Genomic DNA, 251,548 nt, shown 5'->3' with positions numbered 1-251,548 from the left:
AGTGGAACTGCCTAAAGAGAGTGGAGTTTAGACTGATGAGTGATAAGACCACCATTTGAAGTAATATTGTAACACAATGATTTATAAAAACAATTTTCAACAAGAGGACCAAAAGTCACAACAAGTGAAGCCACTTGTTCCTTAGCCCAATTGGTAATCATCTTTTTTTATTGTTTCTCTAAAAGTAATCACGTTAACAGAATACTCTACAATTTATTAACAAAAACAATACCCCTTCGGCCACTGGAAGAGACAGTGACTGACTCATTCAAGTGAATTGCATGATTTTATTCAGTTTATCTGTTTAGAGTGTTTTCAGAACATTTTGGTTTATTTTGTCACAATCGCTTTGGTAAAGTTGTATCTTTGAACTTGTAGTCTCTGTTAAAAATGGCATGCCCCAGTATTGTCCTTTCCCCAAATCGGCACATAGAGCACTGAAATTGTCCTTTTTAATGCATTAGTGATTTTCGCTAATTTATTTCAAGATTGTGCTTTAAATTCACTTTTGATTTAATCTTTTTTTAAATTTCCAAAGGGCAGGGGAACCTCATATCAAAACCTTACTATGAGGATGGTTCCCTTGCTGAAAATCAGATCGGGAATTACATCTGACTTTAAGCAGTGCCTAGTTGAGGATGTGGGTGGAGCTAATAGAGTAAATGGGTGGAGCCAGGGGAGGAAGTGGGTGGAGCCAGAGAAAAGTAGGTTTGGTCTCCAACAAACATTTGAGCACCTGCACTTTATATTTTACTAATTAAGCACTGTGTTGCAGTCATGGTAAGGGACATCAACTGGAGTTAGGAGTCGTAGCTTCTGGCGACACATTTTAAGTCCTGATATAGGAAATGGGAAACCAGACTTAGTGCCTGGGTTATGGCTGGTATGACGCAAGATGAGCTAATCAGCTACAGTTGGTTGTAGGAGTGTGAGTAAAAATCACTGTATAAGGTGAATGTATAATATATGAGTACAATTGTGTAACAATAAATTATCCATTGTCACTTGTCTGTGTGGCAAGTCCTATGACTCAGACAATAAAGCAATCCCATTCAGGAGTTTGTGTTGGTGCAATTTACCTAGTGCCCATGCCCCCGTGACAGACTTGTGTTAACGGACATACAGTAACCCAAAGCAGAGCACATCGAGTAACGTGATGCACGGCCCGAGTGCGGTTGTACGAACTAGGGAAAGTTCCAAACTTTACATTGATTGCAAAGAACAACTACCTTTTTAGTTACCATGTTGTAGAGATTATAGCACCAGTGGATGGTCCAAAACTCAGATACCAAACACAGATATCTAAAAGAAGAGTACAAGAAGGGTTCAGAAACCCCCATGAGGTAACTAGGGGAAAGTAAATACTAATCACCAAAAGGCTGCACTTACCCCTGACAGCGAGTACGCTGCACGTGCCATTCCGCGGTTCCTTGGTGACCTGGAGGTGGTGTCCTGACCCGGTGTAGCCTCTAAATAGGCAAGATAGAGTGAACTAGACTGTCAACTTGACGAAAGACATACATAGATGCCGGACGAGTATCTAAATGTGAAACTGTGGGTCCCACGAAAACGAGGAACAAAATCCAAGTTACAGTAATTCGAAAAAATATAATTCTCAAGTTTAAGAGAACTCGATTGAAAAACTGCTTGAAATATTGTGTCACTGAAAATAACTATCTTTATTATGTATTTATGTGTTGAGTAACACATTTTCAGACACAACAGCACCAGGAAGAGGAAGAAGCAGGGAGTGGGAGGACTGGGTAGGGTGGGGACAATGGCACACATGCACAATTAAGTACAGCACACATATATACAAACAATGACCAAAATGAAACACACAAACAAGGAGCACAAGTCACACAACCCGCCAACATCACACCACTGAATGAGCATAGAAGTGAAAACCACACTGCCTGAAAGGGAGACGGGTGTACAAAAACTCACATGAAGGGACATCTCACGCATAATGCAGCACACACACACATACGAAGCTGAGTACGTCAACATTCCACACAATGTTGTCCAAGCACAAACATTCGAACAATCAAACACAGGACACAAATGCACTCGCCTGTGGCAGATAAGCATCCAAAATCGTCAGTACAAAAGAGGCACATGAGAACGCATAGGTACTAACCCACAGTCCGGATGAAGTAGCAATTCACGTATGGCAGGCAGCCAGAGAGTGCGTGACATACACATTGGCATACAAATCAAGACACAACACGTTTGGAGACAAGTGAAAAAGTGGAAACTTTATTAAAAAAGTGTGTGTCAGTGCGGCCAAGAGTACTGCCACGATATGCAGACAAATGCAGCTGCATGCCTGAATAAGGAACGTAGGAAAATGTCAATGTTCACCCCGGGGTTGTCCATCACAACACACATCAATGTCAAGCAGCGATGGTTGTCCGTGCCTCGGACATAATTCGACACCTATGCAGTCATGTCCACTGTTGTTTTGGGACATGTGAGCAGATGTACAACGTGCAATGATGCGGTGGGACACGTGCAATGTGGCACATCGAGTTGTGGTTGCAGGTACCTTGTCACTCGTCCATGAACGCGAGTGCAGCCAGTACATGCAGCAGACATGCAAGGTATAGGTGCACATGAATGGAGTTGACTATGTGTTCAGGATGCCATGCCATTGTGTCAGTGGCTCTGCTTGTAGCTGCACCAGCTTTCCCCGTGCCAGTGTTGTGGATGAAATGGCTCAGCTTGGTGCAACGAGCCAGGTATTCGTACAATGGGTGCAGGGCAGGGGTGTTGTGGGAGTACGTGTGAAGGCCATTTCACACACGCTAACTACGACAAAGGATTTTTGAGTGTGGGATGTGTACTCGTTGTTCTCAAATTGTGCAGTGCGTAGTGTGGGGGTCGGAGACAAATATTATAATATCTGTCAGGGGGCTGGCCACTTGCAAGTTCCTTCTCGGAGTAGCAAATGTGCTAGCGCAAGATAGCTCAGACAAAGAAATTTTGATCCCTAAAGTAACTTCCCCAGCTGCATTCATACAGGATGTGTACAAAGGCCGGTCGTGGGTGTTGTGGAATCTCTGCGACCCTGGTCATCATGGATGAGATGCCTAGCACGTGGCACATGGTTCACTGTGTGTTACGTTGACAAACAGCTGCTCCTCCCTCTCATGAGCCCCCACACTTTTGTACAGTGCGCTGTTGTATCCCGTTCACTCGTTCGGCACACCATTGTAATGCCTATTCGTGCATGTCTTGCGGCATTCCAACTACACCATGACAGTGCTGTTTGGAGGTGGTGCATGCCACTTTACAACATCGGCTGCTGTGGCCCTTGTGGCAGGCCACACCAGAACACAGAGACACACTTATCGCACTTCCTGCACACGGGCATGTCCGAGACACCCAGTTCCCCTTGGCTCTTGGCTGTGTTCTCTTTCATGCTACAGGTAGTCGTCCTTCTTAGCACCAGCAGAAATCAGGTGTAAAATCTGTGGTGCTAACGTGGCTTATCGCTGGAATTTTTTTCCCATTGCAGTTGTTGTGAAAGTTGTGATGTGATTTTTTCGTGTGCAGAAAAATAAACGAACTGGGCAGTGTATCCCATCAAGATCCAGCACCTGACACACTATTCCCAATCAATATAAATACAATGAGATTTCTTCATTGATTTTGTGTGTACACTGTAAGTGCACCCACTACCACAGTGCAATTCAATACAGGATTTTAGTATTTAGAATAAATCGCAAAGGTGCACCTTGTGGCTTTTTGCACAGGAACGGCTACTTTGCCTTTCATTATCAGCACTTTAATGCAAATAAAGTTGAGATAAATCTAACACACTATTCAGAAGTTGGTGCAAACTCCAGCCATCACCAGTATTCCCATGATAACTGCCCCAAAATGTAACACCATGGTGACCACCACCAAACACCAGTAATAAGAACAAGAAAGAATCACACAGCAGTTAAGAAAACAACCAAAAACGTTATTATTTTTTTTCAAACTTAATTTTTTTATAAACATATGTATATATATATAAACGATAAACTAATCAACAAAATGTAACAAAAATAATACAAAACAACTAGGCGGAACACTTCTGTGGGGACCATGGATGTCCACGACAGAGCCTGGAAAATAAAGCACAAAATAGGAACTTGTGTAAAGCGCATATCAAAGGAGTGAGACACAGAGAAACAGAGAAGGAAAAAATGCCAGAGAGAAAAAGAGAGGGAAGGAAAGAAAGGGAGTGTGAAAGGGAGAAGGAAGAGAGAGATAGAAGGAAAGGAATGAAGAGAGTGAGAGAGAGAGTGAAGAGAGGGAAGTGAGAGAGAGAGAAGAGAGAGAGAGAGAGAGAGAGAGAGAGAGAGAGAGAGAGAGAGAGAGAGAGAGACTGCTGTCCCTGCGCATCCATGAGCAAATAATTACCTGGTGTCACCAGAGTGTACAGCATTGGGCACTCCACGTGCCCGTCAAAACTTCGCGGATCCCAGAGATGTTGCTGAGTCCCGAGTCATGAATGGCGGAGACCACATCAGCTTCTCCGCATATCTCACGGATGTCGCTGAGTCATCTGTGGGTGGTGGTGCATGGCCGTTCTTAGTTGGTGGAGCAATTTGTCTGGTTAATTCCGATAACGAACGAGACTCCTCCATGCTAACTAGTTACGCGACCCCCAGCGGTCGGCGTCCAACTTCTTAGAGGGACAAGTGGCGTTCAGCCACACGAGATCGAGCAATAACAGGTCTGTGATGCCCTTAGATGTCCGGGGCTGCACGGGCGCTACACTGAACGGATCAGCGTGTGTCTACCCTTCGCCAACAGGTGCGGGTAACCCGCTGAACCCCGTTCGTGATAGGGATTGGGGATTGCAATTATTTCCCATGAACAAGGAATTCCCAGTAAGTGCGGGTCATAAGCTTGCGTTGATTAGGTCCCTGCCCTTTGTACACACCGCCCATCGCTACTACCGATTGGATGGTTTAGTGAGGTCCTCGGATTGGTCCCGTCGGGGTCGGCAACGGCACTGGCGCAGCGCCGAGAAAAAAAAAAGTCACGCGGACGGGCCACAGCTGTCCCTCTGTGAGCCTGGGTGTGAACTGTTCATAACTCACACTACTTAAGTATTGAAAAATAATTTTGTGATTCAGTCCATCAGCTGGCATCTGTCCGAGGCAATTTTGAAAACATATTGGAGTTCTTTCTATCAGAGATACCCCTGAATCTTAGTCATGTATAGAATTACATATAAAAAAGTATTTAAAGAAAACAACAACAAATAAAACTAAAGGGAGTCTGGTGCTGTGGTCGCTGCCACGAAGTTGGGGTCACTGCCATTCTGGACACAGTTACACATGTGGGATTGGCTTGTGTTAAATAGGGTTAGTGGCACCAGAAGCATTGAGACTGTATGAGCCTGCGATGGTGCTTGGTGCGGACGGGTCGCACTAGGAGCAAAGTGTCTTGCCTAATGGACTGTGTCATGCGTAATCACGACTCTATCTGAATTTTGAGGCCTGCTGACCGTAGTGTAGGCCAGAGGTAGTGGTGAGGAAGGGCCCATAGCCATGTGCATAAGTTGGTGGCCCCACCGGCCTGCGTAGTGCAGGTTCAGTAGCACCACGTGTCGCCGCCCTTCCATATGCAAATACCCCTCACCACTGATCGAAGGGAGTCTGGTGCTCAGGTCGCTGTCATGAAGTTCGGGTCACTGTCATTCAGGACACAGTTACACCTGTGGGATCGGCTTGTGTTAAATAGGGTTAGTGGCACCAGAAGCATTGAGACTGTATGAGCCTGTGATGGTGCTTGGTGTGGACAGCCTCACTGGGAGCAATGTGTATTGCCTACTGGACTGCGTCATGTGGAATCATGACTCTATCTGAATTGAGAGGCCTGCTGACCATAGTGTAGGACAGAGGTAGCGGTGAGAAAGGGCCCACATCCACGTGCATATGTTGGTGGCACCACCGACCTACATAGTGCAGGTTCAGTGGCACCACGTGTCGCCGACCTTCCATATGCAAATACCCCTCACTGATCGAAGGAAAGCTGGTGCTGTGGTTGCTGTCACGAAGTTCGGGTCACTGTCTTTCATGACTCAGGACACAGTTACACATGTGGGATCGGCTTGTGTTAAAGAGGGTTAGTGGGACTACGTGTCGCCGGCCTTGCATATGGAAATATGCCTCACTGATTGAAGGGAGTCTGGTGCTGTGGTCACTGCCACAGACTTGGGGTGACAGCTTTTCAGGACTCAGGACAAAGTTATACATGCGGGATCGGCTTGTGTTAAAGAGGGTTAGTGGGACTTCCTGGTCGCCGATCTTGCATATGGAAATATGTCTCACTGATCGAAGGGAGTCTGGAGCTGTGGTCGCTGCTACGGAGTTGGGGTGACTGCAACTCAGGACTCAGGACATAGTTACACATGTGGGATCGGCTTGTATTGAACAAGGATAGTTGGCACCACCTGTCCAAAATACAAATTGCGAGCTCTGCGGCCCGCAGTGTAGACTGCTAATGAGTGTTCGTTTGCACTTGAAAATTAATTTGGTGATTGTACTAAAGCTATAACTGACATAAAAAAAATTCTAGAAGAAAGGATACTATAAGGATATTAAGTAGATTTGAGGCCTGTAATAGTTACTTGCCTAGTGGACTCTGTAGTTGAATATGGAAATATGCTTCACTGATCGAAGGGAGTCTGGTGCTGTGGTCACTGCCATGAAGTTAGGGTCACTGCCATTCAGGACTCAGGACACAGTTCCACATTTGGGATCATCTTGTGTTAAAGAGGATTAGTGGGACTATGTGTTGCCGGCCTTGCATATCAAAATATGCCTCACTGATCGAAGGGAGTCTGTTGCTGTGGTCGCTGCCACGAACTTGGGGTGACTGCCATTCAGGACTCAGGACACAGCTACACATGTGGGATCGGCTTGTGTTAAAGAGGGTTAGTGGCACCAGAAGCATTGAGACTGGATGAGCCTGTGATGATCCTTGGTGTGGACGGGCCGCACTGGGATCAATGTGTCTTGCCTACTGGACTGCGTCATGTGTAATCGGGACTCTATCTGAATTGTGAGGCCTGCTGACTGTAGTGTAGGTCAGAGGTAGCGGTGAGCAAGGGCCCACAGCCACTTGCATACGTTGGTTGCCCTACCGGCCTACGCAGTGCAGGTTCAGTGGCACCACTTTTCGCCTGCCTGCCATATGCAAATACCCCTCACAAATCGAAGGGAGTCTGGTGCTGTGGTCGCTGTCACGGACTCGGGGTCACTGCCGTTCAGGACTTAGGACACAGTTACACATGTGGGATGGGCTTGTGTTGAACAGGATTTGTTGCACCACGTGTTGCCGGCCTTGCATATGGAAATATGCCTTACTGACCGAAGGGAGTCTGGTGCTGTGGTCGCTCCCACGGACTTGGGGTCACTGCCATTCAGGACACAGTAACACCTGTGGGATCGGCTTGTGATGAAGATGGTTAGTGGCACCATGTGTCGCCGGTCTTCCACAGTGTAGGGCAGAGGTAGCTGTGAGCAAGGGTCCACAGCCACATGTTTTTATGTTATGTTATGTTATTGACTTCTTCTATAGCGCATGACTCACCCAGGGGCATCTCAGCGCTGTACCAATAGAAATCCGGCAGACAAGAACAGAGCGTGTTATATCATGACCTAGTTAAAATAGAAATGTTTTTAATTGTTTCCTGAAGATCAAGTAGGTACTAGATTGCCGCAAAGCAATTGGTAAGGAATTCCAAAATTTAGGGACAATATAGGAAAAGGCTCTGCCGCCTGTCCGGGTTAGCCTAATCCGTGGAATCTTCAGGAGAACTAGATCATTAGATATTAAATTTCGTTCATGAACTTGTTTAAAAAGTTTATTATGGAGGTATGCTGGTCCCTCTCCTCTGAATGCTTTAAAGGCAAGACAGCATATCTTAAAGACAGATCTCTTTTGGACAGGGAGCCAATGTAACTGCCTGAGCAGGGGGAGGGATGGGGATCCAGGCGGCGCATTCAAAACCATTCTGGCAGCGGTATTCTGTATAACCTGCAGTTTAGCTAAAGTGGTGGTACCTATTTCTGCCAGCAAGGCATTGCCGTAGTCTAACCTACTCCCTACCATGGCCTGAACCATGGTACGGCGATGATCTAGAGGAAGATAAGGAAAGATTCTACGTAACAGACGTAGGTTATAGTAGCACGTCCCTGCTATATGCTTAACATTATTTTTCATGTTTAGTGAGTTGTCCAGCTGAATTCCCAAACTTTTCACTGAGGTGGCGGGTGTAGGCGCTTCTCCTAACTCTAGGATATGTTGGTGGACACACTGGTCTGTGTAGTGCCGGTTCAGTGGCACAACGGGTCGCCGGCCTTCCGTATGCAAATATCCCTCACTGATTGAAGGGAGTCTGGTGCTATGGTCGCTGCCATGAAGTTGGGGTCGCTGCCATTCAGGACTCAGGACAAAGTTACACAGGTGGGATCGGCTTGTGTTGAACATGGTTTGTTGGCACCACGTGTTGCATGTCTTCCACAATGTAGGCCGGAGGCAGCGGTCAGCAAAGGCCCACAGCCATGTGACGTTGACTTGAGCTGCACAGCTTGGCAGCATTTGGTCTTCTTAACTCATTATAGTGTCTTACACAATTTGCGTAGCTACCAATCTTGAATTGTGAACCATGTTAACCCCAGTGTAGGGTAAAGGCAGGGGGCATTAAGGTCACACAGCCATGTGGTGTTGAGTTGAGCTGCACAGCTAGTAGCACCTGGAGCACTCAGCGTGTGCGCACCCTGCGATGATACGTGGTCCCGGCGGGTCGCACTGGGAGCAATGCCGTTTGTCTAATGAATTCTGCCTTGATAAGGCCACGCGGCGATGACTTATGGTGCAGTGAGTTAGTTGCACCTGAAGCATGCAGCGTGTGCGCAGCCTGCGATCATGCGAGGTCTGTACGAGCCGCACTGGGAGCAACGCGTCTTGCGTACTGCACTGCGTCATCTGCAATCGCCAATGCATCTGAATTGTGAGCCCTGCTGTCCGCAGTGTACATCGAAGGCAGTAGTCGGTACAGACATAAGTCTGCAGCGCTGTGCCTCTGTGTTCGCAGTGGGCTTGTGTGGAGGAGTCCCACAGTCATGACGGCAGCCATGTACCAGGGTGAGGGCTGCCGCTCTGGTAGACTTGTTGGTTTTCCCACAAGTGAACCACGCCCAGGGCCTGGCCTATTTATTCATAGTCCTACGGTGGAGTGGCGTACGTTGGACCAGCCCACTCCGCTTCCGTTTACGTCAACTCCCTAAAACACCCTCTTTAACAGTTGTGAGTACCCCACTCTCCCTAAACCCCACACCTCCTCTTGCTGATCCCATAGCCACCTTGTCACCAGGCGTACTACGTCAACTCACTAGAACAACCCCTCAGCTGTTTTATGGCTCTATGGGCTCAATCTCCTCACCAACTGTCAGTCTGATACAGGATGACTGTCGAGCTGAGAGGCTCCTTCAAGTCCTACAGTTTTCCCCTGTAACAGATGATGTCCCCTTCCCCATCCCTATAACTTCGCCATATACTAGACTAGAGTCTGGGCATCGATCCCCCTCACAGACCCCAACACCACTCGCTTTTCCCCCACTCCTTCCTTTCCTCGCCCAACACTCAGACTTGGCTGCACGCCCTGATAATATACCTCTACAGTTATACCTTCTCACCTATGAGCTACATGAACTGAAAGCCCTTTCAAATGATATTTTCCACATAATCAGCTCTCTTCTCACCTCTGCAAATTGGCCTAGAGCATCCACTAGGGACATTGATCACATGGATCAGCCTTTAGCTCCTTCGACCAAGAAATCCATTCCACTACACAACGCCCCCGCCAGCCACAGAGGATCTGAGTCCCACACTGCGACCATTGATCCACATGACTCTCACAACTGTAGCTCAACTTTGTCCAAATCTAACATCTATTCCCTGAGATAAATACTTGCTATCCTTTCTAACCTGAACAGAGAACCTCCTCGCAATCTTAGATGCAGCAATACTGACAACCTCACCCATGTGAACGTCACCCAGACTCCTTCCCCCCAAATCCACCTTGACTTAAATGTGTACTACTTAATTGCAGATGAGCCAGTAAACAAGCCTCCGATATCTTCGACTTCATCCAACACAATGATTTAGACAGTATCATCCTCACTGAAACTTGGATAAATCCGGCTTCCACTCCTATCGTAATTAGACTATACATAGCTCTGAAGTTGGGCGGTGGCCTAGCCTTTATTCACAGGAACACACTCTTGATTTCTCATTCAGATTCCCCGACGCCCTCCTCCTGTGAAAACCTCTCCCTCAGCATGTCAAGTATGATCCTACTGGTTTGCAAACTTCACACATTTTACCATCCCCCAGGAGACAATCTCCCTTTCATTGAGCAGCTAATGGCAATCATCTCAAGCAATGTTGACTCAGCGGTGTCCCAAATCTTCGTTGGTGATTCCAACCTTCATTGGTTTAACCCCAACAACCCAGCTGTATCTTGCATTAAATCTTTCTTAAATGATCAAGAACTGACTCAGCACTGTGGCCTAACAACTCATATTATAGGTGAAACCTTAGACCTCATCATCTCTAAAGGGCAGACTCCATTTCACAGTGTGACTGGTCCCACCACCACAGCATCCTCTTCAATATTAACACGGAAGTGTTGATAAGGAAGGCACAACCCTTGAAATCAAAGATATGGAAAAGGGATCTAAGAGCAATAAACTCTGAAGAACTAGCTGCCCACTGTAAATCTGCCCTCTCCCCCCAAGTTGACATGGTTGAGGTGCAATCACTCACCAACGCCTACAATTCAACCATCTCTAACATCGTAGATAAAATTGCTCCACTCCAACAAATAAATGCCTCAACAGAAATATCCAAACCATGGTATAACGACAACTTAAACTCGGAACGCCGCAACCTTAGGGCCGTTTAATGTTCCTGGCGAGTCAATCCCTCCTCGGACCAACTAAAACTCATTAGAGATGCCAGGAGCCACTACAACAAACAAATCAAGTGTGTTAAGGTATCCTACTTCAGATACCAACTGGATCAAGCGACAAACCGCCCAAAGAAACTTTTCCAATTGGTCAAACAACAATCAGTCATTGGTCCTAACCACTCTGATCCCGGTGGCAAGCCACCCTCTTGCGATGATCTTTCTTCACTGAGAAATCTAGACTCATCTCCATTAACCTCGCCTCTAATAAGGCTCTACTACCTTCTTGCAGAGCTGCCTCACCCATTGACTCCTCTGAAAAGCATGAATCGACCTCCACGAACTCCAAGAACAATGCATCATGGGGCAACTTTACCCCATTTAGTGAAAATGACATCATCAAGATTCTCCAGAATATAAACCCTTCTAACCACTTTAGCGACCTGTTGCCCTCCTCCACCTTCAAAGAAATCAGGAATCCACTCATCCCCACCTGGGCAAGGATTGTGAACGCTTCTCTATCACAAGGCATGCTCCCAGACTGCCTAAAATCACCTCAGGTAACACCTATACTAAAAAACTAACGCTGACAGATCTGATCTCAATAACCTCCGTCCCATTTCCAACATCCCCACCTTAGCGAAACTCCTAGAAAATTGTGCGCAATCCCAACTCTGTGCTCACATAGAGAATTACCAACTCCTAGACCATCATCAATCCACTTTAGGAAGGGGCACATCACTGAATCGGCTCTCACTCACGTCATGGATGACATTTTAAAAATGCTTGACCAAAACAAATCCTGCCTCCTGATCCCTCTTGACCTTTCCTCCGCATTTGACATGGTTATTCATGACAACCAAAAAACAACCGGCGATGGACAGAATGCAGAACAATGTCATGCATTCATCCCAGTACAGAGATCTGGGCCTCAATCCATCGTTTTATTGCTCACCATGCCATAAAAAAACAATGCGTTTAGGCCCAGATCTCTTTACTGGGGTGAATGTATGACATTGTTCTGTATTCTGTCCATCAACTGTTGTTTTTGCATTTGTCACCCCGAGTGGGATGGGTATGCTCAGACGTGAGTCCCATGCTCCTCCACACCACTGGAGTCAAGCTATCCTGGCTGATGACGACTGATAGCCAGAAACCGGTCCTAGGACGCCTGATTCCGGTCCAGGAACGACATGGCTTGGCAGTTCGGGCTGGACTGTTCCCATGAGGCGCAGGGTCAAGGCTGATTTGCATATGGACATGTCTGAACTGGGGTGGTGTGGAGTGCAAAAAAAACGATGGATTTAGGCCCAGATCTCTGTACTGGGGTGAATGTATGACATTGTTCTGCACTCTGTCCATCAACTGTTGTTTTTTGCATTTTTCACCCCAAGTGGGATGGGTATGCTCAGACGTGAGTCCCATGCTCTCCACACCACTGGAGTCAAGCTATCCTGGCTGATGACGGCTGATAGCCAGAAACCGGTCCTAGGATGCTTGATTCCGATCCAGGAATGACATGGCTTGGCAGTTTGGGCTGGACTGTTCCTATGAGGTGCAGGGTCAAGGCTGATTTGCATATGGACATGTCTGAACTGGGGTGGTATGGAGTGCAAAAAAAACGATGAATTTAGGCCCAGATCTCTGTACTGGGGTGAATGTATGACATTGTTCTGCATTCTGTCCATCAACTGTTGTTTTTGCATTAATCATGACAACCTGCTATCCATCCTGCAAAACAGAATGGGTTTTTCTTATCAGGTGTTACAATGGTTTTCATCCTTCCTACATCACAGCACACAAAGAGTCAAGGCACCCCATTATCTCTCCCAGCCCTCTCCTGTACTCATGGGGATCCTCCAAGGGTCCGCTTTATCTCCTATACTCTTCAACCTTTTCTTGGAATCTCTTGGAACCTCTTGCAAACTCTCTAAATTCCATGGGCATTCTCTTCTACATGTACGCGGATGACACACAACTATATCTGAAAATGTCATCCCCAGAAAATATCATCTCATTCAATACTACCCCAGTGTTTACCCAAAACTGGTTAACGGAGAACCGTCTCCTGCTCAACACTTCCAAAACTGAATTACTGCTCATCTCCCCTCTGGAACACATCCCTCTGGCTGAGTCACCTCAATGCTTTCAACTGCACTCCTCTCATCGTAGACTCAGCCAAGTGTCTCGGTATCACCATTGACAAGCACCTGAACATGAAAAATCATATCAGCAATGTATGCAAAGGAGCAAACCACTTGATAAGGTCACTCACAAATATCAAACCTTTCCTTCCTTTAAGTGACTTCAAGCAGGTGGTCCAAGCGTTTGTCTTGTTGAGGCTAGACTATGGCAGTGCTACCCTCCATGGCCTTCCCAAATACACCCTGGCTTCACTAAGGGCTTCATTGAACGCTGCAGCTAGACTGGTTACAGACACCAAATGAAAAGATCATATATCCCCAGTCCTAAAATACCTCAATTGGCTGCCCTACGAAGCACAAATTCACTTAAAAATTGCTGTTCTTACACACAAAGCCCTTCACTTCAACACTCCTACATACCTTGCGCAAAAACGTAATCTATCTTGCAGTGTAAGAGCCTCAAGAAGTGCCTCTACCTTCCAGCTGAAACCACTCATCTTTAACAAAAAGAGAAGTTGCAACTGAGCCCCTAACATATGGAACTCTCTTCCACCCGAAGTAAGCAGAATCTCCTCATCAACGTTGTTCAAAATGGAAGCCAAAAGATTCCTAATGAACAAATACTTTTCCTATTAGGTCAAGACTCATGTGCCCGTTGGCATTGCTCCTACTACCATTGTACTTCCATCTGATACCACTCTCCCTTACTGCATACTGTGACTCCCTCTTGCTGCCCGCCTACACCTGTTTATTACATTACCCTCCTGGGTGCAATTGTAGTGTAATATATGACCATTCCTGTTTTTTTCTCCCTCCTACTTGATATGGATATTGCATTTTTTCCTTCCTCCCATCATACTGTAAAGCGCTCTGATATCCCTCGGGATCTTGTTCGCTCTATATAAAACTTTATAAATAAATAAATAAACACATGTCAGTAGTTGATTCTACTCATTTCAGGTTGGGCTGGACACCATTTACCAATACAAAGCTGTAATACCATGTATGGAGTGGTAAACAGCTTTTGTCATTTTACAGCTTGATGTGGCTGGCACTGTGCTAATCCTATGCTTAAAGACTTTGCTGTAGAAATGGAAAAATACTTTGTCCCTTTCTAGCTCGGCATGGGTGGCACTGTGCTAATCCTTTATTACAAAAAATCCATATAACTTAAATGGGTTAAGAATGTATGATGCATCATGCTGGCTCCCGCACACTGTTAGTTGTTAACCCAACTGATATTCTCTTCAAAGTCTAAACATTGTTTTCCAATGGGGAGGAAAAAAAATAATACATGCCAAAGAACACATGAATTCACACAAATGTATTTATTACCCAATTGTTTCATGTGAAATTTTTAGCACACTGAAGATCTGCAATGGTCCAATATTCTTCAGACAAAATATCTTGAATAGCAATTCTGTAAATCCATTGCATTAGACAAATTGTTGAGATATGTCTTAAAAGCCAGCACATATCTCGTTGCCTTTATGGATGCTTCTTCAGGGCTGCAAGGAATTAACACAAATCTCATGAGTCATTCTGATTTCTCATACAGAAACTTTCCTATATGATAATATCCAACTTATTTTCAAAATTGAGGGAGAGAGACACAAAAGCAATGTCCAATATCTCAGTTTGCAAAATATGACACATCACAAATTTATCAACATGTATTGTTGAAAAAGTCCCCAAACAATTCCAACTTCTGTAGCTCAAACCTCCCCTTAGGATTTTAGGAAATCCACCAGCAAGCTTCTTTCCCAGAAAGTACTGATGTTGTGGCAACAGTCAGACACCACTAAGCAATTTGCAGTCAGAACAGGTATGCGATGCAAATTGTGCTAAAAGGGCTTCAGCCACCCCTGTTGGGTGTATTAGACCGGGCTATACTGGGCTGCGCTGCAGATGGGGCGCAGTGACAGCCTTCTACAAAGAACTTTGCAGATGAGCCAGAAACTGAACTACATTAAATATAGGAACTGTGACCCTGAATGTGAGAGTGGAGGTGCTACATGGGAACAAAATACTCCAACTGTTTTGTGGTCCTTTCAGCCTTCAGGTAAATACATATAAAATGCAAGGTATACACTTTAAATACAAGTTAAAGTAATTGGTGTGGAATGTATTATTTTATGCTACAGGACAGTACATTTGGTTAATGTGATCTCTGCATGTGTCTGTGTGTTTAACCAGACAGTCACAGACTGAATCCTGTTAAATGAACAGGGGAATAGGCTATGTGTATTCCACCTCCACTGAAAGCACCATGGTTATTCAAGTCTTTATCTTAATATTATATTCACCAAGAAGTGAGTGAGTCTCAGAAGGCTCAAGCCAGGTGCTCAGCTTCAGCTCCTCCTGGCCTCTCAAGCCCTAAAGGAACTGAGATTTCAATGTGTATTTTTTCTTCATAATTGCTTAAGAGAACACTTTAAACTACATGAGCTCGAGATTTGTGCTGTATAAAAACCACTTTGCTTTGATGTAATATTCTATAATGTTGCTCAATATGTAAAATAAATGTAGAACAGGTTTAGGGTGCATGTCATGTGACTTGACTTATAGTTCACCAATAGCAAAGTCATCAGGCTGGGGGAGCGGCGGGAATACATCACTCTAGAGTCCTGCTTAACAAATATCACTTTTAGCAAATGCTCCTAATTGCAGTAATGCACTCTTATGTACTAAGGTGAAAAGCTTCAGCATGTTCACAAATATATATTTCTTTAATTTTTAAGGAACTATCATAATTTTTTCATAATATTTGCTGCATGATTTATATGGCAAATATTTTAAGGGATCAGCTCACACACCGGCTCTTAGTGCAAACAAGACCCTTTTGCTCAATTTGGCAATAGCTCAGCTTATCGTGTCAATTTTAGGGCTCATCCTCTACATAACATCCATATAAGATAGGTTACTGAATCCAAAACACATTTACAGGTAAGGAAGTGTTAGCTAGTTTTTTCTTTGGTTCTCAATTCAATTCAAATTAACTTTATTCGATTTGTACAATGAAATCATAAAAGCAAATGATATCAAATAATATTATAAACAGTTCAAGATTAAAGGAAACCACTAAAAATACTAACAATAACATGCCTTAAAAGAAACCTACTATAAATAACATATTATGAGAAATTCATATATAAATAGTTTTCCTGTATTTAATTGCACTTTTTAAGAATGAATCTATAGACCTTGGGAAATGTTTGTTCTCTAAAAATTGTAATACTAAAAAACACAGGATTAAATTGTCTAGGACTAAGAAGGCTTAAAATTGGTAAAATCCACCTCTTTCTTGGTACATAATAACATTTTAAAAATAAAAGAACATGTATTGTTGTTTGCGGAGACTTATCATCACATGGGTACATAGTCATTATGCAGCTGAATGCAATAGGTGGTTAACATAATTTGATTCGCCTATATTGTTGCCTTTAATATTTTGGTTGAGAATATGTGTGTCTCAAGGAGCATCTAACAATATATTTTTACATTGTTTCTTGAAACTGTAATTATGGTACCAGGGTTGTCAAAGTATTCTGGGTACCCTAGGTCATTCAACATTTTTTTGACATATTTTAACTATGGGGTACTAGAGGCCCATTGTGATTTTAAGCTTTTATTCAGAATATCCCAATTAAATCTGCATTTAGGGGTGGACCATATCCTGTGTCATGATAAAATGGGTTGTATTTTTATAAGGTTGGATATTTGCGGCATCCCTAGTTCAGAATGACATGTATGAGTAGATATACTACTTGGGACTGCCAACAAAAATCTAAAAAAGTCATTCTTTACTGACAGCAGGGCCAGATTGTCTGCATAACCCCAGACGCCTGTACCGTAGATTGCCATAGAGACACATTTTTTGACGACAGGTCATCTTCCCAATTTTCTGGCAAAGTTGGCAAGTGCAGCAGTAGCTTTCATAACTAATAATGTTTTGCTTGAACAGCCTGGGACGGTGTCTCCTTCTGGTCAAAAAGAATGCCTAAATAAGAAAATCTCTTGGTAAATTCAACCTTATTATTTTCAATAAATATGTCTCTACATTTCGCATTATCTTTCCCACATTATATGATAAAAGTTTTAGAGGTGTTCACTCTAAGGCACAGATTATGCATAAATGTTGAAAAACTAGTTTCAAGCCTTTGATGCCCCAATTGAATCCGCAACATCAAAACAGCATTGTCTGCATACAGTTGGGCGGGTATAGAACGCTTATCGATTTGTCCTAGCACTGATTTGATATGACTTGACCTAATTCATTATTATGCAATGCAAATAAAAAATTTGCCAAAACACATCCTTGTTTTTCCCCTCTCCATATTTTGAACATAGCTGTACACTTCCCACTGGTCTCATAACTAACCCTTGCTTTTTCATCACTATACAGTTGCCTCAAGAAGTGAATAAGTGGGGTTTCCACACCCATATCTTCTAAGATCTTCCATAGTTTGTCAGGTATGATGCAGTCAAAGGCTGCAATTAAATCTACAAATGCCAGATAGAGCCTACCTGCTTGGCCAGTGTGTACTTTCTCAAACGGATACATAAGATTAGACCCTGCTCGACCATGCCTAGGCCCTGTCAAAAGCCAAATTGCAGCTCAATTATGATGCCATTGTCTTCAGCCCAATCCTGTAATCTATTCAGTATAATGCGTCACACCACATTGACCAAGGAATCTAGAAATGATATTGGTCAGTGGCATACAGGGTTATGACAGTCTCCTTTCTTAAAAAGTAGGACCAATGTTGATTCTGACCAAGTTGTGATAAAGCCGGAAGAGCAATATGCTGCTACCACTTGAGTTAGCAGAGGGCCCTATAGGGACAAATTTGATTTATAAAGGTCCTATCAGAAAAAAGAAAAAAGGGTACAGTTGACATCTTCTCAGGTAAAATGTACATCTAAAGGATAGTAATTGGGTAAAGATATCTCATGAAATTATTCTGACGTAACCCTTGATGTCTCCTATACATTGTTATTATACTTGTTCGAATAATGGTCTAACCATTGGTCCTCGGTAATAGCTATCTCTATGGTTGGTATATCTCGAGGGGCCAGAAAAAAGACATTTACTAACTTCCAAAAGGCCAGTATTATCTTTGGTTAAAGAGGCTTTGTGCACTGCTGCCCATGTTTCTTCTCTTAACACACCTCTGCGTTCTTTAAGAGCACATTTATAATCCCCTGTGCCGTTTGAATTTCTTGTCAATTTCTAGTAGGCTTTTGTGAAGCGTGTTTCAGTTTACTATAAGCTTCAGTGCATTTGGCATTGAACCAGCCTTGTTTACTATTGTAAGATGTGTTGTTCTCCACAAATAAGGTCTTTTTAACATCTCTAGTGATCTGTGTGAAAGAGTTTAAAATTTCAGCATTGGGGTAGTCTCCTCAATGCAAACTAAAGGGACAGATTTACAGTTTGTTAGTAGTGACCTTGAAAATTCAGTCAAGTCCGCCATAGGCCAGCATAGGGACTAGATATTGGTTTTGTTCAGAACTAAGCCTGCTGAAATGCCTGTTTGACAGAAGGATAAAATCAATGGTTGAACATATCCCTTCTGTTAAAGGTATGACTGGAGGGACTGAGGGAGAACATAAATCATTGGCGAAACCAAGATGAAGTGAAAACATAACTTAATTTAAATATTTGCCAAAGGTTGTATGTGAAAAATTAATTTGATTAGTTCCATCATCAGATGTGATTCTAACAATGTCCCCCTCAGTATGCAGGCACAATGCAGAGTTAAAATCTCTATCCCAAATGACTCACCCATGTTATATATTGTCGTTCTGTATAAAACTCAGGTCACTACTCAAATTCCTTAGTACCCCCACAATCTGGTTTGATGGGATATTTTTATAAAAAATCAACAGAGCTATACATGCATTTTGTCAATGCCATAGGTCACAATTGGGTAATACATTTCTGATTTCTTAAATTCAATCTTATTTGCATTTACACAGTTGGATACATATATGCATAACCCACCCTTATTTCTCCCGCGAGTCCATGGTACTGCAGCGGTATGCAATGTTTCATACCCGTGGATATGCATAGTGTTCTCTACCCAGGTTTCTAGGAGGCGTAATATGTTAAATTTCCCTATTAAATCTAACCATAGGGGATTGGTAAGCTGGGATTGAATACCTGCCAAGTTCCAAAATAGAACATGTCAAAGATCCTTACTATTACCTATGTTGTTCATATCATTTACTCTATTAGATGGATCTATAGTTATGGGAAATGTCTCTAGAGTTAATGTTGTATCTGAGGTAAAACCTTATGCCATGTATAGAGGGCGTAAAACCTTTCTTTAGGCATGGAAAGGCTGGAAAGCTTACAGGAATATCGGATATTTGGGAATATGTACATGTATATCTGGTGTTACATGTGAACTACCACCCCTCATTTGTGTGGATTGCATAATTGTCGCTTAGAGATCGGGACGTTATATCTATGGCAAACATTATCATAAAAACCTCTCCTATCTGTTCTTGTATGTAGCTCCTTCGGTGGTTGATAAAATATCCCAATGGCACTACATTGATGCCCTGGCTCATGATAAAATGATTTTCTGCTCTCCTCAAGATAGTTTGAACAAAATGTGGAGTTTTAACTGTTATTACCACAGAATCACCCTGAAGGGATGTTCTGTCTCTGCCAATCCAATTGACTCTTCTTACCATTTTAAATTCAGCAAAAAGTACCTCCATTAGCCCTGTTGTTGTACCCAGCCAGAACAAGGCTTTATTCCTTGGAGCGTCCGAGGGTTCTAATGCATGGGACAACAATTTAGGAACATTGACCAAAATAACAGTGTAAGGGGGAGTAGCTGCTGGTGGAAGATCCAGCAAGGACATTCTGGCTGTTGCCTATTTAAGGATAAAAGAGGGGTAGGCTGATTATTACTTGAATGGGTGGATGTATGCACCCTGAAATTCATTCCTTTATTAAAATTCACTGTGTTTGTACTAGGTCAAGTTAGGTCCACTGTGGTCATTGTAAATTCAAAAGGAGGCATATGACCTGGCATAATATGGCATTCTTTACAACGTATCCCTGCACATTGTGTGTCTTTCTGTGGTACTAACTGAATAGGTCGCAAAAAAGTTGTCTCACTGCCTTTGAGATTTGCTGTATCTGTATGCTTACTTAGTGAATTACCATTGTTATGACGCTTTGGAGTTACTGAGCATTTATTTAAGGTCTCTTCAATTAAGGCCACTGTTTTCTGATAAGTTAGTTATGGCATTTCTAATGAATTTATCTAGGTCATCAATTTTATTGTTTATCTTACTGAGATTGCCCGTCGAGGTATTAGATTGGGTACTAATAGATTTTCCCCTCTTACCTCAATTTCTATATTTCTCAGCAATTTTGGGGACTATCTCTGGATTTCTGGGGCACTTCGATGGTGGTTGGGTATCACATTCCTGTCCACTAACATATGATCAGACACATTTTGGACGCAGCCATTTACGGGAAATTGACCATTTAAGACCTCAGTCTGACATTCATGGCCAACCTTTCCTGCTGTGGCCCCAATACTCAACATCACCACTTCCGCCTGTTTTTCTAAATTCAGGGTCTCCTTTACTGAGGTAATCTGAATTCCAATAGCCCCATTGCCCTTGTTGAATAATTCATTAATGTCAGGCGTGGACCCCTTGTGGTCTTTATTAGGCTTTGGCAGCCTTTCTCTTTCACATTTTTTGAGCCAACAAAGAAAAACTAAATCTTATTATATTTTATTTCTTACTTTGTTTCTCCCAGTGGTCTCAGAGCCCGCAATAACTGTTTTTTAGAACCAGGTCAAACATTATGAGACAATCCTTAAGCTGGGAGGTTGTATACTAAGTTCAAACCAGTACTTGAAACATAGTTTTATTGGTTCAGAGGGTCTAATCTTGTTAAAAGAATCATTCATCATTCCCTGTGCACTAAATAAGAATCTTCTCCTCCAAACAAGGGCCGAAAATGCCTACGTATGTTAAGCCGCGGCTATCTCTGGGAAGGACTCACTGCCACCTCTAAAGAAGGAACAGTCCGTAGAACAAAAAGAACAAGAGGGAGGGGCCGGCTGTCCTCTTCCGGACTATGATGGGCTAAGACAGGCTTGTCTTGTTAGTCTTGGCGTGGTCTTCGCCCAGGCCTAGCCTGGGGATGGCTTAAATGTATATGGCACTCCTGCACCTCGCATGCAGCATAGCCTCTTCTCACAGGGCTGGCAAGGGACAAATGTGGTGTGCTCAGGCATGGGTCTGCGCTATAGTGCGGGGTGCTTTCTGTTATGTTATGTTATTAACTATTTTTAAAGTGCACGTACACCCATAGGTTTCTTGGCGCTATTTCGGGGAGACAGAAGTACAATTCCTAACAGTAGGACTGCTTGAAGAGCCATGTTTTCAGAAGCTTTTTGAATCCCAAAAGATTGTCACTATTCCTAAGTGACAGAGGTAGAGAATTCCAGAAAGTTGCTGCTAGATAGAAGAAGCTGCTGCCTCCTTGCCTTTTTTTGTTAAACGAAGGGGTGGTGGCTAGGCTGAGATGGGCAGAACGTAAATTGCGCTGGGGCTTGTAGTTGACTATCATATTTCTTAATAATTTAGGACCATTGCCATGTAGGGCTTTAAAAGCAGTGCATCCTGTCTTAAAAGCAATCCTTTAGGCCATCGGCAGCCAGTGTAGTTTCTCCATGCCAGGCCTTGCTGACTGCCATTTAGGTTGTTTCCAAATCAGTCCAGCCGCCTGATTCTGGACCATCTGGAGTCGTTTTAGGAGTCCCACTGGAAGACCAAGATACAGGGCATTCGAAAAGTCCAGTTGAGAGATTACAAGGGCTATTACCACTTGCACAAGTGCCGAGTGGATTAGTAGATGTGCAAGTGGTAATAGAAACCAATGGAATTAAAGTGGTTTAAGTCCATCCAACGCTGTATATGTAACATTGTTGCTTGAAACTCGACAACAGAGTCCGGGGAATTAAAGGGGATTATCAACTGCAGGTCGTCAGCATAATTAAAGATGGTAATTTTACGGTCTTTTAGAGAGTGTAACAAGGGTTGGAGGTAGAGATTGAATAAAAGTGGTGAGAGCGATGAACCCTGCGGCACCCCGCAGAAGGAAGATATCCTTGGGGCTGTAAATGTTCCAAGTCTCACTGATTACGTCCGATTGGTAATAAAGGACACTATCCATCTGAGAGCGGGACCCCTGAGGCCGGCCTGCTCGACACGGTTCAACAGTATGTTATAATCGACCGCGTCGATCGCGGCCGACAAATCAAGGAGTACCAAAGCCTGATGGATGCCCTTGCCTGCATTAATTCTTAGGGTATCCTGGACTGCGAGAGTCACAGACTCCGTAGAGTGTGACGGACAGAAGCCGGCTTGGTTCGGTTCTAGATAATCTGAGAGTTCAATAAAGTTTGACAGACATCTAGACACTTGGGCCTCAAGTAATTTAGACAGGAAAGGGAGGAGGGAGATAGGCCTGTAGTTGGCCATATATTAGGGGTCTGCCCCGAGTTTTTTTTATACGTGGGACAATCGTGGCATTTTTGAAGTTGCAAGGTACCTTGCCTTGTGAAAGAGAATGGTTCAGGAATGGGAGAATAGTCGTTGGTAGGGCCAAGCATATCTCTTTCAAGATATGTGGTGGACAGATATCATTTGGTGACCCGGTTTCAACCTTGGCAAGAAGCTCTGATAGAGTTATTGAGTCAATAGGGGGAAGGGCATCAAGGATTTGAGGATTATAATAGAGGTCATCTATAGGTTCCACACTATGTGGACTATGGATGTTCCTCTTTATAGTGGAGACTTTGTCTATGAAGAACTCATTAAGTGAATTACAGAGTTCCTGAGTGGGGACCTGGATGGGGGCAGCTCTCTCACTGTTACATAGGTCGTTTACTACGTTAAAAATGTCCTTTGATTTATTTTGAGAATTTAGTATTTTGGTTGAGAAGTAGTCAGCTTTACTTTTTAAAATAATTTTTAAATAGTTTCTACGAGCTGTGACAAACTCCTCCTTATCTTGCAAGGTATATTTAGCTCACCATTTCCTTTCCTTCTGGCGTAAATCAAGTTTTAATTTCTTTAGGTCATAGGTGAACCATTTATGAGCATCCTCACCACGTGTACGAGTGAATTTCACTAGGGATGCATGAATGTCTGTGGCTGCTAGTAGCCAGTTCGTAATTTTTCCTTCCATGATATCTACATCCTTGCAGGTTGTAGGTAACGTAGACATCAAGGTGTCTGTAAGGGCGAGAGAGTTTATAGCTTTCCATTTTCTGGTAACACCTCCTGCCAAGGGTAGAGGTTTGATATAGCCCTTAATGGTGGTAGTAAACTGGATTAAATGATGGTCCGACCATATACAAGGTGTGATAACAGGGGGCGAGAGTAAAAGATTGGAGGACCATATTTGGTCAAGGCTATGACCTTTTTAATGAGTGAGAGAGTGAATGCGTTGTGCCAGATTTAGATTTAGGAGTAGTTCCTGGAGTTCGGCTGCTTGTGGTCCACCTGCGTTGTTATCAAACCAATAGTTTAGATCTCCGACCAGGAGGGTTTTAGAGAAATTCACAACAAGGGGGGGCAATTGTTCTCCCAAATTGATTGGAAAAGTGGCTATAACTTGAGGGGAACGGTAGACCAGGACCATTACCAGGGCCCCACTGTCGGTATCAAGTTTGATAACTAAGTTCACAGTCTCCGTCAGTACAAGGGGGGGAAGAGCCACAAACGTATGCTGTTTATGGATGATGGCTGCCACCCCGCCGCCCGTTTTACCAGGGGGCATTTAGTAGCTGAGATGTAATAATCTGAAGGGAGTGCTGCAAGGATATCTGGCAATGAGTCCTGGGTCAGACAAGTTTCCGTGATCAACAATATATCAGGTTTTTCAGTGACAAGGAGTAAAAAAATATCAAGTTGGTGCTTTACCAGGGAGCGGGTATTCAGATATATACAGCGGAGATCCATTAAAGGTTTAGTGGGAAGATAGGGGTAGTGGATGGGACGGCACTAAGTTCCATAGATCGATAGGGTGATGAAGTCCAAAAGATGCCATTGATAGAGATGCGGCGAGAAGTATTGTGGTCAGGGAGGGGCATTGAGGGACAGAAGGTCTCAGTAAAGTTAACTCGCTAGCAGAATAGGTCGAATTTTGACCATAATCCATAGCCCCTCGCCCCGACCGGCTGCGGAAGGGCGCAGACGGGCTTGCCTTTGGCGCACCTGCTGCGCACGTCCGCTGCGCGTAGATGTCATAGTGCCTTTTATAGGTCTGTGTATTGTTGAGCACTAGAGCGCCACCCTGCCACTATGGCCACTCTGAAGTGCACAACAAGAAATGGAACTCTCTTTGGTTCTCCTGCCTCATAGGATTACACTCTCTTTAGCTAATCAATCCACTTGCAAGGTGCCCATAAATGACATGGACCCTTATTAGGAAGTGTACGGAGCAGATTTCATGAAAGAATTCCACCCAGCACAATTGTAAGTGGTCAAGTGTACCTGCACACTAATTTACTGGGTGTGGAAACTGTACCAGTTTTTGTTCACTCCCTGTTTGCGTTAGGGGTGGCTATGGTGGCTCTGTGAGCTAGCTGGTCTCTAGGCCAACATGTACTACAGGGGTGCATGGACTCAGTCTAAGCACCTCACTCAAAATGTGTTGTCCACAAAAGCATAGATCCTATGGAATAGTGGGAACTACATTATAACATGTTGCCATCTGATTGACACTTACTTTTTCAATCTCAGTAGTAATGGAAGATGCACTAGGAACCAGAAATGAGACTTGCCAGTCACAAATCCCAAAATCATGGATGTTTAACCCACTGAGCTAAATATTCTGAGACACATAAATGTGGGTGGCCTCAAATAAGCATATGTTTTAACGACCCAATGAGGAAACTGAAAGTGTACTTTTGGGTAGTCAGACCGGAGGATTTTTCTGAAGATGAAATGAAAAATATTTTATGAGATCATCGGCATTTCATGAAGGAATTTTCAGAGAAGTGTCTAAAAAGGGCCATTGGCCTATAATAACTTTTGCAAAAACTGGTTCTTCAGTGCTATGTACTGAAATCTGTAGAAGCTGAATTCTAGTTTTCAAATCACTCATTGCCCTCTGTGAAGAGCTTTGTTAGTTACCTATAGACATTGTCACATCCACTAAAATGTTCTTATTTCTACCTTGTCAGGTTTGATCAGCATGTTTAAAATGCACAATTTATCCATCTGTTATCTTGCATTGGTCCAAGGATAGTAACGCTCCACTATTTTAAGCGTTAACCCTTCTCCAGTGCTTGACTTGTCTGTCACCCCCAAAGTATGGGTCTAGTTGCGCCCCTGAGTCAGTACCATACTGTCCTGGTAGTATGGTACAGCAGAATCTCACACCTGGGTTCATACGGGTTACATCTACAAATAAACTGAAAAGGGTATACAAAGGAAAACTCGAGATTCAATTGTCTATAATAAATGTATATCTAAAAAACATACATGTCAATTGTGATGGAGTGAAAACCTCACATTCTCTTCTTCCTTAGGTTAGTGAGTTGAGCTCTACATACAGTTCAACCAAAAACATTGAATTTTAAGGCTGGAGTTCCCACTATATTTCTCATGTCGAGGTTCCCACCATTCTCATACCCTTGGTAACATAACACCTTCAATAATTAGGAGCTTACAGTTATTTATTTGAAGCTGGAAAAATGAAACACATAAGAGAAAAGAGCAATTATAAATAACAAGATCTCCAAATGCATCCAATCCCAACATTCATCCTGTGCACTCAAGAACTTGTAATATTCTATCGTTCATTAAAAGACAACGTACACACAATGCGACAGGGCAGTCATGGTTATTTCCACCAGCAAATCAAACTTCAACATACAGCAAAAAATAGGAATCACCATCATCCACAAATCCACCCTCAGCCTGAGCACACTCCCCAATGAGACCACAGACCTGATGGAACACTTCTACTTCAAGATACTGACAACCCCTACCACCACCCTCAGGGGAACCCTCATCTACAGATCCCCTGGACCCTGCAGACCTTTCACCGACTCCATCACGGACATCATCTTCCTGCATGCCATCACATCCACCAACTACACCCTGCTGGGAGACCACAACTTCTACCTTGACAACCAATAAGACCCCGAAACAGCAACCCTTCCTGACAACATCTACAACTTTGGACTTTGCCAGATCGTGACAGTACCCACACACTCAGTGGGACACTCCCTTGACCACCTCTTCACAACAGGAAACTCCATCACTTTCAGCCACACCACCAAACTTCTGTGGACAGACCATTGTTGCATCCACTTCACCTTCAGAACTCCCACCATCCAGACACCGTACCGACACCCACGAAGAAACTGGACCAAAATCACTGGTGACCAGCTGAGCTCATCACCCAGCAACTCCACCTTGACCTCCACGGAAAACAATGCCCCCAACACCGCCGCCCAAACTCTACACAGATGGATCACTGACTGCAACAACACCTTAGCCCCCCTCAAGTAGCACAACAATGCACACACCTAGAAGGCCAGATGGTTCACCCCCGAACTCCGTGAGTCAAGGTGCACCTGTTGCCACCTTGAGAAGACCTGGAGGAACTCCAAATCCACAGAAGCCCACAACAACTTCAAAGCCACTACCACCACCAGCTCATCAGCAACATGAGGAAAGCTTCTATTGAAGACAGAAATTCCACACAAGCACACAACAGCAAATAACTCTTCAAACATAACATATCAAGGAGTTCGCCCAACCCACCAGCAAGTCGACTGACATTCCCCCCCACAAGACCTCTGCAACAAACTCAGCACATACTTCCACCTCAACATCTACGTCAACTTTGATGAAGACACCCAACACACAGATCCCCCACCAGCCACCCCTGACACCCCAAAGCTGACGATTGACCGCTGGATAGCCCTCACCACCGAAGACACACTGAAGGCAATGAAGTCAAAACTAACCCTGGGCGTAGTAGGCGTAGTGGGGCTACGCGAAGCTACGCAAAGTGGGACAGAAAATACGTCCACCCGCGCACTTCGCGTAGCCCCACTACGCTCCACCCGCCTCCCTCACGCCCTCGCTAAATACTACCTGCCTCCCTCCCGCCCTCCCTACCGCCCTCCCTAAATACTTAAATAATGTTTTTAAGAAGAATCAACACCACTTACCTTGTCGGCTGCGTCTCCGGGGCTCCCTCTGGTAACCGCGCCGCCATCTTGGATACTAATGCGCATGCGTGGCCGCCCGCGCATGCGCATTTCTCTTTTTAAAAACATTATTTAAGTATTTATCGAGGGCGGGAGGGAGGCGGGTGGCGGGCAACTTCACTACGCCCACGGAGTGGGCGTAGTGTTGCCTGCTACGCCTGCTACGCCTACTTCGCAAATGGCAAAGTAGGCAACACTACGTCCACTCCGTGGGCGTAGAGGTACTACGCCCAGGGTTAGTCAAAACCGTCCAGGGCTCCCATGGACCCCTGCCCCTCCACATCTTTAATTAAGCCTCCGACACCATCGCACCCATGCTTCGCCACACCATCAGCTGATCCCTGGTGCATGCCTCCTTCTCTGACAACTGGAAACATGCTGAGATCAACCCCCTCCTGAAGAAGCCCTCAGTGGACCCCCCTAACCTCAAAAACTACAGACCCATCTCCCTGCTCCCGTTCTCAGCGTAAGACATTGAGAAAGCTGTCAACAGCCAATTCGCCACCTTCATCGAAGAGCATAACATCCTCGACCCATCTCAATCCGGCTTCAGAAAAAAACACAGCACAGAAACTGCCCTCCTTGCCACAACAGATGACATCCTCTCCCTACTGGACAAAGGAGAAACAGTAGCCCTCATCCTCCTCGACCTCTCAGCAGCCTTTGACACGGCATCCCACTGCATACTAATATGCAGACCCCACAATGCAGGTATCCATGACAAGGTCCTAGACTGGATCTACTCTCTTCTCCGGCAGAACGCAGCGAATCAGATTCCCCCCTTTCCTCTCGGACCCTACATCAGCTACCTGCAGAGTCCCCCAGGGGTCCTCCCTCAGACCAATGCTCTTCAACATCTACATGGCTTCTCTCGCCCCCATGGTCAGAACCCACGGACTCAACATTGTTTTATACAGACGACACCCAGCACATCCTCTCCCTATCCAACGGAGCCAATGCAGCCAAACATAACTTCCAAGAAGGCATGGAAGCTGTCGTCAAGTGGCTGAGAAGCAGCTGCCTCCAACTCAACACGGACAAAACAGAAGTACTCATCATGGGCCCACATCCCAAAGCCCGGAACAACACCTGGTGGCCCCCCACCCTCAGCAGCCCACCCACCCCATGGACCATGTACGCAATCATCCTAGACTCTGAGCTCAAAATGGACCGCCAGTTCAACTCTGTCACATCCTCCTGCTTCCCCATCCTCTGCCTCCTGCGGAAGACCTTCAAATGGATCCCCATTGAATAAAGAAAAAATGACACCCACGCCCTTGTCACCAGCAGACTTCACTAAGGCAACGCGCTCTATGCTGGAATAAACAAAAACCTCACCTGTAAGCTATAAAATATCCAGAACGCTGCTGCAAGACTAGGCTTTAACCTACCATGATACTGCCACATCTACCAAAACCTGCGCACACTCCACTGACTCTCAATCGAGGCTAATATTACCTTCAAGATCCTTATCCACACACACAAAGCCCTCCACAACACTGGACCAGCATAACTCAACAGCCGAATCAACTTCCACGCAACTCAAAGAACTCTACGATCAGCCCAGCTCTCCTATGCCTTAGTTCCCCACGACAGAAAGACCAGAGCAGGAGGCCACTCCTTTTCCTTCCTCACAGCCAGAGCATGGAACACCCTACCTCTCCACCTCAGGCAAATAACATCACTCCATATCTTCACGAGAAACCTCAAAACCTGGCTTTTCGACAGACCTTGATGAACTGGATTCTGCAACTCCCCCCCAGCGCCTTAAGACCCTTACAGGTGAGTAGTCATGCTTAATATACCTATGATTGATTGGACATTAGAAAGTAGTAGGAGTGACGCTGAAGTCAGGCCCTGAGAAATGCGCCCTTGTTGGATCAGCTTTGCAAGTTATGCCTTGTCTCCTGATGGCTCTCCAGGATAAAAAGTTTGCAAAAGGTTTTTGTATCCCACATTTTCCTAGGATGTTAGTGGGAGTATACTTTGACATAGACAAGGGTCTCAGTACCACAGCTCTGGGAGCTAGTTCACACCTCATTAAAGAGCTATTCCACTCCTAGATGATGGTTGAAGTTTATGCAAATGGGCTTCTGAAAGGTTAAGGCAGGTAACAGGTATCTTTCTAAAATTACCAATTCTAAAGTACTTATTAGAAATCTGACTTAACTTTCTTTGTTTCTACCTCCCCCTCTTTGTATTGGTGGGAACCCTGACCACTCTTTTGGGAGCCCCCCTGGATGTCTTCTTGGGCACTTTGGTGTGGACCCAGATATCCCAGCGGTTATCTTCAGACATAGAAAAAGTCTTGAATAAAAATGTCTGGGAAGGTAGTCGTGTAGTGGGGCAAGGCTGTAAGTGAGTCAAAGGAAGGAGCATAGTTGTCAAATAGCTGTGGACTTAGTTATCAAAATGGAATGCGATAACCTCCAACTGGTCGATGCAGAGGGCTATAGCCGAAGACAGTTCCACAAGGACAGATACATCTTTGGCAAAGGACCACTGAAACAGATTTTCTGCTGCAGGGAAGAACGTAGCAGGAGAAGCTGCAAAGTCAATCAGACCAGTGATCCACCTCAGGCGAATAGGAGAGCAGGTTCTACTGCTTTTCAGAACATTTTGTCTAATTCCTCAGCATTGGAAATTGGCTGTCTGGGTACCTTTGGCACCATAACCAAGGGTCCAAAACTGCTGGGGGTTCAGGGCCCCCTCAGGCTGGGTTCAAGATAGGAGCCTTTTATCCCTGTTCCCCTGCACAGAAGGCTAGTAAACAAGACCTTGGAGTCACTTGCGGTAGTCCTATATGCAGGTAAAGAAGATGCAGGGCTTAATAGCAGGGCTGCCTTTTAGGGTTCAAGGAAGGCTCCAGGCAGCAAAGCAGTCCTTACAGGTAGGGCAGGAGTCTGGCAAACTGCACAGCAGGTCATAAAAGCAGGTCCAGCAGTGAACTGAAGAGTGGGTCTGAAGGTCCTGTTTTTACTTTACATCCTCATTCTGTATTCCTAGAAGGTGAATGAAGCTTCTGGAAAGGTTCTTTGAAGTAAAGGAAATGTCCTGATTTCCCTTCCTGGCTTCAAGTTGGCTGCAGTGACAATACAGGGTCAATACAATGTATGTGTGGAGATAGGACGCAACCTATTCAGGTTTAAGTTAAAAAAAAAAGGAAACTGTGCTCAGCTCTGTCCCCCTCTTCCTTCCAGTGATGGCCCATTGAGGCACACCTAATACCCCTATTGTGTGACTGTCTTGGGGGAATTCACAAAGTCATGTGACCCAAGATAGTCTGCTGGTACAAATGGCTAGGTCAGGAAAATGACAACTTTCTAAAATTGGCATTTTAAAAATTGTAATGAAAAATCTGATATTACCATTTAGGAGGGTTTAACATTACAATCTACAAGGTAAAAAACATGACAGATCTACCTGAGCCAAATTGGGAACCACATGTATTAAATGTAATAAGGTATCCCCAGTGTTTTAATATGGGAACAGTGACCCTCACAGTAGTATTTGTTTGTTACTAGCAGGAAAGGCAATACTTAAAAGTACCTGCCCAACCTTTTAATTACATAACACTAAATGTACCTAGGGCCTAACTTGGATGTGCCTTAAATTCAATAAAAGGGGAGTTTAAGACTTGGCAAGTGAGTCTAAATGCCAAGTTCACATGGCAGTGGCAATTAGAACAATAAATGCCTAGGGATTTGAAATTTACAATGGTATTTTCTTTACCTTTGGAATAGGTATAAGTAGCATGGTGGCCTTAGATAGACACTCAAGTCCCTACTATGTACAGCTTCCGCCTTGTGCAGAAGTCTTTAAGGTGAGTGACCACTCCTTCAAATCAGCCAATAGGCATTGGTCTCAAATATAGACACCCTACACATCAAGGCACTCAATCCCATTAGGAGGTCATGCCCCTACTAAACACAGACTTACATAACATAACATTAGTATTTGTAAAGTGCACGATTACACGTAGGTGTCTTGGCGCTGAATAACAGATGTTTGTCACCCAACGGTACAAATTTTATCGACCTCAGATGGATGAAACGCTGAGTGGACCCGCAGGGATTTGAACCTGTTACCATGAGGTCCAATGGATGCATTAGTCCACTGAGCCACCTGACACGACTTCATCTTGTACGGACGTTTTTATGAAGAGCCTACTCATCCAGTCACCCAAATCCCACTGTGAACATTCTTTTTATCTTGGCCTTCATCTTGTGAGAAATGTTTACAGAGAGATGACCTCCACCGGACACCCAAGCCTCATTGGGTGGCAAAGCTTGATCTGCGCATAGCCTTGAATGTGTTCAGAAGAGTTTGTGGAGAGTCCAATCCTGAAAAACACCCAAACCCATTACCCAGCCAACCTGCTACTGTGCAGAGACTTCACCTGTTACAAATGTCTTCCAGGAGAGCACACCCCATGAAGACAGCAAGACACCATTAGGTGGCCATGCACACCATTCCCCTCGTGCATACATCATCAATGAGAGCCCACTCACTCCAGACAACCAGGTCCCATTAGCATGCACAACATACTTTTACCTCCAGATACCCAAGCCCCGTTAAGTGGAGAAACCCACGCACTGGCTTCCTCTTGTACAGAAACCTTCATGAGGTACCCACTCCCACCAGACAACTAAGCTCCACTATGTGATCAAGCACCTGCCACTCACAGCCTTTCCTTTATACAGAAATCTTCATGGAAAGATCCCTTTTTTGGTGGCCAATTCCCTACACTGCAGATCCATCACCTCAAGACACACTAGTTCCATTAGGTGACCAAGTTTATACTATGCACAACTTTAGCATTGCGCAACAGTCTTCAAGTAGAGCGCACTCTGTCAAAACAGCCAATCCCCATTAGTTGGCCAAGCTCCTCCTACTTATACCCTAAGCTCAATTAAGTAAACAAACCCTCACTAGCACAGCCTCTGACTTGTACTGATTTTTTTCCGGAGAACCCACTCCCTCAAAATACTAAACCACATTTGGTGGCAAAGCTACTAGGCACTAACTTCCTTTACAGATACACAAACCCCATGATGTGTTGAAACCATTACTACACACATCTTGCACCTTGCAAAGAAATTGTCACAGAAAGCCCCCTGCCTTCAGACACCCAAGCCCTATTAGGTGGTCAGGCCCATACTATGCACACCCTTTGCCTTCAGATATCAAATCCCATCAAGAGGCCAAGCTGCAGCCATTCTCAGCTTTTTACCTTGTACCAACGTCTTCACGGAGATCTCACTACTCCAATTCAGCCAAGCTCCAGCCCTACTTTGTAATTCTCTGGTCAGTCCCCTTGTAGGCACATCCTTTACCTTGTGCAGATGTTTTTTATAGAGAGTCTTTTTTCACAAACAGACGTCTGCGGCTGTCTGTGAACATTCTAGCGTTTTCCTTGGTGGATGGAAACGTGCAATGTTGATTAAATATACAAACAACATTGCAAGTTTCCATCCAGCAAGGAAAATGCATACTTCTATCTGTGACCAGGGTGACCAGATCCCCAAAATGTGTCAAGTGTTGTACGTGGTAACCGCACACATTTACCATTTGTCTATCAGCTGTATAAATATAAAGTAAACAACTTGGGGTGCATGTTTTACTCATCAGATTGAAACTTGCCATGTTGATTTAAATCTCACACCGACTGTGCACTGCTGCCAATTGAGCATGGGACCTGGTAAGACTTTGAGGCTATGTAGGTACACACACACACACACATATACACACATGCACACACACACATCTATCCCTCAATATATATATATATTTAGATAAGCACACACACTCACACATATATATGTATACACACACACACACATATATACACTCACATTTTTACACGTATACACTCACATATCTATGTATATACACACAGACATATTTACATATCTAACAAAAACAAAACCATCTTAGCCTACTACATTCATTTTACATTTTGCATTCTCATAACCCTATCATCAAACACTTTTTGAGCAAATAATGTACAAAAGATATACAGTCTTTCTTAATCCTTTAAAGATTGTAAAGATGTCCCACCTTGGGTACTGTTCCATAGGATCCTGAAGTCTAGAAAAGCAAATCAGTAGACAAACACAAATTTAAAATATATTTCATACCACATATAAAAATACTTTTCCAAAATATGATTTTCTAATCAGATAAGACAACCAAACACATTTCTGTTGTGAAAGATACATACATTTCTTCACCAAAGTTTACACTCCTTGGTATACATTAATATGATAATAGATGATAAAAGATAATTTTGGTCCAATGTGCAAAAACATCTTTGCGTTCCCAGGGTCCAAAAGGAAAGAAAAGGAGGTTGCTTCTTTTTTGCCACCAAACTCTGGAACCCATTGCCTATGACCCTACGCTTTGCTCCTTCCGAATAATTTCTTCACAAACTGCTAACAACTTCTCTTTTTGATGCATAAACTTTCTGTTGAGGTTTAACTAGTCTTCTTCTCTTATATAATTGGGCGGCTAGCGCTGGATACTTCTTTGGTAGCAGCTGCATGCTTTAGAAATGTTATCATAGTGTATTATATTGTATGATATACCTGGACTCTGATCTACTTTGCTACTTTTCCCTGTCACTCTGAATCTATCTCACAGGGGAAGATTATATTTATTTACTTATTTACTCATCCTCATGGACTTTTTTGGGGGGGGAATTATTTGCCAATCTTAGCTGGAATCTTTCCATCTTATAGCTCTTTGATAATGAATAATTCTCTTGTACACGGATAATGTTGTACTCACTATAAATACTTTGGAGCAAGAACATTGCAGCAAATAAATAACATAGGCTCAGATTTAATTACTCTCTCCCCATGGTGGAGAGGCCAATAACTTAGTTTCTAAATGACCCCAAAGATGGCAATCATTTATAAAGGTTTTTAAAGGAACTGCAGCTGCAGTGGTTCCTGTCAAATCATTTTACTGTTTGCTTCAGGGCTGCAACAGATGGATGCAGCCTTGTAGCAAACAGCATTCTTTTCAAATCGAAATTACCAAGACAGGATTTTCTTTCTGAAAAGAAGAGATATAATGCTTCCCTCATCATGTGAGTCTTCTCCCAGGGCAGGGGGAGCACAATACTTTTAATGTTCTTGACTACCGGAATTTACAGTAAAAAACTTGCTACATGTCTGCCTAAATAGGTCAGGAGGACATGTAACTATTTCTCTGATGGCCCTGCGAAGTATGGGCTGTCAGAAACGTTTGGCCACAGTGGAGACCGTACTCACCACTGTGGCCAAGCTGAAGGTCTGCTGTTATTTAAATGGGGCAGGTGGACCTTCGTATTGGTGGTAAATTTAACCTGTCATCATTGTGATGGATTGCATATACCGACAATTTATAAATTTAGCCCTTATTCACTCCTATTTGCAATGCTCCTTTTAACATTGATGTTTTTCCTGCAAAGTGAATAAAACTCATTATGTTTTCATAATGACTGCATGCATCACATTTTTTGCATTTAGTAAAAGCTGCTTTTGGTTTTACCCTGACTCCCTTTCCTTTGTGATGTCACTCTATACAAGTTGATCTCTCCTCACGCAAGCCTTCCTATATGTAATCAGTGATGTTCTGGTCATGAGTGTCCTCATAGTAGGGTCGCATTTCACTAAATGCCAGTGCTATGTTATCCCATGGAGTTGTCAATTTTGGGCTTATTTACTGGGCTGTCACATATGATATACACTATGTACAGAATGGAGAGGATGGTATCTGATTTTTGATGAACACAACGACGATTATTGGATAGATATCAATTTCTGACTAACTATATTTGTTATAGAATTTTTACAGGGTTAAAGTTAAGTCCAGAATGACAAAAGCAGAATTTTGTTTGGGAAAGGAGACTCTGAACATTATTTTATTAACATTTCATTGATTTAATATGTTGTAGATTGAATTGTCTTTATCCTACACTTCATTTGGGAGGTTTGTTTAATATTGTGTAGATTGCATTGTTTTTCTCTTCCACTTTTTGTAGTTATTGCTTTACTGGTTTTGATTTCACTTTGTGCAACACTTTGAACTTTGCCTCTCATAAGATGGCACTGGCTGTAGCATTTACATGGGTCGGCTTTCTGTGTTGTTGAATTCGTCTTGTGAACACGTCATGTGTAATGAAGTGCAACACATCTCTCTCTCTCTCTCTCTCTCTCTCTCTCTCTCTCTCTCTCTCTCTCTCTCTCTCTCTCTCTCTATATATATATATATATATATATATTATATATGTATTTAGGTAAGCACACATACACACACACACATATATATATAATATGCATATATACACACACATACATATACATAAATACACACACATAAATATATACATATATACACAAAAATACACATTTACATATCTAACAAAAACAAAACCATCTCGGGCCACTATATTCATTTTACATTTTGCATTTCCATAATCCTTTCATCAAACACTTTTTGAGCAAATAATGTACAAAACATATACAGTCTTTCATAATCCTTTAAAGATTGTAAATATGACCCACCTCGGGTACTGTTCCATAGGATCCTGAAGTCTAGAAAAGCAATTCAATAGACAAACACAAATTTAAAATATATTTCATACCACATATAAAAATACTTTTCCAAAATATGATTGTCTGCTCAGAAAAGACAACCAAACACATTTCTGTTATGAATGATACATACATCTCTTCACCAATCTTTACACTCCTTGGTATACATTAATATGATAATAGATGATAACAGATCATTTTGCTCCAATGCGCAAAGACATATTTGCCTTCCCATGGTACACAAGGAAAGAAGAGGAGGTTGCTCCTTTTTTGCCACCAAACTCTGGAAGCCATTGCCCATGACCTTACGCTTTGCTCCTTCCAAATAATTTCTTCAAAAACTGCTAAAGACTTCTCTTTTTGATGCATAAACTTTCTGTTGACGTTTAACTAGTCTTCTTCTCCTATACAATTGGGCGGCTAGCGCTGGAAACTTCTTTGGTAGCAGCTGCATGCTTTAGAAATGTTATCATAGTGTATTATATTGTATGATATACCTGGACTCTGATCTACTTTGCTTATTTTCCCGGTCACTCTGAATCAATCTCACAGCGGCTGAATATATTTATTTACTTATTTATTCTCATCCCCCATGGACTTTTTTTGGGAGGGGGGAATTATTTGCCAATCTTAGCTGGAATCTTTCCATCTTATAACTCTTTGATAATGCATAATACTCTTGTACACGGATAATGTTGTACTCACTATAAATACTTTGAAGCAAGAACATTGCAGCATATAAATAACATAGGCTCAGATTTAATTACTCTGTCCCCATGGCAGGGAGGCCAATAACTTAATTTCCAAATGACCACAAGATGGCAATCATTTATAAATGTATTTAAAGGAAGTGCAGCTGCAGTAGTTCCTGCCAAATCATTTTACTGTTTGCTTCAGGGCTGCATAGGAAGGATGCAGCCTTGTAGCAAACAGCATTCTTTTCAAAACGAAAATCCCAAGACAGGATTTTCTTTCTGAAAAGAAGAGATATAATGCTTCCCTCATCATGTGAGTCTTCTCTCAAGTACAGGGGAGCACAATACTTTTAATGTTCTTTACTACCACAATTTACAGTAAAAAACTTGCTACATGTCTGCCTAAATAGGTCAGGAGGACATGTAGCTATTTCTCTGATGGCCCTGCAAAGTATGGGCTGTCAGAAACGTTTGGCCACAGTGGAGACCGTACTCACCACTGTGGCCAACATGAAGGTCTGCTGTTATTTAAATCGGGCAGGCGGACCTTTGTATTGGTGGTACATTTAACCTGTTATCATTGTGATGGATTGCATATACCGCCAATTTATACATTTGGCCCTTATTCACTCCTATATGCAATGCTCCTTTTAACATTGATGTTTTTCCTACAAGGTGAATACAACTCATGATGTTTCCATATTGACTGCATGCCCCACATTTTTTGCATTTAGTAAAAGCTGTTTTTTGATTTACCCTGACTCCCTTTCCTTTGTGATGTCACTCTATACAAGTTGATCTCTCCTCACGCAAGCCTCCCTATATGTAATCAGTGATGTCCTGGTCATGAGTGTCCTCATAGTAGGGTCGCATTTCACTAAATGCCAGTGCTATGTTACCCCATGGAGTTGGCAATGTTGGGCTTATTTACTGGGCTGTCACATGTGATATACACTATGTACAGAATGTAGAGGATGGTATCTGATTTTTGATGAATACAACAAAGATTATTGGATAGATATCAATTTCCCACTAACTATATTTGTTATAGAATGTTTAAAGGGTTAAGACCAGAATAACAAAAGCAGAATTTTGTTTGGGAAAGGAGACTCTGAACAATATTTTATTAACATTTCCTTGATTTAATATGTTGTAGATTGAATTGTCTTTATCCTACACTTCATTTGGGAGGTTTGTTTAATATTTTGTAGATTGCATTGTTTTTCTCTTCCACTTTATGTAGTTATTGCTTTACTGGTTTCGATTTCATTTTGTGCAACACTTTGAACTTTGCCTCTCATAAGATGGCACTGGCTGTAGCATTTACATGGGTCGGCTTTCTGTGTTGTTGAATTTGGTTTTATTTAAAATCTGTACTTCACTATTGTCGTCTTGTGAACACGTCATGTGTAATGAAGAATAAATATCCTTTGCTTCTCTATTGTGTGTGTGTTTTCCTCTAATAACATGTTTTGAAATTGGTTTTGTATCTATATACACATGCACACACCCACACACCCAGATATAAATAAAGGTTAAGGTACATATGTGTATATATATAAAGTTAGGCACAATAAAACTATTTTACCCCAGTACGTACCTTCATTATGTTTGGTACTTGGAATTTAGGGCTTGAGATTTAGGCTCATGATATTATGTAGTCGATATTCTGGTGGAATACTACTCATATCACTTGTAAGATTCACATGTGTGTTCAGCCAAAGGCATCACAACATTCACATGCTTGGGGCCAGATTTAGCTACACTTTGCACATGTGCAGTGTCACAAAAATAACTTTGTGTGAAGGGTGCACTTTCAGGAAAAAAACTATGCTAAATATTACACATTGTGTAAGAGCATAGATACAGGACCTAAAATGTGGCAGCAAAATGGAAAGAGCAAAAGTGCAATACCTTAGGAGATATATCACTATCCCACTATCTCCCTTTTTATGCAATGCAGTGCAACAACGTTGGTTGCTGATCTGCATTGCTTGATTTCATAGTAAAATCATCCCTAAATGGTCAGGTCATCTGAACTGTGCTATCTGTCTAAATCCTAAACAAAAAAAAGCAGTGCCTCTCTGTCAGTCCTGCTTGAAGCCTTTATTTCCCAAGTTTATAACATGATATTAACTTGCCCACACTTTATCTGCCAAGGAAAAGAGAGAGTCTCATGGTGTAGAAATTATAGAGATTCATCTTTCTATGTTCTCTTGGGAGGAGATCAGGTACATGTGAAGTGCCTGATTTGAATTTCAGAATTCCTGGTTTTTATTTTTCTGAAGCCCTGACCATAATTCCTTCTCTCTGTTTCTCCCTATCTCCTTGCTGTCTTATTTGCGCTATATTCCGATTATTATTTCAGTTTGAAAATATTGAGAGGATTCTTAGTTGTTATGTGTTTTTTTATTTAGGGCCCGTCTATGATTTCAGTCAGAGTTCCCTCCAACCGACATCTCTGCGGTTAAAGAACCAACTGCCCATTGGTTGGTTGTCCAAAACTGCAATTACTATGCAACTCCACTTTTCTCAATGGAGTTTGTGCAGCACAAGCTATAATAGAGAAATGGGAGTTACTGTAATCCTTATCCTCATGGTGCCTGCCACACAGTGCAGGGATTTACAGGTGGCACAATCAGTGCCCCTGCCCAAAACCGGAGGCAGCGGAAGGAAGGGAGCCCTGCTAGGGGCCCCACAAAGTCACTTTCCAACCAGCCTTCCATGTCAGAAAATTCCAGACAAGTTTTCCATGTCAGAAAACCTGCCATGGAAAGCCTATGGGAAACCGACCTCATAGGCTCCACAGCGGAAACACCATCTGTAAGGGATTATGTGGTGGCTACGGCTAGCCGATGGACTCCTTGATCCAGTTGGAAGCCATTTGGATTGACTGGAAAGTTTGGACTACAACCACTGTCATTGAAATATGGCGGTTGGACTTTGAACCAAGAATGTCAGTCGATAAGCCTCCGACGAACTGTCGTATGCTTACCGACCAACATATGAATCAGGTATTTAGTTATTAATTTTTTATGTGCTGTTTAAATCACATACATGTATTTCTTGATTTAATTAAATATATTTTGTAACGAGAATGAAAATTGTAGGGTTTTTTCATTTCATTCAAATTTAAATTGTACATATATTGAAGAAAAGTGTTACATAAATTAATTATTGTAAAATATGTTATTAGAATTTTATTGTAATATTCTTCAGTTTAAAGTTGAAACATTAGTTTTATACTTTTGCAATTATGAGTTTTTTTGAGGAATTTAAGGAGTGGAGTGGAGCTTGAGTATGATCTAAGTTGCGAGTGCCATGAATATCTCTGGCACTTGGGTCCCTATCAGTTGTGCTCTCAGGCTCCTGAGGGCAGACTGCATCATGTGTGCCCTCACCTTGCTCTAGCGTGCATTTACCTGCTGCACTGGATACTGTCTCCCCCCCACCCTATCCAGATTCTGCTGCCATAGGGTGTGGCTGCCATCTGCACTTGGCTGCATCCTTCACACCATCAGGCTTCCCTGACAGTGAGGGTGACCTGCAGCCATTTGCCCCATGAAGGTCTGCCATACATGGATGGCATGGTAGAGCTTGAAAGCTTACATGCTATATGTGTCACTGATGCTATGTAGGCAGTGGCGAATCTAGGATGCCCTAGGGTGCTGCAACTCCCACCCATGACTCCCTATATGGGATATACTCCTGAACAGACAGGTAGGCCTGCAGCATCAGTGGAATGAGCTCCTCTGTGCGTATGATGTGTTGTCAGGAAATACTTCTGATGAAACATGTTGTGACCATGTGTGGTATTCTGGCATGCAATTCACATTATAAGTCTATGGTTTTCATAGATGGGCTAATTTCATGCACTTGTAGATTGCTCAGATCATAGCTGGCAGATTTATTAAAAAAGAAAAATGGAGCTCATTTACTTTTCAGAAGATAGGACAACTGTCAGTTGACTTTTACCCTTCCAATTGTGTTACACATGAACGACGTTATGGTGTTACATTACAAACTTTTCAAACGTTATGCTGCCATCAGGTGGTACTACTTGAAGACCTTTTTCCATTGTGAACACTACTTTGAAATCTGTGCTGGACTTCAATGCTCATTCACAAACTTAAATTCTTGCCATATTCTGAAACAAGGTCCAATCAATTTTCGACTCTGAAGTTTTGTTTTGCCCTCTTGTTGTTTTAACTCATAATGCATTATGATACTTGTATGCCTTCCATGAGTCTACCCATTGGAAGGGAGAATTGTACTTATTCTTAAAATACTTTGATTGCTAAGTTTTAAATTCCATCATGCACATGTTCTCTCTTGTATGAATTCCTGTCATATTCAAAAACAAGATCAAATTGGTGATACATGTTGGTTGCTTTGTGGAACTTCAGTGCACTCCTTTAGTCAGATAGTTGGAGGAAGGACTAAAACTGCTCTCCTCTGCATCATGCCTTTAATACTTCTTGGCAGGAGCCGTTGAGAAATCTGGGGTGTAAAAGTTGTTCTTTCTGTAACAATGATGCCACTAAGCTAGCTTGACCTGCAATATACTGATCCATTTAATGGGGATGATACTCTGCCATTGCGGTCCAAATTCCTGGTGTAAAAGGAGGAGGCTTTTTGAGGGGTTAGCTACCCCAACATGTAAAAAGAAATCTTAGCTACAGAAATGTCAACCAAAAGACATCCCAGCCTTGGGGAAAGAGGAATCTCCTTCAAAGAGAGCTATGATGCCTTGTGGCGAAATTCAGACATCCTTAGAAGCCACAAAGATGACTAAGACCATTACCATCGGAACATAGAACATGAGGACTATGTACCAGACATGCAAGACAGCCCAAGTGGCAGTGAAGATGAAACAATTAAAATTGGCCCTGCTTGGCATCAGCGAGACCAGGTGGACACAGCCCAGACAGAAAAGACTGGCTACAGGCAGAATACGGCTTTATTCTGGACATGCGCAAGAGAAGACCCAGCACACACAGGGAGTAGCACTGATGATAACACCAGCATCAGACAGAGCTCTGAATGGGTGGGTAGCTCTCGCTTCCAGAATCATCACATAGACCTTCTGCACATAGAATAATGGATCAACACAAATGTAAACTATTGCTATGCAGCCATAAATGACAGCAAGGGAGAAGAAAAATAACAAATTTAAAACAGATTATATTCCCTTCTGGAGTAATGCCTTGAGAGAGACTTCACCATACTGATGAGAGACCTCAATGCGAAGATTGGAAGCAGCAACGTTGGGTACAAAAAAGTCATGAGCAACCATAGACTTGGCAACATGAAGGAGATTGGTGAAAGGCTCACAGATCAAGGTTCACTGAACAGTCTGGTGATAGTCTGTAGTGTATTCCATCACAAGAGAATACACAAGGAAATGTAAGTTTCACCAGACCATTTAAGTGAGAATAGGATTGACCATGCCTGTGTTGCCAAGAAGCTCCAGAGGTTCCTGCATGATGTGAGAATACTGGGAGGAACAGACATGGTATCAGACCATCACCATGTAAAGGCCAGGCTAAAGCTCAAGCTTGATGAAAGCATTGATGGTTTGAACCAGCAAACCAACACCAGTGATGTAACACCAGAATCCTCAAGGATGCACACAACACCAGTTAATACTCAGTTACCCTCAGTAACAAGTTTTAGGTCCTGCAAGAACTAGCAGACCACAGAGACCCAGTAGACAGAAGATCGAAGAATCAGTAACTGGTCAGGATTACCTGCCAGGAAGTACCGGGTCCCAAGAAATATCACCATAATGAATGGATATCCACTGAAGTTTATTATTATTATGTTTTGGCTCTCAAATGAGGGCCACATAAAAATACACATACAATTATACAATAATAATTACAAAAGAAAGACATATTACAAAGCAGAAGGAAACACGACTTATTCTCTGGACGAGTAATCATCTAGCACTTCTCCATATGAGATTAATAAATATCTAAAAAACCTTTAAAAAAGTTAAAAATTCTAAAACAGAACATTTCATTTGGCGGACAGTAAAGTGCATGAAAAAAGGTTTTAACATTTATGATTCCCAATTGTAAACAAATAGGTTTTAACCACTTAAAACGCAATGGGCGTAATGCGTGACAAATAAACAAGACGTGATTACGATCCTGTATGGCACTATTACAAAGGTTGCATATAGGAGATACACCATACCATTTTGCATAGAGGTAGTTAAGCGGGAGCAGGTCATGTCTTAAAAGGTACCATAATCTACGGACTCTATGGGGAATATTCCAAGTAAGGTATTGTTGGGCCAATTTAGGAGTATAAGTAATTAACAGTGATTGCCTTTCTCTAGTCCCTTGTATGGCAATCCTGTCCATTTTAAAACTGAGTTCCCACGATGCACATTTTAATTTAGACTTTAATTCAATAGGTGTAAGTAAAAACAATGTGCTTTCTTCCAACTCTAACCAATTTACAGCTTTTTTGAAATTCTTAACCAGCGTAGAAAACTCATTAAAATTGCCCAGGAGTTCATTTTTAATTGCTTCCCGTAAGGTACCCGGTTTACCTCTCGCTAAACATGCCACCCACCTTACGAGGGCAATCAACCCCTGCACCCAACAACTTCGGAGTCCGAATTCCAGCCTGCATGATGATACTGAGCAGGCTGTGTTTAAAGATGAAATTCTTCTTAGTACCTTTCCTTCTGTTTTTTGCACGAATCCCCAATGATTTAACTCCACTAATTCTAATCCATACAGTAGAGTGGCAGGGATCTTTGCTCTGAATACCTCCAGAAATAATGTAAAGTGTCTCTTCCCTGTAGCTCTATACAGGGAATTTAACCCCATACCATGAGCCGATGCTTTACGTGCAATATGCTCAATGTGAGGTTTCTCACTTAGGTTAGATGAAATGATTTTGCCTAAGAAGGTATAGGTTTTAACCACCTCTAGTTTCTGCCTTCCTATGGCCCAACTATAATTTTCAGATCTACATTTTTTCTTTCCAAAAATGCACATTATTTTACTTTTCGAAGCATTAATCTTCATGTAATGTGCTTCTGCAAACTGATTTAATGCCTGTAAACGGTTAGATAAGCCCTTTGGGGTTAGATCTAAAATCAGGATATCATCTGCGTACATTAAAACAGATATTGATGATCCTCCAATTTTCGGGGCTTGCCCGTCACAGGCAGAAATGGAAATAGGGAGATCTGCCGTATATAAAGAAAACAATATAGGGGCCAATATACACCCTTGTTTCAAACCATTTGGGGAAGGTATGGATTGAGAGAGACCCCTTTCTCCACCATATAATACCTTACACCACGTGTTCGAGTGAAGAGACTTTACGAGTTCGAGTAACTGTTTTGGCATACCTAAAGCTGCAAGCTTTCTCCACAGCGTTGGACGGTCCACCTTGTAGAACACTGAGGAATAGTCTATAAATGCCACGTATACTCCACCACCTCGAACACGTACATATTTGTCAACAATCACCTGTAATGCTGTTAAATTATCTAATGTACCATGCTCTTTACGAAATCCGGTTTGTTCCAAAGGTAAAATACAATTTGATTCTATCCATTCATTAATCAATGTTAAAAGATATTTAGCAAAAACTTTTCCTATTGAGTCCAATAGAGCTATTAAACGATAATTTTTTGGATTATCTCGCTCTCCCTTTTTAAATAGGGGAATTAATATGCTTCCCCTCCAAGAGTCAGGAACTGACCTCGAGAGGAGGCATGCATAAAATACTGGGAGAAGAATCCTACTCCAAGAGGAAACATCTTGCTTCATTAGTGACATGGGTAACTCGTCCGGACCCATAGCTCCGGAAAAGCGCATACTCTTTATCACAGAGGCTATGGTTATCTCGGTTGGGAGCTCTATATTATGCTCACTATTCTGAGCTAGATCCCCATTGTCACTCTCTGCACCATTAGATGCGTACAGACTAGATATATATAATATCCAAACATCTTCTGCAATAGAAATAGGGATAGGGGTGGTTCTTACACCGCATCCCTTCCCTATTATAGACCAAAATTCTCTGGAAATATTAAAGGCAGATGCTTCTCTTAGTCTAATCCAGAGAGAATCCTCTTTTTCTCTTTTTAGTTTTATTTTCAGTCTCACCCTCCTTCTTCGTAGTAAGGCTAATTTCTGCACATTTTCCCTAGTTCTACTAAGGTACTGTTGCCTCACGAGTTTATTTATCTCCTTATTTAAAGGTAATAATATACAAGGAGGGGGATGCAACTTCTTTGAATTTTTTGTTTTCTTGGCTATCATAGTGAGCTTCTTCTTGAAGTTTTCAAAGTTTAAGAATTCCCTACCCTGCCAATCATCTAATTCCAGGATAGTTTGAGCCAGAATATTTTGAACTTCCTTCATACTGATAGAGTCCCAGTAACACCTTCCAGACTTAGAATGAATTGAGACTCCCTTGTTGACTATAGACCAAGAGTCAGTAACTGGAGGTTGTAACAAGAGAGTTATGTTAATCACATTATGATCGCTTAGAGAAGACTGAGAGATCATTATGCCTTGTATGAAAGGGAACGTATCATAGTCCATAACCACATAATCCAAGATGGATTCACCCCTAAATGACCTATGTGTGAACTTAGCGGGAATGTCAGAAGGCATCCTACCGTTTACAATTAGTCCCTCAAAATGGCTAAGTTCTTCAAGTAATATCTTTCCTCTTTTATTAGTTTTTACATTACTGGGAAAGATTGCTTGAGGTATATTATATGCTTCTTCCTTGAATTTGTTTCTAAACATATCTATACTAAAATTAGAAACTTTGCTATTTAGGTCACCCATGAGTAAAATATACGGGGGGTGATCGAGCTCTAATAATTGTTTGACATAGGACAACGTTAAAAGAATCTTCTGGAGGAATATAAGCATTTAAAATTACAAGAGAAGAACGATTTCCTACAGTCTCTATGTTGTTAATAGTTATAGATTGAAATAGATTACTAATGTCCGTGTAGAGGGTATATTGCCATTGTAATGAGTTTGATAAGAAACAGGCAATTCCACCTTTCGCATGGCCTTTTTTTGAAGGTGTAGCAGCGGCCTCAAGGACAAAATAATCATTCCCTCCATATATACTATTTTTACACCATGTTTCCTGAATACATATGACATCTGCATGCAAAGAAAATAAAAAGTCTAATTTCTCAGAACAATTATGTAATCCAGCAGCATTCCAAGATACAACAGACCATGTAAGTGAGAATAAGATTGACCATGCGTGTATTGCCAAGAAGCTCCAGAGGTTCCTGCATGATGTGAGAATACTGAGAGGAACAGACATGGTATCAGACCATCACCATGTAAAGGCCAGGCTAAAGCTCAAACTTGAAGAAAGCATTGATGGTTTGAACCAGCAAACCAACACCAGTGATGTAACACCAGAATCCTCAAGGATGCACACAACACCAGTTAATACTCAGTTACCCTCAGTAACAAGTTGTAGGTCCTGCAAGAACTAGCAGACCACAGAGACCCAGTAGACAGAAGATCAAACAATCAGTAACTGGTCAGGATTACCTGCCAGGAGGTACTGGGTCCCAAGAAATATCACCATAATGAATGGATATCCACTGAGACTCTCCACAAAATCTAAGTGTGAAATTTACTGTAAAATAGTACTACACGTCTGCCTAAATAGGTCTGGAAGACATTAAGCTATTTCTTGGATGGCCCAGGGAAGTAAGGGCTGTCAGAGAAGTTTGGCCACAGTGGAGACAGTACTCTCCGTTGTAGCCAAGCTGAATGTCTGCTGGTATTTAAATTGGGAATGCGGCCCTTGTATTGGTGGTATATATAACCTCTCATCATTGTGATGGATTGCACCTATGGACACTTTCTACATTTGGCCTTTAATCACTCCTATATGAAATGCTCCTTTTAACATTGATGTTTTTCCTAAAAGGTGAAAAAACTCATTATGTTTTCGTATTGACAGCACGCCTTACATTTATTGCACTTAGTAAAACCTGATTTTGGTTTTACCCTGACTCCTTTTCCTTTGTCATGTCACTTCATACAAGTTGTTATGTCCTCAAGCAATCCTATCTATATGTAATAGATATTGTCCTAGTCATGAACAGACATCTGCGTCTTGGCTGAACCATTGAGTCGAGATGTGGCTGTCAGTTTGGGAATGTTCTAGCGTTTTCCTTGCTGGATGGAAACTTCCAATATTGATTAAGTATATAATCAACATTGCAAGTGTCCATCCTGCAAGGAAAATGCACACTATCAGTGACCAGATCACCAAAATGTGTCAGGTTTTGTCCAGGCCACCAGCTCACATTTTCCAAGGGTCTATCAGCTGTATAAATCTGTGGTAAGCAACTTCGTGTGCACCTTTTACTTATCAGATTGAAACTTGCAATGTTGATTTAAATCTCACACCAACAGTGCACTGCTGCTAATTGAGCATGGGATCTGGTAAGTCTTTGGGGCTATATAGTTACACACACACACACCCACTCACTCACCCACACACGTCTCTCTAAATATATATATATATATATATATATATATATATATATATATATATATATATATTATATATGTATTTAGGTAAGCACACATACACACACACACACACACATATATATATATATACTATAAATATATACACACACACACACATACATATACACTCACATGTTGATACATACATACACACACATACATATATACATATATACACACAAATACACATTTACATATCTAAGATAAACAAAACCATCTCGGGCAACTACATTCATTTTACATTTTGCATTCCCACAATCCTTTCATCCAACACTTTTTGAGCAAATAATGTACAAAACATATACAGTCTTTCATAATCCTTTAAAGATTGTAAAGATGTCCCACCTCGGGTCCTGTTCCATAGGATCCTGAAGTCTAGAAAAATAATTAAGTAGACAAACACAAATTTAAAATATATTTCATACCACATATAAAAATACTTTTCCAAAACATGATTTTCTGCTCAGAAAAGACAACCAAACACATTTCTGTTATGAATGATACATACATCTCTTCACCAATGTTTACACTCCTTGGTATACATTAATATGATAATAAATGGTAAAAGATAATTTTGCTCCAATGCGCAAAGACATCTTTGGGTTCCCAGGGTACACAAGGAAAGAAGAGGAGGTTGCTCCTTTTTTGCCACCAAACTCTGGAACCCATTGCCCATGACCTTACGCTTTGCTCCTTCCAAATAATTTCTTAAAAAAACTGCTAAAGACTTCTCTTTTTGATGCAAAAACTTTCTGTTGACGTTTAACTAGTCTTCTTCTCATATACAATTGGGCGGCTAGCGCTGGAAACTTCTTTGGTAGCAGCTGCATGCTTTAGAAATGTTATCATAGTGTATTATATTGTATGATATACCTGGACTCTGATCTACTTTGCTCCTTTTCCCGGTCACTCTGAATCAATCTCACAGGGGCTGAATATATTTATTTACTTATTTATTCTCATCCCCCATGGACTTTTTTTGGGGGGTGCAATCATTTGCCAATCTTAGCTGGAATCTTTCCATCTTATAGCTCTTTGATAATGCATAATTCTCTTGTACACTGATAATGTTGTACTCACTATAAATACTTTGGAGCAAGAACATTGCAGCATATAAATAACATAGGCTCAGATTTAATTACTCTGTCCCCATGGCAGAGAGGCCAATAACTTAGTTTCTAAATGACCCCAAAGATGGCAATCATTTATAAAGGTATTTAAAGGAACTGCAGCTGCAGTGGTTCCTGCAAAATCATTTTACTGTTTGCTTCAGGGCTGCATAGGAAGGATGCAGCCTTGTAGCAAACAGCATTCTTTTCAAAACGAAAATCCCAAGACAGGATTTTCTTTCTGAAAAGAAGAGATATAATGCTTCCCTCATCATGTGAGTCTTCTCCCAGGGCAGGGGGAGCACAATACTTTTAATGTTCTTTACTACCAAAATTTACAGTAAAAAACTTGCTACATGTCTGCCTAAATAGGTCAGGAGGACATCTAGCTATTTCTCTGATGGCCCTGCAAAGTATGGGCTGTCAGAAACGTTTGGCCACAGTGGAGACCGTACTCACCACTGTGGTCAAGCTGAAGGTCTGCTGTTATTTAAATGGGGCACGTGACAAGAGACAAGCCTCAGTCTTTCATTGGGCTGCCAGTGATCAAGGGCGAAAGGACGCCCGAAACGCGTATGGCCTGAAAGGATGGATGTGTGACAGGCTGTTGTGCTGCTACCTGCAGCATTTGTGCTGTGACCCCCTCGTGTGAGGCATTTCTACAAGGGCAACCTGTGGGAGAGAAAATATATATATATATATATATATATATATATATATATATATATATATATATATATATATATATATATATATATATATATATAAAAGTTAGGCAGAATAAAACTATTTTTACTTCAGGACGTACTTTTATTATATTTGGTACTTGGAATTTAGGGCTTGAGATTTAGGCTCATGATATTATCTAGTCGATATTCTGGTGGAATACTACTCATATCACTTGAAAGATTCACATGTGTGTTCAGCCAAAGGCATCACAACAATCACATGCGTGGGGCCCGATTTAGCTATACAGGTGCAATGTCACAAAAATAACTTTGTGTGAAGGGTGCACTTTCAGGACAAAAACTATGCTAAATATCACACATTGTGTAAGAGCATAGATACAGGACCTAAAATGTGCCAGTAAAATGGAAAGAGCAAAAGTGCAATACTTTAGGAGATAGATCACTATCACACTATCTCCCTTTTTATGCAATGCAGTGCAACAACGGTGGTTGCTGATCTGCATTGCTTGATTTCTTAGTAAAATTATCCCTAAATGTTCAGATCATCTGAACTGTGCTATTTGTCTAAATCCTAAACATAAAAACGCAGTGCCTCTCTGTTAGTCCTGTTTAAAGCCTTTATCTCCCAAGTTTATAACATGATATTAATGTGCCCACACTTTATCTGCCAAGGAAAAGAGAGAGTCCCATGGTGTAGAAATTATAGAGATTCATCTTTATATGTTCTCTTGGGAGGAGATCAGGTACATGTTGAAGTGCCTTATTTGAATTTCAGAGTTCCTGTTTTTTATTTTTCTGAGGCCCTGGCCATAATTCCTTATCTTTGTTTCTCCCTATCTCCTTGCTGTCTTATTTGCGCTATATTCTGAATATTCTTTCAGTTTGAAAATATTGAGAGGATTATTAGTTATTATGTTTTTTTATTTAGGGCGCGTCTATGATTTCAGTCGGAGTTGCCTCCAACCGACATCTCTGCGGTTTCAGAACAAACTGCCCTTCGGTGGGTGTTCCGAAACTGCAATTACTATGGAAAAGCACTTTTCTCAATGGAGTTTGTGCAGCAAAAGCTATCGTAGAGAAATGGGAGTTACTGGAATCCTTATCCTCATGGTGCCTGCCACACAGTGCAGGGATTTACAGGTGGCACAATCAGTGCCCCTGCCCAAAACCGGAGGCTGCGGAAGGAAGGGAGCCCTGCTAGGGTCCCCACAAAGTCACTTTCCAACCAGCCTTCCATGTCAGAAAATTCCAGACAAGTTTTCCATGTCAGAAAACCTGCCATGGAAAGCCTATGGGAAACCGACCTCATAGGCTCCACAGCGGAAACACCATCTGTAATGGATTATGTGGTGGCTACGGCTAGCCGATGGACTCCTTGATCCAGTTGGAAGCCATTTGGATTGACTGGAAAGTTTGGACTACAACGACTGTCATTGAAATATGGCGGTTGGACTTTGAACCAAGAATGTCAGTCGGTAAGCCTCAGACGAACTGTCGTATGCTTACCGACCAACATATTAATCAGGTATTTAGTTATTAATTATTTATGTGCTGTTTAAATCACATACATGTATTTCTTGATTTAATTAAATATATTTTGTAATGAGAATGAAAATTGTAGGGTTTTTTCATTTCATTCAAATTTAAATTGTACATATATTGAAGAAAAGTGTTACATAATTTAATTATTGTAAAATATGTTATTACAATTTTATTGTAATATTCTTCAGTTTAAAGTTGAAACATTAGTTTTATAATTTTGCAATTATGAGTGTTTTGAAGAATTTAAGGAGTGGAGTTGAGCTTGAGTATGATCTAAGTTACGAGTGCCCTGAATATCTCTGGCACCTGGGTCCCTATCAGCTGTGTTCTCAGGCTCCTGAGGGCAGACTGCATCATATGTGCCCTCACCTTGCTCTAGCGGGCATTTACCTGCTGCACTGGATACTGTCTCCCCCCCACACTATCCAGGTTCTGCTGCCATAGAGTGTGGCTGCCATCTGCACTCATGGCTGCATCCTTCACACCATCAGGCTTCCCTGACAGTGAGGTTGACCTGCAGCCATTTGCCCCATGAAAGTCTGCCATACATGGATGGCATGGTAGAGCTTGAAAGCTTACATGCTATATGTGTCACTGATGCTATGTAGGTAGTGGCGAATCTAGGATGCCCTAGGGTGCTGCAACTCCCACCCATAACTCCCTATATGGGATATACTCCTGGCAGGACAGGTAGGCCTGCAGCATCAGGGGAATGAGCTCCTCTGTGCGTATGATGTGTTGTCAGGAAATACTTTTGATGAAACATGTTGTGACCATGTGTCTATGGTTTTCAAAGATGGGCTAATTTCATGCACTTGTAGATTGCTCAGATCATAGCCGGAAGATTTATTAAAAAAGAAAAATGGAGCTCATTTACTTTTCAGAAGATAGGACAACTGTCAGTTGACTTTTACCCTTCCAATTGTGTTACACATGAATGACGTTATGGTGTTACATTACAAACTTTTGAAACGTTATGCTGCCATCAGGTGGTACTACTTGAAGACCTTTTTCCATTGTGAACACTACTTTGAAATCTGTGCTGGATTTCAATGCTCGTTCACAAACTTGAATTCTTGTCATATTCTGAAACAAGGTCCAATCAATTTTCAACTCTGAAGTTTTGTTTTGCCCTCTTGTTGTTTTAAATCATAATGCATTATGATACTTGTATGCCTTCCATATATGTTATATATGTATTTAGGTAAGCACACATACACACACACACATACATATACACTCACATGTTGATACATACATACACACACATACATATATACATATATACACACAAATACACATTTACATATCTAAGAAAAACAAAACCATCTCGGGCAACTACATTCATTTTACATTTTGCATTCCCACAATCCTTTCATCCAACACTGTTTGAGCAAATAATGTACAAAACATATACAGTCTTTCATACTCCTTTAAAGATTGTAAAGATGACCCACCTCGGGTCCTGTTCCATAGGATCCTGAAGTCTAGAAAAATAATTTAGTAGACAAACACAAATTTAAAATATATTTCATACCACATATAAAAATACTTTTCCAAAATATGATTTTCTGCTCAGAAAAGACAACCAAACACATTTCTGTTATGAATGATACATACATCTCTTCACCAATCTTTACACTCCTTGGTATACATTAATATGATAATAGATGATAAAAGATAATTATGCTCCAATGCGCTAAGACATCTTTGCGTTCCCAGGGTACACACGGAAAGAAGAGGTGGTTGCTCCTTTTTTTCCACCAAACTCTGGAACCCATTGCCCATGACCTTACGCTATGCTTCTTCCAAATAATTTCCTCAAAAACTGCTAAAGACTTCTCTTTTTGCTGCATAAACTTTCTGTTGACGTTTAACTAGTCTTCTTCTCCTATACAATTGGGCGGCTAGCACTGGATACTTCTTTGGTAGCAGCCAGTAATATTTTTTGTCCGTTTCTGCCCGTATTTGCGTTCTCCTTCGTGTCTGCCCGCCTACCTCGCCGCCCTCCGCCTTCCCTCCCCGCTCCCCGCCACCACCGCTGACCACGCCCCTTTTTCCCTTCTGTTCCCTCCCCGCTCCCGCCTCCCAGCTGCCCCGCCCACCCGCGCACTTCGCCTTATATGGCGACCGTGCGATCGCGCAGCGGTCACGCGCAGCGGGCGCGCCGATTGTGCGCCGAAGGCGCGCCAAAGGTAAGCCCGTCTGCGCCCGTCCGCGAACGGATCGCGACCAGCAGGACCCCTGGCCCACGAAGACCCCGACCGACCCGCCTGACGTACTCAGCCGCCACCCTCAGCGCACTCAACACCGGCCGACGCCCAGAGTGCCACCAAGCCACACCACGACGCACCCACGGACCCTTCAGCTGCCACGCCTGCAAATTCACCTGCATCCGGACCTGCCTCGCACCAACACCCGCCAAGTCGAACACCAGCAGCACCCACCTCAAGTGCATCCTACTCAACACCCGCTCCGTCCACAGACACGCCATCGAACTCTGGAACCTCCTAGACACCACTGCCCCTGACGTTGCCTTCCTCACGGAGACCTGGATGAACGCCTCTTCAGCTCCCGACATCGCCATCGCTATCCCAGAGGGCTACAAGATCGTCCGGAGGGACCGCAACGCCAACCAGATGGGAGGAGGCATCGCCATCATCCACAGGAACACCATCCGTCTCACGACCAGCACCGACAACACCCTGACCACCGCCGAACACCTGCATTTCCAGATTCACACCGACCCGAACACCACCCTCAGAGGCACCCTGATCTACCGACCTCCGGGACCACGCACTCAATTCAGCGAGGACATCGCCGACTTCGTCAGCCCGCATGCCCTCCCCTCCGCAGACTACATCCTCCTGGGGGACCTCAACTTCCACCTGGAGAACAACAACGACCGCAACACCAGCACCCTGCTCGACAACCTCGCCAATCTTGGACTCAAGCAGCTGGTGTCCACCCCCACCCACCTCGCCGGACACACACTCGACGCAGTCTTCTCTTCCAGCACAGACATCGACTTCAGCCACGCCACAGAGCTTCAATGGACGGACCACAGCTGCGTCCACTTCACCTTCAAGAGGACTACGACCCACCACCACCAGCATCAGGCCGCCCGCAGAAGCTGGAACAAGATCACAGCAGACCAGCTCGCCGCTTCCCTGAGCCAGCACCCTCCCGCCAGCTCAGCGAACCCCAGCCAGGCCGCCAACAACCTCACGAAGTGGATCAGCAACTGCGTGGACGTACTCGCCCCGCTGAGGACCCCGCCCAGCAGATCCGGCGGCAAGAAAGCCCCGTGGTTCACCGACGAACTCAAGAGCTCCAAGAAGAACTGCTGAGCCCTCGAGAAAGTCTTGAGAAGGGAACCTACACCGGACAACAGGACCACCTTCAAGCTGGCCACCCGGAAGCACCACCAGCTGATCCGCGCCGCCAAGAAAACTGCTTTCAAGGACCGGCTGGACAACAACGCACACAACTGCAAGGAACTCTTCAACATCGTGAAAGAGCTATCCAACCCCAGCGCAGGAAACAACGACATCACCCCATCGCAAGACCTTTGCAACTCCCTCGCTTCATACTTCCACAACAAGATCGCGGACATACACAACAGCTTCAACAACCAACCAACGCACACCAAGACCGAACAACCACCCCCCACCACCACCCTCCACGCCTGGACCCCGATCAGCACCGAAGACACCATCCGCACGATGAACTCCATCCACTCCGGATCACCGACTGACCCCTGCCCTCACCACGTCTTCAACAAGGCTGACACTGTCATCGCACCCCACCTGCGAGACATCATCAACACATCCTTCGACACTGCCACCTTCCCTGAGAGCTGGAAGCACGCCGAACTCAGCGCTCTTCTCAAGAAACCCACAGCGGACCCCACCGAACTCAAGAATTACCGCCCCATCTCGCTCCTCCCGTTTCCAGCCAAAGTCATCGAGAAGACCGTCAACAAGCAGATGGCCGCCTTCCTCGAGACGAATGGATCCCTCGACCCCTCACAGTCCGGCTTCCGAGCCAATCACAGCACCGAGACCGCCCTCATCGCCGCCACCGATGACATCCGAGCCCTGATGGACAATGGAGAAACAGCGGCCCTCATCCTCCTCGACCTCTCCGCGGCATTCGACACTGTCTGCCACCGCACCCTAGTACAGCGCCTCAGCAACGTCGGAATCCAGGACAAGGCGCTGGAATGGATCATCTCCTTCCTCGACGGAAGAACACAGAGAGTCCGCCTACCACCGTACAAGTCAGAGGCCACCGAAGTCATCTGCGGCGTCCCTCAAGGATCCTCTCTGAGCCCCACCCTCTTCAACGTCTACATGAGCCCCCTCGCGGCCATCGCACGCCAGCACAACCTCAACATAATCTCCTACGCCGACGACACCCAGCTGATCCTCTCCCTGACCAACGACCCCGCCGCCGCCAGAGCCAACCTTCACGAAGGAATGAAAGAGGTAGCCGAGTGGATGACGACCAGCCGCCTGAAACTGAACTCGGACAAGACGGAGGTCCTCATCCTGGGCTCCTCACCCTCCGCCTGGGACGACTCCTGGTGGCCCCCCGCCCTGGGCACCGCACCCAAACCGACAGACCATGCACGCAACCTGGGCTTCATCCTGGACTCCTCCCTCTCCATGACCAGGCAAGTCAACAACGTCTCCTCGGCGTGCTTCAACATCCTACGCATGCTACGGAAGATCTTCTGGTGGATCCCCACCGAAACCAGGAAGACCGTCACCCAGGCCCTCGTCACCAGCCGACTGGACTACGGCAACGCCCTCTACGCCGGTACCACCGCCAAGCTCCAGAAGAGACTCCAGCGGATCCAGAACGCCTCAGCCAGACTCATCCTCGACATCCCACGAACCAGCCACATCTCCGGACATCTGAGAGACCTTCACTGGCTCCCCGTCAACAAAAGAATCACCTTCCGCCTCCTCACCCACGCACACAAAGCCCTACACGACCAAGGCCCGAGCTACCTCAACAGCCGAGTCAACTTCTACGCTCCCAAGCGCCACCTCCGATCAGCCAACCACGCCCTCGCCGCCGTCCCCCGCATCCGAAGAGCGACTACAGGAGGAAGGTCCTTCTCCTACCTGGCCGCCAAGACCTGGAACTCCCTCCCGACCGACCTGCGCCTGACCCAAGACCACCTCTCCTTCAGGAAGAAGCTGAAGACCTGGCTGTTCGAGCAGTAGCGGCACCCCCCCCCCCACCCCCAGCGCCTTGAGACCCTACGGGTAAGTAGTGCGCTCTATAAATGTCATTGATTGATTGATTGATTGCATGCTTTAGAAATGTTATCATAGTGTATTATATTGTATGATATATCTGAACTCTGATCTACTTTGCTCCTTTTCCCGGTCACTCTGAATCAATCTCACAGGGGCTGAATATATTTATTTACTTATTTATTCTCATCCCCCATAGACTTTTTATTGGGGTGGGATCATTTGCCAATCTTAGCTGGAATCTTTCCATCTTATAGCTCTTTGATAATGCATAATTCTCTTGTACACGGATAATGTTGTACTCACTATAAATAGTTTGGAGCAAGAACATTGCAGCACATAATAACATAGGCTCAGATTTAATTACTCTGTCGCCATGGCAGAGAGGCCAATAACTTAGTTTCTAAATGACCCCAAAGATGGCAATCATTTATAAAGGTATTTAAAGGAACTGCAGCTGCAGTGGTTCCTGCAAAATCATTTTACTGTTTGCTCCAGGGCTGCATAGGAAGAATGCAGTCTTGTAGCAAACAGCATTCTTTTCAAAACGAAAATCCCAAGACAGGATTTTCTTTCTGAAAAGAAGAGATATAATCCTTCCCTCATCATGTGAGTCTTCTCCCAGGGCAGGGGGAGCACAATACTTTTAATGTTCTTTACTATCAAAATTTACAGTAAAAAACTTGCTACATGTCTGCCTAAATAGGTCAGGAGGACATGTAGCTATTTCTCTGATGGCCCTGCAAAGTATGGGCTGTCAGAAACGTTTGGCCACAGTGGAGACCGTACTCACCACCGTGGCCAAGCTGAATGTCTGCTGGTACTTAAATGGGGCAGGCGGACCTTCGTATTGGTGGTACATTTAACCTGTCATCATTGTGATCGATTGCATATACCGACAATTTATAAATTTGGCCCTTATTCACTCCTATATGCAATGCTCCTTTTAACATTGATGTTTTTTCTACAAGGTGAATAGAACTCATGATGTTTCCATATTGACTGCATGCCCCACATTTTTTGCATTTAGTAAAAGCTGCTTTTGGTTTTACCCTGACTCCCTTTCTTTTGTGAACTCACTCTATACAAGTTGATCTCCTCTCACGCAAGCCTCCCTATATGTAATCAGTGATGTCCTGGTCATGAGTGTCCGCATAGTAGGGTCGCATTTCACTAAATGCCAGTGCTATATTACCCCATGGAGTTGTCAATGTTGGGCTTATTTACTGGGCTGTCACATGTGATATACACTATGTACAGAATGGAGATGATGGTATCTGATTTCTGATGAACGCTAAAAAGATTATTGGATAGATATCAATTTCCCACTAACTATATTTGTTATAGAATTTTTAAAGGGTTAAGTCCAGAATGACAAAAGCAGAATTTTGTTTGGGAAAGGAGACTCTGAACAATATTTTATTAACATTTCATTGATTTAATATGTTGTAGATTGAATTGTCTTTATCCTACACTTCATTTGGGAGGTTTGTTTAATAATATGTAGATTGCATAGTTTTTCTCTTCCACTTTATGTAGTTATTGCTTTATCGGTTTCGATTTCACTTTGTGCAACACTTTGAACGTTGCCTCTCATAAGATGGCACTGGCTGTAGCATCTACATTGGCCGGCTTTCTGTGTTGTTGAATTTGGTTTTATTTAAAATCTGTACTTCACTATTGTCGTCATGTGAACACGTCATGTGTAATGAAGAATAAATATCCTTTGCTCCGCTATTGTGTGTGTGCTTTCCTCTAATAACATGTTTTGAAATTGGTTTTTTATCTATATGCACATGCAGGCACCCACACACACAGATATAAATAATGGTTAAGGTACATATATGTATATGTAAAGTTAGGCAGAATAAAACTATTTTTACCCAAGTACATACCTTCATTATGTTTTGTACTTGGAATTTAGGGCTTGAGTTTTAGGCTCATGATATTATGTAGTCGATATTCTAGTGGAATACTACTCATATCAGTTGTAAGATTCACACGTGTGTTCAGCCAAAGGCATCACAACAATCACATGCTTGGGGCCAGATTTAGCTACACTTTGCACAGGTGCAGTGTCACAAAAATAACTTTGTGTGAAGGGTGCTCTTTCAGGACAAAAACTATGCTAAATATTACACATTGTGTAAGAGCATAGATACAGGACCTAAAATGTGGCAGCAAAATGGAAAGAGCAAAAGTGCAATACCTTAGGAGATATATCACTATCCCACTATCTCCCTTTTTATGCAATGCAGTGCAACAACGTTGGTTTATGATCTGCATTGCTTGATTTCATAGTAAAATTATCCCTAAATGGTCAGGTCATCCAAACTGTGCTATCTGTCTAAATCCTAAACAAAAAAAAGCAGTGCCTCTCAGTCAATCCTGTTTAAAGCCTTTATCTCCCAAGTTTATAACCTGATATTAATTGCCCACACTTTATCTGCCAAGGAAAAGAGAGAGTCCCATGATGTAGAAATTATAGAGATTCATCTTTATATGTACCCTTGGGAGGAGATCAGGTACAGTATACAACGTTTACCACGCATTTTTTACCACGCACTACACTTACAACGCAGGCATTACCACGCATACCATTACAACGCATTGCGCTGGGGGGCGCTCTAAGATAGGGAATAAGTTTAATTTTATATCCAACACCTTCCCTAGTATCCACGGGGACTGGAGTTGGAATATAAAATTAAGCATGGGTGAATTTTGCGAATATCGCGTTCGCGAATTTTGCGGATTTTTTGTGTTCGCGCGGGTTTCTGCCAGTTCGCGAGGGTTTTGTACAATTTCGCAAACGCTAACTTACCTGTTGGGTCGCAAGTTTTGCGAACTTGTTGTTTCTACGTGTCCAGCCTGTTTGGGACACTCTTCTTCATCACTGCCACTCTCTGTCACCACTGCCACTCTCTGACTACTCATGCCACCCTCTGGCCCACCCATGCCACCCTCTGTTTCATCACAGCACCCTCTGGTTGTCCAGTGTACATTATTGTGGCAAAGCAAAGCACACCTTCCCTGCCTCAAGTGACCTGAATTAATTTGGGGCTGATTAATGTGTCACAGAATATTTTTTTAGCTGGCACCTGCTTCCTTAGTGCTTCCTGATTAGTGATCTTTTGCACTTGCTAAGTGCTTTCATTGTTGCAAAATTAGTTACAACACCTGCCATGCCCCAACTGATAATAATGAATTAGGGGCTGATTAATGTGTCACTGGATTTGAACTTCCAGCCTGGCTCCTGCTTGTCTGCCTTAGCTGTAATTCAGGACCTTTGTGTAACTATTTTGAGGGTCAGAGCAGGGTCACATAATAGTTGCAAGTAGGCAACTGAACTCTGGAGGGGCCCCTCAGGAAGCACTACAGGAAATGGCTACTAATGATGAGCTTGAACTTTTGAACCTGGTAAGTAGTTTCAGTTTTGCTAAGATCGTATTTCTGCAATTTAGCGCTTATTCGCGGGCCGCGAAGTTGAACTGGGAAGCCGCGAACTCACGCGAACAGTGCGAGCAAGCCATAAAATCCGCTGCTCGCGGATTTTGCGGGAAATTCGCCAATCTTGCGGATTGCGAATTTACCGAAAATCCGCAAAATCCGCGAGCGTAACGGATTTTCCGCCCATGCTTATATAAAATTATACTTACCACTATCCAGCACCTCAAAGCGCTATGCGTTGTAACGGTATGCGTTGTAAATACCGCGTTGTAATGGTACGCGTGGTAATGGTATGCGTGGTAACGTCATACATCCTCCTAATCTTTGTTTCTCCCTCTCTCCTTGCTGTCTTATTTGCGCAATATTCTATATATAAAACTGCTCTCCTCTGCATCATTCCTTTAATACTTCTTGGCAGGAGCGGTTAAGAAATCAGGGGTCTAAAAGTTGTTCCTTCTGTAACAATGATGCCACTTAGCTAGCTTGACCTGCAATATACTGATGCATTTAAAGGGGTTGATACTCTGCCATTGCGGTCCAAATTCCTGGTGTAAAAGGAGGAGGCTTTTTGAGGGGTTAGCTACCCCAACATGTAAAAAGAAATCTTAGCTACAGAAATGTCAACCAAAAGACATCCCAGCCTTGGGGAAAGAGGAATCTCCTTCACAGAGAGCTATGATGCCTTGTGGCGAAAGCCAGACATCCTTAGAAGCCACAAAGATGACTAAGACCATCACCTTCAGAACATAGAACATGAGGACTATGTACCAGACATGCAAGACAGCCCAAGTGGCAGTGAAGATGAAACAATTAAAACTGGCCCTGCTTGGCATCAGCGAGACCAGGTGGACACAGCCCAGACAGAAAAGACTGGCTACAGGCAGAATACTGCTTTATTCTGGCAATGCGCAAGAGAAAACTCAGCACACTCAGGGAGTAGTACTGATGATAACACCAGCATCAGACAGAGCTCTGAATGGGTCAGTAGCTCTCCCTTCCAGAATCGTCACAGAGAATAATGGTTCAACACATATGTAACCTATTGCTATGCAGCCATAAATGACAGCAAAGGAGAAGAAAAATAACAAATTTACAACAGATTATATTCCATTCTGGAGCAATGCCTTGAGAGAGACTTCATCATACTGATGAGAGACTTCAATGCGAAGATTGGAAGCAGCAACGTTGGGTACAAAAAAGTCATGAGCAACCATAGACTTGGCAACATGGAGGAGATTGGTGAAAGTCTCACTGATCAAGGTTCACTGAACAGTCTGGTGATAGTCTGTAGTGTATTCCATCACAAAAGAATACACAAAGAAATGTAAGTGTCACCAGACCATTTAAGAGAGAATAAGATTGACCATGCGCGTATTGCCAAGAAGCTCCAGAGTTCCTGCATGATGTGAGAATACTGAGAGGAACAGACATGGTATCAGACCATCACCATGTAATGGCCAGGCTAAAGCTCAAACTTGAAGAAAGCATTGATGGTTTGAACCAGCAAACCAACACCAGTGATGTAACACTAGAATCCTCAAGGATGCACACAACATCAGTTAATACTCAGTTACCCTCAGTAACAAGCTTTAGGTCCTGCAAGAACTAGCGGACCCCAGAGACCCAGTAGACAGAAGATCAAAGAATCAGTAACTGGTCAGGATTACCTGCCAGGAGGTACTGGGTCCCAAGAAATATCACCATAATGAATTGATATCCACTGAGACTCTCCACAAAATCTAAGTGTGAAATTTACTGTAAAATAATACTACACGTCAGCCTAAATAGGTCTGGAAGACATTAAGCTATTTCTTGGATGGCCCAGGGAAGTAAGGGCTGTCAGAGAAGTTTGCCCACAGTGGAGACAGTACTCTCCGCTGTAGCCAAGCTGAATGTCTGCTGTTATCTAAATTGGGAATGCGGCACTTGTATTGGTGGTATTTATAACTTGTTATCATTGTGATGGATTGCATCTACGGTCACTTTCTACATTTGGCTTTTAATCACTCCTATATGAAATACTCCTTTTAGCATTGATGTTTTCCCTAAAAGGTGAATAAAACTCATTATGTTTTCATATTGACAGCACACCTTACATTTATTGCACTTAGTAATATATATATTATATATGCATTTAGGTAAGCACACATACACACACACACACATATATATATATAATATACATATATACACACACACACACACACATACATATACACTCACATGTTGATACATACATACACACACACATACATATATACATATATACAAAAAAATACACATTTACATATCTAACAAAAACAAAACCATCTCGGGAAACTACATTCATTTTACATTTTGCATTCCCATAATCCTTTCATCAAACACTTTTTGAGCAAATAATGTACAAAACATATACAGTCTTTCATAATCCTTTAAAGATTGTAAAGATGACCCACCTCAGGTACTGTTCCATAGGATCCTGAAGTCTAGAAAAGCAATTTAGTAGACAAACACAAATTTAAAATATATTTCATACCACATATAAAAATACTTTTCCAAAATATGATTTTCTGCTCAGAAAAGACAACCAAACACATTTCTTTTATGAATGATACATACATCTCTTCACCAATGTTTACACTCCTTGGTATACATTAATATGATAATAGATGATAACAGATCATTTTGCTCCAATGCGCAAAGACATCTTTCCGTTCCCAGGGTACACAAGGAAAGAAGAGGAGGTTGCTCCTTTTTTGCCACCAAACTCTAGAACCCATTGCCCATTATCTTACGCTTTGCTCCTTCCAAATGATTTCTTCAAAAACTGCTAAAGACTTCTCTTTTTGATCCATAAACTTTCTGTTGACGTTTAACTAGTCTTCTTCTCCTATACAATTGGGTAGCTAGCGCTGGATACTTGTTTGGAAGCAGCTGCATGCTTTAGAAATGTTATCATAGTGTATTATATTGTATGATATACCTGGACTCTGATCTACTTTGCTCCTTTTCCCGGTCACTCTGAATCAATCTCACAGGGGCAGAATATATTTATTTGCTTATTTGTTCTCATCCCCCATGGACTTTTTTTGGGCGGGGGAGGATTATTTGCCAATCTTAGCTGGAATCTTTCCATCTTATAGCTCTTTGATAATGCATAATACCCTTGTACACGGATAATGTTGTACTCACTATAAATACTTTGGAGCAAGAACATTGCAGCATATAAATAACATAGGCTCAGATTTAATCACTCTATCCCCATGGCATTGAGGCCATTAACTTAATTTCTAAATGACCACGAAGATGGCAATCATTTATAAAGGTATTTAAAGGAACTGCAGCTGCAGTAGTTCCTGCCAAATCATTTTACTGTTTGCTTCAGGGCTGCATAGGAAGGATGCAGCCTTGTAGCAAAAAGCATTCTTTTCAAAACGAAAAACCCAAGACAGGATTTTCTTTCTGATAAGAAGAGATATAATACTTCCTTCATCATGTGAGTCTTCTCCCGGGGCAGGGGGAGCACAATACTTTTAATGTTCTTTACTACCAGAATTTACAGTAAAAAACTTGCTACATGTCTGCCTAAATAGGTCAGGAGGACATGTAGCCATTTCTCTGATGGCCCTGCAAAGTATGCGCTGTCAGAAATGTTTGGCCACAGTGGAGACCGTACTCACCACTGTGGCCAAGCTGAAGGTCTGTTATTTCAATGGGGCAGACGACCTTCGTACTGGTGGTACATTTAACCTGTCATCATTGTGATGGATTGCATATAGTGGGGGGTGATGGATTGCATATAGCAGGGGTGACCTAGTTGTAGGACACCCCCGCGCCGCACGGCCACCAGCTGCTGCGTGTGCCCCCTCTCCTTGTGCCTCGCTGCCCCGGCTCCGACGCGTGACCACGCCCCCTGCCATCGAGCGGCGTGGTCTGTGCAAGCTTCCTGCCCTGTGTCCCTGTCTCTGCTTTGTCAATTAGCTTGTGAAGTTTCTTTCTGTTGTATTGTATTTTCGCCCCTTTTTTGTGCCATATTTTGCCTTCCTTGTGCCGCCCCCGTCGCATCCCTCCCCGCTCCCCGCTTCCCGCCATCACCGCTAACCCCGCCCCTTTTTCTTTCTGTACCCTCCCCGCTCCCGCCTCCCAGCTGCTCCGCCCACCCGCGCACTTGGCCTTATATGGCGACCGTGCGACGCAGGTGAGTGTGACCTAGTTGTAGGACACCCCCGCGCCGCACGGCCACCAGCTGCTGCGTGTGCCCCCTCTCCTTGTGCCTCGCTGCCCCGGCTCCGACGCGTGACCACGCCCCCTGCCATCGAGCGGCGTGGTCTGTGCAAGCTTCCTGCTCTGTGTCCCTGTCTCTGCTTTGTCAATTAGCTTGTGAAGTTTCTTTCTGTTGTATTGTATTTTCGCCCCTTTTTTGTGCCGTATTTTGCCTTCCTTGTGCCGCCCCCGTCGCATCCCTCCCCGCTCCCCGCTTCCCGCCATCACCGCTAACCCCGCCCCTTTTTCTTTCTGTACCCTCCCCGCTCCCGCCTCCCAGCTGCTCCGCCCACCCGCGCACTTTGCCTTATATGGCGACCGTGCGAACGTGCAGCGGTCACGCGCAGCGGGCGCGCCGATTGTGCGCCGAAGGCGCGCCAAAGGTAAGCCCGTCTGCGCCCGTCCGTAACCGGACCGCGCCCAGCGCCAGGACCCCTGGCCCACGAGGACCCAGGCCGACCCACCTGACGTACACAGCCGCCACCCTCATCGCACTCAACACCGGCCGATCCCCAGGATGCTACCAAGCCGCACCACGACGCACCCACGGACCCCTCAGCTGCCACGCCTGCAAGTTCACCTGCATCCGGACCTGCCTCGCACCAGCACCCGCCAAGTCGAACACCAGCAGCACCCACCTCAAGTGCATCCTGCTCAATACCCGCTCCGTCCACAGACATGCCATCGAACTCTGGAACCTCCTCGACACCACAGCCCCTGACGTTGCCTTCCTCACGGAGACCTGGATGAACGCCTCTTCAGCTCCCGACATCGCCATCGCCATCCCAGAGGGCTACAAGATCACCCGGAGGGATCGCACCGCCAACCAGATGGGAGGAGGCATCGCCATCATTCACAGGAACACCATCCGTATCACGACCAGCACCGACAACACCCTGACCACCGCCGAACACATGCATTTCCAGATCCACTCCGACCCGAAGACCACCCTCAGAGGCAGCCTGATCTACCGACCCCCGGGACCACGCACCCAATTCAGCGAGGACATCGCTGACTTCGTCAGCCCGCATGCCCTCCCCTCCGCTGACTACATCCTCCTGGGGGACCTCAACTTCCACCTGGAGAACAACAACGACCGCAACATCAGTACCCTGCTCGACAACCTCGCCAATCTTGGACTCAAGCAGCTGGTGTCCACCCCCACCCACCTCGCCGGACACACACTCGACGCAGTCTTCTCATCCAGCACAGACATCGCCTTCAGCCACGCCACAGAGCTTCAATGGACGGACCAATGCTGCGTCCACTTCACCTTCAAAAGAACGACGACCCACCACCACCAGCAACAGGCTGCCCGCAGAAGCTGGAACAAGATCACAGCCGACCAGCTCGCCACCTCCCTGAGCCAGCACCCTCCTGCCAGCTCAGCGAACCCCAGCCAGGCCGCCGACAACCTCACGAAGTGGATCAGCAACGGCGCGGACGAGCTCGCCCCGCTGAGGACCCCGCCCAGCAGACCCGGCAGCAAGAAAGCCCCATGGTTCACCGACGAACTCAAGAGCTCCAAGAAGAACTGCCGAGCCCTCGAGAAAGTCTGGAGAAGGGAACCAACACCGGACAACATGACCACCTTCAAGCTTGCCACCCGGCCACGCTGCCAAGAAAACTGCATTCAAGGACCGGCTGGACAACAACGCACACAACTGCAAGGAACTCTTCAACATCGTGAAAGAGCTATCCAACCCCAGCGCAGGAAACAACGACATCACCCCATCGCAAGACCTCTGCAACTCCCTCGCCTCATACTTCCACAACAAGATCGCGGACATACACAACAGCTTCAACAACCAACCAACGCACACCACAACCGAACCACCACCCCCCACCACCACCCTCCATGCCTGGACTCTGATCAGCACCGAAGACACCGTCCGCACGATGAACTCCATCCACTCCGGATCTCCGACCGACCCCTGCCCCCACCACGTCTTCAACAAGGCCGACGCTGTCATCGCACCCCACCTGCGAGACATCATCAACACATCCTTCGACACCGCCACGTTCCCTGAGAGATGGAAGCACGCCGAACTCAGCGCTCTACTCAAGAAGATTTTAACCCACAAGTGAATATCTCCGATTCACCTGATTCCCAGACACATGATAATCAGACAGCGTTAACTGAATTTACCAGGATTAATCCACAAGACATCTACAAACTAATTCAGTCAATTAAATCTGGCTCTCCTTTGGATCCTTGCCATCCCTCCATACTTAACAATATCCCAAATATCATTACCATACCATTGACACACATTTGCAACATTATGTTTTCTACAGGCTCCTACCCTACCATCTGGAAAAATACCATCATCAGGCCACTTCTCAAAAAACCTTCCCTGGACCCCTCACTACCCTCCAGCTATCGTCCCATCGCCTCTCTGCCGTTCCCAGCTAAGATCCTGGAATCGGTCATGAATAAACAACTGTCCGATTACATTCAAACTAATGACTTGTTAGACGACACTCAGTTCGGCTTCCGACAAGGTCACGGGACAGAGACTGCGCTAATTAAGGCGGCAGACGAAATAAGGGTCACAATGGACAAAGGTGGACAGGCTGTCCTGATTCTGTTGGACCTGTCGGCGGCTTTCGACACGGTCGATCATGCAACTTTGATCGGCCGTGTCGAGGCCATAGGCATTAAACATAGAGCCAGGGATCTTATCTCATCCTTCCTGGCGGATCGCAGGCAAGCTGTAAAGATGGGTACTTATACTTCATCCACCTTCAGCCTTCCTTGTGGAGTTCCGCAGGGTTCCTCGCTAAGTCCGACCCTTTTTAATATCTATGTTTCGGACTTAGCGAGGGTAATAAAAGAGTACAACATCAATTTGACAACATATGCCGACGACACCCAGTTGGTATTATCCATACACAAAAATGGACCTACTGTTGCAGCAAACTTTAAGAACGGTATGAGGGCTATTAGCAGTTGGATGGCTTCCAACTGCTTAAAACTCAATTCATCGAAGACGGAGGTCATGCTCTTTGGAAACATCCAACCTTTGTGGTCTCCCTTATGGTGGCCTGAGGAACTGGGAACTCCACCTCAACCTGTCAGTAAAGTCAAAAAATTGGGAGTGATATTTGACGACAAGCTCCTTTTCCATCATCACATGAATGCGGTTGTTTCATCATCCTTTAACATCTTAAGGAAAATAAAGAAACTCTTACCGTATCTCCCCATAGCAACGGGAAAAACACTAATATTCACACTGGTGTTTTCACGTACTGACTACTGTAACGCCCTCTTCCTCAATGCCCAAAAAAAGGTTATTTCCAAACTACAACTGATACAAAATGCCTCTGCTAGAGTTTTACTGGGTATTCCCAAACATAGCTCTGTTTCTGGACATCTGGACCAACTGCACTGGCTCCCAGTCAGAAATCGTACGAAGTTTAAGACCCTCTGTATTGTCTATAAGGCAATAAATAATATGGGACCCAAATTCCTGAGAAGTTCTTTTAAGCCTTTGGCAACCCCCAGAACGCTGCGTTCCAATACGGCTCATATGCTTCAGATTCCTAGAACAAGGAAAGTAAACTGGGGAGACAGATGTTTTGCCATAGCAGCGGCAAAACTATGGAACTCCCTTCCCCTCAATATAAAAAGCAGCCCATCCTTGATTATCTTCAGAAAACAGATAAAGACGTGGCTGTTTTCCCAACGGCACGACTCATAGACCTCTCAACCATTATCTTAAAGTTCTATTTACTGGTCTTCTGCTTTTAGCCTCTAGCGCCGAGACACCCATGGGTAATTGTAGCGCTTTAAAAATTGCAAAAATAAATAAATAAATAAATAAGAAACCCACAGCGGACCCCACCGAACTCCAGAATTACCGCCCCATCTCGCTCCTCCTGTTTCCAGCCAAAGTCATCGAGAAGACCGTCAACAAGCAGCTGGCCGCCTTCCTCGAGACGAATGGATCCCTCGACCCCTCACAATCTGGCTTCCGAGCCAACCACAGCACCGAGACCGCCCTCATCGCCGCCACCGATGATATCCGAGCCCTGATGGACAACGGAGAAACAGCGGCCCTCATCCTCCTAGACCTCTCCGCGGCATTCGACACTGTCTGCCACCGCACCCTAGTACAGCGCCTCAGCAACGTCGGAATCCAGGAGAAGGCTCTGGAATGTATCATCTCCTTCCTCGACGGAAGAACACAGAGAGTCCGCCTACCACCGTACAAGTCAGAGGCCACCGAAGTCATCTGCGGCGTCCCTCAAGGATCCTCACTGAGCCCCACCCTCTTCAACGTCTACATGAGCCCCCTCGCGGCCATCGCACGCCAACATAACCTCAGCATAATCTCCTACGCCGACGACACCCAGCTGATCCTCTCCCTGACCAACGACCCCGCCGCCGCCAGAGCCAACCTGCACGAAGGGATGAAAGAGGTAGCCGAGTGGATGACGACCAGCCGCCTGAAACTGAACTCAGACAAGACGGAGGTCCTCATCCTGGGCTCTTCGCCCTCCGCCTGGGACGACTCCTGGTGGCCCCCCGCCCTGGGCACCGCACCCAAACCGACAGACCACGCACGCAACCTGGGCTTCATCCTGGACTCCTCCCTCTCCATGACCAGACAAGTCAACAATGTCTCCTCTGCGTGCTTCAACATCCTACGCATGCTACGAAAGATCTTCTGGTGGATCCCCACCGAGACCAGGAAGACCGTCACCCAGGCCCTCATCACCAGTCGACTGGACTACGGCAACGCCCTCTACGCCGGTACCACCGCCAAGCTCCAGAAGAGACTCCAGCGGATCCAGAACGCCTCAGCCAGACTCATCCTCGACATCCCACGTACCAGCCACATCTCCGGACATCTGAGAGACCTGCATTGGCTCCCCGTCAACAAAAGAATCACCTTCCGCCTCCTCACCCACGCACACAAAGCCCTACACGACCAAGGCCCGAGCTACCTCAACAACCGAATCAACTTCTACGCTCCCCAACGCCACCTCCGATCAGCCAACCACGCCCTCGCCGCCGTCCCCCGCATCCGAAGAGCGACTACAGGAGGAAGGTCCTCCTCCTACCTGGCCGCCAAGACCTGGAACTCCCTCCCGACCGACCTGCGCCTGACCCAAGACCACCTCTCCTTCAGGAAGAAGCTGAAGACCTGGCTGTTCGAGCAGTAGCGGCACCCCCCTCCCCCCAGCGCCTTGAGACCCTACGGGTAAGTAGTGCGCTCTATAAATGTCTTTGATTGATTGATTGATACCACCAATTTATAAATTTGGCCCTTATTCACTCCTATATGCAATGATCCTTTTAACATTGAAGTTTTTACTACAAGGTGAATAAAACTCATGATGTTTCCAAATTGACTGCATGCCCCACATTTTTTGCATTTAGTAAAAGCTGCTTTTGGTTTTACCCTGACTCCCTTTCCTTTGTGATCTCGCTCTATACAAGTTGATCTCTCCTCACGCAAGCCTCCCTATATGCAATCAGTGATGTCCTGGTCATGAGTGTCCGCATAGTAGGGTCGCATTTCACTAAATGCCAGTGCTATGTTACCCCATGGATTTGGCAATGTTGGACTTATTTACTGGGCTGTCACATGTGATATACACTATGTACAGAATGGAGAGGATGGAATCTGATTTTTGATGAACACAACAAAGAATATTGGATAGATATCAATTTCCCACTAACTATATTTGTTATAGAATTTTTAAAGGGTTAAGTCCAGAATGACAAAAGCAGAATTTTGTTTGGGAAAGGAGACTCTGAACAATATTTTATTAACATTTCATTTATTTAATATGTTGTAGATTGAATTGTCTTTATCCTACACTTCATTTGGGAGGTTTGTTTAATATTGTGTAGATTGAATTGTTTTTCTCTTCCACTTTATGTAGTTATTGCTTTACTGGTTTTGATTTCACTTTTTGCAACACTTTGAACTTTGCCTCTCATAAGATGGCACTGGCTATAGCATCTACATGGGTCGGCTTTCTGTGTTGTTGAATTTGGTTTTATTTAAAATCTGTACTTCACTATTGTCGTCATGTGAACACGTCATGTGTAATGAAGAATAAATATCCTTTGCTCCGCTATTGTGTGTGTGCTTTCCTTTAATAACATGTTTTGAAATTGTTTTTTTATCTATATGCACATGCAGGCACCCACACACACAGATATAAATAATGGTTAAGGTACATATATGTATATATGTAAAGTTAGGCAGAATAAAACTATTTTTAGCCAAGTACGTACCTTCATTATGTTTGGTACTTGGAATTTAGGGCTTGAGATTTAGGCTCATGATATTATGTAGTCGATATTCTGGTGGAATACTACTCATATCACTTGTCAGTATCACATGTGTGTTCAGCCAAAGGCATCACAACAATCACATGCTTGGGGCCAGATTTAGCTACACTTTGCACAGGTGCAGTGTCACAAAAATAACTTTTTGTGAAGGGTGCACTTTCAGGACAAAAACTATGCTAAATATTACACATTGTGTAAGAGGATAGATACAGGACCAAAAATGTGGCAGCAAAATGGAAAGAGCAAAAGTGCAATACCTTAGGAGATATATCACTATCCCACTATCTCCCTTTTTATGCAATGCAGTGCAACAACGTTGGTTGCTGATCTGCATTGCTTGATTTCATAGTAATATCATCCCTAAATCGTCAGGTCATCTGAACTGTGCTATCTGTCTAAATCCTAAACAAAAAAGAAGCAGTGCCTCTTTGTCAGTCCTGCTTGAAGCCTTTATCTCCCAAGTTTATAAGATGATATTAATGTGCCCACACTTTATCTGCGAAGGAAAAGAGAGAGTCCCATGGTGTAGAAATTATAGAGATTCATCTTTCTATGTTCTCTTGGGAGGAGTTCAGGTACATGTCGAAGTGCCTGATTTGAATTTCAGAGTTCCTGGTTTTTATTTTTCTGAAGCCCTGACCATAATTCCTTATCTTTGTTTCTCCCTATGTCCTTGCTGTCTTATTTGCACTATATTCTGATTATTCTTTCAGTTTGAAAATATTGAGAGGATTCTTAGTTATTATGTTTTTTTATTTAGGGCCCGTCTATGATTTCAGTCAGAAGTGCCTCCAACCGACATCTCTGCGGTTTCAGAACCAACTGCCCTTTGGTGGGTGGTCCAAAACTGCAATTACTATGGAAAAGCACTTTTCTCAATGGAGTTCGTGCAGCAAAAGCTATCGTAGAGAAATGGGAGTTACTGTAATCCTTATCCTCATGGTGCCTGCCACACAGTGCAGGGATTTACAGGTGGCACAATAGGTGCCCCCTGCCCAAAACCGGAGGCCGCAGAAGGAGGGGAGCCCTGCTAGGGGCCCCGCAAAGTCACTTTCCAACCAGCCTTCCATGTCAGAAAAGTCCAGACAAGTTTTCCATGTCAGAAAACCTGCCATGGAAAGCCTATGGGAAACCGACCTCATAATCTCCACAGCCGAAACACCATCTGTAAGGAATTATGTGGTGGCTACGGCTAGCCGATGGACTCCTTGATCCAGTTGGAAGCCATTTGGATTGACTGGAAAGTTTGGACTACAACCACTGTCATTGAAATACGGCGGTTGGACTTTGAACCAAGAATGTCAGTCGGTAAGCCTCCGACGAACTGTCAAATGCTTACAGGACCAACATATTAATCAGGTATTGTGGGCCCGATTCACAGAATGAACTTAAGACTCAATCCTAAACTTACTACTGTTTTGGTATTCACAGATTGCACTTACTACTTTTGGTATTCACAGAATGAACTTACTACTTTTGGCATTCACAGAATGTACTTACTACTTTTGGTATTCACAGAATGAACTTACTCATTTCGGTATTCACAGAAGTTAGGACTCCTAACTTTAGGACTCCTAAATGCCTTCTGTGAATACCGAAAGTCCTAAAATTACGATTTTTCTCAATTTAGTAGTAGTAAAGTTAGGTCTACTAACTTTAGGACTCCTAAATGCCTTCTGTGAATACCAAAAGTCCTAAAATTACGATTTTTCTCAATTTAGTAGCAGTAAAGTTAGGACTCCTAACTTTACTACTACTAAATTGAGAAAAATCCTAATTTTAAGACTTTTGGTATTCACAGAAGGCATGTAGGCGTCCTAAAGTTAGTAGTCCTAACTTTACTACTACTAAATTGAGAAAAATCGTAATTTTAGGACTTTCGGTATTCACAGAAGGCATTTAGGAGTCCTAAAGTTAGGAGTCCTAACTTTACTACTACAAAATTGAGAAAAATCCTAATTTTAAGACTTTCGGTATTCACAGAAGGCATTTAGGAGTCCTAAAGTTACGAGTCCTAACTTCTGTGAATACCGAAATGAGTAAGTTCATTCTGTGAATACCAAAAGTAGTAAGTGCATTCTGTGAATACCAAAAGTAGTAAGTGCAATCTGTGATTACCAAAACAGTAGTAAGTTTAGGATTGAGTCTTAAGTTCATTCTGTGAATCGGGCCCTTAGTTATTAATTATGTATGTGCTGTTTAAATCACATACATGTATTTCTTGATTTAATTAAATATATTTTGTAATGAGAATGAAAATTGTAGGTTATTTCCATTTCATTTGAATTTAAATTGTACATACATTGAAGAAAAGTGTTACATAATTTAATTATTGTAAAATATGTTATTACATTTTTATTGCAATATTCTTCAGTTTAAAGTTGAAATATTAGTTTTATACTTTTGCAATTATGAGTTTTTTGAAGAATTTAAGGAGTGGAGTGGAGCTTGAGTATGATCTAAGTTACGAGTGCCCTGAATATCTCTGGCACCTGGGTCCCTATCAGCTGTGTTCTCAGGCTCCTGAGGGCAGACTGCATCATGTGTGCCCTCACCTTGCTCTAGCGGGCATTTACCTGCTACACTGGATACTGTCTCCCCCCCACCCGATCCAGGTTCTGCTGCCATAGAGTATGGCTGCCATCTGCACTCATGGCTGCATCCTTCACACCATCAGGCTTTCCTGACAGTGAGGGTGACCTGCAGCCATTTGCCCCATGAAGGTCTGCCATACATGGATGGCATGGTAGAGCTTGAAAGTTTACATGCTATATGTGTCACTGATGCTATGTAGGCAGTGGCGAATCTAGGATGCTCTAGGGTGCTGCAACTCCCACCCATGACTCCCTATATGGGATATACTCCTGGACAGACAGGTGGGCCTGCAGCATCAGTGGAATGAGCTCTGTGCGTGTGATGTGTTGTCAGGAAATACTTTCGATGAAACATGTTGTGGCCATGTGTGGTATTCTGGCATGCAATTCACATTATAAGTTTATGGTTTTCATAGATGGGCTAATTTCATGCACTTGTAGATTGCTCAGATCATAGCCGGAAGATTTATTAAAAAAGAAAAAATGGAGCTCATTTACTTGTCAGAAGATAGGACAACTGTCAGTTGACTTTTACCCTTCCAATTGTGTTACACATAAATGACGTTATGATGTTACATTACAAACTTGTCAAACGTTATGCTGCCATCAGGTGGTACTACTTGAAGACCGTTTTCCATTATGAACACTACTTTTAAATCTGTGCTGGATTTCAATGCTCATTCACAAACTTGAATTCTTGCCATATTCTGAAACAAGGTCCAATCTATTTTCGACTCTGAAGTTTTGTTTTGCCCTCTTGTTGTTTTAACTCATAATGCATTCAGATACTTGTATGCCTTCCTTGAGTCTACCCATTGGAAGGGAGAATTGTACTTATTTTTAAAATACTTAGATTGCTAAGTTTCAAATTCCATCATGCACATGTTTTCTCTTTTATGAATTCCTGTCATATTCAAAAACAAGATCAAATTGATGTTACATGTTGGTTGCTTTGTGGAACTTCAGTGCACTCCTTTAGTCAGATAGTTGGAGGAAGGACTAAAACTGCTCTCCTCTGCATCATGCCTTTAATACTTCTTGGAAGGAGCGGTTAAGAAATCAGGGGTCTAAAAGTTGTTCCTTCTGTAACAATGATGCCACTTAGCTAGCTTGACCTGCAATATACTGATGCATTTAATGGGGATGAAACTCTGCCATTGCGGTCCAAATTCCTGGTGTAAAAGGAGGAGGCTTTTTGAGGGGTTAGCTGCCCCAACATGTAAAAAGAAATCTTAGCTACAGAAATGTCAATCAAAAGACATCCCAGCCTTTTGGAAAGAGGAATCTCTTTCACAGAGAGCTGTGATGCCTTGTGGGGAAAGCCAGACATCCTTAGAAGCCACAAAGATGAATTAAACCATCACCATGGCAACATAGAACATTAGGACTATGTACCAGACATGCAAGACAGCCCAAGTGGCAGTAAAGATGAAAAAATTAAAACTGGCCCTGCTTGGCATCAGCGAGACCAGGTGGACACAGACCAGACAGAGAAGACTGGCTACAGGCAGAATACTGCTTTATTCTGGACATGTGCAAGGGAAGACCCAGCACACTCAGGGAGTAGCACTGATGATAACACCAGCATCAGACAGAGCGCTGACTGGGTGGGAAGCTCTCGCTTCCAGAATCATCACAGTGAATAATGGATCAACACAAATGTAAACTATTGCTATGCAGCCATAAATGACAGCAAAGGAGAAGAAAAATAACAAATTTACAACAGATTATATTCCATTCTGGAGTAATGCCTTGAGAGAGACTTCACCATACTGATGAGAGACCTCAATGCAAAGATTGGAAGCAGCAACGTTGGGTACAAAAAAGTCATGAGAAACCATAGACTTGGCAACATGAAGGAGATTGGTGAAAGGCTCACAGATCAAGGTTCACTGAACAGTCTGGTGATAGTCGGTAGTGTATTCCATCACAAGAGAAAACACAAAGAAATGTAAGTGTCACCTGACCATTTAAGTGAGAATAAGATTGACCATGCGTGTGTTGCCAAGGAGCTCCAGAGGTTCCTGCATGATGTGAGAATACTGAGAGGAGCAGATATGGTATCAGACCATCATCATGTAATGGCCAGGCTAAAGCTCAAACTGAAGAAAGCATTGATGGTTTGAACCAGCAAACCAACACCAGTGATGTAACACCAGAATCCTCAAGGATGCACGCAACATCAGTTAATACTCAGTTACCCTTAGTAACAAGTTTCAGGTCCTGCAAGAACTAGCGGACCACAGAGACCCAGTAGACAGAATATCAAAGAATCAGTAACTGGTCAGGATTACCTGCCAGGAGGTACTGGGTCCCATGAAATATCACCATAATAAATGGATATCCACTGAGACTCTCCACAAAATCTAAGGGTGAAATTTACTGTAAAATAATACTACACGTCTGCCTAAATAGGTCTGGAAGACATTAAGCTATTTCATGGATGGCCCAGGGAAGTAAGGGTTGTCAGAGAAGTTTGGCCACAGTGGAGACAGTACTCTGTGGAGAAATGTGGCTCACTGGTTAGAGGAGGCAGACCTGGAAGCAGAGGTCAGCCTGGGACCAGGGTTCAATTCCCGGCTTGGCGGGGTCTTGAGTCCTAAAATGTCCATGGACTCGACAATTCTCGCTCCGGTGCCTACTCGATTCACGGGTTCACACTCTGCGACTCTGGGCAATAGCTTGCTTAATCTCCACAACGGCCCCTCGCGGCGGGACGCCTGGCTTTCACCTTGTGGATACCCTGCCGGGGTTATCTCACAGGGGAATACCAAGATGGGTTCCCTAAGCAAGCGCTTAGAAACCGCTCGGTGATTTGCGCTATATAAATACATTTACATTTACTCTCCGCTGTAGCCAAGCTGATTGTCTGCTGTTATTTAAATTGGGAATGCGGCCCTTGTATTGGTGGTATATGTAACCTGTTATCATTGTGATGGATTGCATCTACGGTCACTTTTTACATTTGGCCTTTAATAACTCCTATATGAAATGCTCCTTTTAGCATTGATGTTTTTCCTAAAAGGTGAATAAAACTCATTAGGTTTTCATATTGACAGCACGCCTTACTTTTATTGCACTTAATAAAACCTGATTTTGGTTTTACCCTGACTCATTTTCCTTTGTCATGTCACTTCATACAAGTTGTTATGTCCTTAAGCAATCCTATCTATATGTAACAAATGTTGTCCTAGTCATGAACAGACATCTGCGTCTTGGCTGAACCATTGAGTCGAGATTTGGCTGTCAGTTTGTGAACGTTCTAGCGTTTTCCTTACTGGATGGAAAGTTCCAATTTTGATTAAATATATAATCAACATTGCAAGTTTCCATCCTGCAAGGAAAATGCACACTATCAGTGACCAGATCACCAAAATGTGTCAGGTTTTGTCCAGGCCACCCGCTCACATTTTCCAAGGGTCTATCAGCTGTATAAATCTGTGGTAAGCAACTTTGTGTGCACCTTTTACTTATCAGATTGAAACTTGCAATGTTGATTTATATCTCACACCGACAGTGCACTGCTGCTAATTGAGCATGGGATGTGGTAAGTCTTTGGGGCTATATAGTTACACATACACACACCCACACACACACACACACACATACACACGTCTCTCTCAATATATATATATATATATATATATTATATATGTATTTAGGTAAGCACACATACACACACACACACACATATATATAATATACATATATACACACACATACACACATACATATACACTCACATGTTGATACATACATACACACACATACATATATACATAAATACACACACAAATACACATTTACATATCTAACAAAAACAAAACCATCTCGGGCAACTATATTCATTTTACATTTTGCATTCTCATAATCCTTTCATCAAACACTTTTTGAGCAAATAATGTACAAAACATATACAGTCTTTCATAATCCTTTAAAGATTGTAAAGATGACCCACCTCGGGTACTGTTCCATAGGATCCTGAAGTCTAGAAAAGCAATTTAGTAGACAAACACAAATTTAAAATATATTTCATACCACATATAAAAATACTTTTCCAAAATATGATTTTCTGATCAGAAAAGACAACCAAACACATTTCTTTTATGAATGATACATACATCTCATCACCAATCTTTACACTTCTTGGTATACAATAATATGATAATAGATGATAACAGATCATTTTGCTCCAATGCGCAAATACATCTTTGCGTTCCCAGGGTACACAAGGAAAGAAGAGGAGGTTGCTCCTTTTTTGCCACCAAACTCTGAAACCCATTGCCCATGACCTTACGCTTTGCTGCTTTCAAATAATTTCTTCAAAACCTGCTAAAGACTTCTCTTTTTGATGCATAAAATCTGTTGACGTTTAACTATTCTTCTTCTCCTATACAATTGGGCGGCTAGCGCTGGATACTTCTTTGGTAGCAGCTGCATGCTTTAGAAATGTTATCATAGTGTATTATATTGTATGATATACCTGGACTCTGATCTACTTTGCTTCTTTTCCCGGTCACTCTGAATCAATCTCACAGCGGCAGAATATATTTATTTACTTATTTATTCTCATCCGCCATTGACTTTTTTTGGGAGGGGGGAATCATTTGCCAATCTTAGGTGGAATATTTCCATCTTATAGCTCTTTGATAATGCATAATTCTCTTGTACACGGATAATGTTGTACTCACTATAAATACTTTGAAGCAAGAACATTGCAGCATATAAATAACATAGGCTCAGATTTAATTACTCTGTTCCCATGGCAGAGAGGCCAATAACTTAATTTCTAAATGACCCCAAAGATGGCAATCATTTATAAAGTTATTTAAAGGAACTGCCGCTGCAGTGGTTCCTGCCAAATCATTTTACTGTTTGCTTCAGGGCTGCATAGGAAGGATGCAGCCTTGTAGCAAACAGCATTCTTTTCAAAACGAAAATCCCAAGACAGGATTTTCTTTCTGAAAAGAAGAGATATAATGCTTCCCTCATCATGTGAGTCTTCTCCCAGGGCAGGGGGAGCACAATACTTTTAATGTTCTTTACTACCAAAATTTACAGTAAAAAACTTGCTACATGTCTGCCTAAATAGGTCAGGAGGACATGTAGCTATTTCTCTGATGGCCCTGCAAAGTATGGGCTGTCAGAAACGTTTGGCCACAGTGGAGACCGTACTCACCACTGTGGCCAAGCTGAAGGTCTGCTGTTATTTAAATGGGGCAGGCGGACCTTCGTATTGGTGGTACATTTAACCTGTCATCATTGTGATGGATTGCATATACCGACAATTTATAAATTTGGCCCTTATTCACTCCTATATGCAATGCTCCTTTTACCATTGATGTTTTTCCTACAAGGTGAATACAACTCATGACGTTTCCATATTGACTGCATGCCCCACATTTTTTGCATTTAGTAAAAGCTGTTTTTGGTTTTACCCTGACTCCCTTTCCTTTGTGATGTCACTCTATACAAGTTGATCTCTCCTCACGCAAGCCTCCCTATATGTAATCAGTGATGTCCTCTTCATGAGTGTCCGCATAGTAGGGTCGCATTTCATTAAATGCCAGTGCTTTGTTACCCCATGGAGTTGGCAATGTTGGGTTTATTTACTGGGCTGTCACATATGATATACACTATGTACAGAATGGAGAGGATGGTATCTGATTTTTGATGAACACAACAAAGATTATTGGATAGATATCAATTTCCCACTAACTAAATTTGTTATAGAATTTTTAAAGGGTTAAATCCAAAATGACAAAAGCAGAATTTTGTTTAGGAAAGGAGACTCTGAACAATATTTTATTAACATTTCATTGATTTAATATGTTGTAGATTGAATTGTCTTTATCCTACACTTCATTTGGGAGGTTTGTTTAATATTGTGCAGATTGCATTGTTTTTCTCTTCCACTTTATGTAGTTATTGCTTTACTGGTTTCGATTTCTTTTTGTGCAACAATTTGAACTTTGCCTCTCATAAGATGCACTGGCTGTAGCATCTACATGGCTCGTTTTTCTGTGTTGTTGAATTTGGTTTTATTTAATATCTGTACTTCACTATTGTCGTCATGTGAACATGTCATGTGTAATGAAGTCCAGAATGACAAAAGCAGAATTTTGTTTGGGAAAGGAGACTCTGAACAATATGTTATTAACATTTTATTGATTTAATATGTGCCGCTCGCAGCCTTGTTCTTGTTCTGTAGACCCTAACTGCTGCTGCTGATCACGGGGAAAGTTGAACTCTGCCCTTCCCTGCTTGGATTGCCTGGATTGCAGGGGAGAGATTGAAGTCTGTCCGGTCCGCGAGGGCGGGACTGCGAGTCCCAGCAGGAGTAGCGCTTCGGACATCAGCGCACCTGCGACTCTTCCCGCCCACTCTCCACCCCCTGCTGCTTCAAGACGGCTCGCGGCCCCCACTCCGCGGGAGCCGCTCGCAGCCTTGTTCAGGTTCTGTGGACCCTAACTGCTGCTGCTGATCACGGGGAAAGTTGAACTCTGCCCTTCCCTGCTTGGATTGCCTGGATTGCCGGGGAGAAATTGAAGTCTGTCCGGTCTGCGAGGGCGGGACTGCGAGTCCCAGCAGGAGTAGCGCTTCGGACATCAGCGCACCTGCGACTCTTCCCGCCCACTCTCCGCCCCCTGCTGCTTCAAGACGGCTCGCGGCCCCCGCTCCGCGGGAGCCGCTCGCAGCCTTGTTCTTGTTCTGTAGACCCTAACTGCTGCTGCTGATCATGGGGAAAGTTGAACTCTGCCCTTCCCTGCTTGGATTGCCTGGATTGCCAGGGAGAGATTGAAGTCTGTCCGGTCTGCGAGGGCAACACTGCGAGTCCCAGCACGAGTAGCGCTTCGGACATCAGCGCACCTGCGACTCCTCCTGCCCACTCTCTGCCCCCTGCTGCTTCAAGAAGGCTCGCGGCCCCCGCTCCACGGGAGCCACTCGCAGCCTTGTTCTTGTTCTGTAGACCCTAACTGCTGCTGCTGATCACGGGGAAAGTTGAACTCTGCCCTTCCCTGCTTGGATTGCCTGGATTGCTGGGGAGAGATTGAAGTCTGTCCGGTCTGCGAGGGCGGGACTGCGAGTCCCAGCAGGAGTAGCGCTTTGGACATCAGTGCACCTGCGACTCTTCCCGCCCACTCTCCTCATATCTATATAATTCCATCTACCTACGCGCACGCGGGACGCCCGTGGGCCGAAGCCCGGGGCGAAGCCCGTTTAAGCCCGTTCAAGACCGGGTAAGACTGGACTGGGCCACCCCCTGACTCTATTACTGTGTAGCTGTAATCTCATTAAGGATAATGAGATTACAGCTACACAGTAATAGAACCTGGGTCCTTCCAATACGAACTATGTCTCCTAGAGGGACCAGGAGCAACAAGGCGCTCCATAGTGCTCAAACTACAGGCCCAATAGACCAATTTATTGCTAAAGCAAATGACGCCATAAATCAAGGCGTCCTTCTTTTAGAACGGAGGGTTTCACAGGATTTGACCGCCGCAAAACGCTCCTCGTTGGGCATTTTGGCGGCAGCCAAAACTCCTTTGCGCACTTTAGAAGCTGATACTCTGTTGGCTAATTCTCATCCTGTTCCTGGTGTTGTGGACCTGTGAGTCTCATTTGAGCTGTCAGCTCTTCAAGCATCTCAAGCATCTCATTTATCAACGTCTTTGGAGCAGACACCAGCCCCTCTTACTAGCCCGCTTAGGGATGACCCTACCGTTACTACAATTCGGGGTATCAGGGTGGGAGCAATACCCAAGAACAAAAAGACTAAAAAGTACCAACAGCATAACAGGACCCGCCAGCAAACTAAAACTTCGAATAAACAATCTCAAATTGCTACCCTATCACTCCCTACCCATCAATCCCCCAAACAAGCTGCCCCCGCACAGGATGAAGGGAATCTTATTCCCTCAGATATAATAAACCTATCTATCACCTCAGCTAATCTTAGCGCTACTAGTATTATTGATAATAACAATGATCCCAATGGTCTAAATAACCAACTATTAGACAAATTGGGGGCCCTAATTAAATCCTACCTTCAACCACTCGAACTTAGCCTTTCAAAAATAGAAAAACAACTAGAAGACCTATCATCAGTGATAAAAACAACAAACAAAGGAGTTACCCCTAGCCTTTCATCTGGGCAACTGAGGGTTCAAAAGCCACAACTGAAAATCCCAGCTGGTGGGGCGACAGTACCAAAGTCAACGCCTAAACCAACAAAGACAAATACCACAGTAGGGGCCTCTCAGTCTAAACCTTCTCTTCCAAAGACAACTAACACTAACACTCCTGCTCAAACGACCACACCTGCTCCTCCACTGGAGCATTCCACTATTCCGCCCCCAAAGTTAATTAGTAATTCAGGGACACAAAGCACCACCTATAAGAACAGAAGGAAGGGGGGGCATTCCATCCATCTTCCACCTAAAGCTGCCCCATATGTTGTCATTATGACAGGGGTCCCTGAGCTAAATTATAATGTGGAGGAACCAGGCTGGTCCCTTAGGAATAAGGTACTTCATTGGCTTTCTGTTAATAGGCCACTCCCCCCTTATTCTGATAACAGAGTTACAACAGTTCGAAGAGTCCCCTGGATAGGATGAGAGACAAAATCTATACCGGGCGATTGTGTCATTATTAACTTTGAGGACCCCCAAACCGTAGAACATATCTGTTCCTGGGACACACAATATTCACCGGATGGAATTGGTACCAAGAGACTTTCCTTCTTCTATCCTCCAGTGTACCACCATAACTCTGGTCCAGAGTGGAACTGGACGCAAGTTGGTAACTGGAATAGGAGACGTGATTGGGTCGATTGGTCAAACACTGGGGGTAGAGATGTAGCGCCTACCTTTGGATGGAGAGGTGTCCCCTTGACCAACAGATATGACTGCTTGGAGATGGTGGACTGACAACAATCCGATAGTCATTTGGATAACATTGCCACATTCTCTCCAGTGCCTACATTACTCGATCAACCTGATGATTTTCTGTCTTCCTCTTCCCCAACTAGTAACCCATCTATTTACCATGTAATAACGTCAGAAGCTCAAATTACTGTACCAGCACTATATCCAGATTCTGTTACCAACAAAGAAATTCAGCCAGATATATCACATGATGAATTATTAGTACACGCCCCTCTTACCCCAGCTCCCTTAACTCTAGCACAGAATTTGAATATTAAAAAGTCTATTTCTTCCATCTATCAACTTTCAGTTTTATTCTGGAATTTTGCAGGTCTCCGTTCCAAAATAAAACTCAAACCATGGTTGGAGACAGTAACTCCCCATTAAATAATTTGTTTGCAAGAAACATGGGCTATAGATCCGATTCACATGCTGGGCTACAAAACGTTCCATTCTCCAGCCAGCATCACCACACACGGTAGATCTAAGGGAGGTCTTGCGATGTATATTTCAAATGACTTATCTGTAAATGGCCTGTATGTCATACATACCACCACGAACTTTCAAATTGTTAAAGCTACATTCAGTAATCATACGATGTATCATTTCTTAAATTTTTATAATAATTTGTCCCCGATTGAATGTGTTAAATCCGTAAAAGCAATCATGTCTGTTGTAAATGAACACTGTAGCAAGCATTCTTCACTTGCTTGCTTTGTGATATGGGGGGGAGATTTTAATGTCCCACTGTGTGCCAATTATACGAAAGGTATTTGTGGTTTGCTAGACGAACAAGACTGTCCATTAATCCATTTTACCCACTCACTTTTGGGTAATGCTCTGAACGACTGTCTTTTCACAATGGAACTAGACTATGCAAATAATCTAGTAGATATTCCAGTTGAATTCAGACCTACTTTTCATGGTAGAGGTATGTTTAGCACTATTGACTTCATTTTATGTTCTACGGTCCTAAAAGGTAATCTCCAACGGTTTAGGACTGGTACAGATATTTCCAGTGACCACTTCCCTAATAGTATTCTTTTATCCATAGAAATTGGTGCCTCCCTTTGTAAAAAGGTCAGCCAACTAACCCAGCAATCACTGACCATGGATAAACTAAACTGATTTTCTGTGAAATGGTCCAAAATAGATCCGGTAGTTATTAGTGGCAATGTTGTATCTAAAACCCTTCCTTGGATAATCAACTGTTTAGCAGAGGATTCCCCACCTGAGTTGATCCTTAACAGCTTTTCTGAGATTTTATCAGCAATGCGGTCAGAGTTATTCGGCAATCATAAATCAGGTAACCAGGGGTCCCTAGGATGGTTTGACACTGCTTGTCGTAAAGCCCAATCTGCATTAAAAAAGGAACTACACAACCCAATTAGAAACCCAAAGGAGATAGCTAACTTAAGAAAGATCTATAAAGCTGCTCAACAAAATTGCAAAAGGGAGCTAAAGAAAACTCTATTGGCCCAACTTCATGAAAGTTTTCTAACTAAAGACAGCTCGCAGTTTTGGCGTGTCGTTAAGTCACCCTTTCTAACTAATATTAATGCGCCAAAGCATCTCGACGTGGCTGTGCCCGCTGATGCATGGGTGACCCATTTCACAAAAATTTTTGGGGGATCACCAATAGATACTATAAAACCGGCGAACCCAGTAGATGACCCCACGAGGTCTCAGGTCTATCCTACTGAATTATCTTTTAGCCATAGTGAGGTCATCCAAGCATTAACATCTGCTAAATCTGGCAAGGCCCCTGGCCCTGACGGGGTCCCCGTAGATATCTTTGTAAATAACATAGAACTGTGGTCGCCTGTCGTCACCCAGGTGATGTCGGCAGTCACGAAAGTTGGCCTCATAGATTCTTAGTCCTCCTCCATACTATTACCTATCTACAAAAAGGGGGATCGTAATAACCCTGCCTGCTAAAGGCCCATCTCTCTCCTGGACTCCCTGGGGAAGGTCGCCGGACGCCTGATCCTGGAACGTTTGCAGGATTGGGCGTCTGAGAATAACATCATGACCGACCTTCAGTATGGTTTCCAGGAGTGTCTTGGCACAGTCGAGCAGGTATTAAATCTAACCCTCTTAATAGGGAAATATACCGGAGCGAAGGGCGGCAATATACACTTAGTATATGTCGACCTTAGCTCCGCTTTCGATTGTGTGATCCACCCTAAGCTGTGGTTCATTCTTAGTGAGCTCGGGGTGGACCCCGCTATTATTAAATTCCTCCGTGAGCTCTATTCCGATGCCACAGCCTGCGAGAGATATGGCTTATGCGGTAAACTAACATCTTTATTCACAATAAAAAGAGGAGTAAGGCAAGGGTGTGTCCTGGCCCCCTTCCTGTTCAACCTCTATACCAACGGGGTTGAAAATGCTATGCTGGAGGGTAGCCAGGACTTACCGTCTATCAAACATCGCCCAATTCCAGCGTTATTATACGCTGATGACTCTGTCATTTTAGCTAGGACACCAACTCAGCTACAAAAACAACTAGACAAATACTTGCCAGTTTATGCTATCTCTGGGCTAAAAGTTAATAAGAGTAAGACCTATGTCATGCATCTTGGTCCCGAGGTGAAAAAACTCAAATCCATCTATATTGAACAGGTTAGACTGGAGCATGCTAGACAATACCCATACCTAGGGATCCTAATGGACGACCAGTTAGACTGGAAAGCAGGAGTTACAAGTAAAAAAATGCACTTTCAAAGAGCGACCTCTGTGCTTACCTCATTCTCGAGAAAATTGGGTAAACCAGCCCCACAAGAGCTGCTTAAAATGTACCATGCGAAATGCCACAGTGTTGCTATCTACGGTGCTGGCGTCTGGGGCTATGCCTCTGTGGATGGATTACAACTGGTCCAAAATGGGTTTTTAAAATATATTCTGGCACTCCCTTCTAGTGCTCCAATATACGGATCCCATATCGAGCTGGGTATCGACTATATAACTAATATTATTAGATGCCAGCCGATACTTTTATGGCACCGTGTTTGGACCAAACCTCAATGTCACCTAACCCGCTCTTTATTACAAGACTGTTTATCACTGGAGAAATGGAAAAACATTCCATGGCTTCTTTATGTTTTCAACTTCTTAACAGACTTGAATTGTGCTTATTACTTCAACGAACCATTGACCCTGACAGAGATCAGCAGAAAGGCGTTGAAATCTCTCTGTTTAAATCATTTGAGAGATCTCCGCCTTCTAAGTGAATTATCTAAGCTTACTAATGTGCAAATTCTTATGGTTCAAACCTCCCCATGTATTCAGCCTTACCTTACTTATTTTTTGACCAACCATGAGAAATTTGTCTTAACGAGGTTTCGTTTCAACACTTTTTTTCGCCTTGTAACCTTCCCCACAACGTCAAATTGGTCTCATGATCTGGCAAAGTGTCCTTGTGACGGAGTATCACCGCAATCAACCATCCACCTTACATTGTTCTGTTGTTACTATGAACAAACTCGTAAACGCTGGATCATTCCTCTCCTTCGTGAAATGGGGTTAAGAACATGTCGGCCAGCCTATCTGGCCCTTCAGATGTTAGACACACCGTATGTGGCCAAATGTGTCGCTCTTTTTCTAAAATCTTGTCTGAAAATGCGTTCCAACTTAGGGCTTTTATCACCTTGATTTACTACAAAGTGTTATATTCTGATTAACTTAATATTATCAATGTCCAGCTATGTTACAAATTAATAATTTGTTCCTTTTAACTGTATATAATTTGTGTTTTTATATTATCTGAATTTGTAAATGTACTTTTTATGATTCAACAAAATGTTAATCGAATAAAAGTTTTTGAATCTGAATCTGATTTAATATGTTGTAGATTGAATTGTCTTTATCCTACACTTCATTTGGGAGGTTTGTTTAATATTGTGTAGATTGCATTGTTTTTCTTTTCCACTTTATGTAGTTATTGCTTTACTGGTTTCAATTTCTTTTTGTGCAACACTTTGAACTTTGCCTCTCATAAGATGGCACTGGCTGTAGCATCTACATGGGTCGAATGTCTGACATAATATCGACAGACAGAATATCGATATGCAAAAATATCGGAGCAAAAATATCGACAGCAAAAATATCGGAATCCTATCTTCATTAAGGTAAGTACAAAAATATCTAAAAAATAATATCGTAGTACAAAAATATCGGAATCAAAAATATCGTTGTTTTAAATGTATTAATAATAATGTAAAAATAATTTTAAAATACATAGAATTTTACAACTATTAAATAAAAATATTAAAACAAAATTAAAACTAATACATATGCATTTAAAATAAATAAAACACTTAATAATTTAATGTAATTTAAATTTTTTTCATGTAATTTATTTGATTTAATGTAATATTTTTTTGTTTTTACCCTGTACGCCTGTACCCCAAAAACCCAAAACTGACCCTGGACCCTAAACATATCCCTGTACCCCAAAAACCCAAAACTGACCCTGAAACCTAAAAATACCCCTTTACCCAAAAACTGAAAACTGACCCTTATCCCTAAAAATACCCCTTTACCCAAAAACTGAAAACTGACCCTGAACCCTAAAAATACCCCATTACCCAAAAACTGAAAACTGACCCTAAACCCTAAAAATACCCCTTTACCCAAAAACTGAAAACTGAGCCTGAACCCTAAAAAATACCCCTTTACCCATGAACTGAAAACTGACCCAGAACCCTAAAAATACACCTTTACCCAAAAACTGAACACTGACCCAGAACCCTAAAAATACCCCTTTACCCAAAAACTGAAAACTGACCCTGAACCCTAAAAATACCCCTTTACCCAAAAACTGAAAACTGACCCTGAACCCTAAAAATGCCCCTTTACCCATGAACTGAAAACTGACCCTGAACCCTAAAAATACCCCTTTACCCAAAAACTGAAAACTGACCCAGAACCCTAAAAATACCCCTTTACCAAAAAACTGAAAACTGACCCTGAACCCTAAAAATACTCCTTTACCCAAAATTAATTAATATTATTTAATTACCAATTAATTATTAATTAACAATAACAATGAAGTAAATATATTAGCACATTTGCTGTAATTAATTTAATTTAATAATTAATATTATTTTTCCCAATTAATTAATTAAGAATAACAATAAATTATATATAAAAAAATTACTATAATTAATGTAATTAAATAATTAATAATAATTAATTACCAACTAATTAATAATTATAAATATGTAAAAAATTATATTAATTAATTAACTAATTAATAGAAATTAATTACCAATTAATTATTAATTAAAATATGTACAAACATATATCAATTAATTAATTATTATTAAATTACTTCCCACCCTATTCCCCTATAAACCCATAACCCGCTACAGAACATATTTATCAATTAATCAATTAATTAAAAATAATTAAGAATTATTTCTCAATTAATTAATTAATAATTCCTACTAATTAATAATTAATTTAACATAATTAAATTACTTCCCACCCTATTCCCCTATAAACCCACAACCCGCTACAGTAGTAAAAGACAATATTTAATTAAATTACATTAAAAATAAATAATAAAACATAATAAATACAATATAATATACACTAAATTTATTTAAAAATTGATATTAGTAACATCGAAGTTATTAATTTCGATATTATTGACATCGATATTTACAACTTCGATATTACTGATATCATACCAATATCGATATTAAGACTGTCGATATTACTTACCTTCGATATTTTGTCCCATCGATATTTAAACTTCGATATTTTTGTATATCGATATTTAAAAATCGATATTTTGTCTGTGCACCACATGGGTCGGCTTTCTGTGTTGTTGAATTTGGTTTCATTTAAAATCTGTACTTCACTATTGTCGTCATGTGAACATGTCATGTGTAATGAAGAATAAATATCCTTGGCTCCTCTATTGTGTGTGTGTTTTCCTCCAATAACATGTTTTGAAATTGGTTTTGTATCTATATACACATGCACGCACCCACACACACAGATATAAATAATGGTTAAAGTACATATATGTATATATATAAAGTTAGGCACAATAAAACTACTTTTACACCAGTACATACCTTCATTATGTTTGGTACTTGGAATTTAGGGCTTGAGATTTAGGCTCATGATATTATGTAGTCGATATTCTGGTGGAATACTACTCATATCTCTTGTAAGATTCACATGTGTGTTCAGCCAAAGGCATCACAACATTTACATGCTTGGGACCAGATTTAGCTACACTTTGCAAAGGTGCAGTGTCACAAAAATAACTTTGTGTGAAGGGTACACTTTCAGGACAAAAACTATGGTAAATATTACACATTGTGTAAGAGCATAGATACAGGACCTAAAATGTGCCAGCAAAACGGAAAGAGAAAAAGTGCAATACCTTAGGAGATAGATCACTATCCCACTATCTCCCTTTTTATGCAATGCAGTGCAACAACGTTGGTTGCTGATCTGCATTGCTTGATTTCATAGTAAAATCATCCCTAAATGGTCAGGTCATCTGAACTGTGCTATCTGTCTAAATCCTAAACAAAAAAAAGCAGTGCCTCTCTGTCAGTCCTGTTTAAAGCCTTTATCTTTCAAGTTTATAACATGATATTAACTTGCCCACACTTTATCTGCGAAGGAAAAGAGAGAGTCCCATGGTGTAGAAATTATAGAGATTCATCTTTCTATGTTCTCTTGGGAGGAGATCAGGTACATGTCGAAGTGCCTGATTTGAATTTCAGAGTTCCTGGTTTTTATTTTTCTGAAGCCCTGACCATAATTCCTTATCTTTGTTTCTCCCTATCTCCTTGCTGTCTTATTTGCGCTATATTCTGATTATTCTTTCAGTTTGAAAATATTGAGAGGATTCTTAGGTATTATGTTTTTTTATTTAGGGCCCGTCTATGATTTCAGTCTGAGTTGCCTCCAACCGACATCTCTGCGGTTTCAGAACCAACTGCCCTTTGGTGGGTGGTCCAAAACTGCAATTACTATGGAAAAGCACTTTTCTCAATGGAGTTTGTGCAGCACAAGCTATCATAGAGAAATGGGAGTTACTGGAATCCTTATCCTCATGGTGCCTGCCACACAGTGCAGGGATTTACAGGTGGCACAATCAGTGCCCCCTGCCCAAAACCGGAGGCCGCAGAAGGAGGGGAGCCCTGCTAGGGGCCCCGCAAAGTCACTTTCCAACCAGCCTTCCATGTCAGAAAAGTCCAGACAAGTTTTCCATGTCAGAAAAACTGCCATGGAAAACCTATGGGAAACCGACCTCATAGGCTCCACAGCTGAAACACCATCTCTAAGGGGTTATGTGGTGGCTACGGCTAGCCAATGCACTCCTTGATCCAGTTGGAAGCCATTTGGATTGACTGGAAAGTTTGGACTACAACCACTGTCATTGAAATACGGCGGTTGGACTTTGAACCAAGAATGTCAGTCGGTAAGCCTCCGACGAACTGTCGTATGCTTACCGACCAACATATTAATCAGGTATTTAGTTATTAATTTTTTATGTGCTGTTTAAATCACATACATGTATTTCTTGATTTAATTAAATATATTTTGTAATGAGAATGAAAATTGTAGGGTTTTTTCATTTCATTCAAATTTAAATTGGACATATATTGAAGAAAAGTGTTACATAATTTAATTATTGTAAAATATGTTATTACAATTTTATTGTAATATTCTTCAGTTTAAAGTTGAAACATTAGTTTTATACTTTTGCAATTATGAGTTTTTTGAAGAATTTAAGGAGTGGAGCTTGAGTATGATCTAAGTTACGAGTGCCATGAATATCTCTGGCACTTGGGTCCCTATCAGCTGTGTTCTCAGGCTCCTGAGGGCAGACTGCATCATGTGTGCCCTCACCTTGCTCTAGTGGGCATTTACCTGCTGCACTGGATACTGTCTCCCCCCACCCTATCCAGGTTCTGCTGCCATAGAGTTTGGCTGCCATCTGCACTCATGGCTGCATCCTTCACACCATCAGGCTTCCCTGACAGTGAGGGCATGGTAGAGCTTGAAAGCTTACATGCTATATGTGTCACTGATGCTATGTAGGCAGTGGCGAATCTAGGATGCCCTAGGGTGCTGCAACTCCCACCCATGACTCCCTATATGGGATATACTCCTGGACAGACAGGTAGGCCTGCAGCATCAGTGGAATGAGCTCTGTGCGTGTGATGTGTTGTCAGGAAATACTTCTGATGAAACATGTTGTGGCCATGTGTGGTATTCTGGCATGCAATTCACATTATACGATTATGATTTTCATGGATGGGCTAATTTCATGCACTTGTAGATTGCTCAGATCATAGCTGGAAGATTTATTAAAAAAGAAAAATGGAGCTCATTTACTTTTCAGAAGATAGGACAACTGTCAGTTGACTTTTACCCTTCCAATTGTGTTACACATGAATGACGTTATGGTGTTACATTACAAACTTTTCAAACGTTATGCTGCCATCAGGTGGTACTACTTGAAGACCTTTTTCCATTGTGAACACTACTTTGAAATCTGTGCTGGATTTCAATGCTCATTCACAAACTTAAATTCTTGCCATATTCTGAAACAAGGTCCAATCAATTTTCGACTCTGAAGTTTTGTTTTGCCCTCTTGTTGTTTTAACTCATAATGCATTATGATACTTGTATGCCTTCCATGAGTCTACCCATTGGAAGGGAGAATTGTACTTATTCTTAAAATACTTTGATTGCTAAGTTTTAAATTCCATCATGCACATGCTCTCTCTTGTATGAATTCCTGTCATATTCAAAAACAAGATCAAATTGGTGATACATGTTGGTTGCTTTGTGGAACTTCAGTGCACTCCTTTAGTCAGATAGTTGGAGGAAGGACTAAAACTGCTCTCCTCTGCATCATGCCTTTAATTCTTCTTGGCAGGAGCCGTTAAGAAATCTGGGGTGTAAAAGTTGTTCCTTCTGTAACAATGATGCCACTAAGCTAGCTTGACCTGCAATATACTGATCCATTTAATGGGGATGATACTCTGCCATTGCGGTCCAAATTCCTGGTGTAAAAGGAGGAGGCTTTTTGAGGGGTTAGCTACCCCAACATGTAAAAAGAAATCTTAGATACAGAAATGTCAACCAAAAGACATCCCAGCCTCGGGGAAAGAGGAATCTCCTTCAAAGAGAGCTATGATGCCTTGTGGCAAAATTCAGACATCCTTAGAAGCCACAAAGATGACTAAGACCATCACCATCGGAACATAGAACATGACGACTATGTACCAGACATGCAAGACAGCCCAAGTGGCAGTGAAGATGAAACAATTAAAACTGGCCCTGCTTGGCATCAGCGAGACCAGGTGGACACAGCCCAGACAGAAAAGACTGGCTACAGGCAGAATACGGCTTTATTCTGGACATGCGCAAGAGAAGACCCAGCACACACAGGGAGTAGCACTGATGATAACACCAGCATCAGACAGAGCTCTGAATGGGTGGGTAGCTCTCACTTCCAGAATCATCACAGAGACCTTCTGCACAGAATAATGGATCAACACAAATGTAAACTATTGCTATGGAGCCATAAATGACAGCAAGGGAGAAGAAAAATAACAAATTTACAACAGATTATATTACATTCTGGATAATGCCTTGAGAGAGACTTCACCATACTGATGAGAGACCTCAATGCGAAGATTGGAAGCAGCAACTTTGGGTACAAAAAAGTCATGAGCAACCATAGACTTGGCAACATGAAGGAGATTGGTGAAAGGCTCACAGATCAAGGTTCACTGATCAGTCTGGTGATAGTCGGTAGTGTATTTCATCACAAGAGAATACACAAAGAAATGTAAGTGTCACCAGACCATGTAAGTGAGAATAAGATTGACCATGTGTGTATTGCCAAGAAGCTCCAGAGGTTCCTGCATGATGTGAGAATACTGAGAGGAACAGACATGGTATCAGACCATCACCATGTAAAGGCCAGGCTAAAGCTCAAACTTGAAGAAAGAATTGATGGTTTGAACCAGCAAACCAACACCAGTGATGTAACACCAGAATCCTCAAGGATGCACACAACACCAGTTAATACTCAGTTACCCTCAGTAACAGGTTTTAGGTCCTGCAAGAACTAGCAGACCACAGAGACCCAGTAGACAGAAGATCAAACAATCAGAAACTGGTGAGGATTACCTGCCAGGAGGTACTGGGTCCCAATAAATATCACCATAATGAATGGATATCCACTGAGACTCTCCACAAAATCTAAGTGTGAAATGTACAGTAAAATAATACTACATGTCTGCCTAAATAGGTCGGAAAGATATTAAGCTATTTCTTGGATGGCCCAGGGAAGTAAGGGCTGTCAGAGAAGTTTGGCCACAGTGGAGGCAGTACTCTCCGCTGTAGCCAAGCTGAATGTCTGCTGTTATTTAAATTGGGAATGCGGTCCTTGTATTGGTGGTATATATAACCTGTCATTATTGTGATGGATTGCATCTACGGTCACTTTCTACATTTGGCCTTTAATCACTCCTATATGAAATGCTCCTTTTACATTGATGTTTTTCCTAAAAAGGTGAAAAAACTCATTATGTTTTCATATTGACAGCATGCCTTACATTTATTGCACTTAGTAAAACCTGATTTTGGTTTTACCCTGACTCCTTTTCCTTTGTCATGTCACTTCATACAAGTTGTTATGTCCTCAAGCAATCATATCTATAAGTAATAAATGTTGTCCTAGCCCTGAACAGACATTTGCGTCTTGGCTGAACCATTGAGTCGAGATGTGGCTGTCAGTTTGTGAATGTTCTAGCGTTTTCCTTGCTGGATGGAAACTTCCAATGTTGATTAAATATATAATCAACATTGCAAGTTTCCATCAAGCAAGGAAAATGCACACTATCAGTGACCAGATCACCAAAATGTGTCAGGTTTTGTCCAGGCCACCCGCTCACATTTTCCAAGGGTCTATCAGCTGTATAAATCTGTGGTAAGCAACTTCGTGTGCACCTTCTACTTATCAGATTGAAACTTGCAATGTTGATTTAAATCTCACACCGACAGTGCACTGCTGCTAATTGAGCATGGGATCTGGTAAGTCTTTGGGGCTATATAGTTACACATACACACACCCACACACACACACACACACACACGTCTCTCTCAATATGTATATATATATATATATATTCACTGAAAAAACCATAGGTTATAGACCATATATAGTTAGGGATTAGCATTTAAAAAACCTTATTTTATTTGCACAAAACCATTGAAATTCCATATATAGTTAGTTGCACTAACTATATATCGCGGACCCGCAATCCACTGCTAATGATGTCACATATTACATCATTCATGACATGGTCAGTGACATCACTGATGACATCACTGATGACATCTCAAATGACATCACTGATGACATCACTGATGACATCTCAAATGACATCACTGATGACATCACTGACATCTCATTTGACATTACTGATTACATCACTGATGATATCATTTATGTGATAATACATCTTCAGACTCTAATATAACCTTTGATACACTCAGTGTAAACAGGCACTCACAGACTGTCACACATCCATGGAGTTACTCACACACCTATTCAGTCATGCAAAGAATCAATCACATCTCCATTTCCTTAACTATACAGTTATACACACCTTACTTATTCAAACATATACTAACACATATTTACTCTCTTATACAATCCTTGATACAAGTTCACAATGATTCATACAGCCACTCTCACATTCACTGACTCTTATGTTCAGTTATTTATATATGTCAACTCTCACATGGAGTGTGCTTTACATATGTACTTACTTTGACATGTAGAACTGAGATATCCATTCACTCACCAATATACTCATGCACACAGTCAACTGTCCATACAGCTGTTTCTACATGCACTTTTGAACCCATACACCTAGGGAATCAACCGCTCACACATCTATGCACAGAGTTATACACCTCCCAGCCACCCACACACACACTCAGTCTCCCATACAAATACTTGGGCAACCATTCAATAACCCATATAGTTACTGATATAGCTACTGATTTAAACATGCAGCAGTTTACAGAAGAACATAAATATTGATTGCCAAATTAAGACACTTTAATCACTAACCCATGCACTCAGTGAGACACATTTAATCATTCTCTCATACAGTCAGTCATGCACCTACTAAATCCTTCATCCAGACACTTATACATCCACTCATTCTTCAATATGTAAGACATATTTTAACTTTACAGAAACATACAGTCACTGGGTGTTGTCATCAGTGATGTCATCAGTGATGTCACTGACCATGTCATGAATGATGTAATATGTGACATCATTAGCAGTGGATTGCGGGTCCGCGATATATAGTTAGTGCAACTAACTATATATGGAATTTCAATGGTTTTGTGCAAATAAAATAAGGTTTTTTAAATGCTAATCCCTAACTATATATGGTCTATAACCTATGGTTTTTTCAGTGAATTTTCAAGGTTTTGTAAATGCAAATTCCTAACTATATATGGTCTATAACCTATGGTTTTTTCTGTGAATTTCATTGGTTTTTTAAAAGCTAATATCTATAGCTGTAAAATATATTCTTTATTAAGTGACGTATCACGTAGCCCGTGAGACGCCTCATGATGCATCGCATAACCGTGACGTATCGTCTCTGCAGCGCAAACCAAACCCAAAACGTAAGCGCGCCAGAACACGCTTAAAGATATATATATATTTTTTAACCTTAATTAGACAAAATCCACACGTGCACATATCACAAACGTTCAAAAAACACAATATGTCGGACTCCCGTTACGCTGCCGGTTAGCTGCCCGGTTAACGTACCAGGAAGCACCTTTACCGCGAAAATCGCAAATTTTTTTTTTTCACCCCCCAGGGAACTTTAATAGCCCCCTCATCAATCCTAGGGGTTCAGGAGGGGTCTGCCTTACCCCTTTCATTCATTTACACCTTTTTTTTTCCCACCTCTTGTCTCTCGATCCCACAGAGAGACAAGATGGCGGCCGCTCCAGACTGTTTACAATGATAACAGCCAATCAGCTTCTCCTCAGACTCCCGTTACACTGCCGATTAGCTTCCCGGTAGCTTCCCGGTAGCTGCCCGGTTAGCTGCCCAGTTCGCGTACCAAGACGCGTCTCTACGGCGAAAAAATCGGATTTTTTTGTTTGTTTTTTTTTGGCCCCACGTGGTTTTATAATATCCCCCTCATAAATCCTAGGGGGTCAGAAGGGGTCTACCTTGCCCTCTTTCCTTCATTTCCCCCTTTGTTTTGGCCTCCTCTTGTCTCTCGATCCTACCGAGAGACAAGATGGCGGCCGCTCCGGACTGTTTACAATATTGACAGCCAATCAGCTACTCCTCAGACTCCCGTTACACTGCCGGTTAGCTTCCCGGTTAGCTGCCCGGTTAGCTGCCCGGTTCGCGTACCAAGACGCGTCTCTACGGCGAAAAAATCTGATTTTTTTTTTGGGTTACACTGCCGGTTAGCTTCCCGGTTAGCTGCCCGGTTAGCTGCCCGGTTCGCGAACCAAGACGCGTCTCTACGGCGAAAAAATCGGATTTTTTTTTTTTTTTTGGTTACACTGACGGTTAGCTTCCCGGTTAGCTGCCCGGTTAGCTGCCCGGTTCGCGAACCAAGACGCGTCTCTACGGCGAAAAAATCGGATGTTTTTTTTTTTTTTTTTGGGCCCGGCGTGGCTCTATAATATCCCCCTCATCAATCCCAGGGGGTCAGGAGGGGTCTACCTTGCCCCCTTTCCTTCATTTCCCCCTTTGTTTTGGCCTCCTCTTGTCTCTCGATCCTACCGAGAGACAAGATGGCGGCCGCACCGGACTGTTTAGAATGTTGACAGACACCGGAGAGCCAATCAGCTTCGCTTTGCAAAGTTCCGATACGCGAAAAGTTCGCGAACCGGAGCGCTGCCCGGAGCGCTGTTACAGATATATATCTTGATTTAAACGTTAATTTCTCAAAATCCACTGAAGCACATATATTGAGACCTAGCAAAGGCACATCGGGCTAACAGTCCCTACAATTTTGCCAAGTTTCGTGGAAATCCATTCAGCCGTTCGGGCTAAAAGTGAGTCCAACCGCCCTATGGAAATTAACATGGGAAAAACGCGTTTTGGGACCCCCCTTTTTTCTCGGCCCCCCCTTGACGAACCCCCCCCAAATTTTCAGGAGCTGCTCAGAAACAAAATGTGCCATTTTCCTGAAAATTTCAGCCGATTCCGTCCACAAACGCCAAAGTTATTAGACATAGAATTTTCAAAAGTCTCATAGGAAAAAAATCCTAACTATATATACCTACTGGCTATCGCCAGTAGGTAATATATATATATATATATATATATATATATATATATATATTATATATGTATTTAGGTAAGCACACATATATATAATATACATATATACACACACATACACACATACATATACACTCACATGTTGATACATACATACACACACATAAATATATACATATATACACAAAAATACACATTTACATATCTAACAAAAACAAAACCATCTCGGGCAACTATATTCATTTTACATTTTGCATTCTCATAATCCTTTCATCAAACACTTTTTGAGCAAATAATGTACAAAACATATACAGTCTTTCATAATCCTTTAAAGATTGTAAAGATGACCCACCTCGGGTACTGTTCCATAGGATCCTGAAGTCTAGAAAAGCAATTCAGTAGACAAACACAAATTTAAAATATATTTCATACCACATATAAAAATACTTTTCCAAAATATGATTGTCTGCTCTGAAAAGACAACCAAAAACATTTCTGTTATGAATGATACATACATCTCTTCACCAATCTTTACACTCCTTGGTATTCATTAATATGATAATAGATGATAACAGATCATTTTGCTCCAATGCGCAAAGACATCTTTGCGTTCCCCGGGTACACAAGGAAAGAAGAGGAGGTTGCTCCTTTTTTGCCACCAAACTCTGGAACCCATTGCCCATGACCTTATGCTTTGCTCCTTCCAAATAATTTCTTCAAAAACTGCTAAAGACTTCTCTTTTTGATGCATAAACTTTCTGTTGACGTTTAACTAGTCTTCTTCTCCTATACAATTGGGCGGCTAGCGCTGGAAACTTCTTTGGTAGCAGCTGCATGCTTTAGAAATGTTATCATAGTGTATTATATTGTATGATATACCTGGACTCTGATCTACTTTGCTTCTTTTCTCTTTTCTCTTCCTCTTACCCCAGCTCCCTTAACTCTAGCACAGAATTTGAATATTAAAAAGTCTATTTCTTCCATCTATCAACTTTCAGTTTTATTCTGGAATGTTGCAGGTCTCCGTTCCAAAATAAAACTCAAACCATGGTTGGAGACAGTAACTCCCCATCAAATAATTTGTTTGCAAGAAACATGGGCTATAGATCCGATTCACATGGTGGGCTACAAAACGTTCCATTCTCCAGCCAGCATCACCACACACGGTAGATCTAAGGGAGGTCTTGCGATGTATATTTCAAATGACTTATCTGTAATTGCCCTGTATGTCATACATACCACCACGAACTTTCAAATTGTTAAAGCTACATTCAGTAATCATACGATGTATCATTTTATTAATTTTTATAATAATTTGTCCCCGATTGAATGTGTTAAATCCGTAAAAGCAATCATGTCTGAACACTGTAACAAGCATTCTTCACTTGCTTGCTTTGTGATATGGGGGGGAGATTTTAATGTCCCACTGTGTGCCAATTATACAAAAGGTATTTGTGGTTTGCTAGACGAACAAGACTGTCCATTAATCCATTTTACCCACTCACTTTTGGGTAATGCTCTGAACGACTGTCTTTTCACAATGGAACTAGACTATGCAAATAATCTAGTAGATATTCCAGTTGAATTCAGACCTACTTTTCATGGTAGAGGTATGTTTAGCACTATTGACTTCATTTTATGTTCTACGGTCCTAAAAGGTAATCTCCAACGGTTTAGGACTAGTACAGATATTTCCAGTGACCACTGCCCTAATAGTATTCTTTTATCCATAGAAATTGGTGCCTCCCTTTGTAAAATGGTCAGCCAACTAACCCAGCAATCACTGACCATGGATAAACTAAACGGATTTACTGTGAAATGGTCCAAAATAGATCCGGTAGTTATTAGTGGCAATGTTGCATCTAAAACCCTTCCTTGGATAATCAACTGTTTAGCAGAGGATTCCCCACCTGAGTTGATCCTTAACAGCTTTTCTGAGATTTTAATCAGCAATGCGGTCAGAGTTATTCCGCAATCATAAATCAGGAAACCAGGGGTCCCTAGGATGGTTTGACAATGCTTGTCGTAAAGCCCTATCTGCATTAAAAAAGGAACTACACAACCGAATTAGAAACCCAAAGGAGATAGCTAACTTAAGAAAGATCTATAAAGCTGCTCAACAAAATTGCAATAAGTTACTTCTACCCTGAAGCTTTGTTGAGGCCACCACCACCTAATAAATTTCCAGCATGGAACAGAACTTTCCATCCTATGAATAAATGGCACTCAAATGGCCCCCATGGTCCCACAACACCTTTGTTCCCAGCTCAAAGATGTCATATGGGATATAACCCTCCTTTTCTTCAACCAATGCCCACTCATCTCCTACCGAAGCACAGACCCTATGCTCCCCTCAGACTAGATCCCATACCGATGTCAAGGGGCCAGAATTCCTATGACACTACCAGTGATTTTTGTTTTCCACCTCGTCAGCTACCTTTCCCACAGCAAAATTATCAAAACCCTATTTCTTATTGGGACAATCCACAATCCTACAACCCTAAGGACTCCTGGAATATACCGCTGACTAATTTATACCATCCTCTCTCCGGATTGGATGAGAATGAATGACATCATGAAACTATTAACACAGAAAAGATGCCTGAGGGACACCAGAACAGTCAGTGTATCTCTACCCACAGTCTTCCAGTAAGTCCATCAAAGGTGCATCAGGTCAACACGTGGGAGGGGATAAATTCCTTAAGCGATCTCTCGACGCCTAGTTCTGTCTCTTACCCGCCCCAATCAATCCCCCATAATTCTCCTATTTCTATCCCTATGACTCCCCGTGCCACCTCAAACACACCATCTCTGCGAATGCAAAAATCTGTAGCGAGTATAGGTAGCTTACATGTGGTTACCAGCAGTGTACCCCATTCCAATTCTCTTCTATCATGGAATGTGGCGGGGTTAGCCAGCAAAGTCACCAACAAAGCCTGGTTAGACACCATACACAAGCATGATATCCTGTGCTTTCAAGAAACATGGTGTTCTGAAGAACTAACGTGAGGCTAGAAGTATCTCTAGTCGCATCCCTTAGCAGGCACACATATTGTTGTCTTTAGTGAGGACAAGAAAGACTTCCATTCAAGGTTAGATTTGAATTCTGTTATATTTCTTGTAAAGTATATATTCAGTTTCTTCAATTTTGTAAAGGGTTCATTTGTACATTTTCAAGGACTTTGTTAACAATTTCTTAGTTCAAGCAATGTCTATGGTATACATCCAATGCATTTCGGGCATTTTCCTATGCCCTTCATCAGGGATTTGACACTATGAAAGAATAATGTAAATAACAATTAGTGTGGGGTCTAACCATAAAAATAAACATCAATTTAATAGGTATACTGGTAAAAGTAAGCCTACTATTAAATTAAACATGTTGTGCATTTACTCCTACATGTAAGCACTTTGTTCATGTTATGACAGGTAACGTTAAACACCTAAAAACGTTAAATTTAAACATAATATCGGCGTGTCACTTACATGCCTGACGGTAAAAGAAGTTCGATTCTGTCAAGGGGTAAAGAAAATGGCATTGCAATGAGTTGGTTGCTCTATTCGTTATAGTGTTAAAATTCGAGCACAGAAACGTGCGTGTAACTGACCTGAAATTATGTTAGGAAGGGTTCAGATCCGGTGTTAATCTTAGAGAACGCCAGCAAGACGATGTTTGCCGCGTTTACCTAATTTAAAAGTTGCCGGTCACGTAACGCCGTGTTGGAGCGCGTCACGTGAGGGGGGCGGGAATGGAGGCGATAGAATTTTCATAATTGTGAGAGATTAGAGCGGTTCAGGTAGCGTTACAATTCTAATGCGGGTGTTAGTATCACTAAGTTCTGGTGCACAATATGTTCTGTATAAATTAGGAAATTTAAAAAATAAAAAAATGGATAAACGGAAAGGTCGGGGATCGAACTCTTGAAGAGGGGAATACAAACGAGTATCACTAACGGGTTGAGGCAACTGAAAGGTGGGGAAAACGTTGGAAAAAAGGGTTGATAAAAGTGTCAGTGTCTGAACTAAACATGTGAAAAAAGGTGTCAATGTGTGAACTAAACGTGAACAAACACAGTGAAAACACAGTTCAATCTACTGAGCAAATATTTACAGATAGCACGAAAGTTCAATCCTATCATTTAAACCATTTGGTATCTGAGTTGACAATTTCTGTATCCAAAAGTTCTCCCTTTTGAGGAGGTGTTTGTTATTGTCTCTTCCCTCCAACTTATCGACGGTTTCTAGGATGATAAATTTGATTTGTGACACATTGTGCTGTTCTTCCACGTAGTGTGAGGATAATGCTGATTTCAGATTTTTTAACCTGATGTTAGACTTTTGCTCCGTGAGCCGCACTTTGATGCGTCGTTCAGTCTTGCCCACGTAAATCTTGCCACATGGGCACTTAATTCCATAGATTAAATTACTAGAATCACAGGTTGCGTTGACCCTAAGTTTGATAGGGTGACCTTGTCGGGGGTGGTTGATGGTATTTCCTTTTATTATAGAATTACAGTTACCACAGTTTAGGCAAGGTTTCGTTCCTGTGAAGGATATATCTTTCTTCGGTTTATGTTGAAGGATTTCCCCCAAGTTTTTGGCCCTAGTGAAGGCAAATAAAGGCGGTTGACCGAACGAATCTTTAAAGTCTGGTTCGATACTCAGTATTGGCCAATGTTTCAGGATAGCTTGTTTGTATTTTTTAGTCACTGTTGAATATTTGGAGACCACTACTGTACGTGTTTGTTCGTTTTTTTCTTTTGGTATTAAGAGTTTGTTTCTGTTAATTTGGTCAATCCTTGCTTTGGTTTCTTGTAGTAAAGTTTGGGGGTATCCTCTATCGGAAAATTTCTTAGACATCTCGTCAAGTCTTATTTTGAGTGTATTTTCTTCAGAGGTAATGCGCTTGACTCTAGCCATCTGTGAAAATGGGAGGTTCCGTATCAAATTAGGTTCATGAAAGCTTGAATGTAGTAACATATTGTTTCTATCTGTCGGTTTGACATGCAGATCCGTTGTATATCCCTGTGGGGTGATTGATACTTTCACATCCAAAAAGTTGACTGAACTGTCTGAGATGTTCCAAGTTAATTGGATCCGTTGGTCTATTGCGTTGAATTTGATAAGTTCAGCTCGTAATGTTTCCTCAGTGTTGGTCCAAATCATAAAATAATCATCAATATATCGAATTATCATCCTTAGGTTGTTGGTCCAAGCTGTCTTTGTTAAGATATGTTGGTGTTCATACCAGTGCATAAAGATGTTAGCGTACACGGGTGCGGCCGAATTGCCCATGGCCATCCCGGTGAGTTGTTGGTACCATTCTTCTTTGACTTTAAAATAACTGTGGTACAAGGTGAAGTGCATTAGTTCCATAAGGAACGTCTGTAGTTCTTGATCTAAGTTTGTATTCAAGAGTGCTGCTTCCATTGCCTCTATCCCCATGTTATGGGGTATGCTCGTGTAAAGGCTACTGACGTCTGCAGTGCAAAGAATTATTTTTTCATCTGAGTTCCATGGTATTTGTTGTAACTTCAGTAGAAATTGTGTGGTGTCTTTAATATACGTGTGTGTCGATTGTACTGTAGGCTGCAGATATCTATCGATAAGTTGACCTATTGGTTCATGCAAACTACCTCGGGTGGAGACAATTGGTCTCATCGGTGGGTCCCTGATGTTTTTATGGATTTTAGGTGTCATCCGTAATGTAGGACTTCTTGGGTTGAGAGTTATGAGGAAGTTTTTAGTTCTTTCAGTTATTACTCCCTGTTGGTATGCTCCATCGATAATAATCCTCAGTGTTTTCATGTATTCCGTGGTTGGGTTGTTGTCCAATTTCCGGTAAGTGTTACTGTCTGTGATATGTTCAGTTACTTTGGCATCGTACATTTTGGTGTTCATGATTACGATTGCTCCACCCTTATCAGCTTTCATGAATGTTGTCAATTCGTTAGTTGCCAATTTCTTTAAGGTATCCTGGTCCTTTTGTGTAATGTTCCTCGTTTTCGGTTTTATGTGCTTGATCTTGCTAAGGTCTTGTTTAACGATATTTTCAAACAAATCCAACGTTTTGTGGCTAATTGGTGCTTAGCCACAAAACGTTGGATTTGTTTGAAAATATCACGAAACACGTGTCCAGGGATGGCGAAGATATGAAATTTGATATTTGAAGATATGATGTTCTGAATAATGGTACTACATTGACCATGATCCTGTGGGGCGATCCCGCTGATGGTAAGCGGTGTGCGAGCCCACCTTCACTATATCCTGTTCCTGTTGCTGACGAGCATGGGACTCTGCACCTGCGCGCCTCTGCATTGGTACTACACCCGGCGATATTCGGCAGCCATCGGCAACCCCTGAAAATGACCTGCTCCCTGCTGACGAGTGGCAAATACCACGAAACACGTGTCCAGGGATGGCGAAGATATGAAATTTGATATTTGAAGATATGATGTTCTGAATAATGGTACTACATTGACCATGATCCTGTGGGGCGATCCCGCTGATGGTAAGCGGTGTGCGAGCCCACCTTCACTATAACTTTTTGGATGTGAAAGTATCAATCACCCCACAGGGATATACAACGGATCTGCATGTCAAACCGACAGATAGAAACAATATGTTACTACATTCAAGCTTTCATGAACCTAATTTGATACGGAACCTCCCATTTTCACAGATGGCTAGAGTCAAGCGCATTACCTCTGAAGAAAATACACTCAAAATAAGACTTGACGAGATGTCTAAGAAATTTTCCGATAGAAGATACCCCCAAACTTTACTACAAGAAACCAAAGCAAGGATTGACCAAATTAACAGAAACAAACTCTTAATACCAAAAGAAAAAAACGAACAAACACGTACAGTAGTGGTCTCCAAATATTCAACAGTGACTAAAAAATACAAACAAGCTATCCTGAAACATTGGCCAATACTGAGTATCGAACCAGACTTTAAAGATTCGTTCGGTCAACCGCCTTTATTTGCCTTCACTAGGGCCAAAAACTTGGGGGAAATCCTTCAACATAAACCGAAGAAAGATATATCCTTCACAGGAACGAAACCTTGCCTAAACTGTGGTAACTGTAATTCTATAATAAAAGGAAATACCATCAACCACCCCCGACAAGGTCACCCTATCAAACTTAGGGTCAACGCAACCTGTGATTCTAGTAATTTAATCTATGGAATTAAGTGCCCATGTGGCAAGATTTACGTGGGCAAGACTGAACGACGCATCAAAGTGCGGCTCACGGAGCACAAGTCTAACATCAGGTTAAAAAATCTGAAATCAGCATTATCCTCACACTACGTGGAAGAACAGCACAATGTGTCACAAATCAAATTTATCATCCTAGAAACCGTCGATAAGTTGGAGGGAAGAGACAATAACAAACACCTCCTCAAAAGGGAGAACTTTTGGATACAGAAATTGTCAACTCAGAAACCAAATGGTTTAAATGATAGGATTGAACTTTCGTGCTATCTGTAAATATTTGCTCAGTAGATTGAACTGTGTTTTCACTGTGTTTGTTCACGTTTAGTTCACACATTGACACCTTTTTTCACATGTTTAGTTCAGACACTGACACTTTTATCAACCCTTTTTTCCAACGTTTTCCCCACCTTTCAGTTGCCTCAACCCGTTAGTGATACTCGTTTGTATTCCCCTCTTCAAGAGTTCGATCCCCGACCTTTCCGTTTATCCATTTTTTTATTTTTTAAATTTCCTAATTTATACAGAACATATTGTGCACCAGAACTTAGTGATACTAACACCCGCATTAGAATTGTAACGCTACCTGAACCGCTCTAATCTCTCACAATTATGAAAATTCTATCGCCTCCATTCCCGCCCCCCTCACGTGACGCGCTCCAACACGGCGTTACGTGACCGGCAACTTTTAAATTAGGTAAACGCGGCAAACATCGTCTTGCTGGCGTTCTCTAAGATTAACACCGGATCTGAACCCTTCCTAACATAATTTCAGGTCAGTTACACGCACGTTTCTGTGCTCGAATTTTAACACTATAACGAATAGAGCAACCAACTCATTGCAATGCCATTTTCTTTACCCCTTGACAGAATCGAACTTCTTTTACCGTCAGGCATGTAAGTGACACGCCGATATTATGTTTAAATTTAACGTTTTTAGGTGTTTAACGTTACCTGTCATAACATGAACAAAGTGCTTACATGTAGGAGTAAATGCACAACATGTTTAATTTAATAGTAGGCTTACTTTTACCAGTATACCTAGTAAATTGATGTTTATTTTGATGGTTAGACCCCACACTAATTGTTATTTACATTATTCTTTCATAGTGTCAAATCCCTGATGAAGGGCATAGGAAAATGCCCGAAATGCATTGGATGTATACCATAGACATTGCTTGAACTAAGAAATTGTTAACAAAGTCCTTGAAAATGTACAAATGAACCCTTTACAAAATTGAAGAAACTGAATATATACTTTACAAGAAATATAACAGAATTCAAATCTAACCTTGAATGGAAGTCTTTCTTGTTCTCACTAAAGACAACAATATGTGTGCCTGCTAAGGGATGCGACTAGAGATACTTCTAGCCTCACGTTTCATCATTTAGTAAGACCCCGTTGGGCCCTCGGAGTCACCTGGCGGAGCACCTGTAAACCTCAACCCACAATATTTTATATAAGTGTGTTTACCCTTTCAACAAACTACAGGCTGTGCATCTACCTAACATTATTCACGTTCTGAAGAACTACACTTGCTTGGTTATCAAACCTTTCATTCCCCGGCTAAGCCGTCAGCTCAGGGTCACAAGAAGGGTGGGCTTTGTGTCTATGTTTCAACAACGGCAGAGGTCAAGATTCACAAATTTTTCTCAAGCGCCTACTTTCAAATCCTATCTTTTAACTGGGGTCAGAATGAGAAAATTGTACTGGTGAACTTTTACAACAACATGTCCAATAGTGAAATGGAGTCTACCATGTCTAATATGTTGTGTCAGTTGACTCGCACTGCTGACCTCTTTAAGGGGACAAAAATAATATGGGTTGGGGATTTTAATTGCACTATTTGTTTACATTCTGATTCACCCCTGGGTGGCCTGGCAGACTTTGGGGCAGATGACCCAACCCATTTCTCTCACACAAAGATGGGGTCGTTGTTAAATGGTATTGTTTTTAATTTCGATTTCTCTTTTGCAAATCAGATTTGTCCATTGCCTGTGCCTTTCGAGCCAACCTTCTTTGGCAGAGGTTGTAACTCGACCATTGACTTTATATTGATAACTCATGTCAACCCAGGGTTTTTAACCTCGTGGGAAGTCGAAAAAGATGCACTTAGCGACCACTATCCCTTGATAATTGGCGTAAATGTAAAAGGGTGTCATGACAACAAGGGTATCCCTTCCACGTACCCATACAAGATCGATTTATCTAAAACCAATGGCTACGTGGTAAAATGGGATAAGATCGTACCCAGTGTGTTTCTAAAAAAGCTGATCTCTGATTGTGCCGCTGATGTTAATGTTTGTTTGGAGGAACACTACTGTTATGTCAGCCTTTGCCAACATTCAACACCGCATTAAAAACATGCTGACCCGTGTAACTAAAAATAACCCAAAATGTAGCGAAGGGTGGTTCAATGGGAAGTGCACGAAAGCACTAAAAGCCTTAAAAGTAGCCCTGGCCCTGAAACCAAGATATCCTCATATAATACGCGAGGCCAGGAAATTATACAAACTCGCAATAAAAGAAAGAAGACTGCCTTTAAAAAAGCAAGCCTGGGAAACACTAAGAGAAGCCTCCACACAGAAAAATACCTCTAAGTTTTGGAGGCTGGATAAAACCCTATACCAACCGAATGTTAGTGGTAACAAAATAGACCTCGCCATAACTGGTGAAAGATGGCTAACCCACTTCAGGCAATTGTATAAGTATACAAAGATAGCTGACACTATCATTCCTTCCGGGCCGAGCCCTATTGTAGATAAAAGTATAGTCAATAGCAGAGATACACACCCCTTAGTATGCCCATTCCCGATAGATTTAACTTTTACATTAGGAGAAGTCCAGGACGCAATTAGGGAAAGAGCACCAGGTAAAGCAGCGGGGCCCGATTGCACCCCGGTAGACGTTTATAAAGCTGAACCGGATTTCTGGGCTCCCCTGCTTACTAATGTTCTGAACAAGGGAAACCGAAAGGGGTTTATTGAAACCTGGTCGGATGCCATTGTGGTCCCTATTTTTAAAAAGGGCAGCCGAGACGACCCGACCTGCTACAGGCCAATATCCTTATTGGACGGTCTAATGAAAGTAGCAGGTAGGATAATTTTAAAAAGACTTCAAGAATGGGAGGAAGACCATAACGTTGTGTCACACCTGCAATATGGGTTTAGGAAAGGCATTGGGACATCCGAACAGTGTTTAAACCTGTCCCTCTTAACCTCCAAATATACCCAGGCTAGAGGCGGAGCACTTTTTATAACTTTTGTTGATTTAAGCTCCGCTTTTGATTGCGTGGACCACATGTTATTATGGTCCACGCTGGGCGATATGGGCATTGACGCCCGTATAATCACTTTCATTAAAGAGCTGTACAACAATTGTGGGGCAAGAGTGAGATACGGCAAACAGGGGGAATGTACTGGAAAATTTGCACTTTCAAGAGGGGTTAGACAAGGCTGCATCTTGGCCCCAAGGATATTTACATATTATATCAATTCAGTGGGTCAATACCTCTCCCTTTCTCCGAATGATTACCCCACTGTGAAAGGTTCACCAGTACCAATCCTCTTGTACGCCGACGATGCGGCCATAATGTCCCAGACTCAAGTCGGAATACAGAGGGCGGTTACTAAATTTGCGGGTTACATGCAGGAAAGAGGCCTTAAAGTTAATATCTCCAAAACATACACTATGCCATGCACCAGAAAGCTTAAGAGAGCTCCTTGTAACATATTTTTGGATAAACAAAAAATAGCTACCATTGATAAGTTTTGCTACCTAGGAGTTCTGTTCGACAGGCGGTGCGGCTGGAAGCCGGCGATCGCAGCAAGAAAACTGGCTTTCACTCGCACCATAGGCTCTCTGTGCGCTTTTTCTAACAGAATCGGCGGCAAACCAATCAAGGAGCTGACCCAGATTTACCGGGCCAAATGCATTTCCACAGCTACCTATGGTGCGGGCCTATGGGGCACCGAGAAGCACCAATCCCTACAGGGCTGTGAAAATCAATTCATCTGCTACCTATTGGGAGTACCTAAAACCACATCCTCATTTATGACGCACATCGAGACAGGAGTTAAACATCTTAGCGACATCATTAAGATGTCCCCTATCCTTTTGTGGCACAAGGTGTGGACAACACATGAAGCCAGTTTTAACAGGGACCTTCTAGCAGATTGCTTAGCCCTAGATGGGGTTGCTAATTTTAGATGGTTATCATATATAAGAGCATTACTTACTGAAATAGGACATCCAGAATATTATGATAACCCGAGATCCATGGAGGGTGTTTCAAGATCAGCTCTCAAAAAAATAATAACCATCCACCTAGAAACTGCGAGATGGAATTCCGAAAAACATAAATATACCATCTTAAATTTCCAGGAAATTACCCCCAATGAAGGCTTGCAAACTTACCTGAATGTTGATCCTAGTCCGTATCACCGAATGCTTTTGTCCCGCCTGCGTCTTGGGTTTTTTTATCGCATGGTAACTTTGCCTGACATGAACAACTGGTCATCCACTAAGCTGATCTGTCCATGTGATAACATTGCAGTGCAATCTAATATGCATATAATGTTCTTTTGCACATTTTATTCTAACCCCAGAAAAGTATATTTGAAACCTTTACTAAAACGATGGGGCTTAAGAAATTGCAGGCCAGCTTTTTCAAAACTGTTACGTTTAGAAGATGAGCACGTGATTTTCGCTGTTTCATGTTTTTTAAGAACTGTTATAAAGTATCGCAAATCCATGTGGTAAAATATTCCTCCTTTTGGTTCCACGATGCCCAAGGTTGTTGCTGTCTGATGATATTGCCCATTAAATTCATAACAACTAACATTTATTATCTGGTTGTTTCTTACACCTGTTTTTAATTGAATGTGCATAAGTAAGCAGCTTTTGTATTAACTGTTTCTAACACCTGTTTTTAAGTGAATGTGCATAAGTAAGCTGCGTTTGTATTAACTATGACTGTGTATTTTCAATTGATGTATTTGTTGTGCTTTTATGATTTTATATGAAAATCGAATAAAGCTTTACTTACTTACTTACTATAAAGCTGCTCAACAAAATTGCAAAAGGGAGCTAAAGAAAACTCTATGGGCCCAACTTCATGAAAGTTGTCTAACTAAAGACAGCTCGCAGTTTTGGCGTGTCGTTAAGTCATTCTTTCTAACTAATATTAACGCGCCAAAGCATCTCGACGTGGCTGTGCCCGCTGATGCATGGGTGACCCATTTCACAAAATTTTCTGGGGGATCACCAATAGATACTATAAAACCGGCGAACCCAGTAGATGACCCCGCGAGGTCTCAGGTCTATCCTATTGAATTATCTTTTAGCCATAGTGAGGTCATCCAAGCATTAACATCTGCTAAATCTGGCAAGGCCCCTGGCCCTGACGGGGTCCCCGTAGATATCTTTGTAAATAACATAGAACTGTGGTCGCCTGTCGTCACCAAGGTGATGTCGGCAGTCACGAAAGTTGGCCTCATAGATTCTTAGTCCTCCTCCATACTATTACCTATCTACAAAAAGGGGGATCGTAATAACCCTGCCTGCTATAGGCCCATCTCTCTCCTGGACTCCCTGGGGAAGGTCGCCGGACGCCTGATCCTGGAACGTTTGCAGGATTGGGCGTCTGAGAATACCATCATGACCGACCTTCAGTATGGTTTCCAGGAGTGTCTTGGCACAGTCGAGCAGGTATTAAATCTAACCCTCTTAATAGGGAAATATACCGGAGCGAAGGGCGGCAATATACACTTAGTATATGTCGACCTTAGCTCCGCTTTTGATTGTGTGATCCACCCTAAGCTGTGGTTCATTTTTAGTGAGCTCGGGGTGGACCCCGCTATTATTAAATTCCTCCGTGAGCTCTATTCCAATGCCACAGCCTGCGAGAGATATGGCTTATGCGGGGAACTAACATCTTTATTCACAATAAAAAGAGGACTAAGGCAAAGGTGTGTCCTGGCCCCCTTCCTGTTCAACCTCTATACCAACGGGGTTGAAAATGCCATGCTGGAGGGTAGCCAGGACTTACAGTCTATCAAACATCGCCCAATTCCAGCGTTATTATACACTGATGACTCTGTCATTTTAGCTAGGACACCAACTCAGCTACAAAAACAACTAGACAAATATTGCCAGTTTATGCTATCTCTGGGGCTAAAAGTTAATAAGAGTAAGACCTATGTCATGCATCTTGGTCCCAAGGTGAAAAAACTCAAATCCATCTATATTGAACAGGCTAGACTGGAGCGTGCTAGACAATACCCATACCTAGGGATCCTAATGGACGACCAGTTAGACTGGAAAGCAGGAGTTACAAGTAAAAAAATGCACTTTCAAAGAGCGACCTCTGCGCTTACCTCATTCTCGAGAAAATTGGGTAAACCAGCCCCACAAGAGCTGCTTAAAATTTACCATGCGAAATGCCACAGTGTTGCTATCTACGGTGCTGGCGTCTGGGGCTATGCCTCCGTGGATGGATTACAACTGGTCCAAAAAGGGTTTTTAAAATATATTCTGGCACTCCCTTCTAGTGCTCCAATATACGGATCCCATATCGAGCTGGGTATCGACTATATAACTGATATTATTAGATGCCAGCCGATACTTTTATGGCACCGTGTTTGGACCAAACCTCAATGTCACCTAACCCGCTCTTTATTACAAGACTGTTTATCACTGGAGAAATGGAAAAACATTCCATGGCTTCTTTATATTTTCAACTTCTTAACAGACTTGAATTGTGCTTATTACTTCAACGAACCATTGACCCTGACAGAGATCAGCAGAAAGGCATTGAAAGCTCTCTGTTTAAATCATTTGAGAGATCTCTGCCTTCTAAGTGAATTATCTCTTGGGAGGAGATCAGGTACATGTCGAAGTGCCTGATTTGAATTTCAGAGTTCCTGGTTTTTATTTTTCTGAAGCCCTGACCATAATTCCTTATCTTTGTTTCTCCCTATCTCGTTGCTGTCTTATTTGCGCTATATTCTGATTATTCTTTCAGTTTGAAAATATTGAGAGGATTCTTAGGTATTATGTTTTTTTAATTAGGGCCCGTCTATGATTTCAGTCAGAAGTGCCTCCAACCGACATCTCTTTGATTGCTAAGTTTTAAATTCCATCATGCACATTTTCTCTCTTGTATGAATTCCTGTCATATTCAAAAACAAGATCAAATTGGTGATACATGTTGGTTGCTTTGTGGAACTTCAGTGCACTCCTTTAGTCAGATAGTTGGAGGAAGGACTAAAACTGCTCTCCTCTGCATCATGTCTTGTATTCTTCTTGGCAGGAGCTGTTAAGAAATCTGGGGTGTAAAAGTTGTTCCTTCTGTAACAATGATGCCACTAAGCTAGCTTGACCTGCAATATACTGATCCATTTAATGGGGATGATACTCTGCCATTGCGGTCCAAATTCCTGGTGTAAAAGGAGGAGGCTTTTTGAGGGGTTAGCTACCCCAACATGTAAAAAGAAATCTTAGATACAGAAATGTCAACCAAAAGACATCCCAGCCTTGGGGAAAGAGGAATCTCCTTCAAAGAGAGCTATGATGCCTTGTGGCGAAATTCAGACATCCTTAGAAGCCACAAAGATGACTAAGACCATCACCATCGGAACATAGAACATGAGGACTATGTACCAGACATGCAAGACAGCCCAAGTGGCAGTGAAGATGAAACAATTAAAACTAGCCCTGCTTGGCATCAGCGAGACCAGGTGGACACAGCCCAGACAGAAAAGACTGGCTACAGGCAGAATACTGCTTTATTCTGGACATGCGCAAGAGAAGACCCAGCACACACAGGGAGTAGCACTGATGATAACACCAGCATCAGATAGAGCTCTGAATGGGTGGGTAGCTCTCGCTTCCAGAATCATCACAGAGACCTTCTGCACAGAATAATGGATCAACACAAATGTGAACTATTGCTATGGAGCCATAAATGACAGCAAGGGAGAAGAAAAATAACAAATTTACAACAGATTATATTACATTCTGGAGTAATGCCTTGAGAGAGACTTCACCATACTGATGAGAGACCTCAATGCGAAGATTGGAAGCAGCAACGTTGGGTACAAAAAAGTCATGAGCAACCATAGACTTGGCAACTTGAAGGAGATTGGTGAAAGGCTCACAGATCAAGGTTCACTGATCAGTCTGGTGATAGTCTGTAGTGTATTCCATCACAAGAGAATACACAAAGAAATGTAAGTGTCACCAGACCATGTAAGTAAGAATAAGATTAACCATGCGTGTATTGCCAAGAAGCCCCAGAGGTTCCTGCATGATGTAAGAATACTGAGAGGAACAGACATGGTATCAGACCATCACCATGTAAAGGCCAGGCTAAAGCTCAAACTTGAAGAAAGCATTGATGGTTTGAACCAGCAAACCAACACCAGTGATGTAACACCAGAATCCTCAAGGATGCACACAGCACCAGTTAATACTCAGTTACCCTCAGTAACAAGTTTTAGGTCCTGCAAGAACTAGCAGACCACAGAGACCCAGTAGACAGAAGATCAAACAATCAGTAACTGGTCAGGATTACCTGCCAGGAGGTACTGGGTCCCAATAAATATCACCATAATGAATGGATATCCACTGAGACTCTCCACAAAATCTAAGTGTGAAATTTACAGTAAAAAATTACTACATGTCTGCCTAAATAGGTCGGAAAGATATTAAGCTATTTCTTGGATGGCCCAGGGAAGTAAGGGCTGTCAGAGAAGTTTGGCCACAGTGGAGGCAGTACTCTCCGCTGTAGCCAAGCTGAATGTCTGCTGTTATTTAAATTGGGAATGCGGTCCTTGTATTGGTGGTATATATAACCTGTCATCATTGTGATGGATTGCATCTACGGTCACTTTCTACATTTGGCCTTTAATCACTCCTATATGAAATGCTCCTTTTAGCATTGATGTTTTTCCTAAAAGGTGAAAAAACTCATTATGTTTTCATATTGACAGCACGCCTTACATGTATTGCACTTAGTAAAACCTGATTTTGGTTTTACCCTGACTCCTTTTCCTTTGTCATGTCACTTCATACAAGTTGTTATGTCCTCAAGCAATCATATCTACAAGTAATAAATGTTGTCCTAGTCCTGAACAGACATCTGCGTCTTGGCTGAACCATTGAGTCGAGATGTGGCTGTCAGTTTGTGAATGTTCTAGCGTTTTCCTTGCTGGATGGAAACTTCCAATGTTGATTAAATATATAATCAACATTGCAAGTTTCTATCAAGCAAGGAAAATGCACACTATCAGTGACCAGATCACCAAAATGTGTCAGGTTTTGTCCAGGCCACCCGCTCACATTTTCCAAGGGTCTGTCAGCTGTATAAATCTGTGGTAAGCAACTTCGTGTGCACCTTTTACTTATCAGATTGAAACTTGCAATGTTGATTTAAATCTCACACCAACAGTGCACTGCTGCTAATTGAGCATGGGATCTGGTAAGTCTTTGGGGCTATATAGTTACACACACACACCCACACACCCACACACCCACACACGTCTCTCTCAATAATTATATATATATATATATATTATATATGTATTTAGGTAAGCACACATACACACACACACACACATATATATATAATATAAATATATACACACACACACACACACACGCACATATACACTCACATGTTGATACATACATACACACACATACATATATACATATATACACACAAATACACATTTACATATCTAAGAAAAACAAAACCATCTCGGGCAACTACATTCATTTTACATTTTGCATTCCCACAATCCTTTCATCCAACACTTTTTGAGCAAATAATGTACAAAACATATACAGTCTTTCATAATCCTTTAAAGATTGTAAAGATGTCCCACCTCGGGTCCTGTTCCATAGGATCCTGAAGTCTAGAAAAATAATTAAGTAGACAAACACAAATTTAAAATATATTTCATACCACATATAAAAATACTTTTTCAAAACATGATTTTCTGCTCAGAAAAGACAACCAAACACATTTCTGTTATGAATGATACATACATCTCTTCACCAATGTTTACACTCCTTGGTATACATTAATATGATAATAAATGGTAAAAGATAATTTTGCTCCAATGCGCTAAGACATCTTTGCGTTCCCAGGGTACACACGGAAAGAAGAGGTGGTTGCTCCTTTTTTGCCACCAAACTCTGGAACCCATTGCCCATGAATGACCTTACGCTTTGCTCCTTCCAAATAATTTCTTCAAAAACTGCTAAAGACTTCTCTTTTTGATGCATAAACTTTCTGTTGACGTTTAACTAGTCTTCTTCTCCTATACAATTGGGCGGCTAGCACTGGATACTTCTTTGGTAGCAGCTGCATGCTTTAGAAATGTTATCATAGTGTATTATATTGTATGATATACCTGGACTCTGATCTACTTTGCTTCTTTTCCCGGTCACTCTGAATCATCTCACAGGGGCTGAATATATTTATTTACCTATTTATTCTTATCCCCATGGACTTTTTTGGGGGGGAATCATTTGCCAATCTTAGCTGGAATCTTTCCATCTTATAGCTCTTTGATAATGCATAATTCTCTTGTACACGGATAATGTTGTACTCACTATAAATACTTTGGAGCAAGAACATTGCAGCATATAAATAACATAGGCTCAGATTTAATTACTCTGTCCCCATGGCAGAGAGGCCAATAACTTAGTTTCTAAATGACCCCAAAGACGGCAATCATTTATAAAGGTATTTAAAGGAACTGCAGCTGCAGTGGTTCCTACAAAATCATGTTACCGTTTGCTTCAGGGCTGCATAGGAAGAATGCAGCCTTGTAGCAAACAGCATTCTTTTTCAAAATGAAAATCCCAAGACAGGATTTTCTTTCTGAAAAGAAGAGATATAATGCTTCCCTCATCATGTGAGTCTTCTCCCAGGGCAGGGGGAGCACAATACTTTTAATGTTCTTTACTACCAAAATTTACAGTAAAAAACTTGCTACATGTCTGCCTAAATAGGTCAGGAGGACATGTAGCTATTTCTCTGATGGCACTGCAAAGTATAGGCTGTCAGAAACGTTTGGCCACAGTGGAGACCGTACTCACCACTGTGGTCAAGCTGAAGGTCTGCTGTTATTTAAATGGGGCAGGCGGACCTTCGTATTGGTGGTACATTTAACCTGTCATCATTGTGATGGATTGCATATACCGCCAATTTTAAATTTGGCCCTTATTCACTCCTATAGGCAATGCTCCTTTTAACATTGATGTTTTTCCTGCAAGGTGAATACAACTCATGACGTTTCCATATTGACTGCATGCCCCACATTTTTTGCATTTAGTAAAAGCTGCTTTTGGTTTTACCCTGACTCCCTTTCCTTTGTGATGTCACTCTATACAAGTTGATCTCTCCTCACGCAAGCCTCCCTATATGTAATCAGTGATGTTCTGGTCATGAGTGTCCGCATAGTAGGGTCGCATTTCACTAAATGCCAGTGTTATGTTACCCCATGGAGTTGGCAATGTTGGGCTTATTTACTAGGCTGTCACATGTGATATGCACTATGTACAGAATGGAGAGGATGGTATATGATTTTTGATGAACACAACAAAGATAATTGGATAGATATCAATTTCCCACTAACTATATTTGCTATAGAATTTTTACAGAGTTAAGTCCAGAATGACAAAAGCAGAATTTTGTTTGGGAAAGGAGACTCTGAACAATATTTTATTAACATTTAATTGATTTATTATGTTGTAGATTGAATTGTCTTTATCCTACACTTCATTTGGGAGGTTTTTTTAATATTGTGTCGATTGCATTGTTTTTCTCTTCCACTTTATGTAGTTATTGCTTTACTGGTTTTGATTTCACTTTGTGGAACACTTTGAACTTTGCCTCTCATAAGATGGCACTGGCTGTAGCATCTACATGGGTCTGATTTCTGTGTTGTTGAATTTGGTTTTATTTAAAATCTGTACTTCACTATTGTCGTCATGTGAACAAGTCATCACAACAATCACATGCTTGGGGCCAGATTTAGCTACACTTTGCACAGGTGCAGTGTCACAAAAATAACTTTGTGTGAAGGGTGCACTTTAGGACAAAAAAATATGCTAAATATTACACATTGTGTAAGAGCATAAATAACAGGACCTAAAATGTGGCAGCAAAGTGAAAAGAGCAAAAGTGCAATAACTTAGGAGAAAGATCACTATCCCACTTTCTCCCTTTTTATGCAAAGCAGTGCAACAACGTTGGTTTGCTTAACTGCATTGCTTGATTTCATATTAAAATCATCCCTAAATGGTCAGGTCATCTGAACTGTGCTACCTGTCTAAATCCTAAACAAACAAAAAAAACGCAGTGCCTCTCTGTCAGTCCTGTTTAAAGCCTTTATTTCCCAAGTTTATAACATGATATTAACTTGCCCACACTTTATCTGCCAAGGAAAAGAGAGAGTCCCATGGTGTAGAAATTATAGAGATTCATCTTTCTATGTTCTCTTAGGAGGAGATCAGGTACATGTGAAGTGCCTGATTTGAATTTCAGAGTTCCTGGTTTTTATTTTTCTGAAGCCCTGACCATAATTCCTTATCTTTGTTTCTCCCTATGTCCTTGCTGTCTTATTTGCGCTATATTCTGATTATTCTTTCAGTTTGAAAATATTTAGAGGATTCTTAGTTATTATGTTTTTTTATTTAGGGCCCGTCTATGATTGTAGTCGGAGTTGCCTCCAACCGACATCTCTGCGGTTTCGGAACCATCTGCCCATTGGTGGGTGATCCGAAAATGCTATTACTATGGAAAAGCACTTTTCTCAATGGAGTTTGTGCAGCACAAGCTATCGTAGAGAAATGGGAGTTACTGGATTCCTTATCCTCATGGTGCCTGCCACACAGTGCAGGGATTTACAGGTGGCACAATAGGTGCCCCCTGCCCAAAACCGGAGGCCGCGGAAGGAGGGGAGCCCTGCTAAGGGCCCCGCAAAGTCACTTTCCAACGAGCCTTCCATGTCTGAAAAGTCCAGACAAGTTTTCCATGTCAGAAAAACTGCCATGGAAAGCCTATGGGAAACCGACCTCATAATCTCCACAGCGGAAACACCATCTGTAAGGGAGTATGTGGTGGCTACGGCTAGCCAATGCACTCCTTGATCCAGTTGGAAGCCAATTGGATTGACTGGAAAGTTTGGACTACAACCACTGTCGTTGAAATATGGTGGTTGGACTTCAAACCAAGCATGTCAGTCGGTAAGCTTCCGACGAACGGTCAAATGCTTACAGGAACAACACAATAATCAGGCATTTAGTTGTTAATTATTTATGTGCTGTTTAAACCACATACATGTATTTCTTGATTGAATTAAATATATTTTGTAATGAGAATGAAAATTGTAGGTTATTTTCATTTCTTTCGATTTTAAATTGTACATATATTGAAGAAAAGTGTTACATAATTTAATTATTGTAAAATATGTTATTACAATTTTATTGTAATATTCTTCAGTTTAAAGTTGAAACATTAGTTTTATACTTTTGCAATTATGAGATTTTTGAAGAATTTAAGGAGTGGATTGGAGCTTGAGTATGATCTAAGTTACGAGTGCCCTGAATATCTCTGGCACATGGGTCCCTATCCGCTGTGTTCTGAGGCTCCTGAGGGCAGACTGCATCATGTGTGCCCTAACCTTGCTCTAGCAGGCCTTTACATGCTGCACTGGATACTGTCTCCCCCCTCCCTATCCAGGTTGTGCTGCCATAGAGTGTGGCTGCCATCTGCACTCATGGCTGCATCCTTCACACCATCAGGCTTCCCTGACAGTGAGGTTGACCTGCAGCCATTTGCCCCATGAAGGTCTGCCATACATGGATGGCATGGTAGAGCTTGCAAGTTTACATGCTATATGTGCCACTGATGCTATGTGGGTAGTAGTGAATCTAGGATGCTCTAGGGTGCTGCAACTCCCACCCATGACTCCCTTTATGGGATATAATCCTGGGCAGAGAGGTGGGCCTGCAGCATCAGTGGAATGAGATCCTCTGTGCGTATGGTGTGTTGTCAGGAAATACCTTTGGTGAAACATGTTGTGACTATGTGTGGTATTCTGGCATGCAATTCCCATTATAAGTCTGTGGTTTTCATAGATGGGCTAATTTAATGCACTTGTAGATTGCTCAGATCATAGCCGGAAGATTTATTAAAAAAGAAAAAGGGAGCTCATTTACTTTTCAGAAGATAGGACAACTGTCAGTTGACTTTTACCCTTCCAATTGTGTTACACATGAATGAAGTTATGGTGTTACATTACAAACTTGTCAAATGTGATGCTTCAATCAAGTGGTACTACTTGAAGACCTTTTTCCATTGTGAACACTACTTTGAAATCTGCGCTGCATTTCAATGCTCATTCACAAACTTGAATTCTTGCCATATTCTGAAACAAGGTCCAATCAATTTTCGACTCTGAAGTTTTGTTTTGCTATCTTGTTGTTTTAACTCATAATGCATTATGATACTTGTATGCCTTCCATGAGTCTACCCATTGGAAGGGAGAATTGTACTTATTCTTAAAATACTTTGATTGCTAATTTTCAAATTCCATCATGCACATGTTCTCTCTTGTATGAATTCCTGTCATATAAGAAAAACAAGATCAAATTGATGTTACATGTTGGTTGCTTTGTGGAACTTCAGTGCACTCCTTTAGTCAGATAGTTGGAGGAAGGACTAAAACTGCTCTCCTCTGCAATATGCAGTTAATACTTCTTGGCAGGAGCGCTTAAGAAATCACTGGTGTAAAAGTTGTGATGCAACTTAGCTAGGTTGACCTGCAATATACTGATACACTTAATGGGGATGAAACTCTGCCATGGCCGGTCCAAATTCCTGGTGTAAAAGGAGGAGGGTTATATGAGGGGTTAACTACCCCAACATGTAAAAAAAAATCTTAGCTACAGAAATGTCAACCAAAAGACATCCCAGCCTTGGGGAAAAGAAATATCCTTGAGAGAGAGCTATGATGACTTGTGGCGAAAGCCAGACATCCTTAGAAGCCACAAAGATGACTAAAACAATCACCATGGCAACATAGAACATGAGGACTATGTACCAGACATGCAAGACAGCCCAAGTGGCAGTGAAGATGAAAAAATTAAAACTGGACCTGCTTGGCATCAGCGAGACAAGGTGGACACAGCCCAGACGGAAAAGACTGTCTCCAGGCAGAATGCTGCTTTATTCTGGACATGCATAAGAGAAGACCCAGCCCACTCAGGGAGTAGCACTGATGATAACACCAGCATCAGACAGAGCTCTGACTAGGTGGGAAGCTCTCGCTTTCAGAATAATCACAGAGACCTTCTGCACAAAGAATAATGGATCAACACAAATGTAAACTATTGCTATGCAGCCATAAATGACAGCAAAGGAGAAGAAAAATAACAATATTACAACAGATTATAGTCCATTCTGGAGTAATGCCTTGAGAGAGACTTCACCATACTGATGAGAGACCTCAATGCGAAGATTGGAAGCAGCAACGTTGGGTACTAATAAGTCATGAGCAACCATAGACTTGGCAACATGAAGGAGATTGGTGAAAGGCTCACAGATCAAGGTTCACTGATCAGTCTGGTGATAGTCTGTAGTGTATTCCATCACAAGAGAATACACAAGGAAATGTAAGTGTCACCAGACCATTTAAGTGATAATAAGATTGACCATGCATGTATTGCCAAGAAGCTCCAGAGGTTCCTGCATGATATGAGAATACTTAGAGGAACAGATATGGTATCAGACCATCACCATGTAATGGCCAGGCTAAAGCTCAAGCTGAAGAAAGCATTGATGGTTTGAACCAGCAAACCAACACCAGTGATGTAACACCAGAATCCTCAAGGATGCACACAACACCAGTTAATACTCAGGTAACCTCAGTAACAAGTTTCAGGTCCTGCAAGAACTAGCGGACCAAAGAGACCCAGTAGATAACCTGCCAGGAGGTACTGGGTCCCAAGAAATACCACCATAATGAATGGATATCTACTGAGACTCTCCGCAAAATCTAAGTTTGAAAGGTAAAGAAAGATGCAAATCTGCACCAGCCGAACATAAGCCATAAGTACTCAAGGCGAGTACAGAAAGGAAGCAAAGAGTAGCTTAACAGCAGACACGCGAAGATTCATCTAGGGTCTTGCCACAGAAGCCTAGGAAGCAGAAAACCATGGAATCATGAAAGAACTTGATGACATATATATATTTATATATTAAAGATTTAGGGAGAGTAACATTCACCCAACAGACATTTTGGGATGGTTGCAATGTCAGAAGGTCTTTCTTGCAGCAAAGGCTATTGGTAGAAAGACTGTATTATATCATGTTAATTTTGGAGAAGAGCCATGTTTTCAGGCTTTTTATGAAACTCAGCAGATTTGAGTTTAGTCTTGGAGAATTTGGGAGTTTATTCCAAAATTGGGCTGCTTTCACTTGAATCACCTCCCGTCTTATTTTAACTTTTGAAAACTAGGTGCACAGACCAAGTTGGTTGAGGACATAACAAGGAAACTGTGCAGCAGCTATTGCAAGCCATAAAGACCTGGTAAAGACAAAGCTGGGAAGACAATCGAGGGTGAGGAAGGCCAACAACAAAGATGGATGGAGCACTTTGAAGAATTGCTGAACAAGGTGTACTGCATTTTCCACCAGACATAGATCCAGTTGACAAGGACTTGCAAATTGACTGCAACAGGCCAATCAAGGAACAAATACTGCAGGCCATCAAATATCTGAAAAATGGGAAGGCAGCTGGACCTGATAACAATCACTACAAGGCACTAAAGGCCGACATTGAAACATCAGCAGACATGCTCACCCCCATGTTGGGAAGGATCTGGTAAGAGGGAAAGTTGCCATTCGACTAGAAGGAGGAATATCTCATCAAGATCCCCCAAAAATGTAACCCGAGTAACTGAGCAAACTACAGAGGATAACTTTTCTATACATCCCAGGCAAACAGATGAGGGAACAAATTAATGCTCGGTTGTGAGACCAGCAAGCCAGCTTCCACAGACATAGATCATGCAAATAAATAACAGATTGCATCATTGTGCCTACTCATTGACCAGTCGATGGAATGGAACACTCTACCATGTGAATTTTTTTGACTATAAGAATGCATTTGACAGCTTGGGCAGACTGACACTCTGGAAAATCCTCCACCACTATTTTCTGCTAGATAAACGTATAATTATCACAAGCACATCTTACAATGGAATGACCTTAAAGATAGTTCATGGAGGACAACTCACAGATGTCTTACTAGTGAGAATTGAAGTCTGCCAGTGTTGTTTTTCTTGTCTTTTCTCCTCCTGATAGCCATAGGCTAGATCATGATGACATTCACAGCAAGGAGAAGAAACTGAATCCAGTGGAAACGTTGGATGCAGCTCAATGACTTGGACTTAGTGGACAACACACCCCTCCTCTCCCATACCTATCTGCAGATGCAAGAGAAGACCAACAATGTGGCAGCCACATCAGCATAACTTGATCTCCACATCCACAGGGGGGGAAAACCAAGTTCATAAAGGCTAACACAGCCAAGACCAACTGCAGTCACCCTTGCAGGCGATGCACTGGACGACATTAAGGCCTTCACCTGCCTGGGCAGTGTCATAGACAAGCATGGTGGACCATGATCACATACCTATTGCGATACCCACACACTTAGTCACAAACCCACTGAGACACTCTTACACTCACTTACTCACACATTCATTTTGAAATGTTACAGGTTACAGTTAGAATTTATTTTTTTAAATACTAGAAATGCACTGTAAAAAAAAAGGTTACAGGGACGTTACGGTTAGGAAATATCATTTAAACACCATAGAAATTTACTGAAAAGAACAAAGACTACAGGCATGTTATAGTAAGGTTCAGATTTCATTAGTTCAATCCAGTAAAATTCAAAAGCTATACTTACCTCAGCTAGCTATACCTTACACCCCACAATGTACAGCGTATGGCCTTACATGTAATGTAATGTAAATGCCAATTTGTATCGCGCGGCAATCGCTCCAAGGAGCATCTAGGCGCCCAAAAGAGGACCACCAGATGTTAGGTAGTCTCTATGCTTACTTGACCAAGACCCGGATTACACTAGGCTTCTGGCAGTTGTGTCTTGGAGATTAAAGATCCAGGTTTTTAGGTGTTTGCGGAAGTCTGTTTCTTTGTCCAATATTCTCAGCTGGGGAGGGAGAGTGTTCCATGCTTTTGCTCCCAGTACCGCCAGGGATTTGCCCCCTCGAGGTTTGAGTCTGAAACCCGGGACGGTAAGCAGGTTGGCAGTTGAGGAACGCAGTGCTCTAGTTGGACAGTATCTGCTGAATTTTTTCCTTAGATATGACGGGCCTAGGTTATGAACAGCTCTAAAAGTAATTAGCAGTACTTTAAACAAGACCCTTTTTGTAATGGGCAGCCAATGTAATGCATTGAGGGCTTTGGTTGCAGATGATCTTTTCGGCCATTTTAGAACCAACCTCGCTGCTGCATGTTGCACCATCTGAAGTTTGTGTGTGACAGCTTTATTTGTACCAGCATAAAGGCTGTTACAGTAATCGATGCGCGATGTTACAAGTGCAACCGTAACTGTTTTTCTTGCTTCGAAGGGCAAAAAATCAAAGGACTTTCTCAGTCCCTTTATTACCCCAAAGCACATGCCTGCCACTCTAGCCGCTTGTTGTCTAAAAGACAGGTCAGAGTCGAAATACACCCCCAGATTACGGGCCAAGTTGGTTGTATGAGGTGGTATTTCAGCTTTTTCTGGCCACCATAATCGTGGGATGAACTCATTTTTTGGGCCTATTGGCATTATCTCCGTTTTACCTGTGTTGCATTTCAGGTGATTTAGGCGCATCCATTCAAAGGTGGCCGTTAGGCAACCTTTGAGCTTTTCCTCCCAGGCTTGGTTATCCTTATCCATTACCAGGATAAGTTGTGTGTCGTCGGCATAGGCTATAGCGTCTATGCCAAATGACGATATCAGTTTTATCAGGGGTGCAGTATAAATTAAACAGGGTCGGCTGAAGCTTGAACCCTGCGGAACTCCCGTCAACAGCGCTTTTTCACTGGAGCAGAATTCCCCCAGGGTCACCACTTGTCTCCTGTCACTTAAAAAGTTTCTTATCCACTCAAGCACTGTCCCTGTGACACCAGATGTTATTAGCCGGTCTAATAGGATGGCGTGTGAGACCGTGTCGAAGGCCGCCGATAGGTCTAATAAAATAAGGATGGCCTTCTTGCCTTGGTCTAGGGCTGAGCGGATAGTTTCTGTAGTGAACAGGAGGGCCGATTCTGTGGAATGTTGGGTCCTGAAACCTGCCTGATTGGGGTGCCATACATCACTATCTTCCAAGAAGCGTGTAAGTTGTTTGTTTACAATTGACTCTGTGACTTTGCACAGGGCCGGAAGTTGTGAGATGGGTCGTAGGTTCGACAATGTGGTGGGGTCGGGGAGTTGTTTTTTTTGCAGTGGTTTCACCGCTGCCAGTTTCCACTCTGGGGGGGACATTGGCCGTGGACAGTGAGGTGTTGACAATGGCATTTATTATTGGGTTAGCAATATCCACAATGAGGTGTAAGAGTCTAACTGGGCATGGGTCAAAAGGGGATCCGGATTTTGTTGCCAGAATTACTCTTTTAGTATCCTCCAGACTAACTGGTAGGAAAGTTGTCAACTGAGTGGCCCCTTGTCTCACTATGTCACCCTCTGTTCTTGGCTCTAATATGGGGACATCGAAGTCCTTCGTCAGACCCTGTACCTTTCCCTCAAAAAAGTCTGCGAGCGAGGGCGGGATATCCTGCGCTAGACATTTAGGCTTATTGAAACCTTTTACAATTTTAAATATTTCCTTTTGTTTGCTGCTAGCTGTTTCTATTGCCGACGAGAAGTACCTCTTTTTAGCTTGTTTAATTAGCGCATGATAGGCATTTTTTATCCTTTTGTATTTGCTACGTTCTGAGCTAGAGTAGTTTTTCCGCCAGCTTCGTTCAGCTCTTCTAAGCTCCCCTTGTTTATTTTTGAGGTCTCGATCGAACCAGGGTGCGGATGTTTTCTTTCTATCCCGCCTCGTTCTGTTTTTTCCCTGCCCAACCGTACCTTTCAGATCATTCATCCATGTTCTAAAACTAGTGGGATTTGCAGGTACTACCAGCTGGGGTCTACAGTTTCTGGCCAAAGTTATAAGTTATGGGTGGGACAGTATCGTTTTCCATTCATCCCTTGTGACCTTGCTGTGTTCATTTTTATGATCATTCTCTTGGTTAGACACAAGGGGAAGCATAAAAGGGATCAGCATATGGTCAGTCCAAATTTGGGGTCTAAGGGGGTCGGTTGTCAAAGTGTCTAAGTTAGTGGCAATGCAGTCTATCGTATGCCCTGCCTCATGGGTGGCTAGGGTGTCTCGAATAGTGAGGCCCAAGACCTCCATGGTTTCCCGATAGGAGGCAGCAGGTGCATCTGTTGTGGACTCTAGGTGGATGTTTATGTCACCCATCAGAGTGAAATTAGAATACCTAACATATTACATCCCTCCTGACAAGGTCAGTGACATCATTGATGAAATCACCGATGACATCTCAAATTATATCACTGATGACATCTTCCACAGAGCCTCTCTCACACCCACTCATGCCCCATGGAACCTCTTAGAAACCTACTCCCACAATCTCACAACTGCTCACATACCAATTCACAGACCCATTCCAGTACTCATACAACCAATAACTCAACCCTAGAGCCCCTCATATAACCACACAATCATACTGCCCCTCATATAACCACTAACGTACTCATACAGCCACTAATGCACCCATTCATTCACCATTACAGCTACACACCTATCCAGACATTCAGACATTTACACACCCATACATATGCTCTTGCAGCCACTCAAACAAAAATTCAATAACACATACAGTTCATCATACAGCCACTCACTCACCCATATAGGCACTCAAACCTCTGCTTACTTATCAATACAGCTACTAACACACCTACTCACTTATCCATACAATGACTGATGGCTACTAACTCACCCATACAACCACTCACACACCCACTCTGTCACCCATATAACCACTTACACAGCCATTCAGATACCCATACGACCACTCACACATTGTTGCAGCCACTCATACAGCCTCTAACTTACCCATACAGCCTCTTCCACAGCCATTCACTCTCCAATACAGCTATTCAGTCATCCATACAGCTATTCTCACACCCACTAACACATCCATACAGCCATTCAGAAACCCATACAGGAACTCAGACATCAACTCACACACTTTTACAGACAGTCACACAGACACTCAGATGAGATATAGAAATAGTATGGCTAATTACTAGTATAGAAGAATAGTATTTTAATTTATGTTGTAGTTTTGTTTATATCCTTAAGTCTCAAAAACAGTTATGAAACACTTGCACTCACAGGGTGATTTCATCTGTGAAGTCATCGGTGATGTCATTTGAGATGTAATCAATGATGTGACTGACCATGTTATGAGTTATGTAATATGTGTGGTCATAAGAAGTGTATTATGGGAACGCAAGCTATAATTAGCTCAGGTAACTATAGCTGTTGAATCTATATGGTTTTGTACGAGTGAAATTTGAGCCTAACTATAACCTCCCTGCAACCGTTGGTTCTTTCACTATTTATAACATCCCTTTAACCTTTTTTTCAGTGAATATGCACTTATAGTTTGCACCTAGTATTATAGGAAATGCATTTTTTTGTTTCACCAATAACTTTGGCACATTTTGATGAAACTTTGCAAAAGAAAGTTCAGCTACTACGCATAAAGTTTTGGGGAATGAGAAACAGATTGTGTCCCAAAATGCAATTTAGCTATGCATTTCCAAAGGGATTTTTAACAGTACCACAACCAAAACAGCTGAATGGGATTGCACCAAATTTGGCAGAAAGTTAGATGTTCTTCTAAAATGAATGCTTTGGTAATTTGGTTTGATTCCGTTTAATAGTTTTTGAAAACTGAAGTTCATAATATATAAATATCTGAACCATTTGGCTGAAATTCAAAACTTCAAGCCTTCTGATTAGCAGAGAGGGTTTTTTCAGGGCGATCACACTAAAAATTGATACTTGTATAGCGCACTACTCACCTGCAAGGGTCTGAAGGCGCTTGAACAAATACCACTGTGGAACCCATCCTGGCTTTCTCTGTGAGGCGTCCACTCCTGAGCACCCCCAAGGTGGAGGCCAGGCATCCTAAGCGTTGTGGAGATTAAGCAAGCTATTGCCCAGAGTTGCAGAGTGGGACTCCATGATTGGAACGGGAACCGAGGTGAGAATTATCAGGTCCGTGGAATATTTGAGCCCAAGACCCGCCGAGGTGGGGAATTGAACCCTGGTCCCAGGCTAGACCTCTGCATCAGGGTCTGCTGCTCTAACCATTGAGCCACACTTCTCCACTTCTCCAATTGACTGGCTGCAACATGCATGAAAAGAAATGTTGTAACAGGCATTACAGGAGCCTGTCTTGAAATGTTTGATTAACAAAGAACATAAAGGGGCTGTGTAGGGATATCCAGACCCCTTAGCCTTAGTGGGGGGCTCCGAAAGGGACTGCAGGACTAAAATAAAAATAAATCCTTTTTCTATTTTGGTGTCCAATGGAAGTCCTCTAGGAACCCCACAGAACCACCAAAGAAAAGGGCAGTCCTGTTTTTGTTTACATTTCCCTCAGTGGGCTGGACTTCTGGAGCCTGTCACATTTTTAAATAAGATTTAAGTGGGAAAGGGGGATGTACAGAGTCTTCCCTCCAAACCAACCATTCTCCCCAGAGACCTCATCCCCTATGACGCAATGCAAATTTAATTTGCTGGTGGATTCCAACCCTAGGTCAGCACAATCTATCTTTTTTCCATCCCATGCTTGTGAAATCTCAGTCGTTTTTGTTGTTTAAAACTGTATATTTTAACTGATATTCTAACCTAACTATAAACTCCCTATAACCTTTGTTTCTTTTCTGTGAATATCTATATGTATATTTCATTATTTATCATGAAGGATTATTTAAAATCCATGTCATTATTTTCTTTGAGAGTTTGTTTTAGTACTTGTGAGCTCCCTTGTTGATTTCTTCAATGACCTTAGGGCTGGACTGGACTACATTTATTACTGTTTTGCCACTTTTAGAGTTATGGTAACCTTAGATGTGTAGTTCGGTAAGAGCAGGCTTTTGTGGGTGGTTGACTGTAGAAGCCTCTCTCTTCCTAAACTTTTCCTTACTTTTTTGTAAATCCCTCACATTTTGTGTTAGATAATTCCTATTTTCCCATCACTCTACCCCTGCCCCACATCTAAGTCTGAGTACAGTGCTTCCCGAGCCTGGCATTACCAGGTCCGGTATTTTCATACTAAGGTATCCAGGAACCAAAAACTCTAGTCTCCTCACAATAACTTAGAGTGGTATGTTCCCTGTCAGGGATACTCTGGATCCAGCATCTTTAAAGTACATGAGCAAAGGGAGAGGTGGAGACTAGAGGCTTGACTACAAATTGGACATAATGCTGCCTATTGCTTATAATGTATACCTGAATTTGTAGACTGTAGATTGATTTTTCACATTATACTTCTGGTTACACACACACATGCATGTGCCCATGTTCTTTACCATTGCCTATTACTGGTGACACCACCAGTTTTCCTTTGGGGCCATAAGGGTCATGAACAGCTTTTCTAGCAATGCCACTGGACGCACACCAGAGAAAGGTGAGGTGGTACTAGAAAGCCTCTGACCAAAGAGGCCCTGCATACATTCTCTCAGTAGGGAAGTTGCAGTCTGCCTGCGGCAAGGTTCTCCCTGTATACAGGGAAATCCATGTAATACAGACCCACAGACCCTCTCACACACAGAGCTGCAGGACCAGAGACCAGGGAGCAACAAGACAGAAACCAGAGTTGGCATCAGATAATGCATTAAGACCAGCAATCTTTGTGTACGACTCTCTCATGAAAGGATGTTTCATCTGATGTTTCATTGGATGTGTAATGGCTCAGGAGCTTCACAATTAGTTGCAAGTTATCAGGGATCAGAAATTGGGAATGTACTTTCAAAGTAGGCTGTATTGCCGCAAGCTCCACCAGATAAACTGAAGCCTCATTTGTTCACATAGTTACTGGTGTCGTCCAGTATTAAGATCTGTACTCTACCATGTAAATATGCTAATCTTAGTTTTCTTCTACCCCTCTAAATACTTGGCCTCAGTGTAACTATTTTACACCAGTGTAAATTAACATAATCTCATATATTTTGCACAGGGGAAAATAACACGTAATGCTGGAAGGTATGCCATTATGCTCCTTCGCATGCATGATATTAACACTCAGTGGGAAAAAAAGCATCCCAGGAACATGGCCACTGCACAATCAATCCAACCACCAGCAGTATTTCTTTAATTAAAGCGCCAGTGAAAGCAATTTTGCTTTATTTTTTTTACCGGTGTGAACCGTTTGGATAAATATTGAGCATCAAATGCATTGTATTTTATTTCTGTGTTTACACCAAGGGAATTCCATAAAAATGTGAGGCTACTGTACACATGAATGAAACTTCCTCTTCCTGTCCTTAACACTCTCCTTTGTGTTTTCACAGCCCATGGTCATTTTGGATTAAGGTTCTGGAGGAAAAGCATCACACAGCCTTTGTTTGCATCTACAGTTGTCTCTGTATCATCCAACCCTGGGTGCATATTATCAAGGACAGGTGTTAAAATTATCGCCGTTTCATCGGCAGGAAACTGCCGATAAAACGGCGATATTGGGCTTGATAATACGCCCTTGTTAATTCCCATAGAAGCCCATGTTCTGATGTTAATATGGGCCTCTATGGCAATTAACAAGGGAGTATTATCAAGACCATTATCGCTGTTTTATCGGCTGTTTCCTGCCGATAAAATGGCGATAATTTTAACACCGGTCCTTGAGAATATGCCCCCTAGTTTTTAATTTGTATTGCATTTATTTGTTACTGCTGGCCTAGGGTTTAGAATAGGGAGAGTGATGATTTATGATGGAACCCTGCATTTCCACTGGGGGTCAATGGACTTTTGAATTGTATAAATTACTATTTAAAATCCAGTCAGTGTATCAGTAGGGAAGGTGTTGGACATAAAATCCAACCCTAGTTCAACAATACACCCGCTAAAGCAAGTCATTGTAAAGAGTTGTGTGGTAAAGGAATGTGTGATAACATTGCAGTCAGGGTAGGGACTGGAGAGTAAAGGCAGGTTGTAATTTTTCCTGTTGGGTAAAGGATGTTTTCCAGCAGGACTGAGTGAAATTAAGGTACGATGGACATTTGGGGGTTTTGGAATGCCAAAGTTAAATAATAATTACACATTTTACTTGTGTTTTGGTGAAACACCCAGGGGCATATTTACAAGCCCCTATCGCCACCAGAACACAATTTTTCGCGACATTGTGGTGTTGATAAGGGCTTCACCCTATTTACAAGGAGTGTTAAGCCACTTAATGTGGCCTAACGCTGCCTAGTAAATACAGCTCCCTTTCATGCTATACTTAGTGTGAAAAGGGAGGGCAATGGGTATTGCGGTGGACGTTCCGTCGCAACACCCATTTATTTTGACGCTGCCCATATTTACAAAGGTGGCATAATTTTTGAGTCAGCTCCAAAATCAAGACCTGGGTAAACCTGGTATTACCCTGATGCAATGAGGAGAAATGTTGCTATTATTGAGGAGGCACATGTACCATGCAAAGGAGGGATGACAAATAGAAGCATAGGGGTGCATTAAGGAGACAAAAAAAGGGAAAAGAAAGTAAAAAAATTGTGAAGTGGACAGGAATAGGATGAATATGGTTTGATTAGTTAGAGAAGACAGCTACAAAAGAGCATGCTAGATTCTGAGAACAGCTTACTGTTCAAAAACGATGTGCACCTGTGCCAATCATCATGCTGGTTTGCATGCTATTATTTGTTTTAGTATGACATGCTTATTTGTGCCATTTTTGTGTGTGAGACCCCAGGATCTGTATTTCACATATTTTACAATTTAGTATTTCATCCAATTATACTAGTAGCAATTGTGAAATATAGTAACTCTCACCCACTCACTTACCTCTACACACAATACAACATATATTCAGGCCCTCATTTATGTGGATTTGGTGTGCTGCCCCATACCAAAGTAAAAGGGCAAGAATGCACCATATTTATGCAATATATGGCATCCATGTAATTTCCACTTGTGCTGTTGCAATTTCTGCAGCTTAGCCCCCATGCAGGCACCCTTGTACCTTAGTGCAAGCGGGCCTGTGTTGTCGGAAGGATTGTTTCTGTGCAGGAAGTGGCCCTTTAATGCAAAGAAACAATCCTAAGAGGCAGTTTCCTCTTTCTATTTGTGCTGCAAAATGCAGCACACATAAAAAGGACAAAAAAAGGAAAAATTAAGTAATTTTTCGTCATTACTCTTCACATTGGGAGGCATAAGTATTTGGCACTTCCCCTGGTTTGCATGGTCTTGTAAATCTGGTGAAGTATCAAAATCCATGGGTATTGCATGTGAACACCCCCAGCACTGCCCATGAAATGCCTCCGGAGCGCAGAGTGAGGCAATGCAGTCATTTGCTTTGATTTGCCTTACTTCATATCTATGTGGTAATTTAACCCCTTCACTGCGGCGGCTATTCCGCCGCAGTGCTAAGGGGGTGGGGGGGCCGCGTGGCTGTCCCGTGCTCGTGACGGAACTGCTCCGTCACGGCACGCGGGTGAGCTGTGCTTGTGACGGAACGGTTTCGTCACGGCCCCGCCCGCTCAATAGAACGCGCCACGCAGGCGTGGCGAGCGGGCCGTGATGGAACCGTTCCGTCACCAGCACAGCCCACCCGAGGCTCGTGACGGAACGGTTCTGTCACGAACATGGGAAGGGTTAAAGCTAAGCATAGGGGCTTTGTGTGGCCTCATAGATAAGACTTTGTAGTCTGCGCCGCCGGAGCATCACAAAAAGTGTTCCTCTGGCTCTGCATGAGGCTCGTAAATATGCCCCTCAGTCTGCAAGTGATTTGTTGATTTTTGTCACCGACTTTCAACCCCACTTACTCTTTATTCTCTATGTGTCTTCTTTCGTATACAAAGAAATCTAAATAAAATGTATAAAACAATTCCATATAAAGATAGGGGGCTGGTGCCTTGCTGCAAAAGTATCTGGTTCTGTCTCTTCTAAAATTTCATTTACTTCACCCAGTCTACCTCTTTTGGAAATCACATTCTAAAGAACTTCACAAAGCAAAACATATATTTATTACATATTTTTACCTGTTTTTTGAAAGATTCTACAAAAAAAATAGGAAACAGAAAAAAGGAAAGTTAATCATTATTGCAGTTATTAATATATGGATTCCTTATTGATAACACTGTCATCAGTAGAATTAATCACACCATGTCAAAGGTATGTCCTCTCAACCTTCATAATCCTTCATGCCTAACTAGTATTAGGCGACATTCAGAGCTAAAGTTTGTTTCCCTGCCACATGCTGGCGGCTTGTTTATAGATACATTCCACAAATAATTGAAACTACCAATTGTTGCCCTCATATAGAAAAACCTATGAACAGATTGGATGCGGGAGAGATTAGCAATGGTAAGCAGCACAAAAGACATCTGCCTGCAAAGAATCTATTTTAGTTTATCTTGGAAATATTTTACAATTTCTTTTGTTGTTATCATTTACTAAAGACAATTATCCCTTCTTGTCCTATATTGTATTGCATTGTAATGGTATTTACAGAGCAAATTTACAAACCTACTGATGCTGTACAGAGTGATCTGGTGGTATTTTAAAATAATGTGTTTTACTCTAGTTAAGTCTCTGGCCCAAGGCCCATCGCAGGCCCTAACAGACCCAAGCAGGAAAGATGCCACTGCAATAACACTCTCAATCGTCTGCCCTTCGCCTGATTGCTCCGGGAGAGGAGTTAAAATTGAAACAACAGATGATCGTGATAACCTCCAACTAAATAAAATCCACAAATCTGTCTGCTCTGAGTCTTCAAATCTAGTGGAAAGGGGGTGGGTTAGAAATGCAGCTAATGTGCTTTAATATGGAGGGCTGTTGCTTTTCAGTTTACTGTTATGGCTTAATTTTCCTAGAATTTTGTTGTCAATACACTGAGAAATGCAAGGAAAATATACACAATTAGAACACCGACTAATCCCCCATTCATTTGTATATACATTTACAATGAACATATTTTTGTACAAGCATCATACAGACATTTTCCTACAAAAGAACTGAAACTTCCACTCCTATCCTATGAAAAGATGTTTATTCATCTACCCCATGGTTAAAGGTAACTGAATATAAACTTACCAATGCCGGAGATAAGCGTCAGAACAATGAGGACAACAAATAGCTTCATGATGAAAGAGATGTTGAGCCTGTTTCTGCAATACTCAGCTCAGTCTCAAGGTGAATGTATTCATACAGAGCTACTATCATTATATAGAACCTAGGAGACTAAATTCCTCCCACAGTCACATGAAAGGGCCATGTTCAATATTAACAATACTTGCCAGATTATTTGCTCAGAAACCACTGTTTAGAAAACATCCGCTTTCAGAACCTTGTGATGTGGAAAATGAATCACTGTACCAGACAGGTTCCACAGTCATGAAAGTTAAAAAATAAAATCACTATTTGCTTTGAAAGTAAATCAATAGCCCTTTTTCGTAAACACTATGATTGTGGTCTTTTGCTAAGATTTAGGAGTCTGTCCCAGCTGAGCAAGCTGGGACAGACCGAACTGCCAGGCCAGGTCGTCCCTGGACCGGAAAAAAGCATCCTGGGACCGGTTCCAGGGTATTTCACCCTTCTTCAACCAGGCTAGCTTTGAAACCAGTGGCAGAGTGAGCAAGGGACCCACGTCTGGGCATACCCATCCCACTTAGGGCGAAAAGTGTTACAGCAAACAAATGATGGACGGAAGGCTGACAATGCAAACATTCTCCCCCAGTGAATAGATCTGGGTTAAATCCATTGTTCTTTTGCCCACTATGCCACCCCAGTTTGGAACCAACCATATGCCAATCAGTCTGGACCTGTGCCTCATGGGAACAGTCCAGACCGAACTGCCAGGCCAGGTCCTACCTGGACCGGAAACAAGCATCCTGGAACCAGTTTCAGGGTATGTCACCCTTCTTCAGCCAGGCTAGCTTGATTCCAGTGGCACAGTGAGTAAGGGACCCCTGTTTGGGCATACCCATCTCACTTAGGGCGAAAATTGTTACAGCAAACAAATGATGAATGGAATGCTGACAATGCAAACATTCTCCCTCAGTCAAAAGATCTTGGTTAAATCAACCATTCTTTTGGCCTCTACGCCACCCCAGTTTGGACCTGGCCATAAGCAAATCAGTCTTGACCCTGTGCCTCATGGTAACAGTCCAGCCCGATCTGCCAAGCCAGGTTAAAAATATGTGAATATTCAGCTAGTCGTAATTTGTGTTTGATTTATTGAGAAATGTGGTGTTCAAACATGGCATTTTGCCTGTTATAACTGTATTATATCACATTTGACTAGCTGTTGCTGACAGGGTGCATTATGATGAATTTTAAACAATATGTATCGCCAATGCTTTATGTCCAACTAAAGGAGTGGTCATTTAATGTGTCTTATGAGCAACTGTTTACTCTCATATGTATAAGTGTGATTCATGTTATGGTTAATTTCTCAACTGTTTTTCTTGGTCTTGATATGTCATAAATGTTATATGTGTATTCTGAAAAATAATTGAACTAAGAAGGTGTAAAAAAACATCAAACCACTTTAGTTGCCATAGTGGTTTCTATTGAAATTATATCAAATTGAGACACACACCCTCACATCTTTTTGTATTAAACTATTGGTGTGGCCCTGTTTGGGTGTGTTATCAAGCCCAGCCCCTATTGTGTCTGTTTGCAGTCCTGAAAGTAGCTTTTCACTTATAGGCCCTGGGTATGTGGTATTTCATTCTAAAAGGGACTTATATGTATATTAAATATGCCAACCAGCTATATGCCAACCAATCCGTGTTCAGGAGAATGAGCACAAGCACATTAGTACTGGTTAGCAGAGGTAAAGTGCACAGAGTCTTAAGACTGACAACACAAATTCCAGCAAAGAAATGGAGGTAGTAGGCAAAACGTTTGAGGGAAAAACACTCTAGAATGGCAACATTTTCAACAAATAGTTGAAACTCATGCTTCAATATTAACATATCTGCAAAGACAATTTAAGCTCCTACTGCCAGGATAATACAAGTGTAAGAAGGTTACATGTTACTCCCTATTGCAATGGTGTTGCTGTAAAGGAAGAGATTTTCGGACTTCTATTTAGTAATCATTGCCAATTTGAAAGCATGCCAAACATAATTACACAGAATATTTTACTCTAAAAAATGTATTTTGGAAACTCAATTGTGATTCAATAACTGTCCCTCATTCTTGCAAAGCAGCCTGAGTGGAGCTGCTGTGGTGTCAGCATCTGACTTATCCTGATTTGGGTGTTTTTGTAATGGTTCCTTTGGTAACACTCTGGGATTTCTCACTTACTGCATTGTACAAATACAGTTGGAACTTGACAAAAAGCTTTCGTTTTTGTGCTTATAAAAATTCTAACAGTTACTGCATTTACGAGTATGTGCATCGGACAGCGTCACAATGCATTATCTGCTTATTGTTTGTTGGTAAATAAAATGTGTTACATTGTCATTTGCATGTGCTTTATTTTACTGTGTGCACTCATGGAAAGAGTACCTGTCCTATGAATGTTTAGTATTGTTTTTAAGTCTCCCCCTTACTGCTAAGAAACATATTTAATAATACTGCAGTTTAGGTGTAAAACTATTTTTTTTAATAGTTTTTTGTCCTCATATACACAACGGTTATGTCGACCGATTGTACACACTGACCACTTCCACTGTTCTGAAAAAGATTATAGTAAGGCTTACCCCATTCTCAGACTTAAAAATTCTACTCAATGCCTTACCCACTTCGCACCAATATGACAACAATTTCAGGCATTTGGAAAACATGGGTACACCATCTGGTGCCATCAGGGCACATACAAAGATAGGCATAGCCTATCTCTACAATGACTGCGGATTCTCTGTATTATAAACATTCTATTATCTCCCAGTCTCTGTGAATAAAAAAGCCAACGTGAACTTACACAAAAGTATGAGTTTACTTTTGAGAATATGACCCATAGTGTGTTTTCCCACCCCTCTTTTGGGGCTCTTAGCACACAGACCCTAGCTCCAATCTATCTTCCTTTGGTATCCTTCAAGGAGAAACAGTCTTGCACTTGAGCTGGTAATGGCAACAAGTTCATATTAATGCACACGACAGAGCATAATTAAGCCCAAGCATGTTATCTGTCCTTGATATGCAGGCTTGGAACTGCCACTGTATATTATTTATTCCTCTTAAGGCTGGAATAGAAAATGTACATAATCAGCACCAGATACTCTCTAATGTTTTAGATTATTGTGAGGGTCAGCAGACTTAGCATTCTAAGACTAGGGACAATCTCATTGTTTGACTCCATTGTCAAGTGTAACTCAGGAACTTCCAAGGATGCCTTACATTGACATTAAGCCCCCTTTTCTATTTAAATCACTGCTCCCATGAGCACATGCATGTAAGCTAAGCTCATATGCATAGTTGTCTCCTCAGACCTCCTGGTCTCTGATCTTTGATAAAGAGATTTAAAAAGATAGGCTTAAGGAGTCACTCCAACAAATTATTTATTTTCATTTATTGACAGCTTTACTGAGCATAGATGAAGACATTTCAGTGGTTTCAGTTTTGTAATACATACATTAACAATACCTTGGCATGCAAGTACTGACTCAATAGTAAACTCATTATTTTATGTATAGCTACTATGAACACAAAAACCTCAAACTTTGACCTTATCACTGTGAAACAAGGATTACTCAATACCAATACTCCAGTCTCAGTTGGTTGGACTGATCATTTTCTCATCTGCTGCTCATTTCATTGCACTTAAATAGTAGTCACAGATACAACTAAAGGGCCCAAGCTGTGGGACAGAGGTCTGAGGAATATTGTCTTTCTGTCACTAGCCTAGGAGTGCCTTACACCTTCAAACCATATTATGAGAGCATAATTTTAGTGGGCCTATTCCCAGAGATCTAAGTCAATGCTAGGGATCAAAGACAATATAGGTTAAAAAAACACCAAATTATCTGCACAAAAAAACTGAACACAGAGGAAAACTGTGAAACAACTGAATGAGTGAGACATAAATATTTCTCCCCTAAATATCTGGTGTCATTGCAAATTACAATACACAAATATAAAGACACATGTTTTATTCAAATCTACTCATTTCAAAAAGGAGACTAAATTAACTAATAACCACCAAAAATGTTATTTAACATTGTAAAGCAATCAACTATCCCCCATAGAAATGATCTCAAATGCTTCGAAAAAGCAGATGCATGGGTGTGGCCAAGATGGTGAGCGGGTAAGAGGTGTCTTGCATCGTCTCGCCCCTCCTGGGTGCTCAACTCAGCCCTAAGTTATGCTCTTCACCCTTCAAAAGTCAAACTTCCCAAGGGAAATTCTCCCTCAGTCTGTCTGGTGCCTCAACAGAGCAAGGACTGAGGCTGGGGGCTCGAGAGTCGATTTACTCGCCACGCATCGGAACGTGAGGTACTAACCTGAAAATGGCGGCCAGATCTGTCCGCTCCAACGGGGGCTGGTGAGAAGCAGCTGAGACCTCAGAGCGGCCATAGAGGTAGTCGAGGGCTCCCCGTAGGCTGTGGAAAATGTTGAAAAGCCAGTTGGAGCGCCCAACGCACGGCTCCAAGACGGAGGGAGAGCAGAAGCTGTCGGGTACCGGCCTAACAGGCCCTAAAGAGTCCGCACAGAGAGTCACTGCGAAACCGCAGGGAGGTGCAGGCTTGCTGACACGGAGCATCTTCCAGAGTTATCGCTGGTGCTCCCTTGCAGGCCTAACATCAGAGCTGTGGCTTCCCTGCAGCCCTACACGGGGACGATAGAGTGGTGCACCTGGGGGTCAGGACCACAGCAAGACCTAGTGAGGTACACATAGGCCTGCAGCTAGGTAGCAGGGCAGCAACAGTGCAGAGGATGGAGCAGCCACATGGCACAGAGGGGCATCAGCCAGGCTCATCGACTGGTGCCCGAGGGCAGCGGACAGACAATACAGGGAGCCGGCACCAAATACAGTTGAGCACGCCTACCCCTGGAGAGAAGGGACAGTGCAACCCAAGCAGTGGTGCCAAGGGGCCTGATGGACAATCTGGCCCTCTCTGAGCTGAGAGCCTACCCAGAGCGGAAACTGCCTGCGGCTACTCACCTCGGGAACCACCTTGGGCTTAAAACCGGGGGGTAATCCAAACGACGGAGAACCAGCCATCAGAAATACCTGGCTGCAGTGACAAGGAGATGATGACCACCCCAGGGGGCGAGCTGAGGACCACTGAAGGCGACTGACCACGGTGAGTAGAGTGGTGGGGAGCTCCACACAGAGATCGGCAGTGGAGGGAGCAGAGCAGCTGTCTGAGAGTGAGTGGTGGGAAGAGGCCTAGAGAGTCACACAGGACCTAGGCACGCTGCAGATGAGGTGGAGCAGGGTGCAGAAGCCGCATGAAATACAGCGAAGCTAGGCCATCAGACAGAAAAACGCTCGGTGCCTGGGACCACATACCAAGCCACATCGCTCCCATTGCCACATGCAGACATGGAGAGTCTAGGCCCTCTCATGCTGGGTATCATTAAACTGGGTCAGTCCGGCTTCATCCCTAACAGACAAAGCAGCAACAATACAAAACGCATATTACACCTGGTCAACAAAGCCCACCGTACAAACATGAATGCTCGCCTCCTGTTGAAAGATGCCGAGAAGGCATTTGATTGGGTGGGCTGGTACATTTTAGACCAGACCCAGTGCACTTTGGTCTGGGAGACAGGTTCAGGGCCAGGGTGTCGAGCTGCTACACAGTGCCCACTGCGACTATTAGAGTCAATTGGGTCTCATCCAGCCCCTTTGCGATCCAGAGAGGGACCCGGCAGGGATTCCCGCTGTTGCCCTCCTCTACGTGTTGCACATCAAGCCCCTGGCCTGGATGATCAGAGATAATCCCAACATTTTTGGCATTCCGTTTGGCAGGGAGAGACACGCAATCAGCCTCTATACGGATGACATCATCGCATCCCTCGAATCACCACAGCGCCCGGTCCTGGTATTTTTACAGGAACTGGAATCCTTTAACCAGGTATTTGGGTTCCGAGTCAACGTTGGGAAATCGATGGTTCTTTGGTTGAACCAACAGGGGACAACAAATACGCTGGGAAGGGACACCAAAGCGGGGATACCAGTTATGACATATATCCCATACCTTGGAATTAAGCTAGACCCCATCCGTTTCACAAACGGTTAAATGAAATTATTCCAAGTTAACCACTTAGTCAAGATATCCTGGCTGATGATGGCTGATAGCCAGAAACTAGTCCTAGGATGCTTGATTCCGGTCCAGGGAAGACCTGGCTTGGCAGTTCGGGCTGGACTGTTCCCATGAGGCACAGGGCCAAGACTGATTTTCATATGGCCATGTCTGAACGTGGGTGGTGTGCTGAGCAAAATAACGATGGATTAAACACAGATCTGTGACTGGGGGTGAATGTTTTGCCATTGTGCAACATTCCCTCCATCTTCTTGTGTGCTTTGCTGTTCGACCTATGTGGGAAAGGTATGACCATACTGGGTCCCGTGCTCACTACGCCACTGGAGTCAAGCTATCCTGGCTGATGATGGCTGATGGCCAGAAACCGGTCCTAGGATGCTTGATTCCGGTCCAGGGAAGACATGTCTTGGCAGTTTGGGCTGAACAGTTCCCATGAGGCACAGGGCCAAGACAGATTTGCATATGTCCATGTCTGAACTGGGGTGGCATGGTGAGCAAAATAACAATGGATTAAACCCAGATCTGAGACTGGGCTGATTGTTTTGCCATTGTGCAATATTCCGTACATCATCTTGTGTGTTTTGCTGTTCGCCCTTTGTTGGAAGGGTAAGCCCAGAAGTGGGTTTCGTGCTCACTACGCCACTGGAGTCAAGCTATCCTGGCTGATGACGGCTGATAGCCAGAAGCCGGTCCTAGGGTGCTTGATTCCGGTCCAGGGAAGACATGGCTTTTCAGTTCAGGCTGGACTGTTCCCATGAGCCACAGGGCTAAGACTGAATTGCATATGGCCATGTCTGAACTGGGGTGGCGTGGTGAGCAAAATAACGATGGATTAAACCCAGATCTGTGTCTGGGGGTGAATGTTTTGCCAATGTGCAAAATTGAGTCCATCATCTTGCATGTTTCACTAATGAGCTGCAGCATTGGAAACACTGTCAACTATCACTCCTGGGAAGAGTGGCAGCGATTAAGATGTCCATCCTTCCTAAAGCACTTTATCTCTTCCAGACAATTCTGCTATGGTCCCACCGGGTACTCTCCACAAACTACAACAAGGGATACAACAGTTTGTCTGAGCTGGGGCATGTCCTCGGATGCGAAGGGAGCTTGGTTACCTTCGACTCGATGAGTGAGGCTTGGGGATACCGTGCATACAGCGCCATTCCGGTACTTTGTGGAATGGAATAGGTCAGAATCAGAAATTTGATGGCAGTTCCAGGACAGAATGTTACCAAAACTTTCCCTTTCCTCAAGAGTGCAGATAGACCCTTAAAGTTACGGGGATCACCCATCACACTCACACAACTCAGGGTTTGGGATGGTGTAGCCACTAAGAAAGGACTGACTTCTTTTCCCTCGCACATGACTCCTCTATTGGAGAACAAAGACTTTACACCGTGGCTGGACAGAGGAGCATTTCTGGGGTGGCGAGGAACTGAATGTAAGTCGGCAGGGCACTTCTTTGACCTCAATGGGATTCTTTCATTCCCTGACCTTGGAGTAGAGTATGGCCTTTCCGAAGCGGAGCAATTCCAATATCTGCAATTCCGGCACTGGTTTCTACAAATGGAGGTGCAGCCAAATGTGAGCAGGAAGATGACAAACAGTGGCTATTAATAAAGAATATTGAAAGAAAATGATCTCCGAACTGTATGATATGATAAGCCCCCAAAGGATGTATGACGTTACAACGCAGACATTCACAACGCATACCATTACAATGAAACTTTTACAACGCAGGATCCATTTCAACGCATACCATTACAACGCATGCCACGACAATGCAGCTGCTATTACAACGCATGCCATTACAACGTAAGTATGGGTAAGTATTATTTTTTTTTTATTAATGGGAATGTAATAGTAGTGTAAGTGTTGGATAGTGTAGGGGTTAAAATTACTATTTTAACTCCAGGGGGGCGTAATAGTAGGGTAAGTGTTGGATGGTGTATGGGTTAAAATGTAATTAGTACTTACTCATACTTACGTTGTAATGGCATGCGTTGTAATAGCAGCTGCGTTGTAACGGCATGCGTTATATTTTCATGCGTCGTAATGGATCCTGCGTTGTAAATGTTTTGTTGTAATGGTAGTGCGTTGTTTTAGTTGCGTTGTAATGGCTGTTCCCCCCCCCCAAACACCTTAGGCACCCACGGCTAGTCAGAAAAGATAGGTAAAATACTAAGGAAGGGACCTCAATGGAATGATATCTACTACCGAGCCAATCATACGGTGCGTAACACAGCCAGCAGGGAGCTCACAATTAAAATAGCCACATACTGACACCAGTTTGCCTTATCAAGGGGAACCAGGATCGTAGTCCGACCTGCTGGAGGGGCTGTGGGGAAGAGGGCACACTCATACATCTGCCGTGGGAGTGGAAGGAACTAGGCTACTTTCACTAACTTCACAGCCAACTTTACTGAAATCACATGCCCAAGGTACCTCCGGCTTCTCCGGATACACCGAATCCGACCTCATGATCAGTGCCCTTGCCCTCACCCAATATTCTGCTCCACTACAAATAGGCCTCAAGCCTTGTGGGTGGGAAGGGGGGGGCGGGGATTATATTCTGTTTTTTTCTTCTGTTTATATTTTTTCTCCCTTTGGCATTGCTGCATAAGTACGATTTTTATGATACTGGAACATACAGAGTTTTTATAGATTACCTCACAGCTGTTGACAGACATGGACCGCATGACACCCATAAACCATCCGCAGATTTCCATATGTAGGGCCCAAGCAGGGCAGCGGTGATGAGGTGCTGCTTCACCCTTGAGATGTATCTTCTTTTATGGCTGCAGAATGCGGATAAAACAAAGTTAAACCTAAAAAAAGATGCAAGGATGTCTCTGCCGTCTTAGTAGAAAAGGTAATAGGAGGTAGAGCTCCAAGTCAGATCGGATTACCAGATGGTGATGAAAAGTGATATTACCACATTGTTAGCCTTCCACACCAGGAACCTGTACATAATCTTACACATTATCTAGCTGCAAACCAACATAGTGTTATCACCAATACTAACCATTTCTCCCTTGTTTCAGAAAGTCTAGCAAAGAATAGCCCCAGAATGCATGAATAGACCAGGTCTTAGTTTTACAAAAGAAATACGGCATGGGGTATATTTAGGTGAAATGAGTAACTCCTGCTGGGTTTCAAATTTACTATTCCGAACACAATAGTCTAGGACCAAGATTTAACAAGGATTTGCATTGGGGTTGCATTACTTTTTTAACACAAACCTGATGTAAAATCTTTTTGGGGATTTTCAAACCAATGCAAATTGTTGTCTGCACTGAATTGTAAGAAAAAGTTGCTGGTTTGCATTACTTGGCATCAAAGGGGTGATACGTGGTGGTACATGAACAATTCCACTCAACCACTCATGTTTTTTTTTGTAGCAAAAGTAAGACACAATATATAAATACTGTAGAAATGCTAACAATACATAACTCTGTATTTTTGTTTTAACTTATACAGTAGTCCAGAAAAGGAGGCAACATTTAAATCAGGTGCTGAGAAAATAATACTAGTCACAATTTAAGGAACAACAACCTTTTCCCAAAAAGAAACAACCAAGAAATAACAAAGAAGCATCTGACCTGGGGCCATAGCAGAGCATATTATAAAGTGATAGTGCCTCGTTACCCCCATTGGAGACCGGTCCAAAACCAGTTGAATTTAAACCGAGAGCACCGCCCTCCAGCTTTAGACAATGCGAGTTCCATCTCATTTGTCCATCTGAGTGAAACCCAGAACTCATTAACACTAGGACTGGCATTATCAATCCAGACTCTGGCGACGCATGGCACATGGCACATGCTATAATATTAGGAGCCAACAAGTTAACAGAGCTAGCCGCCTCACTTTTAATCCCAAGAAATATTTCTTTCTCAGTAAGCTGAAAGTTTGTGTCGAGGAGCAAACTAAGAATATGGAGACCCCACTACAAAACATATTCAGCCTTGGACAGTCGACAAACATGTGCCTGAGGTCTGCAGCATACCGTTGAAGTTTGTGATGAAGTGACTTTTCAGAAGATCGAGAGGCCCACTTAGATATCATTTCTGGTGTATAATACAGCATGTATACTACCCAGTGCTGTTACAGCTTCAAATTAACCGTTGTTACCCCTTGGTCTAATGTACCCAAGGATTCCTGTATTTCCTCTGCCATTATTTCAGCTCTGACGGCCCAACTTAATTGGGCAGCGAACTGTAAGTTATTCTCACTGGTCCTAGCCATAAACTGCTGATAGGCTAGGCCAATAGCCCCTTGGCCAGAATACGTATATATACCGGACACTATTACTGATGGGTTCCACATTGATAATACCTTTTTGTCTCATATGAAATAGTCCCTAACCAGTAGATACTTAAAGAGTGTATTTTGCAAAAAGACCAAACTCGTCTTTAAGCGCAGCGAAAGAGTGGAACCCCTGTCCATCATATAGTTGACACAGCCGTGTAATTCCCTGGCATTGCCAAACTTTCACAAAAAACAATACGCTATTGAAGGGCTTGAGGGATGTTTAAAGACCATGCCTAAGTATTATCCCCCAAAGAACTCAAGCTATAAACAACAAACTTAGGGGTCTAGAATAAGAAATCCGATAGTGATTCTATAGTGTTGTACCCATGCCAACTCGTGTGCGTAGGAACAAACACAAGTAAAACGAACAAACCATATCACCAAAATGCGAAACACCAGCAAACGTGAGTCACCCTTTGGTTAGAGGATTCCCATCAAAGTCTTGTATGGATCAATATTTTCATCTGGTAATCCTTACCGGGTATTGTGTCTCTTGATCATTGAGACCATCAGCATACCCTGATAACCGGTTCGGGGTAGCGGCCCACAATCACTTGGTTGTACCACATGGTGTTGATATGATGGGAATGTGCAGTGCAAAAATAATAATATATGTGGTGGTTAAACTAGGATAGGGAACTTGACAAAAACCAATTTAATACACGTCAGCCCCTTCCAATTTAAAAACAAGAACAGTATAACAAAATCATCGCAGTACACACAAATAGCTGCGAAGAGGCCAAACTTTCCCCAAAGGATCTTGAAATATATTGGGCAGCATAGGATTACTCCATAACACCCGGTATTGATGAAGCACAGGAAGCCGATATTGTTTACTAATATCTTGCCATATCTGACTAATGTCCTTAATTACCTTGAACTTCACTCGCTTGCAGTAGTTAGGATCAAAAGTTTTATACAGCATAAACCCGACCAATTTTATTTATTTATTCATATGCCTGTATAGCGCAGGACTCGACCCCCGTAGGGGTATCTCCGCGCTTAGGTTCGCCATAGATGTCTGGAACAGAGCTTTAGGAGGTGTGGGAAAGGTTTATGCTGTCAGAAACAGATGTGTTTTTAAAGCTTTCCTAAAGGTTGAATGATTCTGGTTTTGTCTCAGATTGAGGGGAAGTTTGTTCCATAGGGTGGGGCCTATGTATGAGAGTGCCCGGCCACCTTGCCTTGCTTTTTTGATAGTTGGAATTTTTAGCAGGGATTGGTTGCTTGAGCGCAGAGAGCGTGCAGGTTCTTAAAACTTGAAATTTTGAGTCAGATATTGAGGTCCTTGACCGTAGAGGCATTTGTGTATGGTACAACAAATTTTGAACCTCATCCACTGACGGATAGGCAGCCAGTGTAGTTTTTCCAGGAGCGGACGGGAAGGAGTTCTAGGCGGAGCGTTTAGGACCAGTCATGCTGCGGTGTTCTGAGATACTTGTAGTCTGCTAAGCACGTCTTCATTAGCAGATATCAGTAGGCCGTTACAGTAGTCCAGCCTACTGACTACAAGGGCCACAGGCTAACTGAAAACACAGCAAGGTTGGGCCAGCGTCCAGCCCGCAGACCAAGCCACGAATCCGAAAAACGAAGGAAGCCCAGTAATGAAGCTTAAAATCTGGGAGCTCAAAGCCCCCTCATACATATGGCAATTTAATAAAATTGAGAGCTCCTGGCACCCTTGTAAGCCCAAATGAAACTGCCTATGACACTATCTACTTTCTTAAAAAAAGGACCACGGAACCCGCAAGAGTATTGCACGAAACACATATAAAAATTTAGGGAGAATGTTCATTCTTATAACGCTACACCTCCTGTTTATACTTAACAGGTACCAATGCCTGCTGTGCTGTTTAGCAGATACTGTCTTCAGAAGAGGTTCGTAGTTCAGAGTTATGATATCATTTATCTGGCTACTAAGACAGACCCCCAGATAGATTGCTGTTTGTGTAAACACCACTCATGGGTTTTTATGCAACATCCTGTTACTAACATTAGTTGACAGGGTTTGGTGCCAAACAATAATGCTGCTTGAAAGCAGGCCTTAAACAGCATGGCCCAGATGTAGGTAAATCACATTTACCGATTTTGAAATACCGAATTTTACCTATTCGGTATTTCAAAATCGGTAAATGGGATGTAGGTACCAACATCTGGATTTGTTACCGATTCCTTAAAAATTCGGTATTTACTGATTCGGTAAATACCGAATCGGTATTTGCTATTGAATCCTATGGGCCTTGAAGCCCATAGGATTCAATTCAAATACCGATTCGGTATTTACCGAATCGGTAAATACCGAATTTGTCAAGGGTGCAGGGGGTGTCACTTTGACACCCTCTAGCACCCCCAAAACGGGCATGTGTGCAATGTGGCACACAGACATGCCCTAAGTGCACGTCTTTCTGTCACATGGCACATGTGTACATGCACAGATGTGCATGTACACAGGAATCAGTATTTTACCATGGATTTGTATTCCATGGTAAAATACCGATTCTGAAAGCCATGTGCCAATGGAAAATTGGCTACCCACATTTCAATCTAGCATTTTCGGTAATTTTACCGAATCAGTAAATATTACCGAATATGTGCACCTACATCTCCATAGCCCTTTACCGATCGGAAACGGCCGAAAATCGGTATTTTCGGCCGATTCCGATCGGTAAAGGGCTACCTACATCTGGCCCCATATTTCTGACTGCAGGCCTTAAACTGCCTATTTCTGACGGCATATTTCTGACTGCATATGTGCTGCACTGGACATCCCACATACAAAGTAGGAAAGGTTTGATAACTTGCCTTATCATAGTATTTTGTACTGGGAAGCCTTCTACAAAACTTATGCTAGACTCACACACACACAACCTTGCACTATGGTGCAGAGTTGTGTACATGGCACTCAGCAGCAAAACTCTGCCCTAGCACTAGGGGGAGAGGAGGAGAGAGCCAAATCTCCATAGATATGGCACTCTTATGTTCTCTCCTTGTCACACAAAGCAGCACAGATTTTTTGAGTGCTGTGTTGTGTGTCCCTTTTGTAAATCTGGGTTAAAGAGAGGTCTGTCAAGACTGAGCTTAGATGGAAAGAATCTCTTTGAATGTCTCCCATCAAGCCTGGGGTAGGTGTTATCAAGATTAGCATGTATTTCAGACTGTTGGCAAACTAACAGCAGACACTGTATAATAAATGGAATGCATAGCCTCATGGCTATTTTATTTGGCAGCTTAAGAATGCATTTCAAATGTTTGCTGTTCAGGACATGAAAAGTTGTTGTGAGGGAAGTAAATAACATCTCCAATATGCTGCTGATTTGATTAAGAGCGGCTCTTCTGCAAGAAGGTATACCAAAACCAAAGTGATGAACAGTGGCTGAAAACTGACCTCATGACACATTTCTTATATGAGATGTCTGCAATCCATTTTAAAAGTGTGCTGTGCTGCCTTGGTGTTAGTTAAGTTAGTAATAAAAAATATAAAAAGATTGCTTGCAGCTTGCCATAGTAAGCCCAGGAAACAACACCACCTAAAATGATGTGGTAATGCAGCACCACTTCCAACACTCTGGCTGTCATTTGTTGCTTCATTTCTCTTAAGTGCAAGCATGATGGCTCTAACATGGCCCCATCATTGATAGGGGTGGGAGGACAGATCTAAGTGGAGTAGGATGTCCTCATGAGCAGGGTATGGGAAAATCAGTACATTTTAAAAACAGATCTGATTAGTTGTATGATGTGAATAATATTAAATAACATCTTTGGGCATGGTTTACATTAGAACAACATACATAAATGGAAATATGAGCTCAAACCTTCATGAAGCCCATGAGAATTGTAGATATGAAATAGAATGTTGGAAGGTGGTTGAACATGAAGCATTGGTAGGTTGTGTATTGTTTCTAGCCCTCGGTCAGCATAGTATGCATCTTCACCCCATGGCCTCTCTGAGAAATAAATAATGTGGTCACTAATTGTACAAATGCACTAAGCTTCCTTAAAATAAATCCCTGCTTTATGAAGCATTCCTTCATAATTAGTATTACACCTTCCCGTGACCCATTCCATCCATTCAATCATAGCATTTGTAAAGCGCACTACTCACCGTGAGGGTCTCAAGGCGGTGGGGGGAAGGGAGGTGCTGCTACTGCTCGAACAGCCAGGTCTTGAGGTGTCTCCTGAAGGTGAGGTTGTCCTGGGTCAGTCGAAGTTGGACAGGGAGGGAGTTCCAGGACTTGTCGGCCAGGTAGGAGAACGATCTTCCTCCAGTGGTGGTTCCACGAATCCGTGGGATGGTGGCGAGGGCGAGGATGGCGGAGTGGAGCTGGCGGGATGGAGTGTAGAACGTGAGGCGTCTGTTGAGGTAGTTGGGGCCTATGTCATGGAGAGCCTTGTGTGCGTGGGTAAGGAGCCTGAACGTTATTCTCTTGCTGACTGGAAGACAGTGCAGGTCTCTCGGGTGGGCGGATATGTGGCTGTGGCGAGGGATGTCGAGGATTAGGTGAGCTGAGGAGTTCTGTATGCGCTCGAGTCTTCTCTGAAGTTTTGCTGTGGTTCCTGCGTAGAGGGCATTCCCGTAGTCCAACCGGCTGGTGACGAAGGCTTGGGTTACGGTTCTTCTTGGTTCAGTGGGGATCCATCTGAATATCTTTCGGAGCATGCACAGGGTGTTGAAGCATGAGGATGAGATGGCGTTGACTTGCTTGGACAGAATTAGCGTGGAGTCCAAGATGGATCCCAGGTTGCGTGCATGGTCCGTGGGTGTCAGTGCTATGCCCAGAGCGGTGGGCCACCAGGAGTCGTTCCAATCGGATGGGGATGGTCCCAGGATGAGGACTTCCGTCTTGTCCGAGTTCAGTTTCAGGTGGCTGAGCTTCATCCAGTTTGCGACATCCCTCATTCCTTCCTGGAGGTTGGTCTTGGCGGTGGCTGGGTGTTTGGTGAGGGAGAGGATCAGCTGGGTGTCGTTGGTGTAGGAGATGATGTTGAAGTTGTGTGCGTGGACGATGGCGGCGAGGGGGCTCATGTAGACATTGAAGAGAGTCGGGCTGAGCGAGGAGCCTTGGGGTACGCCACAGATGATTTCGGTGGACGTGGAGTAGAAGGGAGGGAGGCGGACTCTCTGGGTTCTGCCGGAGAGGAATGATGTGATCCAGTCCAGGGCTCTTCCTTGGATCCCTGGGCTGAGGAGGCGAGATCCAAGGGTGCTGTGGCAGATGGTGTCAAAGGTGGCTGAGAGGTCAAGGTGGATGAGGGCAGCTGTTTCCCCATTGTCGAGCAGGATCCTGATGTCATCGGTGGCTGCGATGAGGGCAGTCTCGGTGCTGTGGTTGGCGTGGAATCCGGACTGGGATGGGTCGAGGGAGCCATTTGCCTTGAGTAAGTCATCTTCTCAATGACTTTCGCAGGGAAGGAAAGAAGGGAGATGGGCCGGACGTTCTTGAGGTCCTTAGGGTCCGCTGTGGGTTTCTTCAGTAGAGCATTGATCTCTACGTGTTTCCAGCTCTCTGGGAAGGTGGCGGTCAAAAAGGAGTTGTTGATGATGTTCCGGAGGTGGGGTGCGATGACAGCGTCTGCTTTGTTGAAGATGTGGTGGGGGCATGGATCGGACGGTGAGCGGGAGTGGATGGTGTTCATGACGTGGGTGTTGTCTTCAATGCTGATGGGGTTCCAGGTGTTGAATGTGGGGTTGGGGGATGACGGTTCTGTGGCTGATGGCAGAGTCTGGGCGCCGAATCTGTCGTGTATGTCAGCGAACTTGCTGTGAACAACACAAAGAACACAGGGGGTCTGAAAGCCAATTAATCTAGCCTGACTGACATTAATTCCAATACGTCAGTGGGTGCTGAAGTCACCATTAAACAATTGCAAATAAAGGAGGGAAAACACTCACATGTGAAGTAGACCGTGCACACCAAATGAACAAAATAAATTCCTTTCAAAAACTGGTCGACAAGATCCAGACCACCAAGTAGTGGATTACCATCAAACAGACTTGGTGATCAGTCATATCATTTGGCCGTCCAAATTGTGAATTGGCTAGTCCCTTGATCATTGAGACCACATGCCACACAGTCAATTAATGGTGCTGGATCTGGTCCACAGGTATCTATGAATCACCTTCTGATAGCTAATCTTTGATGGCAGTGATAATCGTGAACACACAGTGCAACAGAAAACAAATGTGGTGAGTTAAAATAGGATGATGTGTCCTAAAAACTACTATTTTAATGAATACCAAGGCTCATCCCCTAATAAAAAACAAGAACAGCGCAAACAACAGTATGACCAAATATCTGTCACGAAATGGGCCAACATGTAGATTCTGCCTACCAGGCAATCAATCCCTCGGCTTTCATCAGGACCTCTGCTCTCAACGTGTTCCTACTGCTAATAATTGTGTGACCAAATTAAATAGTGAACCAAGCAAATTAGTGAAAAAAATATAAATGATATAGGTTGGAAACGATACAACCTGTACCAACCATAATGCACTAATCCTCCATGTCAACGGATATCAGTGGGAATCTAAGTAGAAATGTATATATATTAATTAAATGTTTCACCGAATTCACAAACACATGTGCTCCCATGATATCTTATATGCATACTTGTATAATTTTTCTCACCCAGTATGACAGGGGACTGGACCTCAACTCACCTGGACCTTGCTCAGGTATGCGAGGCCCCGCTCTATGGATCAAAAAGATGCAGACAGGAAAAAAGACATCATATATCTACTAACTGAGTAGATTCCAAGACTATCTTTATATCCTCCCTGTCCGTCAGTCATCCTCATCCGAACATAGATATAGTAACGGAACAACCCCTCCATCTCAGAGTGCCCCCAAATAGACATGCATCCAGAAGGATGCCAGTCCTTCATCAAAATAACACACACTTCATACTGTACTTAAAAAGGTATCTGTAACTTTGAAAGTTACCCTCTGTTTTATATTTGCTCCTCAGATTCTGTACTGGAGCTCAAAACCTGTTTGATATAGTCACTCATCAGTCCACTCTGTGGTTAAACCACACATTCTGAGTGCCGCTCTAATTACCAATCCCTTATTCATACTCAGGGTAAGACTTACTGCCTGTATCCGCTCCTCATACCGACTCAGAGAAATAGTTATCACCTGCTCTCTCTTGTCAAACCATATCAAATAAGCCCATGTCTTACCTCTCCGTCGGTACCTCCAAACACTCCTGAGGCTTGGGGGAGGCAACGACCCGGGAGGTTTGGGCGTATTTATCCTGTGTCTCAACCGGGAACTACTTTTCCTTTGCATGCAGAAACGACTCGTGATAACTGGCATAGCTAATGTAATCAGTTTTGTGATGGTCAGTTGAAAAAACGATGCTATCCTCTCATGCACCGTTATCATCCATATCTAAAAGAGGAGAAGAGTTTGAAAGTCAAAGTCTGGACAGAACATTACGCGGAACTACAGGATGACGTCATACCATCTTCACTTGTAGTTACGCACTCGCCTGGTGCCATTTTAGTGTACCAGAATGTCAGCCGCTCTCTTTCCCAACTCCTACCTTCATCTCTAACTCGGGACTATTAGAAATATAGTTCCCCATGCAGTCAAAGCGTATGTTCAACATCACTCTAGAAATACCAACTGCCCACATCCCGACTGCTCTCGTGGTATCACACTAGACCAATACGTGTTTTTTATTTTATTATCTCACATGTTAATAGCCAGTCTTTATAATGTCTTTGTTAGCTATGTGTAAAAACCTTCTTGTTTCGGGAATATTACAAGATAGTTTGGTCATGTGAATGCTCACGGCTCTCACAGGGCTCTAGGACTACAGGATGACATCATTAAGATGGTCTTCGTAGTTCCAAAGCCGACACTGTTTGATGCAGCATTAGATCACTTATATCCAAAATATTAAAAGGTAGTTTGGTCATGTGGATGCTCGCAGATCTTTTAAGGCTCTAGGACTACAAGATGTCATCATGAAGATGGTCTTAGTAGTTCTAAGGACGCAATATTCATCCGCTTCAAAAGACCATGATAATGTCAACAATGGCTTGAAACTAATGCCCATATTGTCTACTAGAAAGGATGCTGCTCGTCAGTGGGTAAATTACCTCATGGCATCCCCAGATGTTGAACGGTTTTCTACCAAGCATATATCGGTACTGGATGTACCTGATGTATGCCAATACACATATTCATCAGCGTGGTATCATTAGATATCTCCCTTCATCTCGATTTGTTTTGAACCCAGTCGGGCCCCAATGTCTCCTATTACCTCCCGAGAGTAGGTACACACAACTGCCCCCCCCCCCGGGCAATGAAAGTGGCAAGCCTAGTACCAAACGATCTTGATCTGAAAGAAGGTGGCGAGGGCGTCGCAGAGGTCTTGCGATGGTGGGAAGTCATTGGAGTTGGTGCTGGGGTTGGAGAGTTCTTTCACGATGCTAAAGTGCTCCTTGCTGTTGTGTACGTTGTTGTCTAGGCGCTCCTTGAAAGAAGTCCTCTTGGTGGTGCGGATCAGTTGGTGGTGTATGCGGGTGGCTTTCTTGAGAGCTGCATGGTTTTCTGCCATCTGTTTGCGGCGCCAGGTCTTCTTGAGGATTCGGCAGGATTTCTTAGAGTCCTTGAGTTCTTCGGTGAACCAGGTGGCTATTTTGTTGCCGGGCTTGCCAGGAGGGTTCTTTAGTGGTGCGAGGGTGTTGGCGCAGTTGCTGATCCACTATGTGAGGTTGCGTGTGGCGGCGTTGGGGTCAGTGGTGTCGGATGGCCGGTTCTGGCTTTGTGACATTGAGAGCTGGTCGTGGTGATTTTTCTCCAGCTTCTGCGGGGATCTGCTGCGGGTGGTGGTGGGATGTAGTCTTCTTGAAGGTGAAGTGGATGCAGCTGTGGTCGGTCCAGTGGAGGCCGGTGGTGTGGCTGTAGGTGACGTGGCTGCTGGTGGAGAAGATGGGGACGAGCGTGTGTCCGGCGTAGTGGGTGGGGGTGGTCACGAGTTGTAGGTTGTCGAACAGGGTGGTGGTGTTTTTATCGTTGAAGTTCTCCGGGTGGAAGACAAAATCAGTGGCAAACACTGGCAGCAGATAACGGAGACAGGGGCAAACTAAAGGGCAGAGACTACGAAGAAGGACAAGTACAGACAGTAACAGTAACAGATAAAAACGAACAAAAAATATAAACGACAAAGAAGACACACAAAATACTTACAGGGTCACCACTGGGCCACCAGGGATGAGGCGCAGGCAGGAGCCTGCGAGTGGATAAGGGCCTCGAACTCACAGCAGCAGCGAGGCTCGGGGACGGAGCGCCAGCAGGGTGTGCTAACGCGGTGGGGCAGCGGCCTGGCCGGAACCAGGGATTGGGTCGCCAGATGAGATGTTGTAAACTGATGCTGTAAACTGATGCTTTCCTTTAAAATTCTATAAATTGTCCTACTTTCCTTTTCATTCTTCAAGTCATTTATCTTTACCTGCTGCTTATTCCTCATGCTATGTTCCTCTACCTTCCGTATATGCCCAGTCTTTTCCCCTTATAAGAAAACTTTGAAGGTGGAACTGTGGCAGCATGGACGAAAGAGGATAACATGGGTCGGAGATGTTGTCTCACGGTTTACAATGAACTTCTTCTCTTACCTATAGTTAGCTAGTTGAGAGCTGTTTTATAAATATTTGTGATCACATTGGGAAAGATAATCGATTTGGTAATTGTGATAATGGAACAAAATAGTGCTCAAAATAGCATATTTTCTACAAGATGTCACAAAAATAAGAAACCACAGAACAAACAGTCCTGCTCATCAAAACAAAACAATCTGGCATGCTAAACATAAGCATTAGAACTGATGTGACATTTCTGAAGGCCCCAGTTCAAGTTACACTCCTGAAACTTTGCTTACTGGAAGCATTACGGCAAAGATGTGTTCACAATAAAGCCCTTCAAAGAAGAGAAGATACAACTTCATGTATGACCTAAGTAATTTCTTCAACATTAAACTATAATTAAACTAGCAAAATGAAATACATGCAGTCTTTTGATTACAAGCACCCATATATCACAGAAGTCTTTTCATGACATGATATTAATTGCATTTTACACAGTTATATTATTTGTATTTGTATTACAGAGTTTTATACAGCAAGTTTTATACAGCGCAAACTATACCCGAATCGGGTATCAGAGCTCATTACATAGCGCCAGTTGCATTACATGAGGACATATTTATTTTTGTTAGGCACAGTGAGATTAAGAGATTTGCCCAAAATCACAGGATGTTCAGCGTTATTGCCGAGACTCGAACCCAGTTCCCCAGATTTGAGGTTGACCAACCTAGCCATGAGGCCAACTCCTGACCCCATGTCTTCACTCATATTGTAGCGTAAACTGATTCTCTGGCTCAGCTTTACAAGGTTGCCTTCCTACATTGAACAATGACACATTATCGAAAACAACAATATTGTGAAACAAAAACATTGTGTAAAAAATATTGTTTACGAAAATATTATATCCTATACTTATAATGGTAAGTACAACAATATGGAAAAAAATATTGTTTCACTGCAATTTCATTAAAAATATACAAAGCGCCCATGTCAGGAGCTCCCTTTGCCTGAAAGCAATGCTGGCTCCTGCAGGAGGCGGGGAGCGGGCAGAGACTGCAGGGCATTAGAGTTCCCCCACTACTCCCAACAGAGAGGCCATGGATGGGGTCCCCGAGGCAGAAAATGGCATGTGAGGGCCCTGGGAGATGGGGTCCCAGGGGCAAAAATTGGCTTCAGGAGGTGGCCAGGCAGGCCCTATCCAAATGTCTTTCTTTTTATAGGTTGGTAGGCCCCGGCGATGGGGCCCTGGGACAAAAGTGGCCCAGGGAAATGTGGCACCTCGCACCACTTCCATAAAAAAATTAACTGAAAAATTGGTCAGGCCCAGGAGATATGGTCCCTGGGTCTCAAAAGGGACAAGGGAAGGGGGGGCACACAGCCCCCTTCCTAAAATAAAAAAAGAAACCAGAAACTGTCGGAGGCCCTGCCCCTTCCTTGCACAACTCTGCAAACACACCTCCTGGTGCACTCTGGGTTGAGGGATTTAGTCCCCTTCAATCCTAAGGGTCCTTAGGCGCAAACTAGCCCATTGGGTACCTCCAGTAAGCCCCACACAGTGGGATTTCTGAGTGATGGTCTGAGTCCACACCCTTTTTTGATGCCACACTGCAAACATGCCTCTTGGCGCACTGCTAGTAGGGCGATGAGGTCCCCTTGAGGACCTCATGACTAAAGTGGACTTCATCTCGCAGTATGCCAGGAGGCATTTTGCAGACTGGTGTAAAAAGGGTGTGTGCCCTCTGAGCACTCTGAGCAATCCAGCTGTGTGGGGCTTATTAGAGGTAACAGGAGAGCTAGTTGGGCCCCAGGGACCCTCAGGAGGCAAGGGGACTTCATTCCCCAACCAAGAGTGTGCCAGGAGGCGCGTTTGGAGATTGGTGGAGAAATGGGGCATGGCCTCTGTCCACCTCTCAGCAATCCCACTGTCTGGGGCTTACTGGAGGTATCAGGTAGGCTAATTGGCCCAAAGGACTCCCAACAGGAAAGGGGACTTTAATGTCAATCCAAAAGCACACCAGGGAGGATGCTTGCAGAGTGGTGGGTAAAGGGGGAATGGCCTGCTATGAGAATTTACCAACCCTGCTTTGTGGGACTTACTGGAGGTATTAGAAGGGGTAGGTGGCTCCCAAGAATGTTCTTGGGGGCAACTACCCCTTCTGTTACTTCCAGTAAGTCCCACACAGTTGGATTGATAAGAGGTCTTCGGAGGCCACACACCCCTTTCTCCGCCACTCTGTAAAAGCACCTCCTGGCAAACTACTAGTTGGGGGATGAAAACCCTTTTACTCGTGTGGGACTTTGGGGCTAAGAAGCCCTCCTCGTACCTCCTGTAAGTCCTACACAGTGGAATTCCTGAGTGTTGGGTGGGGGATCAGCCCCCTTTCTCCATCTCTCTGCGAACGTGACTACTATTTAAAGAAGCATTTGCAATTTAATAGGTCTTGCTTTTGCAAAAGTTAGGGCTATTGGCATTGTAAATGTAAAAGTTTTTTACTAATGCTTTTTGGAGTGGAGTGGATGTATGTTGTGTGTAGTGGAATTATGTGGGATGTTGTGCAGTAAAATTATGTGGATAGAAAGTATGTAGTATTTAGTGTATAGGAATTATGTAGAGTGGGATTATGTGTTATGGAGAGTAATTATGTGGTATGGTAGTCTGTATTGTGGCGTGGTAAACTCAGGTTTACTCTTCCTCATTTCCACAGAAGCTAAACTATAAATTCAATGAGAAATGAAGGAGCCACTGAGGAGCACTTCTGGTCCTAGTCGGAGGTATGGATAGGGCCACTGGAATTATGTGAATGTTTGGCTACATTGATTTTTGCATAATTATACATTTTCTGCATTTGCCACATAATCCATCATGTTTTACAGTTTGTTGGAAGGCCCTTTGCAAACCTGGAATGGTTCCCTGTTATTTATTGCAAAATGTGGGTGTTAAATTTGTACTAATGGTGCGCAAACCACCCTTGTGACTTTCTGCGCCTCTCTTGCCTCTTTCTGCATTTCTCTTGCTTCTTTTGTCGTGTAGTTCCTATATTACCTATGCAGCATCTGCATGTTTGGAGAACAAAAACTGTGGGATTGGTGGCAGACTGGTTCCGGGCACCTCCACCGGATGTGTTAGCCTGTCTGTATCAGCTAGCTCACAATGCCACTAGAATCTCCTCTTATTGTGGAGAGACTAGTTCTTGGCAACCTCAAAACATGACAACTGTGATCCCCCAGGATTGTGGAAACAATATACTGCTTTTCGCTCAGTCACTTGTGCTCACTTAGTGTCTCCCAGAGATACACAAAATAAACATACTGGGCATTTGTCAATAAGAATTTATTGAACAGCTGTTATTCTAGTGTAAAATAGAGGAGCTGTAACAATTATTAGACAGTAGCAGAGATATATGATTAGAAGCACTAAAAAGATAAATGGATGGTATAGCTCTACCATCTTGGGATGATCATGAATACATACAAGAATATAAAACACATGATAAAAAGTGAGTGCTCCTACTATGCCTCCCTAACAAGATGTACCTGAATCTACCTAGCATATATGTAGGTGTTGTGCCAAGAATTCCTCTAGGATCTAGTCAACACTATTACCTGAGAATGAGAGAATGTAGGACCCCATCCTGGTCTCGAGGTGCACACCCCGCGAGGGATGTTAGACCACTGCGAGCTGGAGTGTCTGCTTGCAGGAACCTCAGTGTTTCTGGTCAGTGTGTCTGCCGAGAAGTCACGGTCTCCTCTGTCATTCTAAAGCAAGGTGTGATATATATATACCCACAGGTCTCGCAAGGGGTCCTTCCTTTCTGTGTTACCCTGTCAGCCTGAAGGATGGCATTGGGCCTGAACTTTATACAGAGATATTGTACAATAGATGTTCGTCCTGATGTGCTTCCAAGAAGCCTCGTGCATAATGTTTGAGTTTTGAAAAAGTGAAAAACCAGCGATCTGAATGCAGTGTTGTATCTAGGTAAAAGTTCAGTTCAGTATAATGTAGGGAAGGATATAGGTGAAATATTGCAGTGTTGCCTGTGCCTATATAAGGTAAGTATGGGTGAAATTTGCGCATTTGCGGTCCGTGAATTCGTGCGAAAGCGAATTCGCGATCCGCAAAATACGCAAATTCGTGGATTTTTTTTTGCGTATTCGCAGGGTTTTTTTGCGTATTCGCGGGCCGCTTGCAGCGCACCGACCGCGAAGTTACCCATGCGGTCATACATGGGCGCGGCCATCTTGTGCGCATTGCGTATTACCGTTTCCGGGCGCTATTTCCAATCTCGCGTTGTGTGTGGCTCGGTATTACGAGTTCGCGTGTGTTTTTGTGTACTCGCGGGGAAAATATTGTGCATACTTACCCACGTGGTCCTCAATGGGTGCAGCCATCTTGTTTTTCATTCATTGCTATGGTTCTGGGCATGCTTTTCCTATCTAGCTTCAATCTTTGCCATCCTTTGTTTGTTAGAAGTTTTTTTAAATCATTTTTACTTATTATCTATCCCTCTATTTTTCTAGATCTATATTTTGTGTTTTCATCTACTTTTGGTTACTTTAAAACTACATTTTTTGCCTCTTCTTTTATTTACTTTTTCCCTATTCTCTTTCCTATTTATTATTTCCATTCCTGTCCAGGACCATGGCAAAGGGAGCCGGGAAGGAGAAGGGGAAGGGTCGATTGCGGGGGGAGCAAGTCACAGCCCGGGAGATCTTCAGCGCGGAGGAGGTGGCTGCACTGGTTTATTATGTGCAGTGCAGTGCAGCCTCCCCAAGACCATCGCGGCAGGCGGCAGGATCGCTAGCTGGTACGGGCTCCGGGAGCGTCAGAAGCTGTGGGAGAAGGTGTGAGAAGGTGTGCCAGGCCATGTATAAACACTCTCGGGTCCGGTGCACCGACAACCAGGCCAGGCACCGGTGGTCCGACCTCCTGGACCGTGAACTCGACCTGCTTGACCTGCTAGGCTTCAAGATTCCTGGGCTTGGTGAGTACTAGTAGCTATTTAATCACTACTCTGTTTTCTCCTGCTCTATGTGTTATCATATTGCACATTTTTGTTTTTTCCAAAGAGCAATAATGCTGCCGATTAGATTGTAGGTAAATTATGTTTCAAAATGTTCTGTGATTGCATTTCAGGTGCACTGCTCTCCGGCTCAGTGGCGGTGCTACTATGCTTATTTGTTTTAGATTTTTTGTTCTCATTTCATTGGCCTGAGTAATTATGTATGAGTGTACTTTACAGAACTGCGTAATTCTAGACACTAAAGGGCAGATTTACAATTACTGGCACATCCCTGCAAATTAGCAAGGATGCGGCAGTAATTGTGCGCCACGCCTCCACCACCCATGGTGCGCCGCATTTACAATGCGGCGCACCATGGGGCAAAAACAGCACAGAAGCGTCACACATCTGTGCCCTAAAGGCAGCGCATTGCTGGAGTTGCGTCGCAAGGACGACGCAGCTCCAGCAATGCTCTGGGATGCCCTATCTCCCCAATGCTGCGTCAAGCCATACGTCTGCTTCAAGCAGGCACAGGGTTTTGAGTGACGCAGCATTGGCCTAAAAGTGACTGAGTGAAATCTTGTAGATTTCACTCAGCCACTTTTAGGATGCGTTCCTGTGCAGGAACGCACTCCCTTGCGCCGGAACGCCCCATGATGGCGCAGGGCTTTACAACGTGATGCATCTCCCAGATGCGTCACGTTGTCAATATACCCTGCACCATGGCGCCTCTTTTGCGCTGCCGCTGCGTCACAAAAGTCACGCAACGACGGAGCAAAAGAGCCGTAAGGGACTTGTAAATCTGCCCCTAGAGACTCAAGTCCAGTTGTTCCTTTGTACACCTGCCACTAAGAAGAGATAGTGGTGGTGGATTGATAGTTTGAGTATTTTATTGACTGGTTATGTAGTAGGAAACTTACTTTTTAGTGTTCTCACTGGTCTGCAATCATGATGGACTTTGTCTGTCACTTTGCGTGCTGCGGAGTGCTGCCTGCCAGTCCTAGTCAAACCATTTTGTAGTTGGTTTAGTGAGTTACATAACTTTCCAAGTCAACGGTCCTCGAATCCAGCAATACTAATATCCTAGTAGACCACATCAGATAGGTCAATAAATGTAGTGCAATTGTTGTCTATTTGCTATTTCCCCGAAGTAATTTGTTATTGTTCCTTTGAAATGTTTGATTTGGTTGACAACAATCATCCATTTTTGGGTCTTTCTTTCATGTTGTACATCAGCTTCCCTCAGGGGCAAGAGGACAGAGGAGGAGGTAGCGGCGCCGGCGGAGGAGGACCAGGAAGGCCAGGATCGGTCCGGCGAGGGCTCCTCTGCTGGCCGCAGTAAGTTTTCCTGTTAATATTAATAATTATACTTCCCTATCTTTTAGAGTACCTATTTTTTACTAACGTTCCTCATTCGATTTTTTCTAAATCGTCTTTGATCTTCTTGTTGACTGTTTCTAAATTCTTATCCTGCCTCTACTATGACTCCCTGTAGTACTACTAGATTATTATTATTAGTCTGTCTGTGTAGCTAACTAAGCTTGCACAGTTGGCAAAAGGTGTTAAACGAAACTCCCATACTATTCAGCATTAGCTCTATCCTCTGAGTGCAGTCCTCTGTGTTGTCCATAATGTCTTTTGAAGTCTTCTAAATGTTTATGCTTTGACAGTTCCCAACAATAAACTGTCAATGACCACCAAGAAAGAATATAATACGAGTTTACTTTTTGATTGGATAGGAGAACAATCCATACTACTATTGTTGCAGGGACAATTCTGCACAAACAACTATGGACACTAAATAGTGCATTGTTTAACAATTATAATAGGCGCAGTTAGACTTTCCACATAACTCAGTCATAACAGAATTTGACCCCCCAATCTCCTTGCTGACTAGCTAGTGTGACAGAGTCATTTAGCTCCCTAATTCATCGATGATTGATCCCCAATGATGATTATCCAACCGAGGACATAAGACTACGGAGTCAGAGTCCAGAACTGTCAGAGCCACGGACTCATGCTTGCAAATTGCAAACCCTTTCACTCACTCACACATGACTAAAAACCACAGAGTCTATGTAAGTTTTAAAGCTTTATTAAAAGTAAAAACATTTATTAAATCAAGTTCATCATACAACATAAACGGTGGATTGAAAATGGAAAAGTGCTTAGTGATTTCACACATTAATTGTGGGCGAGCCCTCACCTGGTTGGAACTTCAAATCTTCTGTGTGGTGCTGAATCGTTGCTGACTCCGTCCTAGTGATGATGGTCTGATCTTGCTCTTGTTCTTAGAAGGGAAGCTTCTGTCTGTTATGAGAAAAACGGTGCGTGTTAAAAAGCAAGCATTCATCAGTTGTGCCAAAAAGTGTAGCAAGACAACACCCTTCCTTGAAAAAAGTGCAATTTTTAGTTTTGACTAGACAGTCACAAATTATTAAATTTGTTTTTGTAGTCGTAGTGACATTTTTTCATTCCTAGACAAAATACTAGGGAGTGGTGTATATGGCATCTAAAAATCTGAAATGTATTTTCTAGGCGGAACATCGGCACAACCATCCACCGGTGCTGGGGCCAGCGTGGAGGTGGGCACTCCTGGGGCGGAGGTGGTGCAACAGCCAGCTGAAACTGCTGTGGGGGATGCCACGGTACTGGCGGACAGTGGTAAGCTGTTATATTCCTTACTTATTGAAATTGCAGACTGCAGAGTGTGCTCTCTGCACGGGTGTATATGTTGTACAGTACAAGTATACTATACTGTTAAGAAGACTTACAGATTTAGAACTAAGAATTTATCAACCAGGTAGTAGCCTCCTCCAAATTGACGTCAAATCAGCTGTGAAAGTTTTTTCGATGGGATGAATGAAAATTGAAAGAAGGGTGTAAGTAAGTGTGGAAGGACGAGCGAGTTAAAAGTAATGATGACTGGCAAAGAATGATACGTGTTTTTGAATGCTGCCCGAGGTGGCTGGGAATATGATGCATGGACGGTTGAAGGATGAAGCAAGGATGGGTGGAAGGAGAAAGGGTAGAGGACTGCTAGGGCGGGTGAAACAGAAACTGTATGTGTGCGCAATATATCCTTTGGTTGAAATTCAAATGCAAGTCAACCACGGATGCATGGCTTGCGGTTTCGAAAATAAAATGAAAATGTTTTTTTCCCGTGAGAAAAAGTAAGGTTTGTCCAGTTGAGACATTAAGAAGAATGATTGACATTTACTTTAAATGGATGGATGCCTGGATCATGGTACTATCTGACTCATAGATAGCATATGTGTATGTAGAGAGAGTAGACGGTCACTGGATGAACTAAGTGTTACTTTGAAGAGCATGTAACACTGCACCCGCACGTCCGTTCCAGTGTAGGAAAGGCAAGGAAAAGAAGTTGTCATTTTTCCGAATACTACCATGAATAGTAGCAGTAGTTTGTATTGCAAGCACAGCATATATCCGGCGCTTACGGGGGCCACTCACTACCTCTGTTAATATTTTTAGTACAACTCTGTCATTCATGTGTTGCCTATCAGTGTTCACTCAATAAAAAACAAAGCACCTAAAGTCATCCCTTATGTAATCAAATACATATCCTGTGAAGGGATAGATAATCATATTATTTATCTTCTTCATTTTCCTTTTCTAGTAGTCATTGGCACTGTAGGGTGAAAATTAAATAATTAAGCCGTAGTCCTTGTAACAGAGTATTCTCAGTGCCACCCGTAATAGAAAAGTAAGAGCTTCACCACCTGCATGTACTGGACTGGTACAGTAATGCAAGCCTGTGTCATCATGGCGTGCATCTGTTTTTCTCGGGTGCGAGTTGACTGCGCTGGCATTATGCCGGCTTCCAGAGGTTTACGTACCAATTTCACTAAACAAGAGAGAAGAAGAAGAAGAAGACTGGTGTACTGTCATAGTCGACTCTAATGTAGTGAGTCCATAGTGCTTGTAAAATTGATTCCTGAAACTCCCACTAATGTTAGAGCAAGGCTGAAGAAGTGGGAGGTTAGATAGATACAGGCCACAAATGTTATGCACTGTGCCTGCAAGTTGCTAGTTCTACTGTGACACAACTTTCTGCTGAATTATTTTGTGTTAATGTTAAAGAGCATTGGTTACAGACTATGTTTTTCTTTCTTTATATAGATGCTCCTTCAAAACTGTCACAGAAGGAGCTGGCTAGACGGGCCCGGCAATGGAAACTGGAGGCGATTGTCGCCGAATATGGGCGGCTGGTGGCCCAGGAGGAGGAGGACATGCAGTTGACCTCCACAACATAGTCAGCGACAGCTGCATCCTCCTTCGCACTCCCTGGGTCAGCCAGTCAGCGCAGGCCTTCAGCGGTACGGAGCCGTGGTGCCGCAGCCACCTGCCACCGCCAAGCAGCCAAAAAATCATCTGCCCCACACAGCAGGTGCAAAGCACGCGTGCACCGCCTAACCCTCAGGGTGTCCTACCTTGAGCAGGAGCAGAAGAAAATGAAAATCCTGCTCAAGAACCTCCGCTAGGAGCATGACCGCCTGGCCCAAAAAGTACACCGCCTGCGGCATTAGAGGAGGAGAGACTGTCTCTTGCCCCTTTTTTAAAGACTTTTGGGGGGTGGGAATTGGGAGTTGTTTTTTTTTACTTTAGGGACTTTTTATTTCACGGACATTCTTTGGGGTTAGGTAGGGGGGGTGGGTCGGGTCTTGCGGGTAGTTTATTTTTGTTAGGGATATAAATAATTATTACTTTCAACTTAAACATAGCATACGTGTTTTTACTGCAGTTGAGGCTAGAGGGGGGGGGGGTTTACCTGTAAGTTTGTTTTCCTGAAACTTAAGTGGCTTCTTGATTTAAATTGTGTAAGTAATTGCCCAAATGTTTACAAAAGTAAGTGCCTCTCACAGAGTTAGTGAATTCAATTGTCCTAGGACTTTACTAGTACTACCGTCGGTCTCCATCTCTCCTACTACTCCATTATTCTTCCTCCCCCCCAAACGCTTATCTTACCTGTAATTCGTGTTAGGGCTAGGCACAGGGCTGGTTGCATGGCAAATGGCGATTAAGGTTGGCAACCCTGGGCGGATGAAATGGCATCATTGCGGTGGTACTAGTGGTGGTACACAGTGGCAGCTGCAGCATATGAAAAAAAAGAAAATGAAACCTCGATTGGCCTTAGCAGAGCATTAGAACGGTACGATAGATACTATAGCACGTGACAGTACACTAGAACAGTGCCATAATGTAGCCTTACTAATGCGAAAGTATTGAAAGTATAACTACTACTTGCGTGGAATTTGACATTGGCTACTACTACAAGAAATAGTACTGAAGGTGGAGGACACAGCAGCGTAATAATTTGCCTCGTGTAGGCGGAGGATGTTCTTCATGATCAATCCAGTTGATGGCGCCCATGAAAATCCGCTTTGATTTGCCAATAGTCATGGGTCTGCTATATCCTCAGATTCCTTCACCAGCCTTGACATGTAATTAATTTTTAGTTGCTATGACCTTATCCTCCCCAGCAAGTGTGTGGAATTATTGCTGTCATTTACACATCAATATAAACTTCACAGCCCGCGGGAAGAGGGTTAGGGCTTGGAAATTGGATGGGAATGGGTTTTTTTGGGAAAGTTTTGTTGAGAGAGGAAAAAAAACACAGCATGGACAAACAACAAATGAAGACAAACAAATCTTTGGATACGAAGATATCCATAAATCTTTTAAGGGACATAAAGGAAGTGCATGCACTACTGCAGGCATGAAGTTGATTGCTAAATGGATGGTTGGGGTACTTAAACTAAGTAGTACTTTCTAATGAATGAAGGAATGCAACAGTACAGGGCTGCAGTAAATATGCGCTTTCACTTGCCTATCTCTGCACTCAGAGAAACACTTTGTTCATTAAATTAGTTTGAAAACTAGCAAAGTAAAACTATACAATGGCTGCAGGGATAAATTTAGAAGTAGAGAGCAAAGAAATGCAGAGTCACACTCATAGACGTTCACAGCAATAACATTACTTAAAAGATAAGTAGAAATGAATGGATACTGTTACTGTATGTTGTGGTACTTGTCCTGTTGAATTTGGGAAGTTGCATGCATCCAGCCATTCCTCCTATTTGCGGTACTTCTCTGTTCCATCTGACGCTCCGTCGATCAATGTTGGTGACCAGAAGACACCCTGTCCACTGCCTGCCTGGCGGATGCTGAAATGCGGCTAGCTCCCAGACCCTTAAACCCAGATGCTAAAATGTAGAATACCCCAATCAGACCCCAAAAAACATGCAATACTGCTACCTGTCTGAGGCCTAGTGAAAAATGGTGACAAAACGTACTTTGAAAGTAAAGTAGGCCCAAATCCCCCTGTTCCCACCATGGATTTTCTTCAAACCACTTGCAACCAAAATTAGACATTTCTCGACAAGTGCTCCAAGAGTAGACCCCAGAACCCGGTTCCCAAAATCTCGAACACCCCCAAACACATGCAATACTGCTGACCCTAACCAGCACTAAGTTAAAAATAATGTCAAACGCTTTCTTCAACTAGGCACTAACTCCACCTTTGACTCCATGGATTTTATCCAAACCACTTGCAATCAAAAGTATCCATACCCATCGTTGCTCCAAGACCCCCCAACCCCCCCCAAACACCAGGAACCCCCCTAGCAGGACTCCGAAAACACGAAAGTGAGCGAAAACTCTGAAAAGTGAAAAACATTTCCACCATGGATTTTCTCCAAAACACTTTTATCCGGTATTAAACCTTCCCAGCAATGCCCCCGGACCCCTGCAGCCACACGCAAAAAAGCAGAACACCCCCCTGCTGCTAGGCCCTAACTCCCCTTTTCCACCATGGATTTTCTGAAGAACAAAAACAATAAAAATTAGACTGAGCCAGCAGTGCTCCCAGACCCCAAAACCCACCCCCAATAACCTAGAAGCCCCACAAACAGCACCCCAAAAACAGGCAAGTGAGCAAAAATGGAAACACTTTTGTACCATGGATTTGGGCCAAAACACTTGATTCCGATATTAGACCTTCCGAGCTATGCCCCCAGACCCCGGCAGCCACCCGCAAAAAAGCAGAACACCCCTAAACAGGCTAAAAGCAAAAATGCGTAAACTCATACTTGGAAAATTTTCAGCCAACCAGTCAACATCGGTCCAAACGCGCTCTGCAGCTAGGCCCTAACTCCTCTTTCCCACCATGTATTTTCTTCAAATCATTTGCAATCAAAATTATGAGATCCCAGCAGTGCTCCAAGACCCCCAGACCCGTCCCCCACAAATTCAGAACACCCCCAAACATCCCCCCAAAAACATGCAATACTGGTATATTCAAAACATGGCAAATTGCGCTGTTCACAAAGCATTGCTGTTTTCAGCACTTCCACTACTTCCATCCTCATAAAACTTACTTGGACAGTCACTTGTTCCAGTGATTCACAAGAATCTCTGCAAAGCAGAACAAAATCGAACCACTGCGCTCTTTGCAGAAGAAGAAGAAGAAGAAGGTCTACGACTAGTTTTCACTTAGTTTTCACCCAAACACACACGCCCGCAAAACACTCAAAAAGGCCAAAATTCGGCCAATTCTGGACCAAAAAACACCAAACCCCCCTAAAACCTTGCCAACATCATTATGAATGAGCCTGCATTGGGACCAAGCCCTAGAATCAGTGTGAACCATACCAACTTAAACCCAAAAACCCTAGTAAATTGCACTGTACCCTATACCCTAGATATGCTTTGTCTGTCTGTGTCAAAGAGCCTAGGTATGCTACATCAGGAGGATGCTTCACTCAGTGGTGCCTGCCTTGACCGTCTGCATGGCCCTGACCCAAGCATGGGCAAAAAATCAGTTCCGCTCAAGATTTTGCGATTTTTCTTAAATTTCGCGAGATTTGCGAAATACCGAAAAACAGCAAATTTTGCAAACATAACGGATGTTTGGGCCAAGCTTGAGGCAGTGCCATGCAGAGGGTAAAGGCAGGCACCACTGAGTGAAGCAACCTGATGTAGCATATCTAGGCTCTTTGTCGGACAGACAAAGCATATCTAATTGTATGCAGCAAGCCACATAGCCCCAATTTTACATGAACTGGTGGCTGGAGTGGACTTTGCCTGGCATAACAACAACAGTACACTACCTCGCCCTTGACCACTACATACCACAAATAGACAGACATGTAGTTCTGCTGTAGTAGTTGTTGTAGACTGGTTCACCTGTTTGCCACTCACGAATTGGCCATATTTCTTCCGTAAACTGACGCTGATGATCCATCCATCCCAGTGAGTGACTGTAAAGAAAAAAGATATATTATTTAATCAATCATCATGGTATATTGGCAAGTGAGTCCACTCCAAGGACATTTTGCATATTGTGAAATACAATACAGTGGCCCCTGAATTTGAAGTACAATTTGAATTAAACAAGGTAAATAAAAACAGAGTTGTTGACATGAGTTACAATTACTGTGTAAAAGATTAAATGATAACTAAGACAAGACATATGAATCATCATTTCATGCACAAAAAACAAACAGCAATTGGTTTCATCAGAGCCAGACAGCCATTGTTGTCCACTGTATGCCATCTTCTCAAAGTATTCATTACCTGTTCTACTTTTTGTCTGCATCTTCTTCGGAAAGTGAGGGCCCACAGGGCAGCCTCTCCTGTCAATATCTGAAGTAACTCTGTCAGCAATCAGCAAGCATGTAGTCAGTCAGTAATTTCAGTCCCACTTGAGGGGACTCGTCGTAATCCATCCATCTGCCTTTAGGGAAATGGATAGGGGGAGTCTGGAGGAGGAGTATAAAGGAGCATGATTGAGTTGTGAACTTGTGAACCTCAGGAATTCGCACTGCGGCACCTTCAAATCAATAAGGAACATAAGATGAAGACAGTGCTGCTTATGGACTTGTTGTGAATGATTAGGTGAATAGAGTTTTGTTGTGGTAAAAGTTGCAAAACAAAGAAAAACACACAGGAATAAAAGTGAATAAGGATGAAAAAAAGGAAGTCATTTTCAGGACTCGGTGTCAGGGAAGTAGAGCTCATCCTCAAACTCCATGAATTGAGACAGGAGTAGGTCAGGTAACAGAGAAGAACTTCCGTCACATATGTCGGTGTCCTCTTCTTCCTGTGTGCATTCACGTACTTTGTAATCTGGTGGTATGAAGTGCTGATTCATCCTGATCAGTGTTAACCTCTCCACATATATGGCCGAGAGGTGGGTCCTTTTTGAAGTTACAATGGCACCAGCAGCACTGAAAACACGTTCAGAAGACATGCTTGCGAGTGGGCAAGACAAATAATTTACAGCCAGATTCGTGATCAGTGGCCATTGAGCCATTTTTCTGTACCAATACAGCAATGGGTTCTTATTAAGAAATACCTCTGTTGGGTCATCCAGATAGGCCTGCACCATCGACTCAAGGTTCTCCATGGTTGCTCCACTTTGCGTACCATCTGTGGCCTTTGCAGCACTGAAACGAGCAAACCCTTGATGAGTTAGCCAATCCGCTTCCGACAATATTATGGCTGGGCCTGGTGCAGGTGAGGATGATGATACGGTTGCTGCTGGTGTCGTTAACGGCTGTGAGGGAAAGTGACTCCCTTCCCCCACAGATTCAGAAGTGAAACTTGACGCCGGGTGGACTGCTGATTCAGTTGGACTTCTGCCGGCTCCTTGAATTTTCTGCCGATCTTTTTCGAACCAGTGGCTGATACAGCTAGCCAATGTTTGTACTTTGAAACATCTGCTTCATCAAAAGGAATGAATGCTTTGCTGGCCACTGCCTTTTTGTACCGTGGATCCAGAATAGTGGCACAAATGTAATGTTGTTCTGTAAGTATGTTTTTAAGCCTTTCATTGGCAACTAGGCGGCTTAATAAGCTCTCCTCCAACTGATATGCGTCTTGCTTTTTTTCATCAGCATCTCTGAACGTTGAAGACACCGCCTTCAGTTGGTGCTCTCAGAAAAACACACTAGGGTCTTGACTCGTTACTCAGCACGGCTGAGTCAAACTAAACTAGAAAGCAACACAAACGCCACTGCTGAGAGAATCGATTAACTGACAAGGCTCAGTACGTATGGGTGTTTAGAATGAAGCATAAACAACCTGCACACTTCTTTAGCAACTAGGAATTTATTCCTTTTTCAAAACATCTTTTTCATTTGTTGATAACACATTATTTTTTAGTGCATGGAAAAGACAAGCATTTTATATATATACACAATGAACAACAATAACATGTAGAATAATATTACACACTTCCAACATACATGGCCTTCCAGTCATACAAAACACATGCATACACAATGATCGGTGAAACAATCAAAACAACAAATAAACACAAAGAAAGTGAAACCACGTATTGGTCATTAATCAGTTGAAGGAATCCTTTGAAGTTTTTGGAATTTTCTAAAGTCTTTTTAACTTAATCTCTAAACGAGAATCCACTTCTCTGAAAGGTGATAGGCTAACTTGTTTTAGCGCAAAACATGTAGACCAGATACGGGAAAGGGGATGGTCGACGCGTTTTGAACCCTTATGATTAATGGGGTTCTCCTCAGGACCTACACTGGTTCTTTAGCCATTGAACCAGACATCTAAGAAATTTGAAGACGGAAGGTAAAGGCAGAGAATTCAAAGGATTTCACCGTGGAGTGCATTCAGGGGCTGCACTGACGTCGGCGGCTAGCTTGACGTCTAGTCCATGCTTCTCATCAGTCGCGGAGCACGCTTGCTACTTCACCTTTTCTCCGCGGGTAAACAAGGGTCCTTCGTCCTTGAAACCGCACAGCAGAGTGAATTCAGTTGGTGCTCTAGCATGACCAACAATGGGATAGCTTTGCCCAAAGAACAGTCCTCCCTGCTGACTTCACGCGTGAAGACCTCAAAAGGACGAAGCATGTCTGTCAGGCTTTTGACTAGCTTCAATTCCTCCAACTCTAGCCTCATGTCTTTCATAGTAGAACCTAGTTGAAAGACATAGTCATTGATTACCATGTACTTCTCAGGAAGACGCTCAAGCATGTAAAAGGTTGAGTTCCAACGTTTTGCCACCTCCTGGATGACTCCTTTGACTTGCACTTTACGTTCATGTTGAATGCTCCTCAGCTCCTTCCGGGCCTTAAAAAAATGGCTGAAATGTGTGCAGATTCTTCGGCAGGTGGTCAGTAACTTCTTGACTGTGTTTTCATTTTTCAAGAAATCTTGCACAACCAGGTTTATACAGTGCGCCAAACACGGCACTCTGAAATATTAACCCTGCTGCATGGCCTTAACTATATTACTGCCATTTTCCGTGGAAACATAACCAACTATGCGATTTCTTGGTTGCAGCCATTCAGAGACCTTACTGTTAAACTCCTCCAAAATGTTTTTTGCAGTATGATATTTTTCCATGGCAAACATGGCTAATGATGCATGTTTCCGAGTACCTTGAAAAATTGTGTCCAGGTCAACAACTGCACTTGACTTGTCTCTAACCCCTGCAAAAGAGACCCAGTGTGCAGTGATGCACATGAAATCAAGGGCTTGGCAACTGGTCCGCATGTCTGTTGTCAAGTGGATAGTGTGAACAGCACTCTTCTGCAAAGCTTCCCCAATCACCTCCAGCACATCTTGATGTAGTGCTGGAACCACAACTCTGGCAAAATAGGAGCGGCTAGGAACCTTCCATTTAGGGCAGGAAACCGGTGTGGGAGCACACTGCTTCACCTCCCAGCAGAGTCGCCCCTGGGCATCACGGTAGATGCAGTACCTGGCAGATATTGGCAGCCATCGGCGACCCCAGAACACTGCCTATCCCTGCTGACGAGGGTTGATAACCCGAAACACGTGTCCAGGGATGGCGAAGACAGCGAAGATAGCAATATCGAAAGATGATGCATCGCGAACACTCTACTACAATGACCAGAGTCCTTAGGGGCAACTTCCGCCGGTGTGTGAGTAGTGTGCGACCCCACCCCTCTTTGTAACTTAAAGCTCCCTTGAGCAGCGGGCTGACGAGCCTGGGATCCCGCACCTACGCGCCGGAGTAGTACTATACCTGGCAGATATTGCCAGCCATCGGCGACCCCAGAACACTGCCTATCCCTGCTGACGAGGGTTGATAACCCGAAACACGTGTCCAGGGATGGGGAAGACAGCGAAGATAGCAAGATCGAAAGATGATGCATCGCGAACACTCTACTACAATGACCAGAGTCCTTAGGGGCAACTTCCGCCAGTGTTGAGTAGTGTGCGACCCCACCCCTCTTTGTAACTTATAGCTCCCTTGAGCAGCGGGCTGACGAGCCTGGGATCCCGCACCTACGCGCCGGAGTGGTGCTATACCTGGCAGATATTGGCAGCCATCGGCGACCCCAGAACACTGCCTATCCCTGCTGACGAGGGTTGATAACCCGAAACACGTGTCCAGGGATGGCGAAGACAGCGAAGATAGCAAGATCGAAAGATGATGCATCGCGAACACTCTACTACAATGACCAGAGTCCTTAGGGGCAACTTCCGCCGGTGTGTGAGTAGTGTGCGACCCCACCACTCTTTGTAACTTAAAGCTCCCTTGAGCAGCGGGCTGATGAGCCTGGGATCCCGCACCTATGCGCCGGAGTGGTACTATACCTGGCAGATATTGGCAGCCATCGGCGACCCCAGAACACTGCCTATCCCTGCTGACGAGGGTTGATAACCCGAAACACGTGTCCAGGGATGGGGAAGACAGCGAAGATAGCAAGATCGAAAGATGATGCATCGCGAACACTCTACTACAATGACCAGAGACCTTAGGGGCAACTTCCGCCGGTGTGTGAGTAGTGTGCGACCCCACCCCTCTTTGTAACTTAAAGCTCCCTTGAGCAGCGGGCTGACGAGCCAGGGATTCCCGCACCTACGCGCCGGAGTGGTACTATACCTGGCAGATATTGGCAGCCATCGGCGACCCCAGAACACTGCCTATCCCTGCTGACGAGGGTTGATAACCCGAAACACGTGTCCAGGGATGGCGAAGACAGCAAAGATAGCAAGATCGAAAGATGATGCATCGCGAACACTCTACTACAATGACCAGAGTCCTTAGGGGCAACTTCCGCCGGTGTGTGAGTAGTGTGCGACCCCACCCCTCTTTGTAACCTAAAGCTCCCTTGAGCAGCGGGCTGACGAGCCTGGGATCCCGCACCTACGCGCCGGAGTGGTACTATACCTGGCAGATATTGGCAGCCATCGGCGACCCCAGAACACTGCCTATCCCTGCTGACGAGGGTTGATAACCCGAAACACGTGTCCAGGGATGGCGAAGACAGCCAAGACAGCAAGATCGAAAGATGATGCATCGCGAACACTCTACTACAATGACCAGAGTCCTTAGGGGCAACTTCCGCCGGTGTGTGAGTAGTGTGCGACCCCACCCCTCTTTGTAACTTAAAGCTCCCTTGAGCAGCGGGCTGACGAGCCTGGGATCCCGCACCTACGCGCCGGAGTGGTACTATACCTGGCAGATATTGGCAGCCATCGGCGACCCCAGAACACTGCCTATCCCTGCTGACGAGGGTTGATACCCCGAAAAACGTGTCCAGGGATGGCGAAGACAGCGAAGATAGCAAGATCGAAAGATGATGCATCGCGAACACTCTACTACAATGACCAGAGTCCTTAGGGGCAACTTCCGCCGGTGTGTGAGTAGTGTGCGACCCCACCCCTCTTTGTAACTTAAAGCTCCCTTGAGCAGCGGGCTGACGAGCCTGGGATCCCGCACCTACGTGCCGGAGTGGTACTATACCTGGCAGATATTGGCAGCCATCGGCGACCCCAGAACACTGCCTATCCCTGCTGACGAGGGTTGATAACCCGAAACACGTGTCCAGGGATGGCGAAGACAGCAAAGATAGCAAGATCGAAAGATGATGCATCGCGAACACTCTACTACAATGACCAGAGTCCTTAGGGGCAACTTCCGCCGGTGTGTGAGTAGTGTGCGACCCCACCCCTCTTTGTAACCTAAAGCTCCCTTGAGCAGCGGGCTGACGAGCCTGGGATCCCGCACCTACGCGCCGGAGTGGTACTATACCTGGCAGATATTGGCAGCCATCGGCGACCCCAGAACACTGCCTATCCCTGCTGACGAGGGTTGATAACCCGAAACACGTGTCCAGGGATGGCGAAGACAGCCAAGACAGCAAGATCGAAAGATGATGCATCGCGAACACTCTACTACAATGACCAGAGTCCTTAGGGGCAACTTCCGCCGGTGTGTGAGTAGTGTGCGACCCCACCCCTCTTTGTAACTTAAAGCTCCCTTGAGCAGCGGGCTGACGAGCCTGGGATCCCGCACCTACGCGCCGGAGTGGTACTATACCTGGCAGATATTGGCAGCCATCGGCGACCCCAGAACACTGCCTATCCCTGCTGACGAGGGTTGATACCCCGAAAAACGTGTCCAGGGATGGCGAAGACAGCGAAGATAGCAAGATCGAAAGATGATGCATCGCGAACACTCTACTACAATGACCAGAGTCCTTAGGGGCAACTTCCGCCGGTGTGTGAGTAGTGTGCGACCCCACCCCTCTTTGTAACTTAAAGCTCCCTTGAGCAGCGGGCTGACGAGCCTGGGATCCCGCACCTACGTGCCGGAGTGGTACTATACCTGGCAGATATTGGCAGCCATCGGCGACCCCAGAACACTGCCTATCCCTGCTGACGAGGGTTGATAACCCGAAACACGTGTCCAGGGATGGCGAAGACAGCGAAGATAGCAAGATCGAAAGATGATGCATCGCGAACACTCTCTACAATGACCAGAGTCCTTAGGGGCAACTTCCGCCAGTGTGTGAGTAGTGTGCGACCCCATCCCTCTTTGTAACCTAAAGCTCCCTTGAGCACCGGGCTGACGAGCCTGGGATCCCGCACCTACGCGCCGGAGTGGTACTATACCTGGCAGATATTGGCAGCCATCGGCGACCCCAGAACACTGCCTATCCCTGCTGACGAGGGTTGATAACCCGAAACAGGTGTCCAGGGATGGCGAAGACAGCGAAGATAGCAAGATCGAAAGATGATGCATCGCGAACACTCTACTACAATGACCAGAGTCCTTAGGGGCAACTTCCGCCGGTGTGTGAGTAGTGTGCGACCCCACCCCTCTTTGTAACTTAAAGCTCCCTTGAGCAGCGGGCTGACGAGCCTGGGATCCCGCACCTACGCGCCGGAGTGGTACTATACCTGGCAGATATTGGCAGCCATCGGCGACCCCAGAACACTGCCTATCCCTGCTGACGAGGGTTGATAACCCGAAACACGTGTCCAGGGATGGCGAAGACAGCGAAGATAGCAAGATCGAAAGATGATGCATCGCGAACACTCTACTACAATGACCAGAGTCCTTAGGGGCAACTTCCGCCGGTGTGTGAGTAGTGTGCGACCCCACCCCTCTTCCATTTAAGGCAGACTGTTGCCACTAATTCTAAAAACCCCACCCCTTCCAAGAAAGAAAAAGGGTGAAGGTCCAGCACTAGCATTTTAGCCAGCTTTGTGTTATACAGACGTACCATTAGGTGGTTGCGTTCAAATGGCGCCTCCGACCAAAACATGCTTCTAATGGTGGGCTACACCGTTTTACGTGATGACGATGATGATGATGATGATGCGGACTTCAAACCAGTTAGGCTCATTGATAGACTTTTTTGCATTGGTGTCTGTCCCAGACTCTTAGTGTGCCTCATACATATAGTAGGGGTAGAGGGTGTGGGCGCTACCACTGCAGTGCTGCTGCCAGGGGTACTGGGTGTACCAGAAAAAATGTTGCTCAATTCTTGACTTCCCCCTGCACAATCAAGTCAAGTCAAGTCAAGGCAGAATTTGTATAGCGCACTAATCACTCGGAGGGTCTCAAGGCGATTGAGGGGGGGGTTCATTATTTATCAAATAGCCAAGTTTTGCGTTGTTTTCTGAAGGAGAGGTGGTTCTGTGTAAGGCGAAGGTGGGTGGGGAGAGAGTTCCAGGTTTTGGCCGCTAAGTAGGAGTAAGATCTTCCTCTCATGGTGGTTCTTCGGATGCGTGGAATCGCGGCGAGGGCTTGATTGGACGATCGTAGTTGGCGGGTGGGGGTGTAAAAGTCAGGTGCGTGTTGAGGTATTTGGGTCCTAGGTCGTAAAGGGCTTTGTGTGCGTGGGTGAGGAGACGGAACGGTATTCTCTTGTTGATGGGGAGCCAATGAAGGTCTCTCAGGTGACCGGATACGTGATTGTGGCGGGGTATGTCTAGGATGAGTATGGCGGAGGTGTTCTGAATGCGTTGGAGTTTTTTCTGTAATTTGGCTGTGGTTCCGGCGTAGAGGGTTTTTCCGTAGTCCAGTCGGCTTGTGACGAGTGCTTGGGTGACCGTCTTTCTCGTTTTGGTGGGGATCCATCGGAAGATCTTTTTGAGCATACTTAAGATGTTAAAGCATGATGATGAGATGGCGTTGACTTGTCTGGTTATCGAGAGGGAGGAGTCTAGAATGAATCCCAGGTTGCGAGCATGGTCCGTTGGTTTGGGCGCGCTGCCTAGGGCCGGTGGCCAACATGAGTCGTCCCATGCGGAGGAGGATGATCTTAGGATGAGGACTTCCGTCTTGTCTGAATTCAGTTTTAAGCGGTTGTTCTTCATCCACTCGGCTACGTCTTTCATCCCGTCGTGTAGGTTGGTTTTGGCGGTGTTTGGGTCTTTGGTGAGGGAGAGGATCAGCTGTGTGTCATCAGCGTAGGAGATGATGTTGAGGTTGTGTTGGCATGCAATGGATGCGAGGGGACTCATGTAGACGTTGAAGAGGGTAGGGCTGAGCGATGATCCTTGTGGTATGCCGCAGATGACTTCGGTGGCCTCTGATCTGAAAGGGGGGAGGCGACTCTCTGGGTTCTTCCGGCGAGGAACGATATGATCCAATCCAGTGCTTTTCCTTGTATCCCGAAGTTGCTGAGGCGTTGTACAAGGGTGCTATAACAGACCGTGTCAAACGCTGTGGAGAGGTCTAAGAGGATGAGGGCAGCTGTTTCCCCGTTGTCGAGTAGTGTTCGGATGCCGTCTGTTGCTGCGATGAGGGTGGTCTCGGTACTGTGTTTGGCTCGGAAGCCGGACTGTGAGGGGTCGAGGGAGCCGTTAGACTCGAGGAAGGCGGCGAGCTGACTGTTAACGGCCTTCTCTATGACTTTGGCAGGGAAAGGGAGGTGCGAGATGGGGCGGTAGTTCTTGAGTTCAGTGGGGTCTGCTGTAGGTTTCTTCAGGAGGGCACTGAGTTCGGCATATTTCCAGCTTTCCGGGAAGGTAGCAGTGTTGAGGGAGCGGTTGATGATATCTCGAAGATGGGGTGCGATGATGGAGTCGGCCTTGTTGAATATGTGGTGGGGGCATGGGTCGGTTGGTGATCCGGAGTGAATGGAGTTCATCAAGCGGAAGGTGTCTTCGGTGTTGATCGGGTTCCAGGCGCAAAGGGTGGCGGTGGGGTGTTTCAGTTCGGTGGAAAGGGGGGTGGGCTGGTCGCTGAAGCTGTTATGTATGTCAGCGATTTTTCTGTGGAAGAACGAGGCTAGAGAGTCGCAGAGATCTTGAGAGGGAGTGATGTCAAGTCAAGTCAAGTCAAAAGATTTATATAGCGCACTACATACCCGGAGGGTCTCAAGGCGCTTGAAGAAGGGTGGGGAATTACTTGTTGAATATCCAAGTTTTAAGTTGCTTTCTGAATGTTAGGTGGTTCTGAGTGAGACGAAGGTGAGTGGGGAGTGAGTTCCAGGTTTTAGCTGCGAGGTAGGAGAAGGATCTACCTCCCATGGTGGTTTTATTGATGCGAGGTACGGTAGCAAGGGCTTGGTTGGAGGATCGTAGCTGGCGGGAGGGGGGTGTAGAATGAAAGTCGTGTGTTGAGGCATTCGGGTCCAAGTTCGTAAAGTGCTTTGTGTGCGTGGGTTAGGAGGCGGAAAGTAATCCTCTTATTGACGGGGAGCCAGTGGAGGTTTTTCAGGTGACTAGAGATGTAGTCTTTACGCGGGATGTCTAGTATGAGTCTGGCTGATGCGTTCTGGATGCGTTGGTGTTTTTTCTGGAGTTTTGCGGTGATACCGGCGTATAGGGTTTTTCCGTAGTCCAGGCGGCGTGTGACCAGTGCATGGGTGACCGTTTTTCTGGTTTCGGTGGGGATCCAGCGAAATGTTTTTTTGAGCATGCGAAGAATGTTGAAGCAAGATGATGAAACGGCGTTGACTTGTCTGTTCATAGAGAGAGAGGAGTCCAGGATGACGCCTAGGTTCCGTGCGTGGTCCGTCGGGATGGGTGCTTTTCCAAGGGCCTCTGGCCACCAAGAGTCTTCCCAGGCGGAGGGGGAGGTACCTAAGATAAGGACTTCTGTTTTGTCTGAGTTCAGTTTCAGACGGCTGTGCTTCATCCACTCGGCTACTTCTTTCATTCCTTCATGTAGGTTGGTTTTGGCGGTGTTAGGGTCTTTGGTGAGTGATAGGATCAGTTGAGTGTCATCCGCGTAGGAGATGATGTTGAGGTTGTGTTGGCGTGCGATGGCCGTGAGGGGGCTCATGTATACGTTGAAGAGGGTGGGACTGAGTGAGGACCCTTGTGGTACGCCGCAGATGACTTCAGTGGCCTCTGAGTTGAATGGTGGGAGGCGGACTCTCTGGGTTCTTCCGGTGAGGAACGAGGTGATCCATTCCAGTGCTTTTCCTTTGATTCCGATGTTTCTGAGGCTCTGTAGAAGGGTGCTATGGCAGACTGTGTCGAAGGCTGCGGAGAGGTCGAGGAGGATGAGGGCGACTGTGTCTCCATTGTCCAGTAGAGTTCGAATGTCGTCTGTTGCTGTGATGAGGGCGGTCTCCGTGCTGTGTTTGGGTCGGAAGCCGGACTGTGAGGAGTCGAGGGATTTGTTGGTTTTGAGGAAGGCGGCAAGCTGGTTGTTGACGGCTTCCTCGATGACTTTGGCCGGGAATGGAAGGAGCGAGATGGGGCGGTAGTTTTTGAGTTCGGTGGGGTCCGCTGTGGGTTTTTTCAGAAGGGCGCTAAGTTCTGCGTGTTTCCAGCTTTCCGGGAAGGTGGCGGAGTTGAGGGAGCAGTTGATGACGTCTTGGAGGTGTGGTGCTATGATGGAGTCTGCTTTGTTGAAGATGTGGTGAGGGCAGGGGTCTGTGGGGGATCCTGAGTGGATGGAGTTCATCAGGTGGCTGGTGTCCTCAGTGGAGATTGGGTTCCAGTCATTAAGGATGTTCAATGGGGGTGAAGGTCCTGCAGAAGGTTGGGTGGGTTGGTCTCCGGGTCGGTTGTCGAAGCTGTTGTGGATGTCTGCGATTTTGTTGTGGAAGAACGAAGCTAGGGAGTCGCAGAGGGCTTGAGAGGGGGTGATGTTGTTGGAGTTGGCTGAGGGGTTGGTAAATTCTTTGACGATGTTGAATAATTCCTTGCTGTTGTGGGCGTTGTTATCTAGTCGGTCTTTGAATGCGGCTTTCTTGGCAGATCGGATTAGTTGGTGGTGAATGCGGGTGGCGTTTTTGAAGTCATCCCTGGTGCTGGTGTTTGGGTCTTTTTTCCAGGCCTTCTCGAGGGAGCGACAGAGTTTCTTCGACTTCTTGAGATCATCGTTGAACCAGGAGGCGTTTTTGCTGCCTAGTTTGATATGACGTTTTTTCAGCGGTGCTAGGATGTAGACGCTGTTGGATAGCCATTGGGTGAGGTTAATGGCTGCTTGGTCGGGGTTTGAGGAGTGGGCAGGGGGGTTTTGAAGAAGCGATGAGGAGATCTGGTCGATGGTGATTTTGTTCCAGTTTCTTCGCAGAGTAGGTTGAGGATGGTTGTGGGTTGTGGTCTTATTGTAGATAAAGTGTACGCAGCTGTGGTCCGTCCAATGGAGAGTAGTGGTGTGACTGAAGGAGACATGTTTGCTGGAGGTGAAGATAGGGTCGAGTGTGTGACCTGCGATGTGGGTGGGCGTAGTGACAAGTTGTTTGAGTCCGAGGTTGGCGAGATTGTCCAGAAGGGTGGTGGTGTTGCTGTCATTGCTCTTTTCCAGGTGATAGTTGAGGTCTCCCAGTAGAATGTATTCCTCGGAGGGGAGGGCGTGTGGGGTGATAAAGTCAGTGATAACGTCGCTGAATTGTGCACGGGGTCCTGGAGGTCGGTAGAGGAGTGTGCCTCTGAGTGTGGTCTTGGGGTCGGTATGGATCTGGAAGTGAAGGTGTTCGGCGCTGGCAAGGTTGACGTCTGAGCTGGTTGAGATGCGGATGGAGTTCTTATGGACGATAGCGATGCCTCCTCCTGTTTGGTTGGTGCGGTCCTTACGGATGATCTTGTATCCTTCCGGGATGGCAATGGTGATGTCTGGGGCTGATGAGGCGTTCATCCATGTTTCTGTTAGGAAGGCGACGTCGGGAGAAATGGTGTCTAGTAGGTTCCAGAGGTCGATGGCGTGTCTGTGGACTGAGCGGGTGTTGAGCAGGATGCATTTTAGGTGGTTGGAGTCAGATATCTGTTGTGTGTTCGTGGATGAGGAGTTTTTCTTGGTGCCGTCGAACTTGCAGGAGTAGCATGTGAAGGGTCCATGGGTGTGTCCAGGAGCGGTTTGGGCGCAGTTAGAGAGTTGGCCGGGGTTAAAGGCTAGGAGGGTGGAGGCGTTGTATGTAATGCGGGAGGGCTTGGCATTGCGTGGACCAGGGGGTCTGGCGCTGGGCGCGGTCCAGGCGCGGACGGGCGTAGACGGGCTTACCTTTGGCGCACCTTCGGCGTGGCCGTAGCGCGTGGACGCTGCGCGTTGTGGCATCTGCCATAAAAGGATAGTGGAGGGGGCGGAGCGTGGGAGGGGCAGCAGCTGGGAGGCGGTAGCGGGGAGGAGGGGCGGGCCAGGGAACACCAAGTCACAAAATGGAGGGTCAAAGGCAAAGCGAGGCAGGGGCAGCAAATGTATCAAAGCCCCGGGAGCCCAATCAAAGTTCCAGCAAGCGGAGAAAGCCTAAATCAATGTCGCGCTGCAATGTACAGCAGAGCGAGCGGCGCTAAAAGAGGAATAAATGTGAAGCAATGGCTTTTAAAAATCGCGCTACAATGCCACGCAAATGCGCTATAATATTCTATCATGCACAGCACAGATCACGATACCAGAAGTAGCCAGCAGCAGCTCAATACAAAGTGGGATCGGGGATTTCTTGGTGGATCGGATCATCTGGTGGTGTTTGCGGGTGGCATCCTTGAGGGCGGTCATGTTGTTTGTGGTTGGGTTTTTTCGCGAGGCTTTCCCGAGGGTTGGGCAGTTCTTTTTGGAGTGCTTGAGGTCGCCATTGAACCAGGAGGCTTTTTTGCTACCTGGTTTGTTGTGTTGCTTTTTCAAGGGCGCTAATTCGTCAGCGCAGTGGGTGATCCATTGTGCGAAATTGATGGCTGCTTGATTTGGGTCCGATGATTTGATGGGAGGGTTTTGGTTTAGTGATGTGGTGAGCTGGTCGGTTGTAAGTTTGTTCCAGTTTCTGCCGGGGACTTGTTGTGGGTGATGGTGGGTCATGGTCTTTCTGAAGTTGAAGTGGACGCAGCTGTGGTCGGTCCAGTGGAGTCCTGTGACGTGATTGAAGGAGACATGATTGCTGGAGGAGAAGATTGGGTCGAGCGTGTGTCCGGCGTAGTGGGTTGTTTGAGTCCGAGATTGGCGAAGTTGTCCAGAAGGATGGTGGTGTTGCTGTTGTTGTTCTTTTCCAGGTTGAAGTTGAGGTCCCCTAGGAGAATGTAGTCCTCGGAGGGGAGGGCGTGTGGGCTGATGAAGTTGGTGATGTCTTCGCAGAATTGTGTGCGGGGTCCTGGTGGTCTGTAGATTAGGGTGCCTCTAAGTGTGGTCTTGGGGTCGGTGTGTATCTGAAAGTGGAGGTGTTCGGTGGCTTTGAGGGTGTCGTCGGAGCTGGTCGTGATGCGGATGGTTTTCTTGTGGACGATGGCGATGCCTCCTGCAGTCTGGTTGATGCGGTCCTTTCGGATGATCTTGTAACCGTCCGGGATGGCTATGGCGATGTCGGGTGCAGATGAGGCGTTCATCCAGGTTTCTGTAGGAAAGGCGACGTCCGGCATGGTGTTGTCTAGTAGATTCCATAGTTCAATGGCATGCCTGTGGACCGAGCGGGTGTTGAGCAGGATGCACTTCAGGTGGTTGTTGTCGGAGCTCTGTTTGGCGTTTGTGGATGTAGTGTGGGTCTTCATGCATCCGAACTTGCAGGATTGGCAGGTGAAGGGTCCATGGGTGCGTCCTGGGGCGGCTCGGTGGCAGTCGGGGAGACGGCCGGTGTTGAGTGCAGAGAGGGTTGCGGCGTCGTACGTTAGGCGGTTGGAGTGGTTTTTGCGGGGGCCAAGGGGTCTGGCGCTGGGCGCGGTCCAGGCGCGGACGGGCATAGACGGGCTTACCTTTGGCGCGCATAGGGCGCGCCCGCTGCGCGTGAACGCTGCGCGCAAATGCATCTGTCATAAGTGGATAGTGGAGGGGGCGGAGCGAGGGAGGAGCAGCTGGGAGGCGGGAGCGGGGTGGCGAGGGTAGGAGGGGAGATGCAGGAGGGGACAGGGGTTGGGCTGAGCAGTGGCAGGGAGCGGGGTGGAGGGGCACCGGGCACAACAAATGGTAACTGAAAAAAAAACTGAAACTACAGACTTACAGCGGGCAGCGGTGGTGGCAGCAATAAGGGGCACAACAATGTAGCAAAGCAGAGCAAACGAGCAGGCACAACAGTTCAATAACGGCCAGCAGAGGAATAAGTTAAAAAATAAAATGATGCACAAGAACTGATCCTTGAGGGGCACAGCAGCGCAAGAAAGACCAGATCCTTGAGGGGCACAACAGCTCAGGGGCGCACCAAATGCTCAGTTCTACCTTGTTGGGCTTCCTCAATCTTACTTAGGTGAGTATACCACTGGATAGAGTGGCTTTTTTTAAATGACCTCTCTGGCCTCCGGTACCAGTTGGTACCATGCTTACCCCGACTAACGGATACTTTACAAATTGAACAAATGACCAAGTTTTCCGCCTTTGCGCTAACAGTAAAGAAGTCCCAAACTGGGGACTGGTGATGTCTGCCGGTGGTGGAGGTGCTACTTTGACTTTCAATGCCAGATGAAGTGGAGGATGGGCGTGGCTGAATTCGTTTTTGTTGTTCACTTACAGCACCACTACTTGAGGTCGAGCTGGATGGAGGTTCATACAGGCCCTTCTGACTAAAAAAGATGGAAGCTGTAGGTTGTGTTGGTGTTGTAGTTAACTGTTGGTGGTGGTACCAGTGCCACGCCGCCCAAATGTTTGTCTGCTGCATGCCCGCTGGAGTGACGACTGTGATGACTGGGTTGTCGTTAGACTGTTCATCAGCAGCAGAAGAAACCACTTCCTATTCGTCGTCATCACCCATAAGTCAAAGCCTTGCGGGAGCCTTCCTTTTAGGCTTAGCTACCTTTGTCGGATCATGGCGTGACTCACTCTCAGACTGCATTGCTGGGTTCCAATATCGATCAAGGTCATCAGAATGAAGGGGGCTTGAAGAAGAACTTGTAGTAGTAGTAGTATCCCTCCTTGACCTTTTTCTTGCTGGGGATCTGGAAGACAATAGATCATCATCAGGAGGAGTGGCTTCCTCGGATGATACTTTCTCTTGAATATCAATTTCCTGATGTGCCCCTACTTCTGGAGGAACAAGCGTTGTAGGCAGTTGTGCCGCTCCATGAACTTGCGCCTCTCCTTGCCCATGTACTTGCACTTGTACTACTTCTTACTGGCAGTGGCACTGGCATCTTTTTTTTCGGAGGCGTTACGGCCAACTTTCTTTGGGGCCATCTTCTTGAGATGTCAGAACAGCAGGCCGCAGTTGCACGAGTTGCAGAGTTGTCTTGTCTGTGGCCACACGTGATGTCATGTGACGTTGTGCTGCACACACCGCTGCAGGACTTCTTCCTGGCACTGGTGGTTCTCTTGTGTACCGAAAAGCAATGGAAACCAGAGGAACATCAGGTGAACACCCCACAATCCAATGCCATCCATGCCCTCAATGATGTTTAAATTCAAGACACCCCACAGAAAGACTAGGCCCATGCACCATTGAGTACCCCTGTGCATAATGATTGAAAGCAAGGCAAACTGGGTGCAGGCCTGAGCACACTGCATGGCGTCAAAATGGCCCCTTGACCCCCACCACATGGCCAGGCCCCAACAACGCCCCAAAAAGTCGAAAAACACTAAAAAATCACCACAATCCAATGCCATCTATGGCCTCATTGATGTTGAAATTCAAGACACCCAACAGAAAGACTAGGCCCATGCACCACTGAGTACCCCTGGGCATAATGGTTGAAAGCAAGGCAAACTGGGTGCAGGCCTGAGCACACTGCCTGGCGTCCAAATGGCCACTTGACCCCCACCACATGGCCAGGCCCTGCCTGTCCCAGGCCTCAAAATGTCTCCCACCCACATGGCCAGGCCACAACAACACCCCAAAAAGTTGAAAAACACACAAAATCCCCCCACAATCCAATGACATCCATGCCCTCAAAGATGTTAAAATTCAAGACACCCCAATGAAATACTAGGCCCATGCACCACTGAGTACCCCTGGGCATAATGGTTGAAAGCAAGGCAAACTGGGTGCAGGCCTGAGCACACTTCCTGGCTCTAAAATGGCCCCTTGACCTCACCACATGGCCAGGCCCTGCCTGTCCCAGGCTTCAAAATGGCCCCCACCCACAGGGCCAGGCCCTAACAACCCCCCAAAAAGTAGAAAAACACTCAAAAATCACCATAATCCAATGCCATCCAAGCCCTCACTGATGTTTAAATTCAAGACACCCCACAGAAAGACTAGGCCCATGCACCACTGAGTACCCCTGGGCATAATGGTTGAAAGCAAGGCAAACTGGGTGCAGGCCTGAGCACACTGCCTGGCTTCAAAATGGCCCCTTGCCCCACACCACATGGCCAGGCCCTGCCTGTCCCAGGCTTCAAAATGGCCCCCACCCACAGGGCCAGGCCCTAACAACCCCCCAAAAAGTAGAAAAACACTCAAAAATCACCATAATCCAATGACATCCATGACCTCAATGAAGTTTAAAATCAAGAAGCCCCACAGAAAGACTAGGCCCATGCACCACTGAGTACCCCTGGGCATAATGGTTAAAAGCAATGCATACTGGGTGCAGGCATGAGCACACCGCCTGGCTTCAAAATGGCCCCTTGACCCGCACCACATGGCCAGGCCCTGCCTGTCCCAGGCCTCAAAATGGCCCCCACCCACATGGCCAGGCCCCAACACCACCCCAAAAAGTCGAAAAACACACAAAAATCGCCACAATCCAATGCTATCCATGCCCTCAAGGATGTTTAAATTCAAGACACCCCACAGAAAGACTAGGCCCATGCACCACTCACTACCCCTGGACCTACTGGCTAGTGAGGCTTTACAGCAACCCCAAAATAAAAAAAATAAAAAACACATATAACAGTGAGCTACAATTCCAGAACATAAATGAGATTTAAGTTCAACAAAACTCACAGAAACAGTTGTATCATGCACCCATGACTATCCCTGGGCATACTGGATACTGTGGCTACCCAACAATATATTTTTTTTAAGTTGTGAAAAAGTTTTAACATTGTAGTTGCAGCAACTGCAATGCCCCAAACAAACAACACCAACTTACTTGCAAAATCTAAAATCCAAAACTGATCCAAACTCCAAAGTCCAAAAAGTCCTCAAATACAAATATCCAGCAGCAGCCACAAAAAGTAATCCTTCCAGATCCAGATCCAAATGAAAAGTGACCAGGGCATGGACAAAGCACTGGAAGAAGCCTGCTGGACTGGAACAGGAGGTTGGAGACTCTGGGGCATTTCCTTCCTCCTACCCTCCCAAAAATGGACTCCTTGCACAAAAAAGTGCAGCCAAAATTCAATCTGAGGAGTTATTCTGATCAAAATCATAATTTTCACAAGGTTTATGCTTCCTGCGGTGGATTTCTTGTGCAGAATTGCAATTTTTGCGATTTCGGGAACGCGAGCTGTTTAAATCTCCCGCCGGAAGTCAGCTGCGTGCTGCATTTATGTGTTTGGCATTGTTTTCCCTCGCAATGCGTTATCGCGGACCTTTATGATATACTCACATTGTCAAACTCTTGCTGTGCAAGTTGGCAAGCCGCGATAACGTAATTGCGTTAAAAAAACTCTTGCGCGATCACGCAGCAAGATCGAAAATGGCGCAGCACACGCAAACCGGGAGAAAAACAACTCAGCGGAATCAGAATCACAGTAAGTCAACGCCCCGCGCGCGATATTGTATTTTTTAAGCGTGACCAAGCAAAATAATTCGTAGTTTGCAAATTTGTGGATTTTTGGGCAAATTCGCGCGATTCACGGATCGCAAAATTGCCAAAAATCCGCAAATTCGCTCGCTAAACGGATTTCACGCCCATACTTAATATACAGTAACTATATGGAATACAACACCTTCTGCACCTTTCTTCCTTTTTCTGCACTTCTTTTGCCTCTTTCTGCACATCTATACTGCTTTCTGCACCTTCCTTCTTTCTGCACCTCTCTTGCTTTTTTCGGCACCTCTTGCTTTTTTTCTCCTGCACCTCTCTTCCCTCTTTCTGCACCTCAGTTGCTTCTTTCTGTACTTCTCTTATCTCTTTCTGCACTCTCTTCCCTCTTTCTGCACCTCACTTGCCTCTTTCTGCGCCACCCATGCCCTTTTCTATACTTCTCTTGCCTCTTTCGTTACCTCACTTGCTTCTTTCTGTACTTTCCTTGCTTCTTTCTGCACCTCTCTTGCTGCACCCCTTTTGCCTCTTTCTGCACCTCTATTGCTCCTTTCTGTAATTCTCTTGTTCTTTCTGCACCTCTCTTGCTACTTTCTGCACCCCTCTTTCTTCTTTCTGAACCCCTCTTAACTCTTTCTTAACATCTCTTGCCTGTTTCTGCACTTCTCTTGCATATTTTTGCAATTCGCTTGCCTCTTTCTGCATTTCTGTTGCTTCTTTCTGTACTTCTGTTGCCTCTTTCTCCACCTCTCTTGCCTCTTTCTGCACCTCTCTTGTCTGTTTCTGCACCCTTCTTCTTTTTTCTGCACCTCTCTTGCCTCTTTATGCACCTCTCTTGCTTCTTTCTACAGTTCTCTTTCCTCTTTTTACACGTCTTTTTTCTTCTTTCGGCACCCCTCTTGCCTCTTTCTGCACCCCTGTTGCTTCATTTTTTACTTCTCTTACTTCTTCCTGCACCTCTCTTGCACATTTCTGTACCCCTCTTGCCTCTTTTTGTACCCTTCTTACTACTGTCTGCTGCTCTGTTGCCTCTTTCAAAAAATGGGGTTAACTGATTGTGGTCCTGGACCTGGATGCAGTACGATACAAGCAACATTGGTCCTAGAATGTGCATTCAGTAAATAAACTCAAGAGCTTCATGAAGAGAAATGTTTATTAAACTCACAGTACTTAATACGTTAGTCAAATATATATAACAAAGTCCAATAAAACAATAGTCTAATTCACCATGCATTTTATTTTCATGTTAACTGGTGAGAGAAGGTCAAAAGGAATTTGACGGTACAGAATTTTCAAAGGAGGTTGCTCCAGAGGGAACGTGCATGGAAGAATAGTGCTTAAGTGTAAGGTGGTGAAAAGGTGATCTAGTTCATGACATAGAAGTAAAAAACGTTGTACATTCTAAAAGAGGGGAGAATGGTTGCATATCACCATCTTATTTGGGCCTAGCCACATTCATAGTAAGCAAATTCAATTAATAACAATTTCAATCTCATAACTCATTATGACTAGGACTTGCATTATCAATCCAGACTCTGGCGAAACATAGCCAGGCACATGCTATAATATTAGGAGCCAACAAGTTAACATAGCTAGCCACCTCACTTTTAATCCCAAGACATATGTCTTTCTCAGTAAGCTGAAAGTTTGGGCCAAGGAGCGAACTGAGAATATAGAGACCCACTTCAAAACATATTCAGCCTTGGACAGTCGACAAACATGTGCCTGAGTTCTGCAGCATACCGTTGACATTTAAATTAACAATTGTTACCCCTTGGTCTAATGAGCAAAAGGATTCCTGTATTTCCTCTGTCATTATTTCAGCTCTGACGGCCCAACTTAATTGGGAAGCGATCTGCAACCTATTGTAACTGGTGGTAGCCAGAAAATGCTGATAGGCTAGGCCAATAGCCCCTTGGCCGGAGTATGTATATATACCGGACACAATTGATTGATAATACCTTTTTGTTTCATATGAAATAGTCCCTAACCTGTAGATACTTAACACCTTCGCTGGTAAGGGTTTTCCCATCCTGCGCTGAGAATTTGGAAAGCCCATCATATATGACGAGTTACCCTTGTCATCCGCACAGGGCAGGTAAGCTCCATGACGAGCCCAGCTCGTCATTAGCTTCGAAGGGGTTAAAGAACATATTTTGTGAAAGGCCAAACTCATCTTTAAGCACAGCGAAAGAGCGGAACCCCCGTCCATCATATAGTTGACCCTGTCGGGTAAAGCCCTTGCATTGCCAAACTTTCGTAATAGGATCTTGAAATATATTGGCAGGTAGGATTACTCCATAACACCCTGTATTGATGCAGGACAGGAAGCAAATATTGCTTACTAATATCTTGCCATATCAGACTAATGTCATTAACTACCTTGAACTTCAAAAGTTCTATACAACATAAACCTGACCAATGGGCAGCAGGATAACTGATAACACAGCAATGTTGGGCCAGCGTCCAGCAGCTTAAAATCTGGGAGCTTAAAGCCCTCTCATACATATAGTAATTTCATAAACTTGAGAGCCCTCCTGGCACACCAGTAAGCCCAAATGAAACTGCATATTACACTATCTACTTTATTAAAAAAAGGTCCACGGAACCCGCAAGGGTTTTGAATGAAACAAATATGAAAATGTAGGGAGAATGTTCTTTCTTATGATGTTACACCTCCCGTATATACTTAACGGGAGTCAATGCCAGCTGCGCAGTTTAGCAGATACTGTCTTCAGATTAGGTTTGTTGTTCAGAGTTATGATATCATTGATCTGGCTACTAAGACAGACCCCCAGATAGATTGCTGTTTGTGTACCCAACACTCATGGGTTGTTTAGTAATATTTGTTGACAGGGTTTGGTGCCAAACAATAATGCTGCTTGAAGGTATGCCCAAAAAGGAGGTGTTTTCATTTCTCCTTTCTTTTCCGACTGCATGTGTGCTGCAATGGGCAGCCCATATACAAAGTAGGAAAAGTTTAATAACTTGCCTTATCATAGTATTTTGTACTGGGAAGCCTACAAAACCCATGCTAGACTCACGCATGCAACATGGCACTATGATGCAGAGTTGTGTACATGGCACTCAGCAGCAAAACTCTGCCCTACCATTATGAGGTGAGGAGGAGAGAGCCATATCTCTATAGATATGGCACTCTTATGTTCATTTCTTGTCACGCAAAGCAACACCGACTTTTTGAGTGCTGTGTTGTGCGTCCCTTTTGTAAATCTGGGTTAAAGAGTGTTCTGTCAAGATTGAGCTTAAAAGGTTTATAGATGGAAACAATCTCTTTGAATATTTCCGATCAAGCCTGGGGTAGGTGTCATCAACATTACCATGTAGTTCAGACAGTCTGTTGGCAAACTCGCAGCAGACACTGTTTAATAAATGGAATGCATAGGTTCATGGCTATTTTATTTGGCAGCATAATAATGCATTTCAAATGTTTGCTGTTCAAGCAAAGACATGCAAAGTTGTTGTGAGGGAAGTAAATAACATCACCAATATGCTGCTTATTTTTTTGAGAGCGGCTCTTCTGCAAGAAGGTATACCAAAACCAAGGTGATAAACAGTGGCTGAAAACTGACCTCATGACATATTTCTTATATGAGATGTCTGTAATCCATTTAAAAATGTGCTGTGCTGCCCTAGTGTTAGTTAAGTTAATAAAATAAAAAAGCCCAAAAAGATTGCTTGCAGCTTGCCAAAGTACACCCAGGACAAAGCACCCCCTAAAATGATGTGGTAATGCAGCACCACTTCCCACACTCCGGCTGTCATTTGTTGCTTCATTTCTCTTAAGTGCAAGCATGAGGGCTCTAACATGGCCCCATCATTGATAGGGGTGGAAGGACAGATCTAAGTGGAGAAGGATATCCTCATGAGCAGGGTATGGGAAAATCAGTACATTTTAAAAACAGATCTGATTGGTTGTATGATTTGAATAATATTAAATAACAACTTTGGGCATAGTTTACATTAGAGCACCTTACATAAATGGAAATATGAGCTCAAAACTTCATGAAGCCCATGAGAATTGTAGATGTGAAGTAGAATGTTATGAAGTTGGAAGGTGATGGAACATGAAGCATTGGTAGGTTGTGTAATGTTCTAGCCCTCTGTCAGCATAGGAGGCCTCTCCACCCCATGGCCTCTCTGAGAAATGAATAATGCAGTCACTAATTGTACAAATGCACTAAGGTTCCTTAAAATAGATCACTGCTTTGTGAAGCATTCCTTCATAATTTGTATTGCACTTTCCTGTGACCCATTCCATCCATTACCAGATGAGATGTTGTAAACTGATGCTTTCCTTTAAAATTCTATAAATTGTCCTTCTTTCCTATTCATACTTCATGTCATTTTTCTTTCTCTGCTGCTTATTCCTCATGCTATGCTCCTCTACCTTCCATATATTCCCAGTCTTCTCCCCTTATAAGAAAACTTTGAAGGTGGAACTGTGGCAGCATGGACGAAAGAGGATAACATGGGTCGGAGATGCTGTCTCACTGTTTACAATGAACTTCTTCTCTGACTTATAGTTCGCTAGTTGAGAGCTGTTTTATAAATATTTGTGATCACATTGGGAAAGATAATCGATTTGGTAATTGTGATCATGAAACATAATAGCGCTCAAAATAGCATATTTTCAAGAAGATGTCACTAAAATAAGAAACCACAGAACAAACAGTCCTACTCATAAAAACAAAACAATCTGGCATGCTAAACACAAGCATTAGATCTGATGTGACATTTCTGAATGCCCCAGTTCAAGTTATTTATTTTATTTATTTATTTTATTTATCTAAACTTGTATTGCGCACAGCTACCCTCAATGGGTTTCCCGGCGCCAGGGACAGACAAGAGAAGAAAGCAAGCAAAAAGCCCAAACAGAACAAACAGTGCAGAAGGATCAATTAAACAAAAGAGTCTTTAATTTTTTCCGAAATGAGAGGAGATCAGTCTCGGCTTTCAGAGCTAGCGGAAGAGCATTCCACATCCTTGGACCACGATAAGAAAACGAGCGGCCGCCCATTTTGGCCAATTTAATTCTAGGAACCAAGAGATTGCCACTGGTGGAGGATCTTAAAGTACGACCAGGCTCATAGACTTGAACCAGGTTCTGCAGGTATTTAGGAGCAGAGCCCTGCCGAATTTTGAAAAGAAGACATAAGGTTTTAAATTGTACGCGGTTCGGGACCTTAAGCCAATGAAGGTCACACAGAGCCTTGGCTGCAGAAGATCTCTGGGGTACATTACACAATAGACGAGCTGATGAGGTTTGCACCACCTGGAGTTTGTTTATTGTGGCCTTATCGGCCACAAGATAAAGCACATACCCATAGTCGATGCGGGAGATCACAAGAGCCTGGACGACAGTTCTCCAAGTAGAGCAAGGTAACATCCATAAGATCTTCTGCAACCATCTTAAGATGGAGAAACAGATTGCAGCGACCTTTGTTACCTATTGTCTCATTGAGAGCTTATCGTCAATAAGAAAGCCGAGGTTGCGGGCTACGGGGGTTGGATTCGGCAGAGGACCCATGTCGCAGGGCCAATGTCGAGGGCCCCACAGATCTTTATTTTTCCCCAAAATAACAACCTCGGTCTTATCACCGTTGAGCTTGAGCAGATGGTCGTGCATCCAGGCAGCAACGCGTGATAGGCCAGACTTCAAAGCAGAGACCTCATGGCCCTCACTGCTAGAGAGAGAAAACACTATCTGCGTGTCGTCAGCATACGAATAGATTGTCCGTCGACACCGCCACCTTCCCTGAGAGCTGGAAGCACGCCGAACTCAGCGCTCTACTAAAGAAACCAACAGCGGACCCCACCGAACTCAAGAACTACCGCCCCATCTCGCTCCTCCCTTTTCCAGCCAAAGTCATCGAGAAGACAGTCAACAAACAACTGGCCGCGTTCCTCGAGACGAACGGATCCCTCGACCTCTCACAGTCGGGCTTCAGGGCCAACCACAGCACCAAGACCGCCCTCATCGCTGCCACCGATGACATCCGTGCCCTGCTTGACAACGACCCTCATCCTCCTGGACCTCTCCACGGCATTTGACACCGTCTGCCACCACACCCTAGTGCAGCGCCTCAGCAACGTCGGAATCCAGGAGAAGGCACTGGAGTGGACTGTCTCCTTCCTCGCTGGAAGGACTCAGAGAGTCTGCCTACCACCGTTCAGATCAGAAGCCACGGAAGTCATCTGCGGCGTCCCTCAGGGCTCCTCGCTCAGCCCCACCCTCTTCAATGTCTACATGAGCCCCCTTGCGGCCATCGCACGCCAACACAACCTCAACATCATCTCCTACGCCGATGACACACAGCTGATCCTCTATCTTACCAACGACCCCGCCACCGCCAGAGCCGACCTACATGGAGGGATGAAAGACGTAGCCGAATGGATGATGACCAGCCGCCTGAAACTGAACTCAGACAAGATGGAAGTCCTCATCCTGGACCCCTCACCCTCCGCCTGGGACGACTCCTGGTGGCCCCCCACCCTGGGCGCCGCACCCAAACCGACAGACCACGCACGCAACCTGGGCTTCATCCTGGACTCCTCCCTCTCCATGACCAGACAAGTCAACGCCGTCTCCTCGTCCTGTTTCAACATCCTGCGCATGCTACGCAAGATCTTCCGGTGGATCCCCACCGAGACCAGGAAGACGGTCACCCAGGCCCTCGTCACCAGCCGCCTGGACTACGGCAACGCCCTCTACGCCGGAACCACCGCCAAGCTCCAGAAGAGACTCCAGCGAATCCAGAACGCCTCAGCCAAACTCATCCTCGACATCCGCCGACGCAGCCACATCTCCGGACATCTGAGAGACCTGCACTGGCTCCCCGTCAGCAAGAGAATCACCTTCCGTCTCCTTACCCACGCACACAAAGCCCTACACGACCAAGGCCCGAGCTACCTCAACAGCCGCCTCAACTTCTACACTCCCACACGCCACCTCCGATTGACCAGCCAAGCCCTCGCCGCCAACCCCCGCATCCGAAGAGCCACAACAGGAGGAAGATCCTTCTCCCACCTGGCCGCCAAGACCTGGAACTCCCTCCCGACCCACCTCCGCCTGACCCAAGACCACCTCGCCTTCAGGAAGCAGCTCAAGACCTGGCTGTTCGAGCAGTAGCGGACCCCCCCTCCCGAAGCACCTTGAGACCCTCCGGGTGAGTAGTGCGCTATATAAATGCAATGATTGATTGATTGATTGATTGAAACCGGCGTCCTCCACGATGGTAGCAAGGGGTCTGATGTAGATATTAAACAGCAAAGGGCTGAGAATCGACCCCTGGGGGACGCCGTTATGCTGATGGGTAGACAGCAGATTCAGCTTCTGTTGAAAATACCTGAAAGGTGCGTCCGCTTAAAAAGGAGGCATTCCAGGCCAGCGCAGATCCAGCAACACCAAAGGAGCGGAGAGAGTCAAGAAGGATGGAATGAGACACGGTATCGAACGTTGCACTCAAATCCAAAAGGATGAGTGCAAAGGTCTCCCCGCGATCGATACCGTGCCGAAGCCTCTCCGTCACCCCAAGGAGTGCGGATTCGGTGGAATAATGTGCGCGAAACCCGGATTGGGATGGATGGAGATATCCGACATTTTCGACAAACGAATTAAGCTGGGTGTTCACATGTCGTTCTAAAACTTTAGAACATGCAGGCAGCAGGGAAATGGGCCTAAAATTTGCTAGGTTCGTGATGTCAGCGCCGGTCTTCTTCAACAAGGGAACGACCATAGCATGTTTCCACTCCTGTGCCATTGTAGACTTTATAAGAGAGGTATTCAAAAGTCTCATTAGGACTCTCCGTGGCTCGAGGTCCAACAGTTTTAAAATTTTCATAGGGACAGGGTCCCGAGGGGAGCCTGACCTGATACTATTTAGGCACGATAAAAAAGTAGTGTCATCAAATAAAGACCAGTCGTTGATGATCGTTGAAGGGAGGGGAGGACTCCCAGAAATAACCACCAGTGAGGACTCAGCAGATGGGGGGGAGGTAGACAAAAATTCATGAATACGCTCCACCTTAGCATAAAGAAATCAGCAATGGCATCACACTGTGGTTTGTCCAAAGCCGGAGGAGAAGGTACCGTGTCTGCTCCTGTTAGTTTCTTTATCATTGTAAAAAGAGTCCGCGGACAATTCTGGGCTTGAGTGATCGTAGATGCCGTAAAAGTGGCCTTGGCCAGTTTACGGTTAACATAATATCTCTTTAGTGCCTCTTTTTAAGCTGCCTTACTGGGGATTGAATAGAAACGCCTCAATTTTCTTTCTAATGCCTTGCACTTGGCTCGTTGAGAATTTAGCTCTTCTGAGAACCAAGGTGCGGGAGGATGAAGAGATCTGTGATTCTTAGATATGGGAGGGAGAAGTGCAGTTACAGCATCCCTTAGCCACTGGGACACAGCAGCATTAGATTCTAATCCAGATTTTTCCAAAGTTTGGATAGATTCAGAAAGGTGTTGATTAAATGCCACCATATTAAGCTTGTCCCACCCACACTCATGATGTTCACAATACAGCCCTTCAAAGAAGAGAAGATACAACTTTATGTATGACCAAGTCATGTCTTCAACACTAAACTATAAGAAAACTAGCACAATGAAATACATGCAGTCTTTTGATTACAGGCGCCCATATATCAAAGAAGTCTTTTCATGACATGATATTAATTGCATTTTACAGAGTTATTTTATTTGTTTTTATTTTACAGACTTTTATACAGCAAGTTTTATACAGCGCAAACTTGACCCAAATCGGGTATCAGAGCTCTCTACATAGCACCAGTTGCATTACATGAGGACATATATATTCATTTTTGTTAGGCACGGGGAGATTAAGAGATTTGCCCAAAATCACAGGATGTTCAGCGTTATTGCCAAGAATCGAACCCAGTTCCCCAGATTTGAGGTCGACCAACATAGCCATGAGGGCAACTCCTCTACCCATGTCTTCACTCATATTGTTGCGTATTCTTATTCTCTGGCTCAGCTTTACAGGTTTGCCTATCTACATGGAACACTGACACATTATTGAAAACAACAATATTGTGAAACAAAAATATTGTGTAAAAACATAATGTTTACGAAAATATTGTATCCTATACTTATAATGGTAAGTACAACAATATTGAAAAAAATATTGTTTCACAGCAATATCATTAAAAATATGCGAAGCGCCCATGTCAGGAGCTTCCTTTGCCTGAAAGCAATGCTGGCTCCTGCAGGAGGTTGGGAGCGGGCAGGGACCGCAGGGCATTAGATTTCCCCCGCTGCCCGCAACAGAGAGGACATGGATGGGGTCCTTGGGGCCAAAAATGGCATGTGAGGGCCCTGGGAGATGGGGTCCCAGGGGCAAAAAAATGGCTTCAGGAGGGGGCCAGGCAGGCCCCATACAAATTTCTTTTTTTATACGTTGGCAGGCCCCCTGGGATCGGCCCCAGGACAAAAGTGGCCCGGGGAAAGGAGGCACCTGGCCCCACTTAAAATTAACTGAAAAATTGGTCAGGCCAAGGAGATGGGGGCCCTGGGACCCAAAAGGGACAAGGGCAGGGGTGTTTCCACAGCCCCCTTCCACAAATAAAAAAAGAAACCAGCAAATGTCAGAGGCCCTGTCCCTTCCTTGCACAACTCTGCAAACACACCTCCTGGTGCACTCTGGATTGAGGGATTAAGTCCCCTTCGATCCTAAGGGGCCTTAGAGGCAAACTAGCCCATCAGGTACCTCCAGTAAGCCCCACACAGTGGGATTTCTGAGAGATGGTCTGAGTCCACACCCTTTTTAATGTTACACTGCAAACCTGCCTCTTGGCGCACTGCTGGTTGGGCGATGAGGTCCCCTTGTGTCCTGAGGACCTCAGGACTAAACTGGACTTCATCTCCCAAGCTGCAGTGTGCCAGGAGGCATTTTGCAGAGTGGTGTAAAAAGGGTGTGTGCCCTCTGAGCACTCTGAGCAATACAGCTGTGTGGGGCTTATTAGAGGTAACAGGAGGGCTAGTTGGCCCCCAGGGACCCTCAGGAGGCAAGGGGACTTCATTCCCCAAACAAGAGTGTGCCAGGAGGCTCGTTTGCAGATGGGTGGAGACATGGGGCATGGCCTATGTCCACCTCTCAGCAATCCCACTGTCTCGGGCTTACTGGAGGTATCAGGTAGGCTACGTGGCCCTTAAGGACCCCAACAGGAAAGTGGACTTTAATGCCAATCCAAGAGCACACCAGGGAGGATGCTTGCAGAGTGGTGGGTAAAGGGGGAATGGCCTGCTATGAGAATTTACCAATCCTGCTGTGTGGGACGTACTGGAGGTAATAAGAGGGGCAGTTGGCTCCCAAGGATGTCCTTGGGGCCAACTACCCTTCCTGTTACTTCCACTAAGTCCCACACAGTGGGACTGATGAGAGGTCTTCGGAGGCCACATACCCCTTTCTTCACCACTCTGCAAAAGCACCTCCTGGCAAACTACTAGTTGGGGGATGAAAACCCTTTTACTCCTGAGGGCCTTTGGGGCTAAGAAGCCCTCCTCGTACCTCCTGTAAGTCCTACACAGAGGAATTCCTGAGTTGGTTGGGGGATCAACACCCTTTCTCCACCCCTCTGCAAACGTGACTACTATTTAAAGAAGGATTTGCAATTTAATAGGTCTCGCCTTTGCAAAAGTTAGGGCTATTGGCATTTTAAATGTAAAAGTTTTTTACTAATGCTTTTTGGAGTGGAGTGGATGTATGTTGTGTGTAGTGGAAGTATGTGGTATGTTGTGCTATGAAATTATGTGGATAGAAAGTATATAGTATTTAGTGTATAGGAATTATGTAGATTGGGATTATGTGTTATGGAGCATAATTATGTGGTATGGTAGCCTGTGTTGTGGCGTGGTAAACTCAGGTTTACTCTTCCTCATTTCCACAGAAGCTAAACTATAAATTCAATGACAAAAGAAGGAGCCACTGAGGAGCACTTCTAGACCTAATTGGAGGTATGGATAGGGCCACTGGAATTATGCGAATGTTTGACTGCATCGATTTTTGCAAAATTATACATTTTCTGCATTTGCCACATAATCCATCATGTTTTGCCGTTTGTTGGAAGGCCCTTTGCAAACCTGGAATGGTTCCCTGTTATTTATTGCTAAATATAGGTGTTAAATTGGTACTAATGGTGCGCAAACCACCCTTGTGTCTTTCTGTGCCTCTCTTGCCTCTTACTGCATTTCTCTTGTTTCTTTTGTCGCGTAGTTCCTATATTACCTATGCAGGATCTGCATGTTTGGAGAACATAAACTGTGGGATTGGTAGTAGACTGGATCCGAGCATCCCCACCGGATATGTTAACCTGTCTGTATCAGCTAGATCACATTGCCACTAAAATCTACTCTTATTGGGGAGAGACTAGTTCTTGGCAACCTGAAAACATGACAGCCCTGATCCCCCAGGATTGTGGAAACAATATACTGCTTTTCGCTCAGTCACTCATGCTCACTTAGTGTCTCCCAGAGATACACAGAATAAACATAAAGGGCATTTGTCAATAAGAATTTATTGAACAGTTGTTATTCTAGTGTAAAATAGATTAGCTGTAACAATTATCAGACAGTAGCAGAGATATATGATTAGAAGCACTAAAAGGTAAATGTATGGTATAGCTCTACCATCTTGGGATAATCATGAATACATACAAGAATATAAAACACATGATAAAACGTGAGTGCTCCTACTATGCCTACTAGATGTACCTGAATGTACCTAGCATATATGTAGGTGTTATGCCAAGAATTCTTCTAGGATCTAGTCAACCCCAATACCTGAAAATGATAGAATGTGGGACCCCATCCCGGTCTCGAGGTGGACACCCTCCAAGGGATGTTAGACCACTTTGAGCTGAAGTGTCTGTTTGCAGGAACCTCAGTGTCTCTGGTCAGTGTGTCTGCCGGGAAGTCACGGTCTCCTCTGTCATTCTAAAGCAATATGTGATGTATATATACCCACAGGTCACCCAAGGGGTCCTACCTTTCTGTGTCACCCTGTCAGCCTGAAGGATGACATTAGGCCTGAACGTTATACAGAGATATTGTACAATAGATATTTGTCCTGATGTGCTTCCAAGAAGCCTCATGCATAATATATGAGTTGTGAAAATGTGAAAAACCAGCCTTCTGAATGCAGTGTTGTATCTAAGTAAAAGGTCAGTTCCTATTAACCGTTATGTATATAATGTAGGGAAGGATATAGGTGAAATATTGCAGTGTTACCTGCACGTATATAAGGTAACTATATGGAATATAATCCTTTGTGCACCTTTCTTCCTTTTTCTGCACTTCTCTTGCCTCTTTCTGCAGAGGTATACTGCTTTCTGCACATCCCTTCTTTCCACATCTCTCTTGCTTTTTTTGGGACCTCTTGCTTTTTTCTGATGCACCTCTCTTCCCTCTTTCTGCACCTCTCTTGCCTCTTTCTGCACCACCCATGTCCTTTTCTATACTTCTCTTGCCTCTTTCGTTACCTCACTTGCTTATTTCTGTACTTTCCTAGCTTCTTTCTGCACCTCTCTTGCTTCTTGCTGCACCCCTTTTGCCTCTTTCTGCACCTCTATTGCTCCTTTCTGCACCCCTATTTCTACTTTCTGAACCCCTCTTAACTTTTTCTTAACATCTCTTGCCTATTTCTGCACTTCTCTTGCATACGTTTGCAATTCGCTTGCCTCTTTCTGCATTTCTGTTGCTTCTTTCTGTACTTCTCATGCCTCTTTCTCCACCTCTCTTGCCTCTTTATGCACCACTCTTGCCTCTTTCTACAGTTCTATTCCCTCTTTCTACACGTCTTTTTTCTTCTTTCTGCACCGCTCTTGCCTCTTTCTGCACCCCTGTTGCTTCATTTTTTACTTCTCTTACTTCTTTCTGCACCTAACTTGCACATTTCTGTAACCCTCTTGCCTCTTTTTGCACCCTTCTTTCTACTTTCTGCTGCTCTGTTGCCTCTTTCAAATAATGGGGTTACCTGATTGTGGTCCTGGAACTGGGTGCAGTACAATACAAAAAACAATGGTCCTAGACCTTAATCATACAGGATATAAATCAAAGATTCCTATTTATTGCATTCAGTAAATAAACTCAAGCGCTTCATGAATAGAAATGAATATTAAGCTCACTGTACTTAATACGTTAGTCAAATATATATAACAAAGTCCAATAAAACAATAGTCTTATTCACCATGCATTTTATTTTCATGTTAACTGGTGAGAGAAGGTCAAAAGAAATTTGACGGTACGGAATTTTCAAAGGAGGTTGCTCCAGAGGGAACGTGCATGGAAGAATAGGGCTTAAGTGTAAGGTGGTGAAAAGGTGATCTAGTTCATGACATAGAAGTAAAAAACTTTGTACATTCAAAAAGAGGGGAGACTGGGTGTTTATCACCATCCAATTTGGGCCCAGCCACAATCATAGTTAACAAACTCAATTAACCCCTACCATGCTGATGACGAGCAGCCACGGTGCTCATGTGCTTATGACGAGCTGAGCTCGTCATGGCCATTAGAACGCTTGCACGCTGGGATAATTCCCCTGCTGTGCTGAGCGTTCTGAGGAAACGGGCATGGCTGTGACGAGCTCAGCTCGTCATTAGCACAGGGGCACTGTAGCTCATGACAAGCTCAGCTTGTTGTAGTAAAGGCCTCACGCAGAAATGGGTTCCAAGAAGGATTTATTCAAATGCAGAACAGCTTGACAACCACAGATGAGAGACACGACCAACTGCTCGCAAGTCCTCTCCTCTTCTCCCCATTCATCCCCAAACATTCTATATGACCCAATACAGTTCTACAGATTACATCATGGTAGAATACCACACACCTCCCCCTTTTGAAAAAAAACAAAAAAAAATAAAAAAAACAGATAAAAAAACATTTAAAATAAAATAAAATAAACTAATAGCGAACAAAATTTTGAATTTAACAGGAACATGTTACACATTCTCTTCTCCTAGGAGAAATTGTTTCACAGTCAACCTCAGAAAAACAATCAGAAACATTCTCATTAGAGCTCTCATGCCGATTCATACCTATGTCATTAACATTTGCCTGTAAATTATCATAGACCTCATGAGTACCAGGAAAACCATCTGATTCATCAAAACATTTCATGGAATTATCATTTCCAATTAATTGGTTATTAGAACTACATGGACGGGAAAAATCAACATGAGATTTACAAATAGAAATACGTCTGAGATTCCAAATTTTACCACCATCCACTCTAACCGCTTTGCTAAAAACGTCTGTAACTTTTACAGGATCAGACCATTTAGAGATTTTCTTAATAGTTTTCCCACCAAATTTCACTCTCAAAAAATCCCCCACTCTTAGTTTGCAAACAGTATATCTTCTTTTAGAATTATGTTGCACCATTCTCTTTTGATATTTTTCAACTCTATCTCTGACATCCATAAAATCGAACTCCAAATTATAAGAATTATTCCCTTTTAACCACCAAGGCATAAGTTTTGAACCTGGCTTCCTGCCTCGAAGCAGTTCAAAAGGAGATAAACCTGTTACAGAGTTAGGAGATGTGCGATAAGTTAACAGAGTAGCTTGTAATGCCTTTTTCCACTTTAACCCACTTTTCATAGCCAACTGACAAGGCTCCTTAACTACTCTGTTGAAACGTTCAACTTGAACATTTGCTTGTGGAAAATAATTCGGGCCCCTTATATGTATAACATCACAACTAGACAGAAAAGATTCAAATTCTCTGCTAATAAATTGTGGAGCATTATCAGAGATGAGTTCCTCAGGAAATCCTTCTCTAGAAAATATATCATCCAAAAATTCAACTATCTTATCAGAAGAAACTTTTTTAACAATTTTTAATTCTGGCCCCTTAGAAAAGTAGCTACAACAAAGGTACCAGAGGGTCAAGAGAATAGCAAAGGAATGTTTGGATAACGGTTGAGAGCTATTACCACTAGCCATATAACAAATCTTCTTTGTGAAACAAACAAGAGCCAGATCAGTGTCTAGTCTCTAACGCCCATCAGTCACCACTCGGAACCGCCCTTCATCATTTGGGGTTCTGAAGACCAACACATCACCTGGTCTGATTTCTATCAGGAAGGGGCCTAGTAGATAGTGCACGGTCCTTCCTGTAGGCAGGGTGAGGTCATTTGCTGTTGAAAGAATCTAATTATATCAGAGTGATGTTAATGATGGGGTCAATTGAAAAAGTGCAGTGCAAAGAACAATGTGATACCAAGGGGTAAGGAAAAAGTGAGTAAAATTGGTTTAGGAAGCAAAAGATTAATTTTAATTGCCAAGCCAAGACAACGAAAAATTTATAAACTGTCTAGTAGTGAGACGTGGTCAACATGTTTCAGCAAATAGTGGTCAAGTAGCCTTGCTTTCTTCAGACCTTATTATAACGACTACTGCTACTGCAAACGAAAACCAAAGTGTAAAGGAATAGTGTTTTAAAATGAACAACATAGATACTGGTATATAAGTCACCTGGACCTCCTAGGTGTACTGTTCCGTATCTTCTCACAAATTCAGTTGTTCACTGAAAGAAGTTGAAAGAATAGCATGAGTATATCACGCACAACTTATCTCCAAATGCCTTTGTTCATATCACCATGGGTAAATCCCATCATTAATGAAGCCTATAAAACAACTGAGGCCAAATGCGCTGTATATTACTAGTGCCTTCCATTATTCTTAGAACTTGAACATTTTTCAAATTTCACAAGTTACATCTTACCTGATTTGTAAGATGTAGAGACCTCACCCCACCTGGCTGCGGCTCAGGACATAGGTGAAGCACCGCTCTGTTAAGGTGAATAAATTCAAACCATGAGTCATCCACCATAAACGTGTTCACACACAGCATGGATATTATTATTGCTAAGGGTCTCCCTTGCAGGTGTTGAAGGCTACCCTCTTCCATTTAGTATAGTGGTATAATGATAGTAAGCATAAATCTCATAGTGAAGATATAGTGATCTTCCTTGCTCAAATGGGCTAGCATGGTAAGAGGAGCGATATCGTAGTAACTATATCAACTCTTCGAAGTATATCAATGTGCCCAAAGGTTTATAGCGTAATAAGGACAAGTGGAGTAAGGTTGTCAGAGTTCCGCCTGCCCATCTCTTCAAGCGCAAAACGTGTGCCCAAGATAGCTACTCGCTACTGTTAGATCGATTAAATGTCACCAGGAACCCTACCTTTCTGTCGGTACTCCAACGCGGCATCTGTGCCGTCTGGGGAGGTACCGCCGGTCTGTCAGGAAAGGGTTTAAATTACATGACACCGGACAGGCTGAAATCGTCACATGGTGCGCGGGGAAGCCTCGCCATAGGTTGCTCACAAGCCGGTAGTGCAACGAGCGATCTGATTGGTTGAACACTCGGTGAGTTTAACCAATCGCGTTCAAGCTGCTCATCGCTATAGTAACACTAGTAAACATGCAAAGGCGTGATACTGAGACGAACCCTGATTAAAGTTGTATTCCCTGGATAAAAGCATCCCAAGGTGCGTGGCGAGTTACCGACCATACTAAACCGGCAAAGCGTGGATCGCTATCTTTAAATAGACAAGCAATGGGTCGTCCAGTAGAGCCCTGCTTACTCGTTACCATAATTGTTTATGATGCTAGAAAGGTTGCGACTCGGTCATAGGGTGATGGGGGGCCCTAATTGATGTAAAAGATGGATCTTAACCAACCTCAATTTGTCTGATCAACAAAAGTGACTTTGTGTTAAGGCTACAGAATGTGTTTATCCCTGCAAAGTGACACTGTCCAGAGGGTGCAGAGTATAATATCCCTCCAAAAAGGTTGTGGTTAGCTAGAAAGCTCCCATTGATCAACAGTATCATGTGGTCATCAAAATAAACCATTGGTCAAGTAACAGACTCTAAAGCGAGGACCAGGGTATATCGTCATTGAGCCCTCTCCGGTCAGTGCCAAGTTTCAGAACCCATTTCTGTTCTTTCAGTAGTAGAAAATCACTCACATTGGTAACGTGTGATGGAATGAACGGTTTCTCTAGAACCGTCCATTGAAAAGAAGTGGGTGAGTGATTCAAGGTAATGAAGTGGGTGGTGAGTCTAGTGGCCTGCCGTTTGCAGTTTATGGTACTTCTTTGTTCAGACAGCCTCACCTTGATCTTGCGAGTGGTCATCCCCATGTATCTGAGACAGCAGGGGCAGGTGATCAAATAAATCAATTTGTCGCTATTGCAGTTGGTGAATTTAGTTTGTCTCCAGGGCCTGGAAGTGCCAATGTCTATTTCAGTAGTTTTAGATGTCTGTGCACATGATTGACACGTGTCACATGGATGGTGGCCATATACTGGAGGCAAGTCCCACAAAGTGCCCACTGCTCTGGGTGTTTCCTCTAGTGGTCTGGTATGGATTATTCTATCCCTCAGGTTGGGTCCTCTCTTAAAAGCAAACAGCGGCTGTTGAATAGAGTGGGGTCCTGAGTTTAAAATAGACCAACCTCTCTTCACAGCTTTCTTGATGTTGTTGGATAATGTACCAAAAGTGTGTACAAAAGTGAGCCTTTCCAGGGGTTCTTTTGGAGTAGAAGGTTCCAATAGTGCTGCTCGATTGTTGTTACTTGCCCGTTTCATAGCACGACGTATCAGACGGGGGGGTATTTCCTCTCCACAAGCTGAGTCTTAAGAGCGGATGAGTGTGTTTCAAAAGCTGGGCCAGTAGAGCAGTTCCTTTGTACCCGTATTAATTGCCCGAAGGGCAGATTATCCCGTAACGACTTGGGATGATGGCTGTCGTACATCAGGAGGGAGTTTCTAGACATAGGCTTCCTATACAGATCTGACTGCAAACCATTCGTAGTAGACTTGATCAAAAGGTAGAGGAAAGCCAAACTGTCTCCGCCAGTCTCTATGGTAAAACGCAAAAAAGCATTTCTGCTGTTCAACCATCCGAGGAAATCCCGGCAACTAGATCTCGAACCTCGCCACACTACCAATATATCGTCGATATATCGTTTCCAGATTTTTATCTGTTCGAGGTATGGATTGATATAGTTACTACGATATCGCTCCTCTTACCATGCTAGCCCATTTGAGCTTGGAAGATCACTAGATCTTCACTATGAGATTTAGGCTTACTATCATTATACCACTATACTAAATGGAAGAGGGTAGCCTTCAACACCTGCAAGGGAGACCCTTAGCAATAATAATATCCATGCTGTGTGTGAACACGCTTATGGTGGATGACCCATGGTTTGAATTTATTCACCTTAACAGAGCGGTGCTTCACCTATGTCCTGAGCCGCAGCCAGGTGGGGTGAGGTCTCTACATCTTACAAATCAGGTAAGATGTAACTTGTGAAATTTGAAACATTTTCAAGTTCTAAGAATAATGGAAGGCACTAGTAATATACAGCGCATTTGGCCTCAGTTGTTTTATAGGCTTCATTAATGATGGGATTTACCCATGGTGATATGAACAAAGGCATTTGGAGATAAGTTGTGTGTGATATACTCATGCTATTCTTTTAACTTCTTTCAGTGAACAACTGAATTTGAGAGAAGATACGGAACAGTACACCTAGGAGGTCCAGGTGACTTATATACCAGTATCTACGTTGTTCATTTTAAAACACTATTCCTTTACACTTTGGTTTTCGTTTGCAGTAGCATTAGTCGTTATAATAAGGTCCTGAAGAAAGCAAGGCTACTTGGCCACTATTTGCTGAAACATGTTGACCACGTCTCACTACTAGACAGTTTATAAATTTTTCGCTGTCTTGGCTATTTTTAATATTGGCACTGGAAACTGTATCCAATTAAAATTAATCTTTTGCTTCCTAAACCAATTTTACTCACTTTTTCCTTACCCCTTGGTATCACATTGTTCTTTGCACTGCACTTTTTCAATTGACCCCATCATTAACATCACTCTGATATAATTAGATTCTTTCAACAGCAAATGACCTCACCCTGCCTACAGGAAGGACCGTGCACTATCTACTAGGCCCCTTCCTGATAGAAATCAGACCAGGTGATGTGTTGGTCTTCAGAACCCCAAATGATGAAGGGCGGTTCCGAGTGGTGACTGATGGGCGTTAGAGACTAGACACTGATCTGGCTCTTGTTTGTTTCACAAAGAAGATTTGTTATATGGCTAGTGGTAATAGCTCTCAACCGTTATCCAAACATTCCTTTGCTATTCTCTTGACGCTCTGGTACCTTTGTTGTAGCGAATGTTCAATAGGGCGTGTACTCAGAGCTGGTCATAAAATTAGCCCTAGGGTCCCTCGTAATTGTATGTGTTATAATTCCCTTAGAAAAGCAATCAATCAGAATTAAAGCAAACAGTTCCTTCCCAGATTGATAAATAAACAGACCAATAATATCAATACCCAACTTTCTCTAAGGCCATTAGCATAGTCAATAGGAGAAACCTCAACTAAAAGAGCTTTAACACATTTATCACACAAAGTACACCGAGAACAATTTCTAACCCACTTATCCACCATACTATCAAGACTAGGTCACCAATAAAATTCCCTAATTCTCCTTTTAGTAGTTGGCATACCCATGTGACCTTCATGAGCTAATTTACAAATAAGTTCTCTAAGATTCAATGGAGGTACTATTTTGTCAGCTCTTAAAACATGTCCAGACTTATCATAAGTTCATCTTTAACTTTAAAAAATGATGCCAATTCACCAGTTAATTTCCTTTCTTCAGGCCAACCATTCCTCAAAAATTGTTTAACTTGCCTTAAATCATCATCTTGATTCATAGCCTCAATCCAAACAGCTTCTGAAATTACTGTAGAACCCTCTTGACCTGAAATTAAAATCACATCATCAACAGTGTAAGCTATATCACACTCATCACCGCTAATTGAATCCAAACAATTACTCAAAGGAAAACGTGACATGCAATCGGCATGTACATTAGACCGACCAGGAACATATATCACTTCACAACAAAATTCTTGTAATTTAGTAGCAATCTTGCTAAACGAGCCATTAGCATTCTTCCCCCTCCAGCAGACAACATGCTAACTAAAGGCTTATGATCCGTCCTCAAAGAAAACTTAGTTCCCCACAAAAACTGACGGAAATGTTGTTCTGCCCATGTACAAGCAAGTAATTCCTTTTCAATAGTTGAATAATTAAATTCAGCATTACGAAGAGTTCTAGAAGCAAAAAATACTACAAATTCACCTTCTTTGTATTTCTGCATTAAAACAGCACCCAGTCCAACATTGCTAGCATCCACACAAACTATGCATTCTTTACCCACAGAATACGGCTTCAGAAATGGAGCATCAACAAATTTTTTTTGTTTTGAGAATATTAAAGGATTCTTGTTGAGCCTTATCCATGAATTTAGCATTTTTTTTTCAACAACAATCCTAAAGGATGAACAATTGTAGAATAATTTTGCACAAATTTACCATAAATTTCTGTAAGACCTAAAAAGGATAATAATTGTTCCTTGGAAGTAGGAATAGGTGCATTGGTGATACTTTGTACATGGTTAATTTTAGGGTTGTTACCTTCTTTGGAAATTTCATGACCTAAATATTCTACTTTATCCTGTCTAAATTTAAATGTTGATAACTTCAATGTCAAACCTTTCATCTGAACGTTATGTAAAACTGAATTTAAATTCTCATCATGTTCTTTACAATCTTTCCCAAAAATTAGGATATCATCTTGGAAAGCTATTACTCCTTTACAATCCGTTAACAATTCCTTCATCAAGCGTTGAAAAACTGAAGCTGCACTCGCCATTCCAAAAGGCATACGCAAAAAATGAAACATGCCTTCCGGAGTTACAAAAGCAGTACATATCCTTGAACCATCATGTAATTCGACTTGATGATATGCACTAGCAAGGTCAATGATGGAAAAAACAGTGGCATTGGACAAAGTAGAAATGAGTTCCTGAATATTGGGAAGAGGATGTTTATCTATCCAAATCTCTTTGTTAAGACTACAGAGATCAACACCTAAACGAAGATCCCCTGTACCTTTAAGGGCCAAAACAATGGGCGAAACCCATGGGGATGATTCAATAGGTTCTCTAATCTTTTTTTAAACTAAATCATCTAACATTTCTTTGAGTTTAGTTCTGTAGGCTAAAGGAACATTCCTAACTTTATGTCTAATGGGAATGGCTTTTTCATTTTAAATGATTTTATGTTTGAAGTTAGTATATTTTCCTAGATCTCCATCAAAAACTCTAGGATAACTCATTTTAATGTTTTGAACAAACACTTCATTTTTGATGGATTCAGAAGTCAAATTGATACTTGAATTAGCTTGTGATAATTCTCTAGTTGAACGTACAACACACACAGGAGGAGAAGAATTGGGATCAAGTTTGATCCCAATCCCGGTTGACGAGGCCAACCCAGAATAGACACACCTTTAGAGGCTACATAAACTTTACCATTAATGGACCTGTCTTTAAATTCAATTTTTGCCCAAAAAACCTTCTAGATCAATTTTGTGTCCCGAATATCCACCAGGTCGTATGTCAGGGAATGACAATTCCCTATCACTCCAAAAATCTTTAAACACTTCTTTCCCAATTATGGTGTATCATGAACACGAATCAACCATTAACTCAATAGGTTTATCATCAATCATAGTGATACAAGAAGGAAACCTTTTGTGTTCAGATTCATTGACAGAAAGTATGCAGTTAAGACTATGAAGAACCTCTTTTTCCTCTTGGGAAATATAATTAACCTTTTGAATTGATTGACAAACATTACAGATATGTCCCTTTTTCTTACATTTGACGCACACTTTGTCCCAAGCAGGACAACCTCTATAATTAACAACATGGTTGGGACTACCACATCTATAGCATAAAACAGTATTTCTCTTGAAAAAACTCTTGTTGTCATTGGTATTTTTAACCAACTCTTTTTTAAAATAACTTTTAGCATTGGTATTGGAGCTAGTTTGATTCTTTACAAGTGAAACTTCAGAATCCCAAATTTGCCTCTTGGAAGATTGATTCCGAATTTCTGATACAAATAGCGCAGATTGCTCAATGACCTTTGCAATATTAACAACAGCACTAAGTGTGGATTCAGTGCCCAACCAAAGTCTTTCTTGGATCTTTTTACTCTTGGTTTTCATCATAATTTGGTCTCTGAGAACTTGTTCATAGGAAATTGTCTCAAAACGCAGGAACAGGCTAAAGAACGTAAAGCAGCAACATATTCCTCAATAGATTCATCAGATTTTTGAGCTCGAGATTAACATTTAAACCTTTCCATGACAGTATTTATTTTCCTTCCAAAGCATATTTTCATTTGCATAGCAGCTTTTTCAAAAACATCGATATCTCCAGCGTATTTAATGGGAGGTAAATTACCAAATTATTTTATGCCAGCGCCTCCTAAACAATGTCTAAGTAAAGCAAGCTTCCTCTTAGCAGAACAACCATATTTTTCCGAGACTTCCATATAAGCAAGGAACATGGGATACCATAAATCCCATTAAATATTAGGATCCCCTGCTACTTGCAGGAAATGTGGAGGAGCAACTATATTTGACATTGTAATAAATGTATACAAATGATGAAATAAAGAAAACAAACAAATCGTACCTTGCAGTATAATCTGAAGTTTTATAAATTTTAGAATTTATAATAAATACAGGAATAATAAAGAGAATGGTGTGCGAATCACCGAATGAGTAATCGCACTGTGGAGTTGAAACTTTGCTGTATGAAAACTTGTATTCCAATGAGCTACAAGGAAAATACTTCTTTCACCTGAAGCAATATGTCCGACAAAAGCGTCACGTAGAGTGTGATGACCTCAGATGTTCCCAGAATTCAGTTCAGAACAACGCGTCATTCCGGAATGACGGAGACAGCAATACAGAACACTATGGGAACTCTGAGAGCTTAACAGAATGGCAGGTAAGAGAGAACTTCAATAGCAGTTCAAACGATGCAACTCCAAGCAACCGCTCGATGAGTGTGGTCGTTATCGGCCATGTCAAAAATGTAATGAACACTAAGAAAACTAGGTAGACACACTAGGTAATGATAGATAACTTCTTGACCATCAGCAGAATTTAAAATAAGCCGGAGGTAAAGTTAACCGCTAGGTCAAAGAAAATAAATATGGCAATGATAAAGTCAAAAAATACATTACCAAGTAGGGGCTACAGGTTTTCAAAAATATTGATTGAAGAAATTCAGACAGTAAGGCCACTGGAAAAATCCCAATAATTTCCAGCGATAAAATATTAACAGGTGAACGCTGTCTTCAGTAAGAAAATCCAGTTCCCAAACCTCGCCAATAATTGTGTAGTCAAGGCCTCACGCAGAAATGGGTTCCAATAAGGATTTATTCAAATGAAGAACAGCTTGACAACCACAGATGAGAGACACGACCAACTGCTCTCAAGTCCTCTCCTCTTCTCCCGGTTCATCCCCAAACATTCTATATGACCCAATACAGTTCTACAGATTACATCATGGTAGAATACCACACTCGTCATGAGCAATGGGGCTCTGTGCGCGCCCCCTAGCACAGCAGGAAAATTACCCCAGCAGCCAAGGGATAAATAACAATTTCAATCTACACAGAATTGCATTCTTGTGTGGCACGGTGGGAGTACATATGGGGTCCAGGCCCATCAGGGGCATCGACGTTTCACCCCGACTTATGGCCTTGAGGATAGTTTAAGCCTCAGCCTTGCGGGTCTTCTTCAGGACAAGGGTGGGTGGTGAAAATGGGTGCAACCCAGGTCAAGATGAGGCTTAGTCACACCCGCCGTGAAGTGCCAAATGGGGATGCCTTGAATTAAGCGATGTTGAGGTCCAAACATGAAGTGTGACAGCCCCAATAATCCCACCGGTAATTGCAAGTGGACACAGGCTGTGTGCAGCTACATCGGTATGATTCTGAGATGAATGTTGTAAAGCCACCGAAAAATCTTATTCATTTAGTGAGTTATTTTGCAGCTCCGTAAGACGCTCCGTGAACGACCGAGTTCTGCCTCGCCGGTTGAGTACTCCAGCACCCCTTATGTACCCCCACCATGCCACACGGGAATGTAATTCTGTGTAGATTGAAATTGTTATTAATTGAGTTTGCTTACTATGAATGTGGCTAGGCCCAAATAGGACAGTGATTTACAACCAGTCCCCCCTCTTTTTGAATGTGCAAAGTTTTTTACTTCTATGTCACAAACTGGATCTCCTTTTCACCACCATACACTTGAGCACTATTCCTCCATGCACGTTCCCTCTAGACAACCTCCTTTGAAAATTCCGTACCGTCGAATTCCTTTTGACCTTCTCTCACCAGTTAACATGAAAATAAAATGCACGGTGAATGAGACTATTGTTTGGTTGCACTTTGTTATATATGTTTGAATAACGTATGAAGTATTGTGAGCTTAATAATCATTTCTCTTCATGAATCTCTTGAATTTATTTACTGAATGCACTAAATAGGAATCTTTGATTTAAATCCTGTATGATTAAGGTCTAGGACCATTGTTTTTGGATCGCTCTGTTGCCTCTGGCTGTACCTCACTTGCTTCTTTCTGTTTTTCCCTTGCTTCTTTCTGCACTTCTCTTGCTTCTTTCTGCACCTCTTTTGCCTCTTTCTGTACCCCTCTTGCTTCATCCTCCACATCTCTTGCTTCTTTCTGAACCCCACTTTCCTCTTTCTGCAGTTCTATTTTGTCTTTCTACACTCCTCTTGCCACTTTCTGTATTTCTGTTGCTTCTTGCTGTACTTTCCTTGCCTCTTTCTGTACGTCTCTTGCCCCTTTCTGCACACCTTTTGCTTCTTTCTGCACTTCCCTTGCTCCTTTCTGCACCACTCTTGCCTCTTTCCCACCCTTTTTTCCCCTTTGAGCAGCTCTCTTGCCTCTTTCTGTACCTGTCTTGCCTCATTCTGCAAGCCTTTTTCTGCACCTCTCTTGCTTATTTCTGTAACTCTCTTGCTTCTTTCTGCACCCCATGCCTCTTTCTGCAGCCTTCTTCCTTTTCCTCCACCTCTCTTGCCTTTTTCTACAGTTCTCTTGCCTTTTTTGCACTCCTGTTGCTGCAATCTGCAATTCTCTTGCTTCTTCCTGCACCACTATTGCTTCTTTCTGCACCCCTCTTGCCTCTTTCTGCACCTTTCTTCCATCTCTGCGCACCTCTCTTATCTCTTTCGGTACCTCTTTTTCTTTTTTCTGCACTTCTCTTGCCTCTTTCTGTACCTCTCTTGTTTCTTTCTATACCCCTTGCCTCTTTTTGCATTACTCTTGCCTCTTTCTGCACCCCCCTTGCCTCTTTCTGTCCCTATGTTGCTTCTTTCTGCACTTCTCTTGTTTCCTTCTGCAATCCTGTTACCTCATTCTGCATATGTTTTCCCTCTTTGTGCACATCTCTTGCCTCTTTCTGTACTCTTTCTGTACCTCTCTTGCCTCATTCTGCCCCCTCCATCCTTTTCCTGCGCCTGTCTTGCCAGTTTCTGTACCTCTCTTGCCTCTTTCTTGCTGTGCCCCTCTTGCTTCTTTCTGTTCCTATCCTGCTTCTTTCTATACCCTCTTTCCATTTTCTTCACCATTCTTCCTTATCATGCACCTCTCTTGCCTCTTTATGCACCTCTATTGCCTCATTCTTCAGTTCTCTTTTCTCTGTCTGCACCTATTTTGTCTTCTTTCTGCACCCCTCTTGCCTCTCTGTACCTGTGTTGCTTCAGTCTGTATGTCTATTGTTTCTTTCTGTACCTCTCTTGCAAATTTCTGCATCCCTCTTGCCTCATTTTGCACCCCTCTTCCCTCTTTCTGCAGTTATGTTGCCTCTGTCTCCCTGTTCCCTCTTTGTGCAACTCTTTTGCCTGTTTCTGCAACTTTTTTGCCTCTTTTTGTGTGTTCTCTTGCCTCCTTCTGTACATCAGTTGCTTCTGTTGGCACTTCTTTAGTCTTTTTCTGTACCCTTATAACCTCTTTCTGCACCCCCATTGCTTATTACTGCACTTTTCATGCTTCTTTATGTACCTCTCTTCCTTCATTCTGCACTCTTCTTGCCTCTTTCTGCACCCCTTTTCCCTCTTTCTGCACCTATTTTGCCTGTTCCTGCACCTCTCTTGCTTATTTATGCTCTTCCCTTGAATCTTTCTGCACCTATTTTGCTCCTTTCTGCACTTCTCTTGCTTCTCTCTGCATTTCTCTTGCCTCTGTCTGCACCTCTAGTGGCTCTTTCTACAGTTCTATTGCCTCTTTCTGCACCCCTGTTGCTTCAATCTGCTCTTCTCTTGCTTCTTCCTAGACCTGTCTAGCTTCTTCTGCACCGCTCTTGCCTCTTTCGGGACCCTTTTCCCTCTCTGTGCACCTCTCTTCTCTCTTTCTGCACCACTCTTGCCTCTTTCTGCACCCTTTACCCTCTCTGTGCACCTCTCTTCTCTCTTTCTGCACCACTCTTGCCTCTTTCTGCACCTCTTGGGCTTCTTTCAGCACTTCTAATCCCTTTTTATGCACCTCTCCTCTCTCTTTCTGCACCTCTAGAACTTTGGCAAGAGAAATATAAAAAACATTCATTGAAAGACGCCAGGCGAACTAGAACTATGCTCACTATACCCTTCACATATTTACACATATTTTAATCACAAATTTCAAGAAAGGTCGGCTTTCAGTTTTTACAAAACAAACCATCCTCTTGGAGATGAAAAGCAACATTACCACATTGTTAGCCTTCCAAATCAGGAACCTGTGAATAATTTTACACATTCTCCAGCTGCAAACCATTTCCAATAACGAACTGCTCACTAGATGCAAGCTAGAGAGGATACAGCCCCATCATTATTAGAAAAATGTGGAGATGGATAAGACACACCATGAGAAGAGAACAAGAACAGCTCTTCATGGCCTCTTCAGGCCAAAGAACACCTGGAAGCAACTATGGAAGCTGAACTGAAGACTGAACCACATCCAGGTACCCATACAGAAACCCATGCAACACAAACCAGACGCAGAGTTCCTTCATTGAAGCCCTTCATGCCAGCTGGCAAAATGAGCAGGAGAGGTATTCTCACTCAAACTCCTCGGAGATTCTGAAGCAAAAATGACATGCTCCAGAATTTGTAGGATTTCTCTTATGAGAAGTCACTCCTTAGAAACAACATAGTGTTATCACCAAGACTAAAAATGTCTCCCTTGTTTAAGAATGTCTAGTAAAGAATAGTCCCAGAATGCATAAATAGACCAGGTCTTAGTTTTACATAAGAAATATGGCATGGGGAATATTTTGTTGAAATGAGTAACTTCTGCTGGGTCTCAAATTTACTATTCCGAACACAATAGTCTAGGACCAAGATTTAACAAGGATTTGCATTGGGGTTGCATTACTTTTTTAATACAGACCTGATGTAAAATCTTTTTGGGGATTTACAAACCAATGCAAATTGTTACCTGCACTGGTTTGTAAGAAAAAGTTTCTGCTTTGCATTACTTGGCATCAAAGGGCTGTTACGTGGGTGGTACATGGGAAATTCCACTCAACCACTCATGGTTTTTTTTGTGTAGCAAAAGTAAGACATACAATACATAAATACTTTAGAAATGCTAACAATACATAACTCTGTTGTTTTTTAACTAATGCAGTAGTCCAGAAAAGGAGGCGACAATTAAATCAGCACAGGAATCAAATATTGCTTACTAATATCTTGCCATATCTGACTAATGTCCTTAAGTACCTTGAACTTCACTCACTTGCAGTAGTTAGATCAAATGTTGTATACAGCATAAACCTGGCCAATGGGCAGCAGGCTAACTGATAACACAGCAATGTTGGGCCAGCGTCCAGCCCAGAGAGCAAGCCACGAATCCGACCAACGAAGGAAGCCCAGTAATGAAGCTTAAAATCAGCGAGCTTAAAGCCCCCTCATACATGAAGTAATTTCATAAACTTGAGAGCCCTCTTGGCACACCTGTAAGCCCAAATGAAACTGCATATGACACTATCTACTTTCTTAAAAAAAGGATCACGGAACCCTCAAGGGTATTGAATGAAACAAATATAAACATTTAGGGAGAATGTTCATTCTTATGATGTTACACCTCACGTATATACTTAAAGGGAGTCAATGCCAGCTGCGCAGTTTAGCAGACACTGTCTTCAGATGAGGTTTGCAGTACAGAGTTATGATATCATTGATCTGTCTACTAAGACAGACCCCCAGATAGATTGCTGTTTGTGTACCCAACACTCATGGGTTTTTATGCAAAATCCTGTTTAGTACAATTTGTTTAACAACAAATGGAGGAGTACCTCATAGAGGCTATATAATGCCTCTCTTCAGAGGATATAAGGGTGCACACAGTGCCACATAACAGGTAGACTTTGGCGGTTATGACGATGACGATCTTACCCCCTAACACCCCTCCCGCTTTTTTCTTCCCCAGATTGTGGCATTGAGTGCGGGTAGTAACCGGGACGCCCATGAAGCTGGCAAATTGAGCGCTTCCAGTAAGAACGTCTTCTCTTATTATTAATTTTCACGCACAGCGTGGAGTGTTTCTTTGGCCAGTAGCACATTGGTTACCGGGTGCCTGTGTACATAACTGTGTTTTGCGATTATTTTTAAAGCTGTATATACGTACGTATGATATTGGGCCATTTTCGCTAGACTCACTTTGTGAGGAACTCGACACCCACTTGTAATCTGTATGACATTACCCACTCACGGTTGAATCGGATGAGTGGTTTATGAACGAAAAAAACACAGTATCAAGTGGGTTGTACTAATCAATATCACAGACGTAGTCTATCACCTAGCAGTACGATCGTCTGTACACTTTACAGTGACTAAATAGACTAGTCATTAAAGACATCCACAACATTGTCTTCACATGGTTGGATGTCGTACACGAGGAGCACCTCAAGCACAATATATGTATAATATTCATGTACCGTGTGTTTGTAGCCCCAACCCCTTCCCTCTTTGTTTCCACAGGTTTTTTCCTAGGAATCCTGGAGAAGAACACCACTTTTTAACAAACTATGATTTTGTGGTTTCTGTTTTTTCACGGAGTCGAGGGGAGGGTACACCTTAGTTTGTGTACACCACCCGACTACCACCACTGGTCCTGATGAAAAACTTATACTTAGATCATGGTTGAAACATGTAGACCAATATTTTAATTCACTACACGACTTCTGACACCACAGCCTACCTAATTAGGCAAAGGTGTCCCACGTTGTTTTTATCCGTTGCCCAATCACTCCAGAATGAATTTGATGAGTGAGTAGTATTGGACAACTTTTAAATATTCACAGAAAATTCTGTACATATTAAATAAAGAAAAAAAACAGTTCCACTGTAGTCAGGTGTCGCTGCACACCCGGATGGCACCTAGCTGTCTGGGTGGGACCCCGATGATGAAGCATGTCACCGACCAGGTTGGTGAGTGAGGGGTTTTCTAAAGGACAAACTCTGTCCCTTGTTATGTGGCACTGTGTGCACCTCAATATCCTCTGAAGAGAGGCATTATGTAGCCTCTAGGAGGTACTCCTCCATGTTTTGTTAAATACTGATTAAGGGGACCAGGAGTTACAGTCAAACACCCTTTCTCCACCATTTGTTTCTTATATAGTAACATTTATTGACAGGGTTTGGTACCAAACAATAATGCTGCTTGAAGGCATGCCTTAAAAGGAAGTGTTTTCATTTCTCCTTTCTTTTCAGACTGCATGTGTGCTGCACTGTACAGCCCACATACAAAGTAGGAAAAGTTTAATAACTTGCCTTATCATAGTATTTTGTACTGGGAAGCCTACAACACCTATGCTAGACTCACACACGCAACCTTGCACTATGGTGCAGAGTTGTGTACATGACACTCAGCAGCAAAACTCTGCCCTAGCATTATGAGGAGAGAAGGAGAGAGCCATATGGCTATAGATATGGCACTCTTATGTTCTCTCCTAGTCACGCAAAGCAACACAGATTTTTTTTGAGTGCTTTGTTGTGTGTCCCTTTTGTAAATCTGGGTTAAATAGTGTTCTGTCAAGATTGAGCTTAAATGGTTTATAGATGAAACAATCTCTTTGAATATCTCCGATCAAGCCTGGGGTAGGTGTCATCAACATTAGCATGTAGTTCAGACAGACTGTTGGCAAACTCACAGCGGACACTGTTTAATCAATGAAATGCATAGGTTCATGGCTATTTTATTTGGCAGCATATGAATGCATTTCAAATGTTCAAAGACATGCAAAGTTGTTGTGAGGGAAGTAAATAACATCACCAATATGCTGCTGATTTTTTTAAGAGCGGCTCTTCTGCAAGAAGGTATACCAAAACCAAGGTGATGAACTGTGGCTGAAAACTGACCTTATGACACATTTCTTATATGAGATGACAGCAATCCATTTAAAAAGTGTGCTGTGCTGCCCTAGTGTTAGTTAAGTTAATAAAACAAAATAGCAAAAAGATTGCTTGCAGCTTGCCAAAGTACACCCAGGAGAAAGCACCCCCTAAAATGATGTTGTAATGCAGCACCACTTCCCACACTCCGGCTGTCATTTGTTGCTTTGTTTCTCTTAAGTGCAAGCATGAGGGCTCTAACTTGGCCCCATCATTGATAGGGTTGAAATGACAGATCTAAGTGGAGAAGGATATCCTCATGAGCAGGGTAGGGGAAAATCAGTACATTTTAAAAACAGATCTGATTAGTTTTATGATGCGAATAATATTAAATAACAACTTTGGGCACAGTTTACATTAGAGTACCTTACATAAATGGAAATATGAGCTCAAAACTTCATGAAGCCCATAAGAATTGTAGATGTGAAATAGAATGTTATGAAGTTGGAAGGTGGTGGAACATGAAGCATTGGTAGGTTGTGTAATGTTCTAGCCCTCTGTCAGCATAGGATGCATCTCCACACCATGGCCTCTCTGAGAAATAAATAATGTGGTCACTAACTGTACAAATGCACTAAGCTTCCCTAAAATAAATCACTGCTTTGTGAAGCATTCCTTCATAATTTGTATTACACCTTGCCGTGACCCATTCCATCCATTACCAGATGAGATGTTGTAAACTGATGCTTTCCTTTAAAATTCTATAAATTGTCCTTCTTTCCTATTCATACTTCATGTCATTTTTCTTTCTCTGCTGCTTATTCCTCATGCTATGCTCCTCTACCTTCCATATATTCCCAGTCTTCTCCCCTTATAAGAAAACTTTCAAGATGGAACTGTGGCAGCATGGACGAAAGAGGATAACATGGGTCAGCAGATGCTGTCTCACTGTTTACAATGAACTTCTTCTCTTACCTATAGTTAGCTACTTGAGAGCTGTTTTATAAATATTTGTGATCACATTGGGAAAGATAATCGATTTGGTAATTGTGATCATGGAACAAAATAGCGCTCAAAATAGCATATTTTCTACAAGATGTCACAACAATAAGAAACCACAAAATAAACAGTCCTGTTCATCAAAACAAAACAATCTGGCATGCTAAACACAAGCATTAGCTCTGATGTGACATTCCTGAAGGCCCCAGTTCAAGTTACACTTCTGAAACTTTGCTCACTGGAAGCATTACGGCAAAGATGTGTTCACAATACAGCCCTTCAAAGAAGAGAAGATACAACTTCATGTACGACCTAAGTCATGTCTTCAACACTAAACTATAAGAAAACTAGCACAATGAAATACATGCAGTCTTTTGATTACAAGCACCCATATATCACAGAAGTCTTTTCATGACATGATATTATTTGCATTTTACACAGTTATTTTATTTGTATTTATTTAACAGACTTTTATACAGCAAGTTCTATACAGTGCAAACTTGACCCGAATCGGGTACCAGAGCTCTTTACATAGCATCAGTTGCATTACATATTAATTTTTGTTAGGCACGGGGAGATTAAGAGATTTGCCCAAAATCACAGGATGTTCAGCATTACTGCCGAGACTCGAACCCAGTTCCCCAGATTTGAGGCCGACCAACATAGCCATGAGGCCAACTCCCCTCCCAATGTCTTCACTCATATTATAGCGTAAACTGATTCTCTGGCTCAGCTTTACAAGTTTGCCTTCCTACATGGAACACTGACACATTATCGAAAACAACAATATTGTGAAACAAAAATATTGTGTAAAAAATATTGTTTACGAAAATATTGTATCCTATACTTATAATGGTAAGTACAACAATATCGAAAAAAAAATAGTTTCACAGCAATATCATTAAAAATATACAAAGCGCCCATGTCAGGAGATCCTTTGCCTGAAAGCAATGCTGGCTCCTGCAGGAGGCGGGAAGCGGGCAGGGACCTCGGGGCATTAGAGTTCCCCCACTGCCCCCAACAGAGAGGCCATGGATGGCGTTCCCGGGGCCAAAAATGGCATGTGAGGGCCCTGGGAGATGGGGTCCCAGGGACCAAAATTTGTTTCAGGAGGGGGCCAAGCAGGTCCCATCCAAATTTCTTCTTTTTTATTGGTTGGCAGGCAAAAGTGGCCAAGAGAAAGGAGGCACCTGGCCCCACTTCCATAAAAATATTTACTATAAAATTGGTCAGGCCCAGGAGATGGGGTCCATGGGACCCAAAAGGGACAAGGGCAGGGGGGCCACACAGCCCCCTTCCTAAAATAAATTTAAAAAACAGCAACTGTCGGAGGCCCTGCCCCTTCCTTGCACAACTCTGCAAACACACCTCCTGGTGCACTTTGGATTGAGGGATTAAGTCCCCTTCGATCCGCCATCAAGTCCTACACGCCGGGTAGAGAGCTTCGATCCACCCACCAGGCCCTGCTAACCACCCCTCGTTTCAGAAAGAAAAAGGCGGGCGGAACAAAATTTGCAGTTCTCGCCCCTGCGTTCTGGAACTCCCTCCCGACGGAACTCCGTGTGACACCCTCTTACACTGAGTTCCGGAAAGGTCTTAAAACTCTGCTCTTTTCCCGAGCCTACAACGTCTAGACTCCCTCCGCTCCTGTTTGCCCCCTCGCAATTTAAAAGCGCCAAGAAACCGCGTGGTAGAAGTGCGCTATACAAATGTTTTTAAATTCAAATTCAAATTCAAATTCAAATCCTAGGGGTCCTTAGGGGCAAACTAGCCCATCAGGTACCTCCAGTGAGCCCCACACAGTGGGATTGCTGAGAGATGGTCTGAGTCCACACCCTTTTTAATGCCACACTTCAAACATGCCTCTTGCCGCACTGCTTGTAGGGTGATGAGGTCCCCTTATGTCCTGAGGACCTCAGGACTAAACTGGACTTCATCTCCCAAGCTGCAGTGTGCCAGGAGGCATTTTGCAGAGTGTTGTAAAGAGGGTGTGTGCCCTCTGAGCACTCTGAGCAATCCAGCTGTTTGGGGCTTATTAGAGGTAATAGGAGGGCTAGTTGGCCCCCAGGGACCTCCTGGAGGCAAGGGGACTTCATTCCTCAACCAAGAATGTGCCGCAAGAGGCGTTTGCAGATGGGTGGAGAAATGGGGCATGGCCTGTGTCCACCTCTCCGCAATCCCACTGTCGGGGGCTTAATGGAGGTATCAGTTAGGCTAGTTGCCCCTAACGACCCCCAACAGGAAAGGGGACTTTAATGCCAATCCAAGAGCACACCAGGGAGGATGCTTGCAGAGTGGTGGGAAAAGGGGGCATGGCCTGCAATGAGAATTTGCCAATCCTGCTCTGTGGGACTTTCTGGAGGTAATAGGAGAGGCAATTGGCTCCCAAGGATGTCCTTGGGGCCAACTACCCCTCCTGTTACTTCCAGTAAGTCCCACAAAGTGGGATTGATAAGAGGTCTTCGGAGGCCACACACCCCTTTCTTCACCACTCTGAAAAAGCACCTACTGGCAAAATACTAGTTGGTGGATGAAACTTCTTTTACTCCTGAGGGACTTTGGGGCTAAGAAGCCCTCCTCGTACCTCCTGTAAGTCCTACACAGCGGAATTCCTGAGTGTTGGTTGGGGGATCGGCACCCTTTCTCCACCTCTCTGCAAACGCGACTACTATTTAAAGAAGCATTTGCAATTCAATAGCTCTCGCTTTTGCAAAAGTTAGGGCTATTGGCATTGTAAATGTAAAAGTTTTTTACTAACGCTTTTTGGAGTGAAGTGGATGTATGTTGTGTGTAGTGGAATTATGTGGTATGTTGTGCAGTGAAAATATGTGGATAGAAAGTATGTAGTATTTAGTGTATAGGAATTATGTAGAGTGGGATTATGTGTCATGGAGAGTAATTATGTGGTATGGTAGTCTGTGTTGTGGCGTGGTAAACTCAGGTTTACTCTTCCTCATTTCCACAGAAGCTAAACTTTAAATTCAATGAGAAAAGAAGGAGCCACTGAGGAGCACTTCTGAACCTAATCGGAGGTATGGATAGGGCCACTGGAATTATGCAAATGTTTGGCTGCATCGATTTTGCATAATAATAGATTTTCTGCATTTGCCACATAATCCATCATGTTTTACAGTTTGTTGGAAGGCCCTTTGCAAACCTGGAATGGTTCCCTGTTATTTATTGCTAAATGTGGGTGTTAAATTGGTACTAATGGTGCACAAACCACCCTTGCGTCTTTCTGCGCCTCTCTTCTCTCTTTCTGCATTTCTCTTGTTTCTTTTGTCGCATAGTTCCTATATTACCTATGCAGGATCTATATGTTTGGAGAACATAAACTGTGGGATTGGTGGCAGACTGGTTCTGAGCACCCCCACCGGAAGTGTTAGCCTGTCTGTATCAGCTAGCTCACATTGCCACTAGAATCAACTCTCATAGGGGGGAGACTAGTTCTTGGCAACCTCAAAACATGACAACCCTGATCCCCCAGGATTGTGGAAACAATATAGTGCTTCTTTTACGCTCAGTCACTCGTGCTCACCTAGTGTTTGCCAGAGATACACAAAATAAACACACTGGGCATTTGTCAATAAGAATTTATTGAACAGTTGTTATTCTAGTGTAAAATAGATGAGCTGTAACAATTATTAGACAGTAGCAGAGATATATGATTAGAAGCACTTAAAAGGTAAATGTAGGGTATAGCTCTACCATCTTGGGATGATCATGAATACATACAAGAATATAAAACACATGATAAAAAGTGAGTGCTCCTACTATGCCTCCTTAACTAGATGTACCTGAATGTACCTAGCATATATGTAGGTGTTATGCCAAGAATTCCTCTAGGATCTAGTCAACCCCATTACCTGAGAATGATAGAATCTAGGACCCCATCCTGGTCTCGAGGAGGACACCACTGCAAGCTGAAGTGTCTGTTTGCAGGAACCTTAGTGTCTCTGGTTAGTGTGTCTGCACTGTAGCTCATGATGAGCTGAGCTCGTTGTTAGAAACGGGACCCTGGCTGGCCAAGGCTCATGCCAAGGTCAGTCAGGGATCACCACTTCTAAGGTCAGGGCAAGGAAGTCACACACCAAGGTAACCCCTGCTCACCCTCTAGGTAACGTGGCGCGAGCAGTCAAGGCTAAACTTGGAGGCGGTATGAGTTAAGTATTTGCGCACGCACCCCAGCAACAACACCCAAGGCCCACCACAAAGGAAACTCCACACAAGGTTATATAAAAAATAGCCTTTGTATTATAATAAAAACACATTAGATAACACACACAAACTTTACAATGTGCCAGAGGCATGGGCAGAATTTACAAGGGAATTATGTAAAGGACAGGGCCACATGGACCACTGTCAGGGGTAGGCACTTGTTAGAAATAATTCTTGTAGGTATACACTTAGGACATAAACATAGAATGATTAGCACCAAAATTGTAAATGCAGCACACATCCAGTATTCACTGGTTAAGAGTAAATACCTCCTACGCAACCCTAAAACACTGTAGGCAAATCACGCAGGGACCTAGGACCTTATCATCAGGACCTAAGGAAGGAATACCAACACCTAAGCAGTTCACTCTTAGCAAAGGGAAGGAAACCTAAACATAAAATGGGCCATCAACAATCCTCTATGCAGGTCAGCAAAAGGGGATAAACACAAAGTGGGACATCAACAATCCGCTATGCAGGGCACACCTAACAAAGGGGATAAACATAAAGTGGGACATCAACAATTGCACATGAGGTATTAAAACACAGAGGTGCAGATTATAACATTTTGCGCAAGAATCACATACAAGGAAATCACAATGCGCAGGGTGCACATAGCACAACACTCGAAATTGTCCCTCAGGCCAACTGGCCTTGAAAGGGGCGGAATGCCCTGAGTCTCAATGTCAGGGGGTCTGCGCAGGCAGCACAAACACAAAGCCTAAACGTAGCAACTGTCCACTAAGTGCTGGACAGTTGTAAATCAGAACTGGGCAAACGTTGGAGCCAGGTGGGCTCAAGAACAAAGGTGGGCAAGGAGCCACTCAGGGGCTTGCAAAGCAAAATGCGCAAATTAGAGCTTCAGCGCTCTCGAAATAATGAAATGCCCCAAAGCCTCTCTCAGGGCTCTAAATCAATGTGTGGGCTGGAGCCTTGCTGGGCTCTAGAACAGATGTGGCCCCACAAGCTACTCTGGCTCGAAATACACTTGTGGGCGTTGGGAGCCTCGGGGCTCAACAAACAACTATGCCCCTCAGAGCCTTGCAGGCTCGCAAATACAAATTGCCCCGTTTTCGTTGGAGTCCCTCACGGGGGACTCTGGAACCAATTACTGCCCCAAGAGCCTTTCAGGCTCACAATACGCAACTTGCCCCTGGAGCCTCGGGGCTCCAAATCTTCACAAGCGCGAGGACGCGCTACGGGGGAGGGGCGGACACCGGCAATGTTTCCTGACGCCCCTCTCCCTTTCCAGGCACTCACCGGCTTGCGGGCAGCTGGGCTCTGCGGCGGCTCCTCTTCACTCGGGAGCCTCGGGAAGAAGCACCGGCCGCTTCCTGCTTCTTTGGCCTGGCGCCGTCCCGCTGCAATCCGCCTGACTTCCTCTGGGGCCGCCAATGGCAGCGCAGCCCTGGGGGTCAGGAGGCGGGACTTCCGGGTTGCACTAGGCAGCGGCCCGGCAACGGCTTTCGGTGCTCCTGGGCTGCGGCGGTGATCACGGGGCAATGCCGGGTGGGCACCGGCCTCTAATTAAAATAGAAAGCGAGGCGGGCACTCGCTCGCCAAAAATCGGCAAATCGGCTCCAATGCCGGGTGAACACCGGCAATGTCAATAAAGTGCTCCCAAGCGCTCTGGGAGCAAAGGAGAAGCGCGCTCAGCGCTAAAAGGGAAATAAAGCGCGCCTAGCGCTACAAGTCAAAAATAAGAGCGCTTCCAGGCACAGCAGAGCTCCAGCAAGGTCTGGAGGCAGGCAGGGGGGCAAGGCAGGGCCAGAGTCAGCACACTGGGTCTCCAGGCAGGGAGACAGCCAAGTGGCGGTCCTCTTGGCCCCAGCAGCAGCAGCAACAGCCCCCTCTGGCAGGATCCTGGAAGAAAACCAAAGAACCAAGGACAAATTGTATGGGGACACAGCCCCTTCTTATACTGTAAAATCCCTTTGTCTCAGGGTGCAGGGTGGGGGGAAAACCAGTCGCAGCTGGTTTTGAAGTACTCTGTTTACCTCAACCACCCTCTCTATTCACTGGCAGGGCTAGGGACATCAGTCGCACTACAGGGGGTGGAGCCAGCATTGTGTGGGGAAAGTCCAGGCCCATCAGGGACCAAGTGCACTCCTCCCAAGCCATCAACATGCTAATCTCACACTCACCACCGGGCAGACCCATCCAGCCTTCCTGGAGCCAGGCTCACCAGCCAGCTCCAGCCAATCACACTGCAGGCATATTTTACAGTAATATGCCAAGTCCTAGAAATGGCACATGACACACACATACCACATACACCATTGCGAAGCCTTCATTCCCATGAACTCTCACATGCCAAATTCGAGCATGCACTCCCCACGCATCAGGAACTACTAGGGACACAGACATTCCCCATGCATCCCTATGGGAGAGCAGGCCAGCCTAACTACATGCACGCACTTTACTCTGGGACACAGGGAAAAAGTGCGCACAGACCAGAAAATCATCCATACAGATCACAGATCTAAAGCAAAAAGATTAGGGGTGAACCTGCCTTAAGGGCCAAGTTCAACACTCGTCATGAGAACCGGGGCGGTGTGCCCGCCCCGCCCCCCAGCTGAGCAGGAAAATTACCCCAGCAGCCAAGGGGTTAATAACAATTTCAATCTACACAGGATTGCATTCTTGTGTGGCATGGAGGGAGTAGATATGGGGTCCAGGCCCATTCAGGGGCATCGACATTTCCACCCGACTTATGGCCTTAAGGATAGTTTGAGTCTCAGCCTTGCGGGTCTTCTTCAGGACAAGGGTAGGGGGTGAAAATGGGTGCAACCTTGCTCAAGATAAGGCTTAGTAACACCGGCCATGAAGTGCGGGATGGGGATGCCTTGAATTAAGCGATGTTGAGGTCCACACATGAAGTGTGACAGTCCCAGTAATTCTACCGGTAATTGCAAGTGGACACAGGCTGTGTGCAGCTACATCGGTATGATTTTGAGTTGAATGTTGCAAAGCTGCCGAAAAATCGTATTCATTTGGTGAGTTATTTTGCAGATCCTTAAGTCGCTCCGTGTACGACGAGTTCCGCCTTGCCGGTTGAGTACTCCAGGACCCCTTATGTACCCCTACCGTGCCACACGAGAATGTAATTCTGTGTAGATTGAAAGTGTTAATAATTGAGTTTGCTTACTATGAATGTGGTTAGGCCCAAATAGGACAGTGATTTACAACCAGTCCCCCCTCTTTTTGAATGTACAACGTTTTTTACTTCTATGTCAAAAACTGGATCGCCTTTTCATCACCTTACACTTGAGCACTATTCCTCCATGCATGTTCCCTCTGGAGCAACCTCCCTTGAAAATTACGTACCGTCGAATTCCTTTTGACCTTCTCTCACCAGTTAACATGAACATAAAATGCATGGTGAATGAGTCTATTGTTTGGTTGCACTTTGTTATATATCTTTGAATAACGTATTAAGTACTGCGAGCTTAATATTCATTTCTCTTCATGAAGCACTTGAATTTATTTACTGAATGCACTAAATAGGAATCTTTGATTTAAATCCTGTATGATTAAGGTCTAGGACCATTGTTTTTGTATCCCTCTGTTGGCTCTGGCTGCACCTCACTTTCTTTCTCTTTTTCCCTTGCTTCTTTCTGCACTTTTCTTGCTTCTTTCTGCACCTCTTTTGCCTCTTTCTGCACCTCTCTTGCTTCTTCCTGCACATCTCTTGCTTCTTTCCGAACCCCACTTGCCTCTTTCTGTGCATTTCTTGCCTCTTTCTGCACTTCTATTTCGTCTTTCTGCATTCCTCTTGCCACTTTCTGCATTTCTGTTGCTTCTTGCTGTACATTTCTTGCCTCTTTATGCACCCCTCTTGCCCCTTTCTGCACATCTGTTGCTTCTTTTTTCCATTCCCTTGCTCCTTTCTGCACCACTCTTGCCTCTTTCCCACGCTTTTTCCCCTTTGTGCACCTGTCTTGCCTCTTTCTGTACCTGTCTTGCCTCTTTCTGCATGCCTTTTTCTGCACCTCTCTTGCTTAATTCTGTAACTCTCTTGCATCTTGCCTCTTTCTGTACCTCTCTTGCTTCTTTCTGCACCCCTTGCCTCTTTCTGTAGCCTTCTTCCTTTTCGTGCACCTCTCTTGCCTTTTTCTGCAGTTCTATTGCCTTTTTTGCACCCCTGTTGCTGCAATCTGCAATTCTCTTGCTTTTTCCTGCACCACTCTTGCTTCTTTCTGCACCCTTCTTGCCTCTTTATACACCTTTCTTCCGTCTCTGTGCACCTCTCTTATCTCTTTCGGTACCTTTTTTCTTCTTTCTGCACTTCTCTTGCCTCTTTCTGCACCTGTCTTGCTTCTTTCTATACCCCTTTTGCCTCTTTATGCATTACTCTTGCCTCTTTCTGCACCCCTCTTGCCTCTTTCTGTACCTATGTTGCTTTTTTCTGCACTTCTTTTGTTTCCTTCTGAAATCCTGTTACCTCATTCTGCATATGTTTTCCCTCTTTGTGCATATCTCTTGCCTCTTTCTGCGACTCTCTTGCCTCATTCTGCACCCCTCCACCGTTTCCTGCACCTGTCTTGCCAGTTTCTGCACCTCTGTTGCCTCTTTATTGCTGTGCCCTTCTTGCTTATTTCTGTACCTATGTTGCCTCTTTCTAAACTTCTCTTGCTTCTTTCTGCACCCCTTGTGCCTCTTTCCGCATCTTCCTTGCTTCTTTCTATAGCCTCTTTCCACTTTCTTCACCATTCCTCTTTTCATGCACCTCTCTTGCCTCTTTATCCACCTCTATTGCCTCTTTCTTCAGTTCTCTTTTCTTTTTCTGCACCTCTTTTTTCTTCTTTCTGCACCCCTCTTGCCTCTCTCTGTACCTGTTTTGCTTCAGTCTGTATTTCTATTGCTTCTTTCTGTACCTCTCTTGCAAATTTCTGCACCCCTCTAGCCTCATTTTGCACCCCTCTTCCCTCTTTTTACAGCTATGTTGCCTCTGTCTCCCTGTTCCCTCTTTCCGCACCTCTTTTGCCTGTTTCTGCAACTCTGTTGCCTCTTTTTGGAGTTCTCGTGCCTCCTTCTGTACATCAGTCGCTTCTGTCCGCACTTCTCCGGTCTTTTTCTGCACCCCTATAACATCTTTCTGCACCCCCATTGCTTATTACTGCACTTTTCATGCTTCTTTATGTACATATCTTCCTTCATTCTGCACTCTTCTTGCGTCCTTCTGCACCCCTTTTTCCTCTTTCTGCATCTAATTTGCCTGCTTCCGCACCTCTCTTGCTTATTTATGCTCTTCTTCCCATGCCTCTTTCTGCACCTATTTTGCTTCTTTCTGCACTTCTTTTGCTTCTCTCTGCATTTCTCTTGCCTCTGTCTGTACCTCTATTGGCTCTTTCTTTAGTTCTATTGTCTCTTTCTGCACCCCTGTTGCTTCAATCTGCTCTTCTGTTGCTTCTTCCTAGACCTATCTAGCTTCTTCTGCACAACTCTTGCCTCTTTCTGCACCCTTTTCCCTCTCTGTTCACCTCTCTTCTCTCTTTCTGCACCACTCTTGTCTCTTTCTGCACCTCTTTTGCTTCTTTTCTTTCAACACTTCTAATGCCTTCTGCACTTCTACTCCCTCTTTCTGCACCTCTAGAATTTTTGCAAGAGGAAAATTCAAATATAAAAAACATTCATTGAAAAACGCCAGGAGAACTAGAACTATGCTCACTATAACCTTCACATATTTGCACATATTTTAATCACAGATTTCAAGAAAGGTCGGCTTTCAGTTTGTACAAAACAAAACATCCTCTTGGAGATGAAAAGTGACATTACCACATTGTTAGCCTTCCACATCAGGAACCTCTGAATAATATTACACATTCTCTAGCTGCAGACCATTTCCAATAACGAACTGCTAACCAGATGCAAGCTAGAGAGGATACAGCCCCATCATTATTAGAAAAATGTGGATATGGATACGACACACCATGAAAAGAGAACAAGAACAGCTCTTCGTGGCCTCTTCAGGCTAAAGAATACCTGGAGGCAACTATGGAAGCTGAACTGAATACTGAACCACATCCAGGTAGCCGTACAGAAACCCATGCAACACAAACCAGACGCAGAGTTCCTTCATTGAAGCCCTTCATGCCAGCTGGCATTATGAGCAGTAGAGGTATTGTCACTCAAACTCCTCAGAGATTCTGAAGCAAAAATGACATGCTCCAGAATTTGTAGGATTTCTCTTATGAGAAGTCACTCCTTACAAACAACATAGTGTTATCACCAAGACTAAACATTTCTAGTAAAGAATAGTCCCAGAATGCATAAATAGATCAGGCCTTAGTTTTACATAGGAAATATGGCATGGGGTATATTTCGTTGAAATGAGTAACTTCTGCTGGGTCTCAAATTTACTATTTCGAACACAATAGTGTAGGACCAAGATTTAACAAGGATTTGCAGTGGGGTTACATTACTTTTTTAATACAGACCTTATGTAAAATCTTTTGGGGGATTTACAAACCAATGCAAATTGTTCCCTGCACTGGTTTGTAAGAAAAACAAATTGCACATTTTCTGGTTTGCATTACTTGGCATCAAAGGGGTGTTACGTGGGTGGTACATGGGCAATTCCACTCAACCACTCATGCTTTTTTTGTGTAGCAAAAGTAAGACATACAATACATAAATACTATAGAAATGCTAACAATACATAACTCGTTTTTTTTTTTAACTTATACAGTAGTCCGGAAAAGGAGGCGACAATTAAATCAGGTGTTGGAGAAAACAATCCTAGTCCACAATTTAAGAAACAACAACGTTTTCCCAAAAATTAACAACCAAGAAATAATAAAGAAGCATCTGACAAAAGGCCATAGCAGACCATATTATAAAGAGATAGGGTCTTGTTACCCTCATTGGAGACCGGTCCAAAACCAGTTGAATTTAAACTGAGAGCACGGCCCTCTAGCTTTTGCCAATGCGAGTTCCTTCTCATATGGAATGGAATGGAAGGAGATTTTTAAAGCGCATGGCTGCCCAAAAGTGTCCCAGCGCTGACAGAAAATCTGGATAGGTCAGGTCAGGCGGAAGCGAGAAGGTGGTTAAGGGAACAGCCACGTCTTCAGGGATTTACGAAAGGACAAAAGGTTAGGTTGGGCACGAAGGTCCAGTGGGAGGGCATTCCACATCTTGGACGCTTGATAGGAAAACCGCCGGCCTCCGGAGCGTGCTTTCTTAATCCTGGGTATGTGGGTAAGGTGGGCATTAGAGGATCGGAGGGTTCTCGTCGTGATGTGAGGGATCACGAGGTCTTTGAGGATAGGCGGGGCATTTCAATGGAGGATTTTATGGGTTAAGCACATGGCCTTCAACTGCACCCTTTGCTCCACGGGCAACCAGTGGAGTGCTCTGATCGCCGGTTTGGCAGAGCAACTGTTTTTTGTGCCCGTGAGAATCCGAGCGGGCGCTTTTTGCACCACCTGCAGCCTGGCTGTGACTTTTTTAGGTGCACCGAGATATAGGGCATTTCCATAGTCCAGTCTGGACAGGATAAGACCCAGCAGGAGTAGTTTTTTTGACTGGAAAGGAAGCATGGGGAGGATCTTGCGGGCGGTACATAGTAGGCCTAAGCATATTCCAGCCGTTTTTCTTGCCTGGGTGTTTAGGGTCAGGTTATGATCAAACCAAATCCCCAAGCTTTTGATGTCAGTTTTGGGGGTAGGGGGAGGACCCATACACGGGAGCCATAGATACTCCGGTTGGAAGAGGGACTGATTGCCCATCACCATTATCTCCGTTTTATCCCCATTGAGTTTTAAATGGGAGGCGTTCACCCCACTGACTATGTCCCCCATACAGGAGTTCAGGTCGATAGTGAGATTATCTGGCCGACTGAGGGAGACAACCAGCGGAGTGTCGTCCGTGTAGGCCAGGAGTTTAATACCATACGGGACGACAATTTTTTCCAGGGGCGACATATACACGTTGAAGAGCGTCGGGCTCAGTGATGAGCCCTGAGGCACTCCGCAACGAATAGGGGTCTGTCTGGAGATAAAATCACCTTCCGCCACCTGGAAAGAGCGATTGTGAAGATAGGATTTGAGCCAAGAGAGGGCCGGCCCTGAAATACCAAGGTTTTCGAGCCGCTGCGCCAGGATGCTGTGGTTGACGGTGTCGAATGCCACGCTGAGGTCCAGGAGGATCACTGCCACTGATCCTCCTGCATCAATGATCTTCCTAGCCTCTTCGACAACCGCCACCATCGCTGTTTCTGTGCCCTGGCCTGGGCGGAAGCCAGTTTGTGATGTTTTAAGCAAATCATTGGATTCCAAATAACCTGTACTATATCGGCATCTGAGTCAGGCATCTGAGTCAGGCGCAAGCCATGTTTCTGTAAGAAACAGGATTTCTAGATGGTGTTCCTCGATAAGTAAGTGTATTTCAAGGGCATGTTTGGGCAGAGACCTGCAGTTGATCAGGACCATATTAATAATCGTCTGAGGATGGTCCTTGTTTATAGAGGGAGTGTGTTTGAAGGAACAATGTGGGCAATGGGTGAAGCATGAATCTTCTGTCAATAGATGGGACCATGACGGAAGAACAGGCCGATTGAGGAGGGATAAGGCATCCCTAGAGTAGGAAATCCTCATTCCAGCCCCTATGCCTGGCTCCTGGCTCGTTCTGGCGCGGACGGGCGCAGACGGGCTTGCCTTAGGCGCGCCTTCGGCGCGCCATCGTCGTGCCGCTGCGCTCGTCCGCTGCGCGTCCTGGGAATGCACATGTTTTGTAGTGGAGAACTGCTGGAGGGGGGCGTGCCCTCACGGAAGTAGGCGTGTTCCGGTATGCTCGACAATGGCGGCAATCTTTTCACGGAGCCCGTGACAGCGCTAGAATCCGCTGTTTGAGGAGCTTGAGTGAGTCTGAGTTCAGGGTAGTAAGCTCAGGGGGAGAACGTGCTGATAAAAACACAGTAAGTTTTACAATGTTAAAAAAGTTGTGGCAAGTGGTCTCCCGGCTTCCGCATCAGGAGATGGTGGAGATTTTCAAAGTTGCGCTTGTATTCAGCGCTCTTTATTCATACTGCTGGCAGGGGGCGTGACCTCACGGAAGTGGGCGTGTCCCGGCATGCTCGATAATGGCGGCAATCTTTTCATGGAGCCCATGACAGCGCTAGAATCCGCTGTTTGAGGAGCTCGAGTGAGTCTGAGTTCAGGGTAATAAGCTCAGGGAGAGAACGTGCCAATAAAAAAAAAAAGTTTTAACATTTTTAAAAAAGTTGTGGTGAGTGGTCTCCTGGCTTCCGCCTCAGGAGATGGTGGAGATTTTCAAAGTTGCGCTTGTATTCAGCGCTCTTTATTTATACTGCTGGCGGGGGCGTGGCCTCACGGAAGTGGGCCTGTCCCGGTATGATCGACAATGGCGGCAATCTTTTCACGGAGCCCGTGACAGCGCTAGAATCCGCTGTTTGAGAAGCTTGAGTGAGTCTGAGTTCAGGGTAATAAGCTCAGGGGGAGAACGTGCCAATAAAAACACAGTAAGTTTTACAATTTTTAAAAAAGTTGTGGCAAGTGGTCTCCCGGCTTCCGCCTCAGGAGATGGTGTAGATTTTCAAATTTTGTCTGTCTGAGTAAACCCCATAACTCATTAACACTAGGACTGGCATTATCAATTTCGACTCTGACTAAACATAGCCGGGCACCTGCTATAACATTAGGAGCCAACAAGTTAACATAGCTAGCCACCTCACTTTTAATCCCAAGAAATATTTCTTTCTCAGTAAGCTGAAAGTTTGGGGCAAGGAGCGAACTAAGAATATGGAGACCCACTCCAAAACATATTCAGCCTTGGACAGTCGACAAACATGTGCCTGAGGTCTGAAGCATACCATTGACATTTCTGACAAAGTGACTTTTCAGAGGATCGAGATGCCCACTTAGATATCATCTCTGGTGTATAATACAGCATATATACTACCCAGTGCAATTGCAGCTTTAAATTAACAGTTGCTACCCCTTGGTCTAATGAGCCAAAGGATTCTTGTATTTCCTCTGTCATTATTTCAGCTCTGACGGCCCAACTTAATTGAGAAGTGATATGTAACCTATTGCAACTGGTGCTAGCCAGAAACTGCTGATAGGTTAGGCCAATAGCCCCTTGGCCAGAGTATGTATATATACCGGACACAATTCCCGATGGGTTCGCCATTGATAATACCTTTTTGTCTCATATGAAATAGTCCCTAACCTGTAGATACTTAAAGAACATATTTATCAAAAGGCCAAACTCATCTTTAAGCACAGCGAAAGAGCGGAACCCTCGTCCATTATATAGTTGACCCAGCCGGGTAATGCCCTTGCATTGCCAAACTTTCCCAATAGGATCTAGAAATATATTGGGCAGGTAGGATTACTCCATAACACCCTGCACCCTGATGCAGCACAGGAAGCTAATATCTTGCCATATCTGACTAATGTCCTTAACTACCTTGAACTTCACTCACTTGCAGTAGTTAGATCAAAAGTTGTATACAGCATAAACCTAGCCAATGGGCAACAGGCTAACTGATAACACGATTCAGAAAAAGGGGGTGGTGATGGACAGAGCCTCTGAATTAAACAGAATACTTGTACCCAGTCAACAGATCAGGGCTTGATATATCACCGTTTTTTAGCTCACTGCACCATCCCAGCTCAGAACCTGGCCACATGCAAATTAGTCTGTCCCTGGCCCAGTGCATCATGGGAACAGGGCAGACCAAACTACCAAGCCAATTCTTTTACTGGAAAGGAAACAAGCTTCCGGGGACCGGTTTCTGGCATTACAGCCGTCTTCAGCCCGGCTTGCTTAAATCCTGATGGTGCAGTGAGCAAGGGACTCATGTCTGAGCATACCCTACCACGCTTATGGTGGACAAAACGATTCAGAAAAAGGGGGTGGTGATGGACAGAGCATCTGAATTAAAAAGAATACTCGTACCCAGTCAACAGATCAGGGCTTGATCCATCACCGTTTTTTAGCTCACTGCACCATCCCAGCTCAGAACCTGGCCACATGCAAATTAGTCTGTCCCTAGCCCAGTGCCTCATGGGAACAGGGCAGACCAAACTACCAAGCCAATTCTTTTACTGGAAAGGAAACAAGCTTCCGGGGACCGGTTTCTGGCATTACAGCCATCTTCGGCCCGGCTTGCTTTAATCCTGATGGTGCAGTGAGCAAGGGACTCATGTCTGAGCATACCCTACCACGCTGAATCGTTTTGTCCACCATAAGCGTGGAAGGGTATACTCAGATGTGAGTACCTTGCTCACTGCACCATCAGGATTCACGGAAGCCGGGCCGAAGACGGCTGAAATGCCAGAAACCGGTCCCCGGAAGCTTGTTTCCTTCCAAGTATAAGAATTGGCTTGGTAGTTTGGTCTGCCCTGTTCCCATGATGCACTGGGCCAGGGACAGACTAATTTGCATGTAGCCAGGTTCTGAGCTGGGATGGTGCGGTGAGCTAAAAAACGGTGATGGATCAAGCCCTGATCTTTGGACTGGGTAGGAGTGTTCTGCTTAATTTAGATACTCTGTCCATCACCACCCCCTTTTTCTGAATAACTGATAACACAGCAATGTTGGAACGGCGTAAAGCTCGCAGAGCAAGCCACAAATCCGACCAACGAAGGAAGAACAGTAATGAAGCTTAAAATCTGGGAGCTTAAAGCCCCCTCGTACATATAGTAATTTCATAAACTTGAGAGTCCTCTTGGCACACGTGTAAGCCCAAATGAAACTACATATTACACTATCTACTTTCTTAAAAAAAGGATCACTGAACCCGCAAGGGTATTGAATCTAACAAATATAACAATTTAGGGAGAATGTTCATTCTTATGACGTTACACCTCCCGTATATACTTAACAGGAGTCAATGCCAGCTGGACCGTTTAGCCGATACCGTCTTCAGAAGAGGTTTGTAGTACAGAGTTATGATATCATTGATCTGGCTACTAAGACAGACCCCCAGATAGATTGCTGTTTGTGTACCCAACACTCATGGTTTTTTTATGCAAAATCCTGTTTAGTAACATTTGTTTACCAACAAATGGAGGAGTACCTCATAGAGACTATATAATGCCTCTCTTCAGAGGATATCGAGCTGCGGACAGTGCCACATAACAGGCAGACTTTGGCAGTTATGACGATGCCGATCTTACCCCCTACCTCCCGTCCTCCTTTTTTCTTTCCCAGATTGTGGCATTGAGTGCGGGTAGTAACCGGGACGCCCATAAACCTGGCAAAGTGAGCGCTTCCAGTAAGAACATCTTCTCTTATTTTTTTTTTCCCTCACAGCGTGGAGTGCTTCTTTGGCCAGTAGCACGCTGGTTACCGGGTGCCTGTGTACATAACTGTGTTTTGCGATAGTTTTTAAAGCTGTATATACGTACGTATGATATTGGGCCACCCGACACCTACTTGTAATCTGTATGACATTACCCACTCACGGTTGAATCGGATGAGTGGTTTATAACGAAAACAACACAGTAGCAAGTAGGTTGTACTAATCACTATCACAGACGTAGTCTATCACCTAGCAGTACGATTGTCTGTGCACTTTACAGTGACTAAATAGACTAGTCATTGAAAGACATCCACAACATTGTCTTCACATGGTTGGATGTTGTACACGAGGAGCACCTCAAGCACAATATATGTATAATATTGATGTACCGTGTGTTTGTAGCCCTAACCCTTTCCTCTTTGTTTCCACAGGTTTGTTTCCTAGGAATCCTGGAGAAGAACACCACTTTTTAACAAACTACGAATTAGTGGTTTCTGTTTTTTCACAGAGTCGAGGGGAAGGTACACCTTAGCCTGTGTATACCACCCCGACTACCACCAATGGTCCTGATGAAAACCGTATACTTATATCATGGTTTAAACATGTAGTCCAATATTTTACTTCACTACAAGACTTCTGACACCACAGCCTACCTAATTAGGCAAAGGTGTCCCACGTTGTTTTATTTGTGGACAACTTTTAAATTATTCACTGATAATTCTGTACATATTAAATAAAGAAAAAAACCCGCTCCACTGTAGTCAGGTGTCGCATCACACCCGGATGGTGAGTGAGGGGTCTTCTGATGGACAAACTCTGTCCCCTGTTATGTGGCACTGTGTGCACCTCGATATCCTCTGAAGAGAGGCCTTATATAGCCTCTAGGAGGTACTCTTCCATTTGTTGTTAAATACTGATTAAGGGGACCAGGAGTTTCCTCCCGACTTACAGTCAAACACCCTTTCTCTCCCATTTGTTTCTTATATAGTAACATTTTTTGACAGGGTTTGGTGCCAAACAATAATGCTGCTTGAAGGCATGCCTTAAAAGGAGGCGTTTCATTTCTCCTTTCTTTTCCGACTGCATGTGTGTTGCACTGGGCAGCCCACATACAAAGTAGGAAAAGTTTAATAACTTGCTTTATCATAGTATTTTGTACTGGGAAGACTATGAATCCTATGCTAGACTCACACACGCAACCTTGCACTATGGTGCAGAGTTGTGCACATGGCACCCAGCAGTAAGTTTGGGCAGAAAATTTGTTCCGCTCGTGGAATTTGCAGATTTTAAATGATTTCATGATCCGTGAATCGTGTGAATTCGCGGCAAAATCCGGGAATCCGCGAGCGGGACGAATTTTGCTCAGGAATCACTTACAGGGTTACAGCAGGTGCCCAAACTGAAGCTAATTTCTTTTTAACCTTTTACAAAATGGTTACAAAGAAATTAACTTCAACTTGGGCACCTGCTGTAACCCTGTAAGTGCTTCCGGTGCCTCATTGCCTACTCGCAACTATTCTCTTACCCTGCTCCGACCCTCAAAGCAGGGTCAGAGAATAGTTACAATTAGGCAACGAGGCTCCTGTCACAAAAATGTAACCTCAGCAGGAAGCACTTACAGATATAAATCAGGTGCCCGAGTACAAGCTCAAATTCAGTAACGCATTATAATCAGCCCAAGATCTAGTGAGCACGGTCGATGCTAGGCAGGTGTGCTTTCTCCCCAAATAGCTGTAATCCGTGATGGAGGTCTAGGCATCCACCAGTTTCTCGAGTGCAATCCCCCTGTACTTCCAGTGACCAGGAGGCTGCTTTCTCCTCATCTGCTGTGCTGATCGGCCTCTGACCTTTATAAACAAGAGGCAAAGTTACAGACACACTGGCTCACTGGAGACAACTTTTCTGGGCTTTACACAGCTGTAGTGCAGGAAAAGCACAATACATTTACCCAACAAGGTAGCACTTACTGCTTTCTCCTCATCTGCTGCGCTGATCGGCCTCTGACCTTTATAAACAAGAGGCATGTGAACTCGCACAGAAGCCCGGCCCCACACACACTAGGCTATGCAACCTTTTCCCGCCCTTTCCCCCACGGTGATGGACAGCTCACTTGAGAGACCTCGGCGCCTATGGGCGTGGTGGCAAAGTTACAGACACACAGGGTCATTGGAGACAACTCTTCTGGACCTTTACACAGCTGTAGTGCAGGAAAAGCACGATACATTTATCCAACAAGGTAGCACTTACTGCTTTCTCCCCATCTGCTGTGCTGATCGGCCTCTGACTTTATAAACAAGAGGCATGTGAACTCGCACAGAAGCCCGGCCCCACACACACTAGGCTATGCAACCTCTTCCAGCCCTTTCCCCCACTGTGATGGACAGCTCACTCAAGGGACCTCGGCGCCTATGGGCGTGGTGGGAAAGTTACAAACACATGGGGTCACTATAGACAACTATTCTGGGCCATTACACAGCTGTAGTGCAGGAAAAGCATGATGCATTTACCCAACGAGGTAGCACTTACTGTTTCTCCTCATCTGCTGCGCTGATCGGCCTCTGACCTTTATAAACAAGAGGCATGTGAACTCGCACAGAAGCCCGGCCCCACACACACTAGGCTATGCAACCTCTTCCCGCCCTTTCCCCCACTGTGATGGCAGCTCACTCGAGGGACCTCGGCGCCTTTGGGCGCGGTGGCAAAGTTACAGACACACAGGCTCACTGGAGACAACTCTTCTGGGCCTTTACACAGCTGTAGTGCAGGAAAAGCACAATATATTTATCCAACGAGGTAGCACTTACTGCTTGCTTCTCATCTGCTGTGCTGATCGGCCTCTGACCTTTATAAACAAGAGGCATGTGAACTCGCACAGAAGCCCAGCCCCACACACACTAGGCTATGCAACCTCTTCCCCCCCTTTCCCCCACTGTGATGGATAGCTCACTCGAGGGACCTCAGCGCCTATGGGCACGGTGGCAGAGTCACAGACACACGGGCTCACTGGAGACAAATCCTCTGGGCCTTTACTCAGCTGTAGTGCAGGAAAAGCACGATACATTAACCCAACAAGGTAGCACTTACTGCTTTCTCCTCATCTGCTGCACTGATTGGCCTCCGACCTTTATTAACAAAAGGCATGTGAACTCGCACAGAAGCCCGGCCCCACACACACTAGGCTATGCAACCTCTTCCTGTCCTTTACCCCATCATGATGGACAGCTCACTCGATGGACCTCAGCCCCTATGGGCGCGGTGGCAAAGTTACAGACACACACGCTGGCTGGAGACAATTCTTCTGGGCCTTTACACAGCTGTAGTGCAGGAAAAGCATGATACATTTATCCAATGAGGTAGCACTTACTGCTTTCTCCTCATCTGCTGTGCTGATCGGCCTCTGACCTTTATAAACAAGAGGCATGTGAACTTGCACAGAAGCCCGGCCCCACACACACTAGGCTATGCAACCTCTACCCGCCCTTTCCCGCACTGTGATGGACAGCTCACTCGAGGGACTTCGGCGTCTATGGGCATGGTGGCAAAGTTACAGATACATGGGGTCCCTATAGACAACTATTCTGGGCCTTTACACAGCTGTAGTGCAGGAAAAGCACAATACATTTACCCAACGAGGTAGCACTTACTCATTAGCCAGTAGAAAGAACTCCAGTTGAGTATAGTGTGCAATTGCAACAAAATCCGCGATTTCGCAGGGAAATCCGTGAATTCGCTGTTTTATTTGTGAATTTTCGTGAATTTGCGAACCGCAAATTTGCAAAATGTGCCCATATTTACTCAGCAGCAAAACTCTCTCCTAGCATTATGAGGAGAGGAGGAGAGAGCCATATCTCTATAGATATGGCACCCTTATGTTCTCTCCTTGTCACGCAAAGCAACACAGATTTTTTTGAGTGCTGTGTTATGTGTCCCCTTTGTAAATCTTGGTTAAAGAGTGTTCTGTCAAGATTGAGCTTAAATGGTTTATAGATGAAACAATCTCTTTGAATATCTCTGACCAAGCCTGGGGTAGGTGTTATGTTATGTTATGTTAATCTGGGTTTTGTATAGCGCACGGCTACTCGAAGAGTGTCCCAGCGCTTTAGTTTGCACACCTATCTCATAACATAACAAATAAAAGGCAGAAAAAGAAAAAAAGATCCAGAAAAAACCCCAGGGGGACAACTAAGAAGTAAAAAGCCAAGTTTTGAGACCTTTTCTAAATGCCAGTAAATTTGATGTACTGCGCAATGTCACTGGAAGCGTATTCCATAGCTGGGGGGCCAGCAGTCTAAAAGAACGGCCTCCAATGTGTGCCCTTTTTACACGAGGGACCGTGGCGAGAAACAGAGATCCGGACCTCAAGGGCCTAGCCGGGTGGTAAAAGGCAAGCCTTTTTTTAAGGTATTTTGCCCCCGAGGCATGAAGAGCTTTATGCGCCAAAGTCAAGGCCTTGAAAATTATCCGCTTCAGGACGGGCAGCCAGTGCAGTGACTGCAAGAGGCCCGAGGCTCTGGCACGGCGAGATAGTCCAAAGATTGCCCGTGCTGCCGAGTTCTGGACCACCTGCAGCCGTTGAAGCAGATATTCTGGCAGGCCGAGATAAAGAATGTTCGAATAATCAATTCTCGAGCCAATTATCGCCTGCACTGTTATCTTCCTATGCTCCTCCGATAGTAAGGGGAGAAACTTGCGCAACATCCGGAGCAGGCCGAAACAGGTGCCAGTGAGACCGATTATCTGAGAGCGCAGAGTTAAGCCATTATCGATCTTAATCCCTAGGTTTTTAGCCACCTGGGACGAAGCTGCTGGTGGGAACATGTTCTCTGCCCACCACACCTTCCAATCCGGATCTGAACTGCACCCAAAGAAGAGGACCTCGGATGTATCCGAGTTGCACTTGAGGCTGTTATGTTGGAACCAATTAAAAACAGCCCCAAGGCAACCCCGGATACTCTCTCCGTCGAAATCCTCACCACTCTCACAGGTAAAGAGGAGCTGGGTGTCATCGGCGTAGGAAACGATCTGAGCCCCGAAAAACTCCGCCAGAGCCGCCAGAGGGGTCATAAAGATGTTGAATAGAGTCGGGCTCAGCACTGAGCCCTGGGGGACTCCGACACCCAATGGCGACATCTCAGCGGAGCAGGCAGAGGCCCAGATCGTTTGTCGATGGCCCGCCAAGAACGAACGAAACCAGCTGAGCACTGTCCCCCTTAGACCGATCTCAGAAAGTCTTGCGAGGAGACCCTCGTGGGGGACGGTGTCAAAGGCCGCCGACAGATCTAACATCACCAGCATCGCCTTGTCACCTGAATCCAGCACCTCCTTAACCGCCTCCGAAACTTCCAAAAATGCTGTTTCGGTGCTAAGATTGGTGCGGAATTCGGATTGAGTGGGGTGCAGTAGATCATGAGACTCCAGATAATCGGCAAGCACCTTATGCACATGTTTTTCAAGAATCTTGGCGAAAGCGGGTAAAAGCGAAATAGGTCTGTAGTTCGCCAACACCTCCGTGTCCAGTTCGGGCTTTTTAAGCAAGGGTATGATCATCGCCTGCTTCCATATCTGGGGAACCACACCCTGCTCGAGAGAACAATTCAGCAGGGGGTTCACATATGGGTTAATGACTTCTGCCATTTTCGCCATAAATTTGGCGGGGCAGGCATCACGAGGTGAACCCGATTTCAGACAGGCCATCAAATCCAACGATGAAGCAGTGGACAGAGGGGGAAAGACTGCCAGAACCGGGCCTGCACTGGACAAGACGGCCAGAGCATCCTCCGCTTGGCAGGGCGCCACTGGCTCCTGCAAGGGGAAGGAGTCCTGGATCAGCCTGATCTTAGAGGTAAAAAAGTTAGCAAGTGTCATCAACATTAGCATGTAGTTCAGACAGACTGTTGGCAAACTCACTGAAGACACTGTTTAATAAATGGAATGCATAGGTTCATGGCTTTTTATTTGGCAGCATAAGAATGCATTTCAAGTGTTTGTTGTTCAGGCAAAGACAGGCAAAGTTGTTGTGAGGGAAGTAAATAACATCTCCAATATGCTGCTGATTTTTTTAAGAGCGGCTTTTCTGCAAGAAGGTATACCAAAACCAAGGTGATAAACAGTGACTGAAAACTGACCTCATGACACATTTCTTATATGAGATGTCTGCAATCCATTTAAAAAGTGTGCTGTGCTTCCCTAGTGTTAGTTAAGTTAATAAAACAAAATAGCAAAAAGATTGCTTGCAGCTTGCCAAAGTACACCCAGGACAAATCACCCTCTAAAATGATGTGGTAATGCAGCACCACTTCCCACACTCCGCCTGTCATTTGCTGCTTTGTTTCTCTCAAGTGCAAGCATGAGGGGTCTAACATGGCCCCATCATTGATGGGGGTGGAAGGACAGATCTAATTGGAGAAGGATATCCTCATGAGCAGGGTATGGGAAAATCAGTACATTTTAAAAACAGATCTGATTGGTTGTATGATGTGAATAATATTAAATAACATCTTTGGGCATAGTTTACATTAGAGCACCTTACATAAATGGAAATATGAGCTCAAAACCTCATGAAGCCCATGAGAATTGTAGATGTGAAATAGAATGTTATGAAGTTGGAAGGTGGTGGAACATGAAGCAATGCTAGGTTGTGTAATGTTTCTAGCCCTCTGTCAGCAAAGGATGCATCTCCACCCCATGGCCTCTCTGAAAAATTATAAATGCCATAACTAATTGTACAAATGCACTAAGGTTCCTTAAATACATCCCTGCTTTGTGAAGCATTCCTTTATAATTTGTATTACACCTTCCCGTTACCCATTCCATCCATTACCAGATGAGATTTTGTAAACAAATTCTTTCCTTTAAAATTCTATAAATTGTCCTACTTTCCTTTTCATTCTTCAAGTCATTTATCTTTACCTGCTGCTTATTCCTCATGCCATGTTCCTCTACCTTCCGTATCTGCCCAGTCTTGTCCCCTTATAAGAAAACTTTGAAAGTGGAACTGTGGCAGCATGGACGAAAGAGGATAACATGGGTCGGAAATGCTGTCTCACTGTTTACAATGAACTTCTTCTCTTACCTATAGTTAGCTAGTTGAGAGCTGTTTTATAAATATTTGTGATCACATTGGGAAAGGTAATCGATTTGGTAATTGTGATCAGCTATATGGTACAATATTGTCGCCGTTAATACCGATTTGAAACAATATCTACCCCACAATATCAATTACTACTTCATTGTCAAAGTATTCACTTGTATAAATGCTGATTTCAGTGATGATTATTTGTTTTGCGCATTACCTTTCAGTATTAAATTTGTCAATTTTATGGATGGTCAGGGCTTCAATATAGATGGCCCGTCTGTGGGCAACTGGTTTTGACAACCGGGGAACACACGCAACAAGAGAGGCATTAGATAGCCCTGTATGAAACCTTATTGTACAGTCTAGAAATAATTACTTAGGTAAGTGCATGTGCACTCTTCATTCATGTTTCACTTGTATCAGAGTTAACAGGAATTTTCACTTGTTCACTGTAGGAAGCTCACTCTTCATATACTATACCGAAGTAGGATATATTGTCCAGTGGATCCCCAGAGGTATAGCAGAGGCTGTAGTAGATAATATCTTACTCTCCTTTGTGGTAGTGTGGTTGAGCAGTCAGGCTTATAAGAGAGTAGTGTTTAGAATTTTTTGTATCCACTCAGGCAAAACATTGTGTCACACACTCAAAGACTGAATCCAGACCAATTTTTTGCAAGATTTACTCAGTAACAATACAGTAATACTTTTCAAGATACGGTGTGTACTGGTTTTGTGGAAGCATACAAGTTACTTTGAAGTGGAAAAATGGGTTGTAAGCGTTTTAGAATGATTGAAATTACTTTAGATTACTTGCTAGTTACTTTTAGTTACTGTACTAGTTTTGGACAAAACAAGCTAATAACACAGTTTAGACATTATGGTACATGAGTAAGTAGGTTAACTCATTTCAAGACACTACATTTTTTTTGTAGTACAAGACAGGGCCAACACTGAAAATTTTTCAGGGAAAAACACTTCATGGAATCAAATGGAAATAATGAATTCTTAAGCCTGCAGGAAAGTTTTTTTCCTGTTTCTACTCAAGCTGGTAGCACTTACATAGGGAAGGGGTCAGATAGGTATTGAGAGTACACCCCCAGGGGAAGAGGGGCGGCTGGGTGCAGAGGTCAACAGAGAGGTTGGCCCCAATGAAGAGCTATAGAGGCAGGGGTACTTGGAAGAGCACCAGTCACAGGTGGGTACCTGGGGTTGCTGGGTCAGGATCCAGAGATCAAAGGTAAGCACAAAGGGGGTTACAAGTAGGGACCAATAGCGCATTTCCAGCGGATATTGGGTGTCAGGGTGCAAAGTAACTGTTGGGCTCCCGATGGGAACCAATGGAGGACTTTGGTTGGGAAGAAATGCTGCAGGTTGGATTCCACAAGCTGGACAAAGGGAACCAATGTCTGGAAAGGTAAGCTGGATAGCTGGGGGTCACCTGGGCACCATCAGCAGGGCTACCCAAGTCAGACGTTGGAGGACACAGTGGTGCCTTTTAGTTTTGTGTTTCTTTACCTGGGTCAAGTTGCGATCGGGACGACCCTTTAAACAGAGGCTGCAGGCATCAATGAGGGGTTTTGGAAGAGGTCAGCCTTAGTGCTGATGAGGTCAGGATTGCTGGAGAGTCATCTCAGTGTAAGTGGGTCATTCAAAATCAGACCATGGGAGTCGGTGCAGAGTGGTGCAGTGTCATGGATCTGCAGTTTTCCAGATACTATTTTTGGTTTGCTTGCTGGAAATATCCAGTGTCCACAGTAAACTGGAGTTTTTGTCAAAGTCAGCATGGGCAACACTGATTTCTGGAAGCAGCATTGCTGGAGGAGGAGACAGGCCGGTGGAGCTGGGGCCAAGCCGGTGTCGTCTTCTCCTTCACGACTGCACATCTCTTCAGTCCTTCTTCTTAGGTTTTTGTATCTAAATTCTTGGGTTTAGGGCTGCCCTTAAATACCATATTTAGGGGTCTCAAGGCAGTAGCCAATGGGCTATTGACCTTATAGTGACTACAGCATTGGTGTGCTTACCCCATGTGTGGGAGTGGCACATTCCTAAACCCTATGCTTGTCCAGACAATCAGGCCGCCTGAAGGGCACCCTTTCCCAATAGATGTTGCCCGGATAAAGTGGCAAGTGTAGCCGTGTTTATATTTATTTATTTTATTTTAAAATCTTATATAGCGCGCAGCTACCCTAGGGCATCCCGGCGCTTCAAGACAACATCGGATGGTAAAAGGAAACAGCATCAAGGCGTTATGCTGGAAACAGGAAGGTTTTAAGACCCTTGCGGAAACGCAGTGTGCAGGGCTCAGCTCGGAGTTTTAGGGGAAGCGAGTTCCAGAGCTTTGCCGTGTTAAATGAAAATCTTCTCCCACCAGTGCGGGCCTTTTTGACTCTGGGCACCATCAAGAGATGTTTTGTGTCTGACCGCAACGTTCTGCCAGCTTTGTAGGGAGTCACTAGATTTTTTAAAATAAGGGGACCTTTGCCTGCAAGAATTTTATGAGCGGTACAGAGTGCTTTAAAAGTCACTCTCTCCCGCACGGGGAGCCAATGCAGTGCCTTCAATGCTGGTTTCGCAGATTGTTTCCTCGGAATGTCCGTGAGCAGCCTTGCCGCTGCATTTTGGACCTGTTGAAGAGTCCTAAAGGTTGATTCAGGGGCGCCTAAAAAGATGGCGTTGCAATAATCGAGTCTAGATGTTATGAGACCCTGAATCAACAGCTTCCTCGATGTTACCGGAAGTAGGGGGAAGATTTTCCGAGCCGACCTGAGCAGGGCATAACATACTCCTGCTGTTTTCTTGGCTTGGGTGCGGAAAGACAAGTCTGGTTCCAGCCAGACTCCAAGGCTTTTGATCGCATCCTTGGGGGCCGGGGGATCGCCCATACATCCCGGCCAGCTAAGCGGCGGGAGAAGGGTAGTTTTACTCCCCAGCAGCAGTATTTCCGTTTTTGAGCCGTTTAACTTAAGGGAGGAATCTCCCATCCAAGTATGAACATCTGCCAGGCAGGAGTTCAAGATGTCAGGATTGTCGGCCAGATGTGATAAGGAAACCACTAGCTGCGTATCGTCAGCGTAGCTGACGATTTTGATGTCATATGGGGATACTACGTCCTCCAGGGGGGCCATATATACATTAAATAATGTAGGGCTCAATGACGAGCCCTGTGGCACTCCACACTGGAGGGGAATGGATTTGGATCTCTCGGGGCCATCCCACACCTGGTAGGAACGATTCGAAAGAAAAGATCTCAGCCACTGCAGGGCCGCCCCGGAGACCCCTACCTCAGCCAGCCGTCGGATCAACACCTGATGGTTCACAGTGTCGAACGCCGCGCTTAGGTCCAGGAGGATCACCGCCACTGACCCTCCTGAGTCAAGGATGCATCTTGTCTCTTCGACTACTGCCAAGAGGGCCGTGTCTGTGCCCTGCCCTGGGCGGAATCCAGTTTTGATGGTCGAAGGAGTCCATTCGACTCCAGAAAGGCTGACAGCTGCCTGTTGACCAATCGTTCAGCAACTTTGCCGAGGCCCGGCAAGAGCGAGATCGGTCTAAAATTCGCCAGATCTTTGGGGTCCAAATTGGCCTTTTTTAAAAGAGCCTTAACAACAGCCATTTTCCAAGTGGGTGGCACCACACCCTGAGCGAAAGAAGCGTTCATAAGGTCTGTTATGGGAGCTGCAATGGACGCTATTGCCTGCTTGAGAAACTTCATGGGGACCGAGTCCATGGGAGAACCACTTTTAATCGACGATAAAGTTTTGGCAACGTCGCTCACTAATACTGGACCAAAGGTGTCAATGTGGAAAGCGTTCTCTCTGGCCCGAAGTCCCACATCCTGCTTGGAGATGTCCTGAGATGGATTCGGCTGGGGCAGAGAGATTAAGATCTTCTCAATTTTTGTGTGGAAGAACTCAGCCAGTTGTGTGCTTTTTTGTTTATCATGCAACACATCCGGCTCCGGAACTTTGAGCAGTTCTTTGACCACTTTGAAACTCTCCCTGGAAGAGCTTGAAGCAGATTTAATGCGATCATCGAAGAATAGGGCTTTCGCGCTTCGCAGGGCGGACTTATAGCCCCTGATTGCAGCCCTATATTCTTCTCTCCTAGAAACTTCCCAATTCATCCTCCATAACCTCTCCAACCTTTTACATCCCTTCCTGAGGGTGCGAAGTTCTCCGGAGTACCACGGAGCCGAGCCAACTCGTTTGTCCCTCTTAGGAACTCTCTTTTTAGGGATTAGAGCGTCCAAAGAGGCGGAGAACCAGCTGTTGATATTGGCATCGGCCTTAACGGGATCCGACTCAGGAGGGGGAGGCGAATTTTCCAATATAGAGGTCCAGTTATCGACTGATAGTCTGGCCCAGGCTCTATCCACTAGGAAGGCCTGTTTGGTCCTTGTGGGAGGAAGGTCGATTTGCCACAAAGCTGATACCAAAAAATGGTCTGACCATGGGAGGGGGAGAGCCGGCTTAGCTGTGAAGCGGGGAATGTTAGAGAACATCGGGTCAAGTAGGTGTCCCTTTTCGTGGGTGGGGCCGGTGTTAATTAAGACCAACTCGCGCTCCTGTAAGTCGCTCTGGAGGTCCTGCGCCGTTTGGTCAGTGGGCTCGTTGAAGTGAAGATTGAGATCACCCAACACCATGAAGTTGGCCGTTACTGCGGCCAGGGCTGTCACTGATTCTACCAGGGAGCTCACAAAATTACCCAGTGCTCCCGGAGGCCGGTAAATCAGCAGACCCGATATTGATGTTGTCGGGGATATCCTGAGGGCGAAGTGACAACTCTCACAATCCGAGAGTTGGCCACTATACGTCCTGCAACCAAACAGGCTCCTGTATACAATGGCGAGGCCGCCCCCTCGTCCCTCTGGTCTGTCCACCTGACAGATAAGGTAGCCCGGTGGAAGAGCTTCCACGATATCCGCATCGGAACTGGGAGTTAGCCATGTTTCCGTTAGAAACAAGATATCTACTGCCAGATCCTGGATGAGTAGGTTGATTTCTATAGCATGGCGTGGGAGGGATCTACAATTCAGTAGCCCTACAACCAGGTCATTCTTCCCTTTAGTAGCGGAGTGAATCCTCTCAGCTCCCTCAGCTAGGAGGGGGGAATGGGAATATATAGGCGGATCAGCTCTCTGAGGCAAGGCATGCCGAAGGGCCAAGAGTTCGTCGCGCTCATAAGCGTGCCTCAGGGTAGTAGATTTCGGCAGAGTGTCACGCCCTGGGCCCGTCTGGGCCCGGACGGGCACAGACGGGCTTGTCTTTGGCGGGTCTTCGGCGCGGGATCGCGCGTTCGCTGCGCGTCAACGCTGCACGTGTTATGCATCTGAGAGTTTTGTAGGGGCTGCGCTAGCATTCAGCAGCGCCTCCCTCCCCTCTAACCAATCCCTGTCCAGCACCGGCAAAGGAACCCGGAAGTAGGAAGCGCCCTGCACCCTCCACGTCAATCAAGCAGAGTGCTTGCGGTGGACCGGGGTAGCAGGAGCGCCAGTTAACACCACAGACAGCGAGGTACAAATGCAAACGTGCTTTTAAATCAATTTAAAAAGACAGTGTCAATGTCAAGATTCAATTTTTAAAATAAGATCGGGCGTCTTGTAATTTAAAATATATATAAGGGTTCCAAGCTCCACTTTTCCTGGAAGATACATATGCCGAAATTTCCAACAAAGTCATTCCAATGAGGGAGAGTGAGGTTCCGTGACGATTGTAAGTGGTGTTTTCGACTCGCACGAATATGGTCGAGTCTGGTATCTATGAACCGCAAATGACGAGTTTAGTGGGTGTACGCGTTTTCGCTGTGCTAACCTAAACCGTTCGTTTGTTTCGTGGGTTTCTTCATCTGAACCCACGGGTTCCATCTTAGATATGGCATCCATTTTGTTTCTTGCCCTCAAGTAGCCAGCGAACGGACGCTGTCCGCTTCGCGACCCTGGGATTCCCAAACTCTTGCGGAAGACACATTTCCTTTGATGAGGGGGATGGCACTGTAGGGCAGATGGCCCCGCTCAAGGCTCATCTTGCCGTGCTGGTCTATTGTCTTAGTTGTGTATTCATTAGTTACGTTCCCTTTGATGCCTGCAGCTCGTGTTTCCCAATCCACCCCTTTTACACCCTTTTCGATCTGCTCACTGTTCCTGTCTTCCTCTGCACCTGTTTTCTGCCTCTTCCTTGATTCGTTTACTGCTGATTGGAATGTACTAATGGTGGGAAGATGTGCTTTTACAGTTGGGAACTACCAAACGTTACTGTACTTATGTTCCGGGCCCTGAATACATGAAAGCGACCCCTTATGGTCTTTACAATGGGAACCAAGTTGTAAACCTTTGTGTACCATGTTATCCTATGCACGAAAACTGTATAAAAGGAGCGATCTACAGATACAAGTTAAAGCAGACTCCTCGAACCTACACGTGTTGTACTTCCTGTGACTTCTGTGTTCCCTGCAGTAATAAACCTCGAATCTTTGACGCCGAAGGAAGTGTCCCGTGTCTCTGTCATTTGTACGCCGGAACAGGTTGCCCACGAAGGTTTTAGGTGTTATCCCTGGCACCGCTGGGTCTTAGAAAAACCCAGTCCTTCAGTTGGCGCCCCACGTGGAGCTGCATCAGTGGTACCGGTCCAAAGCCCGACGATCGTGAGGAACTTCGTGTGAAATCTCCGAGGGAAGGTGCACCCCGCTTCATCGATCCTGTTGTCAAAACAAGTGGCCCGACGACTTTTCCCGCGAAGATCCCCGCCTCCTGACGGCTGCGACGGACTGCTGCCCTGACTGTAGACCTGTTTTGGCACCTGGCGTAGACCTTGGTACAGCGAGACGATTGACGGGCCTTCCTGGTGACGCCATTGATCTTTGAGTTAAGTATTTGTAGGTCGCTCCCAGAGTCCTTTGTTGTGGGTGCTTAGTTGTTGCATGGTTCCATTGCATTTGTGGTTCTTAGTACTTTGTTCTTTGTTGTGATATTTGACGTCTGCAGTCGCCAAAAACCGAGGGTTTTTGCTCTTTGCAGGGACATTGTAAATCCTATAACCCTTGACGTTTGTGAAACTCTTTTAGTGTGCACGATGCCTGGCCGTAGTACTTTGTTCAGTTGCTTCAGAAGTTGTGGTGCGGATTCGCGACTGGAGGACTCGTGTCCGATACCTCCGGTTGGAACTCCAACTTATGAGTTATATAGCCGCCATGGTTTGGGCCCAATTACGTTCAATGAGTGTTGGGTTCGTTACACTAAGAAAGACGGTGTCCTTAGTTGGCCACCTCATGGCAGTTTTGAGACCCCGATTTTAGATAATCTAGAAGCTAAATTGTTCCAAAGAAAAGCAAGGCCGGCCATGTTTGATTCCTTTCGGTTGTGGCGTAAAGAAGCCAAGCAGAAAGAAATCAAGCAGATTAAACGTAATAAGAGAGAAGGTATTGTTACAACGGTAAGAAACGCAGAGCAGTTCCAGCGAGATAAGGAGGACAAGGAAAAGGAAGTTTTCGATAGATTGCAGCGTATGACTATAGATAAGTGTTACCCCGCTTTACCGACGGGTACAGATAAGAAGGAGGAATCAGTAGAGGACCCCTTGTTGTCCTATCTCTTGAAGTCACCACCTCCGTATGCACAGGGTACCGTAGCTCCTGTGGTTCCCCCTGTCCCTGTTCCTCCGCCTGCTCCCGTTCCTGTTCCACAACCTGTCCCCGTTCTTCAACCTGTTCCTGCTCCATTACCTGCTCCTGTCCCTACTGCTCCCCCGCTTGTACTTCCTCATACTCCTGCTCCCGCTGTTTCTACTGTTCTGGTTACCCCTGCTGTTTCTTCTGTTCCTGACACTTCTCTTGTTACCCCGTTGTGTTACTCTTCTTCTCCATCTGTTCGACGTCGTACCCCTTCTGTTGCTGCTAACTTCTTTAATTCTCTTGGACCAGTTCTTGAGTCCGCTGGTTCTGACGGTCCTCAAAGGTGAAGTCAGCTTCCCGGTGGTAGGGAACGTGACTCGCTGTATAATATGGCGACGGGTTGGATTAAATACCCCCTTAGAAATCCTCCACGTATAGTGCTTGATACGTTTTGTCAATTCAACGTACCGACACAAAGGTTCGTGTTTGAAGAAATGTGCAAGCTTTTACATGACCAAATATCGGCTGATGCATCTGACGATGTATTGACTGCTCTGACTAATCTTCAGCTTCAGTTTGCGAGCGGAATACTGGTGGGTAGCAATGTTCGACGTGCTGTCGAGCAGTTGTTGTCTTTCTGTCCTTCTATAATGCCTCGGGCATTGTTTCTAGAAAACATTGAGGGGCCGCTAGCAGCGCCTGGTCAGTATCCTATGCGCGAAGTTCCACCAGTGTGGATGCCGGGTGATGCTACTCAAATCCCGCCGATCCTGCCACATTTCCAGAGAGTGTGGATACACCTCCCATGGAAACGATCGGAAGTTTTGCAGGTAAAGCAATCTTTGCCTGATCCTCGCAAAAATCCTGCAGGATATTATAAAGAATTATCGCAGCTAGTGGATGCTACGATAATGAATCTCGCTGACATTGATATGTTGTTCGGCAACGTGGTTCCGCAACCGGTTTGGGCGGAAATTCATCAAGAAAATCATGTAGCAGAATTAGGTGGTGATTGGGCTGCTCTTATAGCGGCGGATACACGACAAATTGGTGGGGCCAAGCCTGAACAGCTAATTACGGCTTTGCCCCAGAGAATTATTACCCTTATGAAAACGCTTATGGCAGCTATGAAGGTGAATTGGGACAAACTGTCCGCTTGCAAGCAGAAGAAGGATGAGAGTGTCTCTGATTTCTTTACGAGATTTGAGGAGGCATTCATTGACCATAGTGGTCAGGATATGGGTACTGAGGGAGGTCAGCGATTGTTTGTGGACAAATTTGTCTCAAATTTGTTGCCGGACCTAAGCAACAAATTACGAAATTCAGAAAGTGCGTGGGCTGTTTCCACTTCTGCTCAAATCTTGGCCACGGCCCAATATTATGAGAATAGAGAGAAAGAGGAAAATGATCGAGCAGATAAAAAGACGAAAGAACTCAAAACAAAGGTGTTGTTGCAACAAGCGTATCCTCCGCGTTCGAATCAGAATGATTCGCAACAGCGAAATCGATCACAATCCCAGTCGAATAGGTCGCAATCACGAAATGACTCCTCTTCGCAGAGATCTACATTAGGGTACAATCAGTGTGCCTATTGCAGGGGAGAGGGTCATTTGAAATTTGATTGTCCAGTTTTGCGTGATCGAAATAATGGTAATTCATCTAGAGGAGGTCGTAGTGGTCCTCAACAGGCATCACGTGGTAGAGGTCGTGGTGCTCAAAATGATCGTTCCAACAATTCTTCTGATTCTAATAATTGTTTTGATCAGCGCGGATCGTCGCAAGGAAGATCTGCGCAGTACATTGTGGATGATTATTACGTCGATCAGGATGCTGACGACGGTAATTACTAGGACAGCCATAGACAAGGAGAGGGAGTAGTATCAGTTCCGGTTGATCAGAGAGGGCCTTACGTCGCAGTTGCCACCTCGGGCGTCGTTGAGCCTTTTCTGTTGGACACTGGTGCAGCAAAAAGTTCCATCATGCATTCGAAACTCCCTGGCGCACCTTTGTCTGGCTTAACAAATGTTTCCGTTGGATTCTCTGGCGCCCCTGTTAGCAATCCGGTTTCGCGCCCTTTGCCTCTTACAATTGGGCCTCGTGAGCTGAAAGCTCCTTTGATTTTGACTACTGGTTGTGGTGAAAATCTCTTGGGCCTGGATTTGCTAAAACGTCTGTATGCGACTTTGTATTGTTCTCCTGCGGGAGTAAAGCTTACAGTGGGTGAGAGAGTTGTCTCTCCTATGTACTTATCCATCGATAAGCTTCCACCGGAATTGAGTTCTCTTCCTGCATCTTTATAGGTGACAGGTCCCAATGACGTGGGCCTGCTTGACATCTCCCCTTATGTTGTTCACTTGAAATCTAATGTGCGATTGCCACGTATTCCCCAGTATCGTATCTCCCTTGATGGTGAGCGAGCACTGTTAGCGATCATCTACGATTTGATTGAGAAAGATGTTATTGAGGAGACTCGGGGAAACGTGTGCAATAGCCCTGTGCTGCCCATTTTGAAGCGCACTGATCCATCAAAGCCCCCTGTTTATCGTTTTGTTATCGATTTACGGGAGGTGAATAAAATTGTGATTCCTCAGTTCCCTGTGGTGCCTGACATTACGGCTCTACTGACTCTGATTCCAGCCTCTGCATCTTGGTTCTCAGTGATCGATCTGAAGAATGCTTTCTTCAGCATTCCGATTGCTGAGGAGAGTAGGGACCTTTTCGGTTTCTCTCTTGGTGGCCGCAGCTTTAGGTTTAAACGCGCTCCTCAGGGCTACTGTGAGAGTCCATCGATATACAGCCAAGCCTTGAAGGGCCAACTTGATGCGTTTGTGTTGCCGGCCGGTGCGGCCTTGATCCAATATGTCGATGACTTATTGGTGGCTGCGGATACTCAGGACATTTGCAAACTTGCTACGGTGTCGTTGTTGCAGCATCTCTGTGACTTACATCACAAGGTGTCACCTTCTAAACTGCAATATTGTTGTCAAGAAGTAACCTATCTAGGTCACTTATTGTCAAAGGAGGGAAGAAGGTTGACCCCAGAGAGAATTGCAGCGATTGCTCGAATGACTGTGCCAACAACTCAGAGAGATGTGCGTGCCTTTTTAGGTATCACGTCATACTGCAGGCAATGGATCCCGAATTTTTCATTGCTAGCGAAACCATTGGTGGCTCTTACGTGTAAGGATGTTCCAACTCCTTTACCATGGATGGAAGAATGTCAGAAGAGTTTTTCTGAACTGCGTGATGCGTTGTGTTCGGCCCCTGTGTTAGGTACTCCTGACTACAGTAAGCCGTTTACACTATACGTTCACGAGAGGGAAGGTTGTGCGTTGAGTGTTTTAACGCAACAATTCGGTGGTAAGCAGCGTCCATGTGCATATTTTTCCTCGACCTTTGACCCAGTAGCTAGAGCATTGCCGAGTTGTTTGAGAGCAACAGCGGCAGCTGCGGTGTCCATCTGACAATCTGCAGGATTGGTCATGGATAATATGCTTACGGTGATGGTTCCGCATGCAGTTGACACTCTCTTGAATCGTACCAAAACTCAACATCTGACGAGTGCAAGATTGTCTGGGTATGAGTTGACGCTTTTGGCAAGTCACATTCAAATAAAACGTTGCAATGTCCTGAACCCGGCGACTCTGTTGCCAATCAGTATGGAATCAGACGAAGTAGCACCTCATGACTGCTACCTACGAACGGAGGAAGAAACAAAAGGTCGTGTAGACCTGAAAAATACTCCATTGGAAGATCCCGATGGGACCCTGTATGTGGATGGGTCGTGTTTTAAGTTGCCGAATGGCGATGTGACAACTGCGTATGCTGTGGTGACATTGAGTACTGTTGTGGAGACTGCAAGATTGAATCAGAACTCTGCTCAGGCGGCAGAGCTGATTGCTTTGACTAGAGCGTGTGTGTTGTCGAAAGGGAAACGGGTGAATGTGTTTACGGACAGCCAGTATGCATTTGGTGTTGCGCATAGTTTTGGACGGTTATGGAGAGAGAGAGGTTTTATGACATCGCATGGCACGAAGATTCAGCACGGACAGCTCGTGAATGATCTTTTGGATGCACTTACATTGCCCAAGCAGGTGGCGATTATTAAATGTAGTGCACACCGTAAGGTGACGGATGATGTTGGTCATGGTAATGCGTTTGCGGATGAGATTGCTAAGGAGACTGCCCGGAATCTTAGTACTAGAATGTATGTGACGAGTTCGGTTAGGTGGCCTACAGAGACTGGTATGTGTGAGGACACTATCAAGAGTGTGAAAGCGATTCAGAATGAGGCCACTGAGTCTGAAAGGACGAAGTGGAAAGAGAGTACGGGAAAGCTGGATGCGAATGGTTGTTGGATTGATTTGTCGGAAAATAAGAGGTGGATGTTGCCGGATGCGTATGTGCTAGCTGTTTTAACGATGGCACACGGTTTGGCACATATTAGTGCGAAAGGTATCTGCAAGTTGTTGTCCCCTGTATGGAAGAATGATGGTATCACCAAGTGTGCTGAGAGATTGGTTAAGAATTGTATGATATGTATGATGTACAATCCTGGTAAGGGAACCCCTACACCTCCTGGCCATTTTGCTCCCCCTTCATGTCCCTTTGAGGTGATTCAGCTAGACTTCATTCATATGGAGAGATGCAATAACCTGAAGTACGTTTTGGTTGTGGTTTGCGCATTCTCCCGATGGATCGAAGCCTATCCTCTCAAAGACAACACTGCTTTGTCCACTGCAAAAATCCTACTGAAGGAATACTTTCTTTGGTATGGAATGCCACGGATTGTATGGTCTGATAACGGAAGTGAGTTTGTGGGGAGTGTGATGAAGAGTGTGTGTAAGGGCCTTGGAATTACACAGAAATTCCACAGCGCCAATCATCCCCAGTCAGCAGGTTTGGTTGAAGAGTATAATGGCACCCTTAAATTGAGGTTGGCGAAGATTCAGGCTACGACTGGTCTCTCGTGGCCTGACGCTCTACCTCTAGCTCTTCTGTCAACTAGGGCGACTGTACACTCCCGAGTAGGGCTTAGTCCCTACGAGATTGTGTTCGGCCGCCCTGCCAATGTTTGGGGGGTCCCTAGACCCAGTGTGTTTTCTGATCTTGAGTACCCAATGTTGATCGATTATCTTCATGATCTGACTGCTAAACTGAGGTTAATTCACCAACAGGTCTTTGAAGCACTGCCGACGCAGACGGAGGGTCCAGGCCACCAGCTCCAGCCCGGAGACTGGGTGGTGACACGAAATTTTGCTCGGAAGCGTAACCTTGAGCCTCGTTTTACCGGACCCTACCAAGTGCTCCTTGCCACGAGGACTGCTGTTCGTTTGGAAGGACGCAAGAATTGGGTGCATGCCACCCATACCAAGAAGGTACCTATACCTTTACCAGCAGACTCGTGGGTGAGGAAGGGCATTGCCTCGTCTGAAGCAGAAACTGTGCCGACTTTCGTCCCTTTTATCGATGCTCAGCCTGTCGGAGAGACCTCAGTGCAGCAGAACGACATTGTTGAACATTTGCCATTGTAAAACTCAAGATCTGAACAATTGACTGATCAGCAGAACTCTGTCTCATCATCGGATCAGCTGTTTGACGAACAAACACGTCCTGGGAGAAGCCGATATTTTCTTCGATCCAATATCAGAGACTAATAAATATTTTTGCTTTCTCCCCTGACATCCACGTTACCCCATTTGCCGTTACAGAGTTTGAACACACTTGCATAATTGTGATTTTGTAAATTTTAAGCCTTTTTCTCATATATGTGTTTTGCTTTCACAGCTAGGAGATTTTGTACATATTTGTAAATTAAAGATACCTTACATCCGGGTGGACCGTAGGGCCGCGCGGGTACTTCCTTCTGGTTAGTAGGTCTCGACACTAGGTCAGAGACCGTCGATTCCTGGGAACTCCTGGGGATTGACTACTGCTACACAGAACGAAGTGCGTCAAGAACGTAGCGGACGGTTTTAGAGGATGGCTTTCTCGAAGCTGTCGGAATTGGAAAAAGCTCAGGCCCAAAGATTCAAGTTGCAACAAATCGCTCGTACAAAATGCTTCATGTTTCAGGTGTTCCTTCTGTTTATAACTGTTTCTTTGTTATTGGTGGGTGGGGTATATTACATGATACAGTCATTGTTGCCTTCTGCCTCACCTACCCCTTCTTCTGAACCTAAACCTACCTCCACTGTTTCTCCTCATTCCTTCCACATCCTACCCCAACACGAGCAGGTTAGACGTGCGGAATTCATGAACAATTCCTTCGTTCAGCTCCTTCATCAGCATCAGTTGGTGATGAACACTACCAATTGTTGGGTGTGTGGGTTAATGCCACATACCACCGATAAGGGAATTC

At 44.0% G+C, this 251,548-nt stretch overlaps 1 protein-coding gene across 7 annotated transcripts; it reads right to left on the bottom strand.

Annotated features, from left to right (window-relative positions):
* Positions 1–14,434: 14,434 nt before the first annotated feature.
* LOC147693514 (uncharacterized) lies at positions 14,435–131,573 on the bottom strand. Of its 7 annotated transcripts, XM_086933738.1 has the most exons (11): positions 131,375–131,566; positions 130,321–130,337; positions 112,831–112,860; positions 96,073–96,102; positions 76,411–76,440; positions 61,739–61,768; positions 52,041–52,070; positions 47,589–47,618; positions 35,957–35,986; positions 33,465–33,494; positions 14,435–14,633 (listed from the first exon to the last, which is right to left on the bottom strand). In XM_086933738.1, the coding sequence occupies exons 1-11, from the start codon at positions 131,421–131,423 to the stop codon at positions 14,628–14,630; spliced, it is 312 nt and encodes a 103-aa protein (XP_086789864.1). In that variant the 5' UTR covers positions 131,424–131,566; the 3' UTR covers positions 14,435–14,627. The 7 variants fall into 7 exon arrangements, with proteins under 7 accessions (XP_086789864.1, XP_086789867.1, XP_086789866.1 ...); XM_086933741.1 differs by lacking the exon at positions 35,957–35,986 and having other exon boundaries at positions 14,573–14,633; positions 131,375–131,573; XM_086933740.1 differs by lacking the exon at positions 61,739–61,768 and having other exon boundaries at positions 14,573–14,633; positions 131,375–131,568.
* Between the last annotated feature and the right edge of the window lie 119,975 nt (positions 131,574–251,548).

The sequence above is a fragment of the Lissotriton vulgaris genome, chromosome 8 (assembly GCF_964263255.1).
Source record: "Lissotriton vulgaris chromosome 8, aLisVul1.2, whole genome shotgun sequence".
NCBI classification, from domain to species: domain Eukaryota; kingdom Metazoa; phylum Chordata; class Amphibia; order Caudata; family Salamandridae; genus Lissotriton; species Lissotriton vulgaris.
Note: the sequence above shows the minus strand (reverse complement) of the source record. Positions and strands in the feature narration are given on the sequence as shown.

Excerpts from the sequence above, each read along its gene's own strand:
- LOC147693514 (XM_086933738.1), bottom strand. The coding sequence starts at position 131,423 with ATGAAGCTATTTGTTGTCCTCATTGTTCTGACGCTTATCTCCGGCATT. Across the intron at positions 76,441-96,072 it reads CCTATGGAACAGTACCCGAG|ACTTCAGGATCCTATGGAAC; the intron begins GTGGGTCATCTT and ends TTGCTTTTCTAG. Across the intron at positions 35,987-47,588 it reads CCTATGGAACAGGACCCGAG|ACTTCAGGATCCTATGGAAC; the intron begins GTGGGACATCTT and ends TTGCTTTTCTAG.